This window comes from Dendropsophus ebraccatus, chromosome 6, assembly GCF_027789765.1.
Source record: "Dendropsophus ebraccatus isolate aDenEbr1 chromosome 6, aDenEbr1.pat, whole genome shotgun sequence".
Classification (NCBI taxonomy): domain Eukaryota; kingdom Metazoa; phylum Chordata; class Amphibia; order Anura; family Hylidae; genus Dendropsophus; species Dendropsophus ebraccatus.
In genome coordinates, this window is record NC_091459.1 from 126,102,073 (window position 1) to 126,356,390 (window position 254,318).

At 44.9% G+C, this 254,318-nt stretch overlaps 4 protein-coding genes across 9 annotated transcripts; all 4 read right to left on the reverse strand.

The window, feature by feature from the left end:
- Positions 1 to 1,610: 1,610 nt before the first annotated feature.
- On the reverse strand, positions 1,611 to 39,106 carry MMUT (methylmalonyl-CoA mutase). 2 transcript variants are annotated; one of them, XM_069974017.1, is made up of 13 exons: positions 39,017 to 39,106; positions 35,310 to 35,747; positions 30,937 to 31,304; positions 24,041 to 24,198; positions 23,308 to 23,479; positions 22,967 to 23,215; positions 22,746 to 22,857; positions 21,673 to 21,788; positions 17,526 to 17,641; positions 12,230 to 12,361; positions 10,764 to 10,911; positions 7,629 to 7,796; positions 1,611 to 1,947 (listed from the first exon to the last, which is right to left on the reverse strand). In XM_069974017.1, the coding sequence occupies exons 2-13, from the start codon at positions 35,710 to 35,712 to the stop codon at positions 1,819 to 1,821; spliced, it is 2,271 nt and encodes a 756-aa protein (XP_069830118.1). In that variant the 5' UTR covers positions 35,713 to 35,747; positions 39,017 to 39,106; the 3' UTR covers positions 1,611 to 1,818. The 2 variants fall into 2 exon arrangements, with proteins under 2 accessions (XP_069830118.1, XP_069830119.1); XM_069974018.1 differs by lacking the exon at positions 39,017 to 39,106 and adding an exon at positions 35,934 to 35,975.
- Positions 39,107 to 42,594: 3,488 nt separating this feature from the next.
- Positions 42,595 to 78,519, reverse strand: LOC138795281 (uncharacterized). Its single transcript, XM_069974273.1, has 20 exons — positions 78,423 to 78,519; positions 75,611 to 75,807; positions 74,253 to 74,415; positions 71,882 to 72,031; positions 70,624 to 70,784; positions 68,831 to 69,007; positions 67,606 to 67,747; positions 64,777 to 64,961; positions 64,490 to 64,631; positions 64,208 to 64,385; positions 62,090 to 62,196; positions 55,483 to 55,676; positions 55,227 to 55,389; positions 52,872 to 53,021; positions 52,558 to 52,718; positions 51,174 to 51,350; positions 50,078 to 50,219; positions 47,451 to 47,635; positions 46,024 to 46,165; positions 42,595 to 42,773 (listed from the first exon to the last, which is right to left on the reverse strand). The coding sequence occupies exons 2-20, from the start codon at positions 75,791 to 75,793 to the stop codon at positions 42,595 to 42,597; spliced, it is 3,081 nt and encodes a 1,026-aa protein (XP_069830374.1). The 5' UTR covers positions 75,794 to 75,807; positions 78,423 to 78,519.
- A 5,583-nt stretch (positions 78,520 to 84,102) lies between these two features.
- Positions 84,103 to 154,681, reverse strand: LOC138796016 (cytochrome P450 2K6-like). 2 transcript variants are annotated; one of them, XM_069975884.1, is made up of 10 exons: positions 154,465 to 154,681; positions 119,012 to 119,208; positions 118,228 to 118,390; positions 112,600 to 112,749; positions 95,222 to 95,382; positions 91,402 to 91,578; positions 88,174 to 88,315; positions 87,055 to 87,239; positions 85,131 to 85,272; positions 84,103 to 85,015 (listed from the first exon to the last, which is right to left on the reverse strand). In XM_069975884.1, exons 1-10 carry the CDS (start codon positions 154,502 to 154,504, stop codon positions 84,837 to 84,839), a joined length of 1,536 nt encoding a protein of 511 aa, XP_069831985.1. In that variant the 5' UTR covers positions 154,505 to 154,681; the 3' UTR covers positions 84,103 to 84,836. The 2 variants fall into 2 exon arrangements, with proteins under 2 accessions (XP_069831985.1, XP_069831986.1); XM_069975885.1 differs by lacking the exon at positions 154,465 to 154,681 and adding an exon at positions 122,691 to 122,775.
- A 9,549-nt stretch (positions 154,682 to 164,230) lies between these two features.
- On the reverse strand, positions 164,231 to 220,158 carry LOC138796017 (cytochrome P450 2K6-like). 4 transcript variants are annotated; one of them, XM_069975886.1, is made up of 19 exons: positions 220,094 to 220,158; positions 217,235 to 217,315; positions 215,044 to 215,185; positions 211,866 to 212,051; positions 210,264 to 210,426; positions 209,937 to 210,087; positions 205,594 to 205,770; positions 202,313 to 202,454; positions 200,572 to 200,756; positions 197,612 to 197,817; positions 186,559 to 186,755; positions 181,829 to 181,991; positions 179,459 to 179,608; positions 177,449 to 177,609; positions 174,647 to 174,823; positions 172,943 to 173,084; positions 167,690 to 167,874; positions 164,610 to 164,751; positions 164,231 to 164,494 (listed from the first exon to the last, which is right to left on the reverse strand). In XM_069975886.1, exons 10-19 carry the CDS (start codon positions 197,637 to 197,639, stop codon positions 164,316 to 164,318), a joined length of 1,524 nt encoding a protein of 507 aa, XP_069831987.1. In that variant the 5' UTR covers positions 197,640 to 197,817; positions 200,572 to 200,756; positions 202,313 to 202,454; positions 205,594 to 205,770; positions 209,937 to 210,087; positions 210,264 to 210,426; positions 211,866 to 212,051; positions 215,044 to 215,185; positions 217,235 to 217,315; positions 220,094 to 220,158; the 3' UTR covers positions 164,231 to 164,315. The 4 variants fall into 4 exon arrangements, with proteins under 4 accessions (XP_069831987.1, XP_069831989.1, XP_069831988.1 ...); XM_069975888.1 differs by lacking the exons at positions 197,612 to 197,817; positions 220,094 to 220,158 and having other exon boundaries at positions 217,235 to 217,406; XM_069975887.1 differs by lacking the exons at positions 200,572 to 200,756; positions 202,313 to 202,454; positions 205,594 to 205,770; ... (4 more) ...; positions 217,235 to 217,315; positions 220,094 to 220,158 and adding an exon at positions 197,935 to 198,076.
- Between the last annotated feature and the right edge of the window lie 34,160 nt (positions 220,159 to 254,318).

Consider the following 254,318-nt stretch of genomic DNA (forward strand, 5'->3'; position numbering starts at 1 on the left):
TTTTCCTATATTTTTTAGGGGGCGGGATTAACAAAAAAAATTTCATTTTGGGTTAGTTTTTTATTTTTATTTTTTATGGCATTAATCGGGCGGTATAATTAATGTAACGGGTTAATAGACGGGGTCGTTACGGACGCGGCGATACCAAATATGTGTACTTTATTTATAGGGGATCATTTATAAAGGTTGGATAGGGAATGTGTATATTTATTTATTTATATTTATTTAAATTTTTTATTTATTTATGTATTTGTGTGTGTGTTTTTTTTTTTTTTACTTTACAGGTATATATACAGTATAATGCATTACAGCACATGATGTGTAGTGTAATGCACTATACTGTATACTGAATGAATGAGCAGTCAGTGTTACACACTGACTGCTCATTCAAACGATCAGACCCATGCCTACCTCTACGATCTACCATAGTAACCCAGACGAACCGGGAAGCATCTGGGTTACTATGATAACCCCTCCGAAGCCGGGGGGGGGGGGAATCAAGGGGAGGATGATCGGGGGGGGGGAGCAAGGAAGGGAGAGCACTGGGGGGTGGGGGTGCGCAGATCAGGGGACGGGCGGCCACGGGGGGGGGGGAGATCTGGGGGGGCCACTCTGGGAGGGGCAACGGCCGGCGGGAACAGCAGCCTCCGACCGATCGTTGGGAGGCCACTGGGTCTCCCCATGGACGCTGCGGTCAGCATCTTTGGGGTTAAGTGCCCGGGGGGGGGGGGGGGGTGGCAGAGAGAGAAGACTGTGTGACACAGCCTCCTCCCGCTGCCCGATTGCATCTAGGGACAGAGGGGGGAGGCAGGGAAAGCATGACTGTCTGGGAACGTCATGTTGCGGCATGGGGTTAAAGGGTTCCAACGCGTTTTCCCAATCAAACACAGGTTCATCGGGGGATTATAATAAATAATCACAATAATGTTGTCACATAAACAGAGATAACCGCACAGCATGTCCAGCCACTAAATAAAGATGCATGTATATCACGTATACACAAATTCAATAAAAAAAACACAGTAAAGCAATAAAAGGTTAGAAAATATATTTAAAAAGTCTGATATGATGCTATAACTCACCACCTCTGTCGTTGTGAAAAGGCTTTAGGAATCAGCTCAGATGTTATCTGCCAACGTGCAGCAGCACATAGAGATAACACCACTGGAATTATAACTTGTGAGTTTGTATATAGAGCCGATGGGCATAGCGTGGCCACATGGTGTGAACGGAATTCTTTCAAAACCCATTCGCTCTAATGTGACAAACTCAGCATGATAGCGGCCAATAAAAAGAAAGGCTAAATTCACCAAAGCTACGTCTTTACAGTAAACTAACGCTTGACACAAGCGCATAGCGAGCCATTTCCAAAGACGTCAATGAACGCTTGACTTGTGGAAGATTAGAGAGCAAGACTGAAGACCCTGTGACATGACCCCTAATGGTTCTTAGGTCATTCTTATTACTGTCATTGAATATGTGGAGAGCATGTGGCCAAAAATAATAGCTTGGGCTCATAATGGTTCCTAACATCTGATCGTGGTCTTGCACCTTCTGTCTGTACGCTAAATAATTTTTGGATTATACCATGAAAAACTAAAGTGACAACATTTACAAAAAAAAGTGTTTTATTTTAAATTATGACTGAATATCTAATATTCTCACAAAAACAGATCAGATCACATTTGATGTCACAGGGCAAAAAAGTCTTTAGAAACAGAAGATAGTCTTTAAACTATCTTATAGAGTCCACCACCTTCTGTATCACCCTCTCATTGTCTGGCACTGCAGTAGGGTATGGCGTGGAGTCCTGCCCACTTACAATGACTGCTGACGCTTCTCCAGGCTTCTCTCTATGTCATCGATGACTTGTACTGCTGCTTTGGGGATTCGGGTTCCTGGTCCAAACACACTGGATACTCCGGCGTTGTACAAGAACTCATAATCCTGCAGAAAACACAACATGTAGGGGTAAGAAATGCATAGCCAACATGATTCATGAGAAATGGAGGTATGCTGTAACGTTTCCCATAGTGTCATGCTCAAAAACGTGCTTTACTGATTCAGTACTTTTTGGGTGCAGCGCTTATAATTTATTATCTGACTTTAAGTGTATTCCTATTATGTTTAGAGGGGTTGCCTATGCAAATTTTATCCTACTTAAAGGGAAACACAAAAAAGGTGTACTCACCTGCCTCACTCCCCACTGTGACTGTTCTGCCCCGCACCACCTGCTCCCCAAAACAACACAAGGAAGTGTTTGTTCAACCAATCACTGCCTGCAATGGGTCCAGCCTCAACCACCAATCAAAGGAAAAGCTGCAGAGCCGACTTGGGCTCTGTGGGAACAGCTGCAGTGGAGCAGGTGAGCACACCATTTTTATTTCAGCCCTACCAAGCTCATTTACACATAAACGTCAGGCACTAAAAACATATTTTAAAAGGAGAAACGTTGGCAAAAAAAAAAAATAAGGGGGGGCGGGAACATTATAAAGAATCTGTACTTAGCCGTCCCAGTGCTCCCTCAGCGCTGCATCACCACCTTGCTCTCACCCCACGGTCCCCAGTTTCTCTGATGCTTCAGGGTCGTCCCGACTTCATGGGAAGTGCCCGCTCAGCCAGTAAATGACTGCAGCAGTGTCCCACCCCAATCACTGATTATCTGAGCGGGAGGCCAACAGGGGCCAAGGAGTGGTGATGCAGCGCTATGGAGGGATGGGTAAGTATAGAGTCTTTATTATTCCCCTCCCCCACACTGGATTTTTTGTTTTTGCCAGAGTTTTTTTTTAATATTTAATCATCTTTGTATAGTTTAATACAATATATCGTCTCGTGATGCCATATAGCTTTATTTCTTCATATTTACAAATATTTCTATGTAATTATTATATTTCTATTTTCAATAGAAATTTTACTTTTTTTTTATATTAAACTTGCTTTCTTGTCCCACTTGGTAACTAGAAACTGTGATTATTTTAATGTTTGTATAACCCTTGGCAGTCTATTAGGCCAAGACCCTAACATAACTAAATTGGCAGATGTGGCAGACCTGGAAATCCATAAGCACATTGCAGGGTACTAATGGGCTAATAGAGAGAGCCTACTCCATCTTTTATACCTAGGGCCCTATTCCACCGGACGATTATCGTTCAGATTATCATTAAATCGTTCAAATCTGAACGTGGTTGAAATGCAGTTATCTATTAACAACGAAATCGTTGATGGCTTTATAAGACCTGGACCTATTTTTATTGTTGCTCGTTCGCATTGAATAAGAAGTTGTTCGGTCATTTGCAGTAGATACGAACGCAATAGCGAAGAAAAAACTATCGCAAATAAGATCATAAGTATCGATTATCGTTCCATGAAAATTAGTGAACGTTTTCAGCTCTTTTGCAATAGCCGTCGTTTGAGATTGTTAATCGTTAACGATTATGCGAACGATAATCGTCCGGTGGAATAGGGCCCTAAAATGCAGTCATCAATTTTGACTGTGACAGCTAAATAGGTCTCGGCCGACGTCACAGGTACATCTCCCATGTGCATGCTATCCATTAATTTTTTTTTTGCAGCTTAAGGGGTTAACTATGTTCCATTCGAATTGTAGGCCTGAGGCTGCACTACAGCCAGGGTCAACATGGTCCCTTGCGATTTATGCAGGTCCAAGTGTTTCCATGGAGTGATTATGCAGATCCTTTAGATGCCATTTTCAGGAAGTGCTGCAGGCATTACGTTTTTTGAAGAATTTTTTTGTTTCCATGGCAACACTGCACCCACCATAAGATGTCATCAGAATGTTGCTGGTTCTGGTACCATCTGGTACTGGTTTTGTATCAACCAAGTGCAACATCTTTGTAAGTATAAGAGTCCTGGATATGTCACCCTTCAGTCATGAACTATGGGGGAGATTTATCAAACATGGTGTAAAGTGAAACTGGCTCAGTTGCCCCTGGCAACCAATCAGATTCCACCTCTCATTCCTTACAGACTATTTGGAAAATGAAAGGTGGAATCTGATTGGTTGCTAGGGGCAACTGAGACAGTTTCACTTTAGGCCCCGTTCCCACTGAGGAAAGGTAGCGGAATTCCACAACGGAATTGTCCGCCGCGGAATGCCGTTAGCCTCCCGCTCATAATGGGAGTCTATGGGAGGCGCGCGCTCCTGCCCTGTCCGCGCTGAAGAATGAACATGTTCATTCTTCAGCGCGTACAGAGCAGGAGCGCGCGCCTCCCATAGACTCCCATTATGAGCGGGAGGCTAACGGCATTCCGCGGCGGACAATTCCGTCGCGGAATTCCGCTACCTTTCCTCAGTGGGAACGGGGCCTTACACCATGTTTGATAAATCTCCCCCTGTGTTATTATATTAAAGTTTAAACTTTAACAAACATTCCTTTAATCTGATAATTCCTCTAATCTGGCAGAAACAAGAAGATCGTCCTCTATACCAGTTTAGCAGAACTTTACCTTTATGTCCAATATGTGACTGAATGAGATCAGGAGATGTCTTGCCCCCTGCCCCATCAGATCAGTGTCATGTATCTGGTCGCTGACAGCCTCAGTGTATATGTATAGATCTATAGTGTCACTCCAGGGAAGACCTGATTTCTCGTAGCGTGAATGTCTCGGCTTTTCCTCCGCACCTCCTGAAGGGTATGACAGCGTCTCTGAGCATCGCAATAAATGTCATGGCCTCTTGCCGGGGGTTCTATTTCTCATACATAAATGCACAGTTACATCTCACATATTATAGACATAATCCCGGACATGTCACATAGTTTAGTCCAAGGTCACCTTCCCTGTCAGTGATGCCACATTAACCCTGCGTCTTGTCTGTACATGTACCAGCTATACTGGGGTCCTAACAAAGCTCAATGGTACGGCTGGATGATTGCGGCCCAAGACAACGTCACAATTAATTGAACATGTAACCTCGATTAGGATTATTGAACGATTATTATGCAGCTTACATTTATAAGCCACACCCCTTTTCACAAGCCACACCCATTATGTCTTATTTATTTATACATGTGGTTTGTGAGATCTTCTGTTTCATGTCTACAGCTCCTTCGCAGACCTGTGTGTAATGACATTGCAGCATACACTACACATCACACATATATACAATAGATCATACATCACACACACACACAATATATCACACCTCAACACACACAACATATATACAGTATCACACTGCAGCGTACACTACACATCACACATACATACAATATATATATCACACCGCAACACACTACACATCACATACATACAAAATATTACACACACATATATAAATCACACATACATACAATAGATCATACATCACACACACACACAATTTATCACACCGCAGCACACAACATATATACAATATCACACATATATATATATATATATATATATATGTGAAATTGTGTTGTGATGTTGCGGTGTGATATATTGTGTGTGATGTATGAGCTATTGTATGTATGTGTGAAGTGTAGTGTACGCTGCAGTGTGATATATATATATATATATATATATATATATCTCTATCTATCACTGCAGCATACACTACACATCACACATACATACAGTAGATCATACATCACACACACACACACACACACAATATATCACACCGCAGAACACACACTACACATCACATACATACAATATATCACACAGTACACACACACACACAGAAAAAAAAAAATTGGCAGCACCTCTATGCCTCTGTTCACACTGCAGGTTGCACATGGCTTGTGGCTTAAAGCATAACTATCTTTTTTTTTTTGCAGAAATCAGTAGTACAGGCAATTTTAAGAAACTCTATAATAGGTTTTATTAGGCAAAAAAAGCCTCTTTCTGTACTCAAAAGGCAATTTCCCAGCCTCCCCCCCTGACTTCTTATCTGTGCATTATAAGGCAAACACGTCTTCATTACAGAGAAGCCAGTAAAGACGGGTTCTGCTGTGTCCTTTATATCCTATGGAGGGGGGAGGGGCCGAGGGAGATGAGGGAGCAGGAAGAGGAGACATGAAGGTCAGCTGTTTGTAGACTGTCTGGGCACCTAAAATAGTGGTTTCAGAGGTCAGAAAGGTCAGTGCTAAAGGACCTATTCCACCAACAGGTCTGACACCAGATTATTTGCCAAAGATTTGAGGCCAAATTCAGGAACAGACTATAAACAGAGTTCAGGTCATAAAGGAGAGCCTGGATTTCTCCTCTTTTCAAATCCATTCCTGGGTTTGGCTTCAAATCTTTGGCAGATAATCGTCAGATCTGTTGGTGGAATAGGGCCTTAACTTGCTGAGAGAAGATTGCAGGGGGTTGTGCTCTGCAGGACTGCTTTGTGCTTACTCACTCCTCTCAGCCCCTCCCCTCTCCATAGAGCATAATGGACACATAAATCCTGCTTCTTCTGAAGTCAGGGGGAAGCTAGAAAAATTTCTTTTTGAGTACAGAAGGAACCTCTTTTGGTAAATAAAACCTATTACAGAGTTTCTTAAAATCATTTGTACTATAAATATTTATTTTTTTTCAGAAAAATGACAGTTACGCTTTAAGTATAGACAAAAATACAAAAAGTGCAACAGCAACCCACAGGTGCAAGATCTTACCGTATATATTCCTCCCAGTGTACACACGATAAACACCTGCTCTGTAGATATTGAAAAATTAGGATCTTATCAAACTATTTAATCAGAGTGTACCATGTCACCACGTTAAGGTGTCCTCAGAGACATGGTCCTACTCTAGCATTTTCACACTAGCAATGGCCTCTCCTGGGCTGAACAAGCCTACAACTCGGCAGAAAGGATCCAAATGATATCTTTTTATAGCACCCTTGGGACTAGGGTGTGAACAGAGGCATATAGGTGCTGCCATTTTTTTCTTTTTTTTTTCTGTTGATTGTGTGTGTGTGTGTGTGTGTGTGTGGTGGGGGTGGCTACCTCCTGTTGTCTTGCACTCCACCCATGTCCCAATGGTGCTATAAAAAGAGAGGAGAGGCCATTGCTAGTGTGAAAATGCTAGAGTAGGGACCATGTCACAGAGGACACCTTAACGTGGTGACATGTTAAAATAGTTTGCTGAGATCCTCATTTTTCAATATCTACAGAGCAGGTGTTTATCGTGTGTAAGCTAGGAGGAGTATATACGGTAAGATCTTGTACCTGTGGGTTGCTGTTGCACTTTTTGTATTTACACAGTGTACACACACACACACACTAATAAATATATATACAAGACACCAGTGGAGGGGTTACTGGCTGGGTAAGATGGCTGGAAAGGAGTTACAGGCTCCAGAGCCACAGGCTGTATCCATGTTTTCCTGGCAGCCCGCATCCAACTTCTGCAGCCATGAGAAGTTTCGGAAAGCTTTGCGAACCCAAACACTTTGACAGGTCAGCTCAACACCACCACCACCAAAAATTCAGGCGGGTCAACTATAGTGTGAAATGACCCTGTGTGTCATCAAAGGCTGCTGCCCAAACCCACCCATAAACTCATCAGGAAGCCAACTACAAGCTTCTCATCCACCATGGAGAAGATCATCATGTCACTGGTGCACAGAGACCAAGGAAAATAGGCCTCAACGAGAGGTGAATCTGCATGGTATGTAGGCCCTGCTGTATAGTTACCTGAGGTGGGATGACTCCTCCGCACATCACCAGTATATCGGGCCGTCCTAGGAGGCTCAGCTCTTTGATGAGCTCGGGGACAAGGGTTTTGTGCCCTGCGGCTAGAGTGCTGACACCAACAGAGTGAACATCCGCATCCACGGCCTGCTGCGCCACCTCGCGGGGAGTCTATGAGAAGAATGAAGAAGGTATTAGAGTTTGTAGAGGAGGAGGGGCACATGGTCCACCTTGTGCAGCAGAGAACCCATAAAAAAACTGTATAAATTATAGAAAACTGATTCATTCAGAAGTCTGGTAAACTTATGCGATGATGCCAATGGGAGCCACTGGTTACCACTAAACCTATCCTGACATAGATGTAACTAAAACAACAGGACTCCTTCAGACTGAATAAGATGTATATCCACAACCATAAAAGCTGCACATATTAAATAATAATCCCAGTAAAATCACAGGTCAGTTCCCCGGTGTCCGGCAGATTCGCCCATGTGCCGTAAACCATAAAATATTTATTATAAAACTGTGTTATTGTGGGTAAAGGTGTGAAAAATTATCGTAATTTGCACCTTCACGCATGGCTGACCCGACACTTGCAGTAATGTACAGGAGCGGATTCTGCTTATTAGGATTCTGCAATAAATAATTTATTAGATCAATTGCGCTCGGGTCTTTACTGCACCTACAGGGAGCTTGTATCTCCTACAATGATGGTATATCTGTGGAGCACAGGCATAGTGCTCTCCATGTTATTTCACATGACTTTCTGACCCTAATATCTGAGGACTGGAGGGGTGGAATAGCACAGTGTCCCTGTTCTGCTGCACAGATCTATTGACTTCAATGGGGCATCGATGCAGTTCCCCCGCATAGCAGGGGGCCAGTCCCTTTATTCTCAAAAGCAAAAAGTAATGTCAAGCAACATGGCGACCTACCACTCTGTACTTTGGAGCTTCTGGGACCTCATGGGCTACTCCAATATATGCAAGCATGCCATGATGGTAAAAAGAACCCTGTACCCTGTATACTGCCATAAGAAAACTAGAGGTCCCTCATGCCGGCCCCCCTCTCCTGCATCATCAGCTGCTCAGCCGCGATTGGCTGAGCATAACTGTGCTCAGCCAATCGCGGCCGAGCAGCTAATGACGTGGCAGAGGGGGGCCGGCATGAGGGACGGCTGGAGCCTCCCGAAGATGACGTCCTTCGACCCAAGATGGTGGCCGGGGTCGACAGTAATCTGGTGAGTATACTGCACCACACTTCCGGGGGTGGGGGACACGGGGAAGGTGCCTATTCATTTACATAACACACATTACAAAGTTGTAAAACTTTGTAATGTGTGTTATTTAGTGAATAATTTTTAAATGCCGCACTACCCCTTTAAGGCTACATTCACACGCATTGTGAACCTGCAATTACAGGCAAATTTAGGGTCCACTGATTTAAGTTTTGAACGCAAAAATGTACATGTAGAACCCTTGTGTGAAACCAGTCTAAAACCCCCCAGAATGTGGAAGCGTAGGAGATCTTCCCTTTTCTTCTTGGCGTCTCTCTCTCTACAGCTAACAGGTGGGTTACAGGACCCCATTCCTCCACCAGGTCAGACATTTATGACATGCTGAGGATATAGAAGTCTCCCCGGAACATCCCAAAGGGGTCATCACTGTTCACATACACTATGGATATCATATAGATAAGGTCTCCTGTCCATCACTTCCTCTATGAGACAAAAAGGAGCACCACTGAGTAGTTCATGTCCTTATGGACCCAGCTAATACTGCCATTATTACATTTATCTATCTATCTATCTATCTATCTGGCAGAACAAAACTTCCGGACCACCAGGTGGAGCTGAGGCAACCCCCTCTAAGAGTATGTTCACACATCATGTCAATAGGGAAGTCAAAATCTTCAATACGTGTATAAATGACAATATCTGCCCTTACCTAGACTTTCCATATAGATCTGTATTCTGCATGTACATATATACTATGAATTTTTCAGGAGCTGGGCGCCCCATGATGTCTTCACTTGTGAAAGTCATGGAAATAATAAATGAGCATTCACCGGAGACGAGACTTCTCATCCGGCCTGATAACATGGATAATCCCATGTATAATGGAGACACAGCATGTAAGCAGCATGAATATATATTATATTATAATATTCATATGATTACAGCCAGGGCATACTGAAAGTTGTAGTTTTATGCTTTTTAAAGTTAGAAGTGGCTTATCCTATAGATAAGAAGACATTTTACTTTTCCTTAGGGTGTTAGCATGACATTAGCCTTGGATCCGGTTTGCTTATAATGGCAGAAAATCAGTTTATATGGCACCAGTGCCCATGTGCCCTTTGCATAGGGACCATGTACCAGGTCAGACATGAAGGACAAATGCCTTTTCTAGGATACACTGCAAAAAAAGTAACATTAACGCATATTTTAAGGAAATACCATTTTAAGGTACTCTGGAAAAAAAAAAGTGCCAGAAAGTTATATAGATTTGTAAATTACTTTTCTTTAAAAGTCTTCCAGTACTTATCAGCTGCTGTATGTCCTGCGGGAAATGCAGGTGCTCTCTGCTGCCACCTCTGTCTAATGACAGGAACTGTACAGAACAGGAGCAACGTTGCAGAGTTCACAGCATTTATGGCCTCTATACACATTAGAGAAGAGTCGGACAAACCTAGTAAATTTGGAAGAACTGTCTGTCTAAGGTGTATGGTACCTTCTGCCTCAGAGGAGAGAAGGATCAGGATTGCTTAAAGGGGTTATCCACTGCTAGAAAAACATGGCCACTTTTGCACCACTCTTGTCCCCAGATTGGGTGGGGTTTAAAGCCCAGTTCCATTGACGTAAATAAAGCTTATTTGCAAACCCCACCTGAACTGGGGACAAGAGTGGCCATGTTTTTGTCGCACTGGATAACCCCTTTAACTTTAAATCCCTGATTCTTTGGTTGTTGGAAAGACAAGCTGCTCCTAGAGAAGTCTGGCAGTTGTCTTACTCCAATAAGGGCACATAAACGCTTGGCCAAGGTGAGTGTTCACATGTATGAGGTAAACAAGCCTGTAGAATGCAATAAGAAAAGCAGACCGAGATTGTGTAATGGTTTACAGAACTATACAAAGCATCACCTGGAAGAGAGGTCCGATATCCACATCAAAGCCAAGGTCTGCGAACCCTGTGGCGATAACCTTTGCTCCTCTATCGTGGCCGTCTTGACCCATCTTGGCGACCAGCAGACGAGGTCGCCGTCCTTCTCTCTCCATGAAGCTCTGGACTCTGCAATACATAATCTCTTACCATCCGTATAAGGGTCCCACTTTATATGTGAATAATGAAGATATGCCGTGTATTACGTCCATCAGTGATTAGGCACTTTAGTCCATTAGGCGCTGACCTGTCGCCCCCGCTGAGACCCGGTGACAGCCAACTGCTGCCAGACAACTAAATGATACAGGTTAAAGCTTTGGTCTAGATGATTCTGACACAGTAATAGGTAAAAAAAAAAAAAAAAAAAAAAAAAAAAAGGACTGTCAGCAGAAAAAGACCATCTGTCCATCTACTCTGCTTTCACATTGAGAAAAGTTCTTTTAACCCCTTCACGTCAGCCATAGGGCTATATACGTTCCTGCTGCACACACACCCTGTGAAGCAGGAACATATATAAACATTCCTGATTTTTAAGGGGTTTCAATTTATGCAGGGCCGTTTCAATGCAATCGGCCGTGCAGACATTACTGTCCCCAGACCCGGGCATAATGACAGGCAGCCATGGTCCCGCAGCTGCCTGTCATTAACCCGAGCGTTGCATAGCGAACATGGCATTTAAGGTAGTCACTGACTAAACAGGACCCCCGCAGCCATGTCGTCCCTATCACTTGTACCAACAGGCGGGGGTAAGCCACTAACCTCCTTCCTGTCTGATCTTCGATCTGTGCATAGAGTCTGCTCTCAGGCAGACTATGCACAGATTGCCGATAATTGTACCGATCGCATAATTGTCCGATTAAAATATAACATTATTGTTCCCGCACGGTGGACGGCGTAAAATGAAAAGCGGAAAAAACAAACACCAGAATTGCATATTGTTAAAAAAATATATATTAGAAATTTTTTTTTTTATAAAAAACAATCAAAAATTTTCTCTTACACTAATATGATAATAATAAAAACTATAGATCATGGTGCAATGAAAAATGACGCCCCAACCAGCACTGTAGGTGGAAGAATAAAAGCGATATGGCTTTTAGAAGGCGGGGAGGAACATTGCTTCAATTTGACCTGGACATCCGTGCATCAATGACCTTCAGTCATGAAGATGTTAATGAGAAATAATGACGTTTCATGCAGCCATGGTTCACGGGAGTCAGAGATTATTAAGGAAGCTAGATCTTTTGTAAGTAAGGGCTAATGAAACACATTGTCATGTACCTGCCCCATAGGTTATCAGTGATAGAAAATGTGATAATTACATAATAATAATAATAAATTTATTTGTATAGCGCCAACAGATTCCGCAGCGCTCTGACTACATATAAGAAAGCGTCAGAGGGCGAGAGAAGGTCCACAATACAAGTAGTGTATTATCTGTATTTACCTCTTAAGGGCAAAGGCGATCTCCTCACTCTCCCCATACTCCTGGCGGTACGCACCGCTCACCATTCTATCGCTGGCTTTGTGTTCACCAAACACCTTCTTCATTGCGTCTGTGATTTCTCCCACAGTGCATCTAAGGGGATAACAGACATAAGAAGTCATCAAAGGGAGATGGAGGAAAGCAGGAACCACAGAGTGACTGACATGTCTGATAAAAAGAGACTCTGTCCCTAATGTGCGGATCGAAAGCCTTGTTCTTTGAAAAACACATACACAAAAACTATATGGACACAAAAATATATACAATGCTATAATACTGCCCCTATGAGCTAGACTATAACTACTATAATACTGCTCCTATATACAAGAATACAACTACTATAATACTGCCTCCAATATACAAGAATATAACTACTATAATACTGCTCCTATATACAAGAATATAACTACTATAATACTGCCCCTATGAGCTAGACTATAACTACTATAATACTATATATTAATTCAGCTCGACATCACAGGGAGGGGTAGATGGATCAGGTGCGGGGGTAACTCAGGCAGACGTTGATACACAAGAACCTTTTATCGGTGAGTGCTCTGATATTTATCTCCTTTCATTCATTTGATCCTCTTCTCTACCGGAGCACCACCGGCAAGGCTATATATATGTATCCGAAGTTCCGCTATTGTTCCATGTAGCTGTGTTTAGTGGTTACTACATAGTGTCAGTTAGTGCCGGCTACTATATCTCTGTCCTTGGCATAACTACTATAATACTGCTCCTATATACAAGAATATAACTACTATAATACTGCTCCCTATGTACAAGACTATAACTACTATAATACTGCTCCTATATACAAGAATATAACTACTATAATACTGCCTCCTATATACAAGAATATAACTACTGTAATACTGCTCCCTATGTACAAGACTATAACTACTATAATACTGCTCCCTATATACAAAAATATAACTACTATAATACTGCACCCTATATACAAGAATATAACTACTATAATCCAAACGTAGAAAAGAGAGCTTGCACTCAAAAAGTAGCTGCAAATCAATCCATTTATTCAGTCTTGGCAGACGTGAGTGGGGAGGGGAAGTGAAAGCAGAGGCGTCCTACGTTTGGAATATATTTACTTTGCTATAGCTTTTTGCACCCCTATGCTGCCCTCCATCGCCTAGATTCCTCACGCACATGATCCTAGCTCATGGGTATACAGCTGACACTACACGGACTTTGGTGCTAACTCAGACCTGCTCCACAAGTTGATAACTACTATAATACTGCTCCTATATACAAGAATATAATTACTATAATACTGCTCCTATATACAGGAATATAACTACTATAATACTGATCCTATATACAAGAATATAACTACTATAATACTGCTCCTATATACAAGAATATAACTACTATAATACTGCTCCTATATACAAGAATATAACTACTATAATACTGCCCCTATATGCAGGAATATAACTACTATAATACTGCCTCCTATATACACGAATATAACTACTATAATACTGCTCCTATATACACGAATATAACTACTATAATACTGCTCCTATATACAAGAATATAATAACTATAATACTGCTCCTATATACACGAATATAACTACTATAATACTGCTCCTATATACAGGAATATAACTACTATAATACTGCTCATATATACAAGAATATAACTACTATAATACTGCCCCTATGCACAGGAGTGTAATATTACCCCTACAATATGACATCAGTACTATACGGTTGTATTGTGATTGGTGATATTGATGATGCTGTGAATTGATCGCTTCTTATCACCAGTATGGATGATCATCATAGACACAGAATGTTGGTGGTCTCTGTTATGGGATTGATGGATAATACACTATTAAATACTGACATTTCTCTGACATTTCTTATCTCGGACAGGATAGTGACAGATAAGAAATCTCCGCAGAATTCTTGGATTACCTCCGTATCGACATCTGGATTTACAATACGAATGGTTTTATTACAGATCTGAGCAGATGACATTTCAATGTGATCGCCACTGAAAATAAAGATTGGCTCATGTAATGGGAAATGGTCTCTGGAGACAGGATGCTATTTAAAGGGTTTATCCACCTGAAACCTTAATTTAAAGCCAAACAGGTTTCTTGGGGAGTAAATCCTCGTGGGAGGTCGTGCTTCTGGGACCGCCTATGCTTAGCTGTTATTTCCAGGGAAGGAGCATGTAATAGTGGCCAATGAAGTCAATGGGTATTCATGTGATACAATATTCCTCCGGAGAGAATGGCTGCTCTGGCTTTTACTGGCAGGTCTAGATTGAGGAATCTTTCCAAAAGGACTTCTAATTACTCAGAGGGTGCATCTAAAGGAGTAGTAAACCCTTTAAAGAGCATCTGCTACTATCTGGCGCTCAACCTCCCTAACTGAGTCAGTTAGGAAAGGTAGGGGAGGTCTGCCTGTGTATGGGAGACATCACAGGAGCTAGTCTCCTGCACCAGTGGGTGTGCTACAGGGGACAGGATTCCCTCCTCTATGTTTGTAGTGTATGGGAGACATCACAACAGCTAGTTTCCTGCACTACAGGGTGTGCTATAACAATACAGGGGGACAGGATCCCCCCTCTTAGGGTATGTGCACACTGAGTAAATAGGACAGAAAGTCAGTCGCGTAATCCGACGCTTGCACCCGCTCGCGGACAGCGGCGGGCGAGCGTGTCTCCATTCGTGCCATAGACTCCATTCTATGCATGGGCGGATTCCTTTCTCTGACCAAAGAATGATCAAGGGGCGGATTACGCGACGGACTTTCCGTTTAAATTACTAAGTGTGCACATACCCTAAGTGTGTAATTTATAGGAGACATAATAGCTGCTAGTCTCCTGCACCAGAGGGAGCGCTATAGGGTAAAGGATCCCCTCCTCTATGAGTGCATAGTAAGAGAGACATTGTTGTAACTAGTCTCCTGCACCAGGGATTGTGCTATAATGGGTACAGGGGGACAGCAGAATCGCTTCTTCTATGTGTGTAGTGTATGGGAGACATCATAGCAGCCAGTCTCCTGCAGTAGAGGGTGTGCTATAACAATACAGGGGGACAGGATCCCCCTCTATGCGTGCAAAGTATAAGAGACATCATAGTACTGCTGGGTTTTTTGGGGGGGGGGGCCCCTTGGGGTTTGGTCATGTGACGTTGGGGTTGCAGGGCCATTCCGTGGCCTCCCTTTCCTGCTTGCGCTCGCTTTGCGGGGTTGGTGGTCGCTGACCGACACAGTGTTGAGTTAGTGTAGGGGCTGTTGTGATCCAGGGGACCTGCACGTGGTACATGAGGCAATATGGTTTGATCAAATTATATACTAACATCCTGGCGTTGGTTTTTAAACGTAGCCGAGTGGCATTAGTGTCAGCCATAGGTGTGAGGTGCAGCAGCTCCTTTCTCTCCATGTCCGTACAGAAATAATGCTACTCCTCATGTACATAAAGCAGCTTGTTCCAAAAAAAAAAGTTACTTGAAAGTGTGGGCATAGTGTAACTACCTGGTAAAAATGTTTAAAAATCGCATTATGTCTGTATCGCGTACAAGTCACCGAGGTCACCCGGGAAATGTCATTTCATGTCAGTCAATGTTCTTCCATTTAGTCTGTGGAAATGGAAGTGTCAGGGTTCTTGTGATTAGATAAGAATGGAGCCTGCAGGCCCACGTGCTATAGCATGCAAGAAACTAATGTTTTTTTTTTAGGCACCTAGTCTGATAAAAAAAAGTTAAAGAGAATTGTGCACAATCTGACAGGTAAATAACCTTATCTGTTCGCAAGGTGCCTTCATTCCATCTATAAGGGAATGACAGGAGGACTATCAGCTGTGTGTGTATATTCCATCAAGGTCAATGGGGTCTCCTGGGAAATGTCATTACATGTCACTCACTGTCCATCCAATTACCCTGTGCAAATGTGTCAGGGGTCATAGAAACAGACAGAGTGTCAAATGAGACAGCATGGACCCTCATGTCTGCAGTGATGGGCTAGAGGGAGACGACAAAGCAGCTTCAATGTGGATGAGATTCAAAGCCGACTCCAACGTGTTAGTGCATCCAGCAGAGTCAACGTACTGTCTATGAATCTACGTGAAGCACAGTGCAAGTCTTAAGGTGAGGTCCAAATCTCAGCAAGTTCCAGAATACAAACTTAAAGGGGTTATTCCAATATTAAAGGGAATGTATCATTAGAAAATCACCTATTGTTTAAAGTGTCACTGTCATTTAATTTTTTTTTTTTGCATAAATCAATAGTAAAGGCGATTTTAAGAAACTTTGTAATTGGGTTTATTAGCCGAAAAATGCATTTTTATCATGAAAAAGCAGTTTGAAGCTCTCCCCCCTGTCTTCATGTTTTTTATGGAGAGGGGAGGGGTGGAGGGAGATGAGGCACCAAAACAAGACAACAAAGAGTTAATTTACAGCTACATCTCCTTTGACAGTCAGCACTGACCTCTCTGACCTCTAAATATTGGCTTTCACACGGCTCCCACTGTGTAATCCTTTGTTCTTTACTCTCTGCTGGTGACTAATTTCCCCCCTGTACTCTCTATAAGTTACACAGGGTGCGACTGATGTAAAAGAGTAGAGATTTCCTGATAATGAGCAGTGAATAAGAGAGAGGGGGGAGCCTGGAAAAAGTCTTTTTGAATCCAGATAATGGCATATTTGCCTAATAACCCAATTACAACGTTTCTTAAAATCGCCTGGACTATTGATTTCTGCAACAACAAAAAAAAAAAAACACTTTAAATTTAAAATGTTCTGTAAAACATATTTTTGGTGATTATTTTTTCTCCTAAAGTTCCATTTTATTATCTATAAAAATAATACTTAAATCTTGCCGCTTTTGTTATCATTGCTAGGCTTAAAATCAAGCTGACTGTGGTGATAAGGAGGAGGCAGCAGCTGTAAAGTGATAAGTGCAGCATTGCAGTGAAAGGTAACAATAGATAAAGCTCACAGCTCAGCCTCCTCCTCCTCACTGTGGAATGACCTATGTGAAGGTCACAGGGCACGCTCAGTAATAGGTCCCAATTATATCAATGGGACAGGATCTGTACAGTGTCATTTATGTCCATCAGGCTTACTGTAAAGCATAGTCCCTCAAATGTGATCTTAAGTTTACGCCTGAAGAGTGGCGCAACAGAATCGTGCCAGGCCCATAACCCAAAAGTCTATGGATTAAAACCACCCTTGTACATTAGTTTCTTTGTTACCGGGTAGAATACATAAGTGGGTCACCTTGCTCGGGCGGCTTCCACTGCAAGTCCCAGTATGTTTCCCTGACCAGTGGCAGCACATTCGGTGAGTGCAGCCAAACAGCGTTCTGCGGCAGCACTGTCTCTGCTGGCTTTGACCTAAAAGACAGACAAACCATGAGATACAATAAATATTGCATAATAGCCTTACCCTGGAAGGATAAAACAATACCCTGTAAGATTTATAGAAAGAATATCCTATCCCCACCTGTTCGAACCATCATCTTCTATGCCAGGAGGACCATGGCCACTGATTAAAATGGGAACCATGCAATACTTTATATCTCCTGCGGTGGCGCTGCAACAATAGTGAACCTTTCCCGGAAATTCTGGACAGATCACAACTGATCGCTCAGGTTTCCCAAATGCAGAGTAATCTAAGCTTAAAACTGGGGGGACTTCCTACTAAAAAGGCATGAAAGGAGACCAACCAGATAGAGATTATAAAGTACTCCTCAGACTCCCTTCACCTGTGTCTGATATGATGCAGCTTCTAGCGTGTATTTCATGCAGAAATCAGTGTAAAATCTGATCACAATCCATGATAATACTAATGATAAAAATACACAGGGTGCAGACTACACAGAGCGTGTTTGTAGTCTGTTACCAAGGAGACGAATAGATCTCCATAGGAGCTGTGTACACAAACTACAGATGATTTTTAATAAAGAACATGAACAAAGTTTGTCCAACTTTTCTTTTAGACGCGTAAACAACATAAATTGAAGACGGACATGGAGTATAATATTTTACAGCCATATACCAAAATCAAATGGAAAATCTTCATAAATGGTGATCAATAAAATGTTAAAGGGGTACTCCAGGCAAAATGTATTTTTAAATATGTGATTACATAAAGAAAGTTATACAAATCCCTAATATACACTAATTATAGATCAGGCAGGCTTACTTCCTCAAAAAAAACGTGACGTCACGTCTCAAGTTTATCCACCAGCAGGGGGCGCATGTACAAGTATAGAAAGGGAATAGACGTCTATTTATCCCTCCCTGTGCGGGTAATGTCCCCTCTCCCTGCCCGGTCCTATTACATCTGCTGCAGTGGGGTGAGTGGTCACTAGCCGCCCGTCTCCCCCCTAGCCGGTCCCGTGCAGGAGCGCTCACCCTCCGCCCAGTCCCGACGGGGTGAGTGCTCCTGCACCGCCCCTTAACTTGCCACCCATGATCTAAGCCAGCTGGCCGCCCGGTCCTGGGCACGAGCGCTCACCCGCCACCTGGTCCCGGCGGGGGGAGCACTCGTGCATATTCTCCTAAGCAGCTGCACCTTCTGCCAAGCAGCTTGCTTCATCTGAGCTAGTCTCACCCCACCGCCCGGTCCCGTGCACGATGAAGCAAGCAGCTTGGCAGTAGGTGCAGCTGCTTAGGGGACGAGGCAGCGGGTGAGCGCTCATGCCCAGGACCGGGCGGCTGGCTGGCTTAGATCATGGGCGGCAAGTTGGGGGGGGGGGGGGTGCAGAAGCACTCACCCCGCCGGGACTGGGCGGAGGGTGAGCGCTCCTGCACGGGACCGGGTAGGGGGGAGACGGGCGGCTAGTTGGGGTGAGTGTCGGATAAGGAGCGCTCACCCCACCGCAGCAGATGTAATAGGACCGGGCAGGGAGAGGGGACATTACCCACACAGGGAGGGAGAATAGACGTCTATGCCATTTCTATACTTTTCTATGCGCCCCCTGCTGGTGGATTAACTTGCGACGTGACGTCACGTTTTTTTTGAAGAGGTAAGCCTGCCTGATCTACTAAATTGAGGGAAATATCACTATATGTGCTTTTCCCATAATTAGTGTATATTAGGGATTTGTATAACTTTCTTTATGTAATAACATATTTAAAAATACATTTTCCCCGGAGTGCCCCTTTAATTGCTGCCAATGTTAACGTCTCATTAAAAAGCCTTGAGAACAGCAGCAATTACTATGATATTACTTCATGGCCTAAATGGGTGGCCACCTATGCTGAATGTATGTATCAGGTGTCTACTACTACACCTGAAGATTATCAAATATTAGAGTGCATATGTAATGAGTTCACTAATGTCCAGTGCAGGAGAGGTTTTCTATGGGGATTTGTTACTGCACTGGACAGTACCTGACATGGACAGAGGTGGCAGCAGAGAGCACTGTGTCAGACTGGAGAGAATACACCACTTCCTGCAGGACATACAGCAGAAGATAAGTATGGGAAGACTAAAGATTTTTAAATAGAAGTAATTTACAAATCTATATAACTTTCTGACACCAGTTGATTTGAAAATATTTTTTTCTTCTCCGGAGTACCCCTTTAACTGCTATAATCCTCTAATCGAAGAACCAGAGACATAACATAGATACATGCACAGTATCACAGTATACAATAACTGCCGTTAAAGGGAATATTCCAAGAATAAACGTTATTGTCTACCAAGAAGGAATGATGAGCAAATCGTGGTGGACACCCACCAAATCGGACACCCACCAATCACAAGGATGGAGGTCCTTCATCCCCCAAGTAAATGGGGAGGCAGTGCATATGTAAGACTGGTGCTTTATTCGCTCTCAATTGGCTTTCTGACAATAGCTGTATACAGCTGTATATAGCTCTACTATGTTCTGTAGCACCATTAGGAATGAACATCTCCATTAACTTATGAAGCCTCTCATGTTCTGCAACAATAAACTTACATAGTCAAGTATTGAGAAGCCTCTTATATCTGCTGAAAGGAATTATAAAGCCCTGAACTCTCTCTGTGTGTATAGTGAACCGCATTATTTTAGTGGTATGTATGATGTACTTGTCTACGACTCCATCCGCATACACAGGCATAGGCCAAACAATACACAACCACAGTGACATTGTCTACCTTGTTATCGCTAATTCATTCTATTTATTCATACTCATTTCCATACATACAATATATATTCAAATGTAACTACTATAAAATGCTCTAAAGGTCTAGAGGAAACCTGAGCCGGCACTGTTTCAGCCCGATAATGAGTGTTGTAGTTGCGTAACAAACAAGCTAAGCATTAAACAGGAGTTCAGTGAAGTGTATAGTGGTGCTCTGCCGTATCAGACCGTTCCATAGATCATTCTCAAGAGATCCAGTAGACAAAAAAAAAAAAATGCGTCCTTCACCAGTCATGCAGATCCTTTGTTGTATGCAGATACAGCACTGGGGTGGAGTAGAATATAACTACTATAATATGGCAATATAGTTTGATCAAATTATATACCAACATCCCGGCGTTGGTTTTTAAGGGTACAAACACACACGGCGTATACGCAGCAGATATGCAGCAAATACGCAGCAGATATGCAGCAGATTTGATGGTGCAGATTTGATGCTGTGTTCAGTTATTGAGATCTAATCTGCTGCATATTTGCTGCGTATCGCAGAAGTAAATACGCTGAGTATACGGTGTGTGTGTTTGTACCCTAAATGTAGCCAAGAGGCATAAGTGTCAGCCATAGGTGTGAGGTGCAGCAGCTCCTTTCTCTCCATGTCGTATTTTATTTCTCTCCCTTTTCTGAGCAGCTGGCACTCCCCTTCACAAGACCCACATGACCCAAATTAGCAGGATACACCTGTGCTCACATGTCAGTACCTTCTATCTTTCCCATTCTATCTGCAGCAGTAATGGTGAGTACAAGAGCATATTCACACTTGTGTTGTTTGGTGGCAGCTTTCTCCGCCGGTAGTGCCAACTGGGTTTGGGGGGGGCACTTTGGGTTTGGTCCTGTGACATTGGGGTTGCACAGCCATTCCATGGCCTCCCTTCCCTGTTTGTGCACGCTTTGCGGGGTTAACGGTAGCTGACCGACACGGTGGTGAGTTCGTGTAGGGACCCGTGTGAACCAAGGGACCTGCACGTGGTACATGGGGCAATATGGTTTCATCAAATTATATATTGACATCCTGGCGTTGGTTTTTAAATGTACTCGAGTGGCATTAGTGTCAGCCATAGGTGTGATGTGCAACAGCTCCTTTCTCTCCATGTCGTATAACTACTATAATACTGCTCCTCTATACAAGAATTACTGCCTATGGCTTGGGCAGTGCGACCTCTAGGACCCTTGATGTCTTACACTACAGTACTGGGGTTTGGGTCACACTTACCCCTCTCTTTTTTCCTCACCTTTTTCAGCTTCTCAATCTGCCGATTGCGGACAGCTGTATTATCTATGGCGAGAACTTCCACCGTCTCCTCTTTCTCCAGCTGGTACTTATTCACACCCACAATTACTTCAGAACCTGTAGATTAAATATCAGGACGTTATATAGACTGATCCATGTTCAGCCTGAGCTTCCTGGTTCATGAACACAATTCCATAACTGGAGTGAAGACACTAATGAATAATTCAGATTCATACCAGCCTGCTCTTTACTACTCTGTATGTGTTTGTGCCCATGTCTTACCCGGCTATACACAGACCATATGGCCCCTATACCTGCTTTCTTCTACTTTCCTACCTGCGCACGTCTACAAACCGAGGGTCACCTGACAAGTTGCTCACTGGTCATATGACTGCTATACGTATATCTGGAAGCAAAGCTATACATTTTTTAATATATATTATAGGACAGGTATGGGGAACCTTAGGCCCTCCAGATGTTGCAAAACTACAATTCCCATCATGCCTGGACAGCCTTTGGCTGTCCAGGCATGATGGGAATTGTAGTTTTGCAACGGCTGGAGGGCCAAAGGTTCCCCATCCCTGTCCTACATGTAACTTTTGCGTTCAGTTCACTTTCACTGGCCTTATGTATTCATCCAGAAAGCGCAGATGTAGCAGAGGCTAGTAGAAGGCTGCATGGATGGTAGACTTATAACACTATGCTGCCATCTCCTGGTCATCCATATTATTGCTTATAACACTGTGCTGCCATCTCCTAGTCATCCATATTCTTGCTTATAACACTATGCTGCCATCTCCTGGTCATCCATATTCTTGCTTATAACACTATGCTGCCATCTCCTGGTCATCCATATTATTGCTTATAACACTGTGCTGCCATCTCCTAGTCATCCATATTCTTGCTTATAACACTATGCTGCCATCTCCTGGTCATCCATATTATTGCTTATAACACTATGCTGCCATCTCCTGGTCATCCATATTCTTGCTTATAACACTATGCTGCCATCTCCTGGTCATCCATATTATTGCTGTACTGTATATTTTTGTACATATCGATGTGGTTCCTCACCTGAATCAATCCTGGCCTGTCGTCGGGCCGCACATTCCTCAATGCGCAGTTTTGGGATTCCCTCAGCCACGGCTCGGGCCATTCCACCCATCTCTTCTATCTCATCTATGAGCTGCTCGGAGGAGGAAGGACATACAAGGGGTTAATGTTACACTGTGTCAGGTCAGCTCTGCTACATCTGTACATCTGTACATGACACACAGACAGTTACAGATCCTCACCTTCAAGGCAGCCTGGTAGACATCCTCGGTCAGGCACTCCATCATGTAGGACCCACCCCAGGGGTCCGCCACCTTGGGAATCCCAGACTCCTCCTGAATTATGATCTGGGTGTTGCGAGCTATCCGTGCGCTCTTGACGGTGGGCAGACCTAAAGCCTCGTCAAAGGAGTTAGTGTGGAGCGACTGGGTGCCCCCGAAAACAGCGGCCATGGCCTCGATCACAGTGCGGACGACATTATTATAAGGGTCCTGCCAATGTACAAGAGGGATCATGTGACCAGGACCAACAATATAACGGAGTGTGTTATACAGGATGCCCTTCGTGACTATAGCGCCCCCACCTGCTCTGTAAGTGACCATCCAGACGTCTGACAGTGAGCGCGCAGTAACAGTGACTTCTTGTCCTTGGGCTGGAAGTTCTTCTCTATCAGATGAGCCCACAGCCTCCGACCTGCCCTCATTTTTGCTATTTCCATGTAGAAATTCATTCCAATGCCCCAGAAGAAGGACAACCTGAGCGGGGACAATGACGAGACCCAAGTGTCACTGCTTATACCTGAAAATACTGTATATTCGCTACGTCTATTATACTCCAGAGCTGCACTCACTATTCTGCTGGTGGGGTCACTGTGTACATACATTACATTACTTATCCTGTACTGATCCTGAGTTACATCCTATATTATACTCCAGAGCTGCACTCACTATTCTGCTGGTGGGGTCACTGTGTACATACATTACATTACTTATTCTGTACTGATCCTCAAATACATCCTGTATTATACTCCAGAGCTGCACTCACTATTCTGCAGGTGGGGTCACTGTGTACATACATTACATTACTGATCCTGTACTGATCCTGAGTTACATCCTGTATTATACTCCAGAGCTGCACTCACTATTCTGCTGCTGTGGTCACTGTGTACATATATTACATTACTTATCCTATACTGATCCTGAGTTATTTCCTGTATTATACTCCAGAGCTGCACTCACTATTCTGCTGGTGGGGTCTTTGTGTACATACATTACATTACTTATCCTGTACTGATCCTGAGTTAAATGAATATTAACCTGGGAGCAAATTCATCGATGGTCAGCCCAGCTTTCAGCCCTGTCCGACAATACTCCAAGCCATCAGCTACGGTATACGCCAGCTCCAGAACGGCATCGGCACCGGCCTCCTGCATGTGATACCCGCTGATTGAGATGGAGTTAAATTTTGGCATGTGCTGGAAAGAGGTAAAACAGAGGCAGTGAGTATCGAGATTACAGCAAGGAAAGAGTTAAAATAAACACTGAGCTGCTGTTGTTCACAAGCTAAAGGGAGATGGGGGGGGGAGATTACTGCAGCACTGTGGACATATAGCAGTGGATACACTGGTACTTACACAAGGGATCGCTTACCTGATGGTTATGGATAGTCAGAAATGAGAAGAAAGCTTTGATTTACCTTTAAAGAGTAGTGTGGATTATCTACATCAGACAGACTTGCCCAGACTTTCTCAGGCTCACTCCTACACAAAGCACATGGTAAGCCCCATCCCCACTTCCATTAACTTGTCCTGATCTAGCCGTTACTACAGACAAAAATCCCCTAACAACGGGCAGTGGACAGCAGATGGCAGAGAAGGGAGACACCTAGTGGCCAAGACTTTAGAGCTGCTTTTCTTAACCCCTTAAAGCGTAACTGTCATGTTTTTTTTTTATTGCAGAAATCAGTAGTCTAAGCGTTTTTAAGAAACTCTGTAATAGGTTTTATCAGCCAAAAAAGCCTCCTTCTGTACTCAAGAAGCAATCTCCCTGCCTCCCCCCCTGACTTCTTATCTGTGCATTATCAGGCAAATCCGCCTTCATTACAGAGAAGCCAGTGAAGACGGCTCTGCTCTCTCCATTGTAAGCCTATGAAGGGGGGAGGGGCCGAGGGAGATGAGGGAGCAGGAAGAGGTGACATGAAGGTCAGCTGTTTGTAGACTGTCTGGGCACCTAAAACGCTAAATTCAGGTTTCAGAAAGGTCAGTGCTTATCTATGAATTTACTGAGAGAAGATTGCAGGGTGTTGTGCTGTGCAGAAATCCTCCGTGCTCAGTCACTCCTAACAGCCCCTCCCCTCTCCATAGCCACATAATGGAGACAGAAATCCTGCTTCTTCTGATGTGAGGGGGGAGGCTGGGAGATTGCTTTTTTAGTCCAGAAGTTAACTCTTTCAGTACATAAAACCTATTACAGAGTTTCTTAAAATCGCTTGAACTGTTGATATTTAATGTTTTCAAAAAAATGACCCTGAAATGACGGTTACGCTTTAAGGACAGAGCCTGAAATGGCCTTAATGACAGAGACAAATTTTATGAATATGACCAGTGTCACTTTATTCATTAATACCTTCGGGATGCTTTTACCTATCCGGCTGATTCTGAGATTGTTTTCTCGTGACATATTGTACTTTACATTTCTGGTAAATTGGAGTCGATACTCATAACGAATCTTTATGAAAAAAACCCAAATAACGTGAAAAAATTTGAAAAAATGCATTTTTCCAACTTTGAAACTTTTTTGCGTATACAGAAAGTGGTTATACCACATAAATTATATATTAAATAGCATTAGCAACATGTCTACTTTATGTTGGCGGCATTTATTAAACTATCTTTCTTTTTTTTTAGACGATAGGAAGCTTAAAACATTAGCAGCAAATTTCCAAATTTTCAGTAAAATTTCAAAATCAGATATTTTTAGGGACCTGTTCAGGTTTAAAGTGTATTTGAGGGGCCTGTATGTTAGAAAGCCCCACAAAGCACCCCATTTCAGAAACTGCACCCCCCAAACTCTGCAAAAGCATATCCAGAAAGTGTTTTAACCCTTTAGGGGAGTCACAGAAATAAAAGCTAAGTGTGTAAGGCTCTGGGGTGCCAAAACCTGAAAAAGACCCCTAAAGGGACACCATTTAGAAAACTACACCCCTCAAGGAATGTAACAAGGGGTGCGGTGAGCATCTGGACCCCACAGGTGCTTTACAGATTTTCCGAACAATATGGCGTGAAAAAAGAAAAATTTATTTTTTACACTAAAACGTTGTTCTAGCCTTCAATTTTTCATTTTCTTAAAGGGATAAGAGGCAAAAAAAAGACACAAAATGTGTAGCGCAGTTTCTCCCGAGTACGGAAATACCCCACATGTGGCGATAAAGTGCCAAGGGGGCGCAGGACGAGCCTCCAAAGGGAAGGAGCGCCAATTGGCTTTTGGAAGCTGAATTTCACTGAAAAGGATTTCAAGGGCCATGTCGCATTTACAGAGCCCTCGTGCTGCCAAGACACTGGAAACCCCCCACAAGTGACCCCATTCTGGAAACTATACCCCTCAAGGAATCTAACAAAGGGGGCAGTGAGCATATGGACCCCACTGGTGATGGGCACAAATGTGGAACAATGTGACGTAAAAGTAAAAAATTTCATTTTTTCACTTTCATGGCACAAATGTGCCCGTCATCCAGGGGTCCATATCCTCACTGCACCCCTTGTTAGATTCCTTGAGGGGTGCAGTTTCCAGAATGGGGTCACTTGTGGGGGGTTTCCAGTGTTTTGGCAGCACGAGGGCTCTGTAAATGCGACATGGCGTTCATCATCCATTCTAGCCAAATCCAACCTCCAAAATCCAAATGGCGCTCCTTCCCTTGGGAGGCTTGCCCTGCGCCCACATGGCGCTTTATGTCCACATGTGGGGTATTTACGGACTCGGGGGAAATTGCTCTACACATTTTGTTTTTTTTTTTCCTCTTTTAACCCCTTGTGAAAAAGATAAATTCAAGGCTAAACCAACATTATAGTGTAAAAATTTAATATTTCATTTTCACGCCACATTGTTCCACATTTGTGCCCGTCACCAGTGGGGTCCATATGCTCACTACACCCCTTGTTACATTCCCTGAGGGGTGCAGTTTCCATAATGGGGTCACTTGTGGGGGGTTTCAACTGTCTTGGCAACACAGGGGCCTTTTGAATGCAACATGGCCCCTCGAAATCCATTCCATCCAAATCCAGCCTTCAAAAACCAAATGGCGCTCCTTCCCTTTGGAGGCTTACCCTGCACCCGAATGGCGCTTTATGTCCACATGTGGGGTATTTCTGTACTCAGGGGAAATTGCGCTACACATTAAATGTTTTTTTTATCTTTTAACCCCTTGTGAAAATGAAAAAATCATGACAAGATTAATGATTTAGAGTAAAAATTTTACAAAAATTACACTAAATGTTGGTCTAGCCTTGATTTTTTTCCATTTCCACAAGGGGTTAAAAAAGAAAATGAACACAAAACGTGTAGGGTAGTGTCCCCTGAGTACGAAAATACCCCACATGTGGGCATAATGTGCCATATGGGCACAGGGCAAGTCACCAAAGGGACAGAGCGCCATTTAGAGGCTGGAATGGAGGATGGAGGCCATGTCGCAATTACAAAGCTCCTGTGCTGCCAGGACAGTAGAAACCCCCCACAAGTGACCCCATTCTGGAAACTACACCCCATAAGGAATCTAACAAGGGGTGCAGTGAGGATATGGACCCCACTGGTGACGGGCACTTACGTAGAACATGTGCCGAGAAAATAAAAAATACAATTTTTTTCATTTTCACGTCCCAAATGTGTCCGTCACCAGGGGGCCATATCCCCGCTGCCCCCCTTGTTAGATTCCTTATGGGGTGTAATTTCCAGAATGGGGTCACTTGTGGGGGGTTTCTACTGTCCTGGCCGCACAGAGGCTTTGTAATTGCATCATGGCATCCTTTAATGGGAATGGCGGCCATACCTACTTAGCTGGGGAAAAGGGACAATTCTAATTTATTTGGGGGTATTAGGCCAATTATTAGTTTATAAAGTTGGAAATGACAGGTGTCCATCAAACTCAATCTGTGTTGATCCAGAGGAAGGCAAAAAAACCCTCGTGAGGCAGACGACAGTAGCCTCATCACAGGGGAAAAATTCCTTCCCGACTCCATAATGGCGATCAGAATAATCCCTGGATCAACGTGACCCCTGAAATAGGAATAAGGGACAGAATTTAGATAATGTAGAACCCCAGTGACGTGTGGTGCGCCTTGAAGCGATCCTGTATGCAGAGGCCGGGGGGATCAGGACAGGTGTCACACTGGTAAATGGCGTCCTTCCTGATCCCCCTGTTACGCCACACTCTGCACATCTTCTGGGGTCTCCCTTTCTCCAGTGTGGGGGACGTCACCTGGAAAATGTTGTCCTGGTGCGATATGGGGTCCTTCATATCCAGAAGCGCTGGGTCCGCTCCATGGCTGCTAAATATTAGGGCGCTATTACTACTTCTGATATGTTCGGATCGTGCCGCAAGCTACAGTAGCTCAGGCAGCGAGGGACCGGAAGAGGGGGTGCTGGTATAAAAGTTATCCCCGTACAGGTGGTAACCTTTATCCAGCAGTGGGAAGATCAGTTCCCGGACGATGTCCCCACTAACTCCGAGGATGGGGGGGGGGAGGGGGCATCTGGGGGCTGCATTCGGGTGTCCCTTCCTACATACACTCTAAGGGTACATGCACACTGCGGAATCGCGACAGATAACCCTTTGTGCATTCCGCAGTTGGCACCCGCCGGCGGACTGATGCAGGCACACATCTCCACACGTGTCATAGACTCCATTCTATGCATGGGCGGATTCCGCTCTCCGTCCAACGTGTTCATTCTTTGGACGGACGATGGAATCCGCCCATGCATAACATGGAGTCTATGACACGGGCGGAGATGCACGCCCGCATCAGTCCGCCGGTGGGTGCCAGCTGCGGAATGCACGAAGGGTTATCCTTCACCATTCCGCAGTGTGCACGTACCCTAAATCTGTAAGTGTACCCTGAGGTACGCTCACAGAGTTTGTAGAATTTCACTCCATACCGTCATCTCTTATTGGGACGGTACTGGCGGAAAAGACGTGTCTGGGGGGCAGCGTACGCTATGCTACCCCCAGACACGTCACTGGATGATGAGGATGATGAGGATGAATGGAGGAAAGAAGGATCCCCCCATTCATCCTCACTGGCTGTTTCGGTGTCGGAGGCAATAACGTATCCCTCTGACGCCGAAAACACCCTGGGGGCCATCTTTATATGGGGATTGGTATATGGGGTATGTAGTGGTGTAGTGTCAAACTTTATTCAATGTAGTGTGGTGTAATGTAGTGTTTTTTACGTGTTTTTTTACAGTAAGTATAAAAAAAAAAAAACTACGCCAACAAAGGAGTTGCTGATAAATGCCGCACTTATGTGCGGCACTTATCAGCAGACCGTGGCAGTAGAATATAGAAAAAAAACACCCTACGCCAAAAAGCAGGAGTTGCTGATTAGCAGTGCACTTTCGTGCGATGCTGATCAACACTCAGCGGCGATAGGGTGCGGAAAATAGAAAAAAAAAATTTGAAAAAAAAAAAAAACTTTTTCTACATTCTGAACATCCCTGTAGCTGCTGATAATTGTATTACACATATCAGCCGCTAGAGGGCAGCAGAGCGCAAAATACGGAAAAAGCCGACGCTGGAGCCAAAAATAGCCGAGAGAAGCCGAACTTGACGTCACGGAGGAAGCCGAAGACCCGAACGAACACGAGGAAGCCGCGAACCCGGAAGACGCCGATCAGGAGCCCGGGACAGGTGAGTAATGTACAAATACCTGCTCTGGACCCCTCGGCTACCTAGCTGAGGGGTCCAGGGCAGGTATTTACTATTTTGTGGGACTCTGATCGCCGTGCCACCGGCCCGATCGCCGTGAACGGGCGGCCGGTACCGGACAGCCGTTCACGGCGATCGGGCCGGTGGCACGGTGACCACCATTACTTTTTACAGTAATGGCGGTCGGTGCCGTCCTCGGACAGCACCGACCGCCATTTTTTTCCGGGTCATCGGGTCACCGATGACCCGGAAAGGTTCCGATCGCCGCTATTGGCTGATGTGAATTGATCAGCCTATAGCGGCGATCGTAAGCACGGGGGGTGTTAACCACCCCCCGTGCCGTGAAGCTAAGATGGCCTGCTATGATTTATAGCAGGCCATCTTCCCCGATCGCTGTGTGCGAACACGCAGCGATCGGGGAAACATCGGTCGTAAATTTACGCCCTGATGCGCCAAGTACCAGGGCGCGAGGGCGTAAGTTTACGCCCGATGTCGTTAAGGGGTTAAAGTGTCACTGTCGTATTTGGCGATTTCAAGAAACTTTGTAATTGGGTTTATTAGGCAAATATGCCATTATCTGCATTCAAAAAGACTTTTCCCAGCCCCCACCCCCTCTCATTCACTGCTCATTATCAGGAAATCTCCACTCTTTTACATCAATCGTGGCCTGTGTAATCTATGGAGAGGGGAGGAGGGAGAAGGGAGATTAGTCGGCAGCAGAAAAGTCAGAGAGGTCATTAGGAGGTCAGAGAGGTCATCACCGGTCATAGAGGCCAGTGATGTAGCTGTAAATTAACTCTTTGTTGTCCTGTTTTGGCGCCTCATCTCCCTCCACTCCTCCCCTCTCCATATGAGAACCATGAACACAGGGGGGAGAGCTTCAAACTGCTTTTTCATGATAAAAATGCTTTTTTCAGCTAATAAACCCAATTACAAAGTTTCTTAAAATCGCCTGGACTATTGATTTCTGTAACAGTGACACTTTTAATAAGGAGGGTTTTGGATTAATGAAGAGATTTACAGATAGGCTGGGCATCACATAGGGAAGTTGTCTGAAACTTCTGGGGCCATCTAAATATGCCCTCACCCTACTATGTTTTGAATGGATTATACAGGATTATACATGGCTTCTTCCCACAACCATGTGCGTGGGTTGTGTCTGGTATTGCAGCTCAGCTCCACTAAAGGGAATGTAGCAGAGCTGCAATAACTCGCCCAGCCTGTGGATAGGTACGGCATTGTTTTAGAACGAGAAGCCATGTTTTCCTCATCTTGGACTTCTTTAACAAGGTCTCACCTGTGACGTATACTGGAAGATATCAGCGATGATCCTCATGGACGGCTCTGGTGGAAATATATAGGTGTTCCTGACCATAAACTCTTTCAGTATATCGTTCTGTATGGTCCCAGTCAGCTTCTCCTGAGGACAACCCTGCTCCTCCCCGGTGACAATGAACATGGCCAGGATAGGGACCACCGCCCCATTCATGGTCATGGAGACTGACATCTTCTCCAAAGGAATCCCATCAAAGAGCATCTTGGTGTCTTCAACAGTGTCGATGGCCACTCCAGCCATGCCTACGTCTCCATGAACCCGAGGGTTGTCAGAGTCATATCCTCGATGGGTGGCCAGGTCAAAAGCCACGGACAATCCCTGTTGACCGGCTGCAAAAAAAATCAAAAGGTTATTGGAAATATAGGACAAAAAAGGTGTGATTGATCAGGAGCAGGGGCCCGACCAGTAACTATGGGGCCCCAGAGCACAACTTAGAATGGAACCTCATCCCCGAGGCAAAGGAACCAGTATGCTTAGATGCAAAATTGCTCAAAGTGCCCCTCTAAGGGAATGTGTCAGAAAATGACTTATTGTATAAATAATGTTTTTATGTTAAACCAATATTTAAAGAATTTTTGGTGATATTTTGTCTCATTTTCCATTTTTCTATCTAGGTTATTCTTACCACTGGGGCTAAAAACGAAGCTGAGGCTTCCTGTGGTGTCTGTGGTGATAAGAGAAGGCTGCTGTAAAATGATCTGTACAGCATTGCAGCAACATGTGACACCAGTAGATAGAGGAGACAATAGCAGCTGCCTGTGGAATGACCTTTTTTAAAGGTCACAAAGCGCGCATAATGATATTTTACATTTTACATTCATTTCAAGTGAACAGAGTCTGTCTATTGTCGTCTATGTCTATGAATATTACTGCAAAGCATTTCACTAAAAGCTGTTAAGAAAAGTCCAGGCAATATGGCAGCCCCCATAACAATGTAAAAATAGTGAAATTTAAAAAAAAAAATTAGTCAGAAAATAGAAACAGATTAGCTTAAAAGAACAAGTTAGGCTCTATGCACACTGAGCAAGTGTGGCGTAATTCTGCGTCGGAATTCTCAGCTGTGGAATGCCGCCAGCCTCCCTGTCATAATGACAGTCTGGGCTGCGCGAGCCTCCAATAGACTGTCATTATGACAGGGATGCTGTCAGCATTCCGCGGCAGAGAATTTCGACGCAGATTTCCGCCACTTTTGCTCCGTGTGCACGGAGCCTTATGGTGTCTGACTCTAATCAGTAAAAGAAAATTTTGAGGACACATTCCCTTTAAAGAGGGTGATAGGGAATGCAAAAGAAAGCAATTGTTCAAATGCCTTGCAAAGTTTGGCCCCTTTCTCTCGCTGTATTTTTGATAGCAGTTGCCTGACCCGACCACTTTCCGACCACCGCTTTTAGCGCTAAAAGCAATGGCTGGGCTGTGACACACTCAGGTGGTCAGGAGCTTATAAGCAAGTGGAAAAATTGCACTGGCAGCTAAACGGTTAATGCAATATCCAACAGTCTGGAAATTGTGCTATTCCTTACCAGAGTGTACCTTCCGCGCGGCTGTGTCAGAAAAGTCCCGCAAAACACTTCTTAGCTCTCCCAGTGTCATACTGATACATGACACCGCGAGGGCTGCAAGTCCACTGTTCTGTAACCTCCGTGGATTACAGAGCGCTCAGCCAATGAGTGAGCTGTCACGCCGCAGCCAAGTAGGCTGTCAGTGTGCCGGGACCCGGAGATTGAAGCCGGAGTGTGTCGGGGGATGGCGGGCAGGTAAGCATGGGCTGTTAACTATTTTTCAACCTCACGGCAGTTAAATAGTTAATCAAGCCCGTCACAGCAGGATGAAAATCCACTGCGAGAATGCAGGGCCATAGACTGTAATGATACAGAGTAAAGCAGCTTTAGTGGAGTACCCCTTTAATCTGTCATTTTAGTTCATCTACATTTGGTGGGTGGAGCCTAATGTCCCTTCTTCTCCCCTCTCCATAGACTTGCCTTGTTTTTTAACTTACTTCCCGAGTTGGCTATAGGACAGCATTGAGCCAATTGTTCAGAGTGGAACACAATTTAACGGGGTGAGGGATGTTTGATAAAAAGGGAAGGAAGTATTTTGTCTGATAAGATATACTACAAACTTTCTTATATCCACTTGTACTACTGATCTATGGCAAGTTTGTGGTCGTTACAGTGCCTTCTTAACTCTTTAAGGACGGGGCCACTTTTCGTTTTTGCATTTTCGTTTTTTCCTCCTTGTGTTTAAATGGTCATAGCACTTGCATTTTTCCACCTAGAAACCCACATGAGCCCTTATTTTTTGCGTCACTAATTGTACTTTGCAATGACAGGCTGAATTTTTGCATAAAGTACACTGCGAAACCAGAAAAAAATTCAAAGTGTGGTGAAATTGAAAAAAAACGCATTTCTTTCATTTGGGGGGGGGGATTGTGTTTTTACGCCATTCGCCCTGGGGTAAAACTGACTTGTTATGCATGTTCCTCAAGTCGTTACGATTAAAACGATATATAACATGTATAACTTTTCTTGTATCTGATGGCCAGTAAAAAAGTCAAACCATTGTTAACAGATATATGTTCCTTAAAACCGCTCCATTCCCAGGCTTATAGCGCTTTTATCCTTGGGTCTATGGGGCTGTGTGAGGTGTCATTTATTGCGCCATGATGTTTACTTTCTATCGGTACCTTGATTGCGCATATGCGACTTTTTGATCGCTTTTTATTAAATTTTTTTCTGGATTTGATGCGACCAAAAATGCGAAATTTTGCACTTTGGGATTTTTTGGCGCTGACGCCATTTACCGTGCGAGATCAGGAATGTGATTAATTAATAGTTCGGGCGATTACGCACGCGGCAATAGCAAACATGTTTATTTATTTATTTATTTACTTTAATTTAAAACCTGGGAAAACGGGGGTGATTCAGACTTTTATTAGGGGAGGGGGCTTTTTACTAATAACAATACTTTTTTTTATTTTTTTACACATATACTAGAAGCCCCCCTGGGGTTAGGGTTATTCCCCCCTGGGGTTAGGGTTAATCCCCCCTGGGGTTAGGGTTATTCCCCCTGGGGGACTTCTAGTATATACACTTTGATCTCTCATTGAGATCTTTGCTGTATAGTTATACAGCAAAGATCAATAAGATCGGCACTCGTTTGCTTTCGGCTGCTGCAGCCAAAAACAAACGAGTGCCGAGCCGGGGATGGCGCCATCTTGAAGCGGTCCCCGGCCGGCTTCAGTAACGGAGATTGCTCCTCCGGGATAACGTCCCGGAGGAGCGATCTTACCCACTAGACACCAGGGAAATGCTGCATCCAGTAATCGGATGCATCTGTCATGTTTGACAGCTGCATCTGATTACTGTATTAGTGGGCACGGCGATCGGACCGCTAATATCCGCGGCCCCGGGCTACAAGGGGCACCCGGAACCGCGGCCCCGCTTTGAACACCTCTTACGGGCGTATGACGTACGGGTACATCATGCGTCCTTAAGAGGTTAAAGGGGTTCTCCAGGATATGCTTTCCTAAAGGAGAAGTCCAGAGAAAATTTTTATTTAAGTATTGTATTGCCCCCCAAAAGTAATACAAATTACCATTATACCACTTATTACGGGAAATGCTTATAAAGTGCTTTTTTCCCTGCACTTACTACTGAATCAAGGCTTCACTTCCTGGATAACATGGTGGTGTCACTTCCTGGATAACATGGTGATGTCACTTCCTGGATAACATGGTGATGCTCAGTGTCCCTCCAGTGCCCTGTGTCCCCCGCCATCATCCTCTCCAGCAGCCACAGCCCACACAGCTCTGGGTGTCGGGTCGTGACATCACCATTTTATCCAGGAAGTGACATCACCATGTTATCCAGGAAGTGACATCACCATGTTATCCAGGAAGTGAAGCCTTGATACAGTAGTAAGTGCAGGAAAAAAAGCACTTTATAAGCATTTCCCGTAATAAGTGTATATTGGGGATTTGTGTAACTTTTGGGGGGGCAATACAATACTTTAATAAACATTTTTGCCAGACTCCTCCTTTAAAGAACCAGCCTCCCTCCTACGCACTGTTTTTTTTGCAGCTCAGTTCCATTGAAGTAAACGGAGCCAAAATGTAACACCTCCCAAAACCTGAGAACAGGAGTGGCGCTGTTTTTTGGAAGAAAGCAGACACTTTTTTTTTTCCAATCCTTGACAACAACTTTACTAAACATACAGAGACACACAGAAGGAGCAGCACATGTTGTCCTGTCTTGTCTTTGATAATATGATATAGCAGAATATCTAATACTCTATCAGGACTCATTAATGCGGATTACTCATTTACAGTCACTTACCTTTTATGTTGTCCCTATAGAACTTGTTGCTTTCCTCCACGGTGCTGAATCCAGCGTACTGGCGGATAGTCCAGGGTCTGTGTGTGTACATGGTGGGGTATGGGCCTCGGGTGAAGGGACTGACCCCCGGCAGCTCCTCGGGCAGCTCGGTGGTGTCCCTCTTGGTGTACAGAGGCTTGATCACTATACCCTCGGGCGTGTGCCATCTTAGACTCTCTGGATCTTTCCCTTTCAGCTGCTTCTTGGCCAGGGCTGCCCATTCTGGATGTAAGGTTTGATTGCTCCGTGTGGAGGGGAGGCAGCCGCTGCTGATCCTGAGGAGGGCTGGCAGAGCGGGGAGACCGGGGCGCTGGTTCCTGCAAATCTTCCCCAGCAGCAGATGCTGCGCTCTCACCCTCAGCATTATCCCACAATGAACAGAAGTCTGAGCAGGTGGAGCTGGAACGCAACGGAAAAGGTAATATTATACTGGGATTAACCCCATCAGTGACAAAGTGTAGTTACCGTGTACATACATACTAATGCCATATTATACACTAACAAATGAGTTATTCTTTCAGGATTTCCGGGTCACACACATTCACAATGAGACGGCCGGGGGGAGGGGGCGGCTGCACACCTCACCTGCAGCAGCAGCTGGACATGTAGAGGGTCCTGAGAGCCCGGGAGGAATCTGTTCCCTGAGACATAGAGATGCAGAGGAATTTACTATCAGATGCGTGCTGTAACTCTGGGCAGTCAGGACGCTGCAGTCACTACTACAGACAAGCACCTCCTTACAGAGTAGGTGGGGGGGGCGTGGGGGTTCTGATACCAAGACAGGAAGGGGCATTGCAAAAAAATGAGGATTAATTAGAATCCACAGCAAGTTTATTCTGATCTCCACTGACATTAAAGCCATACAGAGCAGGTTCAGGAGCCGAGCTCCATATCTACTAAGCCTCCAGGACTGATCCTGCTGCATATGTACCAAGGCTCAGGTGGTGATCCTGCTCCATATCTACCAAGGCTCTATATCGACCTGCTCCACACTGATGAGAGGCAACACCCGAAACAGCTGTATGTGGATGGATACCTGGCCTTGGTTTTTCCCTTGTCATTACATTGGCTTATGGGCCATTTACACAAAGTGATAATTCGCCCAAACGATCATTTATTGATTTTGAAGCAACAATTTGGTAACGATCTTATAACGATCAGCGTTTAGACGAATAAATAGTTAGAAAAATCGTTATTGCCATTGTTTTTAAGACCGCTTAAGCCCATCTCACACATAGGGTGAATCTTTGAAAGACTGTTTATACGAAGCGATCTGCGTATTTTTGGCGAATGACCAACGACGATTTAAGAACATGCTGAAAGATCAAAATGAACGATTTCTCGCTTGTCGCTTGATCATTTGCTGTGTTTACACGAGCCGATTATCACTCAAATGCCATCGTTACTGCAAAATTTCGAACTATAATCGTTCCATGTAAACGCACCATTATAGGGCCACTTGGTGGTTTTGGTGGTTTCCCTACAAATGTCGCCCCTTGGCTGGGTCCTTCTCGGAGGGATATTTGGTTAGCCCTGTTTTTTGAGACTCTTAAATGAGGCTCCACAGGCTCTTCTTTTGCCAGGAAGCAAGGCACCTAGGATTTCACTGCATTAAGCGCTTTAACCGGCAGCCAGCAGTGTTATCGTTCGGCTGGTCTTCCTGAGATCAGTGATCTGTTTCTCTCATATCTACCGAGGCTCAGGAGCTGATCCTGCTCCGTATCTACCTAGCTACCAAGGATTAGAAGCTGAGCCTGCTTCTTATATACCACCGGCTAAGGCTCGGGTGCTGATCTTGCTCCATTTCTACCAATAAGAGAAACAGATAACGGATCTCAGGGAGACCAGCCGAACGATAACACTGCCGGCTGCTAGAGAAGGTGCTCCATAATGAAGTGAAATCCTAGGTGCATTGCCCCCTGGGAAACATGAATATGCAAAAGAAAAGCCTGTGGAGCCTCATTAAAGAGCCTCGAAACACAGGACTAGCCAGATATCCCTCCAGAAAGGACCTAGCCAAGGGGTGGCTCCTGTAAGGATACCACCAAAACCACCATATTAAGTGGCCCTATAAGTCAATGTAATGACAAGGGAAAAACCATGGCTAGGTATCCATCCACATACATCTGTTTCGGGTGTTGCCCTTCATCAGTGTGGAGCAGGATTCTGGCTAGGGGGAGATCAGCGATCTGTTTCTCTTATGGCTCTACTAGGCATTGTTCCCACCTAGCCAGAATCCTGCTCCACACTGATGAGGAGCAACACCCCGAAACAGCTGTCTGTGGATGGAACCTGCCTTGGTTTTTGCCTTGTCATTACAATGACTTATAGGGCCACTTAATATGGTGGTTTTGGTGGTTTTCCTACAGGAGCCACCCCTTGGACTGGCCCTTCCCGGAGGGATACCTGGCTAATTCTGTGTTTTGAGACTCTTCAATGAGGCTCCACAGGCTTTTCTTTGCATATCCATTTCTACCAAGGCTCTGGTGCTAATCCTGCTCCATCTCTCCCATATGTTGGCTGCTCTCGATAGGTGACAGACATGGGTAGAGAATAGCATTACACCTAGCTCTAATACCAGAAATTAAACCACTTGCAATCTGCGGACAATGGCTACCACAGCATCCAGGTGATTAGAGGCCGGATGCCGCTCACCTCCAGCCTTTGCTTCCATTCCCTGCGATATTATCCTCTGACATCTGTCATAGCAGCCTTCACAACACCTCCATGACTGCTGGGACCCCATTCATATTACACCCTACAAGAGGCAGGTCCTCCAGAGCGGGGGTGCTCTATACTCCAGAGGTGTCGATCATATCTTTCCCGTATACTGTATTGTATTAGCTTTATAAACTTATATACAGACTCTTCACCTCTGCCACCATTTTTTTATTACCCCTGCTGTTTTATGTATACTACAACCAGGCAGATCTATGTGTCACCATGGTTACACACACGTAGTAGGACTGAAGGATATGATTACACTGAGGTTTTTATGGTCTGTAACCATGGCGCCCCTTTGAGGGTATACATGGCACTACACTGCTTCCCAGATTAGAATGGCTGATGGTTGAATGTCCGACTTAAATTGATCAGAATCCCTTTAAGGTCGTCCCTTTAAGGCAGTGGTCTCCAAGCTGCGCCTCTCCGGTTATTGGGTAACTACAGGTCCCAGCAAGCCCAGACATCCAGCGCTGGACAGAGGTTATTGTCTAGAGACTGACACACTGTAATGAAGTCTGCTGACATGCACAAAATAGTAACATAGTAAAAAAGCTTCCATTCACTGCCAGCAAGCAGAGATCTTGAAAATGATGCAAAATCAGGAGACCGTATATTGTAAGATGTTTTGTTATGCATTGATAAGGAGAGGAGAAAAGTGGACAATTCCTTTAAATGTGTGAAAAGAGCTGCGTAAAAAAACAACAGCCTGGAACACAAGAGCTTACAATCATACTAGTCACTGTGCACATATAACTTATATACTGTAAGGAATACAGCACCTGCACACAGCCCCATGTTTACCAGTACAATGCATGACTACCCTACACCCTCCGAGGTGTGGAGATGTATGTAACCCCATACAGACAGGGTACCTGTGCTCAGTCTGCCCTGTCACCCCAATAATCTCATACAGAAGACCGCCCATAACAAAGTGACATTCTCACCTTATGTCCTGCAAGCTGTACACTGTCAGGAAACGGGATAGAACTACAAATCCCGGCGTGCTCCGCGACGGCTAGGACGTCACTTCCGGTGTCCAGCCTACAGGTACCACCCCGGGAAGAGAAGCCGTGGATTGGGTTCCGTGTGACACACCCACCCTGTGACCTGTAGCCGGCTTGTGCAGCGTTATTGTAGTCACTGACAGCTGCTGAGCCATAGGTTACATGCACTGGATGTCTATAGTGTCTCCTGCTATACATACAAAGTAAATTTATGCAAATATTTAAATTAGACTTATGAAACTCAATGAGTGTAGACAGTCAATTAGAACAAGTGCAAAGTATAGGACAAAAAACTTAAGGGGCAACTCTGCAACCTCCATAAGACCCTTCAATAGTCTTAGTAACATTTATGCCAGGGATGGGGGACCTTCTGCCCTCCAGCTATTGCAAAACTACAATTCCCATCATGCCTGGACTGCTCTTGTCCAGTCCAGGCATGATGGGAATTGTAGTTTTGCAACCGCTGGGTGTCTACAGGTTCCCCATCCCGATTAACACCATAGGAGGTCTGACCGTGTCCTGCAAATATACATATGATTGCCTTCTGGTTGCTGTATAACCCTATGGCTATGTGCACATTTTATGGCGTAAATAAGGGTAAGGTTTTGGGCCTCCATCACAGATATCTATTGGTTTCCTGTTCTCGTATAATGTGGCAGAGAGAAACAGATGCCATTCATTTCAGTGCTCCAACAGAGTCACGTAGTGCAGTATACGTTGATGTATAAGGACTCTAATCCAGTCGACCGCGCCATTCAAAAAAAAAAAATATATATATATATATATAATTAAAATTAGTGTTTGCAGGTCGAACCGAGTCACTAGGGGACTTTGTTCAACCATTGAAATGAATGGCATGGACTGCTCTCTGCCACAGTGTATGTCAGCTGTTAAAGGGGTTATCCAGGCCTAGAATAACATGTCTGTTTCCTTCCAGATACAGCGCATCTTCTGTCTTCAGTTTGGATATGGATTTTGCAGCTCAGTTCCATTGAAGGGAATTGAGCTGAATTGTAATAGCACCCACAACCTGAGGACAGGGGTGGTGCTGTTTTTGCAAGAAAGTAGCTGTGCATTTTCTTACCCCCTTAAAATAACTGACGTTTGGTGCCAATCAGGCAGTATGTGAAGAGAAAGGTCAAGCCTGAGTGTTGGTGACACTGCAAGTAATGCCGCTGGGGTGTTTTATACAATCTTACATAACAGGGATGTGACTATCTAGTGTAAAACACAGAAAAAGCACAGAACACCCATTTTATCCAAAATGAAGTGTATACAGTATATGCTATATACACTGCTACAGGAGTTTATTTTCCTTATTTCTACATAATATAAAAGTCATATACATGTATGTAATGATAAAAGGTCTGTGCCAAGCGTATAAATTATGATGATCGATAGGGGACTGACTGCTGTGACCTCCACTGCTTACACAAAGGTTACACAAAGTTCCTATGTCCCTCAACTGAATAAAGCAGCAGTGCACCTACTTAGCCTCTGCTTCATGGACTTTTTATAGGACTTCTGAAGAGAAGTGAGTACAGTGCTTGGCTGTAGAGAGGTGAGCACAGTGCTTGACTGTAGAGAGGTGAGTACAGTGTTTGGCTGTAGAGAGGTGAGTACAATGCTTGGCTGTAGAGAGGTGAGTACAGTGCTTGGCTGTAGAGAGGTGAGTACAGTGCTTGGCTGTAGAGAGGTGAGTACAGTGCTTGGCTGTAAAGAGGTGAGTACAGTGCTTGGCTGTAGAGAGGTTAGTACAGTGCTTGGCTGTAGAGAGGTGAGTACAGTGCTTGGCTGTCGAGAGGTGAGTACAGTGCTTGGCTGTAGAGAGGTGAGTACAGTGCTTGGCTGTAGAGAGGTGAGTACAGTGCTTGGCTGTAGAGAGGTGACTACAGTGCCCCTTCTGTTGAGACGTGAGTACAGTGCTTGGCTGTAGAGAGGTGAGTACAGTGCTTGGCTGTAGAGAGGTGAGTACAGTGCTTGGCTGTCGAGAGGTGAGTACAGTGCTTGGCTGTAGTGAGGTGAGTACAGTGCTTGGCTATAGAGAGGTGAGTACAGTGCTTGGCTGTCGAGAGGTGAGTACAGTGCTTGGCTGTCGAGAGGTGAGTACAGTGCTTGGCTGAAGAGAGGTGAGTACAGTGCTTGGCTGTAGAGAGGTGAGTACAGTGCTTGGCTGTAGAGAGGTGAGTACAGTGCTTGGCTGTCGAGAGGTGAGTACAGTGCTTGGCTGTAGAGAGGTTAGTACAGTGCTTGGCTGTAGACACGTGAGTACAGTGCTTGGCTGTAGACACGTGAGTACAGTGCTTGGCTGTAGACACGTGAGTACAGTGCTTGGCTGTAGACACGTGAGTACAGTGCTTGGCTGTAGAGATGTGAGTACAGAGGGGATTACAGTGTTCGGCTATAGAGAAGTGGCTAACAGGTGGCTGGGTCAGAACTTTTAAAGGGGTTGTACGGGCAAGAGTATTTTTTTAATATAGTGCCCAGGAAGGGGGGGGGGACTTAACAAAAAAAACTCACACATTTATCCTCCTGCTAGTGTAGGACGCAGCTCTGGTCTCCTTTGCAGTAAGCGTCTGGGTACAGAAACTGGATGACATAGCGTTGCTCAGCCAATCCGTGGCTGAGGTGGGACACTGAATGGCCTTTGACACTGTGTCACCAAATCCAGAAGTCTGTTTATCCAAGCTGCATGAAACTGGTGTTGTGGAGGGAGCTGGGGAGGTGGTTCCCCGTGCACTATACTAAAAAATACCCTAACCCCCTTAATCTTGAGATAACTACTTTACCTAGTAAAATCCAATGGCTCTGGTTTAGGATTGGGCATGATGAAACACAATGGGCATGTTCCATGGAAAGGGCACGGATTTCGGCATTTTCTGTGGCTCTCCTGATAGGTGGGCAGGGGGGGGGGGGTTGCTCTTGCCACACTTAATTTACTATGGTTTACACCTGGCGTAAACCATGATGAAATCTGATGATGATTTCTGCAGTCAGGCATAGGTCCCACCAGCTTTACTTAAAGTTGTGCACCTGTTAGTAAATCCGTCTGGGTAGATGGGGACAGGTCTTTGTTTGGGACTGGTGTACGAGAATGCCAGTCCTAATCAATATCCCCCAATATTCCCATTACTGGGACTAGTCGAGCTTCTCTCATACACTCTATATCAGTGCTTCTTAAGTCCAGTCCACCAACAGGTCACATTTTGAGGATTTCCCATACAAAGAACACCTGTGATAATACCTGATGCACTGAGTATAATTATATCATCTGTGAAATACTAAGGAAATCCTCGAAACATGACCTGTTGTTGGGCCATGAGCACTGGTATAGATTGTCAACGTTCTTATTGATATTGAGCTGATTTACCAATAATTTCCTAATGTGTATGGGCAGCTTATATTAGCCATGTATTTTATAATGTGATTGGTGAAGGGTCCCATAACATGCTTTTAGCCCAATGGCCTCTTCCAATATTGACCTAGTTCTGGTGGTGACCGGAGACATCAATGATATTTTAGTTGCGAAGAATAGCACAAATTCTGTAATTTACAGGAGGAGTCGTCAACCCAACGGCCGGAATGAGCTGCAGATTTTCATCAGGTGGCGCCTTGAACGTGAACTTTTGTAGTAAGGTCGTGAAGAAGAGAAAAAGCTCCATTTTTGCAAGACTCTCCCCAGCACAACTTCTTTTACCTAATAAAGGAAGAGAACAATATGTAACACACAAATTTGAGCTTCCAAAGCTTCCAGGTTAAGGTATTGGGGCGGCATGGTACAAAGGAACTCTACCAAAAGGTCAAAAAGAATCTTCTCATGAAGAGGAGACCATCTTGGTGGTAGTCATTTTCTTTGCATCATTCATGGTACCCTCATGGTTAGTAGATGCTAGGCAACCTAGTGTCAGCCACAACCAGGGCATGAAACCTTGGTCAGAGACCACTGATCTGAGAAGCACCTGTATATATTTGATCAGTGGGAGTCCGACTCCTTGGAGTCCCATTGACCAACAGAATAGTCTTCATGCTGCCCATTGGTAGGAGGAGTCAGGTCAACACCAGTTAATCAATTTATGGCTCTCAGGGCTGGGCTAATTTTGGCCTTTAAAGGAGAAGTCCGGCCAAAACTATTTTTTAATATGTTATTACTAATGGAAAGTTAGACAAATTTCTAATGTACATTCATTATGGGAAATGCACATATAGGGCTATATTCCTTAATTTAGTAGATCAGGGAGACTTCAGATTCTCTAAAAAACCGTGACGTCACGAACCGGGGGTGTAATTACAATGGAGTGTCCAGCAGGGGCGCACTATATATAGAAGTCAATGAGTACCATTGACTTCTATATATAGTGCGCCCCTGCTGGACACTCCATTGAAATTACAATGTAAGTGTATGTAAGTGTAATATACAGTATGTTTTTTACAGTACATGTTTATACAGTAAAGTATTTATGGAATACTTTGGGGAGCAAGTGTCCTTGCTCCCCAAAGTAATCCATAAATGTAATCAGTCAGTACATTAGGAGGGCACCGAGCAGGGAGGGAGAGAAGTGCATCTACCTCCCTCCATATTATGAGCAGATAATGGGGGAGTAGTTCCTGTGCTATCACAATAACGAACGCCGCCGCCGCACCGCTGCTTGTCACAAGGGCTTCAGGATGCCCCCTCCGCCGCTCTTCCTCCTCCTCCCAGCTACCAAATTCTAGCTATCCTGCTGCATACCGGCGCTTACCGTCGCTGCTCTCTGCGCCCAGACACCGCTTCCCGGTCCGCACTGCATGCCGGCCGGGAACAGGAAGCACCCGCACCCCGCAGGAAGCACGGCGCTCCCGGTGCTTCCTGTTCCCGGCCGGCATGCAGTGCGGACCGGGAAGTTGTGTCTGGGCGCAGAGAGCAGCGGCGGTAAGCGGCGGAGAGAGGCTGTAAGCGGTTGTATGCGGTGGCGATGAGCGGCGGGATAGCTAGAACTTGTTAGCTGGGAGGAGGAGGAGGAGGAAGAGCGGCGGAGGGGGCATCCTGAAGCCCTTGTGACAAGCAGCGGTGCGGCGGCGGCAGCGTTCGTTATTGTCATAGCACAGGAACTACTCCCCCATTATCTGCTCATAATATGGAGGGAGGTAGATGCACTTTTCTCCCTCCCTGCTCGGTGCCCTCCTAATGTACTGACTGATTACATTTATGGATTACTTTGGGGAGCAAGGACACTTGCTCCCCAAAGTATTCCATAAATACTTTACTGTATAAACATGTACTGTAAAAACATACTGTATATTACACTTACATACACTTCCATTGTAATTTCAATGGAGTGTCCAGCAGGGGCGCACTATATATAGAAGTCAATGGTACTCATTGACTTCTATATATAGTGCGCCCCTGCTGGACACTCCATTGTAATTACACCCCCTGTTCGTGACGTCACGGTTTTTTAGAGAATCTGAAGTCTCCCTGATCTACTAAATTAAGGAATATAGCCCTATATGTGCATTTCCCATAATTAATGTACATTAGAAATTTGTCTAACTTTTCATTAGTAATAACATATTAAAAAATAGTTTTGGCCGGAGTTGTCCTTTAAAGAACCAGGATCTATTTTTTAACAGATTTTTTTTTTTTCATATTGTACTGTACTTTAGGATAGTGGTAAATTTTGGCCAATATCTGTACAATGTTCTTTCTTTTTTTCTCCTATTACAGTGGTACCTCGGTTCTCGAACTTAATTGGTTCCGGAAGGCAGTTTGAAAACCGAGCAGTGTCTTCCCATAGGAAATAATGTACAGTAAATGTAAATAATTGGGTCCAGCAGCCACCAATAATTACCTACAATACTCATTTATTACACTGATAAGTGCTCAGTATAATCACTACAGTACAGTACGGAACAGCACTATACTGTACAGGACATTACAGAACAGCACTATACTGTACAGGACATTAAACATAAGAAATGTTCATCAGAACCAGCAATTATAGTACAGTAGTCACCAACTCCTTACCCATCCTTTACTGTATAGCGTCCCCCCATCCAAGTACTGTAATGTATGGGAGATGGTGTTGGACTGCCTGTACTACTACTGCACTGTATATGCACTCCAGCAGTCTTATACAGCACTGTACTGTATGTGAAGCCTCACCACTGCTTAACTCGCCAGGTACAACCCACCATCCACGCTCGCAAAAATGTTCGAAAAACGTTCGAAAACCGAGCAAAGTTCGAATTCCAAACACTACTTCTGGGTAAATTTTCGTTCAAATACCAAGCAGTTCAGGTTCCAAAGCGTTCGAAAAACCGAGGTATTACTGTATTTGCATTGTGGGTATATGGGGGTTATGTTTGTATTTCACTTTATTCATTTATATTTATTTTAGTGTTATTTTCCATTTTTGTTTTTACTTTTTTTTTTACCATGGGGACTATCTGACTGCCTGATGACATTGCCTGATCGCACTTACAGCAGCCTCTATAGCAGACGTGTCAAACTCAGGCCCTCCAGCTGTTACAAAACTACAATTCCCATCATGCCTGGACAGCCAAAGCTTCCCAATTCCCATCATGCCTGGACAGCCAAAGCTTCCCAATTCCCATCATGCCTAGACAGCCAAAGCTTCCCAATTCCCATCATGCCTGAAACAGCTGGAGTGCCTGAGTTTGACACCCCTGCTCTATAGGTTTAACTGCCAGGATCGAAGCGCCGCTAGGATTCACTTCGGATCCACTGTGGATGGCACAGGTGCAGCTCCTGCGACTGTTTAATCCCAGGACATAGCTGTACATCCATAAGCGGGAACCCCCCAAAAATGTACAGTCCTGTCCCCAGTCTTGAAGGGGTTAATATCCCAGCAACACTGTTATACAATAGCCTGCACCCAGGGAATTCCATGGAGGAATCAGAAGACGGAGTTCCCTTTCTTCTCCGTGGATAGATAAGATTTGCTTACCTAGCGAGAATGGTATGGACGCCTCATTCTTTACAAAATTTCCTTTGGAGTCCAAAAAATGTTGGGGGTAAAATTCTTCTGGTCTCTCAAAGTAATTTTTGTCTCTTAGGACTGAAGTAAGTAGTGGAATAATATGTGTTCCCTAAAAAAACAAAGATCATCAAAAAATAAAACAAAAGTGGTCTCTGCTGACCACCATAAAACTCTGCTCGGTAGATGAGGCATGTGTACTGAATGGGAGATTGGAGTAAGCTGATGCCAGATACCTCTGGTGGTGACTTATTTCCCCAGAAGTGAATTTGTCAGCTGCAATTCAGGTTTCAAACTGACACTGTTAGATAGCTGGTAGGTTAGAAGTAGGGACGGTCCGAACCTGCCGATGATTCCCGCTGTCTGCCCACTCCGTGGAGAGGGTGGATACAGCGGGAGGACCGCCTGGAAAACTGGGATACAGCCATAGCCATAGGCTGTATCCCAGTTTTCCATGCGGTCCTCCCGCTGCACGGAGCGGCCAGACAGCGGGAATCTGATGCCGAGCATTCGGATTCATACGAACCCGAACCTCGGAAGGTTCGGACTATCCTTAGTCAGAAGACACGTAACCTTTCATATATCTGTCTGTGCTTCCAGACCAAAGAAAATGCTTTTGTCAGTAGCTGTCACACCAGGCTCCCAGCATTGCTGGAGCATGGGGCTGGCCCCCTGACAACCTTGGTGGCATCCCTGGTAACCGGCCTGGCCGAGTGGCAAAGATGCCAAACATTATAAATAACTTGCCTGGAGGCTCAGTCCCAATCACGTCTGGGGCTAGGACCTCAGGCTCCATGAGTATCCACTCCTGTTGTTGTACCCTGCCAGTGATAGAGCTTCAGTTCCTGAGTGTCATCTCGACTTAGCGTTATATTTTGTTTTGTATTCCTGGTTTTTCTGACATTTGACTTTGACTTTAGACTATTCTCTGGACTTGGACTACGATTTTGTACTTACCGACCGTGTGTTGCCGACCTTGCTATTCTGACTACGAGTTTGTGTTTGTCTGTCTTGTCCTCGTTCTGTGTCACTTCTGATCAAGTAAGGGACCATCGACCAGTTATCCGCTGCCAGTTAGGGCAGTCGAGGTAATTGGGCAGGGGCAGCTAGTCCCCTGTCCTGACAGCTTTTATTTCCTGGTTCAAAGTGTCAAAGAGGTGTTCCCAAGCTTCTGAAGTGCTGAGGCCTGTATGTCTACTTACTAATCTGACAGATTAGTAATCAATAAATTCCCTTAAAGTGGCAAGAGCACCAGCTCCAAGAGGAACCAGCACCTAGGGGAACCCCATTCAAATTTTTTCCACGGGGCCTATTGCCTCAATGTATACCCCCGGCCAAACCTTAAGCCCCCAATGACATTTTTAGAACACAGAAAATGTCAGTAAAGTATGACTTACTTTTGGAAGAAAGTAGCCTCTAAAGACGACATCTTGAGTGGTAGCGCGTGGGATGTTACTAGGGAGAATATTTGCAAACCTCTGGATCTCATGGATGACGGCATCGGTATAGGGCATTTCCTTGCGATGTTTGATCAGAGGAACAGCCGACCCGATAATTTTTTCTATTTCATTTTGAACATTTTCTGCCATGAAAGAAATGGTGGATACACAGTTATAATATTGGGATTTTTGCCAAAAGGGCACCTGTCCTTAAAGGGGTTATCCGATTAGGTAAAATACATTCTGAATCATTCCCCTTCTTGGAGACTAACCATTTGTTCCATACATGTCATTACTTTTCTCTGTTCCTTCTCCCAGGTCTGAGCTGAAGACACAGATAACTGTGTGTGAGCTTTTCTCTCTGCTTTTCTCCCGTGAGGCCAGGAGGCCCTCCCGACCTCACAGAGAGCAAAAACCTCTGACCATAGACATGAACCGTCTCAGAAGGGAGGAGGGGGGAGTGGGCGATGGAGTTTGGGTGGGGTTTTGAATCTCAGTTCCATTGAAGTAAATGGAGCTTAATTGCAAACCGCACCTGAACTGGAGACAAGAGTAGGGGGAAAAGTGGCCATGTTTTTGTAGCGCTGGATAACCCTTAAAGGAGGGGGAACATTGTGTCGCCCCCTGCAGGACTACAGAATCTGCTGCCTGAGGTTAAATGCTCATTCCGCCTCATGGCAGAAGCGGCCCTGGGTGGGATGAGTCTGTATGTATTTTACCTAACCGGATAATACCTTTCCAAAAAATTGAAAGATTCTATATATATATACACCATTCACATTTACCACTAAACAGTCACTATAGTCTCATTGTTGTGACTGGCAATGGAAAGGTAAACCTGTGCAGTGATGCAGAGATGTGCTTTCAATCACCTAAAGTACAAGGCTCACACTGGTTGGCTCCCAGTGGATGTGTTAGATATGTGGTCCTGGCCGGGAGCCCGTGTAGGTACACTACCAGGAAAGTTACAAAGTCCTGACTGGCTAAGGCTGGGTTCACACACAGTATATTTCAGTCAGTATTTTGCAACCTAAACCAGGAGTGGATTGAAAACACAGAAAGGCTCTGTTCACACAATGGTGAAATTGAGTGGATGGATGTCATTTAATGGTAAATAACTGCCATTATTTCAATACAACAGCCGTTGTCTTAAAATAACAGGAAATCCATGAATCCACTTAATTTTAACATTATGTGAACAGAGCCTTTCTGTGTTTTCAATCCACTCCTGGTTTTGGCTGCAATATGAGGACCACAATACTGACTAAAGTATACCGTGTTTGAGCTCAGCCTAAGGGCCCTATTACATGGGACGGTTATTGTGCAAAAATCGTTATATCGTTTGAATTTAAACGATAATCGTTCTGTGTAATTGCAGGCAACGATCAAAAAATCTTTCGCATGCCGTTGATCGTTGATTTATGGTCCTTTTACACGGAACGATTGATCGTTTGAATTTGCACGATAACGGTCAAATTCGAACGATAATCGTACGTGTAAACACATCGAACGATCAAACGACGAGCAAAAAATCGTTCATTTCGATCTTTCAACATGCTCTCAAATCATCGTTGATCGTTCGCAAAAAATTCGCAGATCGTTCAGTGTAAAGAGTCTTTCAACGATTTCCCCTATGTGTGAGATAGGCTAAGCGTTCGCAAAACGATCGCAATACGAATATTCCGTACGATGTATCGTTCCGTCTAAACGCCGATCGTTCAAAAAAAAAAAAAAAGTTCATTCAAAATCGGTTAATCGCGCGATCGGGCGAATTATCGCTCCGTGTAAAAGTACCATTAGATCTGAACCTAAAATTATTGTTAATTGTTCTCTAATTGTTCGCTAATCGTTCGCTGTGATTCCACATTCGTTCGCTCAAGTTCCACATTTTTTTCACTAATCGTTCAGTGTAATAACACATAGTTCATTGTTTTGTTGCGATCAGAAGGAATAATGATCATAGTAACAATCGCAATAATGATCATAGTAACGATCTTATCTAATGACCATCGTTCTGTGTAATATGGTGAACGATTTCAGGTTAACGATAAACTATCTCGTTTGTGATCGTTTATCGTTAGTCGTTAATCGTTAAAAATCACTCAGTGTAATAGGACCCCAAGACTGTGGCAGATCCTTTGTCTTGAAGTCCACAAAAATTGAAGAAGAAATGTTAGAGTTACAGTCACAATACAGGTAGTCTGTATTGTGTTGATGACATTAAACACTATGAATTTTTAGCAGCCTAACGCGTCTATGGATAAATTGCATCTACATATGAAGCATTGCTATGTATACAATATGTTTGTATATAAGCAAAGTGATGATGGTCGGGTTAATGAGGGCTATTCATCTCGGATCTGCCCCTCTATTAACTAAAGCCAAGTGCCATTAGATGCAATGATTCAACAGATTTCCTGCTTATCTTATTCTTTCTTTCAGATTGGGTGGGGTTTGAAACTCAGTTCCATTGAAGTAAATGGAGCTAAATTGCAAATCACACCTGAACTGGAGACAAGAGTGGAACAGAAGTGGCCATGTTTTTGTAGCTCTGGATAACCCCTTTAATGATCCATAAAACTTACTTTGGATCTCAAGGTATTTCATCATTAGCAGGAGGCCCCATCTGAGAGTAGTAGTGGTGGTCTCCATCCCAGCGCCAAATAAGTCTGTTACTAGTAGCGTCAGGTTCTCATTGTGGAAGAACATTTCAGGGCTGGGCTTCTCCTGCAAGATACAGAGATCAAGTCTAGGTAGTTAAGCTAATACTAATACTAACGCAATGCCATTTCATCTTTGTGTTGTGACCCACCATCACACCAGCAAACTTCAAGAGGAAGACATTGAGAAGATTAAATAATAGTGACCCATGATATGGTTGTAATCACATATGGTTACTGGTAGTTAAAGGGGTTATCAAGCACTTCAAAAACATGGCCGCTTTTGCCCCAAAGTGGCCATGTTTTTGTAGCTCTAGATGACACATTTAAGCTGGCATATACAGGTCTTCCATGAAAGTCCCATGTTTTTGCCTGTCAATAACTTACAGTATTGGATAAAAAATTGGGTGCCAAGCCATTGGCTGCATAACAATAGAATTTAAGGGGAACCGGTTACCTCCCTGGTGGAGTGTAAGCTGGCCCCAGTATCTAACGCTGTGCCCAATAGTCTCCAGTGTGGTGGCAATTTAAAAAAAACATACTCTTGTCACTCCTAGCACCCCAAACTAGGCATTGGGAAGTTGTATGTAGTCACACTGCCTCCGGCCTTATCCTGCTGACTGGCTGAGTGGGGCTGACACGTCATGACCCGGGTCCCGGCTATTGCCACTGACTGATTGAGCGGGGTTGACATGTCATGGCCCAGGTCCCCGCTCAGACCAGGAAGTGCCCGGGGAACCAGAAGGACAAACAGCGGACCCTTACTGGAGCTAGGAAGGTAGGTGTATGTAGGTATGTTCAGCCACCTCCTCCCCGGCTCTTTTGCAAAAGAAATGTTGGGCTTTGGACTTCTCCTTTAATTTATTAATTTATTTAATTCATCATTACAAAAAAAGATACTGGACCTGGTGTTAAAAAGGTTTATTCACCAACATGACTCTAGAACCTCCCTCTAGACCCCTGATCTAGCTTGTGTCTATCACACATACAGTAGGCACCAAGAAGGAAGGTTCTTCATTACCTCTTGTTGTTTCACCAGGAAGGCCTCGATGAAATTCCTCTGATCGTTGACATCCAGACTTTTCTTGTAGTTTGTGAAGGTCTCCGTGACAAACCTGTTGAGCTCATCTGCATTCTTATTAATGCTGTTGTGACTTCCAGGAAGCCATCGTACCAAGGATGGGAAAGCATTGTAGAGCTATTAAAAATAAGACTGTGTTAATGTGACCTAGTAATCTAATGGTCGGTAATAGGGACTTCCCGACTCTTTGTTATAGGAATTGTTCATTGTGAGCTATCCCCTTTTGGTATAATGACCCCCCCCCCTCTCCCCCCCCCCCCCCCAATTGTTTAAATCCTGCCCATGAGACCCATGTTACCAAATGCATTATTACTTTTCCTTTTATTTCGAGAGTTAATATGTAATGTTTAGTCTTGTGTCAATGTTTATAACTCAAATTTTCACTCCATCTGGATGGTACTAGTTTTTGCATATCCGCCTGTGATATATTGTCCAAGGAATGGATATGCATCAATGAGCCTTGGGTGCCCCTGACCCTGTTGCTGGTTCACCAGTTATTCTTCCATTTAATCAGTACTAACCCCTGCACTCCAGGCCACCCCACAAGATTGGCCATTGTGGAGATGCTGTGACCCTACACGTCACACATTACTGCCGACATCAACTTCACTTGTTTCCTAGTACGTTCCACTCCTTGACATGCACTACTGACACCGTGATTCACTTTACCTGCCATGTACAGCTATTGCAAGAATTAAAGGGATTTTAGCATTTATATAGCTTGTACTAACCTTTTTGTATGGCTAGGTTGAGGGTGATGCTGAGCTCATTGATGTTCTCGGTGTCGCCGTTTCAAAGATATGGGGCAAAATACTTTTTCTGCAAATTAGCTTGCTTGGTGCACTGGTGGCCATCCCAGCATGCCCAGTACACCGCTTTCCCCATCCACCAATGACACCACTTCATCAATATTCATGATAATTCAGACTGGGAGCAACATCACATGAATATTCATAAAAAAAGCATCATTGGTACCTGGGGAAAGTGGGGGCGCTTGGGTGGCCTCCAGTGCACAAAGCAAGCTAATTTGCATATAAGAACATTGTTGAGCTCAAAGAAGTTAGTATGGGCTATGCTAATGCTAGTTTTCCAAGTACTCTAAAGACATGGCTTCTTTCTTCCGAAAATAGAACTGCACCCGTCTACAGGTTGTGTGTAGTATTGTAGATTTCTTCCAATTGTTTAATTGGAATGGAGCTCCAAAACCTGACCCAACCATAGACAAGTGTAGTACTATTTCTGGAAAAAGTCCACCATGTTGGTTGGCCTAAAAACTTTAATCCTAACTTCATCCATAAATTAGCTATGACAATTACAAACTTACTAAGACCATAGGGCTGCCGGCAACTTTGAAATTTTCATCCGTTAACTGAAGAAGCCTGACAAGTAGTGGATCCTTATAATCAAACCGATGGCCGAGAATAATGGAGACAATAATATTGGCTACAGCTGCATTCATTATCTTGTCATCCTGGAAGGCTTCTCCTGGAATTTGGAGAAAATATATTAGGTTAATAAAAAATATATATTTTTTCTCCCATGATCATTATCGAGTCAACAAACCATGGACATTTGCCCAAAGTTAAGATTTTTTGGAGTGATCTTGTGCCACCGGGATGACCCTGGTGTCATAGTTACCTTGGTGGGAGCAGATATTTTTTACCAAGTAAACACATTCTTCATTAATCTTATCCTCTATTGTCTTCTTCCCCATCCCGAAATCTCGCAGTGTTGACATGGTGAACCGCCTCATCAGTTTCCAATTTTCGCCATTAGCGAGTATAAGACCTGCGACATTGTGAATGGCATTATATTAGCCTGATTTCAGATTTAGTAGGATCTGTCCACCTTTGGTCAATAAGAATGATGGATTGATCTGGATTTGATTGGTTCTCATCCATGAATTCTCCTCCCATCAGCATGGCAGACATGACAGACTTTCTGCTCAAAATGGCAGAAAATTGGTTGTCATGTCATGCCAATAAAAATGTTAGAGGTTGAAAAAGACAATATGACCATTAACACTTTTCATTATAAGATAAACTTAACATAAAATTTAACTTTAATTACACAATACATTTCTTTTTTAGGTAGAGCGAACAGTATGGATGTAATGTGGTCCCTATGGAACACCAATGTACTGCACTCAGTAATAAGGGTACCGCGGCAGTGCGCACGCTCGCTGACCACTCTACCCTTGTTGCCATAGCGGCCAACAAACCGGGGTAGGGCGTCTGCATGATGGGCGGTCACATGATTGATTTGTTCAGTCGTGATTGACGTCTTGGCGTCACTTCTGGGTGGCCACGCGGCAGGATGTGTGTGGAGGAGGAACAGCTAAACATGCGGCGATATACCACAAGAGATTAATTAAAGAATGGAAAGTGATTGGTGGCTTCAGGTATTTAACCCCAGATCCTGAGGGACGTCATTACCCCCGGACGAGGGTTACGAAACACGCTTCGGGGTGGTGGCGTCCTGGAGGAGCGTGTTCTATAGCAACTTCTAGGTGACTTATCTTTTCTGTCCCAAACCTATGTGGGGTATGATATAGAGTTAGGGCTAATGTGGTCCAGTTGAGCCACTGGGATATAGCGTAAACTATGTAGTTGCCAGGGGTGTAACTACCACTGTTACACCCATAACGGCTGCTATGCGGCCCACCGCATTAGAGGGCCCATCCCTGCAATACACTCAGCCTCCCGAGCAGTTATTATTTTAAGATTTTGTGATTATAGAGTGTACATTGACAAATTGGGTATCTAACAAAATGGCAGAAAATTGGCTGTCATGTCATGCCCATAAAAATTTAAGAGGTTGAAAAAGACAATGGGGGAGATTTATCAAACATGTAGTAAAGTGAAACTGGCTCAGTTGCCCCTAGCAACCAATCAGATTCCACCTTTCATTCCTCACAGACTCTTTGGAAAGTGAAAGCTGGAATCTGATTGGTTGCTAGGGGCAACTGAGCCAGTTTCACTTTGCACCATGTTTGATCAATCTCCCCCAATACGACCAAATCTAACTTGTTTGTAGTCTTTGGGTTGTTCGCCATGCAAAATTTTTGGGTGGGGCTGATTTTTGGCTGTTTTTGGTCAGGTTCTAAACTACTGACACTGTTAGATAGCTGCTAGGTCAAGGAGACACATGGTACCTTTCATATATCTGTCGGTGCAAAGTGTCAAAAATGCATTCCCTGAAGTTCTGAGGGCTGGAACGCTGGAGCTGATTGACAATCAAGCAAAAAAAGGGATGGGAGGGGGAGGGAGGAGGTGTAACAGCTAGTCGCAGTTCAGGTACTTGGGAACACCTTTTTACCAGTTTGCACAAGAGAAGAAAAGTATTTTTCTACATTATAAAAGAACAGATATATATCCCTATGTGAGGTACCATGTGTCTCCTTTTGAAGTTTTGTAGTTTCAGCGTCAACCTTAAAGGGGTTATCCAGGCTTAGAAAAACATGGCTGCTTTCTTCCAGAAACAGCACCACTCCTGTGCTCGGTTTAGTTTTGCAGCTCAGTTCCACTGAAGTGAATGGAGCTGAATTGTAATACCGCACACAACCTGAGGACAGAGGGGGCGTTGTTATTCCAAGAAAGTAGCTGTACATTTTCTAATCCTTGATACCCCCTTTTAAGAGGTATTTCCATCTTGTAAAGATTATTTCCTGGCCTTTTCTGACCTATTTTCCATGGCCAGAAGTGTCTAGAAAGCTGAAAACAGCCAAAGCGCTGAAGTTATGCAATTTGGGTAACACTCATTGACTTTAATAGAAGTGGCGCAAATGACGCAGCCATGGGAGCTACACGTGAGAGCTTTTTTAACTGTCAAAGCTGCAGTAAACAATGTAGGTTGTGAGACTACTGTATCTTGTTTGTACAACTCCCATTAAAGTCAATGGAAGTTATGCAAATTGCGTCCGGAGAGGGGTCGGGAAGCCATCTTTACTTGACAAGACTATGACTGATGTTATCATTGTCTATCATGGGTTACCATGTCCTTTTCTTATTTCTTCGTAAACAGGCCAAAAGGGTCTCCCAGCAAACTCTTCGGCGTGGTTGATTAGCGCATCTTTAACCGTGTCGTATCCACTCAGGACGACCATCTCCTCCATCCCTATCTGTATTGTAAACACTGAGCCGTATTTCTCAGCAAACTGCAAGAGATGATGTCCGCAATGTCTTTACCCTTCAAGCAAAAATATTATAAAAATTGACAGGATTTTTTAAAGATTTTTTTTTGTGATTACCTTTTGAAAAGATTTATACGGTCTCTTCATGTCTATACTGAATATGTTTCCAACCAAAGGCAGTGGCCACGGGCCTGGAGGGAATTTGCGGCTGGTGCGCTTTATCTTTTGATAGAAAGAATTTACTAACAAAAGGAGAACGATGGACAGAACAATAGTCGCTGGATCCAGGGAAGCCATGTCTATAGAAAGTTCTGTAAAAGAGATTAAGTAGCATTGTAATCTCTAGCTCAGGTAAAACTTTATGTAACCATAGTAAAATTTTTATAGATCATATAACCAACAAAACACCAATGCGTTTCGAACCGAGACAACTCTTAATCATGGCACAAAAAATACTTTTCTATTAGACACATTAGAAATAGTGTTAGGCTATGTTTACACTACAAATGAGACCGGCCGTTCCGTGACCCGGCCGGTCTCTGCCCGGATCATCCCGGCCGGCACTTAAGTACCAGCCAGATGATCTTTCCGGCCGCAGGGTTCTGATGCCGGCGCATCAGCGTGCGCCCGCATTAGAACCTCCCACAACACACAATGAAGCAAGCGTCCGGAGCCGCTCGCTTCATTGTGTGAACTGACAGGGTTTCCTACAGCAGCAAATCATTGAATTGCGGCCGCAGAAAACTGACATGTCAGTTATTTGCGGGTCCGTACGGGATCCCGGCCGGAGCTAATACAATGTGTGTACGCTCCGGCTGGGATCCCATAGAAATGTAGGCAATGTTCCACACTGCATAAAGTACGACCATTGTTGCCAATTGCAACAACGGTCGTACTTTTACGTAGTGTGAACATAGCCTAAGGCTTCGTTCCCACTGAGGAGAACTAGCGCCGCGCGCTCCTGCTCTGTCTGCGCTGAAGAATGAACCTGTAAACAGTAAGGCTGATTGGAGGACCAGCATTAAGGATAATACACTATACCTATAAACAGTAAGGCTAATTGGAGGACCACTACTAAGGATAGTATACTGTACTTGTAAGACGGATTGGAGGACCACCACTAGGGAAAGTACAGAAGTATTTAACTGTACCTGGTAAACAATAAAGCTAACTGGAGGACCACCACTAAGGATCGTACCAAAGTATAGAGCTGTACCTGAAAACAGTTAAGCCAATGGGAAGACCACCACTAACCAAAGTACTGAAGTATTGAGCTGTATCTGTAAACACTGAAGCCAACTGGAGGACCACCACTACGGAGAGACCATTCATTTTGTAGTCTCAGATACCCCATTAATACTGGTGGCCATTGCAGATCTCCCCTTGCAGGCCAGCTATAACAGAGGTATGCTATTGCACAGGTGACACTCTGCTAACACCAGACCTGTACATGATACAATACATGATATTAAACACCTCCTCTTTGGATTTCCATTAAAGACGTCTGGAGAATTATTTTTATTTTAAATCAGGTCGGGGGGAAAAAAAGTACTCACCTGCTGCCATTTTTTTTTAGCCCACCCTGATCACGGTTAAAAATAAAAATAATTCTACCCCCTCCTCTGTTTATATCAATGAACAATGATCAAGTGTGACTAAGGACTCTCCATTAATACTTACAGGTTAAGCAGTTCCTGCAGTTCTTCACATCAGATGTGATGTTTACAGAAACTTTAATACACAGCGGTAAGAGGACCCACCTTCTGGACCCTGTTGGTTATATGTTGTGTAATGGCCTGTACTCCGATCATAAAACAGTAGTCTAAGTAGGATCTTGGTTAATCATTACACCATCAGTCTATGTAGTACATTCTGTGCTACCAAATCACAGTGATAATCGGATAAGGCTCCCTGTAAAGGGCTTATACAGTATATATATATATATATATATATATATATATATATATATATATATTATATATACACGCAACCACACACACACACACACACATATATATATATATATATATATATATATATATATATATATATATGGGCAAAGTTTAGTGCTGTAACTATATATATATATATATGAGGATATACATGAGCTGTGTGCTATAGAATATGATCATAGAAGTTGCAGATAATGGGGTATTTCCTTTAATGGATAGGTAATAAATGTTAGATTTATGTGGATTTAACTTCTGAGGCTTCCACCTATTCCCCATCAGATGGACTATGGTAAGGGTACAAACCCACTTGACGTATTTGCTGCGTGAATCAGTCTTAAAAATAAGCAGGCAAAACGCAGGTTGGCTTTATACAATTGTTCTGCGTTAAAATACGCAATCGCGTATTTTTGAAGCGTGAAGCTACATGCGTTTTTCGCACAGGTTGTTAACAACTGATGCTTTGCTAACAACAAGCTTCATGCTTCAAAAATACGCAATTGCGTATTTTAACGCAGAACAATCGTATAAAGCCAACCTGTGTTTTGCCTGCTTATTTTTAAGACTGATTCACGCAGCAAATACGTCAAGTGGGTTTGTACCCTAAAAAGGAGAATGTATGGAACAGCAGACGAGTACGTGCACTACCATGTTTCTCCAACAATAAGACAGGGTCTTATAATTTTTTTTCTCTCAGAAAAAGTGGTGATTTTTTGGAGGGGTAGGACTTAAGGGGGTAGTCCACCAAAAAAATGTTTTTCTTTCAAATCAACTGGTGCCATAAAGTGCCAGAGATTTGTAATTCACTTCAATTAAAAAATCTTAAGTCTTCCAGTACTTATCAGCTGCTGTGTGTCCAGCAGGAAGTGGTGTTTTCTTTCCAGTCTGACACAGTGCTCTCTGCTGCCACCTCTGTCCATGTCAGGAACTGTCCAGAGCAGGAGCAAATCCCCAGAGAAAACCTCTCCTGCTCTCTAGACTGGAAATAATACAACTTCCTGTTGGGCATACAGCAGCTGATAAGTACTGGAAGGCTTGAGATTTTTTAATAGAATTAAATTACAAATCTCTGGCACTTCATGGCAGCAGTTGATTTGAAAGAAAATGTTTTTTTTTTTGGGACTACCCCTTTAAGGAGCGACAGACACGCGGCAGCACGATCTTTACATCGTCCGGGGAGTGCATGTCGGCTGATCATTGCCTTCTATTACGCAAAGCGATTATCGACAGTAATGGCTTTGTGTAATAGGGCCTTTATTTTCAGTCCACCAAAAAAATAAAATCCGGACACTCAAAGTTATCAGCCTGCCCGAGCCTAGACACAGGAGGAGGCTTCACAGAAGAAGGCTTTAGGTGTCTGCCCCCTCCCCCTCACTCCTTAACTCCTTCATTCAGAGAGTGCACAGCGCTGCTCCACATCCATCCCGTGAAGCTGGGTCCATGCCATTTGGGTATCTGCACACTACAGAATTTTGGCGGATTACCCGCCGCGGATTCCGCAGGTTGCCCCCGCTCGAGGACGCTGGTGGCCACGCGCATCTCTGCTGGTCCCATAGGCTTCATTCATAAGTCGATTTGTTTTCAAATCGACTGTAAATTAGGCTGCGTTCACACTGCGTTTTTGACATGCGTTTAACGTATCCGTTTTTAAATGGTTACATTTAATGTACATAAAAACGTGGTCTCAAAAGGATCTGTTTTAATCCTTCCCCCCCTCCCATAATGGAAATCAAAGGAAAAATGGATCCAATCGGATTTGTTAATATAAAATGCTCCATAATGTAATAAAAATAATAAAAAAGGCTTGAAAATGTAAGAGGCACGTTTTGTCTCATGATGTACCATGTGAATATAGCCTAATGCATCATTTTAAAAAGTTGTTTATCCATTCTATACCTACATGATTTCTGGATGTTTGCTGTTCTGTATCTTAGTTTTTTTTTTTGTATATTTTTGCTTATGGTTCTTTGATCACTGTTGGATAACATGTATGAGAGATATGAGAGATATTTATGCCTGTCTTTCAGTTATAAGTTCAAGGACCTATATAATAAGGGGAAATGATCACATGGACTCTGACTGTAGAGACAATAGCTTTTATGAGACAGGTCGGAGTTCAGTGACCTCTGTGACAACAGCCGCTCTTAAAGTGATCTCTCCAGTGCTGTTTTAGTAAATACTAGATGGTAGTTTGTGTTAGGGCCCGTTCCCACTACGGAATCCTGCCTGCTATCTGTTTGAATAGGAGGGCTCGCGCGCCTCCGCTCTCCATGCCTATCCGCTCCAAGAATTGACATGTCAGGTTCCGCAGGGGAATTCGGCATGGAATAGTGTGAACGGGCCCTTACCATAGTAATATAGGAGTGAATTTAATTCCAATAAATGAAAAGATCTCTGTTTTGTGCCATTCCTCTGTTAGGGTATATGCACACTACAGAAATCCCACGGATAACTTGCCGCGTATTTCAACACCTCACACTTGAATTTTCACTGGTCCCATAGACTCCATTCTATGGTCGGACGGATTCCACAGTCTGCCAAAACAATGGACATTGTCTTAGCATAAATGGGAAGTATCAGTACAATGTTGGTCTTCCATTATTTACAGTGTCCATTAATTAACCCCTTCACGTCAGCAATACATAGATATACGTTCCTGCTGCACATACCCTGTGCAGTCAGAATGTACATATATGTTCTTGACACTAAAGGGGTTTGATGTGTGCGGGACCGTTGCAGTAAGAGCGGCCCTGCACACATCAGTGTCCAGGGAGCTAAGGGTAATGAGAGGCAGCTGTGATCCCGCAGCTGCGTCTCATTAACCCCTAAATGCCGCGATCCATAGCGATTGTGGCCTTTAAGGTACTCAGTGACAGAACAAGAATCTGTCACTGAGTGATCGGGACTCCCGCAGCCATGCATGTACCAACGGACGGGGGTAAGCCTCTTACCTCCGTCCTGTCGGTTTGGCGTTCTATGCATAGAGTCTGCTCTCAGGCAAGCTCTATGCATAGATCGCCGATAAAACTGATCTATGCTATGCTTTGGCATAGCATAGATCAGTACATGCAATCTAATGATTGCATGTTTTACTGTAAAAAAAAAGTGTAGTAAAAAAAAGTTTTTGAAAGTATTAAAAAAACCCTTATAACCCCCTCCCAATAAAAATTTAATATGCCCCCTTGCCCATTATATATAAAAAAAAAAATTACATATTATATATCGTAGTGTATGGAATTGTCTGATCTATTAAGAAATTACATTATTGTTGCCGCATGGTGAACGGCGTAAACAAAAGAAAACAAAAAACACACCAGGATTGCAGTTTTTTAAAAAATTATATCAGACAAAAATTTATAAAAAGCGATCAAAACTTTTCTGTTACACCAATATGATATTAATAAAAACTAGAGATCATGGCGCAAAAAATGACACCTCAACCGGCCCTGTAGGTGGAAAAATAAAAGTGCTATGGCTCTTAGAAGGCAGACTTTTGTACATCAAAGGGCTCTGTCTTGAAAGGGTTAAAGATGAAGCTCCACCTTTTGATCCCAGATACTTGACTATACTCCCTGACATTGAAGTTTCGACACCAAGAAGGAAAAGTCACAGATTTATGGAAATCATGGGATTGAGAGACATGGTAATAATATGGAAGTGCTGAAAATGAACACAAAATATTCCAAACAATTTATTCAGTATTAAGTATGAACACTATGCAGTGAAATACAGGCCTTGTTACGATGTCAGTGAGGTTATCAATCATTGTTCTGCCATGCTAAATGCACTTGAGCACACAAATCATGAAGAATCGCTGCTGGCAGTTCCCTTGCCAATTGCCGACCAATAAAGTTGCCGATGTGCTCAATGGTGGTGATGTCTTGGGGATGCTGCAGGCTATGGTAGAAAGATTAGTCCATTCAGGCTGCTCATAGCAGCATGAGGAATATGTGGCTTGTTGATGTTGTGTTGGATGAATTAAAAAAATGGTTGTGCTATTGGTTCCATAACCAAATCAATGCAATTAAAGGGGTTATCCAGCGCTACAAAAACATGGCCACTTTCCCCCTACTGTTGTCTCCAGTTTGGGCGGGGTTTTGAAACTCAGTTCCATTAAGGTAAATGGAGCTTAATTGCAAACCGCACCTGGAAAAGTGGCCATGTTTTTGTAGCACTGGATAACCCCTTTAAGGTATCTGGCCCGGTTAAATTTCCTCGGAATTCAGAAGAGGAAGGGGAAAAAAATTTGGGGATATTTTATGTGCAGCCCCACCTACGGTGTATGCATCAAGAGACTGGAACCAACCCATGTATGCTGATCTAGAGTAATGTGAATCTAGCTAAAATCTCTTTCTATGAGTTTTGCCTTCATGTATTCCCATTTCCCATTGGTGCTTTCTCTAATCTAGGCTGAATCAATCTACTTTCCCCTTTATACGTACCTTTCCATACTCCTGGGTGCGTATTTATGAAGACCAGCGTACAAGCATTCACTAAGAGGCCATGCCCGGCGTACTAAATCAACACCTGCTTCCAGCAGGTGCAGATTTGCGTCATGATTTGCGCCTGTGAGCAGGCGTAAATCATGATAAATGAGGCACGGGAGGAGGCCATGCCTCCTCCCTGCTTTATCACGCCCCCCCCAAGCTCCCCCAGCATGTCCATCAGGTGAGCTGGGCGTACGGGAGGCGTATGCTAGGGAGAATCTGCATCTTCTCCCTGGTGTACGCCTCAGACGTATCTTTCATAAATGTCCCCCCTGGTGTTCTCTTTACTTCTGCCTGATCCCCACAGCGGCAGGTGGAACTTCAGAGCCAGTCTATGAAGGGACAAGCTGCTCAGCCAATATCTGGTCGAGGTGGGACTGCCACGGCTGAACGGGCTGAAGCAAGAACATCGGGGATCATGGAGAGGTATTTATAAACTTTATTATTTTACAGTTTTAGGACAAGAGCTGCATGACCATCTAGCCTTGTAATAGGCTCAGTCAACGAGCGCTGATCTAGGAGATCGGCACTCGCTTACATTAGTTATTGGGCCGCCTAATACAGCCCTTACTGCCCATGCGTCCATGCAGAAGGAGCTTCTCAGCTAAACTGCCATATACTGCAGAGGCTCCGCTCCTTCCCTGACAAGCCAGCAGAAATCTACTACTATTTGCTTCTTTGCAGTGGACAGAGGATCACTATGTAAGGACCTTGCTAAAGGCAGAGTAACTGAGCATGTGTGTCCTCTAGCAATCACCTTAGTAGGTGGTCATGCACATTGTTATATACTCCGACCACCTGGTGTCACTAAATTATTGGTTATTATTAGTTATTTAGTTTAAAAATAAAAGACGTGTTAGGGGCGACCTGATCACAATGTACAACTATATGAATGGACAGTACAAAAGATCTTTCTAGTGATCTTTTTACTCTTTTTACTCTTTTTACTCTTTTTAGGTCTTTAACCATGACAAAGGAGGCATCCTCCACATCTAGAGGTAAGAAGGTTTCACCATCAGCACCCCACAGCACATGGATTCTTTACTGTAAGAGCAGTGAGGCTATGGAACTCTCTATATTCTTTATTGTAAGAGCAGTGAGACTTTGGAACTCTCTATATTCTTTATTGTAAGAGCAGTAAGACCTCGGAACTCTCTATATTCTTTACTGCAAAAGAAGTGAGACTTTGGAACTTTCTATATTCTTTACTGTAAGAGCAGTAAGGCTATGGAACTCTCTGCCACATGATGTTGTCATGGCTGATTCACTACATAAGTTCAAGGGAGGCCTGGATGCTTTTCTCAATAAATATAATATTACAAGTTATGGGCACTAGATTACATGTGATAGGACGCTGATCCAGGGATTATTCAGATTGCCATATTGGATGCCTGTGATGGGGCAATTGGCATCTGACTCATAAGGGTTTTTGCCTTCCTCTGGATCAACACAGTAGGGTTATAGGTGATGCAATTATCTTTGCAGGTATTAGACGGATCTTGCATGCCCAGAGCATAGGCGTATTATACGCCATGGAGAGGCCATAGTGTACATACAGTGTAGGGTCTGCCTCGATATGAGTCCATCTTATCGTGGTGAGGCAGTTTACGCTGTTTGCAAATAGTAACCAAGAAACTCATTATATTTGTGGGAATTTTTTGGGCAGTTGGGGGGCTGCTTTTAATTATTTTCATGTCTATGGTGGGTCTGTATCTTGCTGTTGCGGTGAGCTGTTGCATTTTTCTGTGTTTTTGTGTGTTTGCAATTTCAGCCATGGCAACGTGCTCCTGCCTAGTGTGAACAGTGTTCTAGGAGAGCTGACCAATTGTTTCCTTTTTCCTTTTTTTTCCTTTTTTTACAGTAGGGTTATAGGTTGAACTTGATGGACTCTTGTCTTTTTTCAACCTTATTAAGGCTGGGTTCACACTACGTATATTTCAGTCAGTATTGTGGTCCTCATATTCCAACCAAAACCAGGAGTGGATTAAAAACACAGAAAGGATCTGTTCACACAATGTAGAAATTGAGTGGCCGCCATTTAATGGCAAATATTTGCTGTTATTTTAGAACGGCGGCTGTTATATTGAAATAATGGCAGTTATCTACTGTTATATGGCGGCCATCCACTCAGTTTCACCATGGTGTGAACAGATCCTTTCTGTGTTTTTAATCCACTCCTGGTTTTGGTTGCAATATGAGGACCACAATACTGACTGAAATATACGTAGTGTGAACATAGCCTACCTATGTAAGTAAATGTTGTAACTCTTCTGAATTATGTTTAGCAGCATATAAATGGCAAATGTTATTAGTTTTTATGATCTGTACAATCAATATGATATTAATGGTGGGGCGAGTCCTATAAAGAGATATGTACATGGGGCAACCACAGGGAAAACTGTCCATTAATTACGAAGAATTGCACAGATCTGATGCCTCTGTGGAGTTGAGGTGAAGCCAACGGCAGCGGTGAGATCCAGCTTTGCCCCAGGAGGAGCCTTGAATGTGAAGTTCTGCAGCAGCTTGGTAAAGAAGAGGAAAAGCTCTGACTTAGCCAAGTTCTCTCCAGCACAAATTCTCTTCCCTACGGAAAGGGGAACAGAGAAAACACATCAGTATTAGTCCATCATGGAGTCTGGTTGCTGAAAGTCCCTGCAAGTGGTTGCAGCATCCAATATCTTTACTCACCAGCAGAAAATGGTATAAAGGCCTCATTTCTGACAAAATGTCCATCGGAATCCAGAAAATGTTGGGGGTAAAACTCATCAGGTTTCTTGAAATATTTGGTGTCTCGTAGGACCGATGTCAGGGATGGAATGATGTGAGTCCCCTGAAAAGATCAGATGGAGGCCTGAATAAGTGACCACCTCTATTATTTCTAAATCCCTCCTTGGGTTATATGGACCTCTAAAGACCCTGACCTTCTTTGAATCAAGAAAAAAAAACCATATCAACATATATTTTGCATTGCTTACTTTTGGTATGAAGAAGCCATTCATGGTGACATCTTGAGTAGTCATATGTGGCACGTTGGTTGGCACAAGATTGGCAAATCTTTGAATCTCATGGATAACAGCGTCGGTGTATGGCATTTCTTGGCGGTGCACCAACTGGGGCTCAGCTGAACCAATGACTTCTTCAATTTCTTTTTGAACATGTTCTGGTGTTAAAGTATAAATTGGGCTTAGTATCTTCAAGTCTTAGCATGAATACATTTTTTCCAGATTTTAAATACAGATAACTCAGATTATCTACTAGGAAGTTAGGACTTCTTTTCAACCCCCTCCAATGGGGAAATTCAGGGATGAAATATGAAGCTCCTGGCACCAGTTTGAAGGAGAAGTCCAATGGAAGGACAAAAACTGCAGGCAGGCTGATGGGGGCCGGATAACAATAAAGATTTGAACTCACCTGTCCTTGTGCCTCTGATGCATTGGTCCCGGGTGCCGTTCACATCAGCCAGTGACTGGCAGCTCTGCTAGGGGGCTGAGTGACCGCCCACCCAGCCGATCAGAGACTGGGGAGGGACCAGCCTGCCCCCACCAGACTGCCTGCAGTTTTGTCCTCTTTGGGACTTTTCCTTTACTTTACTAAGGGCCCCCTGCCTATATTGTGTCATTTATAATATTGGTGACTTCTTGTGTGACAGTGAGGCCTCTTCAAGAGGCTGGACCCTGCGGATTCTACAACTCACAAGTGGGGTGCAGAGTGCCCGGCCCATGGAGTGTAAGGAGTTAAGAGGTAAGGCATAGCGCCACTGGTTATTGTACAAGAGCCTGGACTCCCCTTTGAATGACAGGAGACCATGCTCTAAACAGGGTCTCCTGCTCAAGAGCAGAAGGCTCCTGCTCCTAAACTATTCTGGTTCTATACAGCTGTGAACCAAGCTTGGGCTGTTATAGACTGTATGCCTCCTGCCTAGTCAGTCAGGAACAATTAAAGGATTTTTCCAATCTAAAGTAGTTATGTCTTACGTACAATATCCATAAGATAAGGCATAACAGAAACCCCCAAAATCCCAGCTGAATGAAGGTGCAATTACATTCATTCTCCGCAGAGCAGCCGAAGAGAATACAGAATATATAGAGCCACAGTGTGCAAGCGTGGCCCCTAGCTCCATTCAGTGGGGATTTCAGAGTCCCTATTCTCGAGATCTTAGGGGGGCTCCTGTAGTCGGACACTCTGTGATCTCTTAGGCAAGTCCTTTTCTTTGGACAGGGCATAACTACTCCAGATGGGAATATTTCTTTAAGTGGTGATGCTTTTGGGGGCAAACACTAAGCATTGATCAGAATGATGGGTGTTCTGGTCCTCTGGGGGACAATTACACTGTACTGCAGTACAGGAGAGGTCAGGACACAACCAGGACCGCTGAGGTCTGAATGTTAAAGCTACTCTGTACCCACAATCTGACCCCCCCCCCCCCAAACTGCTTGTACCTTTGGATAGCTGCTTTTAATCCAAGATCTGTCCTGGGGTCCGTTCGGCAGGTGATGCAGTTATTGTCCTAAAAAACAACTCCCGTTGGGCACGGAGCTGCAAGTTTAAAAGTTGTTTTTTAGGACAAAAACTGCATCACCTGCCGAACGGACCCCAGGACAGATCTTGGATTAAAAGCAGCTATCCGAAGGTACAAGTGGTTTGGGGGGGTCAGATTGTGTGTACAGAGTTGCTTTAAAGCTTGCATAACTTTCTTCCCAGCTGCGCTAGTGGCCACAACCTCTGCACATGGTTATAAACTGCAGGAGTAACTTGGACTTGCTGCAGCCACTAGTACAGCAGGAAAGAACGCCCTTCATTTACTAACACATTTTTCTTTATTTCCTTTATTTAGATTTTTCATATTCTGTAATGCAGGGGACTATGTTGGACTGGGTAGTCCATGTCGATGACTGACAGATTTATTTATTTATTTTTAAAAAATAAAATGGTCTACAAAGTGTGTTGGGGTGTTTTATTTCAAGAAAAAAAAAAATCACAGTTGTCTGACTGACTAAGCTATTTTATGTGTTAACCCCAGCATTATTACCCCAGTACCCCCTGACACAGGGGTTCTATGAAAAGCAGAGTACCAGCCCTGAAGCGGTAGTAGGATAGTATTATTAGTACATAAATGGCGCTCTTGTCTGCTGCACTAGCGGCCATGGATAGCGCATGTCGTTGTGCCCTGCAGGTTCTGCACTTGCAAGCCCAGTTTTTTTCTGCATTTTGTAACAATGTATGCTAGCTAAAGCCATTCCGGGGAGGGGAGGGGGGAGGCCCCAAAAACATCTGGTACGCTGTGTTCCCACATTGCTTATTTAACATGTGTTTTGTAAAATCACATGTTAAAAAAAAAAAAAAAAGCAGTGGAACCACAACCTTAACACTTCCCACAACCTCCCCACTTCTGGCTGTGTCCTGGCCTCCTGCAGCCTCTATTGATCTTACGGAACACAGTCAGGAGCAGGAGGGAGGAGTTTTAAGCTCTCACAGAGGAACAGAACACTTATCAATCTGACAGGTGTCTTGCTCCTCCTCTACAGTAAGCAGTGGTCTGTATAGAGCGCTGTTTACTGTCTAACCCAAGATGTTAAAAGGAAACTAAAAGCAGGATAAAAGAACACATCCGTACTAGAGGAGATCGCTACCATACATTGCAATCAGGGGTTATCTTCCCAAAGAAGTTTCACTAGAACAAGACCTTAAGGCTATGTTCACACATGAGGGGGGTTTATGAAGACGGCGTACTCATACTCTGGTCTTAACTTAGGCCCACCCCCTTTTCCTCAGCCAAATTAACTAAGAGGCACATATCTCCTTACTTTGAATGTCAGGATACTTCATCATTATTAGAAGGCCCCATCTCAGGGTGGTAGAAGTCGTCTCCATTCCAGCAGCGAACAAGTCGGCTACAAGCGATGTGAGGTTTTCATCATGAAAATATAATTCTGGGTTTGGTTTTTCCTACAATGTGCAAAATAGAGAATATATCTATGAGGAAACACTACAGACACATATTTATATGAGGGCAACTATGTTAGAGACTATTAGGTTCAAAATTCAGCTGCTTTTTTGTTACTGTCGTATTTTGCTGTTATTTTACTGTGTGAACATAGCCTAAGCATAAGCCCTAGTTTTTCCTACCAAGTTATCTTTTAGGGTTAATATTCTTTCCTGTGGTCGGAAATTTTAATTTGCTAATGCAGAGTGTTCAATCACCTACAAGGACACAGATCTAAAAGGCAACAGAATGCAGCAAGCTCCTTAGCCCCCCCCCCCCTCCCATGGTATTCAAGGGAGGGCATTCCCTTTTTAAGGGTGTGTTCAGGCGGAATCTGCTCAACCATAGAATGGAGTCTATGGCACGAGTGGAGATGCCTGAGGCAATGAGCCGTGGCGAGCGCCGGAATCCACTGAGACTTCTCCGCACGGATTCCTCAGTCTGAACATACCCTATGGGTGCAAAATCTTGTTTGGTCTAAGGGCCACTTTATCAGATTATGCTACTTTAAGAAAAAAAAATAATGTTAAGAAAAAAAGTTTAAAATTGGATGCATAATATATTTACAACTTTTCTCCCTTCTTGTCACTTTTTAAGTGCTGACCACTGCTGTTAGAGTATTCTAAATAACAAGATGGCAACATTGAGATAGAAAGCAGCAAATCAGGAGAAGGAGTTAAGTTTGCTAAATGAATCTATTTCCAAAAATATTTAACATGATAAACCCTACAATTAGTTGAGATTCAATACCACTCCAGTCATTTATAGTTTTTTCCTGTATTTTTTTCATATATTGCTGCTTTTACTGAATGCTCCAGCTGTCCCTTCTGGGACAGACTCAGCAGTGACAGCCCGCGCAGCCAATCACTGACTGAAGCAGGATAGTGCAATGGCCAGTGATTGGCTGAGCGGGCTGTCAACGCCAAGGCAAGTCCATCTTGGAAGTAGCAGGGGGAGTGTTCAGCATGGGATGCCAGAGAGTAAAGTGCTAACAGTCTTCCACTTTTCTTCTATCATCACACATCTATCCTATTTTATCACGTTACCTCTTTCTGTTTGACCAGAAAACAATCTATAAGATTCCTTTGGTCATTGACATCCAGTTGATCCCTTTGTTTTGTGAAGATCTCTCTAATATATGAATGCAATTCATCTGCGGCCGGTCGGATGGTTTTGTGACTTCCTGGAATCCAGCGCATCAAGGATGGAAACGCGTTGTACAACTGAGGAGAACAATTAAAGAGTAGTCATTACATATACTGTATGTAAGTGTGCCATGGAAAACAGATCAGTATTACAGATCTCTGCTTACAAGGTCAGACTGTAGGGAAACACTGAGAGCTAGAGCATAGTGAGACAAGTGAATAGGACGATCCAGTGTGACCACAAAACAGTAAGTAGAAGTATAAGATTATGTGTGATGCCCGATGAGGCGCGGGGCAATTGGTGGTTTTCCCTGCTGGGTCAGCTGGTACGGTGGTGTGGTAGCTGAGTGGGTCTAGAGTCACTTGGGCACTTGTCACAGTAGCCTGGAGTGGTGTTGAACCCACCTTGGACAATTGGCGCCTCACCAGCACACAAAAGAGATTAACCCAAGTGTACAGGTGTGTGTAGGTGCAGGTGCGCAAAGAGGAAGCCTGAGTCTAGTGCGTTGTCAAAAATAAAGTACTTTTACTTTGGATCAAAGTAGTGCAAACCAAGAACAGTACATGTAGTAACAGTGCAGTACAGTACAGTAACGTATAATGGTTACAATATTTCAGAATACTTAGATGCTGGAAGTTGAGGAAGAATACCAGTGCTTATAGTGCAGTAGAGAGAGGAGAGGAGTTGCCAGAGGGCCCCTGCCCAAGGTAGTTATGTGCTCTGCCGTAACAGTAGTGACTTAAGAGAATATAAAGACGGACTCAGAGAATAAGGGCCTTGTGTAAGCTCCTTCAGCTGGAGATTTTGGGGCGGGATTCCACGGCAGAACTCTCCCCCGCGGAATCCCGCCTGCTTCAGTGTCAGACAGCATCTCTATGGGTAGGCTTGCGTGCCTCTGCTCTCCGCTCAAAGAATTGACATGTCAATTCTTTGAGTGGAGGCGCACAAGCCCTCCCATAGAGATGCCGTCTGACTCTGAAGCAGGTGGGACTCTCTGCTGTGGAATTCCGTCCCATTTGCTCTGTGTGAACATACCTCCTGCTTCGTGCAGTGTTTGAAGAGAAAAGACTAGTCCCTCAGCAAAGACCCTGGTGTCCCTGGCGTGGACAAGGTAATCCCTGTGTGGCTGCTCTCCCCTTTGTAGAGTGCAGGATCATTGTCTGTGTCGTATCCCGTTCCTCCCCTGACCGTTCCTCCTCAGACTGTTACTGCTGTTAAAAATGCCTGTTACCATGGAAGTGAACCTAATCTGTTCCAAATTGCTGACACTGTTAGACGTTAGGTTCAGTAGACACATGGTATCTTTCATATATCCAGCTGTGCTTCCAGAATATAGAAACAAGCTTGTATTCTCTAGTACAGAGTGTCAAAGAGTCTTTCCCAAGCCCCTGAACCCCCCCCCCCCATCCCTATCCCTGCTTGATTAACAGTTAGTTGAAAACTGAGTTGTGCTTCCAAATCTTGTACACAATTTGTATGTACAGAGGTTGTCCAGGCAGAATTAACTTGTCCCCTGTCCCCTATCCAATTGGTGCTCAGAACATGTAGAGGGGGAATGTGACTTCTACATGAGCCAACAGGAACATGGACAATGCATTGCAATCATGAGAATGGGAGATGTGTGACAGTGTCAGGCAGCTCCTGAAAGCAGCCTAATATATGCCATTGCTGTGGTGCCAATATCTAAACTCACCAAGGCCATGGGGGTACCAATAATCCTGGCAGTATTCATTATTATCACCAAAAGCCTTTGAAGTTTTGGATCATCGTAGTCAAAGCGATGGCCAAGTATTATAGACACAATGATATTAGCGACGGCCGCATTCATTATCATGTTGTTATCAAAGGGTTCACCTAAAGTAAGAGCAAACATTAACTGTTATTGTGTCCATCCCATAGTTATAATCCCTATTCCTGCCCCTCATAAGGTAGTAATGACCCTCTCTGCCCCCTACAAGTTAATAGTGCTGCCCACAAGGTAATATTGCCAAGCCAGTAATGCCTCTTCTGTAATCCCACAAGGTAATAATGCCCCCACAAGGTTACAGTGCCCGTAATGTTCCCCTCCTACAAGGTTATGGTGCCCCCACAGGGAAATTGGGCCCATTTTTTTTACCCGCTGCATTTATTGATACTGTTATTTTACATCTTCAGTGTTCTCCTGTATACACTGTGACACTGCATTATGCTTGGCAGTGTGGGTGTCCTTCTTCCTCCATCTTTACTGCCCCTTGTGCCCCCTACAGGGTTGTGGATTTACATTGCCCCACCACATAGTTATTGTGCCCCCACTGTATCCCTTAACTGGCCAGAGGAAGCGGGACATTTTACTCGCAAAACAGCTGTAGCCATTGTGCCCAGTGTCTAACTGAACCTACTCTTCCTGCCCCAAGGTTTTCACTGTATGAATTGAATATGGATTGTAGACAATGAACAGCAACAATTCTGAATGGTGAGTGCCGCCTACAGTATTTACTAGTTTATCGACTGGTTCTTATTTATGAAAAATACTACTTCTTATCAGAGGCTGTGCACCACTGGAAATACATGCTGCTAAACCAGATGGTACTTTTCATGGGCTGCACAAAATTTTACAGGTGATGAGCAAACATTTCCATTAGGTGCACGTGCCTTGCTCAATTTTTGCCTTGGTAAAAAACAAAAACAATTCTTGCTTATTTTTTTTTAAAAAAAGTAAAAAACAAACAAAACAAAGCTATGCTAGAGTAGCAGTGAAGTACTGCTGCACAATTTTTTTTAAAGATAAATCAACTGAAAAAGGTAACTAATCTGAAACCACGCCCCTTCTGGCACAAAACCTGAGAAAGCAAGCTAATTTGCCTTGATAAATGTTGCGCAAAAAAAAAGACTGTGTGCAAAACCTCAGTATTAGCCAAAAAATTGCTACATTTGCTCTATAAACTTCAGTATAATAAGAATAGTTGTTTTACCTTTGTAGGATTTGAACGTCTCCACCAAACTATTTGCTTCCTCATTGATCTTGTCTTCTATGGTTCTCTTCCCCATACCAAAATCTCGTAATGTAGAAAGAGTGAACCGTCTCATGGCTTTCCAGCTATGTCCATTGGAAAAGACAAGACCTAAAGAACAGACATGAATAATAGGAATGAACTCTTTGCTTATAGAATTAGATCATTTTTTTTTCTTCCCACTCCTTGGAAGTTCCATGTTTTTTACATTGACGTGTTCATATAATTTTTGAGCATATTAGAAGACAACTTGTAGTTTTTTGCATGTTTCATTTATATTGATTTTAACAAAATACAGGTATTGTTCACACACTTGTGGTGGTGCGAGGTCACAGTTCATTCTGAAATGAGAGTGCGCTGAAGTACCAACAAGCAAGTCACTATGCCTGTGCAAAGGGGTCCTTATCACCAGTGGTGGCAAGAGGGAACCCCCACCAACCAAAGTGATGCCCTATATTTAAGATAAGCTATCCATGTTATATATTATATTATCACGAATGTCGTCCCTCGCAATCTCCATATCAGCACCCCCCCCTCCCCGGCTCCTTTGTTTTTAATAGTCGAATTGAGCCCCAGGTACAAGACGAGAACTGTGGCTCTAATCATTCTCTATAAAGCTGTTGGAAAGAGCTGAGTGCTGTACCTGGCTCTCTCTGGTGGCTCCATTCATTCTCTATGGAACCGCCAGAGAGAGACGAGTACAGCACTTGGCTTTTTTCAGTGGCTCCACAGAGAATGAATAGAGCTGCGGGTCACGTATAGAGATGACGGAACTGGTTCGGCTGGTATGGGATCCGGGTCGAATTTTCCCAAAAGTCCGAGTCCAAGTCCGCAGCCACCATTTTAGAAAGCAGGAAGTGTTCCGGGCTGGAAAAGCGCTTTCCCATGATGCCCGGAAAACTTCCAATCAGCAGGGATGTTGCACTAGCCCACCCCCTGTGTCACGTCGGTATAGCTATAAGAGGAGCGGCCTCCATGTTGACTACTGCTGCTCCTGTACTGGCCTCAAATGACTATTGCTGGACCTCCACTGGCCTCCAATGACTACTGCTGCTCCTTCACTGCATTTGTGACCCTTTTCCTGCATAGACCCTGTAATGGTGAATTTCCTGCATAGACCCTGTAATGGTGAGTTTCCTGCATAGACCCTGTAATGGTGAGTTTCCTGCATAGACCCTGTAATGGTGAATTTCCTGCATAGACCCTGTAATGGTGAATTTCCTGCATAGACCCTGTAATGGTGAATTTCCTGCATAGACCCTGTAATGGTGAATTTCCTGCATAGACCCTGTAATGGTGAATTTCCTGCATAGACCCTGTAATGGTGAATTTCCTGCATAGACCCTGTAATGGTGAGTTTCCTGCATAGACCCTATAATGGTGAATTTCCTGCATAGACCCTGTAATGGTGAATTTCCTGCATAGACCCTGTAATGGTGAATTTCCTGCATAGACCCTGTAATGGTGAATTTCCTGCATAGACCCTGTAATGGTGAATATTGAAGTCTAAAAAAAAATTGACTTTGAGATATTGAAAAGATAATGATGTTACTGACATGTAGAGCCCTAAATTCAACCAAATACACTACCCCCGTATCATATAGATGCTTTAAACTATGAAATCCGAAGAAATACGAAATCCGGTCGGACCGAACTTTTTAAAAAAATTCGGAAGTCCGGTCGGAACAAACTTTTGATAAGTTTGCTCATCTCTAGTCACGTACCATACCTGTGGCTTTATTCAAAACAAAGCAGCCAGGGGCGATATCAAAATCGCTGCTGAGTATGGAGGTTGGACCCCAAGCAGTCTCCTATCCTGTGGATACTGTATGTTCAATTCAGGAGTGACTGTTCCTAGGAAGTCTCAATTGCCCAACAATCAGCCCTTTGTAATAGGGCAGATACTAAAAGTTGTTCTTTTACTGTAATCTGTTTCTATTTTATTACAAAAAATTTTGTTATTTTACTTTTTGTACATTGTTATGGGGGCTGCCATCTTGCCCAAGCTGTTTTTAACAGCATTTAGTGACATGCTTTACAGCAAGACTCATAGACATAGACGACAATAGAGTCTGGCCCCTAGAGATGAATGTAAAACATCATTGAGCGCGCTCAGCATTGTATTGATGCTGTCTATTTACTGGTGTCACATGTCGCTGCAATGCTGTAAACTGGAAGACTGCAAAATTTAAAAAATTAGAAAAAAACCCATCAAAAATACAATAAAAACTTTATTTTAACAGTAGGTAATTTGCTGCTAACACATTTCCTTTAATATAATATCTATTTTTCTCTTTTTTAAACCCAAAGGGCTTGTCACTACTTATATTACCATGTCCTCTTGTGACTTCCACAAAAACCGGCACAGTTGGTCTATCAGCAAACTCGTCTGCATGGTTGACAAGAGCTTCCCTCACAATGTCATATCCGCACAGCACAACCATCTTCTGGACCCCGATCTTTATACTGTACACTGGGCCGTACTTCTTAGCAAGCTGCAAGATACAGGTCATAATAAGGGTTTATACTATATAAGTACTGGAAAACTGGAGATTTTTTAAATATTTATAAATCTATATAACTTTCTGACAGCAGTTGGTTTAAAAACATTTCTTTTTTTTGGAGTAAGCCTTTAAAACAAATGTGCCACCTTAAGGTCAAAAATAAGATTTACATACCACCCAATCGGCATCGCTTCGATAAATCAGCTGGTGTGGATCTTTTTGATTCGATCAATTAAAAAAAATTACCGATAAAAATTACCAATAGGATAAGTTGAATGTGCAGTAATTAATTAGTCCTGTAATATTGACTGCAGCCAGCAGATGTCAGTGTGGTACCTGCAGTCTACCTAATAAATGCTTGCTGCATGAACTTTAAATATTTATGTTCAATTTCTTCTCAAAAACAGGGGGCACCATCCTTGTGTTGCCTCCATGGGGTTCACAATAACATGTAGTTGATGGCACAAAAAGATACAAACTATGTAAACAGTAGTCTGATGTGTGGACAAGACAAAAATGTATATGTCTGTGCCTGGGGCACATGCCCTGGAACTCCAGGTTAGAACAACTATTTTCATTTAGTTAATATTGGGTGAGATTTATTAAACATGGTGTAAAGTGAAACTGTCTCAGTTGCCCCTAGCAACCAATCAGATTCCACCTTTCATTTTCCAAAGAGTCTGTGAGGAATGAAAAGTGGAATCTGATTGGTTGCTAGGGGCAACTGAGCCAGTTTCACTTTACACCATGTTTGATAAATCTCCCCCATTGTGTCTATTTTCATTGTGTAATGCCTACAGGTGATCTGTACAGCTGAGGGAGCCTAACTACAATGTGGGCCAAAAAGGGGGATTTAACTACAGTGTGGAGGCACAAAGGTGCTAAATATAATATGGGGGCACATGGGGGTCTAAGTACATTGTGGAGGGCACAAGAGGGAGGAACTAAAATTTGGGGGCAAAAAGGGGGACCTAGCTAAAAAGTGGGGACAAGAATTGTGGCTAACTACAATGTGGGGGCAAAAGGGGTTCTAACTAAACTATGGTGGTAATATGTGTTCATGATGTGTGACCCTTATTCAATATCAGTATTGTGGTGTTGATTTAGTGACCAGCAACATAGTTAAGAGCCGGTCACTTTACCTCTGTGTGCTCCTCTTGTTGTACTCTACATGTATGGCTCTTACCTCTTGAAATGATAAATAAGGCTTATTAACATCTAGGTCGAGAATATTTCCGATTATCGGCAACGGTTTTGGCCCGGGAGGATAATTCTGAGTAACATCTTCCTTCTCATTGTATAAGACAGTCACCAAGAAAATACATACTATGATGGATAAGAGAACCGAGATCGGATCAAGGGGCAACATATCCTCAGAGGAACCTGTGGGGAATGAAGAGAGTCTTGGATTATTAAAACAAAAATTTTAATAGCTAATGATCACATATTATGTAGGTGGGATTTCCAATTCCGGTATCCTTTTGCTTGACGTAGACTTTGTGAATACATCGGAGCGGAGCAACAAACCATTAAAAAAGTAGTTTCAATGCTTACCAATTGTTTTGGAAAGTTTTTACTATAACCATTGTCTGTACTTTGTCACTTGTGATAATACCTAGCCTATGGATGGCAATGATGTATATCCATCTCCATTCTTAACCTCTGGGACCATGCTCTTTTTCACATACAATCAAACATCACAGTCAGCAAAGCCCTAGCTTCGTTCCGACCGGACTTCCGGATTTTTTAAAAAAGTTTGGTTTGACCGAATTTCGGATTTCTTCGAATTTCATAGTTTAAAGCATCTATATGATACGGGGGTAGTGTATTTAATTGAATTTAGGGCTCTACATGTCAGTAACATCAATATCTTTTCGATATCTCAAAGTCATTTTTTTTTTTTTTAGGACTTCAATATTCACCTTTACAGGGTCTATGCAGGAAACTCACCATTACAGGGTCTATGCAGGAAGATAGATAGAACACTCGATATGCAGATGTGAGTTCTTATAAGGAAGGGATGGGGAACCTACATTGTGCATGTTCGAAATTGTAGGTTTTTTTTAACAGCTAGAGGGCCACCGATTGCCTATCCCTGTTAGAAGGGATTCCTTTTAGAGACGTGAATAATTCTGAGGCTGCGGTAGTCTTTAATCCCTTCATGACCAAGGTCATATTAATGCAATGTTCCTCCCCGCCTTGTAAGAGCCATAGCTTTTTTATTCTGCCACCTACAGGGCTGGCTGGGGTGTCATTTTTTTGCGCCATGATATCAAGTTTATTAGTATCATATTGGTGTAAAAGAATTTTTTTTAAAAAATCAGCAATTCTGGTGGTTTTTTTTGTTTTTTTGTTCACCGCGTGGGAACAATAATGTTATATTTTAATAGTTTGAACAATTCCGCACGCTACAATATGTAATATGTTTATTTACTTTGCTACATATTTTTATTTTTAAAATGGGCAAGGGGGTATTTTAAACCTTTATTGGGGGGGTGGGGGTGTAATAAGGGGTTTTTAAATACTTATTACATTTTTTTACACTTTTATTTCAATGTAAAACATGCAATCATTAGATTGCATATACTGGTCTATGCTATGCATGTACTATCGGTGATCTGTACATAACGCTGATCCGACAGGATAGAAGTAAGTGGCTTACCCCCGCCTGTCGGTACAAGTGGGCATGGCTGCGGGGGTCCTGATTAGTCAGTGACAGGTGATTAACCTGTCACTGACTTCCATAAACGCTGCAATCGCTATAGATCGCGTTTAAGGCGTTTAAGGATTGCAGTTGCATGTTATTATTCTCGGGTCCGGACACACTGATGTGCGCAGAGCTGTTCACACTGCATACAAATTTACCAATTGTGGACGTGATAGGGTTAAAGTAGAAGTCCAGCCAGACCCATTTTTTTTAGCAACTTTTTGTTAAAAAAAAAAAAAGGTCTGGTTGGACTTCTACTTTAACCCTATCACGTCCACAATTCGTATATTTGTATGCAGTGTGAGCAGTTCTGCGCACGTCAGTGTGTCTGGAGCCGAGGATAATGACATGCAGCTGCAATCCCACAGCTGCCTGTCATTAATCCCTTAAATGCCGTGATCTATAGCGATTACAGCATTTAAGGAAGTCAGTGACAGATTAATCACCTGTCACTGATGGATCGGGACCAGGATGGATCAGGATCTTCCAGGGAAGAATTCCCTGGAAGATCCCGGCCGCAGATTCCCGGGAGCGCAACTATGCACCCGGGATCGCAGGCATCGCACTGGAGTGAGCGGCTTTCGGACCGAAAGTTCTGTCATCTCTAATCGGGACCCCCGCAGCCATGGTAGCCGGACTTCTACTTTAGAGGGGATCTGACATCCTTATATCATGGCCAAATCTACAGACATGGGCAGATAGTTGTTGTGAATGCAGAGAATGGGGGTCATCTTATTCCCATTTTTCCAAGCAAAGTGACCAGCATTCCCATAGAGTTACTGTACACATGAACAGACACCTAATCATTTAGTTATTCCTTCTTCTCCCTATAGATAGGTGTCCTGGATAGAGATGTGTCCTGGATAGAGAGTCCATCCGAACCCGATTGTTCGGTAATTGATTAGCGGTGGCTGCTGAACTTGGATAAAGCTCTAAGGTTGTCTGGAAAACATGGATACAGCCAATGACTATATCCATGGTTTCCACATAGCCTTAGGGCTTTATCCAACTTCAGCAGCCACCGCTAATCAGATGCCGAAAGTTCAGGTTCGGATAGACTCTAACATGCTGGAGGTTCGCTCATCTCTAGTCCTGGATGTGGGTCATCCACCCATAAGACATTTATAGATTAATGTCCAAGATGCATGAATAATAGCGTTCTACATATACTATATAAAAATTTTAAGTTATTATAACGCATGAACAATTAATGCAGACTGCAAATGTCCTAGTTATATTGTAAGTCCACATTACAGTATAATACAGTAAAAAGGATAAGGTGATGTCTTACTTGTTGTCCTGCAGTGTGGACTGTCCCGGGGACACAACACTGATTCCTCTTCTCTCTTCTTTCTCCGCGTGACTTATATACCTGGGTAGTTTTGTTTAGCTCCAGTAGCTCCACCCTATTTTTAACTCCTGTGAAGCTATCGGTAACAGTGTCAGCAGCTCTCAGTTATATATTCATGTGTCATACACAATTTAGTATCCTGCATGATAAAATCATAGGAAAATATATTATATCTATGTAAGAAACAGGGAGGTGTATAGGGAGGTGTTATAGTAACATCATTCTCCAAACCATTGCAGATGTCATATGTCTCACATGATGGCTGGTATTATTATCTCGAGACTGATTTTTTACTTGATAGAAGGTGATGGGATGTTCTGTCTTTAATTAACCTATCTAAGCCCCATTTTAAAGATTTAAAGTGAATCAGTGCACCCCTGCAACCCCCTCAAACCACAAGTACTTTTTATTAGCTCTCATGAAGTCATCTCCTGATGCGGGGTTCAAATCACTCCTCGAATGTCCTTGCCCAAGGCAGGTCTCCCTGCCCACCCTTCTTATGTTTAGAGAGGCCCCTGGTCAGGATTCTCCTCTTCTTCACCAACCTATAGTCGGACCATCTCAGTTGCCTGTGCCATTCCAACTTGCAACAGTACATGTGATAAATTCGGTCGGAGCAGGTTGATATTCACGGCTGCTTTTCAAACCTTTGTAGACTCATATCTCCGTTAATACAGTCTGCCAACAAACCTTATATACTCCGGTCCTGTAGTCATAGGCTTTTCCATCATCCTTTATTTCTTTCCTACCTACCAAGTGTACATTTAAGACGGATGGACAAAACCAACGACTGGAGGGTCAGACTACACGGGTTTGTTTGTATTTGTTTGTAGTCTGTCACTATGAAGAGTCTCCTAGTAACAGACTACAAACAAACCCTGTGTAGTCTGATTGGAGAGATTGTATACAAAGCAGTTGTAAACACAAATGGTAGAAGATTGGAGATTTTTAGTCTGCACTATACCCAGAGATATCCAAAGAAAGAACTCAACAAGGAAAACCTATAATATCACATTTATTTTTGAACATGAAGGTATAGGTACAACTGGGACAGCTCTGGTGGCTGAGGGGTGCTCTGGCTTATAGGAAGGTTCCAGTGAATTGGGGTCCAATTCAGTATCCAACTTGTACTCAATTTTGCTGAGGCTATCTCCTAAACCGAGGAAATAGACAGGAAGAAAAGTTCCTGTTCTTCTCCTGACTAATGATCAGTAAGTGTCGTAGCACACAGACAATGCCTGATCAAAATGTCTTCATGACAGTTCGGCTGCAGTGTCCACTAGGGGAAGGTGAGCTGGATTGTTTTTTCTATTTATCAGGATTTCTAGAACTTTGCTCCTTTGGACCTAGTGGTCAAGTTTGCAATATTGACCCCACTAAAATTGGGAGACCCTGGACTAGACAAAACACAGTCAGTTCTCTCCGTTTTGTCCCCTTAAAAGTAAATTTAGCCACCAATCTAATATAGTACAAGTAATAATACTAATCTTGTGTCTCGAGTCCAGACTCAGCTCACTTTTCTCTTTGTATTCTGCCTTTTTTCTACGTTCAGTGTGGGGCTGCCAGGTTTCTTCCTGTAGTGGCTTCATGAAGTCGCTCAACGTAGTTTGGAGGCTGAAACGACTACCATGGCTACTGCTGGCTCTCACACTTGTGCTACTAAATGATGTTGTAGACTGAACAAGGTCCTCCTGACTTGTTGGGCAAACAGGATGGTGTTGTTCCTGATAGTGCTCAACCAAACGACTTGTACCATTTGTTTTTTATGACCCAGTCCAACGGTGCAAAGAAATTTGGCATTTTCTGCTGGAAACAAGGGTCAACCAGGGTGGCCAGCAAGAACTCGTCCCACCTACACATGTCCTTTACACGTGTGTCAGAGTGCAAGCTTTCCAAGGAGCACATGGCCATATAAACAAGCTTGAACAACTGCTGTTCCTCACCCGTGTCCTAGGTGTAATGCCAGGGTGCACTATGGTCGTCCTGTTCCCAAACTGATTCCTCCATCTCCTCTGGTGTTTCCAGGCCAGAGATGGTAACTGGTGGTGTTTGGAACACCTGGCCGTATGCCTTCTCCTCCTCCAGCACCAATTGGTCTCCGGGCTCAGATGGACATCATAGGCATTTGCAGTGCCCCGAGTCCTCTCTGCGACAATGTTATTTAGTGCGGCCTCCATGATGAGAAGCAGGGGGATAATGTCATTCACACCATACTTGTTGCGGCTGAACAACAGAGTGGCTTCCTCGAATGGTACCAGCAATTGGCAGACATCACGCATCATCTGCCAATTGGTGACCTGGTTGGTTGAGACCAGTGTTGGTGAGCCACCTGGACTTGGTGTGCAGTGATAATCCCTTTCTCCCATATAATAACCAAATAACTTTATTATGGACGGCTCCTATCACAGCCACCAGTTTATGAGTGGATATTGTGTCAGTCTAATAGAGGTGAGCTGAGTTTTCTTTGTAAGAGGTGAAACCAGTTTACATGATATAAGAGGGTGAGCCGAGTTTTTTCCAGAGGTGAGCCGAGTTAATCATCAACTTATTGAGAAGGTATATGCCAGTGGATATGTCCTGATGATATACATGTATATTCCAAATTGAAAACACTGAAACTGTCAGTCCACTCTTGAGTCCATATATCCCACATAGACAGGCGAATATTTTTAGATGCAACTTTTTTTTTTAATCTGCTTGTTTTGTGTAGTCACCCAAAAGTTTGTATAATCAGGGATTAGCGCCCAATTTATCATTAGCGACTTTTTAAAAGCAGGTTTATTTCTTGTTAGTACCAGGAGAATATGCTTGCCCAATTTTTGCATTTTTGCGACTTTTTGTGCAACTTTTTACTTATATACATTTACTATGGCAGTGCTACAGGTAAATAAATCAGTCACAATATATTGGAACAAAATACACACCAATCCTCATTAGAATAGTTGCACACATTAGACTCCTTCCTTAGTAAATGTCCCTCTCAGTGTATAACTATACAATGGAAAGGAGCCTCTAGGACCCTGTTACCACTACCAGGGACCTATGATGTTAAGATAGTAAACTGGAACAATAAAGAGACATGTTGACCGGGTGGTGTGATATTATCCATATGGTTATGGTCTTGTCCAATTCTATTGAATTCATTCTAATGAAAATTTGCAATAACCATAAAAAAGGAAAATAAGCAGCAAGAGGTGACCTGAGTTTTTGGATTGAGGTTGATATTGTGTAATCTTGATAGGGAAAGGTGAGACGAGTTTTATTTGTAAGAGAAGAAACCAGTTACACTGATATGAGAGGGTGAGTCGAGTTCTTTCACTGTTAGTGAGTTAATAAATAAACTTATCGACCAACTGTCATATGTAATGGCTCCCCAAATCATCACACCAGCAGGGGGCAGTGTGTCCTCCCCATATCTTCACACCAGCAGGGGGCAGTGTGTCCTCCCCACATCATCATACCAGCAGGGGGCAATGCGTCCTCCCCACATCATCACACCAACAGGACACCAGCAGAGGCAGTGTGTCCTCCCCACATCATCACACCAGCAGGAGGCAGTGTGTCCTCCCCACATCATCACACCAGCAGGGGGCATTGTTTCCTCCCCACATCATCACACCAGCAGGGGGCAGTGTTGAGAGGTTGAGGTGCTGAGAGTCCAGGGGAGTGCTAGGCCCGTCAGCAGCTCTCTAGCCGGCAGGCCTGGCAAGTCGTCTTGTGTGTGGCACCCGACAGGGCATGGGGCAGATGATACATCTTAGCCTTGTCAGGGAATGGTTGTGGCGCTCCTTCGGGACGACTCTTCTGTTGACTGCTGTCTCCGGGTTTAGATACTGCCTGACGTGAAGCTGGAACGTTGCGGTAGCCAGTCCACGATCCCAGGTTGGCTAGAGTTAATAAATAAACTTATTGACCAACTGTCATATGTAATGGCTGCCAACATCTTCACACCAGCAGGGGGCAGGGCGTCCTCCCCACATCATCACACCAGCAGGGGGAAGTGTGTCCTCCCCACATCATCACACCAGCAGGGGGCAGTGTGTCCTCTCTACATGACACCAGCAGGGGGCAGTGTGTCCTCTCTACATCATCACACCAGCAGGGGGCAGTGTGTCCTCTCTACATCATCACACCAGCAGGGGGCACTGTGCTCTACTGCAGGTTCAGTCTTGAAGCATCTGTCCCTTTCTCTAAGGTAGTCAACTTTTCTGTGCTGTAAAGTAAATCCTCGATGTTGACAAGGGGTGAGACTCCCTTGTGGTTGGGTAGCTAGCTTGTATACACAGGTCTGCTCTCCTCTTTGTCTGGAACTAGACCAGGGGTGGGGAACCTTTTCCATGTTGAGGGCCAGTCAGGCATTAAAAAAATAATTTGAGGGCCGCATACCGTGTGCGGCAGTTAGTAGTTGCAGCACCTGGGGCAAGGCAAAGTATTGTTTCCCTAGTGCCCCTGCTATTGTAGTTAACCCCCAGTGATGCCCCTGGTAGCCTAGTTAACCCCCCAGTCATGTCCCTGGTAGCCTAGGTAACCCCCCCCAGTCATGTCCCTGGTAGCCAAATTAATCCCCCCAGTCATGTCCCTGGTAGCCTAGTTAACCCCCCCCCCCCCCCCCAGTCATGTCCCTGGTAGCCTAGATAACCTCCAGTGCCTGTCCCAAAGAAAAAAAGAAAAAAAACCCCTTCCCACTCACCTTTCCTCTGCTCCCACGCTGCCCAGGTCCTCTTCTCTCTCCTCTAGCCTGTGCCTGTCTTCTCCTGCAGACGGCGCAAGATGAAATGACGTCATCGCGCACGGCCCCCAGAAGATGGAAGATGTGCACCACTCTGGTGGGGAAGGAGCCGGCACAGACAGCATCCTCCTGTGTCTGGCAGCCGTCACAGACACAGGAAGATGCTGTGTATGCCGGCTCCTGCCCCACCAGAGTGGTGCACATCACAGGGGAGCCTTGGGCCGCATCAGGAGGTCTCAGGGGCCGGATGCAGCCCGCGGGCCGGAAGTTTCCCACCGCTTAACTAGACTGAATACCTCAAGTAAGTGCAGACTAAAGTCAGCAGGGAGTGTATGTAGCTAGACCTAGTGTTAGCTGCAGCTGTGCTGTGTGACATGTAGTGGTTGGAGTAAGGAACAGCGGCCACCTACCCTAACCTGTAACACTAGAGTGAGACACTTTTACCAGGGTGTAAGGAGAAAAAGACGTAGTGGGACACTACACCACGGTCAGTCCATATTATTTCACAGAAAAGGTCTTCTACATTTCCGCTGTATAGTCTAAAATTTCATCATGTCCTTCACACCTAAAGAAGGCTAGGAAAATTTGAGGACAAAGGGGGAGATTTATCGTTCGTTCAATTCCAGGCCTCACCAACAGGTCATGTTTTGAGGATTTCCTTAGTATTTCACAGGTGATATCATTATACTCAGTGCACCAGGTATTAGCAGAGGTGTCCTTTGTATGGGATATCATCAAAACACGACCTGTTGGCGAGGCCTGAAGACTGGAATTGAGAAGCACTGCTATATAGTATACTTATTGGGGCTTTTCTGCTGGGCACCACCTGTTCTTGATGGCTCTCTGAGAAGCCGTAAAAAGGTAAAAGTAAAAACTTAACAGTAGTGCTGGTCGTCTTTCTATTTGTACTCAATAATTTATTTTTTTATTTTTATGCATAAACTAATAAAGTAATTCCCCCAATACAAACCATGGACCATAACAAAAACATACATATACTGTACATATATGGCGTTATTCCAATCAGTGTGCTCGTACCCTCTGGCCTATAGGGGCATTTCTACTAAAGAATATGAAGCATATGAACAAGGTAACCTAGGGGCAGGAAGCAGTTGTTCATTGTGTAGTGGTGATGACCAGTGTCTGTGCCGCTGAGCTGCAGTAACCGGGTCTGACCACTATACAGTGAATGGAGACAAACTGCTTTTAGCAGGGCGGTGTGGGTACTCAACAGCTGATCTGCTGGGTGCGTCTGGTGTCGGCACCACACCAATCAGCTAGCTTTTGACCTCTGGACTTTCTGGGGTTCTCTAAAATGGCTGAATCAGCCTACTTCCTCCTCTGGCAGCTGACAATATAGTTTTTACTTTCCATAAAGAAGGAGTCTTCTCAGCTATAATGCCAAGTGCTGCAGGGGCTCTGCACCTCCCCTGACAAGGAGAAAGCTCTTGGTTTGGAGGTACTGTAACTGAACATATGTGTCCTCTAGCACTGACATCAGTAGATGGACATGCACATTGTTATATACTCTGACCACCAGGTGTCATTAAACTGATCATTTTTAGCAGTAAGACAAGCCCTGTAAAGAGATTTATACATCAGGCAACCACAAGGAGAGCTGTCCATTAACTGTGAGGGATTGCACAGATCTGATGCCTCTGTGGGGTTAAGGTGAAGCCGACGGCAGCGGTGAGATCCAGCTTTGCCCCAGGAGGAGCCTTGAATGTGAAGTTCTGCAGCAGCTTTGTAAAGAAGAGGAAAAGCTCCATCTTAGCCAAGTTCTCTCCAGCACAACTTCTCTTACCTACAGAAAGGAGAATGGAGAGAACATATCAGCATGGGTCCATCATGGAGTCTGGTGGCAGGTAGCCCTTTTGTGTGGTTGCATCATCCAATCTCTTTACTTTGATGATACTCACCAACAGAAAATGGTATAAAGGCCTCATTTTTAACAAACTTTCCATCAGAATCCAGAAAATGTTCAGGGTAAAACTCATCAGGTTTCTTGAAGTATTTGGTGTCTCGTAGGACAGAGGTCAGGGATGGAATTATCTGAGTCCCCTAAAAAGATATATGGATTCATAAATTACTCTGTAGGCTTAAATCTAGCAAAAAGTAGAGTATTTAGGGCAAGGCTGTCATCAGTATTATGTATGAACCACTTGTTTTGTTCATCAACCTCCATTTTGTACCCTGTTGCATACATTTGGTGGTGTGGTATCCCACCATGGGTGTTACTTGTCTTTACACCCCTCATAAAAGCCTGTACTTCAAAGTAGATAAAGTAGTAAGTTTTGCCACTAGATGTCGCTAGTATGTATATGGTATGCTTAAGTATTGCACAGCTGTAGGTAACTAAAGGGTTATTGTTTTTGTGATTTGTGCACCAATGAGAGCTCTTTTTCTTATTTACCTATCTCTATCCTTCTCTTGCACTCTCTTCTCACCCTCTCACAGCACATATTACATATGCTGTAGGAGGTTGTCCCATGGGGAGAGTAAGTGTAGCCACACACCTTTACTGAGTCTTACTCTGGTTTCTGTAGAGGAAGAACGCAAGCCAGAATGGTCCCTACAGCAGTCAAGTTGGGCCCTGGCTTATGCTCTTTTAGAGGACAAGTGGTGTCTTAGTCTAGACGTTGAGCAGAGCAAACATTTATGGTAACGGCCACTCTTTTCTTGAAAGCAGCACTTCCATGCACTGTGCAGTGCTAAGTACTCTCAGAGGGGACAAGTCAAGGATCATCCCAGCCCATGCCATAAACAAGTCTAAAGGACAGTATCCTGAAGAAAGACGAACTGATCCGCATAGAGAAAAGTTGCTAGAAGCCTACGTATTCCATCTCGCAGCGCAGGTGTAACCAGAAAATTCTGACCACTTTGCTCAATCCAGGTAACAAGGTCTGGGGCTGGTTTCACCCTCTTGGATGGGTCGCCCGACACTACACCACCTATTGCCCCTCAAAGACCCAAGAGTCAAAACATGGGCACAAGTATTCTATCTACTCTCAAGTATTCTACTTATTCTACTGTTCAAGTTCTGGAAAAGCACAGTACTACATTGGGTTGGAACTCTTTCGACATCTTCCTCTCTACTTCTCTGAACCTCTTCTACCTCTCAGCACTCAACTCAGCCAGCACAGCTGCACTATCCTGTCACTAAAGCCTAAAGTGTATTGTCAAGACAGATGTCTGCTGTATATCACTGTATCAAGTATTTCTAAAAAAAAAAAGAAGAAAAAGTTATTTAACTGGACACAGTGGTTATTCTCTAAGCACCTACACAGCCATGGCATCTTCCTTGGGTCATCTCCCCTTTCTGTGGGTGGCAGTACTGATAGTCCGGGTGGGTCACAACTCCACACCGGACCCCTGTGATAAGCGCCCAAGGGACCCCTAAACAACCAGTCAGGTTACTGACCACAGGGGAAAGGGTATAGCTCGCCTCACTAAAATAAAAGCAGGTGTGCTATCATACCTGTGTGCCCAACCTAACACCTGGTTGAGCTATTCCCTGACCAACCATTACTGTAGTGGAGTTACACTTCACCATCTGGCAAGTGACCGGTCGTCCACCACACCAGTGGAGCACCTCAGTGGCCCCTGGTAAAGGGTGTTGTAGCTCTTCTCAAGTATCTACTCATTTTCAAATGAAAGAGAATGATATGATATATACGTAGCCTCTCAGGCCCATACTATATACATACTAAATGAAAGTAAAGGCACCATGTTGGGAACCAGGTTTGGCCATTGTTACCTGCTATTACCCTTACTATGCCCTTTGTTATATGGACCTCTGAAGTCAAGACAAAACCAGGCAATACATTTTTTTTTACTACTTACCTTTGGTATGAAATAGCCATTCAGGGTAACATCTTGAGTTGACATACGTGGCAAATTGGTTGGTACAAGATTGGTGAATCTCTGAATCTCATGGATAACCGCATTGGTGTATGGCATTTGTTGGTGGTGGACCAGCTGGGGGTCTGCTAAACCAATGACTTCTACAATTTCTTTTTGAACTTTTTCTGTGATTAATGTAAGAATTAAAGTTAATGATGGCTATACGTCTTAGCATGATTTTTTCCCCACATTCCTATACAGTTAAATCCTACTAGTAATCCAATATTAGAGATGGGGTTCATTGTCTACTAGGAAATTAGGACCAGTTTCCAACCCCAACCACATGTTACTCATCCAGAGATAAGTACCCATTAGGTTTTCACTCTTTATAACACTTATGAATGTAGGAGCTGAACTTAGCTGCTAGAGGGTGATGAAGGACACATGTGAGTTATGAAGTTATGTGAGTCTGAGAGTAAGCTGGGCAGGCACTTTTGCTGCCTGCCCACAACCTATGCTTCAACCCGGACTTTACTTTGTGTCCCAGTGGATCAGAAGACAATAGCGCCAGGCTGTCACTGCCTACCCATAACCTGCACTTTGACCCTGATTTGCTTTGGGGTCTCATATTGGTTTCTTTTTTAGAAAGCAGCTAACCCAGTGGACCAGAAGACAGTAGTACAAGGCTGTCCCTGCCTACCCATGACCTACACTTGGACCCTGAATTCCTTTAAGTTTACCCTTTGGTGCCTCCATACTGGTGTCTTTTTGGGAAACCACTGGCTCCGTACAAGTCTCTAGTGTTGCACTGTAATTTATTACTTACAATTATTATCATTATTAGTCAGCACATTGTTAACACTGATTACCAATATGTTTCTAATGTGTATATATATATTGTTGGTAGGTCACTTGTATACCATTCGAAAAATGGTCCCAGTGATGGAGGATTAAGTTCTGCTATATGTGTGATGTAGTTGTACTAACTTTTCATGCTGAAGTTTGTTTAGTGTATTTTGATCTTATTTGAATAGACAAATAGATGTGACATGATAGATAGATAGATAGATAGATATGACATGATAGATAGATCGATCACAAGTAGTAATATCTTCTTACTTTGAACCTCAGGATACTTCATCATTAATAGAAGGCTCCATCTCAGTGTGGTAGAAGTCGTCTCCATTCCAGCAGCGAACAAGTCGGTCACAAGAGATAATAGGTTTTCATCATGAAAATATGATTCAGGATTTAGTTTCTCCTAAAATTAGCAAAATATATAGTACAGTCATGGCCAAAAGTTTTGAGAATGATACAAATATTAATTTTTACAAAGTCTACTGCTTCAGTTTTTAAAATGACAATTTGCATATACTCCAGAATGTTACAAAGAGTGATCAGCTTAACAGCAATTACTTGCAAAGTCAATATTTGCCTAGAAATTTAATTTTATCCCCCAAAACACATTTCAGCATCATTGCAGCCCTGCATTAAAAGGACCAGCTAACATTGCTTCACTGATTGCTCCATTAACACAGGTGTGGGTGTTGATGAGGACAGGGCTGGAGATCAATCTGTCATGATTAAGTAAGAATGACAACACTGGACTCTTTAAAAGGAGGCTGGTGCTTGGCATCATTGTTTCTCCTCTGTTAACCATGGTTATCTCTAAAGAAACACGTGCAGTCATCATTGCACTGCACAAAAATGGCCTAACAGGGAAGAGTATTGCAGCTAGAAAGATTGCACCTCAGTTAATCTATCGCATCATCAAGAACTTCAAGAAGAAAGGTTCCATTGTTGCCAAAAAGGCTCCAGGCACCCAAGAAAGACCAGCAAGCGCCAGGACCGTCTCAAAAGTGTTTCAGCTGTGGGATCGGGCTACCAGCAGTGCAGAGCTTGCTCAGGAATGGCAGCAGGCAGGTGTGAGTGCAACTGCACACACTGTGAGACGGAGACTCTTGGAGCAAGGCCTGGTCTCAAGGAGGGCAGCAAAGAAGCCACTTCTCTACAGAAAAAAACATCAGGGACAGACTGATATTCTGCAAAAGGTACAGGAAGTGGACTGCTGAGGACGGGGGTAAAGTCATTTTCTCTGATGAATCCCCTTTCCGATTGTTTGGGACATCTGGAAAACAGCTTATTCAGAGAAGACGAGGTGAGCGCTACCACCAGTCTTGTCTCATGCCAACTGTAAAGCATCCTAAAAACCATTCATGTGTGGGGTTGCTTCTCAGCCAAGGGAATCGGCTCTCTCACAGTCTTGCCTAAAAACACAGCCATGAATAAAGAATGGTACCAGAATGTCCTCCAAGAGCAACTTCTCCCAACCGTCCAAGAGCAGTTTGGCGATCAACAATGCCTTTTCCAGCACGATGGAGCACCTTGCCATAAAGCAAAGGTGATAACTAAATGGCTCAGGGAACAAAACAAAGAGATTTTGGGTCCATGGCCTGGAAACTCCCCAGATCTTAATCCCATTGAGAACTTGTGGTCAATCATCAAGAGACGGGTGGACAAACAAAACCAACAAATTCTGACAATATGCAAGTATTGTGTGCAAGAATGGACTGCTATCAGACAGGATTTGGTCCAGAAGTTGATTGAGAGCATGCCAGGGAGAATTACAGAGGTCCTGAAGAAGAAGGGTTAACACTGAAAATATTGACTTGCTGCAATAACTCATTCTATCTGTCAGTATAAGCTTTTGTTACTCATAATAGGATTGCAATTATATTTCTGTATGTGATAAAAACATCTGACAAACACACATAAAATCTAGGGGGCAGCAGATCATGAAAATATAATATTTGTGTCATTTTCAAACGTTTTGGCCATGACTGTATATCTATAAAGGAACATTATAGCCACACAAGTGCATAGAGAAAAGCTGTTTTCCTGAAACAAAGCTCCAGATCTCCTGGATATGTAGTGTGCAACCCAGTGCGATGTTTGACACTTGTAGTACTCATTGTATCTTTTCTGCAATGCCCAGTCTGCAGGTGTTTCAGTTGTAGCTTTCTTAGCTATGGGATGACTAGGCCCGGCCTGAAGACTAATAGGTCCTAGCAGGCAATGGGACTTTTGCTGAGCTTATGCCCAGTAGCTAGTAGACTCACTCTCCTTTTTTTCTTCCTTATGTTAGTATCCATTAGTGGGATCAGTGCTGCAGTGGGAAAAGGTGCTGACTGAAGAGGTCAGGGGGTCAGGTGAAGGGGGTCGGTGCTGCAGGGTGAAAACTGCCAGTGTTCGTTTGTTGTTGCTGATGAAGTAGAACATATTACTGCACTGTACTGTTAGTTTACCACAGGTGGAGAAGTATTTATCGCTGCACTGTACTGTTAGCTTACTACAGCTGGAGAAGTATTTATTGCTGCACTGTACTGTTAGCTTACTACAGCTGGAGAAGTATTTATCGCTGCACTGTACTGTTAGCTTACTACAGCTGGAGAAGTATTTATCGCTGCACTGTACTGTTAGCTTACTACAGCTGGAGAAGTATTTATCGCTGCACTGTACTGTTGGCTTACTACAGCTGGAGAAGTATTTATCGCTGCACTGTACTGTTGGCTTACTACAGCTGGTGAAGTATTTATTACTGTATTGTTCTGTTGGATTACTACAGCTGGAGAAATAGTTACTACTGCATTGTGGGTTTTTTTTTTTTTACTAAAAGAGAAGTACAGTGGTGCCTTGGATTACGAGCATAATTAGTTCTGGGGCCGTGCTTATAAATGTATAGTAAGTGCATTAACCTGAGAAACCAGTTTGTAGACACAGGATGAAACTGCAGATCCCCATAATGCGGTAGCGTAGTACAACAGGCTAGAATAGAGAAGCAGGGCCGCTGTCAGAGGTCTGTGTCATCACATGACAGCAATGGGGAGGGGGTTCAGCATGGACCATTCAGGACTGACAGACTGCAGGGAGTATGAAGAAATGAGCAGGGCAGATGTGGGCACATACATGCAGCACTCTCTGTCCGGGGAGAAAGGGGTTACAGCTATGGAGAGATTACCTCCACAGTCCTGTCTCCTGATGCAAGCCCCAGCCTGAAGTGGATCTGCTATGATTTGGAAGGTGAGGAAGACTTCCTGGGTCAGAATACAGTGCTGTAGACCCCGCTATGCAGACGGTGCCCCTCCCCCACTCCCGCTCCCACCCAGTACAGGGAGCTCTTAAACCAAAGCAATGCTCTTAAACCAAGGTACCACTGCTCTTGTGTCTGGACTGTGGTGTTTGCTTGTTTTAGAACTAGTCCGCTCTTACACATTGGCCAGAAAAAACAAACCCTCTCCATCCCTCCCAGACGACCACTATTGTGAAATGTCCGTCTTATTACGTTACCTCTTTCTGTTTGACCAAAAAACAATCTATAAGATTCCTCTGGTCATTGACGTCCAGTTGATCCCTTTGTTTAGTGAAGACCTCTCTAATAAACACATGTATTTCATCAACGGACGATCGAACAGTTTTGTGACTTCCTGGAATCCAGCGCATCAGGTATGGAAAGGTGTTGTACAGCTGTAGATGGAAAAGTAAAAGTAGGATTATGCTTAGATTGTGTCCATAATATTTATTCATATAAGCATGAACAGCGCTCCATAGTGTAGAAATCAGGCAGAAGGGCATCAGGAAAAAGAACACTCGACCAAGCAACGCGAAACGCGTGTAGGGTGAGTAGGTGAGAGGAACTTCTAATACATGCATCCACCTATGTAGTTTCTTCTGTTATATATTCTGTTGTTTATTTACACTTTCATTTTCTCCGGGGCATCTATTGCGTATGTTATTTGAACCTGTGGTCACTATATATTATTTATCTGTTTGCCACTCTATATACGCTTCAATACATTTTTTTTCATTGACTGTTATAGTTTTGGTGCCATCTAGTGGTGGCTGCATGTATTGTTACACACATTTATTGTTGAGCATGTGCAATAAATAATTACAGTGGTACCTTGGTTTAAGAGTAACTTGGTTCAAGAGCGTTTTGGTTTAAGAGCTCACAGTTTTTCAAAATTGTGATTTGGTTTAAGAGCATTGCTTTGGTGTAAGAGCTCCCTGTACTGGGTGGGAGCTGGAGTGGGGGAGGTGCATGGTCTGCATAGCGGGGTCTACAGCACTGTACTCTGACCCAGGAAGTCTCCCTCACCTTCCAAATCATAGCAGATCCACTTCAGGCTGGGGCTTACATCAGGGGACAGGACTGTGGGGGTAATCTCTCCATAGCTGTAACCCCTCTCTCCCTGGGCAGAGAGCTGCATGTATGTGCCCCCATCTGTCCTGCTCATTCCTTCATGCTCCCTGCAGTCACTGTCCGCCCTTGTGTTTCCCATTCTCTCCATTACTGTACAGTAACTTATAATATCACAGATTCTGCTGTTTCTGAATCTTTGTTTCATCTGTTTTACATGTTATTCAGAATAATAAATTATTTTGGGGATGTGAAACCAATTGTCTGCATATCAGTGATTTCTTATGGGAAAATTTGCTTTGGTTTAAGAGTGGATTTGGATTACAAACACGGTGCCGGAACAAATTATGCTCGTAATCCAAGCCACCACTGTATATGAATTCTATATGTATGTACCCTCACTGCATTTTTTTTTTGTACTTCTTTTTTTTTTGGTCTATGGTACGGCTTTTTTTTTTGGTCTATGGTACGGCTTCTATGTCTCCTTTAATGGTTTTTAAATTTTGCTTATGAATAGAATAAATAAAATACATTATATATTTTGGATTGCCCTGCATTTTTTATGATCCCTTGGTGGACGTATTTTTTGTTGATTTGTACCTTTGGTGCGTAGGGATGTGTTATTTTGGGCATTTTTTGTTTTGTAGTTGATGATATTTATTCGACTGTGACCAACAAGGAGACCCAGTATGACCATAACATAGCTGACATGAAACCTTCTATATAATATAGGCTTTCATGCCATATAATTCCTCTTTTATACATGTGCAGATTGTATTTCATTTATTTTAGATGCAGTAAAACAATGAAAATGTGTTTTATGATTAAGAGAAGTCCGGCCAAAATTAATTTTTGATATGTTGTTACTTATGAAAAGTTATACAATTTTCTAATGTACATTAATTATGGGAAATGCACATATACTGCTATTTCCCTTAATTTAGTAGATCAGGAAGTGTTAGAATTCTCTCTGAAGAAGTGACGTCACGACCCAGGGTGTAATTCCTATGGAGTGTCCAGCAGGGGGCGCTCTCTATATAGAAGTCTATGGGACTTTATTGTTTCTATGGGTTTCTATCTAATGTAATGCAATGTTATGTACAGTGTGCTTTATTGAATGAATACATCTATGGAATACTTTGGGGAGCAAGTGTCCCTGCTCCCCAAAATATTGCATAAATGTATTAATTCAATACATTCGGATATCACAGTAAGCCCGCCGATCCGCCGCATTTCCGCCTCATTTCCGCCGCACGCCGATCCGCTGCATTCCCGCCGATCCGGCCCATATACATTGAACTACAGCTCCCATCATCTGCTTCTAGTATGAACAGGTGATGGGAGCTGTAGTTGGGTAAGGGATATCACATGCCGCCGGGCGCAGGGGGGAGCCGCTCAGTACACAGGAGCGCTCCCCCCTCCTCCTTCCGGGATAACTTCCGCCTATACCAATGCTGAGTCCCTGCCTGGCCGCCGCTCTCCCCCCCATACATACCGGCTTCCGATGCATCCTGGTGTCCGCGCTGATGCCGGGAGCCGGTATATGTGAGCGGAGAGCGGCGGCCAGGCAGGGAGTCAGCAGTGCTATAGGCGGAAGTTATCACGGAAGGAGGAGGAGGAGGGGGGAGCGCTCCTGTGTACTGAGCGGCTCCCCCTGTGCCCGGCGGCATGTGATATCCCTTACCCAGCTACAGCTCCCATCACCTGTTCATACTAGAAGCAGATGATGGGAGCTGTAGTTCAATGTATATGGGCCGGATCGGCGGGAATGCAGCGGATCGGCGTGCGGCGGAAATGAGGCGGAAATGCGGCGGATCGGCGGGCTTACTGTGATATCCGAATGTATTGAATTAATACATTTATGCAATACTTTGGGGAGCAAGGACACTTGCTCCCCAAAGTATTCCATAGATGTATTCATTCAATAAAGCACACTGTACATAACATTACATTACATTACATAGAAACCCATAGAAACAATAAAGTCCCATAGACTTCTATATAGAGAGCGCCCCCTGCTGGACACTCCATAGGAATTACACCCTGGGTCGTGACGTCACTTCTTCAGAGAGAATTCTAACACTTCCTGATCTACTAAATTAAGGGAAATAGCAGTATATGTGCATTTCCCATAATTAATGTACATTAGAAATTTGTATAACTTTTCATAAGTAACAACATATCAAAAATTAATTTTGGCCGGACTTCTCCTTTAACATAATAAACCTAGCAAAAACAACAACAACAACAAAAACAAACAACATTTATTTTAAATTAACTGGTACCAGAAAGTGCCAGAGATTTGTAAATGAAATATCTCAAGTCTTCCAGTACTTATCAGCTGATATACAGTATGTCCCACAGGAAGTGGTGTATTGTTTCTAGTCTAGCCAGCAGGAGAGGTTTTCTATGGGGATTTGCTGATGCTCCGGACAGTTCCTGACATGGACAGAGGTGGCAGCAGAGAGCACTGTGTCAGACTGGAAACAGAACACCACTTCCTGCAGGACATACAGCAGCTGATAAATCCTGTAATAGTTAAGATTTTTGAATAGAAGTAAATTACAAATCTCTGGCACTAGTTGATTCCTTTAAAACCTGAAGAGAACCTATCATGTAATGTTAAGTGTCCCTATCATAAAAGTTGACGTGTCTCTTAGATTATTTATTAAAGTATACTTTACCTAATCCTCTGTTCCGATGCTGTATTGTCAGGTGACACCATTTTGCTGACGTTACTGGGTTCCAGCGCTGGTAAGCAGTGACGTCAACAAGAAGGCGCTGCCAAACGTTACAGCACCAGTAGAGAGGTAAAGTTTTAGATATAGACTGACAAGGCAGCCTGTATCTCTACAAATATCTATCTAATACTATTGGAACACATACATTTCTACAATAGTAGTGGTTAGTAGGTTACACGCCTCTGAGCCTTGGATTACGATGAAAATATTGTGAGAGCAATAAACTTACCAAGGCCATGGGGCTACCAATAACCCTGGCATTATTCATTGCTAAGACCAGAAGCCTCTGAAGTTTGGGATCATCGTAGTCAAATCGATGGCCGAGTAATATAGATACAATGATGTTAGCGACAGCTGCGTTCATTATCATCAGGTTATCAAAGGGCTCACCTAAAAAACATCAATAGAAATTATAGATGTTATATTCTTGTATATAGGGAGCATTATTATAGTAGTTATATTCTTGTATATAGGAGCAGTATTATAGTAGTTATATTCTTGTATATAGGAGCAGTAATATAGTAGTTATATTCTTGTATATAGGAGCAGTATTATAGTTGTTATATTCCTGTATATAGGAGGCAGTATTATAGTAGTTATATTCCTGTATATAGGACTAGTATTATAGTAGTTATATTCTTGTATATAGGGAGCAGTATTATAGTAGTTATATTCTTGTATATAGGAGCAGTATTATAGTAGTTATATTCTTGTATATAGGGAGCATTATTATAGTAGTTATAGTCTTGTATATAGGAGCAGTATTATAGTAGTTATATTCTTGTATATAGGGAGCAGTATTATAGTAGTTATATTCTTGTATACCGGAGCAGTATAATAGTAGTTATATTCTTGTATATAGGAGCAGTATTATAGTAGTTATATTCTTGTATATAGGAGCAGTATTATAGTAGTTATATTCTTGTATATAGGAGCAGTATTATAGTAGTTATATTCCTGTATATAGGAGCAGTATTATAGTAGTTATATTCCTGTATATAGGAGCAGTAATATAGTGGTTATATTCTTGTATATAGGGAGCATTATTATAGTAGTTATATTCTTGTATATAGGAGCAGTATTACAGTAGTTATATTCTTGTATATAGGGTGCAGTATTATAGTAGTTATATTCTTGTACATAGGAGCAGTATTATAGTAGTTATGGCATATGCAGGAGAGACAAAATCCAATGCACTCACCGATCTGTGGAAATCTTCAGTAGTTTATTAACATCAGATCATACCGGAGAGGGGGAAGGGTGGAAAAGGTGCGGGAACGTCTCTGCAATCACAACAGTTTCACACCGCAGTTCTGAACTTGACAAAGCGCTGCGGCGTGGAACTGTTGTGAGTGCAGAGACGTTCCCGCCCCTATTCCACCCTTCCCCCTCTCCGGTATGATCTGATGTTAATAAACTACTGAAGATTTCCACAGATCGGTGAGTGCATTGGATTTTGTCTCTCCTGCATATGCCATTATTGTCCTCCTCTCCTCCGTTGCACCCCGAACATTGTCTCAGTAGGCTCATTCATGTTATTACATTGCCTCATTATCTGCATATGAGCCAAGATCACCATTAGTGCGGGCGCTGCCTTCTACTGACTGTTTATTATAGTGCTTGAAAATCCCTATATTGTAATCCGTATTCTTCTTCTTCTTCTTCCGTTTCTTCTTCCAGCCATTTTTCTGCGCGTAATACAGCCCGAACCGCTTTGTGCACACACTCCGTTCAAACTGCGTTTCGAAGCCCTCGGCGGTGTGTGGTGTGCTATCTATTTTTCGTTTCGATCGGATTTGTCGTTTTTAAGAAATTTCCGTTAAACGACTCCAAATTTCCCATAGAAAATAATGGCCCATTGCAAATAATGGCCACACTCTAACCGCTGACAGCCAATCACAGCACATATGCAAATAGCTGAAATATAGCAGCCAATAGGAACTCTAAGGTCTCGTCATGCAATGTATCACACCATCCACAGTCACATGTCCACTATTGGCCAATAGAAGATGTAATATATGGAAGGTCCTTAACGATTTTGTCTCCCCGACATGAGTAAGATTGTCATGGTAACCGAGCAATGGTCTTTACCATTATAAGTACTCAGATCGCTCTTAAAGGGACCCAGGTCACCCTTAAAGGAACGCAAGTCGCTCTTAAAGGGACCCAAGTCTCTCTTAAAGGGATGGGAGCCATGTCGCTCTTAAAGGGACCCAAGTTGCTCTTAAAGGGACGGGAGCCATGTCGCTCTTAAAGGGACCCAAGTCGTTCTTAAAGGTACCCAAGTCGCTCTTAAAGTGGCGGGACCCAAGTCGCTCTTAAAGGGACGGGACCCAAGTCGCTCTTAAAGGGTCCCATGTAGCTCTTAAAGGGATCCAAGTTGCTCTTAAAGGGACGGGACCCAAGTTGCTCTTAAACGGACGGGACACTCCAAAAGGTATGGGACCCATGTCGCTCTTAAAGAGACCCATGTCCCTAGAGCGACCTGGGTCCCTTTAAGAGCGGCCCGGGTCCCTTTTAAGAGCGACCTGGGTCCTTTTAAGAGCGAAATATGTCCCTTCAAGAGCGACCAAGGTCCCTTTAAGAGCGGCCCGGGTCCCTTTTAAGAGCGACCTGGGTCCTTTTAAGAGCGAAATATGTCCCTTCAAGAGCGACCAAGGTCCCTTTAAGAGCGAAATTGGTCCCTTTAAGAGCAACCTGGGTCCCTTCTAGAGCAAAATATGTCCCTTTAAGAGCGACATGGGTCCCTTTAAGAGCGAAATATGTCGCTTTAAGAGCAAAATGGGTCCTTTTAAGAGCAAAATGGGTCCCTTTAAGAGCGAAATGGGTCCCTTTAAGAACGAAATGGGTCCCTTCAAGAGCGACCTGGGTCCCTTTAAGAGCAAAATATGTCCCTTTAAGAGCGAAATATGTCCCTTTAAGAGCAAAATATGTCCCTTTAAGAGCAAAAATGGGTCCCTTTAAGAGCGACCTGGGTCCCTTTAAGAGCGAAATTGGTCCCTTTAAGCGTGAAAATGGTCCCTTTAAGAGTGAAATTGGTCACTTTAAGAGCGACCTGGGTCCCTTTAAGAGCGAAATTGGTCCCTTTAAGAGCAAAATATGTCCCTTTAAGAGCGAAATATGTCCCTTTAAGAGCAAAATATGTCCCTTTAAGAGCAAAATGGGTCCCTTTAAGAGCGACCTGGGTCCCTTTAAGAGCGAAATTGGTCCTTTTAAGCGTGAAATTGGTCCCTTTAAGAGTGAAATTGGTCCCTTTAAGAGCGACCTGGGTCCCTTTAAGAGCAAAATGGGTCCCTTTAAGAGTGACCTGGGTCCCTTTAAAAGCGACCTGGGTCCCTTTAAGAGCAATCTGGGTCCCTTTAAGAGCAAAATGGGTCCCTTTAACCCCTAGATGACCCTGGACGTAGGGTTACGTCATGGAAGTCTGTCCCCAGACGACCCATGACGTAACCTTACGTCCTGGGTGTTTCTCCCGCTATGAAGCGTGCTCCGGAGCGGAGTGTGCTTCATAGCAGGTGGGGGCCGGCTGCAAACAGCAGCCGGGACCTCACCGGTAATGACACGCTGCAGCGATCGCGCTGCCGCGTGTCATTAACCCCTTAAACGCTGCGGCGTTTAAGTGTAAGTGACAGGGGGAGTCCCCTGTCACTTACCGATCGGGACCCCCGCAGTGTGACTGCGGGGGTCCTGATCGTTGAAACGGACTGCAGGAGGTCTCTTACCTGCCTCCGTGCGGTCCGATCGGCGATCTGCTACACTGAGTCTGCACAGGCAGGCTCAATGAGCAGATCGCCGATAACACTAATCAATGCTATGCCTATGGCATAGCATTCATCAGTGTATAAATCAAACTCATGTATGTACAAGTCCCCCAAAGGGACTTCAAATGTGTAAAAAAAAAAAAGTTCAAAACACTATTACACTACCCCAAAACCCCTCCCCCAATAAAAGTCTAAATCACCCCCCTTTCCCATTATATAAATAAAACATATAAAAATAAATAAATAGATAAACATATAATATACCGTAGCGTGCGTAATTGTCCGATCTATTAATATATAGCAAGCGTCATTGTGATCGGTAAACGGCGTACACGAAAAGAGGGGAAAAAGTGCGCAGTTTACCGATTTTATGTTACATTATATATTAAAAAAAATCAATAAAAAGTGATCAAAACGTCCGATCTTCACAAATATGGTATTAATAAAAACTAGAGATCATGGCGGAAAAAATGACACCCCATACTGCCCCATAGGTGAAAAAATAAAACCGTTATAAGCGTCAAAATAGGCCCATTTTATTAATATTTAATTGCCAAAAAAAAGGATTTCATAAAAAAATATATATATAACATTAGAGAATCTGTGTAACCTGCATATGGTTGTGTTCAGACTGACCTATAGAATAATAGTATCATGTCGCTGTTACCATATAGTGCATTACGTAGACACAGGAACCCCCCAAACGTTACCATATTGCATTCTTTTTTACGATTTCACCTGTTTATATCTTCATAAATAATATATTTGGGATTCCGTCATACATGTTATGGTAAAATGAATGACGCCATTACACAGTACAACTATTCCTGTAACAAATAAGCCCTTACATGGCCTGTAGATAAAAAACTGAAAGTGCTAGAGCTCTTAGAAGGGGAGGAGGGAAAAACGGAAACACTAAGATCAAAATTTGCGCGGTCCACTGGGTCATTTTGACTTCATTTCACTTTAAGAGCAAAATATGTCCCTTTAAGAGCGAAATATGTCCCTTTAACAGCAAAATGGGTCCTTTTAAGAGCAACCTGGGTCCCTTTAAGAGCGAAATTGGTCCCTTTAAGCGTGAAATTGGTCCCTTTAAGAGCAACCTGGGTCCCTTTAAGAGCAAAATGGGTCCTTTTAAGAGCGACCTGGGTCCCTTTAAGAGTGAAATGGGTCCCTTTAAGCGCGAAATGGGTCCCTTTAAGAGCGAAATGGGTCCCTTTAAGAGCAACCTGGGTCCCTTTAAGAGCAAAATATGTCCCTTTAAGAGCGAAATATGTCCCTTTAAGAGCAAAATATGTCCCTTTAAGAGCAAAATGGGTCCCTTTAAAAGCGACCTGGGTGCCTATAAGAGCAAAATGGGTCCCTTTAAGAGCGACCTGGGTCCCTTTAAGAGCAAAATGGGTCCCTTTAAGAGCAAAATGGGTCCCTTTAAGAGCAAAATGGGTCCCTTTAAGAGCGACCTGGGTCCCTTTAAGAGCAAAATATGTCCCTTTAAGAGCGAAATATGTCCCTTTAAGAGCAAAATATGTCCCTTTAAGAGCAAAATGGGTCCCTTTAAGAGCGACCTGGGTCCCTTTAAGAGTGAAATTGGTCCCTTTAAGAGTGAAATTGGTCACTTTAAGAGCGACCTGGGTCCCTTTAAGAGCAAAATGGGTCCCTTTAAGAGCGACCTGGGTCCCTTTAAGAGCAATCTGGGTCCCTTTAAGAGCAATCTGGGTCCCTTTAAGAGCGAAATGGGTCCCTTTAAGAGCGAAATGGGTCCCTTTAAGAGCAAAATATGTCCCTTTAAGAGCGAAATATGTCCCTCTAAGAGCAAAATGGGTCCCTTTAAGAGCGACCTGGGTCCCTTTAAGAGCGAAATTGGTCCCTTTAAGAGGGAAATTGGTCCCTTTAAAAGCGACCTGGGTCCCTTTAAGAGCGAAATACAGTAAAACCTTGGTTTCCGAACACCTCGGAGTTCTAACAATTCGGTTTTCGAACTAAATTTCCCCCTAAAGTTTTGCTCGGTATCCGAACAAAACCAGGGGGATAACTGTGAGCTGAACTGATGTTCAGCTGACAGTTAGAGGTGTTCGGAACACTGAGAGGCAGGAGCGGGCGGCTATTTAAACTTGCCGCCGTGCTCCTGCTCCAATCAGCTGCGGGGGACACCCTGTAAAGAAGTGGGGAATCCCATCATAATGATGGGATTCCCCACTTCTTTACAGGGTGTCCCCGGCAGCTGAGAGGAGCAGGAGCACGGTGGCAAGTTTAAATAGCCGCCCGCTCCTGCCTCTCACTGCGGGGACAGGCTGTAAAGAAGCCGGCTCCCAGCGCTGTCCTCCTGTCTCTCCCCACCAGCCCCTCTGCCCCCCCGGAGCGCTGTACACCCCTATAGACTGCGGCGCGCCCGCAGCCCCGCTCACCAGCTTCTTGCTCCCGCTGCTCCCCGCCGCCTCTGCAGACTCTCTCTTACCCTGCAGAGGCGGCGGGGAGCAGCGAAGCAAGAAGCTGGTGAGCGGGGCTGCGGGCGCGCCGCAGTCTATAGGGGTGTACAGGCTGGGTAAGTTTATCGGAAGCGCCCCGGGACGGCGGGGGCTGGTGGGGAGAGACAGGAGGACAGCGCTGGGAGCCGGCTTCTTTACAGCCTGTCCCCGCAGTGAGAGGCAGGAGCGGGCGGCTATTTAAACTTGCCTCCGTGCTCCTGCTCCTCTCAGCTGCCGGGGACACCGTGTAAAGAAGTGGGGAATCCCATCATTATGATGGGATTCCCCACTTCTTTACAGGGTGTCCCCCGCAGCTGATTGGAGCATGAGCACGGCGGCAAGTTTAAATAGCCGCCCGCTCCTGCCTCTCACTGTTGCGGGGGATGTGGAGTGTTTTTGCACTCTGTGGGCCGGGTGCTCTGCACCTGACCCAGGGAGTGTAAAAACCAATTAATCACATTTACATTGTTCCCTATGGGAACTTACAGCTCGGTTTTCGAACTGCTCGGTTATGGAACAGCCTTCCAGAACCAATTATGTTCGAAAACCGAGGTACCACTGTATGTCCCTTTAAGAGCAAAATATGTCCCTTTAAGAGCAACCTGGGTCCCTTTAAGAGCGAAAAATGTCGCTTTAAGAGCAAAATGGGTCCTTTTAAGAGCGACCTGGGTCTCTTTAAGAGCGACCTGGGTCCCTTTAAGAGCGATCTGGGTCCCTTTAAGAGCGAAATATGTCCCTTTAAGAGCAAAATGGGTCCTTTTAAGAGCGACCTGGGTCCCTTTAAGAGCAAAATTGGTCCCTTTAAGAGCGAAATTGGTCCCTTTAAGAGTGAAATTGGTCCATTTATGAGCGACCTGGGTCCCTTTAAGAGCGAAATATGTCCCTTCAAGAGCGAAATATGTCCCTTTAAGAGCGACCTGGGTTCCTTTAAGAGCCACCTGGGTCCCTTTAAGAGCGAAATATGTCCCTTTTAGAGCGAAATATGTCCCTTTAAGAGCAAAATGGGTCCTTTTAAGAGCGAACTGGGTCCCTTTAAGAGTGAAATGGGTCCCTTTAAGCGTGAAATTGGTCCCTTTAAGAGCGATCTGGGTCCCTTTAAGAGCGAAATGGGTCCCTTTAAGAGCGAAATGGGTCCCTTTAAGAGCGACCTGGGTCCCTTTAAAAGCCATTTGGGTCCCTTTAAGTGCAACGGGGGCCCTTTAAGAGCGACCTGGGGCCCTTTTAGAGTGAAATTGGTCCCTTTAAGAGTGATCTGGGTCCCTTTAAGAGCTAAATGGGTTCCATTAAGAGAGACCTGGGACCCTTTAAGAGTGACCTAGGTACCTTTAAGAGCGACCTGGGTCCCTTTAAGAGCGACCTGGGTTCCGTTAAGAGTGACCTGGGTCCCTTCAAGAGCGAAGGGACCCATGTCGCTCTTAAAGGGACGGGAGCCAAGTTGCTCTTAAAGGGATGGGACCCAAGTCGCTCTTAAAGGGACGGCACCCAGGATTAAAGTTAAATGGAAGTCACTGGTAAAGGGGTGCTCTTTTCAAGCACTATGTATTTCCCTGGAAATGCAAATCTAGTTATAGTAGTTATATTCTTGTATATACGAGGCAGTATTATAGTAGTTATATTCTTGTATATAGGGACAGTATTATAGTAGTTATATTCTTGTATATAGGAGCAGTATTATAGTAGTTATGGCATATGCAGGAGAGACAAAATCCAATGCACTCACCGATCTGTGGAAAATCTTCAGTAGTTTATTAACATCAGATCATACCGGAGAGGGGGAAGGGTGGAAAAGGTGCGGGAACGTCTCTGCAATCACAACAGTTTCACACTGCAGTTCTGAACTTGACAAAGCGCTGCGGCGTGGAACTGGTGTGAGTGCAGAGACGTACTGGACGAACTGGAGAGAATGGAACGGCTGCACATCCCATCTATGGCTGATACTAATGCCGCTAGGCCTATATTAAAAATCAACACCAGAGTGTCTGTATATGAATTGATCAAGCCATATTGCCCCGTGTACCACCGCGCAGGTCCTCTGGTCCACACGGGTCCCTACGCTAACTCCACACCGTGTCGGTCAGCGACCGCCAACCCCGCAAAGCGTGCACATGCAGGGAAGGGAGGCCATGGAACGGCCCTGCAACCCCAATGTCACAGGACCAGACCCAAAAAGCCCCACCAAAACCCGGCCAGCACCACCGGCGGGGAAGGCTGCCCCCAAACGACACAAGTATGGATAATGGATATGGTATTACACTTACCATTGCTGCTCTCACAGAATGGGGAAGACATAGGGTCCAGACATGTGAGCACAGGCATATCCCGCTAATTTTGGTCATGTGGGTCTTATAAAGGAGTGCTAGCTGTTCAGAGAGGGAGATCAGCCATAGGTGTGAGGTGCAGCACTCTGTTTCTTCCCTGAACCGCATTTTGTTTCTCTCTTTTCTCCGTGTTTTGCACTCCTCCTGGTGAGACCCACATGACCGCAATTAGCAGGAGACACCTGAGTGCACATGGTTTTAATCCCTCCTGTTTTTTCCCATTCTGTTTGCTGCAGCTATGGTGAGTGTAATACCTTATCCAGACTTGTGCTGCTTGGGGGCGACCTTCTCCGCCGGCGGTGCTGGCCGGGTTCTGGTGTGGTGTTTTTGGGTCTGGTCCTGTGGCATGGGGGTCGCAGGGCCGTCCCATGGCCCCCGTTCCCTGGCTGTGCACGCCTGCGGGGTTGGTGGCCACTGACTGGCACGGTGTGGACTTAGTGTAGGGACCCATGTGTATCAGATACCGGCACGAGGTACATGGGGCAGTATGGCTTGATCAATTCATACACTAAATTCTGATGTGTTTTTTATTTAGCCTAGCGGCACTAGTATCAGCCATAGGTGTGAGGTGCAGCGCTCTGTTTCTTCCCTGAACCGCATTTTGTTCTCTCTTTTCTCCGTCTTTTGCACTCCTCCTGGTGAGACCCACATGACCGCAATTAGCAGGAGACACCTGAGTGCACATGGTTTTAATCCCTCCTGTTTTTTCCCATTCTGTTTGCTGCAGCTATGGTGAGTGTAATTCCTTATCCAGACTTGTGCTGCTTGGGGGCGACCTTCTCCGCCGGCGGTGCTGGCCGGGTTCTGGTGTGGTGTTTTTGGGTCTGGTCCTGTGGCATGGGGGTCGCAGGGCCGTCCCATGGCCCCCGTTCCCTGGCTGTGCACGCCTGCGGGGTTGGTGGCCACTGACTAGCAAGGTGTGGACTTAGTGTAGGGACCCATGTGTATCAGATACCGGCACGAGGTACATGGGGCAGTATGGCTTGATCAATTCATACACTAAATTCTGATGTGTTTTTTATTTAGCCTAGGGGCACTAGTATCAGCCATAGGTGTGAGGTGCAGCACTCTGTTTCTTCCCTGAACCGCATTTTAGTAGTTATATTCCTGTATATAGGAGGCAGTATTATAGTAGTTATATTCTTGTATATAGGAGCAGTATTATAGTAGTTATATTCCTGTATATAGGAGCAGTATTATAGTAGTTATAGTCTTGTATATAGGAGCAGTATTATAGTAGTTATATACTTGTATATAGGAGCAGTATTATAGTGGTTATATTCTTGTTTATAGGAGCAGTATTATAGTAGCTATATTCTTGTATATAGGAGCAGTATTATAGTAGTTATATTCTTGTGTATAGGAAGCAGTATTATAGTAGTTATATTCTTGTATATAGGAGCAGTATTATAGTAGTTATATTCTTGTATATAGGAGCAGATTTATAGTAGTTATAGCCACAAAGAGAAAAACAGGTAACCAGCACCAGGGTATATAATATGCCTTGTCTATTGCCGTGTATAGGGCTATATTGTATAAAGATGCCACAATTCCGGGGTGCTTGAAGCAGAGGTCAGCAAACAGTCAATGGTAGAATATGAGAAATAAAGTTCCGCACTCACCGGATCCGATGCAAGCAGGCAGATCTTTATTACGTGAGTATTCACATAGCGGGGAGGGGATGGGACAGGGTGCTCAACATGCCTCAGGCTGGTATAGCCTGAAACGGCCGTCGCCGCCAATCTTCTGACCTAAGAGTACGCCCCTTGCAGGCGGAAGGGGTGTGAAATAAGGACGGGATGTGTGCACGTGACATCATTAGCATAAAAACAATTACAATATTATGTAATACAGAAAATATTCTTACAAATAGACGCTTAGGTCATTTGTTTCGTTTAAACCTAGGGCTCCAGTCACCTCAAGACCGGTTATCCAGAGAGATTCTTTTCTCAATAGTAATTGGTGTCGGTCCGCCCCTCCTTTTTGTGGGTTAACCCTTTTGAGGCCTAGGAACTTGACACCTCTAGTATCGCCCCCATGTTGTTCTCTAATATGCTCAATTAGGCGGGGCACCCCTTTCCCCATTCTGACAGAGTACATGTGTATCTCTGCCAGAGGGGGCGCTTGGTTTCGCCTATATAGAATCGCATGCACGGGCAGACTATCGCATATACTACATATGCGGTTTTGCAGGTAATGAAATCGGCAATGAAACATTCTTTGCCCCCTAATCGTATGTATGTTGTATTAATGAAAAATTGGCAATAGTTGCATTGGCCGCACTTATTACCTTGTGGCAGTGAAGATGATAGCCAATTTGCATTATGTTTGTTGTCATTACTAATATTCAGCATATCTCCGTTAGTTTTATTACGTCTATGTGTGATACATGGCTCACGAGACGCTATTTCTCTAAGATCAGGATCATTTTCTAGAATAAACCAGTGGCGATTAATATATCATTTTGAGGTGAATTATGAAAAACAAACGTAAACCTTCTATTTGTGTCCTGTTTCTTGTTCTTATTGGTGAGTAGGAATGCTCTATCCAGATTTTCTGCACGGGTATAAGCGTCACTGATCATGTCCTGGGGATACCCCCTGCGTGCAAGTTTTCTCCCCAACTCGCCAGCCTGTACCCTGAACTGTTCAAGATTGCTATTCACCCTACGCAGACGCAACATCTGTCCATGGGGGATAGCTCTCTTGACAACCGGGGGATGAGAGCTGGCGTAGTGGAGGAGAGAATTACACGCAGTGGGCTTGCGAAACACAGAGGTCTGAATACGTTCCTCTGTGACTTGTAACTGAACATCTAAAAAAATCTAAGGAACAACCTCCAAACTTATATGTAAAAAACATATTCACGCCATTCTGGTTGTTATTTTAATAACCAGAATGGCGTGAATTTGTTTTTACCGGCTAAAACCGCATATGTAGTATGTTCAATAGTCTGCCCGTGCATGCGATTCTATATAGGCAAAACCAAGCTCCCCCTCTGGCAGAGATACAAAGAACACATGTACTCTGTCAGAATGGGGAAAGGGGTGCCCCGCCTAATTGAGCATATTAGAAAACAACACGGGGGAGATACTAGAGGTGTCAAGTTCCTAGGCCTCAAAAGGGTTAACCCACAAAAAGGAGAGGCGGACCGACACCAATTACTATTGAGAAAAGAATTTCTCTGGATAACCGGTCTTGAGGTGACTGGAGCCCTGGGTTTAAACGAAAGAAATGACCTAAGCGTCTATTTGTAAGAATATTTTATGTATTACATAATATTGCAATTGTTTTTATGCTAATGATGTCACATGCACACATCCCGTCCTTACTTCACACCCTTTCCGCCTGCAGGGGGCGTACTCTTAGGCCAGAAGATAGGTTGGTATAGCCTGAAACGGCAATCGCCGCCAGAGCCACGTTGAGCACCCTGTCCCATCCCCTCCCCGCTATGTGAATACTCACGTAATAGGGATCTGCCTGCTTGCATCGGATCCGGCGAGTGCGGAACTTCATTTCTCATATTGTACCATTATAGTAGTTATATTCTTGTATATAGGAGGCAGTATTATAGTAGTTATATTCTTGTATATAGAAGCAGTATTATAGTAGTTATATTCTTGTATATAGAGAGCAGTATTATAGTAGTTATATTCTTGTATATAGAAGCAGTATTATAGTAGTTATAATGCGGGTGAGAGGAGTTCAGCCGGCACCAGCTGATGGCAACACTTGCGTGGGACCGAGGGCTGGGATATATACAGCAAAGCTCAGTGCAGGTAAACCTCGTATGGTCGGGGTGCAGGAGACAGCCGAGACAATTCAAAATGTGCAATGGAGAGAAAGGAATCCGCACTCACCGGTCAGCAGAAAGAAAGGTTTATTGATCCATACACCAGAGGCTAGAGCTGGGAGAGGGAATGTGTTACACAGGTGTGCTCCTTACAGCTACAATTGTTTCTCGCCTACTCGGCGCTTCGTCTGGCTGTGAGCAACGTCAGAGGAAGGGGGAGGTGCATTATATACAAAGACAGGTGAGCAATAAAGACAAAATAAATACAACGTATATGTGAATAAACACAAAATATAAATTACAATAGCGTATTCATGTCATTTCGCTCGTTCAGGCCACATGGGCCTGTGGCATCTAATTTCAAGATCCACTGGGTATCGCGCTTCAAGAGGAGTTTAAGCCTGTCAGAACTGTCTGTGGTAGGGTTAACCCTTTCCAATCCAAAAAATTGTAAGATCTTGGTGTTAGACTGGTATACAGTCCTAACATGCTCGATTAGTCGTGGTACACCTTTGCCCGTGCGCACCGAATAAAGATGTTCTTTAAACCGCGTCCATAAAGGGCGCTTGGTTTTACCAATGTAGAATCTGTGGCACGGGCAGAGGATGGCATATATAACATGGGTTGTGCGGCATGTGATTAAATCACGTACTTAACAGTCTTCACCTCCTAAATTTAGAAAGGACGTATTATATAATGGAGTAGAGCATTGGCCGCTGTATGCTTGCGAAAAACTGTGGTGTGTAGCTGAGTAGATGTAGCAGTAACTAAGACATCAAGGAACTCTAAACTATTTCCACCAAAGCAAGAAGTAAAAAACATAACATGTTACAGGTGTTAGGTTTAATTTATTTATTTCATATCTCAATGACACTAACACCTGTAACATGTTATGTTTTTTACTTCTTGCTTTGGTGGAAATAGTTTAGAGTTCCTTGATGTCTTAGTTACTGCTACATCTACTCAGCTACACACCACAGTTTTTCGCAAGCATACAGCGGCCAATGCTCTACTCCATTACCAGAGTTCCCATCCCCCCCAAGTGCGCGACTCCATCCCCTATGGACAGATGTTGCGCATCAAACGCATTAATGACACCGAGACTGGTTTCCAGCGACAGGCTAATGAATTAAAGCTTCGCCTTCTCAGTAGGGGTTATCCCCAGTCTGTCATAGACAGCGCTTATACCAGAGCCGTAGCGATAGACAAATCCACATTACATCGTCCTAGGTATAAGTCCCACACTAATTCCCCCACTGCTTCTGACCACAAAAGATTTTCTTTCGTTCTGCAAAATACTCAGATGAACAACACCCTCTGCAACATCATTAAAAAACATTGGTTCCTGTTACAGCAGGACCCCGATCTTGCCGTGGTGGCCAATAGAAAACCCCTCATCACTTTTAGAAAAAACACTACCATAGGCGATTCACTAGACAGAGGTACACCCAAACATAATCTGAACTTGCTCCAACAGGGTAGACCGGAAGGTAACAAACGTTGTGGGTCTTGCGCGTATTGTTCACAAATGTATAATACGTCCTTTCTAAATTTGGCAGGTCAAGACTGTTTAGTACGTGATTTAATCACATGCCGCACAACCCATGTTATATATGCCATCCTCTGCCCGTGCCACAGATTCTACATTGGTAAAACCAAGCGCCCTTTATGGACGCGGTTTAAAGAACACCTTTATTCGGTGCGCACGGGCAAAGGTGTACCACGACTGATCGAGCATGTTAGGACTGTACACCAGTCTAACACCAAGCTCTTACAATTTTTTGGTTTGGAAAGGGTTAACCCTACCACAGACGGTTCTGACAGGCATAAACTCCTCTTGAAGCGCGAAACCCAGTGGATCTTGAAATTAGATGCCACAGGCCCATGTGGCTTGAACGAGCGAAATGACACGAATACGCTATTGTAATTTATATTTTGTGTTTATTCACATATACGTTGTATTTATTTTGTCTTTATTTCTCACCTGTCTTTGTATATAATGCACCTCCCCCTTCCTCTGACGTTGCTCACAGCCAGACGAAGCGCCGAGTAGGCGAGAAATAATTGTAGCTGTAAGGAGCACACCTGTGTAACACATTCCCTCTCCCAGCTCTAGCCTCTGGTGTATGGATCAATAAACCTTCCTTTCTGCTGACCGGTGAGTGCGGATTCCTTTCTCTCCATTGCACATTATAGTAGTTATATTCTTGTATGTAGGAGGCGGTATTATAGTACTTAATATAGTATGTTATTTACGCTTCTTTTCAACATAGCATAGATTTGAACAATAAGTTATCTCAGAACCACACAGAAGGGCAGGATTATTAGAGGCGTGCACCTCTTAATAAATCTAGCAAAGCACAAGTGGATGGAATTAAACCCCTTAAGGTCAAAGCCAATTTTCGTTTTTGCGCTTTTGCTTATTCCATTTTAAGTTTAAAAGTCAACAGCGCTTGCATTTTTTCACCTAGAGACGTATATGAGCGCTTATTTTTTGCGAAACCAATTGTACTTTGCAATGACAGGCATTATTTTTCCATAACATATGCTGCGAAACCGGAAAAAAATCATTTGCGCTGTCAAATTGAAAAAAAAAAACAAATTTGTTTTGATTTCGGGGAGTTTTGCATTTACGCCGTTCGTCCTATGGTAAAACTGACTTGTTATGCATGTTCCTCAAGTCGTTATGATTACTATGATATATAACATGTATAACTTATATTGTATCTGATGGCCTGTAAAAAATTCAAACCGTTGTTAACAAATATACGTTCCTTAAAATCGCTCCATTCCCAGGCTTATAGCGCTTTTATCCTTTGGTCTATGGGGCTGTGTGAGGTGTCATTTTTTGCGCCATGATGAGTTCTTTCTATCGGTACCTTGATTGCGCATATACGACTTTTTGATAGTTTTTTATTACATTTTTTCTGGATTTGATGCGACCAAAAATGCACAATTTTGCACTTTGGAATTTTTTTGCGCTGACGCCGTTTACCGTGCGAGATCAGGAATGTGATTAATAGTTCGGGCGATTACGCGCGCGGCGATACTAAATATGTTTATTTATTTATTAATTTATATTTATAAAATGGGAAAAGGTGGGTGATTTGGACTTTTATTAGGGGAGGGGATTTTTTATTAATAAAAACACTTTTTTACTTTTTTTTTTACTTTAACTAGAAGCCCCCCTGGGGGACTTGTATATAGACAGCAATGATCTCTCATAGAGATCAATGCTGTGTATATACACAGCAAAGATCCATGAGATCGGTCATAGATTGCTATGGCCTGCTGCAGGCCATAGCAATCTATTTCCGAGCCGGGATCAGCGTCATTCCGACGCTGAGGCCCGGCACGGGCAGAAGAACGGATCTCCCCCCCGCGATCGCATCGCGGGGGGGGAGATCCGTCCCACTAGACACCAGGGACACGGAGAGCACAGCATCTAAGTGCAGCTGTCAGGTTTGACAGCTGCACTTAGAGGCTTAATTAGCCGGCGCGGCAACGGGACCCGCGCCGGCTAATAGAGGCACTGCCCGGCTGCACGTGTCAGCCGGAATCAGCGCCGTTCATAGCGGGGTCCCGGCGGGACCCCTCTCTGAACACCCCGAGCGGCACCATGCTGTATCAGATACGTCATGGGTCGCTAAGGGGTTAAAGGGGTATTCCCCCCAAGAGTGAAAAAAATGTAATACTCCCAAACATAGCGGGTCTTACTCACCAAGTCCCCCTGAGTATTTCGAGCCGTCTCCCATCTTTCTAGCTGCTGCCGATCCTGAGTTACAAGTTTTCTAAAAGATGGTCTATTATCAAGATAGGAAACTACATTTCCCATCATGCAATGCTTAAGCCTGATAATGGTGAAGTAGCAGAGCAGAGTTGATGATGGCGATGATGATGGTGTAGCAGAGCTGAGATGGTGACGGGAATATAACAGAGCAGAGATGGTGTTGAGGATGTAGCATAGCTGAGATGGTGACTGGGATATAGCAGAGCAGAGATGGTATTGAGGATGTAGCAGAGCTGAGATGGTCAGGGTAGGTGCAGGGGGGGGGATGGATGTTGGTGTTGCGGTGCCGTGGGTGAGCGGTGCTTTTGAGCTGAGGGAGTGGGGGAGGTCTCGCGGATATGCCCAGGGAGGGGGGTAGTTTTATAGGTCCCATGCATGTGCCTGGGAGGGGGGGTTGATGGTGTCTCCTGCCTCGGAAGATCAGCACTAGTGAGGTGATACGGGGGGGGGCTTGGGGTAATGGTGCTGCCGCGGGTGAGACTGGAGGGGGGGGTGAGGTGCTGCTGGGGGGGGGGGTCAGATGAGTGCCGCAGGTGATAACAGGAGCTATGGGTGATGCGGGGGGGAAATGGTGCTGCCGTGGATGAGACCGAAGGGGGAGGGGTGTCAGGTGCTGCCGCTGGTGGTAGCGGATGGGGGTGTCGGTCAAGTGCCGGGTGATAACGGGTGAGACTGGAGGGGGGGGGGGTCAGATGAGTGCCGCAGGTGATAACAGGAGCTGTGGGTGATGCGGGGGGGGGGGGGGGGAATGGTGCTGCTGCTGGTTACACCTAAGGGGGGTCAGGTGCTGCCGCTGGTGGTGGCGGGCGGAGGTGTCGGACGAGTGGCGGGTGATAATGGGTGAGACCCGGAGCAGGGGGTGCGCAGGTGAGCGGTGCGGGTTGGGGGGGGGGGTGCCGCGAGGATCATACACATCAAGGCAGCTGGGAGACTGAATAGAGTGTACACGGGTGATAGCAGGGGTGGCATGGTTGAGAGCAGGGGCAGGGTGTTGCCACGGGTGAGCCGGGGGTGGGGTGGGGGCGGTGCCACAGGTTAACGGTGCGGGTGATGTGGGTGGCTGCTGTTAGAGACAGCTGCACTGGTCACTCTCTCCCTCTCAAACAGCAGTCACCCCCGTCACTGTCCTCCCTCACTTCAGTTTGGCTGAGTTAGAAGAGCTAATCCAGCCCATTGAATAGCGGGAGGACACGTGATGCCGTCTCAGAGGGTGCGGGCCAGGAGCAGGGAGCGGTGTCGGGTTGGACTGAGAGCTGATGATTCTATCTGTTTGGTGCTGGTGAATGCTCCTAGATAACAGCAAAACTGCAGAATGCTTAATAAATTGATATTGGAAAGATGGAAAGCTACGGGTGGGCAACATATTAATGCAAAAATAATTTTTTTGGGGGGGAATACCCCTTTAAAATTAGAGCGGCATAAAAAAATGTGGTGCTTGATACATTACTTCTATAAGTTGCAGTATAATAAGATTGTTTTACCTTTGAAGGATTTGAATGTCTCCACTAATCTACTAGATTCCTCATTAATCTGGTCTTCTATGGTTTTTTTCCCCATACCAAAAGCTCGTAGTGTAGAAAGAGTGAACCGTCTCATGGTTCTCCAGTTATCTCCACTAGAGAAGATAAGACCTGAAGAATAGACATATAAAATATAAATAAACTCTTTGCTGTAGTTTGAGATGTTTTTCTCCTTACAACATTCCAGCATTACAAAAACATAAAAAACTAAAACAAATACGTGTGCAGCTACATGTGACCTCCTTGACCCAGATGGATTTTACCTGTACCTATATAGACTATGGTGACTGAGTGTTTTTAGTGAAGCGCAAAGATTTTTTTATTAATAAGTCAAGTGTGTTTTGGGCTTATGGCCCTTATTAATTTTGTTGAGTGGTTGCATCCATCTAGAGCTGCTCTATATATTTGGCACATCTTTGAGTGTTCTTTCCAGTCTGACACAGTGCTCTCTGCTGCCACCTCTGTCCATGTCAGGAACTGTCCAGAGCAGAAGAGGTTTTCTATGGGCATATGTTACTGCTTTGTCTCTGACATGGACAAAGGTGGCAGCAGAGAGACTGGAAAGCAAACACCACTTCCTCAGGGACACACCGTACAGCAGCTGATTTATTTTAACAGAAGTAATTTTTAGTGATTTATCATTTTTTCCATTTTATTATCTACTTCATAATATAATGCTGAAATCTTGCACTTTTCAAGTTAAAAACTAAGCGAACACTTTCTGCTCTGTCTGTGATGATAGGGAGGAGGCTGCTGGAAAGTGACCTGTACTTTGCAGTCGACAGCAGTAGATAGAGAATACATAAAAGAAGCTCACAACTCTTGCCTTCACTTTGAAAGTACCTTAAAGGGGTTAAGCACATTATAGTAAAATTATCCAGTGTACAGTAGTAAGTGTACTCACAGCAGTTACTGACAGTATCCCCTTGAGTACCTCATAGAGCTAAAATCAGATGCCCCTCCTTCAGGCTGTGCTGTCCTGCTCTGTGGTGATTCTGTCAATATGACCACTGACATGGAGGAGCATGTGACCATGCCCTGCCCCCAGTGGCCCCCATAGGCATATACAGGTTTATTGGTGGACACTGGGCGGCGGAGCATGGTCACATGCTCCTCTATGATGGCCATCTAACGGACAGAATCACCCCAGAGCAAGACAGCGCAGCCTGGAGGAGAAGTGTCTGATTTAACTTCCCTTTTCTGTCAATGGGGCAGCTCCTATTGTTGACTTTGTTCATGGGACTTGCTGTAAAGCCTGTCTCAAAATATAACTTAGGTAACATGGATGCCCCCATAACAATGAGAAAATACAAAACTTAAAATTAGAAAATAGTTTAAATAGAAACTAAAACTTACAGATCTTTTGTTATAGTAAAATAAAATCCAAAATCTAGAGGATGGAAAAGAGGTACTACAATAACCAGCAATTCTGGCCTGGAGTAAACCAGTATCAAAGACAAATGTCCAAACTCCACCTTTATGTAGACAGACCTGTTATACACGAGTATGCAAAAGAGGAGTCCGTTGAGCCTCATTGAAGAGTCTCAAAACACAGGACTAGCCAGATATCCTTCCGGGAAGGACCCAGCCAAGTGGCAGCTCCTGTTAGGAAACCACCAAATCCACCATATTAAGTGGCCCTATAAGTCAGTGTAATGACAAGGGACAAACCAAGGCTAGGTAACCATCCACATACAGCTGTTTCGGGGTGTTGCCCCTCATCAGTGTGGAGCAGGATTCTGGCTAGGTGGGAGCAATGCCTAGTAGAGCCATAAGAGAAACAGATTGCTGAACTCAGGGAGAACAGCCAAACAACAACACTGCCGGCTGCTAGTGAAAGTGCTCAATGCAGTGAAGTCCTAGGTGCATTGCCCCCTGGGAAACATGAGTATGCAAAAGAGGAGTCCGTTGAGCCTCATTGAAGAGTCTCAAAATACAGGACTAGCCAGATATCCTTCCGGGAAGGACCCAGCCAAGTGGCAGCTCCTGTTAGGAAACCACCAAATCCACCATATTAAGTGGCCCTATAAGTCAGTGTAAAGACAAGGGACAAACCAAGGCTAGGTAACCATCCACATACAGCTGTTTCGGGGTGTTGCCCCTCATCAGTGTGGAGCAAGATTCTGGCTAGGTGGGAGCAATGCCTAGTAGAGCCATAAGAGAAACAGATTGCTGAACTCAGGGAGAACAGCCAAACAACAACACTGCCGGCTGCTAGTGAAAGCGCTCAATGCAGTGAAGTCCTAGGTGCATTGCCCCGCTGGGAAACATGAGTATGCAAAAGAGGAGTCCGTTGAGCCTCATTGAAGAGTCTCAAAACACAGGACTAGCCAGATATCCTTCCGGGAAGGACCCAGCCAAGTGGCAGCTCCTGTTAGGAAACCACCAAATCCACCATATTAAGTGGCCCTATAAGTCAGTGTAATGACAAGGGACAAACCAAGGCTAGGTAACCATCCACATACAGCTGTTTCGGGGTGTTGCCCCTCATCAGTGTGGAGCAGGATTCTGGCTAGGTGGGAGCAATGCCTAGTAGAGCCATAAGAGAAACAGATTGCTGAACTCAGGGAGAACAGCCAAACAACAACACTGCCGGCTGCTAGTGAAAGTGCTCAATGCAGTGAAGTCCTAGGTGCATTGCCCCGCTGGGAAACATGAGTATGCAAAAGAGGAGTCCGTTGAGCCTCATTGAAGAGTCTCAAAACACAGGACTAGCCAGATATTCCTTCGGGAAGGACCCAGCCAAGTGGCAGCTCCTGTTAGGAAACCACCAAATCCACCATATTAAGTGGCCCTATAAGTCAGTGTAATGACAAGGGACAAACCAAGGCTAGGTAACCATCCACATACAGCTGTTATACACACACATACAAGGTAAGCTATTGAGAAAGTACAAGTAATGAGGTCACTGTGACCCACATGCTAACAAAGTGATTGACTAGGTACATAGAAGTCACATGAGCCTCGTGTATTGACTGATGTTCAACGCACCACCAAGAAGCGAAGTCTAAGTGCCCACTGGGTCTTCACCCTTTATCCCACTCCAGGATGTGGAAGCTAAACTTATAGAAGTCACTAGGCCGCTAAAAGACACCAGGGCGCTCCACAAGTGTGGTTCCGCAGTGAGCAACAACTGGTTCCCAAAGACCAGATGGAGTTGGTGCAAGGTACTGGGGAACAGGCCGAGTATTCACAATCCGCAACCCAAGCAAAAATCGGACATGTCCTAGTACGGACCATAATTGCAGAACTAATTAGTCAATAGAAGTCTACAGGTTTTGCAATTTCTTGCGGACATTACATATGGGATATGCAAAAGAACACTGCAGAGACACCATCACATGTCTCGACGTCAGTAAACTAGCCAGACCTTCCCTCTAGGAAGGAACAACCAAGCCAAAGGCGTTCTCCAGTCAAGGAAACCACCTCAGCAAGGTATCCATCCACAGACAGCTGTTTCAGGGTTTTTGCCCCTCATCAGTGTGGAGTAGGTTTCTGGCTAGTGGGAGCAATGACTAGTAAGTGCATGCAAAAGGACAAAAGGGGCAATGTTCTAGAATACACTGACGTTGAGACACATGATGGTGTCTCTGCGGTGTTTTGGTTGATCTCCCTAAGGTCAACCAGCATCCTTTTGCATGCACTTACTAGTCATTGCTCCCACTAGCCAGAAACCTACTCCAAACTGATGAGGGGCAAAACCCCCAAAACAGCTGTCTGTGGATAGATACCTTGCTGAGGTGGTTTCCTTGACTGGAGAACGCCTTTGGCTTGGTTGTTCCTTCCCAGAGGGAAGGTCTGGCTAGTTCACTGACGTCGAGACATGTGATGGTGTCTCTGCAGTGTTCTTTCGCATATTTGATTTCCCAGGGGGCAATGTTCTAGAATACACTGCAGAGACACCATCACACGTCTCAACGTCAGTGTATTTTAGAACATTGCCCCCTGGGAAATCAAATATGCAAAAGAACACTGCAGAGACACCATCACATGTCTCAAGGTCAGTGTTCTTTTGCATATTTGATTTCCCAGGGGGCAATGTTCTAGAATACACCGACGTTGAGACATGTGATTGTGTCTCTACGGTGTTTTGGTTGATCTCCCTGAGTTCAACCAGCGTCCTTTTGCATTACATATGGGATATCCTTACCATCTGCAAAAAAAATTATGCTTCTGCAGAAAAATACAGATTCACCATTTCTCTGAAAAAACGGCTAGTGTTGATTTTCAGGGTATGCCCCTACACTGTAGCCCCACTCTATAAGGCAGTTAGCCACCATGCTGTTCCATGTTCCATTGTTAATATACAAAAAAAGGTTGGTAACCGCACTAAACAAAGGGGGCACAATAAAACGCTGCCCCACTAGGTGTCACTCTACCAAAGGACAAGAACAACCCTTCAATTAGATAGATTAAAAACTATGGGCATGGTTCAAATAATCAAAATGTCTTTAGTTATCATGATTATCTACAATTTAAAAACAACCACAGGTAAATAAAATTACATGAATATAAAGGACCAAGCAATAAAGTGATGTAAAAAAAAAAAAAAAAGATGTCTAATAAAGTGCTTTATCTATATGTAAATATAGCTTTAGTCTTGTTAGCAGTACCTAAACAATAGCTCATATAGACAAATCCTTAGTAACATTAGCACTCACCCATCTCACTGTGATGGTCAAAGCTGTCCCTACGCATGTTTCGCCAGTAAAAGCTTCTTCAGGGAATTGCCCTCCTTCACCCCCACTGTTCCACTGTTATTGGGCTCCTAAACTTCCCCCTTCTCCCTCTGCAGTAAGTCCCCCCATACTGTATACTTCCCTCCCCATGTGTAGTTATTCCCCCACACTGTATACCTCCCTCTATAGTTGGCTTCCCCTGCAGTTTGTTGAGCAGGTGGGGGTGGAGCATAACAAGTCTGGCACTGATTGGCTGATGCTCAGCCACCCAGTGTCCGGGATCTGGTCAGCTGACTGTATCTAGGGCTTATATTTGGAGTTGGGCTTATTTTCAGATAAATGCAGTAGTATTAAAATTAATCTTTTTTTTTTTTTTATTACGGGTTATCACCTTTTTTTTTAATGTAAATGTAGTCACTGGGGGAGATTTATCAAACATGGTGTATAGTGAAACTGGCTCAGTTGCCCCTAGCAACCAATCAGATTCCACCATTCATTTTCCAAAGAGTCTGTGAGAAATCAAAGGTGGAATCTGATTGGTTGCTAGGGGCAACTGAGCCAGTTTCACTTTACACCATGTTTGATAAATCTCCCCCACTGTGTCTATTTTTTACACAATTCACAGGCATGGTAAATGGATATAACTCTTCCCTTTGTCTCTGGTTAAAACTTCTCTTTATTCATTATATTCTAAAAACGCCATAGTAGGACAAGCAGGGGAGCAGACGCCAGATCCTCCTAATCAGCGTGGCAGCGTGACAACTGTTTCGCGTAACGTAGATACGCTTCTACTGACGTAGTTTGCTGGAGTTGTACTTTCAGTAAGCAGAAAGACAACATTTCCTAAAAGCTAAGCAGCTTATTTTGTAACTAGAAACATCAAATTTTACAACATATTACATAGAAATACCGTAATTTCTTGAAAAATCCACAAAAACCGGCACAGTCGGTCTAACAGCAAACTCGTCTGCGTGGTTGACAAGAGCTTCCTTCACAATGTCATATCCGCACAGCACAACTACTTTCTGGACCCCGACCTTTAAACTGTACACCGGGCCGTACTTCTTAGCAAGCTGCAAAATACAGGTCATGATATGAATATAAAGTTTCTTATTACATATGTCCTCCGCCCCCACGCCACCCCACAAAACGAGAATGTATCTTTCTAATATGCAGGGACAGGCAACGATCAGTCGACATGCGCAGTATTGGCTGATCCTTGTCTTTCAACATGTTAAAAAAAAAAACTGCTGGCTGTTGCTCCACGTAATAAGAGCAGTCACAGAAGACTGGCGCTGCCTCCTATGGGCACCCCCCCTCTGACTTGCTCGCTGTCAGCGCATGTAATAGGGCAAGCGAGCACTGAACTGACAGGTCGGTGCTTGCTTGCTCCTCCAGATCGGCCTGTGTAATAGGGCCTTAAAGGGGTTATCCAGCGCTACAAATACATGGCCACTACTCTTGTCTCCAGTTCAGGTGTGGTTTGCAATTAAACTCCATTTACTTTAATGGAACTAAGTTTCAAACCCCTACCTAATTCCTTTAAGCCATCTGCCAGTATGTCAAGCAAATTACTTAACCAAATGCTGAATAATTGCTGAATAATATGAAGTAGAAACATCTCTTCATAGATTGGCATTGTGCTATATTTATAGATGAAAAAGCTGTAAATGTCATCACTCTTTGGATCTTACCTCTTGGAATGATAAGTAAGGCCTCCTAATATCTAAATTGAGAATATTCCCGATTATCGGCAACGGCTTTGGCCCAGGAGGATAATTGTGAGGAACATCTTCCTTCTCTTTGCATAGAACAGTTACCAAGAATATACATACTATGATGGATAATAGAACCGAGACCGGATCAAAAGGTAACATCTCTGCAAAGGAACCTGTGGGGGAGAAAACAGAGTCTAAGGGTGTGTTCACACATTTGCAGTTTTGTTGTAAATCTTTGCTTACATAATTAGAGCGTTATTGATCATGTCATCTAACCTGCTGCTATGTCCCTATAGAGCATGGTGCGCTGTAGATAAAGCTAACTTTCTGTGATATTACCAGTTTATCTTCTATGCCAATCGGGTGTTTTGGTGAACTGGGGGATGAAGATAAAGATACTTCTAATCTGCTGATAGTTTCTCTTTAACTCTTTGGAAATCTATCCATATTTATACAGTTATTATAAAGGGACACTTTAAGACTACACCTAATCTGCTCCTATAGGGAATTTTATTTAGGGGGTGAATATCGCTAAGTTGCAGTAGTTATTAAAGCGGTAGTTCAGCAAAAAAAAATAAAATAAATTATATATATATATATCTTTTAGATTAACTGGTGCCAGAGATTTGTAATTTACATCTGTTAAAAAATCTTCTAGTACTTAACAGCTGCTGTATGTCCTGCAGGAAGTGATATGCTCTCCACTCTGGAGAGCAGCAGAAGTTTTCTATAGGAAAGAATACATCACAAATCACAAATAATACCTGTCTCTTAGCTGATGGCTGTTTGTGAAGTTATATGATACATAGGAGGTGGGTTATTAAATCTTTTGTGTTCTGTCTGTGCTATGTGTGCTTGCTGGGATTTGTAGTGCCTTCAGAGGGGAAGGAGACACCGTAACATCTTTATGGTGATAACACCCATAGAGATAAATGCTTCTTCCCATGACATCACCCCTGCACTCTTAGGCTACGTTCACACGTCCATAGTGCTGTCAGCAATGTACAGACCTATTAACCTCTTAAGGACAGAGACAATTTTCGTTTTTGCGTTTTAGTTTTTTCCTCCTTGTGTTTAAAAGGCCATAGCACTTGCATTTTTCCACCTAGAAACCCACATGAGCCCTTATTTTTTGCGTCACTAATTGTACTTTGCAATGACAGGCTGAATTTTTGCACAAAGTACACTGCGAAACCAGCAAAAAATTTAATGTGTGGTGAAATTGAACAAAAAACAAAACAAAAACATTTTATTTTATTTAGGGGGCTTTCGTTTTTACACAGTTCGCCCTGGGGTAAAACTGACTGGTTATGCATGTTCCACAAGTCGTTACAATTACAACGATATATAACATGTATAACTTATATTGTATCTGATGGCCTGTAAAAAATTCAAACCATTGTTAACAAATATACGTTCCTTAAAATCGCTCCATTCCCAGGCTTATAGCGCTTTTATTCTTTGGTCTATGGGGCTTTGTCAGGTGTCATTTTTTGCGCCATGATGTTTACTTTCTATCGATACCTTGATTGCGCATATATGACTTTTTGATCGCTTTTTATTAAATTTTTTCTGGATTTCCTGCGACCAAAAATGCGCAATTTTGCACTTTGGGATTTTTTTGCGCTGACGCCGTTTACCGTGCGAGATCAGGAATGTGATTAATAGTTCGGGCGATTACGCACGCGGCGATAGCAAACATGTTTGTTTATTTATTTATTTACTTTTATTAAAAACATGGGAAAAGGGGGGTGATTCTGACTTATTAGGGGGCGGGGGCTTTTTACTAATAACACTTTTTTTTTAATACTCCTACTAGAAGCCCCCCTAGGGTTAGGGTTGTTCCCCCCTGGGGTTAGAGTTGTTCCCCCCCTGGGGTTAGAGTTGTTCCCCCCCTGGGGTTAGAGTTGTTCCCCCCCTGGGGTTAGAGTTGTTTCCCGCCTGGGCTCTGCTACTGTGACGTCACCCGGCACACGTCCATTGGATGTGGGCACCATGGCCGGCTTTGGCTACGCCATGCTCCAGACCCAGCTTGATCTTGCCTCGGGACAAGTGCCCCAGTGTCGTCGCCCAGCGCCACATCCCACAGAGCCACCTCACAAAGGCATCCTGATGACCTGGATAGCTGTATGAGTAGCTGTATGAGTATTGTAACCCACAGTGTGTGTGTGTGTGTGTGTGTGTGTGTGTGTATGGGGGTCAGGTGAGGTAGTTTATAGGGATGAGGGTAAGGTTGAGTAGTGTTTGTGGGGGAGGGATGGGGCTCAGATAGGGTAGTGAGTGTTGGGATAGGGGTCAGGTGTGGTAGTGTGTCTGGGAATGGTGGTCAGGTAGGGTAGTGTGTGTGAGGATGGGGGGTAAGGTAGGGTAGTGTGTGTGGGGATCGGGGTCAAGTGGGGTAGTGTGTGTGTGTGTGTGTGTGTGTGTGTGTAGGATAAGGATCAGGTGTGGTAGTGTGTGGGATGGGGGTCAGGTGTGGTAGTGTGTCTGGGAATGGTGGTCAGGTGGGGTAGAGTGTGTGAGGATGGGGATGGGGGATAGGTGTGGTAGTGTGTGTGGGGATAGGTGATAGGTGTGGTAGTGTGTGTGGGGATGGGGGATAGGTGTGGTAGTGTGTGTGGGGATGGGATGGGTAGTGTGCGTGGGCTTGAAGTGTACAAAATACCAACCTTCAATTGAAGATTCAGGCTGTGTTAACACTACATATATTTCAGTTAGTATTGTGGTCCTCATATTGAAACCAAAACCAGGAGTGGATTAAAAACACAGAAAGGCTCTGTTCACACAATGTTGAAATTGAGTGGATGGCCGCCATATAATGGCAAATATTTGCTGTTATTTTAAAACAACGGCTGTTGTATTGAAATAATGGCCGTTATTTACTGTTATATGGCGGCCATCCACTCAATTTCAACATTGTGTGAACAGAGCCTTTCTGTGTTTTTAATCCACTCCTGGTTTGGTTGCAATATGAGGACCACAATACTAACTGAAATATATGTAGTGTGAACCCAGCCTAATGGTGCGTTTACACAGATTTATCTGACAGATTCTTGAAGCCAAAACCAGTCTTTCCTATGACATGTTCTCTGTATATACTCTGTTCCTGGCTTTGGCTTAAGAAATCTGTAAAATAAATCTGTCTGTGTAAACGCACCATTAGCCATTGAAATAAAGCAACAAAAAAATCACTAATAGGCAGGTTAGTTAAACAATTCCTACTCCCCCCTGACTTATCTCAATCTCTTATCTCCCACATAATAAGACGACCAACAAAAGAAACTGACTAACACAGGAACATACAAGTCACTAGGCAGGTAAGTTAAATAATTATTTTTTGGTTTATTAAATACAGTTATATATTACAATTATATATTTTTGTTATTCAAACTAAAAAAAAAAAAAAAAAAAAAGTTTTTTTTTTCTCGTGACATACCACCCAAATTATGCTAGTTTTTTTGCTAAATGTTAACACACCAAGCTCAAAAGGTTGCCCATCACTGCTATAAATAATGCTATACAATGCCCTTTACAAGTTAACTAGTTGCATGAACACATGAGAATGACTACAGACTGTGCATGTATATAGTCTTAGTAACATTGTAAGTCTACAGTACAGTAGATTAAAGCAAAGAATATGAAGATGCTATCTTACTTGTAGTCCTGCAGTGTGGACTGTACCAGGGACACAACACTGATCCGTCTGCTCTCTTCTGTCTATCTCTGCACTGTGTTGACTTTTATACATCACCAGTAGCTCTGCCTCCTTTTTAACCCTTAGGAAACTAAACTAAAAGTAAAATTAATGTGTTGAACACAGTCTAGTACAGTAATGAATTATAATAGGTCTGTTTCGGGCGGTAGCCGGGGGCCCTGAGCTCTTGGGGGGCCCAGGACCACCCAAACACATTGTACTTTCAGTGGTGTATACAGTTCTGCCATGATTTGCTGCTTTTTTTTTTTTAGACAATGTATGACACTGTTCCTGCCGGATTATCTTTACCGCCGCGGAATTCTGATGCGGGCGCATCCGTGCGTGCCCACATCAGAAGTATGGCCAGGATTTCATAGAGGGCAGAACAATGTAAGGTTCCTACAAATCGTTGTTTCAAATTGGCCGTTGTTTCAAATTGGCAACAATGGCCGTGATTTATATCAACCTTACGTTGTGTAAGCATAGCTTTACTATGATTATGCACAAATTAGGGCATCATATTATCTATCCTGTATACTGATGAGTGAATAGTGAAATATTCGAACATTCGATATTCGTACGAATATCCCGCAAATATTCGATCCCATTAAAGTCTATGGGAACAAGTATTCGATTAGTGAAAAGCACGATTACTAACCGGTAATCTTGTTTTCATTAGCCCATGACAGCACCCCTGGAGAGGATCTCCCACCGCAGGACAGGAAACCTGTGAAGATAAAATCTTGACACACCTCAGTTCTAGGCAAGTATTCCAGCGGTAGTGGAAGTTAAACAAAAGAACTAATATATAAGCAATATTCGGTAAACAATAGTAAATAGGGTCGGGTTTTAGATGAGGGGTGCTGTCATGGGCTAATGAAAACAAGATTACCGGTTAGTAATTGTGCTTTTACCCTGACGCCCCCTGACAGCACCCCTGGAGGACTACAATAGTAATCCCCCCTAGGGAGGGACCACGGCCGAAAGAACTTTTCGGCCGAAAGACAAATCTGATATGGGATTTAACTGCAACCTATAGTGTCTTAAGAATGTATGGACCGAAGACCATGTGGCTGCTCTGCATATTTGGTCTAAGGAAGCATCAGCCCTTTCTGCCCAGGACGTTGCTACCGCCCTAGTGGAATGGGCTGTGAAATAAGCAGGAGGGGTCTTATCTTGGGCTGTATATGCCATGGTAATGGCCTGTCCGATCCATCTACTAATGGTAGGTTTAGAGGCAGCTTTCCCTTTATTAGGGCCCCAAAATTGGAGTAATAAGTTTTCGCAGGAGCCAAAACTTTGGTTAGCCTCCAGGTACTTAAGGAGGCTTCTTCTTACACCAAGTGAATGGTAAGTTTGCTCCCCACTGTTTGATGCATTGTCACAGAATGCGGGCAACACAATTTGCTGATTTTTATGGAATTCGGTAACCACTTTGGGCAGAAATGAAGGTAGGGTTTTCATGATGACTCTATCATCTAGTATCTGAGTGTAGGGTGGATATGCTGAGAGGGACTGCAGTTCTCCCACTCTACGGGCGGTAGTGATGGCTAATAAGAAGGCCAGCTTAATAGATAATATCTTTAGGGAGAGATTGTCTAGTGGTTCAAATGGTGGGCCTGTTAGAGAGTCTAGCACTAGATTTAGATCCCACGGGGGCACTGTCACTCTTTTGGGAGGATTTAATCTGACTGCCGCTGTAATAAACCTTTTAATCAGCAAGTTTTCTGCCAACTTATAGTCCAGGAAGGAGCTAAGTGCTGAGACCTGGACTTTAAGCGTGCTGGGCCTTAGGTTCTTGTCCAGCCCCGCTTGGAGAAACCTTAAGATAAGGGGTATGTTGGGTTTTCCTAGGTGATCCTGTCTACCCTCCGCAAATCTCAGGAAGGCCTTCCAGACTCTTAAATAGATGGAAGAGGTTACATCTTTTCTACTAGCCAGCAGAGTATTAATCACTTCGTCTGACAGGCCCCTACCTCTTAGAATTACCCTTTCAGCGTCCAGGCTCTCAAGTGCAAGTGGGGTGCCCCTGGATGGTTGACTGGACCCTGGAAGAGGAGATCCTCTCTGTCTGGTAGCACCCACGGTGTAGTTTGGGAGAGCTGTCTGAGGACCGTGAACCATGGCCTCCTTGGCCAGAATGGGGCGATAAGAATTATTGTCGCTTTGTCCCTCATCACCTTCTTTATCACTCTGGGGATTAGTCTGAGTGGCGGAAACGCTTAGCCTTTTTCCATTCCCCAGTGTAGAGAAAAAGCATCGACTGCTGTCGGATGGTCTCGGGGGTTGATCGAACAGAATCTGGGTAGCTTCCTGTTGGATTTGGTTGCAAACAGATCTATTGTCGGCAAATCAAACCTTTTTACGACTAGGCCATAGACTTCGCTGTTTAGAGACCACTCTGACTGTAGGAGATGAGTCTGGCTGAGATAATCCGCTGTCTGATTTAGGGAGCCTTTGAGGTGGACCGCCACTAGAGATGAGAGAGTCTGTTCTGCTAGAGAAAAAAATCTGTGAAGAAAGGTTTAACAGGGTTTCTGATCTGGTTCCCCCTTGTTTGTTGAGGTACGCCACTGTGGTAGTATTGTCCGAGTAAATTAATACATCCCTTGATAATATCTGAGGGGACAGCTCTTTTATGGCTAGGAGGACTGCATATAATTCTTTGAAATTGGAGGACTGGTGAGCGACATGAGGAGGCCAAGGGCCTTGAAGAAGGTGATGTTGGTTTGAGTGTGCTCCCCATCCCCAAGGGCTGGCGTCCGTGGTAATTCTGATCTGATGATCTGGAGACCACCTGACCCCCCTGGAGATATTTGTCGGCTCTAGCCACCAAAGGAGACTTAGTCTCGCTTCTGCAGACAGTCTGAATGTATGGTTCAGGGAACTCTGATTTCCATCCCAACTCCGCAGTATGTTGTTTTGTGGCGTCCTTGTATGAAACTGAGCTCACAGGACCGCAGGGATGCAAGATGTTAGGAGGCCTAGTATCGACATTGCTTCCCTGAAAGTGGGGTAGGAGTTTAGAAATAAGTCCTGAGTACGGCATCTGAGAACGTCTTGTTTTGCTGACGGGAGAAGGGATATCTGTTGATGTGAGTCTAGGAGGACTCCCAAAAAAATGCACTGCTGGGATGGGATGAAGTTGGACTTTTTGATGTTTATTTTTCCACCCCAGAGAATTGATCACTGAAGACACTTCTGAAAGCTGTTGAAGGAGAAGAGAGGCTGAATTTGCTACTATCAAGAAATCGTCCAAGTATGGAATCAAAAGTATGTTTTCCCTTCTGATATGGGCTGTCATTTCTGCCACGATTTTGGTAAAAGCCCTTGGGGCTTGGGAGATGCCGAACGTCAGGGCCTTGTATTGAAGATGTTCCCACTTACTGTTCAGACATATTGCGACTCTTAGGAATTTTTGATGAGACGGGTGTATGGGCACATGGTAATATGCATCTGCCAGTCCTGGCAGAGTAGGTTTATCGCTGACTTTAGCGTTTCCATCCGGAACTTTTTGTACATTAGATGTTTGTTTAAATCCCTCAAGTTTATTATGGTCCTGTAGGTCCCATTTGGCTTCTTCACCAGAAATAGAGGGGAATAAAATCCCTGGCCTATCTCTGCTGGAGGAACCGGTACTAGGACGTTTTTGGCTATGAGGGAGCGGACTTCTGATTCTATGGCTTGCTGCTTTATTTGATCTGACAAGGTCCGGGTGGGAAGGTATCTGACTCCCGGGGTACTCTTGAACTCCAAGAGTAACCCCCAAGATATTGTGCTTAGTACCCAAGGGCTGGAGGAAATGTTCCTCCAAGCCTTGGCAAAGAGAGTCAGACGGCCTCCCACCGGGACCCCGTCATTGCTGGGAGGGATGGGGTTTGTCATCTTTGGATTTGTTAAATAGGAATCCTTTCCCTTTCCCTGAAACTTTAAATTTCCTGTTATCCTGTCGGGGACGAAAGGATTTTTTAAATTGCTTCTTTCCCCCTGATGAGTCCTGAGATCTCTGATAGGGGAAGCCTTTTTTCCGATCGGATGCCTTTTCAAGTAAGGAGTCCAATACTGGCCCAAACAGAAATTCTCTGTTACAAGGAATGGAACATAATTTCCCTTTTCAAGCTATGTCTCCCTTCCAGGACTTAATCCACAGGGCACGCCTAGCGGAATTTGATAGTGATGCTGCTCTAGCGGACATCTTAATGGCGTCCACAGAGGCGTCCGCCAGAAAGTCTACTGCCTTAGAAAGGATTGGGAAATCCTCTATGATCTTATCACAAAATGGATCATTGGAAAGGGTGGATCTTAGGTCATTTAACCATACTCTGAGAGACCTTGCGACACATGTACTTGCCACGCTGGTTCTTAAGGCCCCTGTAGCTGCCTCCCAGGTTTTTTTGTTATAGAAATCTGCCTTTCTATCCATAGGGTCAGGTAGAGACCCCAAGTCTTCAAAGGGAAGACTGTTGCTTTTTGCAACTTTAGCCACAGAAGCATCTACTGCCGGTGGTTTGTCCCAGGTGCTACATTCGCCCTCCTCAAAGGGGTATTTGCGCTTGAAGTACTTAGGGACAAAATATTTTCGGTCAGGATTTTGCCACTCCTTTTTAATAATTGATTCAATGCTTTCATGTAAGGAAAAGGTGCGAGATTTTTTAGGCGCTAACCCTTCATAAAGGGCGTCTTCTGCTGTTTGGGCTTGTTTCGTTTCTTCCAAATTTATGGATACTCTTATGGCCTTAATTAATTGGTCTGTATCCTCTATTGGGAATAGGGATTTACTTTTAGGGCCACCGTCTGAATCCTCGTCCGGAGAGGATACTAATTGTATTTCACCTTCCTCCGTATTATGTTCTTTAAAGGAAGACAGGTTGCAAATTGTGTCCTCCTTTAAGGCCGCTGAAGTAGAGGCTGAGGATGTAGGGGTTGGCTGAGAAAGACCCTTAAAAGAAAGCTGCACTTCATCTCTTACTAATTTCTTAATGCTCTCCGCCAAGGCAGAAGATTCTTGCGCTACCAGATTATTTACACAGGATGGGCATATAGATCTGGCGTAGTCATCTCTTAGGGGAATTTTGCACTCAGCGCATTCTTTATGGTGTTTCTTAGACTCTACTTTCCCCCCGGATCTAGAGCTTGTACGGGAGCCCTACAAAGCAAATATACATTCCCATTAATAAAGGGAAGAAAAAAGGGTTTGTCTCACCAATCTGCAGACCCCTGTCCCCCAGGTACCGGGCTAGATGATCTGGAGGACTTGTGTTCATGGCGTCCTTTGTCTCCTCTCTCCGAATGTTCCGACATGGTGGAGGAAGAGGAGTGTTAGCTTGCAGGCTCAGCTAACAGGCTGGCTGGTGGGAAGCCCATTCACCTCGGACGCTGGAGGTATGTGGGACGCCGCTGCCTCTTCGCCCCGGCCTTTTGAATCTGCCGGGCGAAAAACGCGGAAGTGACGTTACGCCGCGAGAGCGTACGCATGCGCAGAAGGATGCTGGAGAGACAAGGTCGTGGCCCCTCTAGCTTCACCACGCCCACCGATGCCTCCCCCAGCACGAGCCCTCCGACAAGCCGGGGGCGGCGGTGAGCGCAGCGGGGAGAAGTAGCAGCAGCTCCTGACCCCTACCAGACTTTAGGATGCTGTCCGGAGACAGGCTTATTCCACCAGGGAGCCCCACAAGGCAACAGCCGCCGGGGGACCTGCAGCCGGCGTGGAGGAGGTATAAGATCTTCATCCCGGAATGGGACTTGCAACACAGGCTTCCCATCTGCAGGACAGGAAACCTGAACTGGGGTGTGGAGAGGTGTGTCAAGATTTTATTTTCACAGGTTTCCTGTCCTGCGGTGGGAGGTCCTCTCCAGGGGTGCTGTCATTGGGCGTCAGGGTAAAAACATCTATTTGACCATTTGGAGGGTGAAACCGGAAGCTGGGGGATTTGAACGCTTATGGAATATTCGTACGAATATCGAATATTCGAATATCTCACTATTCGATCGAATATCTATTCGATCGAACAGTATTCGCTCATCAATAATCCTGTACTATGAAAACCATACTAGTGCTTCCACAGTGGGGTGGGGGGGCCCAGGCTTGGTGAAAAGCCCAGGGCCTATGGTAAAGTGAATCCGCCCCTGGTGTAGTATCATGATACAGTTAGACTACTGTGTTTCTCCAAAAATAAGACAGGGTCTAATTCCCGCCCTGAAAAAAAGGGCTGGGGCTTATTTTCAGGGTAGGTCTTATTTTTGGATAAACACGGTAAGTCCCTACACTGTGGACCCACTCTATACAGTGGATAGCCACCAAACTGTATGTCCTACTGTTGTAAAGCTCCTATATATAAGTTCCTCTGTAGTTAGGGCTCTATACTGTATACCTCTCTCCCCCTCTGCAGTTCTCCCCCCATACTGTATACTACCCCCTCAGCAGTAAGGCCTCCCACACTGTATCATACCTCCCAACCGTCCCGGATCTGGAGAGACAGTCCCGATTTCGGGGTCATGTCCTGCCGTCCCGATTTCGGTTCCCATGTGTCCCGATTCCCCAAATATGCCTGGCCCCTTTAACTGCGAGTGCTCCTGATGAGCACTCGCAGATGCGGGGCTGTGCACAACTCGCTCTTGTGGCCGGAAGCTGCATTCTGCCTCCGGTCACAAGAGGCCTCTCTCCCTTACTCTGCGTTCCGGCGCAGCATTCTGACATCACTGGGGGAGGGGCCTCATCACTCTGCTGTCTGACTGCTATGCTTTCCGGCTGGGGTCGGAGGGGGGAGCAGGTGCAGTCACGCAGCAGAGTCATCAGCAGGGCCGTATTTCCCCCTAGGCACCGGAGCGCGGGGGGGGGGGGGGGGGGAACGGTTTATTTATTTTTTCACCCCTCCACCTCCCTCTAAGACATGTCGGACATTCTGACACCTTTTCTGAGGAGGGGGGGAGGGGTGGTCACAGACACTGGGGAAGAGTATGAGAGAGAGAGAGAGCCGGGAGATAAGGCCCCTGCGCTCCCCCTCCCTCTCTCCTCAGCTGTGATTGGACAGGAGACTCTCTGCTTCTGCAGCTAGAGGCCGCTCTGCCTGCACGCTGTGGATGATCTGTGTGACCCCTTAACCCTCTCCTGCCTGGACCTCAGTGACAGCTCCTTATGTAAGTATATACACAACACTGTCACTGATAATGAGTGTGTGTGTAGGGATGGTCCGAACTCGCCGAGGTTCGGGTTCGGCTGAACCCAAATGCTCGGGAACGGATTCCCGCTGTCTGCCCGCTCCGTGCAGCGGGCGGATACAGCGGGAGGACCGCCTGGAAAACTGGGATACAGCCTATGGCATTGGCTGTATCCCAGTTTTCCAGGCGTTCCTCCCGCTGGATCCGCCCGCTGCACGGAGCGAGCAGACAGCGGTAATCATTGAGGAGGGTTCGGGTTCGTACAAACCCTGTCCGAACCAGGTTCGGACCATCCCTACTCAGAGGGAATAGAGATAAGGAAAAGTGCCATACTTACCATCCTGGTCAATCCATTTTCTTCTGCAAGAAAACCAGTGTGGCACTACCCTATGATTGTGTGAAAAACAGGGGAAGACATGTCCCTCTTTCCTCTCAGCCAAACTTGGGAGGTATGCTGTATACATCTCTCTCCCCTCTGTAGTTGTTCTCCCCATTCTGTATACCTTCCTCCCCGCTCTGTAGTTCTTTCCCCATACTGTATATATCCCCCCCTCTACAGGTAGTCCCCATACTGTATTCCTCCCTCCCCCCTCTGTAGTTAGGCCTCAATACTGTATACATCTGCCTTATGCAGATAGTCAACATACAGTATACCTCCCTCCCCCCTCTATACTGTATACCATACCTCCCAACCGACCCAGATCCAGCGGGACAGTCCCGATTTCGGGGTCATGTCCCGCTGTCCCGGGACGGGCCCCAAGTGTCCCGCTTCCCAAAACATAGCTGGCCCTTTAACTGCGAGTGCTCCTGGTGAGGGGCTGTGATTAGCTGGCTCCTGTGGCTGGAAGCTGCATTCTGCCTCCGGTCACATAAGTGCAGGAGTTACAAACTGTACACTTCTCTCTGATCAGTCTGTTCCCTGCCTCATGATGTGTACTTCTCCCTGCTCCCACCCACTATAAGACAGTGAAGGAGGGAGAAGAGGACCAGCTGCTGGGAGAGGAGCACTGCTGCTGCATGGCCCGGTATCAGGGGATTGGGGGGGGGGGGGTTAATGAGGCTGAGCAGGAGGCAGTTTACAAGGAAGGGGTTAAGTTACCCCTTTGGAGTCAGCACGTCCCCCACCTTCTGTGCTGAGAATACAGGGCACTGTACCAGACTCAGCAAAGAGGTTAGCTGTCTGCTATCTTGTCTGTCAGCAAGCTGCTGACGCAGACCAGGCACTACCAGGAGGGAAGTAGTTAAAGGGGTAGTGCGGCGCTAAAAAATTATTCACAGAATAACACACATTACAAAGTTATACAACTTTGTAATGTATGTTATGTCTGTGAATCGCCCCGTTCCCGTGTCCCACCACCCCCGCACGTGTACCCGGAAGTGTGTGGTGCATTAAACATTACCTGATCCGTGTCGAGGCCGTCCGCCATTTTGTGCCAAACGCCATCTTCGGCCGGCCGGCCGAATCCTTGCCGCTGTCCCTCCTCCGCCGCGTCATCAGCCGCGATTGGCTGAGCATAACTGTGCTCAGCCAATCGCGGCTGAGCACAGTTGTGACGCGGCGCAGGGGGGACGGCGCCAAGGATTCGGCACAAAATGGCGGACGGCCTCAACACGGATCAGGTAATGTTTAATGCACCACACACTTACGGGTACACGTGCGGGGGTGGTGGGACACGGGAAGGGGGCCATTCCCGTGTCCCGGGGCCCACTCAGACTCACTCGCCCCCCCTAGGCTGAACCCCTAGCTACGCCCCTGGTCAGAAGTAATAAACATTTTCAATAACTCCAGCAGTAGGTTGTGTTAAGCAACAGCCGTTCAAGCTGAACAGTCGTTGTCTGTACAGCATATGAACATAGCCTGCTGGTGGCAGGATACGCTGTCAAAATGCTGCCACCATGCTACAGTACCTGTGAAGCTGCAAGCCAGAATTCTTCCAACAATAGCATCAATTGCACTGTATGCAACGGCGCTTCCGGAAGTATTCCATCTCCGCTGCGCTCATGTAAAGGATATCCTGCCACCAGAGAAAGACGATCAGTACACTTTAAGTTTCACAAAGATTTGAAAAATAGGCCTTGGTACTCATTGCCAAAAGTGGGGAGTAAGGCTGGGTTCACACTGCATTTTTGTAATCCGTTTTTTTCTATCCGTTTTTTGCAAAAAACGGATGAAAAATGGATAAATAAACCGGATGCATTTGTGTGCATTGACTTCCATTGTAAAAAAAAACGGATCAAAACGGATCAGTTTTTTTTAACGGACACAAAAGTAGTGTCAGCTTTTGTGTCCGTCAATAAAACTGGATCCGTTTTGATCCGGGTTTTTTTTCACAATCGAAAAACGGATCAAAACGGATGCACACAAATGCATCCGTTTTTTGTTTTTTTTTTAAAACGGATTGCAAAAACGCAGTGTGAACCCAGCCTTAACGGTTAAAGAAGCACTACAGGAATTCTTTTTTTCTTGCTTATATAATGCAACATAGGCAATTACTAGAGGTACTTTAGTTATCGTGCAATGCAGTTAGTCTACAGTAGTGGCATTAAAGCGTAACTGTCATTTCAGGGTAATTTTTCTGAAAACATTAAATATCAACAGTACAAGCGATTTTAAGAAACTCTGTAATAGGTTTTTTGTACTAAAAGAGTTTCCTTCTGTAGTGAAAAAGCAATCTCCCAGCCTCCCCCCTCACATCAAATGAAGCAGGATTTCTGTCTCCATTATGTGGCTATGGAGAGGGGAGGGGCTGTTAGGAGTGACTGAGCACGGAGGATTTCTGCAAAGCACAACACCCTGCAATCTTCTCTCAGTAAGTTCATAGATAAGCACTGACCTTTCTGACCCCTGAATTTAGCGTTTTAGGTGCCCAGAGAGTCTACAAACAGCTGACCTTCATGTCACCTCTTCCTGCTCCCTCATCTCCCTCAGCCCCTCCCCCCTTCATAGGCTTACAATGGAGAGAGCAGAGCCCGTCTTCACTGGCTTCTCTGTAATGAAGACGTGTTTGCCTGATAATGCACAGATAAGAAGTCAGGGGGGGAGGCTGGGAGATTGCTTCTTGAGTACAGAAGGAGGCTTTTTTAGCTGATGAAACCTATTACAGAGTTTCTTAAAATCGCTTATACTACTGATTTCTGCAATAAAAAAAAAACATGACAGTTACGCTTTAAGTTATTGTATGGTGGCATTATTTAGTCATATATGTTGGTGATATTTAGATCTTTTGCTAATAGCGATAATTGCTGTGTTCAAATGGGCCTTCACAACAGGCGTATTGAGACTCAGTGCCTAGGGCAGCCCAAGCTGTAAATACAGCCCTGGTGATCAGCAGTGTATTATATACTTATTCTCCTCCTGTATGAGTGTGTATAGATCTCTCCATTCAGTGTAGGCAGCAGTGTATTATATACTTATCTTCCTCCTCTGAGTGTGTATATATCTCTCCATTCAGTGTAGGCAGCAGTGTATTATATACTTATCTTCCTCCTGAGTGTGTATATATCTCCCCATTCAGTGTAGGGATGTAATCCATAATATGTTATATTCTATAAGTTTTGTCACTTATTGCCAGCTAAAGTCTTCAGAAATTAAAAAGATTTTTTTGCAGGGGAAATGAGCCAAAGCCAAGAGTTAGCTCAGAAGGAATAGAAATATAAGGAAAAGTGCCATCCTGGTCAATCCATTTCCTTCTGCAAGAAAACCAGTGTGGAAAAACAGTGGAAAACATGATATGGGGGTTTAGGGGTGTGTCTTGGTTTAGGGGCGTGTCTTTGGGTTTAGGGGCGTGTCTTTGGGTGGGGTTAGGGTGTGTCCATGTCCCTCTTTCCTCTCAGCCAAAGTTGGGAGGTATGCGTATATGCGCTGGGGCCTCCCGCTGAGGGTAGTAGGTGGTAGTACTAGGTAGGACCCGGGTAGCCAGTTGCCAGATGTTAGGTCACGGTACTGGCACGAGGGGAGCTGACTAACCCACGGGAACCTGACCATGCGGGGCCCCAACAATTCCTCGTTGTCCCTAGTCAAGGCGCCAATAACTAGACCAATGCCAGGGTTCAGAAACAACGGTAGTTGTGCGTTTATTGTAATGGTGGTAACCAATAGCAACAGTCTCTCTGGATGCAACCAGGATTAAGGCAGACTTGAATATAACTGTGAAATGGGTGATGCTGCAATAGGCTGTGATGGTAGCGTTACTTTGAGCAAGGAGAACTGAATGATGGGAGTAGTAGTGCCGGAGATATGATACTGGACGAAATAAGCTGACTGAAATACTTGCTGTTGATGAGAATAGGTGATGAGAGGAATAGTGACTGAAGAACAACACCCAGATCTTGCTGAATATGAGGATCTTGAGAATCTTGAGAATGAGGACACCAGGTCCCGACTGGACCGGAACACTTCTGGACAGCACTGGGACTGATATCGCGGAGTTGCGGCCTTGTAGCACAGAAGCAGCAGAGCACACACCCTCCCCTCTTGAAGGTAGAGGGAAGAACTACACAACCTCCTCCCTTGAGGGTACATAAAATCTACAAAAACTAATTTTGTCCATAGCAAACAATCACAGCTCAGCTTTCATTTCATAACCAGCACTGGTAACATGCATCCTGAGCTCGGATTGGTTGTTTTAGACAAAGCCATACTGCTTTGGTTTTTATCTTTTTTTTTAATTATTATTATAATTATAATTATTATTTTATTTTTTATTCCCTCCATTGTGTGTATTTGAATAATATAAATAAAAATAAATACTTTATCTATGGCAAGTGGTCACAAAACGTATTTTTGTTATGAGATTGATGCCAGTGATAACGCCCCCTGCTGTTCTTTGTGTATTATTATAATTTCTTTTTTCTTTTTATGGACCAATTCCATTACTTTGCCAGAATGTGAATATTAAAGCCTCTTCTTTGGTATCATGCAGGAACGGATGTTAAACCCCATAGCACCTACATTTGGGAGGGGTTTATATAAACTCTGACCTTTTTGCAGTCCAATTTGCATGATTGCCTGGCCATAATAAGGAAAGTTATCAAGGAAAACATGCACCCAAAGGCATGAAACGTGCTGGCTTACTTTTTTCTCATCTTTGTTACGCACAGCTTTGCTATTCACTAAAGATGGACTATTTTATTGGCATCTTCATCAACGTCTCCTGCTGAAGCAATCATCTTTCTTGTCCCCAGCCTTACCAACAAAACACAACAATCACTGAGCTCGGGGAGATCAAGGAAAAAAATCCAATGGAGTACTCATTTAAGAGTCTCCAGTGATTGACCCCTACAAAATTTGAATATGCAAAGAAGAAGCTCCGTGAAACCTCAGTTGCGAGTCTCAAAACATGGGAATAGCCAGATAACCCTCTCTCCAGAGAAGGAAGCCTATTGCCAAGGGGTGCCTCCTAGTGGGCAGAGCACCAAACCACCCTGATACGGAGCCCCTCAGGTCCTCAGTACATTCGCTTCTATACTAGCACATGGATAGAACGGCACCAGCACGGGGAAACCATGCCACTGTCCTTCTTTTGAACTGTGGCCTGGTTCCCGCGTATGGTGGCATTCTATTCCTGGGCACCGGTTGGGGGTGAAGCACTGGAGGTAAGCCGTCCCGCCGCGAGTGAGAGGATACCCTGCCCCTCTATGATGCGGCTCCATTGATTCTAATAGAGCCACGTCAAAGAGAGGCGGGGTTTTCTCCAATTAGGGGCGGGCTGGCCCGCCACCAGTGCCTCACCTAGAAATAGACCGGCGCCATACGGGGGAACCGGGCAGTGGTTGTACGGAGCATCTTTCCAACAAAACCTGTAGGGGCCAAAAAAAAAAGCTGTTTAGGATGACTGGCTCCAGCACACTGTGGTGACAGTATTGGGCTGGGCTGTTCACTAAACCTGAACTTATCTTTCCAAATTCCTATATAAAGTCATTGTCATTTGCTGGACGTAGCACAGTTGGCCAGGTGGTGCAATGGTATCATCTCTGTAGGCATGCAACGTTCTTTGCTTCTTGTAGGCCACAGACCTAAAGTAACCTGTGTCTTTCTGCTCCTTTGTAGGAAAGCAACACTCTTCCGGGAATCTAGGCATGTGACCTAGATTTCTGGCCTAGAAATTCTGCTGGTGGCTCTCGACCTTGGAGGTGGAGGCCATAATAAGAAATGTGCGGTTTTGGTGGCTGTCTCCAGGAGCAAAAGGCCAGGGCAGCTGCCCAAACTGCTTCTATTATTATCTGCCACAGAGGATAAGGGATGTCTATGAAGTGGTTACTTGTCCTGCAAGATACAAACCATCACGAGGCTACTTGATGGAAAAAAAATTAAAATGTTCAATTTTTTTTTATCACTTATGTGATAAACGAAATATTATTAACGAACTATTATGACACGTACGGAATATCAAAACAATTGTTAACCCTTCACAACTAAATGGGAAATGTGATGGTATCCCGCAGACTGAAGACAATTTCACAGCAATGGTTTTCAACTTTTACGATTGGTTTTAAAATATGGCCTTAGTTTTTATTTATTGTTCAGTTTGTCGTTTTCGTAGCATTTTACAGAAGCGAAAATAAAGCCATGTGTGAATAGGCGACAAAGCTGGTCATAAATAATAAACATGTTTCTTGTTTTTATGCCCATACAGCTGTATTTTTTACCCAAAATTATGGTTTTATTTTGGTATTAGTAAAGGAAACCAGGAGAGGGGGGCGGAACGCACCCTAACTACTCATAGAGCCCCCGATACTGCTGGTCCCACTCCAGTCGCTGAAGAAACAATGCGGCACCTCTTCATGCTCATTATGCAAATGAGCAGAGATGAGTCCGATGTCCACAGGAAATCACTGCTCCAGTGATTTCCTATGGACATCGGACTCATTTTTGCTAATTTGCATAATGAGCACAAAGAGGTGCTGCGTTGTTTCCTTGGTGACGGGACTGGCAGGAGGGGTAAGTATCGGGGAGTGGGGTGGGTTCAGCGTCGCTCTCCTGGGTGACAGGTTCCCTTTAAACTTTGTGTGAACATTGGCTAAAAGGCTACTGGAAATGTTTGTGCCTTCTGGAAGTTTTTTTTTTGAGAATTCCTACAGTATCTAATTAAGCATTGTGGCATTTTCCATTGAATGTTGTAGGAAGCATGGGAAGGAATATGGCGTCTGACAGACCATTTGCAGTGTTGATGCTCCTTATTCTATTAAAGGGGTACTCCAGGGGAAACAATTCTTTCAAATCAACTGGTGCCAGAAAGTGCTACTGTATGTCGTGCAGGAAGGGGAGTATTCTTTCCAGTCTGGAGAGTAGGAGAGGTTTTCTATGGGGATTTTCTACTGCTCTGGACAGTTCCTGACATGGACAGAGGTGGCAGCAGAGAGAACGGTGTCAGACCACTTCCTGCAGGACGTACAGCTGCTGATAAATATTGGAAGACTGGAGATTTCCAAACAGAAGTAGATTACACATCTCTAGCACTTTCCAACACCAGTTGATTTGAAAGCATTTTTTTGCTGTAGTACCCCTTTATTATAAAAAGGACATATATAAAAAAAAGCAGCAAAAGGTGACTCCAGTTCTACTGTCAGTCTGATAGAGAAAGGTGAGCCGAGTTCCCTGTGTAAGGGTATGTCCACACTATGGAATCCCGCCAGATCACCCGTCGTGGATTCTGCATCTCCTCTGGTCCCATAAGCTTCATTCTATGGTTTGACAGATTTCGCCGTCCACCCAAAAAACGAGTGGGTTAATTCTTTGGGCGGAAGGCGGAATCTGCCAAACCATAGAATGAAGCCTATGGGACCAGCGGAGATGCATGCGGCCATGAGCGGGGACAAGCTGCGGAATTCTAAGGGTATATGCACAGTACGGAAATCATGCAAATAACTTGCGGTGGATTAATTGGGAGCGCAGACAGAATCCACTGCAAGTTATCTGTCTGTGCATATACCCTAAGAATGTGAAAAAGTTACACTGATACTAGAGGATCAACACAGTTCTTTGAGTTCTAAAACTCCACTTTGATCATTCAGAATAAGAATAAATCTCAGAAAAAATAGCAGTCGTGTACAACAATTTTTTTTTTTTTTAAAGATTTTATTTATACTTTTGCATAGAGAAAATACACAGAAACAAGAAACATAAACGGGCACAGTCCACCCTTTATATACTTTGAGGCTATGTTCACACTACGTATATTTCAGGCAGTATTTGGTCCTCAAGTCAGGTCCTCATAGCAACCAAAACCAGGAGTCGATTGAAAACACAGAAAGGCTCTGTTCACACACTGTTAAAATTGAGTGGATGACCGTCATAAAACGGTAAATAACTGCCATTATTTCAATATAACAGCCGTTGTTTTAAAATAACAGCAAATATTTGCCATTAAATGACGGCCATCCACTCAATTACAACATTATGTGAGCATAGCCTTTCTGTGTTTTCAATTCACTCCTTGTTTTGGTTGCTATACAGCCTCAAATACACAGCTTCAAATATACGTAGTGTAAATCCAGCCTGAGGGTGTATACCTTCAGGGAACAACAAAGAACAAGTATGGTCATAATACTGGATAACCCAACCAAGAGGGCAACATCAGGGATGTATCACCCAAGAACTACAAGCCGCGTTAACACGCGACCGTATGGCTAGAGCCGGACAGAACATGTAGACCTCACATACACTCATTCACACACACAGAAACACAGCGGCACCCCCCCTTCCTTATGGACCACAAAGAAGCTCAATCATCCACCGTCACATCGAGCATGAGCCAGTGAATCTAGATTTTCTTGAACTTCCTGGCGCATTTACGGTGCTCATAGAGGGCCTCATATAGTGGGACATACTTGTTAACCAGCTGTTTCCAGCGGGTCAAGGAAGGAACATCAGTGCATTTCCACTCCATCGCTATAATTTTCTTAGGGCAAAATAGAAGAAAACGTATGAACACCCTGTAATATTTGTTTTGCGTAATCTCGTTAATAATACTTAGTAAACAGACCTTGGGAGTGCAAACAAACGGAAAATCAAAGTGGTCGGACAGGAATTGCAGAACCGAGCGCCAAAAGGCCTGTAGCTTAGGGCATGACCATACTTCATATATAAAGGTACCAACATCAGCCTGACATTTAAAACAGGTATCTGAGGCCGATACCCCCATCTTCCTGAGCCTCTCCGGGGTATAGTATGTTCTCATTAGGAAGCGAAACTGAATCAATCGGTCCCTAGCACTGACTACTGTAGGATAATAGGTATTCACCACCTCTTTCCACTGCTGATCACTCAGGAAAGGGATATCTACCGCCCATCTCACATAGGCCTTCTGGAATGAGGAAGTATCTTCCCGACACAACAGTAAATAGCTATGCGTCAGAATTTTGTCAAGATCTGGTGAGCCCAGCAGCTTCTCGGCCGGTGTGAACTCCAGGGGGACCGTGAGGCTACCAAACTGGGTCTGGACTGCGTGCCGTAGTTGGAGGTAGTGAAAAAAAGCTGTACGAGGTACCCCATATAGCTCACACACGGCAGAGAAGGAGCGGAATACATTGTCCGAGGAAAAAAGATGGGACAGGTAGCGGACCCCATGTTTACCCCAAAGGGAAGCACTCGGGAGGCCGATGAGTTCCGGCAGATGAGGATTTAGCCACAAAGGTGTGCGGGGGGAAAAAGCAGTGGAGGACCCCTGTTTTTGCACCGTCGACCACACCCTCTGTACCGTGGCCAGAGGAGGAGGCCAGGGCACAGAGGGGTTATACCTATACAGAGTATTGGTTAAGCCTTCATAGGATCCCACCAATGCCCCAGCTAGTGCCACCGCCGCGTTGCTGAGATCCAGATCCAACCACCAGTTTGCATAGACCAGCTGGGAGGCCAAAAAGTATTGATGCATGTTAGGAGCTGCCAGGCCCCCCTGATGTTTGGGCGCTAGGAGGTGTGCATACCAATTCTAGGTGACCTGCCCTGCCAGTAAAAGAATCTCAGAATCCTGTCCAGATCTGCAAAGAACTTTTTAGGGGGGAAAACAGGGGAGGCATGAAACAGGTAGAGGAACTTAGATAAGAAGATCATTTTGAAGATGTTGATTCTACCCAATAATGACAATAGAAGTGAGCCCCATTTCTGTAGGCGGAGGTCGGTTGTTGTCAGGAGAGGTGTTAAGTTTAGGGGCATATAACTATCTATCGAGGCTGTAACCTCCACACCCAGGTAACGGAACTGGCGGGCCACCAACAGTCTATCCGGGAGGCTAGCGGGCAGGGGGAGGGAGAGCGCCAGGGGCATCAACACTGATTTGGACCAGTTCACAACTAGACCAGATATACGACCAAAGTCTTGTATGCAGGACATTAGGGCTAGGAGGGAGGGGCCCACATCCGCCAGGTACACTAGGGTGTCATCCGCATAAAGCGACACCTTTTCAACGATTGATCCCCTCTGGAGGCCACGGACGGAGGATGAGGCACGGACTGCCGCCGCCAACGGCTCAATGGCAATGGCAAAAAACAGGGGCGATAGCGGGCATCCCTGCCGAGTCCCCCGCCCCAGGGAGAAAGAGGTGGAGATATCCATATTGGTGCGTATCCTAGCCGTGGGCTCAGTATACAGCAAGCGAACCCATGCCCGGAACCGCGGGCCAAACTGCATTCTGCCAAGAAGAGACCACAGATACGGGCACTCGACAGAGCCGAATGCCTTATGTATGTCTAGGCTAAGGACATACCCTGGAGTTACATCTGATGCACTGGCAGCAATATTCATAAATAAACGGGAGATGTTAACATCAGTGGCTCTTCCTGGCATGAATCCGGTCTGGTCAGAATGGATCACTGAATGAGCAACTGCATTCAGCCGCACCGCTAGCACCTTAGCCAGGATTTTGACATCTATTGTAAGAAGCGAAATAGGCCTGTATGAGGATGGGGATAGCGGGTCTTTATCAGGTTTTAAAAGCAAAACTATCAGGGCCTCCCGAAGGGAGCTCGGAAGACGGCCCACCTCCAAAGAGTCATTATACATATTAAGGAGATGTGAGCCCATAGTCCCAGCGTTATTTTTGTACCAATCTGTGACTATACCGTCCGTACCTGGAGGTCAGGCACACTAAGGGGACCTGATCTAAGAAGGCCGCCCTGGCTGAGGGGTAGTCTGGACAATGGGAAGAGTATAGATCACAATAAAAGGCCCAAAAAAACGAGTTAATCAGAGCGGGGTCTGCCACCATGTCCCCGCGATCATTAAGAACACTGGGAATGGAAGCCGTTGGGCGCTCCGCTCTCACCAGGTATGCCAACAGCCTACCATTTTTGTCACCAAACTCGAATATAGCCGCCTACGTAGCAAAGAGTTTTTTCCTGGTGCTTTCTTTTTGCAGGATCAAAAGATCCCTTTGGGCCCTAGCCCACTCCCTCCTTTTATCCTCTGCCCCAGTGCTAGCCACCACCGGTTCTAGGGATTCTATGAGGGAGGCCAGAGAAGCTTCCCTTGCTCGGTATATAGATTTTTGGGTGGTAACCCCAGTAATGTATGCCCCTCTGATGGTTGCCTTATAGGCGTCCCATTTAAGCAACGGGTCCTGGAAGTCGGCATTATGCTCCCAATAAGTGGAGTGGGCAGCCGACATAGCCTCCTGAACCACCTGTGAAGTCAACCATCCGGGTTGCATACGCCATAGTCTGAAAGAGGAAGGGGCAGAAACTTTAAGGGAGACTAACAAGGCTGAGTGATCTGAGATTCCCCTACTGGTATAGGTCACCTCCCCTATGCGGGGCAGTAAATCGGGTGAGGCAAAGGCCAGGTCAATCCTAGAAAAGGTGCCATGTACTTGCGAGAAGTACGAGTATTTTACCATCTGAGGGAACCTCCAATGCCAAACATCTGTTAAATGGAGGGCAGCACTCCAGGCATTGAGATGGGAAGAAGCCGGATGTACACCACTCGTCCGGTCCACACGGGGGTCCGGGACTGCATTGAAGTCTCCAACAACCCTGACAGGATCTGCAGGGTAAGAGGACAGGTGAGCAGAGATACCATCTAGGAGTGACTCAGAGAAGGGCGGAGGTACATATAGCGCAACCAGAGTAAATGATAGAGACGCACATGTACAATGGAGAATCACAAACCGACCAAACTGATCGCAAACCACCTGGGAAACAGACAGGGGCAGGGCCTTAGAAACTAGTACCGAGACACCCCTAGAGGATGTAGAGTATGTGGCATGGAACCCTTTGGTGTAACATACCAGTCAGGTATATGCTGTCTGTCTGTTCCTCGGTCCCATGCTCCCTTTAGTGTATTGTAGTGGTAATGTAAAAGTGGTAATTTGGTGTATACCACCTTAAGCTGGTCCCCCAGCATTCCTTGTGAGGTAAGGAGCACTAGCAAGCTAGCTCGATTGGTGCATGTGATGAGGCATGTCATCAATGGGTGGAGCTAATTCTCCTGTACAGGGAATCTTCCAGATCCCTGGTCAGTGGAAGCCTGGCATTACCCAGGGCAGCATCTAAGTGTCTGCACACACACTATGTGAGAAGCTGACTAGACCTAAGTCCAAACCTCTGCACGCTGTGGACCTCTCTTCAGTATCCTGTGTCCGGAACCCAGTTGTATTACAGAAGACGTCCGTGCTTCCTGTCACAGGGTCCTCCGGTCCAGTTCCAGGACCTCGCAATTATACTACAGAAACCAGGTCTGTCTCCTCTTCCTCACACACCTGCACAGCCGGCATACATGCAGCACAACACACTAAAGACTCTAAAGATGCATTATTGCCCTGGAGCTCCAGAAGCTTGCTAGTCCACTGACTCCCCAAAAGTCTGCCTGTTACTGAACTGTATCCTGTCACTTACAAGTTCCTGCTAGTAAAAAGCACTGTTCATTGAAAAGCCTGTGTCTATGGATTACTTATTACCCGGCAACCAGGTTAAGGAACTAGGAACATCATCTACATGATAGTCTGCTTCAGGGGCCAAGGCCTTAACACCCCTTACACTGCTCGGAGTACCACCGTCACCCGCGGCAACCGCAGTAAGGTCACCCCTGGCCACTACATGAGATTTGGCGTCACGAACAGGATATCTTTGTGTCTTATCACTACTGCTCTCAACATTGTGTGTGTTAAAACAGACTTTATCCACCTGGAATTGTGCATCACGGGCTTGCAAAAGGTTAAACCGACTTTCCCGCGCGGCAAGACTCAAGCTCCGCCCACTGGCTCCGGATTGCTGCATGTATGCCGCCATCTTGGAAAGGTTACAAACAAGCTGCTGCACTGTTACAGAGCACCAGAACCGCCCCCGTTTACCAACCAGATAAATGAACTACCTTTGATTGTATTTCTCAACGGGCTTTGCTCAAGAGGGGAAGCGGGAGGACAGAGACTGAGTTATTACGACGCGCTCTTAAAGTGCCAAAGACTGCCAGCCAGCTAAAAGGGGAACCATGTCTGACCCAAGTGCCGGAGGTCAGGCAGCTGCTGCCAATCTGCCAGACCATGGGAATGTGCAGAACCCCGCCGGCCCCCTAGGGAATGTCGGCCCTATCATCCAACCACTTGACGCTGCTGCTGCGGCTCCAGCCCCCCCTGCGGCCCCAACTGGAATGCCGTTCTTTCTGGGCACCCCCAGTTTGCTCAAGTACAAGGGGGACCCCCACTCTTTTTCTGAATTTAAAGAGAACATTACTAGGATTCTTGAACTTGTAACTCTCTCACCTCATCAGCAGGTACAACTGTTGCTTGGACAGCTAGAGGGCCCAGCAGCCGAAGAGGTCCGTTCCTGGCCCCTCACTGAAAAGACCAGCGTGAGACAAATCTTGACCCGGCTACGCAAGGAGTTTGAACATCAATCCCCAACAGAGGTGCGTTTGAACTTCTACGACCGGCGTCAGAGGTCAGGTGAGACCCTCCGAGAATATGCTTTAGCACTCCAGTCTGCTTATAGGGCCTTACAACGTATTGATCGGCTGGACCCCACAGTAGCGGAAGGCATCATTACAGACCGGTTCATAGAAGGAGTGGACTCCCGATTAGTACAGGGCCAGCTTCGCATGCTGGCGGCCCAGAATCCTCACATGACCTTTCCGGAATTCAAAACACTGGCTCTGAAAGTCGTGGGTACTGACACTTCCGGCACCGGTCATGCTCCTTCTTACACAACTGACTCAGTCACTCTGTTCTCTACCTCTGCTGCGATCCCTCAGGGTTCCCCCAGGCAGGCGGCTCCACCTGCTCAGGCATCTGACCCCAATACCCTGGATGTGTTGGCACAGGTAGTGGACTCCCTGTGTCAGGCTCTCAGAGAATTTAAGACTCAACGCCCGGTTGCCTGTGAGCCCCCCTGTACTCAGACAAGTTACTCAGGGCCCTGTTCCAGCCGCTCTAATGTTGAACAGCCCCCACCTGAGGACCCCCCAGCCGAGGATTGTGTCTATTGTACCCACTGTAGACGGAGAGGACATTTCAGATACCAATGCTATCAGTTAAACGGGCAACCCCCGAGGCAAAGAGCCGCCCCTCGGGAGGTCCCTCCAAAGGCTCGCAGGAGCAGTGGGTCGATCGATTCTTGTCCCAATGTCCCTACATCACGCTGAAAATAAATGGTGTCCCACTTGAAGCTCTCATAGACACTGGCTCCCAAGTCACTACTATCGATAGAAGAGCTTTTAAACAGCATTGGGACCACAGTCTCATCAACCCTGTTGGTAAAACCAATTTACGCCTTATAGCTGGCAATGGACAGTCCATTACCCAGGTGGGCTACTGGGAACCCACCATCCAGATTGGGGACCGACAATTGCCCTCTCAAGGTGTGATAGTTACGGAGGCTCAGGGAGATACCACAGCGGTAGTGTTAGGCATGAATGTCATACGTCATGTATTTTCTGAATTACTTGCTGCATTGCATGCCTCTCTCCCCTCTGCTTCCCTCCCCTACAGGCAGGCGGTGCGGAAGACTATCAAAGTGCTCTCCGCTCAGCAGAAGTTTGCCAATCAGAATGGGGAGATCTGTCGGGTAAGAGTCACAGATTCAAGACCCATCACCCTGGCTGCCAACAGTGAGACCACTCTCTGGTGTCGGGCTCGACCCGGTGTAAACAATGAAGACTACACTGCTCTACTGGACTCATACCAGCTGGAAGGATTACCCCTAGTTAAAGCTGCCAGAAGCTTAGTCAATGTTTCGAACGGGCGAGTTCCAGTACGGCTTGTTAATTTGGGGGACACACCAGCGAAGTTACGTAAATTTAACACTGTGGCCAAATTATTCTGCATTGACCCTGAGGATGTGTTGGATGAAGAGATGATTGCCCAGCAAAAATCCATCAAGTCGGTCTCAAAGGGCTCTTACACCCCAACTGTTCATTGGTGGGAAGAGCTGAACATCGGTGATGCCAATACTCCCTCAAGGCACACAGAGGGCGTGAGAAAGTTGGCTAAGAGGTATCACGAGGCCTTTAGTAAACACCCTCTCGACTTTGGGAAGACTAATCTAATTGAGCACAGGATCCATACAGGTGACCATGCACCCATTAAAGAAAGGCACCGACCAGTCCCTCCGGCTAACTACCAACAAGTCAAGAAACTGCTGAAAGAAATGAGGGAGTCATCCGTTATTCAGGAGAGCCAGAGCCCATGGGCTGCCCCCATAGTGCTGGTGAAGAAGAAGGATGGGAACATACGTTTCTGCGTAGACTACAGAAAATTGAATAATGTAACCCACAAAGATGCATATCCTCTTCCACGGATCGAAGAATCCCTCACAGCACTGGGCTCAGCCCGCTACTTCTCCACTCTCGACCTCACCAGTGGCTACTGGCAGGTCCCGGTGGCCCCTGGGGATAGGGAGAAGACGGCCTTTACCACTCCGATGGGGCTCTATGAGTTTACAAGCATGCCATTCGGTCTCTGCAATGCCCCTGCCACTTTCCAGAGGCTTATGGAGAGATGTCTTGGTCACTTGAACTTCCAGAGCGTTCTTCTCTATTTGGATGATGTGGTCGTGTACTCTAGCTCGTACGAGGAGCACCTCCACCATCTAGCCGAAGTATTCCAGGTGCTCACACAACATGGCCTGAAGATCAAGCCCACCAAATGCCACCTGCTAAAGCCAAAGGTGAAATACCTGGGCCATCTGGTGAGTGCTGAGGGTATTCAGCCAGATCCGGAGAAGATCTCCGTTGTCCACGAATGGGACACCCCCAAGACAGTGAAGGAGGTCAGAAGTTTTCTGGGCTTCGCGGGCTATTACCGCCGCTTCATTCCTCATTTTGCACAAGTGGCAGAACCACTGACAGAGCTACTTCGAGGATGCCCGAAAGAGAATTATAACAGACGCCTTCCGGTCCTGTGGGAAGAAAGACAGGCCACTGCCTTCCATACATTGAAGGGCCTGTTGACTTCTCCCCCCATCCTGGCTTATCCGGACTACAGTCGACCCTTCCGCTTATACACAGATGCCAGCTTTGACGGTCTGGGAGCTGTGTTGTCCCAAGTCCAAGACAACCAGGAACGTGTCGTGGCCTATGCCAGCCGGAGCTTGAGGGGTGCAGAGAAAAACGATAAGAATTACAGCTCGTTCAAATTAGAACTACTGGCTCTTGTCTGGGCGGTGACTGAGAAGTTCAGGGACTACCTTACAGCCACCCCCTTCACCGTGTTCACGGATAATAATCCTCTGGCTCACCTGAATACTGCCCGACTGGGGGCTATTGAACAAAGATGGGCATCCAGACTTGCCAATTTCTGCTTCGACATCAAATATCGGAGTGGCAAGACGAACACTAACGCTGACGTCTTGTCTCGGTTGGCAAAAGGAGAGGAACCCCCTGAGGATGATGTTTGGGAGGATGTAGAGATGCCACCCTTCTACCAGAGGTTTGCTAACCAGAGCTCAGTGGTCGCCACACCGACTGAGGAAGGTTCCCCCTCAGAGTCTGACCCCTCGCTGGACGTATCCAGGTGGTTGCTGCTGCAGAAGGAGTCTAGAACTCTGGGAGAGCTGTATGAGGCTCTATGTGCTGGAAAAAGGTCTCGCAGAAAGCGTCCCCGCCCTGACCAGGAACTCGATCGGCTCTGGCGGCATCGGAAGAAACTCTTTATTCAAAGAGGGCTCATTCTCCGAAATTCCCTTGATCCCGTATCTGGGAGGCGGATCCACCAGATCCTGATACCCCGAAGAGACGCTCGCGTAATATTGGACCTCTATCATGACCAATCCGGGCACTTTGGGGTGCAAAAGACTGAGGCCACTATCCGGCAGAGATTCTACTGGATCGGGATGCGCCTAGACATCGAGAACTGGGTGGCAGAGTGTCCAGCCTGCAACCTCAGCAAAGCTGGGAGAAGTGAAAGAGCTCCTTTACATTCCATTACCTCACAGAGGCCTAATGAGCTGGTGGCTCTGGACCACGTGAAGTTGGCTCCAACTCGCTCAGGTTATACCTACGCGCTGACCATGGTCGACCATTTCACCAAGTGGGTTGTAGTCGCCCCTGTGAAGGACCTCACGGCGAGAACCACAGCTGCAGTCTTCTACCGGGAGTATGTAAGGCATTATGGCTCTCCCAAAGCCGTGCTGACTGACAGGGGACCTGCATTTGAGTCCCAGCTGTTCCAGGAACTTTGTCGTTTCCACCAGTGCAAGAAGCTCAGAACCACAGCTTATCATCCTCAAGGGAATGGACTCTGTGAAAGGGTCAACCAGATCTTTATAAACCTGCTCAGAACAGCATCAGTCTCCAAGCAGGCAGAGTGGCCCCAGCTCCTGGACGAACTCGCGGAGATCTATAATAACACCATCCACTGCTCTACGGGGTACACACCCTACTACTTGATGTTTGGGCGGCAGGGTCAGCTCCCACAAGATCGGGCTCTGGGGATCCAAGTCCCAGATGAAATGAATCCTCTGCCAAACACTGACTGGGTTTCTGAACATCAGCACAGAATGAAAGAAGCCCAACAGATTGTGAACCATCGTATGGGCGAAGCTCAGCACAGACAAGGAGAGGCCTATAATCGGATGGCCAACGCCCCTCCACTTCAAGTGGGTGATAGAGTGTGGCTTCGCAAGTATCACCGTGCTGGAAAGCTGGACTCCTTGTGGGAAACAGAGCCATACCTAGTGATGGGTATTCCCTTTCCAGAGTCGGATGTGTATGAGGTTCAGAAGCCAGGGATGGCTCCTCAAACGGTGCATAGAAACCGGGTGAAGCTTTGTACCAAGGAAGATTTGGCAATGAGGTCTTCTCCTTCACCACCAGTGCATGCAGTTGAAGTATCAAGACCACCTGTTGCAGAAGGGCCCGCCAGCACCTTCCAGTATCTAATCCCGCTCTACCCACAGGGTCCGATGCCGGTTCCTGTTCCAGTTGCTCCCCCTGTGGCTGCTCCTTTACCGGTACCACCTCCTCAAGCCGCTTATCTCATGCCTGGCCCAGTGCCTTACAACCTCCCTGTTCCAGCAGAAGAGTTTCAGATTCCTGCTCCAGAGGAAGTGTTCCAGGTTCCTGCACCAGAAGAAGTTCAAGAGCTGAGGCGGTCAGAGCGAAGCACCCGGGGGACACCGCCTGCCCGCTACAGAGATTAATAAAATTTTCTCTTCTTTTGTACACATGTATACTGACAAAAGTTAGCTCAGGCTAGTTAGTTAGCAACTGTATTCAAGTCTCACACCTGGGTCTTCCCAAGATTCCTCCAAAAATGGACTATTTCTTCAGAGTGCTTCACCAGAGCCTTTTGAATATGGACGATGTTTGTTATTGCCTCAAAAGAAAGACTCTCCCGAAAGAACACTCCCCTTGTTCCTGTAGCTCACCAGAGACTGAGTCCAAACGTTTATTTACATTCCACAAGTATTGTGTTGCTTTGCTACTGAAAGTGTTGCACAGAGCGCCGAGGACGGCTTATTTCAAGAGGGGGAGTATGTAACATACCAGTCAGGTATATGCTGTCTGTCTGTTCCTCGGTCCCATGCTCCCTTTAGTGTATTGTAGTGGTAATGTAAAAGTGGTAATTTGGTGTATACCACCTTAAGCTGGTCCCCCAGCATTCCTTGTGAGGTAAGGAGCACTAGCAAGCTAGCTCGATTGGTGCATGTGATGAGGCATGTCATCAATGGGTGGAGCTAATTCTCCTGTACAGGGAATCTTCCAGATCCCTGGTCAGTGGAAGCCTGGCATTACCCAGGGCAGCATCTAAGTGTCTGCACACACACTATGTGAGAAGCTGACTAGACCTAAGTCCAAACCTCTGCACGCTGTGGACCTCTCTTCAGTATCCTGTGTCCGGAACCCAGTTGTATTACAGAAGACGTCCGTGCTTCCTGTCACAGGGTCCTCCGGTCCAGTTCCAGGACCTCGCAATTATACTACAGAAACCAGGTCTGTCTCCTCTTCCTCACACACCTGCACAGCCGGCATACATGCAGCACAACACACTAAAGACTCTAAAGATGCATTATTGCCCTGGAGCTCCAGAAGCTTGCTAGTCCACTGACTCCCCAAAAGTCTGCCTGTTACTGAACTGTATCCTGTCACTTACAAGTTCCTGCTAGTAAAAAGCACTGTTCATTGAAAAGCCTGTGTCTATGGATTACTTATTACCCGGCAACCAGGTTAAGGAACTAGGAACATCATCTACATGATAGTCTGCTTCAGGGGCCAAGGCCTTAACACCCCTTACACTGCTCGGAGTACCACCGTCACCCGCGGCAACCGCAGTAAGGTCACCCCTGGCCACTACATTGGCAATCCAGGCTCTTCTCAAGGCTAACGTTTTCTGTCCGACCACATGAGTCTCCTGTAAGCAAATAATATGGGGAGAGTGCTGCTTCACAAAGTTTAGTACAAGGGCTCTTTTAAACTTAGAATTGAGGCCCCGGACGTTCCAACTAAGAATTTTAAGGGATGCCATCATACAGGCCAAGAGAGGTGAGTGCCAACCAAGGGGGGAGGCCGTACCGCCATTCACACCACCAGACATGCCACACACCCAACCGGACAAACAAAGGACAAACACAAAACGAGAAACAGGCAAAGAGCAAAAAGAACATCCTAGTCAACCTGACTGGGTACCCGACTCCCTGTCTAACACTATAAAACTAGCAGTGCAGACCTTAGACCCTAACAAACTACTCGCAGAACTGGCTACCGCCTAAGCCGAACTGTCTTGCTAACTCTCACAATGGATCCTCCTCCCCCCACCCCCCCTGACCAAACAAGTATACACTCCCCCCCAACCCCCCCCCCCCCCCCCCCAAAAAAAAAAAAAAAGAAAAACAGTTGACTCAGTAACCACTAACTAGAGACCCAGCATTTATGCAGTTCGTAAGGACAGTCCCAGATGAACAGGATACGGGACCGACAGGAATAAACCGGGCCGGGGCCCTCAGTCCGGAGGATGAACATGCGGAGCAGCCTCCACCCACTCCAGAGCCGCGGACGGGGATGTGAAGAACTTTGTGGTATTGCCGTCCACCACTCTAAGGCGAGCAGGATACATCATGGCATACTTGTAACCTTTAGCTCGAAGTTTGGTGCGGACTTGTGTGCATTATTTCCGTATTTCAACGGAGAAATCCGGATAGAAGGATACTCTATTGTTATCCACTAGCACTTCACCCTTGATCTGGACTGCTCGCAGGATTGCATCCCGATCTCGAAAATGCAGCAGTTTAATCAGGAAGGGCCTCGGAGGGGCTCCCGGTTGCGGGGGCCTGGCAGGGACACGGTGGGCACGTTCAGTTGTGAAAAATTCAGAGAAAGTCTCGGCAGGTAGAGTCTCTCGCAGCCACTGTTCAGTGAACGCCACAGGATCCACGCCCTCCGTTTTTTCAGGAAGCCCCACAATGCGCACATTATTCCTACGCAGCCTGTTCTCAAAGTAATCAGCGCGGGCCATGACAATCTTCACCTGCTTTTGTAGATCCACAATTTGTGCCGGAATGGGGCGGATAGTATCTTCCGCCTCCGAGACCCTCCTCTCCACTTCGGAGGTTCTCTCTCTAATCTTTTGGGTTTCATGTCTGAGGATAACGAAATCTTGGCGAAGCTCATCCACCTTGGAGACCAACATTGATTGGCAAGTGTTAATCGCAGCCAGGATTTCCGAGAATTTCCCATCAATCGCACCATACAGTTCAGCAGCTAAGGGCTCTCCTCTGTAGATGTTTAAAGGAGCACAGTCACCTAAGGAGAGGCAAGCAGGGATGTACAGTTCAGGCCCCAGTATACACACCCTACAGCACCACAGCTGGAAGCTCTCCTCTGATGGAGAGGGCAGGCACAGTCTGTGCTAACAAGTGCAGGCAGGCAGGGGATCAGGACACACCGGAGGAGACAAGTGGAGGGCCTCAGCTACTATCAGTCCAGCAGCTGCAGTGTGATTGGAGGGAGGCTGCCTCGTGTCCAAGATGGCGCCCACGGCGGACAGAAGATGGCGGGAAGGGGAGGAGCCGGCCCTGCCGCGCCGTTCGCGGCGCCCCCATCTCGCGATCCGGTCCCGGAATCAAAGAAGAGGGCCTGTGGGAGACTGCCGCCAGAAGCCTCCTGACTCCACCAGGGTAAGAGGGGGCCGCCTGTTCCGGACAGCGAGGCCGGGCGGGAAGCCGCACGGCGTGCAGGAGGGAAGGGGAGCAGAGTCACTCTCACCCGCACCGCCGCCGCTGCCGTCCGACGGGTCCACCGGAGACCGCATCGCACCAGGGGAGGCCTGGAGGATGATCAGCCGCAGCCATGGCCGCCAGCCAGGGCCGGTTTTAGACTAAATGTGGCCCTGGGCAAAGTGGGGCCCGAAATGCTGAAATATTGTAGCAGCAATTTAAGGTTCCCATACACTTGTTGGTGGTACCGGCTGCTCGTGGTGGGTTCGGCCATCAGTGTAAGGTGAATGGGGCACTTTGTACAGTCCTCTGACATGATATCAGTGGACATATGGGGTTGGGCTTCATGGAAAATCAACATCCAACCTCTTTGTTCTCAGAGAGACAAGCCGTCATCAGATCTGTCTGGCTATGGCTTACCCCTCCTATAGAGAACACAGAAACGCTCAGCTGTGCCGAACATTCCTGTGTATGGGGAGGATGGGGCCAGATAAGATTTTATATATATATCATTAGTGATGTGTGTGCAGCCCTTGCTGTATATAGTGAACAATGAAGATATATACTAGCTGATCACGTTCCCCGGTGTCCTCAGGCCTTGTCTGTCCGATCCCCCAGTCCCAGCTCTCACTTCTGGTCCTCTCTCTGAAGTGATCGGCCGTTCAGCCAATCACTGGCCGTAACAAACAGACAAGGCCTGAGGACACCGGGGAACGTGATCAGGTAAGTAACAGCTTTATTATGTTATACGCACAATCAGCAGACAATGATTTTTACACTTGCCAAAAGACAATGATCAGCTGATTACTGTTGTCTCTATATACACAGAGCGATATCGGCCAGGTTAGGACAATTTTTGCTCTGTATATTAGGGCCCTTAGTCACATTGAGTTAATTCAGAAGGTTACATGCCGGGACTGCCGCCACATGCGGGGACTGCTGCTACATGCCGGGACTGCCGCCAAATGCCGGGACTGCCGCCACATGCCGGGACTGCCGCCACATGCGGGGACTGCAGCTACATGTCAGGACTGCCGCTACATGTCAGGACTGCCGCTACATGCCAGGACCGCCGCTAGTGGTGTAAACACAAAAACTATTTATATGCATTGTTTTAAAAAATAAAATAAAAAATCACTCTATCAGGACCAAATATTACCTCCATACCGTTATTGAAGAAAACTTTTCTTATATATAGGCCAATATTACCACCATAAAGTGACTGCCCCATAATGACACTATATACACACCAATATTAGCACCACACCATGACCGCCACATGATTCTATATACACTATATACAGACCAATATTACTACTATAGACTGACCACCGCATAATGACTCTGTATACACTATATACAGACCAATATTACTGCCATAGAGTGACCACCACATAATAACTCTATATACACTATATACAGACCAATATTACCGCCATAGAGTGACCATCACATAATGACCCTATATACACTATATACAGACCAATATTACTGCCATAGAGTGACCACCACATAATAACTCTATATACACTATATACAGACCAATATTACCGCCATAGAGTGACCATCACATAATGACTCTATATACAGACCAATATTACTGCCATAGAGTGACCACCACATAATAACTCTATATACACTATATACAAATCAATATTACTGCCATAGAGTGACCACTGCATAATGACTCTGTATACACTATATACAGAGCAATATTACTGCTATAGACTGACCGCCACATAATGACACTATATACAGACCAGCACACACCATGACCACCACATAATGACTCCATATATACACCATATACAGACCAATATTACCACCATAGTGTGATCACCACATAATGACTCTATACACACTATATACAGACCAATATTACTGCCATAGACTGACCACCGCATAATAACTCTATATACAGACCAATATTACCGCCATAGACTGACCACCGCATAATAACTCTATATACAGACCAATATTACCGCCATAGACTGACCACCGCATAATGACTCTATATACAGACCAATATTACCGCCATAGTGTGATCACCACATAATGACTCTATATACACACTATATACAGACCAATATCATGTGGCGGTCACTGTATGGCAGTAATATTGGTCTGTATATAGTGTATATAGAGTCGTTATGCAGTGGTCAGTCTATGGCGGTAATACTGGTCTGTATATAGTGTATATAGAGTCATTATGTGGCGGTCACTCTATGGCGGTAATTACTCTCTATACACACTATATACAGACCAATATTACCACCATAGACTGACCACTGCATAATGACTCTATATACACTATATACAGACCAATATTACTGCCATAGAGTGATCACCACATAATGACTATATATACACTATATACAGACCAATATCATGTGGCGGTCACTCTATGGTGGTAATAATGGTTTGTATATAGTGTGTATATAGAGTCATTATGCATTATGTGGAGGTCAGTCTATGGCAGTAATATTGGTCTGTATATAGTGTATATAGAGTCATTATGTGGCGGTCCCTCTATGGCGGTAATAACTCTCTATACACACTATATACAGACCAATATTACCACCATAGACTGACCACTGCATAATGACACTATATACGGACCAATATTACCACCATACAGTGAACGCCACCTTGTTTTTTTCTCAATAAAATACACTGTGTTGCCTTAGTGACATCATCATACACTATACATAGGAGCTGCAGCCAATCACCGGCCTCAGTGGTTACCAGAGAATGGCTGCAGCTCCTATATACAGTCTATTCACCTCAACACTTGGAGTCAGCAGTGCTAATACACACACACACTAATATATATATATATATATATATATATATATATATACACACTAACACATCCATGAAAACACATTATACAGATCCAAACCATAGAGTCCACACACTATACACAGGACATGTAACAGACACTACAGTCATCCATTATACACCTACATTCATACACACACTACATGGACAGTATACTTACCCCCTCTAACAGCATGCTGGGTGTAGTTGTCCTTGTCCATGGCAGCAGCAGCAGGAGGTTCTGCTCCTCACCCTGCAGCCCTCTCCTTCATCGTCCCGACAGCTCCACACCAGGAAGAGAGAGGAAATCACATGGTACAGAAGGGAGGGGGAGGGGGAAGCTACACACTCCGGAGCAGAGCGTCCTGTAGCCTCTATGTGACCCCTGATAGCAGCCATAAGCTGCAGCCAGGGATCACTGACAGAGGCTGCAGGACGCTGTCTGTGCGGTCCTGCACCTAACACTCACTGTAACTGGGGCAGGGGGCCCCTGTTGGATGGGGGCCCTGGGCAACTGCCCTCTTTGCCCCCCCTAACGCCGGCCCTGCCGCCAGCAATGGTGAGTCGGAACGGCCTGTGCACGCCGGCCACTCCGAGGCTCCGGGATCCGACTTAGGCCTCAGGCACTGGGGGGTCCTGAACCGAACAGGGTACAATCACGGTGCGAGACCTCCAAAAGGATCTCCGGGGTCTCCTGGCTCCTTGGGGGTCCGACGGGGTCGGGAGGGAAGCTGTTACAGGATGGATGAACAGGGTAAAAAGCCAAGGGGTGCAGGAGCTCCTGTGAGGCACGTCTACCTCAGCCGGCCATTAAACCACGCCCCCTGGTGACTTCTGTTTAAATCAATTGTCACCTACAAAAAGTAATAACAAAAGGGGGGGGGGGGCAAATCTAGTTAAATAAGTAGTATGTATAATGTCCTGATAATATCAGCCAAAACCTTGACATGCTGTGATTCCAGGTACCTCAGATTTGGGAGGTTGTGTTCAGTAGGTTTTGTACTTTCGTCTGATAACGGTGGCCCCGGTCAATATAAGAGATCTAATAATAGAGTTGAAATTACCTTAAAAGAGTCACAGTAAGCAAATTTGAGACTAATATAACTAAAGTCTTAGCTAATGTGAATATATAAAGCCTCTTCTCTGGTAGCATGCAGGAACGGATGTTAAACCCCATAGCACCTACATTTGGGAGGGGTTTACATAAACTCTGACCTTTTTGCAGTCCAATTTGCATGTTTGCCTGGCCATAATAAGGAAAGTTACCAAGGAAAACATGCACCCAGGGTATGAAACGTGATGGACGAAAGATGGACTATTTTATTGGCATCTTCGTCAACGTCTCCTGCTGAAGCAATCATCTTTCTTGTCCCCAGCCTTACCAACAAAACACAACAATCACTGAGCTCGGGGAGATCAAGGAAAAAATCTCCACTGATTGCCCCCTACAAAATTTGAATATGCAAATAAGAAGCTCCGTGAAGCCTCAGTTGCGAGTCTCAAAACATGGGAATAGCCAGATATCCCTCTCTCCAGAGAAGGAAGCCTATTGCCAAGGGGTGCCTCCTAGTGGGCAGAGCACCAAACCACCCTGATACGGAGCCCCTCAGGTCCTCAGTACATTCGCTTCTATACTAGCACATGGATAGAATGGCGCCAGGACGGGGAAGCCATGCCTCTGTCCTTCTTTTGAACTGTGGCCTGGTTCCCGCGTATGGTGGCATTTTATTCCTGGGCACCGGTTGGGGGTGAAGCACTGGAGGCAAGCCAGCCCGCCGCGAGTGAGAGGATACCCTGCCCCTCTATGATGCGGCTCCATTGATTCTAATAGAGCCACGTCAAAGAGAGGCGGGGTTTTCTCCAATTAGGGGCGGGCTGGCCCGCCACCAGTGCCTCACCTAGAAATAAGACCGGCGCCATATGCAGGAACCGGGCAGTGGTTGTATGGAGCATCTTTCCAACAAAACCTGTAGGGGCCAAAAAAAAAAGCTGTTTAGGATGACTGGCTCCAGCACACTGTGGTGACAGTATTGGGCTGGGCTGTTCACTAAACCTGAACTTATCTTTCCAAATTCCTATATAAAGTCATTGTCATTTGCTGGACGTAGCACAGTTGGCCAGGTGGTGCAATGGTATAATATATAGGTAGGTGGATATAATAGTCAGCCCACCATAGTATACCCGGATTATACACTTATGCCATATATACTATCAATGCCACAAACCACCACTGAGGTCCTACCCCCCGTCCAGCACAGCAGCCCGACGTACGTTTCGCTCACTTCATCAGGAGCTATGTGATAAACGAAATATTATTAACGAAATATTATGAGACACGTACGGAATATCAAAACAATTGTTAACCCTTCACAACTAAATGGGAAATGTGATGGCATCCCGCAGACTGAAGACAATTTCACAGCAATGGTTTTCAACTTTTACGATTGGTTTTAAAATATGGCCTTAGTTTTTACTTATTGTTCAGTTTGTCGCTTTCTTAGCATTTTACAGAAGTGAAAATAAAGCCATGTGTGAATAGGCGACAAAGCTGGTCATAAATAATAAACATATTTCTTGTTTTTATGCCCATACAGCTGTATTTTTTACCCAAAATTATGGTTTTATTTTGGTATTAGTAAAGGAAACCAGGAGAGGGGGGCCGAACGCACCCTAACTACTCATAGAGCCCCCGATACTGCTGGTCCCACTCCCGTCACTGAACATACAACGCGGCACCTCTTCATGCTCATTATGCAAATGAGCAGAGATGAGTATGATGTCACTGCTCCAGTGATTTCTTAGGGACATTGGACTCATTTTTGGTCATTTGCATAATGAGCACAAAGAGGTGCTGCGTTGTTTCCTTGGTGACGGGACCGGCAGGAGGGGTAAGTATCGGGGAGTGGGGTGGGTTGAGCGTCGCTCTCCTGGGTGACAGGTTCCCTTTAAACTTTGTGTGAACATTGGCTAAAAGGCTACTGGAAATGTTTGTGCCTTCTGGAAGTTTTTTTTTTTTTTTTGAGAATTCATACAGTATCCATTTAAGCATTGTGGCATTTTCCATTGAATGTTTTAGGAAGCATGGGAAGGAATATGGCGTCTGACAGACCATTTGCAGTGTTGATGCTCCTTATTCTGTTAAAGGGGTACTCCAGGGGAAACAATTCTTTCAAATCAACCTGTGCCAGAAAGTGCTACTGTTTGTCGTGCAGGAAGGGCTGTATTCTTTCCAGTCTGGAGAGTAGGAAAGGTTTTCTATGGGGATTTTCTACTGCTCTGTCACGGCCGCAGCGGTGTCCCGTGCTCCGGGCTGCGCGTCCCCGTCTCCTAGGGCGCGCGTGCGCCGGCTGTCTCAGATTTAAAAGGCCAGTCCGCCCCTAATTGGAGGTTTGCACCAATCACTCCCTATAAATCCCAGCATGCCCTGTCCCTCTTTTTGGAGCCTCTACATGCTTCCCATAGCGTTTGTCCCAGCTCCCTGTTGTTCCTGACCTCAGTCTTTGTTCCTTGTTCCTGTCCGCTGACCCGGTCCCTAGTCCCTGTCCGCTGCCTTCCTATTGTTCCTGAATACTGTGTACCACCTGCGATTACGCCTACAGACCTCTGCCTGCACAATTTCCTGCCTACTGCTCCTGCCACGCCTCGCCTGCCGTCACTAGCAACCAAGCCAGGGGTAGCGACCTGGGGGTCGCCTGCCGCAGCAAGCCCATCCAGCGGCCCCTTAGACTCCGCTCCCTGGTGAGGTTAGTGCCATCGCTAGTGACGGTTCAGTGGATCCACGACTCCAGGCCTTACAGTAGGCTCCAACCATGGATCCTGGCAAGGGGCCTGATATCCGTGACGTAGCCAGAGTGGTCGCCCAACAGGCTCAACAAATCCAGCAACAGTCGCAGCAGATCCAGTAACTGACGGCCGCTTTACAGCAGCATACTACAGCCCAGCGCTCATCACCTCCTGCAGCCTCTTCGAGACTTCGACTGGCTCTCCCGAGTAAATACGGAGGCGATCCCAAGTTGTGCAGAGGATTCCTGACTCAATGCACCATGCATATTGAACTCTTTAAGTAGTCAGTTTCCCACCGAGCGCTCTAAAGTGGCTTTCATCATCAGCCTATTGCAGGGTAGAGCTCTGGCTTGGGCCACGCCGCTGTGGGACCGAGATGACCCTGTTGCTGACAGTCTCCGAACCTTCCTGGCCGAGTTTCACTCCGTCTTTGAGGAACCTGCCCGTGCATCTTCGGCTGAGACTGCTCTCCTCAATCTCTCTCAAGGGAGTTCCTCTGTTGGCGACTACGCCCTCCAGTTCCTCACCCTGGCAGCAGAATTAGACTGGAATGAGGCCGCTCTAATAGCCACCTTCAAGAAGGGCCTGTCCAGTCGGGTGAAAGACATTCTCTCCGCCCAAGACCTTCCTACCTCCTTGAACGATCTCATTCTACTGGCTACCAGAGACGACAACCGGTTTTCCGAGAGAGAGGAGGAGGTCCGGCAAGAACGACGACTAAGTTTGCCCCGTCGCCATAACCGGCTGGCACCGGTTTTCCAGAATCCAGTCACGCCAGTACCCCAGTCAACTCCTGAAGTTCCCATGCAGGTAGAACAAGCTCGCCTGACCTCAGATGAGAGAGCTCGCCGACTGGAGCTGAATCTCTGCCTCTATTGCGGTGGCTCTGATCACTTCCGGCAGAGTTGTCTCCAACGTCCTCAGCGTCCGGGAAACGCTTGCACCTAGGTCCAGAAGGAGAGGCCTCCCTAGGTGTGAATGCCACCTCTCCAAGGTTGTCTATGCCAGTCTCCATCCAGACACCCTCAGGACACACTCACCAAACTACTGCCTTCATCGACTCTGGGTCTGCAGGCAGTTTCATTGCAGCTACGTTGGTCCAAAAATGGCGGCTTCCTCGGTCACGGGCGAGACTCTTACCGAAGCTGTGCACTACCAGACTGCACTCCTTGTCCTCCAGGTGGGTGCTTTACATCAGGAGAAGATCTCCTTCTACGTCTTGCGCCATTCCTCTTCCGACATCCTGCTGGGTCTCCCCTGGCTGCAATTACATACCCCTAAGCTAGACTGGAGAACCGGGGAGATTCTCAGTTGGGGTCTGGACTGTCCAAACCGGTGTCTGAAGTCTCCTCAGCCCAAGTGCTCTATGACGTCACCTGACTCTGTCAAGCCTCTACCCGCCCTACCGGCAGAATACCAAGACTTGGCTGACGTCTTTTCTGCCAAAGAGGCGGACTCTCTACCCCTCACCGGACGTACGATTGTCCCATAGACCTCCTTCCTGGAACTTCTCCTCCACGAGGTCGGGTGTACCCTCTTTTCGTACCAGAGACTGAGGCCATGTCCTCTTACATCCGGGAGAACTTACAGAAGGGTTTCATCCGCAAATTCACGTCCCCTGCTGGCGCAGGATTCTTCTTTGTGCAGAATAAGAACTGTTCTCTCCACCCATGCATAGACTACCGGGGCCTAAATAAGGTGACTGTCAAGAACCGATATCCTCTTCCGCTTATCCCTGAAGAATTCGACCGTCTCCGTGGAGCCAGGATCTTCTCCAAGCTGGATCTCAGGGGAGCGTACAATTTAATCCGTATTCATGAAGGAGACGAATGGAAGACCGCTTTTAACACCAGAGATGGGCACTATGAATACCTGGTCATGCCATTCGGCCTATGCAATGCCCCAGTGGTCTTCCAGGAATTCATCAACGACATATTCCGTGACTTCCTCTATGTCTGCATCATCGTCTATCTTGACGACATTCTGATCTTCTCCCCTGACCAGCAGACTCACGTGACACAAGTACGTCAGGTTCTACGAAGACTACGGGCCAATCATTTGTACGCCAAGCTGGAGAAGTGCGTTTTCCATCAGCGCAGCCTTCCGTTTCTAGGATATATTGTCTCCAATCGAGGTCTACAGATGGATCCAGCCAAACTCTCAGCTGTTCTCCAGTGGCCACGTCCTGTGGGACTCAGAGCTATCCAACGCCTCCTAGGATTTGCCAACTACTATCGGCAGTTCATCCCACATTTCTCTACCCTGGTCGCACCCATCGTGGCTCTCACTAAGAAGAAGGCGGATCCCAGGCATTGGCCACCTGAGGCCGAGCAAGCCTTCACTAGCCTAAAGTCAGCCTTTACCTCTGCTCCTGCTCTAGTCCGCCCGGATGCCACCAAGCCGTTTTCACTTGAGGTCGACGCATCTTCAGTGGGTGCTGGAGCCGTCTGCTCGCAAAAGGACGCATCAGGCAAGACCAGAACCTGTGGGTTCTTCTCAAAGACTTTCTCCCCTGCCGAGAGGAACTATACTATTGGCGACCGTGAACTCTTGGCGATTAAGTTGGCACTGGAGGAGTGGAGTCATCTCCTAAACGGGGCTAGGCATCTGGTCAACATCTACATGGACCACAAAAACCTTCTCTACCTCCAATCGGCCCAACGCCTCAATCCCCGGTAGGCCAGGTGGTCGCTTTTCTTTTCACGTTTCAACTTCGCTATCCATTTTCGTCCGGCTGAGAAGAAAGTGAAAGCCGATGCTCTCTCCCGAGCATCTGATGTCATGGGACAAGAGGACTCTCCTCGCCACATCATACCTCCCGATCGTCTGATGCCAGTCGCCACTTCGACTCTTCAGGGAGTACCCCCCGGAAAGACTTATGTTTGCCCTGCGCTTCGAAGAAGGATTCTGAAGTGGGGACATTCCTGATTGGTGGCCGGGCACCCTGGAGTCCAAAAGACCGGGCAGCTGATCTCCCGCCACTACTGGTGGCCCCGCCTTTTCCAAGATGTCAAGGACTTTGTGACTTCCTGTACCATCTGTGCCAAAAAAAAGTCCTCTCGACTAAGGCCTGCCGGCCTATTACAGCCCTTACCAGTTCCAAGCCGTCCCTGGTGCCACATAGGCATAGACTTTGTCACAGATTTGCTTCCATCTGCGGGAAACACAGTCATTTGGGTGGTCACTGACCGCTTCTCCAAGATGTCTCATTTTGTGGCTCTTCCGGGATTACCATCCTCTCCTCGTCTGGCCCAGCTGTTCTTCCAGCATATCTTCCGCTTACACGGCCTTCCCCTTCACATCGTGTCGGACAGAGGCTCTCAATTCATCTCCAAATTCTGGCGTGCTCTCTGTTCACTACTCCAAGTGAAACTGGACTTCTCTTCTGCCTATCACCCCCAGACCAACGGGCAAGTGGAGAGGGTCAATCAGATTCTAGGTAACTATTTGCGACACTTCGTTTCTGCACGCCAGGACAACTGGTCCAGTCTGCTTCCGTGGGCAGTTTTCTTACAATCATCTGGACCCTACTTCCTCAGGCAAATCTCCTTTCTATGTTGTCTATGGTCGTCAACCTCGTCCTCCTCTGCCTCTCGCTTCATCCTCCGAGGTTCCTGCCGTCGAAGAACTGTTGACAGATCTTCAATCTATCTGGAGTCAGACAAGACAGTCTTTACTCAAGGCATCCGACCGCATGAAGGTCCAGGCGGACAAGAGAAGAAGACCTGCTCCTAACTTCTCTCTTGGCGGCAAGGTTTGGCTTTCGGCCAAATACATCCAATTCAAGATTCCCAGCTACAAGTTGGGGCCCCAATTCCTTGAACCTTTTGCGGTGCAGGAACGTATCAACCCAGTTACCTACAAACTTCGCCTGCCCCCTACCATGCGGATCCTGAACTCTTTTCACGTATCCCTCTTAAAACCAGTGGTCTTCAACCGTTTCTCAAGTAAGTCTGCCATCTCTCCTCCACAAGCCATCTCAGACGATGTCAATGTTGTGAAGGATCTCCTGGCTATGAAGACTGTCAGAGGAAGACGTTTCTTTCTGGTAGACTGGAGAGGATTTGGTCCTGAGGAGAGGTCCTGGGAACCCGAGACTTACATCCTGGACCAAGATCTCATCAAGAGGTTCCTGCAGGCAAGAAAGAGGGGGAGGCTAAAGGGGGGGGTACTGTCAGGGCCGCGGCGGCGTTCCGTGCTCCGGGCAACCTCTCCCCGCCCCATGCAGCCGCCGGGGGCCATGTGCAGGGACCTGGCGCTGCTACCAAGTCGGCCCGGGTGGGGGGGGGGGGGAACGCCTTACCTCGCCCCGCTCCTGTCTTTGTCTGTACCAGCCGGCGTGCGCGTCCCTGCCTCCTAGAGCGCACGCGCCGGCTGTCTCAGATTTAAAGGGTCAGTCCGCCCCTAATTGGAGGTTTGCACCAATCACTCCCTATAAATCCCAGCATGCCCTGTCCCTCGTGTTGGAGCCTCTACATGCTTCCCATAGTGTTAGACCCAGCTCCCTGTTGTTCCTGACCTCAGTCCTTGTTCCTGTCCGCTGACCCGGTCCCTAGTCCCTGTCCGCTGCCTTCCTATTGTTCCTGAGTACTGTCTGCCACCTGAGATTACGCCTACAGACCCTCTGCCTGCACTACTCCTGCCTACTGCTCCTGCCACGCCTCGCCTGTCGTCACTAGCAACCAAGCCAGGGGTAGCGACCTGGGGGTCGCCTGCCGCAGCAAGCCCATCCCGCCGGGATGTGGCGGGCTCTGGAGGAAACTAGCGGCCCCTTAGACTCTGCTCCCTGGTGAGGTTAGTGCCATCGCTAGTGACGGTTCAGTGGATCCACGACTCCAGGCGTTACATGCTCTGGACAGTTCCTGACATGGACAGAGGTGGCAGCAGAGAGAACAGTGTCAGACCACTTCCTGCAGGACGTACAGCTGCTGATAAATATTGGAAGACTGGAGATTTCTAAACAGAAGTAGATTACACATCTCTAGCACTTTCCGACACCAGTTGATTTGAAAGCATTTTTTTGCTGTAGTACCCCTTTAATTATAAAAAGGACATATATAAAAAAAAGCAGCAAAAGGTGACTCCAGTTCTAATGTCAGTCTAATAGAGAAAGGTGAGCCGAGTTCCCTTTGTAAGGGTATGTCCACACTATGGAATCCCGGCAGATCACCCGCCGTGGATTCCGCAACTTGCCCCCGCGCATCTCCTCTGGTCCCATAAGCTTCATTCTATGGTTTGGCAGATTTTGGCGTCCACCTGAAGAACGAGTGGGTTAATTCTTTGGGCGGAAGGCGGAATCTGCCAAACCATAGAATGAAGCCTATGGGACCAGCGGAGATGCGTGCGGCCATGAGCGGGGGCGAGCTGCGGAATTTTAAGGGTATATGCACAGTACAGAAATCACGCAGATAACTTGCGGAGGATTATTGGGAGCGCACACAGAATCCACTGCAAGTTATCTGTCTGTGCATATACCCTAAGAACGTAAAAAAGTTACACGGATACTAGAGGATGAACACAGTTCTTTGAGTTCTAAAACTTCACTTTGATCATTCAGAATAAGAATAAATCTCAGAAAAAATAGCAGTCGTGTACAACAATTTGGTGACTTCTGTTTAAATCAATTGTCACCTACAAAAAGTAATAACAAAAAGGAGGGGACAAATCTAGTTAAATAAGTAGTATGTATAATGTCCTGATAATATCAGCCAAAACCTTGACATGCTGTGATTCCAGGTACCTCAGATTTGGGAGGTTGTGTTCAGTAGGTTTTGTACTTTCGTCTGATAACGGTGGCCCGGGTCAATATAAGAGATCTAATAATAGAGTTGAAATTACCTTAAAAGAGTCACAGTAAGCAAATTTTAGACTAATATAACTAATCTTCTCTAAAGTATAAAAATTTCCTCCTGATCCCAAGAGAGATGATAAGATGGATATATATTCATCAAGGAGGACAGAGCTACCAGGTATAATTGAGTTTGTCTGCTGTGAGACTGAAAAGATGGTAGCCTATGATGAAACCACTACCCAAATGCAAGTTAGAAAAACTCAAGCCTGCCATGGGACTAACAGAATAAGCATTATGAAAACAGTGTGTGGACATGAAACTGTGTGAACATAGCCTAAGAAACAATGTGCCTGATTGCCCACACAATTTGGTCTAGTTTTTTTTATTTATTTACTGATGTTACAGACAAAGCCATAAAGGAAATGTATACATTGGGGAAGCACTGGGAAAACTGTCCATTATTTGCGAGGAATTGCACAGATCTGATGCTTCTGTGGGGTTGAGGTGAAGCCAACGTCAGCGGTGAGATCCAGCTTTGCCCCAGGAGGAGCCTTGAATGTAAAGTTCTGTAGCAGCTTTGTAAAGAAGAGGAAAAGCTCCATCTTAGCCAAGTTCTCTCCAGCACAACTTCTCTTCCCTACAGAAAGGAGAACGGAGAAAATCTCAGTATTGGTCCATTATGGCATCTGGTGGCAGGTTGCCCCTTTTAAGTGCTTCATGTGTCCAATTAACTTTTCTTTGATGTTACTCACCAGCAGAAAATGGTATAAAGGCCTCATTTTTGACAAAATGTCCATCAGAGTCCAGAAAATGTTGAGGGTAAAACTCATCTGGCTTCTTGAAGTATTTGGTGTCTCGTAGGACAGAGGTCAGGGATGGAATTATCGGAGTCCCCTGCAAAGATTTGGAAATTCATTAATTATTTCTATTAAAACTGACAAGATTGGAAGTCAATAGGGAAAGACCACCATCAATTATATCTAGGCATCATACGCACAAATGGTCGGGGCCCTTGAAATCTGTTATATTTGTCTCATACCCAGTTGTATATGTTTGGTGGGGACCTGAGAAGTTCTACATCTTCTCAAACATTCACTCATTTTGAGATGAAAGGGAATATATAATTTAACTGTACCATTCAGGAGCAGAAAAGTGATTTGGGCCTGTGCTGGAAACCAAGTTATCTATGAAATGGTCCCCTACAACTGGTTGGTAATCAGTGAGTTGAGTCTTTGACAGTAATACCATCTATCCTGCCCCGATGGCAGCTCTGGTTATAGTACTGTACAAAATATGCAAAACTATAGAGATGAGCAAGTAGTGAAATATTTGCTAACGCTTTACGTCAATGTTCACACATTTCATTCGTATTTTTTGCGCAGCGTTACACACATGATTCCAATGTGCGTTTGTAGAGCGTCATGTTTTTTGCGCGTATCATGCATCATGCTGTACGAACATTACTGTATGTATGACGTGCCTTTTTGTGGGCTACTGGAACAATATGTATCACGTGCCTTTTACTGGGCTACTGATAAAGTATATATCAGGTGGGCTACTGGAACAGTATGTATAACGTTAACGTGCTCTTAGTGGGCTAAACCAGGGACACTATAAGTCACTTGTACACACAGGGTACTGGAATGAATACACCTGCTGCTGATGCTGATGTTATATCATCTATTTCTTAGCACTGAGAAGGGCTTTAAATGCAGAGATGACTTTTTCGCTGGATATTAGCCCTGAAAAGGACTTTTGGGTTCTGTAGTAATCCTGCCTAACCCAAACGCAAATAAAACCTCTCTCTCCCTGCTTGAAGATCTCTCCCTGACTAGGTTGAAAGCGCATCTGCTGTCAAGAGGCGGAAGTCTTAAATATTCGAGGTCATGTGATTCAGCTATCCAATGAGGGTAGACGCCGTTTTCGCGCTGCGTGCGTACTCCTAGGGTGCCTCACGGCCTCCCTGCATGGTTCGCTTATCTCTACAAAACTATTCTCTTTGGTAATCAAAGAAACCACCCTGTGAAAAACCGGAGGCCTAGTTAGTCACAGCAACAACTGCTAAAAGCAAGAAACCAAAGTTGTGTATGTTACAAAAGCACCAAAATCCTGTTTCAGTTGCTATATACTGTACACCTAAGACAGATTTGGGATGACAATGCGGTGATCATGGCATTGTGCGGAGTAGGAAATTGGCAAGATAGAAGAGGAAATACAACTGGGCAAGGACTCTTCTACAAGACATAACTGTTTGTGGTTTTCTAGCCAGACTTCGTGTCTGTGGCTTCCATGTCAACATTAGAGAAGAGGGCTACACCTAACTGTGAGTAAAGTCTACACTGCAGTTAGTTAAAGGGGTATTCCCCCCAAAATTATTTTTGCATTAATACATTGCCCACCCGTAGCTTTCCATCTTTTCAATATAAAGTTATTAAGGATTCTGCACAGTTTTGCTGTTATCTAGGTGCCCCCACCCCCACGGATTGCATAGAATCATCAGCTCTCAGTCCACTCCGACACGCTCCCTGCTCCTGGCCCGCACCCTCCGAGATGGCATCACGTGTCCTCCTTCTCTTCAATGGGCCGGGTTAGCGCTTCTATCCCAGCCAAACCGAAGTGAAGGAGGACGGTGGCTGCTGCTAGAGAGGGAGACAGTGATCAATCAGTGCAGCTGTCACTGTCTCCTTCTCTAACAGCAGTCACCGGTACAGTGTGCCTCCCCCCAGCCCCAGAGCTCACCCTCTGACTGTGACCCGTCACCCCTCCCTCTCCCCCTCCGTCAATTGCTCCGAGCTGCTCGCCCGCGGCGCTTACCGGCGGCACCCCCATCCCCCCCCCGGCCATCAATTGTTCAGAGCCGCACGCCCGCGGCGCTTCCCGGCAGCTCCCCCAACACCCCCCCCCCCCGCCGGTAAGCGCCCCCAGTCCATCAATTGCTCGCGGTGCTTACCAGCGGCGCTTACCGGCGGTTCCGCGGCTCACTGTCCCCCGTCACCTGCTGCTGCTGGGCGCTTGCCCGCAAACCCCCCCCCCCCGTCCGTCCGTCAATTGCTGAGAGCTAATCCCCCCCCCCTCCGGTCCATCAATTGTTTCCCCCCCCCCCCCGGTCGCCCGCGCCTCACTGACCCCCGTCACATGCAGCTGCTGGGCGCTCGCCTGCAGCTAATCCCCCCCCCCCTCCGGTCCATCAATTTTTCCCGTCCCGGTCGCCCGCGCCTCACTGACCCTCGTCGCATGCGGTCACTGCGGCTGCACCGTCCCACCATCTCAGCTCTGCTATGCCATCACCATCTCAGCTCTGCTATGCCATCACCATCTCAGCTCTGCTACACCGTCTCACCATCTCAGCTCTGCTATGCCATCACCATCTCAGCTCTGCTACGCCGCCATAATCATCTCAGTTCTGCTACGCCATCACCATCTCAGCTCTGCTACTTCATCATCAGACATAAGCATTGCGGCTCAAAATACTCGGGGGGACTTGGTGAGTAAGAATAACTAGGTTTGGGGGCATTACATTTTTTTTGCTTTTGGGGGGAATACCCCTTTAAGTCTTTGGGCATCCTCTACAGCAGAGTTTAACCTATCTGGATTGCATATATCTTTACTAGTAACAATAAAAGATGGTGAAACATGGAACGCGTGACTGCAGCATTAAAGTACTCAAAAGCTTATTCAGGGACTTTTATTCAGTATTATTGCTTAAAATCCAACTCTCAAGGGAACTGTGACTGGGGTCAGTCATCTTAAGGGCCTCTTATTTCTAAAGACCACCATAGGTTATATGTCACCAAATCAAGACATACCAGGCATCACAAATTTTACTACTTACCTTAGGTATGAAGAAGCCCTTCAGGGTGACATCTTGAGCTGTCTGATGTGGCAAGTTAGATGGCAGGATATTTGCGAATCTCTGAATCTCATGGATAACAGCGTCGGTGTATGGCATGTGTTGGCGGTGCACCACCTGAGGCTCAGCTGAACCAATGACTTTTTCAATTTCTTTTTGAACATTTTCTGTTATTAAAGTAAAAATTACCGTTAAAGCAGCAGTCTGTTTTTTAATTCTTCCCCGGCTGCAGGCTGGCACAAATACCAATAATGACCACCAGCAGTGGCGTAGCTACCGCGGTCGCGGCGGTCGCCGCTGCGACCGGGCCCACCACGAAGGGGGGCCCGCGGGGCCCCCCCGATCAATCACTCTTCTGACCGCAAGCATTGTTTTGCTTGCGGTCACAAGAGTCCGGCTCTGTCTTCCCCCGGCTGCTGCGCGGCTGCCGGGGGTGTCACATCTTATCCCCGACAGCGCGCGCATCCCAGAGCTCCCTGCGCGCCTTGGGCCCGGACTTCCGGTTCCGGTGCGCAGGGAGCTCTGGGATGCGCGCGCTGCCGGGGATAAGACGCGCAGCAGCCGGGGACAGACCGAAGGAGTGAGGATCAACGTGGGAGCGCGTTGTCAGGTGAGTTAAGTTTTGTTTTTTTATCAGCCTGCAGGGTGGGGGGAAAGAGGGGGCATCTATGAGGGTGGGGGGAAGGAGGGCGGCATCTATGAGGGTGGGGGGAAAGAGGGGACCATCTATGAGGGTGGGGGGAAGAAGGGGCCATCTATGAGGGTGGGGGGAAAGAGGGGGCCATCTATGAGGGTGGGGGGAAAGAGGGGGCCATCTATGAGGGGGGGCATCTATGAGGGGGGGGAGAGGGACCATCTATGAGGGGCGGGGGGAAAGGGGGGACATCTATTAGGGGGGGCATCTATGAGGGGGGGAAGAGGGACCATCTATGAGGGTGGGGGGAAAGAGGGGCCATCTATGAGGGGGGGCATCTATAAGGGGGGGGGAAGAGGGACCGTCTATAAGGGAGGGGGAAAGGGGACCATCTATAAGGGAGGGGGGGAAAGAGGGGACCATCCATAAGGGAGGGTGAGGAGAGAGGGGGCCATCTATAAGGGAGGGGGTAGAGGAGGCCATCTATAAGGAGGGGGAGAGGAGGCCATCTATAAGGGAGGGGGTAGAGGAGGCCATCTATAAGGAGGGGGAGAGGAGGCCATCTATAAGGGAGGGGGAGAGGAGGCCATCTATAAGGGAGGGGGAGAGGAGGCCATCTATAAGGGAGTGGGAGAGGAGACCATCTATAAGGGAGGGGGTAGAGGGGGCCATCTATATGGAGGGGGGAGAGGAGGCCATCTATAAGGGAGGGCAACATGGGGGGAGAGGGGGCAATCTATAAAGGGAGGGTGGGGGGAGAGGGGGCCATCTATAAGGAGGGCAACATGGGGGGAGAGGGGCCATCTATTTAGGGGGGCAACATAGGGGGAGTGAGAATACACAGAGGGGGGCATATATTATTAGGGGGTCACATAGAGTCAGGTCTACCCACTAAATGAGGGTGTAAAGAGGCCAATAAAGAAGTGCAGTTTGTAGAGAGATGAGGATGTGCCAGTGTGAAGAGACTAATATGTCTGTCTGGCAGATTCTGTGGATTCGTGGCTCGGAGAAGTTCTCATAATGGCCCAGGACGGATGGAGAAGATGAAAAGGAAAGAACTCCGATCAGAGAAGACGTCTCCTGTGAGTCACCTGATATAACTGCACTGTAATGTATATGGTGTATAGAGCCTGTGTAGAGCTGGGGCCACCTCTATATGACTGGATGAGGTGATTTAGTATACTGGATTTGGGCAGTAACAATATGGTGGTGATGGTAGTGGTTGTTGTGTGGCAGCAAGGTTTCCTTCCTATATACTGGTAATATTGGTCTCAGTATACAGGATTTGGTCGGTAACATTATGGCGTTAATATGTACGGTGATAATACTTTCTCTTCCAATATGCTGGTGTTATTGGTAATATCTGTCTTGGTGTGTATATATATATATATATATATATATATATATATATATACACACACACACACACATACACCAATAGCATCACTTGGTCGTGAAAGGAGGGGGGGGGGGCAAGTTGGCCTCTCGCACCAGGGCCCAGGAGACATTAGCTACGCCCCTGACCACCAGAATCCCACTGGTGGTGATGTCACTGCTATTCTGACCACCAGGATCCCGCTGGCGGTGATGTCACTGCTATTCTGACCACCAGGATCCCGCTGGCGGTGATGTCACTGCTATTCTGACCACCAGGATCCCGCTGGCGGTGATGTCACTGCTATTCTGACCACCGGGATCCCGCTGGCGGTGATGTCACTGCTATTCTGACCACCGGGATCCCGCTGGCGGTGATGTCACTGCTATTCTGACCACCGGGATCCCGCTGGCGGTGATATCACTGCTATTCTGATCACCGGGATCCCGCTGGCGGTGATGTCACTGCTATTCTGACCACCAGGATCCCGCTGGCGGTGATGTCACTGCTATTCTGACCACCAGGATCCCACTGGTGGTGATGTCACTGCTATTCTGACCACCAGGATCCCGCTGGCGGTGATGTCACTGCTATTCTGACCACCAGGATCCCGCTGGCGGTGATGTCACTGCTATTCTGACCACCAGGATCCCGCTGGCGGTGATGTCACTGCTATTCTGACCACCGGGATCCCGCTGGCGGTGATGTCACTGCTATTCTGACCACCGGGATCCCGCTGGCGGTGATATCACTGCTATTCTGATCACCGGGATCCCGCTGGCGGTGATGTCACTGCTATTCTGACCACCGGGATCCCGCTGGCGGTGACATCACAGCTATTCTGACCACCGGGATCCCGCTGGCGGTGATGTCACTGCTATTCTGACCCCTCTTCTTTCAACAAGTCTATTGAAGGCCAGAAGTCAGGGTCTCCAATGAATCACCATGAGGGTGCTCTCTTAAGGCCCTATTCCACGGAACGAATATCGTCCGTATTCGGCCGATATCGGCCGCTACGGACGATAATCGTCCCATGGAATAGAGTGCAACAATCAGCCGACATCGTTCATGTCGGCTGATCGCTGCAGTCGCTTGTTTTTCAACATGTTGAAAAACAAGCGATTGATACAGCAACGATTTGCTGCAGTCGCTCCGTTGAATAGGAACATCGGCTGCAGACGCTGCTATATCCTATGGGCTGCCCGGACCATCAGCGATCACCCGGGCAGCCCCCCCACAGCTCCCCGTCTCCCCTCCCGCACTTACCCGCTCGCTGCAGCCGCATTGAATAGCGGCGGCAGCGAGCGGGGAACAAGGAGCAAGCGAGCGCTGAGAGCGCTCGTTTGCTCCTCTAGACGGCCCGTGGAATAGGGCCATTAGAGATGCATTGGAGATAATGACTTCCGGCCTCCTGAGCTGCGGAGCTGGAGCTGAAGAGGTCACGTGGGTACCAGCATGATCTAAGCGGCGATCAAGGACTGGAATGAAGCCTCACTGCGGGACACCAATCATCGATGGTAAAAACAACAACGGAGTGCTTCTTTAATGTCTTCAATACTTACTGCATCTGTGAACACAGCCTAATGCAATGTAAATGCATCATTCGTTGCAGTAATTGATAATTTCATTAAAGTGCTGCATCGTTTCATTGTAGTAGTTAATTATTGAACTGCCCTCCAGCCGTCCCTCATTGTGTTAACACAATGAAACACCAATGTATGTGAACATATCCTCAGCTAAAATCACACCTTAGCATAATATTTCAAAACTTTTAATGCTGATTAATCAGATGAGTATTCCCTCTAGACACCCCACCACCACTGACCACATGATTAATACTACAGGTGTATTTTTATTCCTTGAGTCACTTTAAACCTATTTAAAACTAATATATAAATATAAAGGCAAATTATAGTTTTAGACTTTTAAGCTCTTGCAAGAAGGACCCTCAGGCCACTTTTTGGGTAATTTTTTATTGTCCAATTCTTGTATATGTATATGTACCCTTAGAATTGTAAAGTACTACGGAAAATGCTGCTATATAAATAGAAATTTTTTTTACTACCTTTTATTTCCGTGGACTTTGATTTCATTCTTATTTTTAAGCAAACTTTCTGCTGTCTTTAGCCCAACGTCCTGTCTGGTGTGCATCCTTTAACAGTCTTCCTGTTCATGTGTACAGGACACTCTAGCTGGGAATTCAGCCAAATCTATCTCCCTCCCATTGTAGGAGGGGTAATAATCAAGAAGTGCAGTGGGAGGGAAATAAATTTGGCTTAAAGATGTATGCTGGCATCAGAAAATTGTATTTAAATAAAACCCTCTCCCCCAAAATATATAACTTAATAATATAATGTTATCACTAATAGTGTGTATTCAAATGAGATGAAAAGAAATGCCACAGCGCTCATCCAAAATTGCATAAATCTTTTTTATTTGCTTTCATGCTCGTGAGTGCACACAAAGACAACAGGCTATCTGGCGCTATCACTAATAACCCTGGCTTCTGCAGCTTTTCGCATGATTCATCCCTGACAGGAAATAGAAAATAGAAGTACACAATGTGTATTGTCTTCAGCTCCCCGACTCCTCCCTCTCTCTGTAAACACCACATCATCCTCTGATGTCACCCGAGGATTGGCTGGATTTGTCTCTAAGCTCTTACCCAACCCCCTGAGTGACCATCTCTGTCCAGCTCCTCCAACCTACATCACCATCTCCCTGTTATATACATTATATATTTATTTTGTTACAGCATTTAGGGAGGGTGAGGTGTGATTAGAACATGCTGCCTTGTGATGAATATGCAGCAGGTGCTGAAACTTTACTGTATTACAGTCTGCAGTGAAATGAAACATTCATCTCTTGGGAGGAGGGGTGTTGGCAGCAGTGCTGTGGGAGGGAAGCAGTCAGGGTGGGAGGGCTATAATGAAGAGCTAAAAGAAAGCTATGTTTTCTGGGAAAACCATACCCCCAAAACAAATGGATTTTGATTATTTCAGAACTGGGGTAGACAGGTAAGCAATGCTATATGCTTCTGCAGAATGTTTGTTTTTGTACCTAAATGTTGGTGTACCCCTTTTATTCATGACTAGAGTGTCCTGTACACTGGAAGAGCAAGTCTTTTGCAGGATGTACACGTTTTTTTGTTTTTTTTTTAACTTTTGTCAATGTTCCAGGGCCTGTTCCATCTTACTGACAACAAACCATAGTAATATCTCCTTACTTTGAACGTCAGGATACTTCATCATAATAAGAAGGCCCCATCTCAGTGTTGTAGCGGTCGTATCCATTCCAGCAGTGAACAAGTCCAACACAAGAGATGTGAGGTTTTCATTATGAAAATATAACTCAGGATTTGGTTTCTCCTGAAATGTGCCAAATATAGAATACAGTATTAGGAAAACCTATGGACACATATGCAAAAAAAACAAACATTTCATCTTTAGATTCAAAACTCCTTGCTAGTAAATTTCTCAATATATTGTAACTCTGTAGTGGTCGAAGCAACTAGTCTGTAGCAACCCTGATGAAACGTGTGCTAGACAGAGAAGTGGGATTTGTTTCCTCTTCTTCAGGGTCCAGTAGGGGCGGCTTTAGGATTATGATTTTTGTATAATTAATTAGCATTTTATTGCAAGTATTTGATACAGTAGAGAAACAGCAGTTAATATTTGGTCCAGAAACCTTTGTTTGCAGTTACAGAGATCAGACATTTCCTGTACATCTTGACAAAGTTTGCAGGCACTGCAGCAGGGATTGTGTCCCACTCTTCCATAGACATCTTCTACAGATCAGTTACATGTAGAATATAAGAACATGGCACTCACCACTTGAAGTCTTCTCAGTTTCATTATTTTAATTCATACAAATAAAGTACAGACACAGGTATACGAGAGGACGCCTTAGCGTTCAGAGCGACAGCTGTTCCATGCCTATCCGGTACTTCGTCACGACGGCTTACGCAGTGACATAAAAATTACTGATTGGGCATCTGTAGTGCATTCATATTTCCGTAAATCCGCTTTTTTTTTTTTTTTTTTTTTTTCAACGACTTATGACATCCTTATTTTTTGTGGAAATACGGATACCAAAAGGTTACAATCTGTAGAAAATAGCTGATCCCATTGATTTCTATGGGAAAATATGCAAAACAAATCCGGGTCTGCACCAGGATTGGTTTGCGTCCTTGTAACCTACAGTACTGATCAGGACATGGAGAGAAAGGAACGGCTGCACGTCCCATCTATGGCTGATACTAATACCGCTAGGCATATTTTAAAATTCAACACCAGGGTGTCTGTATATAATTTGATCAAACCATAATAGCCCCTTTGTATCACGTGCAGGTCCCCTGGTTCACACGGGTCCCTACGCTAACTCCACACCGTGTCGGTCAGTGACCGCCAACCCCGCAAAGCATGCACATGCAGGGAAGGGAGGCCATGGAACGGCCCTGCAACCCCAATGTCACAGGACGAAACCCAAAATGCCCCACCAGAACCCGGCCAGCACCACCGGTGGGGAAGGCTGCCCCCAAACACCACAAGTATGAATATGGTATTACACTCACCACTGCTGCTCACACAGAATGAGGAAGACATAAGGTACTGACATGTGAGCACAGGCATATCCTGCTAATTTTGGTCATGTGGGTCTTATAAAGGAGTGCGAGCTGTTTAGAAAAGGGAGAACTGTAAAACACGACATGGAGAGAAAGGAATGGCTGCACATCCCATCTATGGCTGATACTAATGCCGCTAGGCCTATTTTGGGATGTGCAGCCGATCCTTTCTCTCCATGTCGTGTTCTACAGTACTGACCATGTAAATAGTCCAAGAGACATCAATGTGCAGTAACTCGAGTATGGAAATACAGATCCGTAAATTATGGGACATGTGAATAAGAACTTATTGTCTCATTACTTTACCTCTTTCTGTTTGACCAGAAAAGAATCTATAAAATTCCTCTGGTTATGGACGTCCAGTTGATCCCTTTGTTTTGTGAAGACCTCTCTAACAAACAAATGAAATTCATGCCGGTTTTGTTTAACATTTTTGTGACTTCCTGGAATCCAGCGCATCAAGGACGGAAGTGCGTTGTACAACTGTGGAGAGGAATATAAATCATGTCATTATATATACAGTTTGGGCACAACTTTTTTTTTTTTGCTTTGATGGCAGCTTTGCACATTTCTGACATTCTCTTAATCAGCTTTATGAGGTGGTCACCTTTTTTTTGCTGTAATGCCAATCGTGCCCTGTCCATAGCTATGATTCGTAAAATCTATATAGGAGCTAAAAAAAATCTGAACTCTATCCGGTGAGATAGCTTTCGCAGAAATCAACAGTACAGGCAATTTTAAGAAACTTTGTAATTAGGTTTATTAGCCGAAAAATGCATTTTAATCATGAAAAAGCTGTTTGAAGCTCTTCCCTCTGTCTTCATGGTTTTCTATGGAGAGGGGAGGGGTGGAGGGAGGTAAGGCACCAAAACAGGACAACAAAGAGTTAACTTACAGCTACGGGCTATCTCCTCTGAAGTCAGCACTGACATCTCTGACCTCTGAATACCAGCTCCCACTGTACAATCATTTGTTCTCTGCTCTCTGCTGGGGACTAATCCCCCCCTCCCCCCCCCTCTCCATAAATTAGACAGGGCACTTCTGATGTAAACTCGTTGAGATTTTCTGATAATGAGCAGTGAATAAGAGAGAGGAGGGAGGGGGGGACCTGGGGAAAGTCTTTTTGACTAAATTGTATATTTGCCTAATAAACCTAATTACAAAGTTTCTTAAAATCGCCTGTAGTATTGATTTCTGCAAAAAATAAAACAAACAAACAAACAAAAAAACTGTGACACTTTTAAGGAAAAATAAATATAATAAAATAATAAAAAAGGCAGGGGGTACAAGAACATAATAAACAATGTATACTTACCTACCCTCGTGCCCCGTAGTGCAGCTCCTAGGACCAGCTGACAGCTGTGGGCATCCTGAAGCTCTACCAGCTGCAACATCACATACCCGGCTGAGCGATTGGCCGCTTAGCCAATTTGTGAATGGAAAGGGACACCAGCCAAAAATGAAAGCCAGGGCCATCAGCGGGATCGGCACAACGGAGGCATAAGGAGTGGTAAGTATACATTGCTTATCAATTTCCCACACCCACACCCAGATCTTTTTAGAACTACTATGCCTTTGTGAAACACATGATGGATGCCTTTACATGTGTAGTTCATTGCCGGCGATGACATTGAAATTTCTAGGCACACATGCCATCTTATCTGGTTTGCCTTTCAATTACCCGAAACACACCTCCAGATAATATAAGGGCTATTTAAGCAAGAAGTATAGAGTGCTGTGTCAGATCACATGGTCCCCATAATCATCCAACCTAAACCCGAAATGACATTGTTGATGCATATGGCATGAAGGCCAAAATACTGCAACCAGAGGTTACCAGAATTCACATTATTTTATGTGGATTAGAGATGAGTAAACCTGTTGAAAGATCGAGACTGCACAAACCCAAATAATCAGTATTTGAATCCCAGTGACTGGAGAAAGCGGATACAGCCCAAAGATTACCTGGAAAACATGGATACAGCCTATGTCTATGTTCACACACAGTATTTTTGCTCAGTATTTTTCAATAGAGATGAGCAAACATGCTCGTCCGAGCTTGGTACTTGTTCAGACATTAGGGTACTTGAAGATGCTCGTTACTCGGACAAGCATCTTACGATACTCGAGGAAATGGCATCTTCCTCTTCCTGCATGTTTGGCGGCTCTTTCTCAGCCAATCAACATGCAGGAGAGGCTTTGGGACCTCCTAGCATCACGTGGGAACCCCTGCATGTCAATAGCAGTGTTTGGTTGGCCAGATCAGATGACCTGGGCATATAAGAATCAGGTCCCATGATGCTCGCTTCAGACGCAGGCTGGAAAAGATTAGGGAGAGAGCTGCTGTCTGTCAGGGAGAGTGTTAGGGTGGGGAAAATAGTGTCTTTAAGCAGGAATCATCCACAAAGAACCCAAAAGTCCTGCTAAGGGCTACCACAATTTTTTTTTTTTTTTTGCTACTCTTGGCTGCTGGCTGGGACTTGTAGTGGAGCTATCGCCACCTTTGCTGCACAATGTGCAGAGCGACTAATGCCAGAAAGGGGACAGCACGTGGTCCACATAGACACCAAAGAAATTGCCCAAAGTCCTCAGTATTTATTTTTGCTGCTGCTGTACCTTGGCTTGCTGGGAACTGTAGTGCAGCTACACTTATCCTGGCTGTGCAGTGTCCATTTAAACAGGTGCCTAAAACATTTTTAATGGCCTCTAAAAAACAACATGGCCCCCCACAACATGGATAACCTCTGTGCCCCCCACAACATAGCTATCAGCATGTGGTCTCCATGTCATGCTGCCCTTACTGCTGCCGTTTCTACTGAACTTAGACGTTCGCTTATCCTACAGGGATGTGGCTAAAGAAATCTGGAATACATAACCCCACCCACCTGATGGCCCACTTTTTCCTCACTGGCAGGAACAGGAAACAGAAAGGGAACGTGACATCACAGGAAGTAAAGAAAACAGAGTGGTCATGTGATTGAGAACACAATAAGCACTCCAAATAAAAAACAGAAGTGTATGTTGAATACACAGCACCCACAGAAGTCAGTGCAATGCTAGTTTATTGAAAAATCCCGGACAACCCCTTTAATAAAAAGATTAACTTACCAAGCCCATGGGGCTACCAGCAATCCTGACATTATCCATTGCCATCATCAAAAGTCTGTGAAGCTGTGGATTATTATAGTCAAAGCGATGGCCGAGTAATATAGATACAATGATGTTAGCAGCCGCAGCGTTCATTATCACAGTGTTATCAAAGGGTTCACCTAAAGTAAGAGCAATAGGTGAAGTAAACCAGTGTTTAGAAGGCTAAAGCTCTACTGTTCTTTTTGTATTGTACATTCGGAGCGGAGGTGGGGGCCGGCTGTAGTTAGCCTATAGACATATAGAATAATAGTATCATGTCACCTTTAGCGTATAGTGCTTTACGTAGACACAGGAACCCCCCAAACGTTACCATATTGCATTCTTTTTTACGATTTCAGCCTTTTATATTTTCATAATTAATATTTTTGGGGTTCCATCATACATGTTATGGTAGAATGAAAGACGCCATTAGAAAGTACACCTATTCCTGAAAAAAAATAACCCCTTACATGCGTGGTTCACTAGGTAATTTTGGGCTTGGTCCTCAAAAGGTTAACCCTTAGAGGACCGGGCCAATTAAAATTTTTGCATTTTCGTTTTTTTCTCCATGTGCTTAAAAGGCCATAGCAGTTGCATTTTTTCACCTAGAAACCCACATGAACCCTTATTTTTTGCCCCACTAATTGTACTTTGCAATGACAGGCTGAATTTGTTCATAAAATACACTGCAAAAGCAGGAAAAAATTAAATGTGTGGTGAAATTGAAATTTATTTTATTTGGAGGGTTTTTGTTTTTACGCTGCTCTCCCTGGGGTAAAACTGACATGTTATATATGTTCCTTAAGTTGTTACGATTACAACGATATGTAACATGTATAACTTTTTTATTTGATGGCTTGTAAAAAATTCAAACCATTGTTAACAAATATATGTCGCTCTATTCCTATGCTTATAGCGCTTTTATCCTTAGGTCTATGGGGCTCAGGTGTCAGGTGTCATTTTATGCTCCATGATATGTTCTTTCTATCGGTACCTTGATTGCGCATATAGGACTTTTTGATCGCTTTTTATTACAATTTTTCTGGATTTGATGCCACCAAAAATGCACAATTTTGCACTTTGGTATTTTTTGCGCTTACGCCGTTTACCGTGCGAGATCAGGAATGTGATTAATTAATAGTTTGGGCGATTACACACGCGGCAATAACAAACATATTTATTTATTTTTATTTATAACATGGGAAAAGGGGGGTGATTCAAAATTTTATTAGGGGAGGGGGCCTTTTATATAATAATAACACTTTTTTTTTTTTACACTTATACTAGAAGCCCCCCTGGGTTTAGGGTTGTTCCCCCTGGGGTGAGGGTTGTTCCCCCTGGGGTAAGGGTTAATCCCCCTGGGGTAAGGGTTAATCCCCCTGGGGTAAGGGTTAATCCCCCTGGGGTAAGGGTTCTAGTATAAGTACACTGATCTCGCATTGAGATCTATGCAGTATAGTTATACTGCATAGATCGATGAGATAGGCACTGGATTGCTTTTCCGGCTGCTGCGGCGCAGACCCCAGCCGGAGGGGGGGGGGGATGATCTTCAGTATAATAATACTAGTCGAAGAAAAGATTCAAGAGGACACTCACCATTCTATATCTTTATTCTGATGATCATGCTGGCATCAACGCTGTGTAGCTGGCGGGGGCGCCAAGTGCAGGATGAAGTGATGAGTTACAGCTGTTTCCCACAACTAGTGTTCTTCTACTGACACACTAGTTGTGCAAAACAGCTGTAACTCATCACTTCATCTCGCACTTGACGCCCCCGACAGCTACACGGTTTTGATGCCAGCATGATCATCAGAATAAAGATATAAAACGGTGAGTGCCCTCTTGAATTTTTTCTTCAGCTTTTGGATTGTTACTATTTTTTACATTATTTAGAGTGAGCACCCCATTGACCAACTTGGCCCCCATAGGTCCATGAGTTAGTAGTGCCGGTCTCTATTTCTTTACCTACACATAATACTAGTGTTTTACCTTTGTAGGATTTGAATGTCTCAACTAAACTATTTGCTTCCTCATTGATCTTGTCTTCCATGGTTCTCTTCCCCATTCCGAAATCCCGTAATGTGGAAAGAGTAAACCGCTTCATGGCCTTCCAGTTGTGCCCATTAGAGAAGATAACACCTGAAGAACAGACATAATACCAAGATTTATCAATCTGTCCAAGACAAAAGCGTGTGTGGTTTTTGTCTTCAATAGCAATCAATCACAGCTATTGAAGACAGATTTGGTTTATAAAAATTGTAAATGTGATTGGTTACTATTAGTGATGGGCGGATCCATGGCTAATCGGGTTCAATTGGTTCATTCAAACTAAAAAAGAAAAAAAAAGTTTGTCGACAACCTGGACTTTTACACAGACCTGAACCCCATTGAAGTAATTGGGGACCCGAACTTTGGGCCCCAAAAATGGGTGTAGAAAGGGATAGGGAGCTGGAAATGCAACCAAAATGGGGTTAAGAACAAAGCCCTTACCTTACCAATAATGGAGTAGGGGATTATTTAAAATAAAATAAATCTAAAAGAAATAAATGAAAAAATTTAATTAAAATTGAATTAAAGGAATAAATAATAATAAAAGAGGATGAGGACGTCCAGGCAGTGAAGAGGGAGGAGTAGGTAGGTGGACGGTAGAGGCCGAGGAGGAGGCCACAATAGCCAACACTACATTGCACATAGGCTCCTTGATCAGGCATCAGGGCCAACAAGTTGTTTGGGATCTGCACGTTGTTTATTTTTAGGAATGTCAGTTTGTACACGTTAGCTGTAGTTAGGCGGACCTGCTTGTCAGTGATGACACCCCCTGTGGTGCTGAATACTAGAGATGAGCTAGTGGTAAAATATTCGAATTTTCGAATATTGAGTCCAGTAGACCCCGATACTCGACTATTCGATCGAATATTAATTCCCATTAAAATCTATGGGAGAAAAGCTCGACACTTGGAAATCAAAATTCGACCACTTAAAGGTCACCACATGATGAGAGGGCCTCCTCTATGTCTAGAGGAAAGAAAGTTTCACCATCAGCATTGACGCGGGTTCTTTACTGTACGAGCGGTAAGACTGTGGAACTCTCTGCCACATTATATTGTCATGGATGCTTTTTTTGAAAAATATAATATTATAAGTTATGGGCATTAGATTTCTGGTGATACGTTGATCCAGGGATTATTCTGATTGCCATTGGAGCCAGAAAGGATTTTTCTCCCGGTGATGGGGCAATTGTCATTTGCCTCATAGGGGTTTTTGCCTTCCTCTGGATCAACATAGTAGGGTTTCCCTAGGTTGAACCTGATGGACTCTTGTCTTCTTTCAAACTTATTTACTAAGTTACTAAGTCCATAATGACACCTCAGGAAATGATGCCAACACCTCTGGAATGCAACTGGGACAGCAGGGGGAAGCATGCCTGGTTGCATCTTATATACCCAAGTCGCATCATTATGCCACTATCACAGCCTATCAACTATACACTCCAAAAAATATATAAACTCTATGTAAAGTGTAAAAAAAATACATGGAAACCTTCTTTCCTTTACAGTAATTTCGACAGAAAGCCACATTTTAAGTCAAAGAAACATTTTCATGCACCCCTTTAAATTATGTTGCCTATGGCAACTACAGATGGCATAGGCAAGGGGGATTTCAAACAACACCTGTAGTAGTGTGTGTGTGTGTGTGTGTGTGTGTGTGTGTGTGTGTGTGTGTGTGTGTGTGTGTGTGTGTGTGATGTGGTCAGACATGTCCTCTTTACATTTCAAAGTCATCTGCCACTTCCATATGCCCTTATTACACATAAGGGAGAGTAAGTCTCATGGCACACAAGGAGTATGCAGCTGTATACCCTCTCTATACCATAGTTGAATGCCTTACAGCAGGCAACAGCCATTCAGCTTTTTTATGTTGCACACAGCACGCAAAAGAGTAGTACCAAGCTTTTGTTTTGGGCCTTGGCACTTAGGGAGTATACAGCTGTATACCCTATATAGATAGATACACTGCAGCCTATTCCTCACAGTGAATACACTCCAGTTGCCTGTCTTAACACACCTATGTGCTGCTAGCCAGTTTATTATCAGTATACCATTAAATAAATGTGTTCTTTCTATAGCTTTAGCCCTAAAAATGGCTTTTGTGGGTCTCTCCTGCCTAAAATCACCTAATCACCCAATCACCCGACTGTCCCTGCTACACAATGTCTCCCTGTCTAGCTCCAAGTAGCATCTGAAAATGAATCTCAAATCCACTATTCTATTACTGTAAAGGTCACATGGTCACATGGTATTATTTATGTGTGTTAACCAGGGACATAAAATCTTCCATCATATCTCTTAGAAATATTACCGTATCCTCTTGAAAAATCCACAAAAACAGGCACGTCTTGTCTGTTGGCAAACTTGTCTGCGTGGTTGACTAGAGCTTCCTTCACGGTGTCATATCCACACAGCACAACCATCTTCTGTACCCCGATCTTTATACTGAACACTGGGCCGTACGTCTTAGCCAGCTGTAAAATACAATAATATGAGTATAAAGTCATAATAAGTAAGAGTATTAAGTTCAGGGATAGATTAGCAATGTATTTGATAGAAACAAGTCATCCAGTCACTGGATAATCTGAGATAGGAATATGGTACTCGGCCAGTAGTTGAGATAGCCAGTGACGCCAATTCTGTGGTGTATGGCTAGTGATCATGGTTGTCGCTGTAAAATGGAGTAGTAAGCTGGTGGAGCCGGAACTTCTGGTTTGGTCCTGGTGTCTCTCTCTTCTTGCTGGAAACACTGGAGCGCATATTTGGTTCCTCCTGGGGACAGTGCTGTAACTTTGGTGGGAACTTGCCGATTTTCCTGTGCTATTGTGGGCGGCTTGTTAACTCCTTCATGGACGGTACTCAGCTGATGGCGCAGTGGGAAAATGGCTGACTGCGCGGGCACACATAAACACAACTCCGGCGGGGCGGAAAGAACACTGGTCACAATCTCGTCCACAACAAAGGGGTGGTGCCCCACTTTTTAGATCCCTTGGTAGGGCGATTATCTTCAAGGCACATCTTCAGGATAAGACTGCTTTGGGTGGTCAGACAGTTGTATCTCCGCTTAGGTGGGCTTGGTAAAGTTCCAATACTTTTGGCGGGAGAAATGTACGGTTTGTGAAAAACGCACCAGAAAAATAAATAAAGAAGACACAAAATGCACCACACACAATTTTTTCCATTCAAAAATAGGCAGCAGCGAGGTTGGAATTTTGTTCATGATGCCAGTGCTAGTTCAGCACACAGGTGTGATGTTGATAACTCTTGTCATAGCAGTCCTGAGTGGCAACTGACCCATCTGGACTGCCGATACCGCCACCCACAAAAAGGGGAAAAATAACCCAATGTGTGCGGTGATGTGTGTATAAGTGCCGGTGCGGATAGAAGATGACAGAGTCCCAGTAGTGTAAAAATAGAACAGCTTTACTGGCAGGCTTTTCAATACAACAGTACTAGAGATGAGCGAACCTCGAGCATGCTCGAGTCCATCCGAACCCAATCGTTTGGCATTTGATTAGCAGTGGCTGCTTAAGTTGGAGAAAGCCCTAAGGCTATGTGGAAAACAAGGATATAGTCATTGGCTGTATCCAAGTTTTCCAGACAACCTTGGAGCTTTATCCAACTTTAGCAGCCCCTGCTAATCAAATCCCAAACGATCGGGTTCGGATGGACTCGAGCATGCTCCAGGTTCGTTCATCTCTAAACAGTACACATTTCACAGAATAGATAAATCTTGGTACACTAGAGTGCTTGACCTTTTGGGCTTAAGGAGGTGCTTGAGAGTAGTGATGATCAAACAGTAAAATGTTCGGGTTCGAGTCAAACCTCGAACAGTAGTGGTGTTGGGTTCGAGGTTCGACTCGAACTCGGACCCCATTAAAGTCAATGGGAGATGTTTGGGTTATTTTTTATATCTATACAGGTGATAAAAAGCTGGAATTACAATCCAGAAGAGTAAACTGGATACATAGACAAACTTCGTGAAGAAAATTTGGCTCTAAGAATGACAGAAAAAAAAAAGAGGGTAAAATACTTCATTGCTTTTAAAGGATAACTGAGGTAGTAGAGTTGAGATAGTGACATAGAGTTGAGGTAGTAAGGTATTGAGATAGCAGAGTTGACATAGTAAGGTATTGAGGTAGCAGAGTTGAGGTGGCAGTGATGTAGCAGAGTTGAGGTAGAAAGTTAGTGATGTAGCAGAGTTGAGACGGCAGTGACATAGCAGAGTCAAGGCAGCAGTGACGTAGCAGAGTTGAGGCGGCAGTGACGTAGCAGAGTTGAGGCAGTAGTGACGTGGCAGAGTTAAGGCGGCAGTGACGCCAGTTGTAGGTCACTCAGCTTTCCTAGCATGTTGTATAGTAGTCAGTATAATGGAGGTCTCTCAGCTTTCCTAGCATCTTGCATAGTAGTCAGTATAATGGAGGTCACCCAGCTTTCCTAAAATATTGTATAGTAGGCAGTATAAAGGTGGTCATGCAGCTTTCTCAGCATCTTGTATAGTAGGCAGTACAATGGCGGTCACCCAGCTTTCCTAGCATCTTGTATAGTAGTCAGAATAATGGCAGTCACCAATTTTTCCTAGCATCTTGTATAGTAGCCAGTATAACTGAGGTCACCCAGCTTTGATATTGGAAAGATGGAAAGCTATGGGTGGGCTATTTATTAATGCAAAAAAATGTTTTTTTGGGGGGATACCCCTATGAAAATTACACTTTTTGCCATTAAGAAAGATTTAGCAAGAGAGAGAACTCTATTTCCTGGATATATATCTGTATGACAATAATACACAGTATATCTGTATGACAATACCAAACAGTGTATTTGAACGGTATTTTACCCCCAAAACTGACAAAGATTAACTTTTACAACTCATGATAACTGTAACTAAGCAACTCCTATGTATGATTGATTTAATGCGTATGACAGATGGGAAGACTGTTTTTATACTATTACTAGAAAATGTACCCAGCGCTGCCCCGGGTATAAAGTGTCAGTGTGTTAATTAGATTTGTTCTAAGGTGCCCAGGAGGCCAATCTAAAGGTATTGTTTCATCTGAGTTAAAGGGGTAGGGGGAGGTCTTGTATACCTGTAGTATATAGTTCGGGGGTCCTGTATACCTGTAGTATATAGTTGGTGGAGGTCCCGTGCACCTGTAGTGTATAGTTTTGGGGTCCTGTATACCTGTAGTGTCCTGTATACCTGCAGGGTCGTATTAACCATTAGGCACCCATGGTCTTGTGACTAGGGTAGCACCTTGCAGAGGGGCAGTACCCTCCCATTCAGACTTGCCAGAAAATCTGGTGTCTTTTTGAGGGGGGGTATGGCGGTATTGGTCAGGTTTGGTATGGCAGTGTTATCCAGTCACAGTATGGCGGTATTGGTAAGGTCTGGTATGGCAGTGTTATCCAGTCACAGTATGGCGGTATTGGTCAGGTCTGGTATGGCGGTGTTATCCAGTCACAGTATGGCGGTATTGGTCAGGTCTGGTATGGCGTATTGGTCAGGTCTGGTATGGCGGTGTTATCCAGTCACAGCATGGCAGTATTAGTCAGGTCTGGTGTGGCGGTGTTAAATGTGACCTCTGGAGCTATTATCTACCAATCTACCAATCCTGATGCTAATTGGTGAGTGAGGATGGGGCGTCCTCAGGTTTAGTGCTTAGGGCAGCAGCATCTGGTAATACGGCCCTGTATACCTCTACTGTATAGATGGAGTAGGGGGTCTACCAGTTATTTCTGTGGATCTGTTGTGAGGCAGCTGCCCTAGCAACCAGATTCCAGCTCCCTATGAAAATTAAAGTAGTAATCCTATTGGTTGCTAAGACTCCCAACTGCCGTTTCTCCTGGGCAGCTGCAGCTAATTATATCACCTGTGTGTGCAGTGTAAAGATTTTCCCAATCATTTCTAAGGGGCGCCACTCTTCCCAATCCCCCTCCCCTCCTGTGCAACTGGGGGGGACGGGACCTTTGCTGTAACCTTCCCGGGCACCCAATGTATCAGTGCGCCAAATTTGGGGTCAAACGGTTCAGGCGTTTGTAAGTCTATATGGGACAGACAGACAGACTTTCATTTTTATGATATAAGATTCAGCAATAAAAACTGACAAAAATGTACTTTTGGGCACTGAGTGTGAATAAGAAAATAATGGAGGTCACCCAGCTTTACCAAACCTAAGTATTGCTGTCTATGGAGAGGGAAATGCTATCTAACTAAGACTATACTTCTCCCTAAGTCCCTACGCTTGCTGAACACCCAACTAACTAAGCTAAATAGCAGCATGCAAGCAGATAGACAGACAGAGAGCAGTCTGTACAGCACAGTGAGTGAGCAGAAAATGGCATCCAGAATGCAGCCCAGTGATTATATATATATATATATATATATATATATATATATATATATATATATATATATATATGAGATGGTCATGTGATTTTAGCAGCCAATTAGACCCCTACACCTCAGCAATGACGTTTCTGACACTTCTATGTGCTCTGCACTGATTGGCTGGCAAAAATGCACTCAAACACTAACAAACAGAAAAAAGTTTGGTTTGAGTTTGAGAAAATCAAGATGTTTGAGTCGAACTTAACTTTTCTCAAACAGGTCGATCAACACTACGAGAGAGAGATGTCGTGGTGTTTGAAGAGTAGAACTAGACTAGACTGCAGTGACTCACTTCCTCCCACAAAGAGCTAACTTACTCCTACAGGGAGTGAGGAGAGAGGGTGTGGAGAGGAGGGGAGAGGGAGAGAGAGAGCTTCCTATTGGTCAGCTTAAAACACACGGTACAACAACAACAACATTAACCCATTACTTCCTGCAGCTGTGCATATAAAAACATAGAGATATAAGAAACACTGACACCTAGTGGCAAAACATTAGAATACCTCATGACCACTTATCCTTAAGTAAGAACTTTTGTGACAGGTGCATAGGACACTAACAGTGGGGACAGTGGGAAGTCTTGTTTATAGACTTCAGTCAAGGAATATCAGTAGACCATGAAAAGTTATAAATGTCATATCTTTGGATCTTACCTCTTGAAATGATAAGCAAGGATTTTGGACATTCAAATTGAGAATATTCCCGATTATCGGCAACGGCTTTGGCCCAGGAGGATAATTGTGAGGAACATCTTCCTTCTCTTTGTATAGAACAGTTACCAAGAAAATACATACTATGATGGATAAGAGAACTGTGACCGGATCAAGGGGCAACATATCCTCAGAGGAACCTGTGAAAGTAAAAGTCTTAGGTTATAGTAAAATGTTGAAGGGCATGTATCCTTCTAAAAAGGTTGTCCAAGAAGAAGAAACCTTCTGCTCCCTGGTGCTCACTTCCTTCAATTCCGTGTCTTGGGGATGGGTGTACTATATATCCTGATGTCCAATAGCTGCACAATGTCACCAATGTTGCTAATAGATAGTGATGAGCGAATAGTGAGATATTCGAATATCCGATATCCGTACGGATATCCCGCGAATATTCGAATATTCGATCGAATATTCGATCCCATTAAAGTCTATGGGAACAAGTATTCGATTAGTGAAAAACATCTATTTGACCATTTGGAGGGTGAAACCGGAAGCTGGGGGATTTGAACGCTTATCGAATATTCGCAGGATATTAGTACGAATATCGAATATTCTAATATCTCACTATTCGGTCGAATATCTATTCGATCGAACAGTATTCGCTCATCACTACTAATAGACATTGCATCAGGGCATAACCCCATGTCAACCAGTCCGTTGAATAAACCTCATGGGAATAATCTGTCCTTAAACTTCTGCTGTGTCTCTCCAATGTACAAAAGTCCGCAAGGACACTCAATGGCATAAATCACGTTAATGAATCAAAGTAAAATGTCCTTAAAAAAAAAAAAGATATTAAAAGACATTAATAATGTAATAATAAAGCTCTAAGGTTGTCTGGAAAACATGGATGCAGCCAATGACTATATCTATGATTTCCACATAGCCTTAGGGCTTTATCCAACTTCAGCAGCCATCACTAATCAAATGCCGAAAGTTCAGGTTCGGATCGACTCCAGCATGCTCCAGGTTCGCTCATCTCTAGTTGTGAGGCTTTTTGGATCCACACATTACATACATTAACCCCTACAGGTGTGAACCGTGAATACGAAATTATGCAGTTAGCCAATTGATTATACATAGTTTTTTTTCTCTCTTTCTCCTTTCCTTTCACAGACCCAACAACAATGATTCATACAGAAGTAAGTCTTCATCTGAATTCATATGCTTGCGTTTTTTCTTTTTCTGATTTATTCTGATTTTTCTTTTTCTTTTTTTTGTTACTTATGTTATGTGACTCATGTTTGTTCCACACAGCTACTCATATGTTAGTTACTATTAAAAGAAGACAAGAGTCCTTCAGGTTCAACCTAGGTCATGATCACTTGATATAGATACACCCAGGGGCGTAGCTAGGATTCATGGGGCCCCATAGGAAAAAACTATTCGGGCCCTCCCTCCCCTACGCACAACACAAAGTACTGCATATATATATATAGGCTCAGTGATGTGGCCGAAAAATAAAATCTCTTGTGGCCTGCAGCTACAAAAGTTACTGGCAGAGCAGAGAGCCAATGGCTGCTTGTTCTTTCAGTCCACTGTATTTAACCATAAGGGTCTATTAGGAGCCTATATGGTTAAATACATAGGTGCAGGAGCACACTACCTTCTGCTTAACCTTTTATGTACTGACTGTAGTGTGTAAGTGTTTGTGTTGCAGCATGTAAGTGAACTTTGGGTCATTTACACACTGCAGTAGAAAAAGGGCTCTTATCATTCCTGTACCTCCCCGGGCCCTCCTCATGCATGGGCCCCATAGCAGCTGCCTACCCTGCCTCTATGGTAGCTACGCCACTGGATACACCTTTGATACTATTCCCATGTATTCTACCTATACAGCATTTTGCAATTAGTGATTGATTTAACAAGTCATTATTGTCTACACCAGTGCCTTCTACCCTTTTCCACCTCAGGGCACCCCTTAGAAAATTTTTTTTAGCTCGGGGCACCTATATTAAATAATGTTCTACAAAAAACACCATTTAGGGACTCACAGGTGATTTCTTCCAGCTACAATTCATCTCTTCAGAACCTGCCAGACAGACATCTTAGGCTCCACACATTTCTAGTAACTTGCTTCCCTTTCCCCCTCCTATAGTCTCCCAAAATGCTGTGTACCCCCACAGAATAATAATGCCCCCTGATGTGCCCCTTATACTAATGCCCCATGCTGTGCCCCTTATACTAATAATGCCCCATGCTGTGCCCCCACATAGTGCTAGTAATGTCCCCCATGCTGTGCCCTACAAAAAAAAAACTGTGTGGCTGCAGGAAGCAGCTCTCCTACTCTTCCGGCTCCATCTTGCGAGCCGCAGGGACGGAACCTCCGGCAGGCGTGATGACGTCACATCATCACGCCTGCCGGAGAGCTCACGTCCCGGAGTCCCATAGGCCGCAGGTATGAAGTGCCGGCGGCCTATGGGATTGAAAGTAGGAGCAGGACGCTGACAGGTCCTCTGACGAGTCCAAGCTAGGGGGGCAGTCATGAACAACTACAGTAGGGGCTGGCTTCTATTTTAAAAAACTTTTCTTGAGAAGGCTGTGGTTTAACCCTTTGAGGACCAGGCCAAAATGACCCAGTGAACCACGCAAATTTTCAGGAATAGGTGTGCTATGTAATGGCGTCTTTCATTCTACCAAAACATGTATGATGGAATCCCAAATATATTATTTATGAAAATATAAATTGGTGAAATCGTATAAAAGAATGCAATATGGTAACTTTTGGGGGTTTCCATTATTTACGTAATGTACTATACGGTATAAGTGACATGATACCTTTATTCTATAGCAGTCATGTCAAACTCTGGTCCGTGGTGCCATTATTTTTGGCTCGCTATGCTTTTCCATTGCTGTGTTAAATTTGGCCCACCTGACGTTGCAGCAGATTATAATATGGGTGATCCGTAGAGCTGCTTGGACCACCCATATTATAATTTCGTAGGCCGCAGGCAGTTTTTAGCCCCTAGCCTAGAAGTATCTCAGTAGTGCCCAAACGCTGGCAATGTGGTGAAGTCATCGCGCGCATCCTCCGACGAAGCCACAGGAAGGGCGAGTCCAAGCTAAGGAGGCAGTCATGAACAACCACAGTAGGGGCTGGCTTCTATTTTAGAAACTTTTCTTGAGAACTGGGTTTTACAAGAGACTGTTGGGGAGGGCTGGCTACTATATAAGACTACTGGAGAGGGCTTACTACTATAAAAAAAAACAAAAAAAAACTATTGGGGTGGGCTGGCTACTATTATAAGAGACAATTTTAGGGACTGGCTTCTATTTAAGACAATTGGGGAGGACTGGCTTCTACTTAAGAGACTATGGGGAGGGCTGGCTTCTATATGAGACAATGGGGTGGAGCTGGCTTCTATATAAGACACTATTTGGGAGGGCTGGGTCATTCATAAAAGACTATTGAAGAGGACTGGCTACTATAAAACTATTGAAGAGGGCTGACTACTATATAGGAGACTATTTTAGGGACTGGCTTTTATATAAGAGACTATTATGGAAGGATATAAGACACTATTGGGAGGGCTGGCTACTATATAAGACACTATTGGGGACTGGGTAATATATGGGACACTATCGGGAGGGCTGGCTACTATGTAGGTCTCTAACAGTAGGCCTGACTAGTATGTGGGGCACTATCGGAGGGGGGCTACTACATGGGGCACAATTATGGGATTACCTACTGCTTGAGGGATATAATGGGTAACGTTCATGTCGGGAAATTTACTTTAGGATAGGCAGTGCCAGGAACGCTGCATGCAATCTTCATTAAATATCATGGTTGGCCTGCGACTTTGCCCAATTTTTAAATTTTGGCCCACTGTGTATTTGAATTTGACACCCCTGTTCTATAGGTCAGCCCGAACACAACCACATGCAGGTTTACACAGATTCTCTAATGTTATTTTTTTTAATGAAATCCTTTTTTTTTTTTTGCTAATAATTATTAATAAAATGGGCCTATTGTGACACTTACAACTGTTTTAGTTTTTTACCTACGGGGCTGTATGGGGTGTAATTTTTTCCGTCATGATCTCTAGTTTTTATTTATATATTTATATTTGTGAAGATCAGACATTTTGATCACTTTTATTATTTTTTTTTTATATATAATGTAACAAATATTTTGATAGATCGGACAATTACGCACGCTATGGTTTATTATATGTTTATTTATTTTTTATATGTTTTATTTATATAATGGGAAAGGGGGGGTAATTTAAACGTATTAGGGGAAGGGGCTTTGGGGTATTTATACAAAATGTTTACTTTTTTTTTTTTTTTTTACACACATTTTAAAGTGACTTTACCACCAGGCCCAGGCTGTTGCACTGGAGGCGGGCCGGGCCAACCCCCCCCCCCCTTAGTGGGAAGAAACCCCAGCCCTTCATGACGTGACTCCATTAGAAACAATGGAACCCTATCATAGAGGGGCTAGGGTTTCCTCCCACTAAGGGTGAGTCGGCCCGCCTCCAGTGCTTCAGCCTGGGCCTGGTGGTACAGTCACTCTAACTGTCATACAATTATTAGATTATACACACTGATCATTGCTATGCCATGGCATAGCATTGATCAGTGTGATAGGTGTTCTGCTCATTGAGCCTGCCTGTGGCAGACTTAATCATCAGAGCACCAATCGGACTGCACAGAGGAAGGTGAGAGACCGCCGTTAAAACGTTCGGGACCCCCGGGGGTCTCGATCATTAAGAGACAGGGGAATGCCTCTGTCACTTACATTTAAACGCCGCAATCGCTGAATTTATGCCTGTCATTATGCCAGAATTTATGCCAGCCCCCACCTCCTATCAAGCGCCCTCCACTCCGCTTCACTTCTAAATAGTTACTTATAACGGTCTCTAAAAAACGTGGTCAACCACATTTTTATCTATGCTTAAAAAAAAAAAAAAGAAAAACCCACATCCGTTTTGATCTTTTTTTAATCTGTTTTTATTTTTAGCTAATGTTAGTTAATGGAAAAAGGGATCTCAACAGAACCCAGTGTGAACCCAGCCTTATCTAGGATTTCAAAAACATGGCTACTTCTTAAAAAAAAAAAAACATGTCCTTGGGTTGTTTGTACTATTGCAGCTCAGTTCTATTGAAGTGATTGGCTCTGGGTTGCAATACCACACCCAATCTGAGGACCTGGGTGAAGCAGTTTCTGGAAGAAAGCAACTATGTTTTTCTAATCCTGGATAATCCCTTTAAAAAAAAGTAACAACATACATAGCAGTAACTGAGATGCACTTTCAGGATTTACAGTGTAATAAACTGAATATATCCCATAGAACAGAAACCATGAAAGAATAAGAAGGTGATGTCTTACTTGTAACCCTGCAGTATGGACTATACCGGGGGGCACAACACTGATCCCTCTTTTATGGTCTGTCCTCTGCACACTAGCGTACAAATCTATAACATCAGTAGCTCTGCCTCATTTTTAACCCTTAGGAAGCTGTCACTAAAAGTGTCAATCACAATGGAGCATGCTATAAAAAAATAGAAAATAATATACATAATAATAAATACTTACTTGCAAGAGTAGTGTTCTAACACAAAACCAGTGTATATGGGCTGCAATCAATTGGAAATTAGATTTCCAGGAGGAAAGTCGGATGGGGCTCAAGCCGCAAGCATGCAAGTCAATCACATAGCAGGTAGTGATGAGTGAACTGACCAAACCCGAGTGCTGTGCATGTGATTACTGGTGGCTGGAGACGTTGGATGAAACCCTAGGGAGTTCTGGAAAACATGGATAAAGCCTATGGCGGCTGTTTTGCTTTCATATTGCGCTTCTGCTTAACACATCCCTCTCATGCGTCAATGGTCCGAATATAACAATGGTGCAAACAAACCAACACATTACACAATACAAATATTGGTTGAAAACAATAGCACATGATTAGTAAGGATTTGTTATGTAAAGGAAGCTTGCTCCACCTTATCTCCAGGACTTTGAGCCTCTCTTCGAATTGTCTACCTTCTTTCAGTCTATAAGGGTTTAAACACACCCTAAGGGCCCGGTCACACTACAGAATCTGCCTGGATAACCTCCGGCGGATTCCTTGCTCTCCGCTGCCCTGTGTGCTTTCCACAAACAGGTAGAGCAACGCCCGTTTCCCGGTTACTAGCGCTTCATTAGCCTCAACTCTATGTCATATGACTAATGTTATCTGTATCGTGAACCTGAAATAAAGCACCTGTACTTGACCCGGTGAGTGCCGTGACTATACCCTACAGTCTGAAGATTTGATTGCCTGTGTGTGATAGTGCACCTCTGGTATGAGCGGTGGCTACGAAGGTCTCCCAGCAGCGCGTGTCCAGTCAGAGGGCAGGGGAGCTGTGAGTGCCCACTCTAACATTGTTTTGTATATAGATAATTGCAATGTGTTTTCCTTCCATGTTGTGTAAATCTGGAGGCTCCTATACCTGTTATTGAATAAAAATGCTCCCTAAGGGTACGTTCACACGTACTGGATCTGCAGTGGATTTCTCCCTGCGAATTCGCAGCAAGACCCGATGCGAATCCCTGCTCAGTAAACTCTATGGGCAGACAAACACAGATGCACATCCCGCTGGGTGTATGCACTGTTAACCCCCCGGCTGCCGAAGCGTATACTTCCCCTGGTCCCCGCTCCAGCTTGCTTCGGGGGTTCTCGGCAAGTCCCGCTTGGCCAATCAGTGCGCTGTCCAGGCATGGTTCCTGACATGGACAGAGGTGGCAGCAGAGAGCACTGTGTTAGACTGGAAAGAGTACACCACTTCCTGCAGTACATACAGCAGCTGATAAGTACTGGAAGACTGGGGATTTTTAAATAGAAGTAAATTACAAATCTCTGGCACTTTCTGGCCCCAGTTGATTTGAGAGATTTTTTTTTTTTGGTGAACAACCCCTTTAATGAAGCTATATTACAAAGTAATATAAATTTAGTAAAGCAATGTTTATTAAAAAAAAAACAAAAAAAAACCTTTTGAGTGCCCCTTAAAAACACTAAAGGTGATAATACAGATTACAATAGGCTGGGTTCACACTACGTATATTTCAGTCAGCATTGTGGTCCTCATATTGCAACCAAAACCAGGAGTGAATTAAAAACACAGAAAGGATCTGTTCACACAATGTTGAAATTGAGTGGATGGCCGTCATATAACAGTAAATAACGGCCATTATTTCAATATAACAGCAAATATTTGCCATTAAATGGCGGCCATCCACTCAATTTCAACATTGTGTGATCAGATCCTTTCTGTGTCTTTAATCCACTCCTGGTTTTGGTTGCAATATGAGGACCACAATACTGACTGAAATATACGTAGTGTGAACCCAGCCTAAAGCTGCTGATGACTGGTGAAACTCAGTAATAAACTATAGATTTTGTTGACAAATGACAATGATTGACCGGATAGAAGACGCACTGTATGTGATTGAAATTGACCTCCAATAGTCAGATAAAAGATGTTACACTCGTGGGAAAGAACATTTAAACTTTATGGATCTAACTTTTCTTTAAAGGGGTACTCCGGCGGGGTGGCTTTTTTCCTACCTAGCTGGGGAGGAGGTGGCTGAGGGCAACGACGTCCACTTATCTCCCCGGTTCCAGCGGTTCCGGGGAGGTGAGTGGACGTTGTTGCCCTCAGCCACCTCCTGCCCGGCCAGATCGGAAAAAAGCCTCCCGCCGGAGTACCCCTTTAATATTCCAGTATACTTTTTTGCGTTATGCCGCTACGTAGAAAAGTGTTTTCTATACAGTTGATTAAAGGAGAAGTATAGTGAAAATTGTTATTAAAGTATTATATTGTCCCTCAAAAGTTATACAAATCACCAATATACACTTATTTTGGGAAATTCTTATAAAGTGCTTTTTTCCCTGCACTTACTACTGCATCAAGGCTTCACTTCCTGGATAACATGGTGATGTCACTTCCTGGATAAAATGGTGATGTCACTTCCTGGATAACATGGCGATGTCACGACCCGACTCCCAGAGCTGTGTGGGCTGTGGCTGCTGGAGAGGATGATGGCAGAGGGATGCTCAGTATCCCTCCAGTGCCCTTTGTCTCTCAGTGTCCCTCTGCCATCATTCTCTCCAGCAGCCACAGCCCGCACAGGGAGTCGGGTCGTGACATCACCATGTTATCCAGGAAGTGACATCACCATCTTATCCAGGAAGTGACATCACCATGTTATCCAGGAAATGACATCACCATGTTATCCAGGAAGTGATATCACCATGTTACCCAGGAAGTGACATCACCATGTTATCCAGGAAGTGAAGCCTTGATGCAGTAGTAAGTGCAGGGGAAAAACACTTTATAAGCATTTCCCATAATAAGTGTATATTGGGGATTTGTATAACTTTTAGGGGGGCAATACATTACTTTAATAAAAAAATTTCACCAGACTTCTCTTTTAAAGAAATAAAAAAACGAAACGGTAACAAAAGACCTTAAGGTGAGCAAAGAAAACAAAAAGGTCTGGGAGCTCAAAATTACAGTTTACTATGGGATGTAACCCTGTGCCCTTAGGAGGCAAACAACAAAACCAAAAGAGCAGAAAGGACACACAAAATGGGGCACCCCAGCCTGAAGGGTTTCATCAGCTCAGGAACATCTGTTCAATATATATCAAAATAATGGCACATCTACATGTAATATCGTAGCCTCAATTTGTACACCAATAATGTTGTACAGCAAAAGTACACAAAAAAAATTAATCCAACTGCAATGGACCCCAGAAACTCTTCCAATCTCATTTTAAAAAGCTTGAGTAGTCCAATAAACTTATTGATCTTCCTTTCACCTACAAGACATGCTATGCCTCCTCCCCACCTTGCCGCGCCCACCCAAGCCCCTTCTGCCCACCCATTGGAGGAGCAGGGGTTACGGCACGCGTACGCCAGGGAGAAGGGCCAATTCTGTGCCTTCTTCTTGGCATACGCCTCGAGCGGACCTTTCATAAATGCCCCCCTTAATGTTGATCCCCATACCATGGGATATCTTATTCTCAAGACTTAGATCCAGAAATATTAAAGTGTGTTAAATAGAAACTGGATTAAACCGGCCACAATAACTAATCATTACTCACCATTCAGCTCAGGCTGAGCAGTGATAGGCTGCTATGGGCAATTTTTATTAAACTTTTTACTGGCTTCTTTTTTTACCAGCATGTAAATTGCAAACATTGTTCTTTTTTGTTTGTTCAATTCCTGCTATGTTTTGTCTATTCCCCCCCCCCCCCCAATGTGGAGTAAGTTATTATGCATCAGTTGCCCTCTCTCTTAGGCTGTTTAACCCTTTGAGGACCAGGCCCCAAATGACCCAGTGGACCGCGCAAATTTTGATCTTTGCGCTTTCGTTTTTCCCTCCTCCCCTTCTAAGAGCTCTAGCAGTTTCCGCTTTCTATCTAAAAGGCCATGTAATGTTTGTTACAGGAATAGTTGTACTTTGTAATGGCTTCTTTCATTTTACCATAACATGTATGACGAAATCCCAAATATATTATTTATGAAGATATAAATAGGTGAAATCGTAAAAAAGAATGCAATATGGTAACGTTTGGGGGGGTTCCTGTGTCTACGTAATGCACTATATGGTAACAGCGACATGACACTATTATTCTATAGGTCAGTCCGAACACAACCATAGGCAGGTTACACAGATTCTCTAATGTTATATATGTATTTTTTTATTAAATCCTTTTTTTGGCAATTAATTATTAATAAAATGGGCCTATTGTGACACTTATAACGTTTTAGTTTTTCACCTATGGGGCTGTATGGGGCGTCATTTTTTCCGCCATGATCTCTAGTTTTTATTAATACCATATTTGTGAAGATCGGACGTTTTGATCACTTTTTATTAATTTTTTAAATATATAATGTAACATAAAATCAGTAATCCGCGCACTTTTTTTCCCCTCTTTTCGTGTTCGCCGCTTGCAATGACGCTTGTTATATTTTAATAGATTGGACAATTACGCACGCTACGGTATATTATATGTTTATTTATTTATTTTTATATGTTTTATTTATATAATGGGAAATGGGGGTGATTTAAACTTTTAATGGGGGAGGGGTTTTTGGGTAGTGTGTTCGTGATTTTAACTTTTTTTTAAACACTTTAAGTCCCTTTGGGGGACTTGTACATACATGACTTTCATTTTCTACACTGATCATTGCAATGCCATAGGCATAGCATTGATCAGTGTTATCGGCGCTCTGCTCATTGAGCCTTCCTGTGCAGGCTCAGTGAACAGATCGCGACTGCGCGGAGGCAGGTAAGAGACCTCCGGCGGTCCGTTTTAACTATCAGGACCCCTGCAGTCACACTGCGGGGGTCCCAATCAGTAAGTGACAGGGGACTCCCCCTGTCACTTACACTTAAACGCTGCAGCGTTTAAGGAGTTGATGTCATGCGGCAGCGCGATCGTTTCAGCATGTCACTAACGGTGAAGTGCCAGCTCCTGGTTGCAGCCGGCCCCCACCTGCTATGAAGTGCGCTCCGCTCCGGAGCGTGCTTCATAGCTCAGGACGTACCGGTACATCCAGGGTCGTCTAGGGGTTAAAGAGGCCATCCAGTATTAGGGCCAGTTTACACTGAGCTGTCTATGGGAGGGCCACAGAGAGCGGAGGCGCTGAATTCCACCTAGTTTGAATGAACAGGCCCTAAGAGAAAAACTGCTATTTTCTTACATAAACAGTGCCACCCCTGTCATCAGGTTGTGTTTGTGGTATTACAATTCACCTACATTTACAACTATTGAACTAAGCTGCAAACCACACCTTAACTAAATACAAGAGTGGTGCTATTTCTGGAAGAGAGTAGTCATGTTTTTCTAAGCCTGGATAAGACTACCATAAGTCTTGGCGGTATCTGAGTACTGAAAGCCATTGTTAGGACCCAGGAAAGGCAACTGATAAAGGTGAATTCTGATTCTGTAGTCTAATGACCCATCACTGCTGTTACAGACAATGATAAAAGAAATATATACATTGGCCAAACAATAGAAATCTGTCCATTAGTTGCGAGGAATAGCACAGATCTGATGCTTCTGTGGGGTTGAGGTGAAGCCAACGGCAGAGGTGAGATCCAACTTTGCACCAGGAGGAGCTGTAAATGTGAAGTTCTGCAGAAGCTTTGTAAAGAAGAGAAAGAGCTATACTTTAGCCAAGTTCTCTCCGGCACAACTTCTCCTCCCTACAGAAAGGAAAACAGAGAGAACATATGAGTATTCGTCCATCATGGCGTCTGGTGGCATGTAGCCCCTTTGAAGTTCTTGTGGTGTCCACTTATCCATCCTTTGATGTTACTCACCAGCAGAAAATGGTATGAAGGCCTCATTTTTGAAAAAATTTCCATCAGAGTCCAGAAAATGTTGGGAATTCATGAATTAGGAAGTCAGTAGGGAAAGACCACCATCAATTCTATCTGGGCATCATATGGCCCTTGAAGTCTTTATTATGTTCATCCTATTCCCAGTTGTATACATTTGATAGGGTACTGAGAAGGACTGTTCTACATTTTCTCAAACATCCACTCAGATGTTTGGGATGAAAGGGAAAGGGGAGCAAGAATATTAATTTGGGCCTGTGCATTAGGCCGGTCCCCTCAGAAACAATGTAGCCTTTAATCCTTGACTGGTGGGTAGCAGCCCACAACCAACTACTACCTACTACCATCTATCTCATAGCCCAATTGAGGGCTGCTGCTTAGGGCAGCAGGTGAAGTAGACATGGACAGTGGGCTCACTGAACCCCACTCTTGGCATGACAAGAGTGAAAATAACTATGAAAAAAATTCTCTATTCTTATAAATATGGCAAAGTCTTGACATTTAACATGTGGGATAAATAACAAATCTTAATAGTGCGTACATTTTTGGATGTGGAAATTAATAAAACATTTTTTTCTGTGATATGTGGGAACAGGAAGTATATTAAATTTGTTTTTATGAATTTATACATTTGGTTTTTCAAAGCAAATTTGAATATACAAGCATAACATGAGTGCCATTATAGAGGCTTTCAGTTGCGCTCTGGGATCTGGTGACAGGGAATCCCACTCATCTAACTGTCTAGCTTCTGCAGTTCTTATTGACCATGGTAACTATGTGGTAAACATCTGGGATCAAAGTTATGTCTAATCCCTACTGCTATTGGTAGATATAAGCTGTAATCCACACGTGGCACCCAGTACATATAAACAAACTCTGGGCCTGAGCTTGCTTAGTATTTCTCCTCAGTGCTCCAAAGCGATTAATGTGCAATGTCCTGGTACCAATTTCCCAGCTTCTATCTGTATAAAGTTGTTGTGTGGCTTTGAAATCTGTTTCAGGCTATGTTCACACTGCGTATGAGTCCGGCCGTACTTCGTACGCTTTTCGTACATGTGCGGCTGAAACTACGGGCGTGGGAATAAGCGACATGCGGCTGGATGCGTACGAACCGCGAACATACGCCCGTAGTACAGTTATGCTTCCCTAGCTTTTTTCGAAGTGATCTGAAACATGTAATTTACTTGGAAATATTCGCCCAGCCCAATAAAACTCACAGAACCTTTTTGATCGAAAAATCAAGTTCAATTTGGCTGAAATAAGTACTCCGTACGGGACCGCATGGAAATCCACGGCCGTGAGTTTCAACATTTCCGTCCTCAAACAATGGTCTTGTTCATTTTTCACAGCGCCGTATACGATCCGGCCGTAAGCTTATACGTAGTGTGCACTGTGGGGGCGTATATCGTATACTTCCCAGCGAACGCATCAACCTCAAAACTACGTGCGTATATATGCGCGGTTCGCACTACGGACGGAAACATACTCAGTGTGAACGTAGCCTCAAAGTGTAAACATCTGTATGTGACTCGTGAATTAACTCGCATACACTGTTATTTTGCTTGTCACACTACTAAGCACGTCTAGTATTGCATGTAAGAATAATATAAAGGTGAACAATGCTCTCTATTGCCATTATCAGGGGTCACATGTCAAGGACGTAAGAAATTTGGTCACATGACCTTCTGTTGGTTAACTTCTAACAGAAGTGTGGTCTCAGGGAGGTGTCCACAAGGTTTAATCCTTTTCAGGGTTATAAACAATTACTGCAAATCTCTCTCTCCAAAGGACTGGAAATCTCTAGTGAGTCAGTCTGGCCTTGGCCAAGTGTGCTTACCTAAACTAGTCCTGGATAGACCGGGAGAGAGGAAACATTTTAATCTACACTTGTCAGCTAGGCCCTGTGAAAAGCCTCAGACATAGTTATATGCCAACTCCCAATAACATCTGCTAGAAGCAAAAAACAAACAAACAGAGCTGTATATTTTAAAAACACCAAAATCCTCTTCCAGTTGCCACATAAACCTAAAAGAGATCTGGGCTAAGAACGCATTGATCATGGCATTGTGTGGAGTCTAGGAGGTTTTACCTCATATTGTCTAAACTCCTCATTCTTGATCTGCCAGGAACAATTGGCAAGACAGAAGAAGAACTATAGCTGTGTAAGGACTCTTCTAGTTAGAGTTCAGTGGCTACCATGTCCGCCAATCGTTAGTGAATGCCCAGTGTGCCACACCCAACGCTGAGTAGAGTAGTGACCATAGCCTAAACTATAACTATGAGTCAGTCATCCTGAAAGCTACATGTGACATCCTAATAGACTTTGCCCAAGAGACTGTTACGCCCAGCTGTCCTGAGGACCCAACCTCTCATCTCCCTGGTTTAACCTATCATCCATGGTGGCTACCTATAAGTGTCACTAAAGAGTAATGATGCTTTCCACCACACCCACTGACATTAGTGGACATCCAATGATTTCAGTAGATGACTGCAATGCTTTATAACAGAGTAGCCACTCAAAGGGAGGCCTCTTCTATTATTTCTAAAGACTTTCAACGGTTTTATAGACCTCATGTCCCCTAAATTAGGACATACATTAAATGTTTTTTTATTACTTACCTTCGGAATGAAAAATCCTTTTAGGGTGACATCTTGAGCTGTCTGACGTGGCAAACTGGATGGCAGGATATTGGCGAATCTCTGAATCTCATGGATAACAGCGTCAGTGTATGGCATGTGTTGGCGGTGCACCAGCTGGGGCTCGGCTGAACCGATGACTTTTTCAATTTCTTTTTGAACATTTTCTGTTATGAAAGTAAAAAAATACTCTTAATGTTGTCAAGACTTTATCAGACATGACTTAAATATTTCTAAATTTCTAAAACTAGTAAATTAAATTAGTAATCACCCTACCCCTGACTGTGCATCATTTATAGGTGTTTCAGGGAAGAGAAAAAGAGCGCTGCACCTCACACCTATGGCTGATACTAGTGCCCCTAGGCTAAATAAAAAACACATCAGAATTTTGTGTATGAATTGATCAAGCCATACTGCCCCATGTACCATCGTGCAGGTATCTGATACACATGGGTCCCTACACTAAGTCCACACCGTGCCAGTCAGTGGCCACCAACCCCGCAGGCGTGCACAGTCAGGGAACGGGGGCCATGGGACGGCCCTACGACCCCCATGCCACAGGACCAGACCCAAAAACACCACACCAGAACCCGGCCAGCACCGCCGGCGGAGAAGGTTGCCCCCAAACAGCACAAGTCTGGATGAGGTATTGCGCTCACCATAGCTGCTGCAAACAGAATGGGAAAAGACAGGAGGGATTAAAACCATGTGCACTCAGGTGTCTCCTGCTAATTGCGGTCATGTGGGTCTCACCAGGAGGAGTGCAAAACACGGAGAAAAGAGAGAAACAAAATGCGGTTCAGGGAAGAAAAAAAGAGCGCTGCACCTCACACCTATGGCTGATACTAGTGCCCCTAGGCTGTAGGGACCCATGTGTATCAGATACCTGCACGATGGTACATGGGGCAGTATGGCTTGATCAATTCATACACAAAATTCTGATGTGTTTTTCATTTAGCCTAGGGGCACTAGTATCAGCCATAGGTGTGAGGTGCAGCACTCTTTTTCTTCCCTGAACCGCATTTTGTTTCTCTCTTTTCTCTGTGTATTGCACTCCTCCTGGTGAGACCCACATGACCGCAATTAGCAGGAGACACCTGAGTGCACATGGTTTTAATTCCTCCTGTTTTTCCCATTCTGTTTGCTGCAGCTATGGTGAGTGCAACACCTCATCCAGACTTGTGCTGTTTGGGGGCGACCTTCTCCGCCGGCGGTGCTGGCCGGGTTCTGGTGTGGTTTTTTGGGTCTGGTCCTGTGACATGGGGGTCGCAGGGCCGTCCCATGGCCCCCGTTCCCTGACTGTGCACGCCTGCGGGGTTGGTGGCCACTGACTGGCACGGTGTGGACTTAGTGTAGGGACCCATGTGTATCAGATACCTGCACGATGGTACATGGGGCAGTATGGCTTGATCAATTCATACACAAAATTCTGATGTGTTTTTCATTTAGCCTAGGGGCACTAGTATCAGCCATAGGTGTGAGGTGCAGCACTCTGTTTCTTCCCTGAACCGCATTTATAGGTGTTTATTTCCTATGCTAATGAGGCATTTTAGTGCATTGGGGGCGGAACTAATGTTACGTAAAAAAATATATGTTCTTTAATTAGACAGCCCTTTATTCATGATGTGTGGCATGATCCTGGACCCTTTTTTTTCACTTTCTTTTTTAACAATTGTTCCAGGACCCATCTTATTAACAACAGACCATAGTGATATCTCCTTACTCTGAGCCTCAGGATACTTTATCATTAATAGAAGGCCCCATCTCAGGGTGGTAGAGGTCGTCTCCATTCCAGCAGTGAACAAGTCCAACACAAGAGATGTGAGGTTTTCATCATGAAAATACAATTCTGGATTTGGTTTCTCCTAAAAATGTGCAAAATATAGAATATACAATATTAGGAAAACCTATGGACACATATGCAAAAAAGAACAGGTATATGGGAACACGTTATCATCATGTCATTTTTAGATTCAAAATTCCTTGCTATGGATATAACTTTATAGAGGTTACAGCTGGTTTTGCTTACGGATAGATTTAAAAGACAACTAGTGATGAGTGAATGTGCTCGTCCGAGCTTGGTACTCGATTGAGTATTAGGGTACTCGATGGTATTCGTTACTCGGACGAGCATCTCCCGATACTCGAGAAAATCTCATCATCCGTTTTCTGTAAGTTTGGGCGCTATTTCTCAGCCAATAAACATGCAGGAGACTCTTTGGTACATCCTGCGATCACATGGGACCCATACATGTCGATAACACCGATTGGTTGGCCAGATCAGATCACCCTGCCATATAAAACTCGGCGCCGGCAGTGCTCGCTTCAGACGCATGCTGTGAGAGATCAGGGACAGAGCTGCTGCTGGTCAGGGAGAGTGTCAGTGTAGGATTTAGCATTTCAGTAGGCAGGGAATACTAGCAATACAAACAAACAGCCCTTTTCAGGGCTTAAAAGCTTTTTTTAATAGTATTACTACAGACTTCTGGCTGGGACTTGCAGTGCTGCTACCACGATTTCAGCAGCACACTGTGTTGATTGGCTGCTGGCAGGAAGGGGACATTAGGTGTTGCATACAGACCCCTAAGAAGTGCTCAGTACTCTTTTATGATTTTGTGGCTGGTGGTCCTGCTGTACTACATTGGATTGCTGGGATTTGTAGTACATCCTGCATACAACTTCACTGCTCATTGTAAGGGGGTTTCACAGAGTGTATTGGTGCAGCCACCACCAGATTGTATACCACAGCCCCCCAAAACTAGTGGGACCACAAGTATATTTCCAGATTTCTGTCTTTCTTACTCAAGCCATATTTAAGTTCACTACTGCTTGCACAGTGTAAAAGGGGTGTCACTGAATGCAAACACACAGTAACCTTGCTTGCTATTACTGAATGAAAACACCCAGTAACCTTGTTTGCTGTCAATGAATGGAAACACCCAGTAGCCTTGTTTGCTGTCACTGAATGCAAACACCCAGTAGCCTTGTTTGCTGTCACTGAATGCAAACACCCAGTAACCTAGTTTGCTGTCACGGAATGCAAACATCCAGTAACCTAGTTTGCTGTCACTGAATGCAAACTACCAGTAACCTTGTTTGCTGTCACTGAATGGAAACACACAGTAACCTTGCTGTCACCAATTTTTGGCTGGTTTATATGCTACCGGTGTTTAAATGGTTCCCTGTGTTCTCACCGCCATGCTGTGTCAGGCTAAATTTTGGGGTGGTTCATATGCTACCTCTGTTTTAATGGTTCCCTGTGTTCTCCCCCCCCATGTTGTGTCAGGCAAAGTTTTTGGGTGGTTCATCATATGCTACCTCTGTTTTAATGGTTCTCTGTGTTCTCACTGCCATGCTGTGTCATGCTGAGTTTTGGGTGGTTCATATGCCTACCTCTGTTTTAACCAGGCTGTTGCCCAGAATTTGGCATAATGGTGCCATTAGGCAGCCTCAGAGACATGCATACATGCTGCTCCTGCTGTTTCCTGTCCATTTCCTTTGTTTCCATAATTTTCTGGGGTTGATAGGTTTTCACACGAACTTCCCTCTACCGAACTTGGGTCCCCTGCAAAAATGCTAGAGTCTCCCATTGACTTCAATGGGGTTCGTTACTCGAAACGAGCACCCGAGCATTTTAGTACTCGCTCATCACTAAAGACAACATATTGGCTGACGTGTTGGATGGGGTTGAGGTAAGGGCTCCATGTGGCCAGTCAAGCTTATCCATACCAGACTCCCCCTCCATATATTTATAGACATTGCTTTTTACACGGGGCACCTTCATGCTTGAACTGAATTAGGCTTTCCTCATACTGTTGAAAGGGACAGATTCCAGAGGAAGTGTTTGCCAGATAGAGGAGTGTCATAGTAGGGGACAACTTTACACTACTCCATCTGACACTTGGCATTATGCCTAGTAATTTATAGTGACTCTTTACCCACAGTCTGTCCCCCCCAAACCGCTTGTACCTTCCCATAGTGGCTTTTAATCCGTGATCTGTCCTGGGGTCCATACGGCAGGTGATGTAGTTATTGTCCTGAAAAACAACTTTTAAACTTGCAGCCCTGTGTCAAACTGGTGTGGTCTAGAGTGTCTGTGCATTAGGCTGGCACACCCTCTCTGTCCCTCCTCCTCCCCACCCTTTTCATTATTAGGAAAGCTCCAGCCAGGTATTCTCCTATTCCTCACCTGTCTGAACGCTGCACAGGTGCCTTAACGATCCAGCCCATGTGCCGTGCTGACACAGGTGATGAATAGTAGAAAATCTGCCTGGAGCATTCCTAATGATGAGGAGGGCGGGGAGGAGGGACAGAGAGGTTGTGCCAGCCTAATGCATAAACAATCTAGGCCATGGCAGTTTGATACAGGGCTGCAAGTTTAAAAGTTGTTTTTAGGACAATAACTGCATCACCTGCCGAACGAACCCCAGGACCGATTTGAAATAATAGCAGCTATGCGAAAGTACAAGCAGTTTGGGGGGTGGGGAGTGGGCAGATTGTGGGTACAGAGTCACTTTAAAGCTTACACACAGGCGCTTGGCCATTTAAACCATGCCATGAATCTCTTGGTAGGAACAGTTTTTTTGTGCTGATTTTAATGCCAGATGATGACTTTTATGTAGTTTTATATGTGCCTAGGCACTCTGTACCCCACTTTTTATAACTTGGGACTTGGGTCTTGGGACTGCACTGTAACTTTACATGGTCTCTGGGATGCATTGGTAGGGTCTGGATTTTATACACCTGTGTCAATGGGATTGAATAAAACACCTAAAAAGCATTCAAGGTAGCATTCACACTGTTGTTTGAAAAGCAAAAGCAAAATATATATATGAAAAAAAAAAGTTTCCTTAAGACTTTATAATGGCTCCCAATATGAAAAGAGTAATGTTGCTTTAAGGCATTGTCCTAAACCAGCTCATGTACGTAAACATAACGTTTAGTTGTGCAGGAGTTTAGAGCTCTCTTACTTGCTCTATGCCTAGGAAATTATTTTTACGTTACCTCTTTCTGTTTGACCAGAAAACAATCTATAAGATTCCTCTGGTCATTGACGTCCAGTTGATCCCTTTGTTTTGTGAAGACCTCTCTAATATACAAATGAAATTCATCCCGGTTTTGTTTAACAGTTTTGTGACTTCCTGGAATCCAGCGCATCAGAGATGGAAACGCATTGTACAACTGTGGAGAAGAATATAAATGATGTCATTGTATATACAGCTGGAGCACACCTTTTCAATTCCATTGTTTTTCTATTTTTTTACTTTTTTTTTTTTTTGCTTTGATGGCAGCTTTTCACACTCTTGGCATTCTCTTGGTTTGAATAGTTCTCGGTTAACAGATGGTTAAGAGTTAATTTGTGGAATTTCTTGCCGGAATCAGAAAGTTATACAGATTTGTAAATTACTATGAAAAAAAATCATTCCTTCCAGTACTTATCAGCTGTTGTAAGTCCTGCAGAAAGTGGTGTATTCTTTCCAGTCTGACACAGTGCTCTCCTCTGCCCATGTCAGGAACTGTCCAGAGCAGGAGAGGTTTTTTTCCATGAATTTCTACTGCTCTGGACAAGGACAGAGGTGGCAGCAGAGAGCACTGTGTCAAACTGGAAAGAATACACCACTTCCTGCAGGACATACAGCAGATGATAAATACTGGAAGACTGAAGATTTTTACTGAAGTTATTTACAAATCTGCATAACTTTTTGATATCAGTTGATTAAAAAAAAATATTTTTTTTTCTCTGGCATATCCCATTAAATTTGGCGAAGGGAGTCTGATTCATGGACATGATCAGAGCTGCACCCCGCAGCAACCCCTATAGCGATGCCACTTGGTACAGGTTATTATCATTATTTATTTTTAAATCACCCTTGATTTCAGAGTGCTATACAAGTGATAGGGGATGACAAAAAGAAACATGACAAAAGCGAAACATGTCACATGAATAAGGTAAATGGCAGACTGGTACATAAGGATGCAGAATCCTGCCCGCAAGGGGATGGAGACAGAAGGTAAAGGGCGGCTAGTCAGAGTGTGATGCAAAATTAAAGGTGTACTCCAGCGGGGGGGGGCACTTTTTTGCTGGGACCGGGGAGGAGGTGGCCGAGGGAAAAGAAGTCCACTCACTTCCCCGGTCCTTCCCGGCAGGAAGAAGCGCAGAGTGGGCGTGAAACGTCGTTCCGGGGTATAGGCGCCCGCCATTCCATCTGTCCTCCCTCCACCATGGACTTTAGTCTATCGGAATAAAGACTTTTGCTTGGAACATCGGTGAGTGCCCCAGTCTCTCTCTTCTCTCGTTGTTGCATTGCTCACTCTTACCTTTTAGTCTGGGAGCACCACAAGTACAAGCACATCAGGTTGGTTCCTTCATCATATGTCCTTTATTGCTAGCATTGCTGACAGTGCCGACTGCACTCTACCGCTATATTATAGTAGTTATATTCTTGTATATAGGAGCAGTATTATAGTAGTTATGCGGTTCAGGGAAGAAAAAGAGCGCTGCACCTCACACCTATGGCTGATACTAGTGCCGCTTGGCTAAATAAAAAACACATCAGAATTTTGTGTATGAATTGATCAAGCCATACTGCCCCATGTACCTCGTGCCGGTATCTGATACACATGGGTCCCTACACTAAGTCCACACCGTGCCAGTCAGTGGCCACCAACCCCGCAGGCGTGCACAGCCAGGGAACGGGGGCCATGGGACGGCCCTGCGACCCCCATGCCACAGGACCAGACCCAAAAACACCACACCAGAACCCGGCCAGCACCGCCGGCGGAGAAGGTCGCCCCCAAGCAGCACAAGTCTGGATAAGGTATTGCGCTCACCATAGCTGCAGCAAACAGAATGGGAAAAAACAGGAGGGATTAAAACCATGTGCACTCAGGTGTCTCCTGCTAATTGCGGTCATGTGGGTCTCACCAGGAGGAGTGCAATACACGGAGAAAAGAGAGAAACACCTCACACCTATGGCTGATACTAGTGCCGCTTGGCTAAATAAAAAACACATCAGAATTTTGTGTATGAATTGATCAAGCCGTACTGCCCCATGTACCTCGTGCCGGTATCTGATACACATGGGTCCCTACATGGGCCGGGTTCTGGTGTGGTGTTTTTGGGTCTGGTCCTGTGGCATGGGGGTCGCAGGGCCGTCCCATGGCCCCCGTTCCCTGGCTGTGCACGCCTGTGGGGTTGGTGGCCACTGACTGGCACGGTGTGGACTTAGTGTAGGGACCCATGTGTATCAGATACCGGCACGAGGTACATGGGGCAGTATGGCTTGATCAATTCATACACAAAATTCTGATGTGTTTTTTATTTAGCCAAGCGGCACTAGTATCAGCCATAGGTGTGAGGTGCAGCACTCTGTTTCTTCCCTGAACCGCATTATAGTAGTTATATTCCTGTATATAGGTGCAGTATTATAGTAGTTATATTCTTGTATATAGGGAGCAGTATTATAGTAGTTATATTCTTGTATATAGGGAGCAGTATTATAGTAGTTATATTCCTGTATATAGGAGCAGTATTATAGTAGTTATATTCTTGTATATAGGTGCAGTATTATAGTAGTTATATTCTTGTATATAGGAGCAGTATTATAGTAGTTATATTCTTGTATATAGGAGCAGTATTTTAGTAGTTATATTCTTGTATATAGGAGCAGTGTTATAGTAGTTATATTCTTGTATATAGGTGCAGTATTATAGTAGTTATATTCTTGTATATAGGGAGCAGTATTATAGTAGTTATATTCTTGTATATAGGGAGCAGTATTATAGTAGTTATATTCCTGTATATAGGAGCAGTATTATAGTAGTTATATTCTTGTATATAGGGGCAGTATTATAGTAGTTATTAGTGATGAGCGAACATGCTCGTCCGAGCTTGGTACTTGTTCGAGTATCAGGGTACTCGATGGTACTCGTTACTCGGACGAGCATCTCACAATACTCAAGGAAATATCATCATCCCTTTCCTGTAAGTTTGGGCGCTATTTCTCAGCCAATAAACATGCAGGAGACTCTTTGGTACATCCTGCGATCACGTGGGACCCATACATGTCAATAGCAGCAATTGGTTGGCCAGATCAGATGACCCTGCCGTATAAAAAGCGCCGTCGGTAGTGCTCCCTTCAGACGTATGCTGGAAGAGATTAGGGACAGAGCTGCTGCTGGCCAAGGAGAGCGTTAGGGAGGGAATTAGCGTTCCAGTAGGCAGGGAATACTAGCAAAACATCCAAACAGCCCTTGTAAGGGCTTTAAATTGTTTTTTAATTGTATAACTACAGACTGCTGGCTGGGACTTGCAGTGCAGCTACAACGATTTCAGCAGCACACTGTGGTGATCAGCTGCTGGCAGAAAGGGGACATTAGGTGTTGCACACAGACCCCTAAGAAGTGCTCAGTACTCTTTTATTGGGCCCTTTACTATATTTTGGGATTTCTGTATTTCTTACACAAGGCATATCTAAGTTCACTACTGCTTCCAAAGTGTAATGGAGGTGTCGCAGAGTGTAAATAGGTGCAGCCACCACCTGATTGTATCTCAAAGCCCCCTAAAAACTAATGGGCCCTCTACTTTATTTTGTGATTTCTGTATTTCTTACACAAGCCATATTTAAAGGACAACTCCGGCGGGACCCCCCCCCCCCCCAAAAAAAAAAAAAACACAGACACACACAGACACCATACTCACCATCCCTCCGGTGACGATCGCCACTCCATTCGCCCATAGTAGTTATAGACAGAAAGAGTGCAGTCGGCACTGCCGGCAACGCTAACAATAGAGGATGTGTAGTTGACCCGACTTGTATGTGCTTGTACTTGGGGTGTTCCCAGAAATGAAAAGGCAGGATATGCAATATAGCAGAGTAGAAAAGAGAAACTGTAAGCGCCCGCCAGTCCATCTGTCGTCCCTCACCCATGGATTGTAGTCTGACAGAATAAAGGTATTACAACTTGAAAGTATCGGTGAGTGCCCCAGTTTCTGTTTTCTACTCTGCTACATTATAGTAGTTATATTCTTGTACATAGGAGCAGTATTACAGTAGTTATATCCTTGTATATAGGAGCAGTATTACAGTAGTTATATTCTTGTATATAGGGGGCAGTATTATAGTAGTTATATTCTTGTATAGTGGAGCAGTATTATACCAGTTATATACTTGTATATAGGAGCAGTATTATAGTAGTTATATTCCTCTATATAGGAGATAGTATTATAGTAGTTATAGTCTTGTACATAGGAGGCAGTATAATAGTAGTTATTTTTGTATTCTGTATCTACACCTTTTTATTAGCTCTTACACATAATCTTCAGTATGATAAAATTAGTTTATTACCTTTTGTAGGATTTTAATGTTTGCACTAAATAACTGGATTCCTCATTGATCTTTTCTTCTAAGGTTCTGTTTCCCATGCGGAAATCACGTAATGTAGAAAGAGTAAACAGTCTCATAGTCTTCCAGTTATTTCCATTAGAGAAGCCCATACCTGAGGAGTAGACATAGTAGCAGATTTATCAATGAGAGCCCCTGGTGTATGCCACAGAAAAGGAGCAGATTTTTTTTTTCTCTCAGGGGCGTATGCTAGGTGTAAGCCCACTCAAATCGGGGAGGAGGTGTGGCCTTCTCCTGCACCTAATTTATCATGGTTTAATAAAATGTTACCGTATCCTCTTGAAAAATCCACAAAAACTGGCATGGGCGGTCTGTCAGAGAACACTTCTGCATGGTTGATAAGAGCTTCCTTCACAGTGTCATATCCACACAGCACAACCATCTTCTGGACTCCCATCTTTATACTGTACACTGAGCCGTGCTTCTTAGCAAGCTGCAAAATACAAGTTATTAGTGTTGTCAACTTACCCAACTGTTTGGGTTTATCAATGCTCTTTGAACCTGAATGAAAAAGCTGAATGCCCCTAGAGACTCCTCGAAAACATGGATACAGCTTTAGGCTATGTTCACACTACGTAAATGTCCGGCCGGGATTTACGCAAGTTGCGGCCGGCTACGTACGATCCCCGAACTTACGCCCGTAATGTACGTACGCTTCCCGAGCGGCGTACGTAGCGATCTGACAGCGGTATTTTACTAGGATATCTTCGGCTAGCCCCGGACACACCCCACAGAACCTTTTGGATCGGGAAATCAAAGTGCAAAAAAGAAAAAAATCACCACTCCGTACGGGACCGCATGTTACGCTACGGGCGTAAGTTACAGCATTTCCGTCCCGAAACAATGGTCTGGTTCATTTTTTACGGCGCTGCATACGATCCGGGCGTAAGTTCTTACGTAGTGTGAACTGTGCAGCCGTAGATCCTATACTTTCCATTGTACGCAAACTACGTAAATCTCCGGCCGCTTATTCACGGAGCGCGCTACGGCCAGAAACTTACGTAGTGTGAACATAGCCTTAGGCTGTATCCATGTATGTCTGATTGCAGATCAGTCCTCTGTAGGCAGGTTATGTCTTATTATGATATAATAATAATGATACAATGAAAAAAAAAAAAAAAAGACCTATTTTAATTTCCATCAGGAGATTTGAACCAAAGGATGAACTGCTGGCAGGTCTATAGACAGGTGAGTTACCCCTAGAGTTAACCATATGGAGTTCAGAGATTTAACTATATGTGAGTGTTTCTTTCAGACATAAACAGCATACAGAGGACTGATCTGTAATCAGAGACACTGGCTGACAGTCCTCTTTGACACTTAACTACAGTAGGATTGTGCATAATTCCCTGCACATACAAATTACTAAAAGGTACCATCCTCACTAGGGGATAACCAGCTACAGCACACTCTCAGCACCTTAGGTAGGGCCCGGGAGCTGACAGATTCCCTTTAAAGTTCCTTATAGAACCAGAGAACCTACTGGGGTGAGCGAGGCACCAATAGTGAAACTAAAGACTCTGGAAAAGGTCCTATGAATATTTTGTGCAGCTTGGCTCATGCAAACATCTCTGAGTATTACAGAAACAGACTTTGTATAACTGGAAGGAATAGACAGACCTACAGGTCCACCTCTTGGGGCCACCAAAAACATTAAAATGTCTTTAGAAGAAGCTTTGGAGATATTTATAACACAACCAGTGCACATCAAGAATGATACATAGGTAGATGGACAAGGAATGTATTTGATTGAGACAAGTCATCCAATCACTAAATTACCTCTACGAAGATCTCCTTGTAGATGTTTTCAGCCATAGAATGTTTCAGTAGATGACGAAAAATCTAGTAATGTCATATATCTTTAGATCTTACCTCTTGGAATGATAAGTGAGGCTTTTCTACATCCAAGTCGAAAATATTCCCGATTAACGGCAATGGCTTTGGCCCAGGAGGATAATTCTGAGAAACATAATTCTTCTCTTTGTATAAAACAGTTACCAAGAAAATACATACTATGATGGATAAGAGAACTGTAACCGGATCAAGGGGCAACATATCCTGTGAAGATGAGAGTCTGGTTAAACCACCACGAATCCAAAACAGTACAAAAAGTAATCATCAGGTATGATCAACAAATAACCCAAAATAATCAGCAAGTGTCAAAAACTATTGCAATGAACCATATACAGTACCATAACAGAAATACAATACTATAGGAATGAACAGCTAATAATATAGCTACCAAGTCTGAACTCCGTTCTTTCAGGCCTGAATCTTTCCTTTCAATGATTTGGCAGAGGTCTCCCTGCTCCAGGAATCCTTCCCAGAGATATCAGCACCCTCAGTGCCTCCAGCCGCTTACCTCAGAGTCTTTCCCAACCTTAAGCCTCTAATGCGGTGACTAGAGGAGCAAACAAGCGCTGTCAGCACTCGTTTGCTTCTTGTTCTCCGCTCGCTGCTGCCGCTATCACACGCGACGGCAGCTAGCGGTTGAATAAAGGGAGAGCCACGGGGGCTGTCCGGGTGATCGATGGATCGTCCGGGCAGCCCATAGGGGATAGCGGCGGTCTGCTGCCGCCGCTCCTATTCGGTGGGGCAATGGCAGCAGATCGTTGCTGTATGAGTCGTTTGTCTTTCAACATGTTAAAAGACAAACAACTGCAACAATCAGCCGACTATGCTCATGTCGGCTGATCGTTGCCTTCTGTTACACAGAAGGATTATTGGCCGTAATGACCAATATTGTCCAAATACGGACAATACTCGTTCCATGTAATAGGGCCTTTATAGACTTCCAACCTAAGAGTGCCCCTCCTAATCAAAATCCTGCTTGTTTTATAGTTATATTTGGGTCAAAGGGGATATTCTGAATCACACTTGTCAGCTTTCTCATGAATACCAGAGACGCTGAGTCTTTGTTCTTAGTCACAGCAACTTCTCTGATCTCTTTGTGCTTTCTCTCCCAGTCCAGTGTGCAAGGCAAACAAGATGTTCTCTCTTCCCGTAGTTAACAAAATGACCTAACAATCACATTATGAGAGATAAGAACACTAGACATATCGACTCCCTCTGGCACCGGAATGGGGAAAGATCCCTCTGTCTTCTGGAGTCTTTGAAATCTAACTAACCTGATTAGTAATGCAGCATTAACAATTAACCCTGGTTAAACTGGTTATATAAAACATGGGGGAGATTTATCAAACATGGTGTAAAGTGAAACTGGCGCGGTTGCCCCTAGCAACCAATCAGATTCCACCTTTCATTTTCCAAAGAGTCTGTGAGGAATGAAAGGTGGAATCTGATTGGTTGCTAGGGGCAACTGAGCCAGTTTCACTTTACACCATGTTTGACAAATCTCACCCTATATTCAAACCTTTGTGGTATATTGCTGACTGTTCTTACAAATTTTTAATGTTTATTCAAACAAGAAATAAACAATATTTTATCAAATTCATGTATTTTTTGCCCAGTGCATGTTGCCCAGTTTACAGACTTTGAAAGAAGAGCCTCATAAGACGGAGAAAAGCAGAATGGTCATTGTGAAGAATTGCCGCCATTTAGGTCGTTCCAACACAGCTGTTAGGCGGTATTGGGAAGACTGGTTACATGAGGGAACGTGGTATCATGAATTATAAACCTGCACTGCTACTAACTGGAACTGTCCAGGTTCTGTTTGACATCTAAGGACAGTCATGTTGGAGTATTGAACCTTGTGTGAGCATTTCATTCCTGACTTTTCAGCTCCACACTGCCCCTTCCTGGTGTTATGATGTAGGGAGAAGACACTGCCCCCTGCTGGTGTGATGATGTGGGGAGGACATACTGCCCCCTGCTGGTGTAATGATGTGGGGAGGACATACTGCCCCCTGCTGGTGTGATGATGTGGGGAGGACATACTGCCTCCTGCTGGTCTGGTGTTGTGGGGAGGACACACTTTCTCCTGCTGGTGTGATGATGTGGGGAGAACATACTGCCCCTTCCTGGTGTGATGATGTGGGGAGGACACACTGCCTCCTGCTGGTGTGATGATGTGGGGAGGACACAGTGCCCCCCCCTGCTGGTGTGATGATAAAGGGAGGACAGGCTGCCCCCTACTGGTGTGATGAACTGGAGTGACACACTTCACCTTGCTGGTTTGATCATGTGAATAACACACTCCCCTGTACTGGTGTGATGATGTGAGAGGATACACAGCCCCCTGATGTGACGATGTAGGAGTTTGCAGGCATTTGCAGGATCTACTGTACTTGCCCATCTGTAAAATCTCATTGCATCAATTATTTTTTTTTTTTTTTTACTTTGTTTGGCAATACAGAATATGAAAAAATAAAGGCTGCTATCAAACAGTGCAACTTGTCCTGAACTGAATGCATCTACATCTATTCCTATGTATTGTACAAAACAAGTAGAAAAAAAGATGGCTCTTAGAATGCAAAAACGAGAAAACAACTGTTGGGTTCTTCGTGTTGGATTCCTGCCTAACCGCACACTAATTCCCTGCCTAAGGGGCCTATTCCACGGGAGCGATAATTGGCCGAATTGGCCCCATTTCGAAATCGGCCGATTTTCGCTCCGTGGAATAGAGAGAACGATCAGCCGATGATTATGTCATTGGCTGATCGTTCATTTAGGTTGAGACCTAAAATCGCCGTTCGCCACCAGCGCATCGCTACGGTTGAATAGCGGTGCGCGGCGGCAACCGGCGATTTCAGCAGAACCATACATTACCTGTCCAGGCCGCAGGTCTTCTTCTCCCGGTCCCGCACGGCAGCATCGGGATCGGGAGAAGAAGACCTGCGCCTGGACAGGTAATGTATGAAGCAAGGGCTGCAAGGTCATCGGTGACCTTCGGGACCTGATTCTTATATGCCCAGGTCATCTAATCTGGACAGCCAATCGCTGCTATCGACATGTAGGGTTCCGACGTGATGCTACGAACTCCTAAAAACTCTCCTGCATGATGATGCATGGCTGAAAAAAAAAGCCGCCAAACATACAGGAAGAGGAAGATGCCATTGTCTCTAGTATCACCATAGAAATATCTTCTTACCTTGAATGTCAGGATACTTCATCATTAATAGAAGGCCCCATCTCAGTGTGACAGAAGTCGTCTCCATTCCAGCAGTGAACAAGTCCAACACAAGAGATAATAGGTTTTCATCATGAAAATATAAATCTGGGTTTGGTTTCTCCTGAAATTAGCAAAATATAAAATATACAGTATTAGGAAAACTTATGGACACATATGTAAAAAAAGAGCAAGTATATTGGAGCACTTTTTATCATCATGTCATCATTAGATAAAAAAATTGTTGCTTGTAAATGTCTGACTATAAGTTATAGAGGTTTAGAGGTTATAGTTTGTTTTGCTTATACATAGATATAAAAGACAACATCTTGACTGCCTGCGGCCACCACTAGGGGGACTTGAGGAGTTTACTGCAGACTGTGTTGGATGGGGTTGAGGTTTGTGCTCCGTGTGGCCAGTCAAGCTTTCCCATAGCAGACTGCCCCTCTATTTCTTTATTGATCTATTGACCTTGCTTTGTACACTGTGTGTTGACCCAGGATTGCTAGATGTTATTAGGAAGGTAGAAGCCCTCCCTAAGTCCCAGCACACGCCTGTTAATAGGTTGTCTCTGGTGTTCCCTGTAGTGTAAGCATGCAGGACTGTAAGGCACAAAGTCCAAGATATACTTAAACAAAATAAAACTTTTGCAGTACAGTAAACACACAGTGCCTTGTATGCAAAGTTCAGTATAGTAGCTTGAGGAGTTGGCTTGGCAGGTTCCCCATTAATACATGGAATACTTGAGAATATTGCTTTAGAAGGAATATTATAGAAACGCTGGATAACACTTCAAACACTGTGACAGTTCTGGCCGGGAGAAGGGGATTAACCATAACCCCTAGGGCCCAGCCAATCAGCTGCAGGCCCCTCTGTGATGTCAGCACCTCCCCCTCTATATAAGGGGGTTCAGTAATGGAGGCGGACAGTCGGCTGTGTGTGGAGGAGAGAGCAGGATGGCAGCAGGCAGTTACAGCAGAGCAGGGAGAGACTAACAGAGCGATATAGAGACAGAGAGGAGAGTATAGGAGGGCTGATTGTGGGGGATTGCTTGTTGTAGCTGTCAACCAAGGGTCCAGTTTACCAAGTAACTGGTTGCCTATAGGAATTAAATCAATGAAGACACAGTCCATATTATTCACTCACAGGGCACTATACACTCCCATAAACTCCTATTGAGTTATACCAAGTTACTGGAATCTGTGGACTGAGCATGCCCCTTACATAATCAGTGGTCGCACTCCACTCTTACTGTATTATACAAGTTTATACAAGAGGGTCAGGGTTCTTCCAATCTGTCCGATGGTGGCACTCCATATGTTGCCGCATGAAAGTGGTGCTGGGGTTTTCCACCGACACCCCAGCCCACTTTCTGATGGCAGATGTTGCAGGTGATGGAGCACTTGGTCCATTCCACCTGTACTTATAGGCTTTAGGCAAGTTTCCAATTGGTGGAGAGGAATCTGGGGAGACAGGAGAGTATCTTTTTTGGACGACCTTTGCAGAGATTGGCTAACAAACCAACTCTTAGCTGGCCTCCTTGCCTGTCAATAACCCTGCAGAACGCTTACAGGACAGAGAGCCGTGTCTAGTCACAGCCCAGATGACTAGTTTACGGCTCTCCAAGGATTAAAATGCATATTACCAGAGATGAAGACCATGGAACCCCCAACACCACAGGAGAGACAGCTGCGAGGTGTGTGCTACCGTTTTTAAAGCTTAATCAGCACAAATGTACTCATTTGTTCCCTTTAAGGCATTCACATTGCCCAGTTTGTCAAATATAAGATAAAGTTTGGTTGTCCAGGAGTCTAGGGCACTCTCAACCCATCTCCACTCATGGATAGGAAATTAATAGCGATGAGCGAACCTTGAGCATGCTCGAGTCCATCCGAACCTGATCGTTCGGCATTTGATTAGCGGAGACTGCTGAAGTTAGATGAAGCCCTAAGGCTATGTGGAAAACATGGATATAGTCATTGGCTGTATCCATGTTTTTCAGACAACCTTAGAGCTTTATCTGACTTCAGTAGCCACCGCTAATCAAATACCGAACGATCGGGTTCGGATGGACTCATGCATGCTCGAGGTTCGCTCATCTCTAAAAATTAACACTCTCTATCCCTCCCAGACGACCACTATTGTCTAATGTCTTATTTGCTTGTTACTTTACCTCTTTTTGTTTGACCAGAAAAGAATCTATAAAATTCCTCTGGTCATTGATGTCCAGTTGATCCCTTTGTTTTGTGAAGACCTATTTAATAAATAAATAAAATTCAGCCCGATTTTGTTTAACAGATCTGTGACTTCCTGGAATCCAGCACATCAGGGATGGAAACGCTTTGTACAACTGTAGAGAAGAATATATAACATGTCACTACATATACAGTTTGGGCAGATCTTTTCATTCCATAGTTTCTTTTTTTTTTTTTTGCTTTTTTGCTTTGATGGCAGCTTTGTACACTCTTGGCATTCTCTTTATCATCTTTATGAGGTGGTCACCTGGAATGGTTCTTGGTTAATAGAAAGACCTGGTAAAGAGTTAATTCATGGAATTTCTAGCTATAATGATAACCTTGCCCTGGCCATAGCTAGGTTATGTTCCCACTGAGGAATAGGCGAGGAATTTCAAAGGGAATCCACAGCAAAATGCACACGGATTCCACTTCAAATTCTGCCTGTAAAATATGAACCGAGCAATTTCTTAATGTGATTTCCGCTGTGTTATTCACACACGTAATATTCCGCTTTGGGCGGATTCCGCTAGAGAAATCCATAGAAGTCATTTGGGCTTTGAACTTCCGCTTGAATTCTGCTCAAATTCTGCCTTAATTTCTCTCAAATTCTGTTTGAATTCCCCTCAAATTCCACCAGAACTGAAGAAGCAGAATTTCAAGCAGTAAACTTTGCTCTTCAATTCTTCGCCTATTCCTCTGTGTGAACATACCTTTATAATTAGTAATACCATTCTATATAATAAAAAGCTAAAAATATTTATTTATTTATTTTTATTTATTTTAAAAAGCTTATTTATCGTCCCAGCTCGCGGCGGCACACTCCATTGTATGGACGAGCAAATTCCGCCATCCACCGAAAGAATTGACCATAGGCAGATACCAAATTGAGATAAATGGGTTACACATTTCTTGTCTCCTCTGCTCCCATCGTGCGAAAAATTTACCTTTTTGACGACATCCTTCATTATATTATAAAACATACTACAGAAAGAGGAAAAAAATATATTTCTGGGCCGAAATTATTGAAACCCCCCCCCCTTCCTGCAGTTTACATTGTTCACTTTGCAATAAAACTATTCAATTACAGCGTTAGACTATGTTTACACAGTGTCAAAAAATAGGTAAAAGGCGGCCGCTTTTTCAATTTAAAATAACGTCCATTGTCCATGCATTGCAGTCAATGAAAAGATGGACGTCCAATGCACACAATGTATTGAATAATGAACATTATCACTGCAGACGTCAAAATAATGATCATGACAATTATCTTCGGACGTCTGTTGCAAACAGCTGACTTTTTTTATTAGTTGTTCACACGTAGTTTTTCTTTTGTCACTGTTCTTTCTCCGTTTTTATTATCAAATTCAATGGACGTTTCAATTAAAGACACACTCAGAGGTCAATTAGTAACCCCAAACTAGAATAATGTGCCATGAGGGGAGGGGGAGGCCAGACTGCTAAATGACGTCTGTTATTTTAGACAAAAAAAAAAAAAAAAAAGTTGTGTGATCATAGTCATATGCAGTTTATATACTATTTGCCTTTTATTTTACTAACTTTAAAAAATGTAAAGTTTTTATTAAAAAACAAACAAACAAACAAACAATGTTTAGAATCGCAATATTCTGACTTCTATAACCTAATCACATTTTTGGCTATGGATATATATGAGCTTATTTTTTATGCTATGATCTGTAGTTTTTATTGGTACCAGACTTGGGTGGATGAGACATTTTATTAGCTTTTATTCCCTATTTTATCACCAAAAATCAGTTTGGTGTTATTTTTTGTTTACGCCGATGACCGTGTAGGATCAATAGTGGTTTATTTTAAAAATTTGGCACCTGGCGTTATTAAGCATGTTTTTATTGTTTATGTTTTTTAATTAAAAAATTGGGAAAAGGGGGGTGATTTAAACCTTTAATAGGGAAATAGTTATTTTGTACTTAAAATAATTTTTTTTCATGCTTTTTAGGTCCCCCTAGGGAACTATAATAAGCAATCATCTCATTGCATATGCTGATCAATGCTATGCTTCTGTATAGCATTGATCAATCAGATCATAGCTCTGCTGATTAAGTCTGAATCAGCAGAGAGACTGAGGCGGCAATGGAAGGTAAGTATGATCCCCTGGCAGCACTAGCAACCTATCGACACCTGCGTTCTTTGCTGCGGTGTTGCCGATAGGAGCCCTGAGAGGTCTGGTACCTCTCAGGGCTCTCTGTACATGCTGCAATCAATACTGATTGCTGCATGCACACAGTTAAATGCCCAAGCTTGGACTGAAGTTCGCTCATGGTAATCGCAGACAGGTATCAGCTGATGGTACATTTGTCTTCGGTCCCAGATCTTTTTAGAACCACCGCGTCTTTGTGAAAGACATGGTGGATGCTTTTTACATGTGGGCTTCATTACTGTAGGGGATTTATTCAAAATTCAATCCCATCTGGTCTGCTATTCCATGACCCCTAACTCACCTCCGGACCATGTAAAGGCTGTTTAAACTAGAAGGAGAATGATAGAGTGCTGTGTCAGATGACATGGTCTCCACAATCATCCGACTTAAACCCCAATGGTTGATGCACATGGTATTTTTGGAGGTCAAAATGCTGCAGCCAGATAGCACCAGAATTCACACTATTTAGTGTGAATTTGTCTTGTGGATTTCTCAGCAGATTATGTTCCGATTTGGTGCACAATTTTTGTTTTCACCTTTACCTTATTTATGGCATGTGAACTTAATATTGTTAGTTTTTGTATTCTATGTTTAGTAATTAATAAAACAATGAACTTACCAAGCCCACCGGGCTACCAGGAATCCTGACATTATCCATTGCCATAATCAAAAGCCTGTGAAGTTTTTAATCATTGTAATCAAAGCGATGGCCGAGTAACATAGATACAATGATATTAGCAGCCGCAGCGTTCGGTATCATAGTGTCATCAAAGGGTTCACCTAAAGTAAAATGTGAAAGAAAGGAGATGGGTTTTCAGTGTTACATTCTTGTTCATAGGGGCAATATTATAGTAGTTATGCGTTACAGTAGATACAGATGCCGGCACTGTCTGAACACCAACCAAACTTGCGGCGCCCATGGGTGCTATATACTAGACTTCTTAACCACACTGATCAATAGTAGCGGTGCTCGGGCGGAGGTAAGGAGAATACAATGTGGTGGATAGAGAAATAAGTCCAAGCACTCACCAGTGGATGATCTTCGGTGGAGGGAGCAGTGGTATAGGGTGCGGGAGCGTGTAGCAGACAACTGTTTCATGCCTCGGCGCTTTGTCAAGTCTTAAGGTCCATTTACACAGAAAGATTATCTGACAGATTATCTGCCAAAGATTTGAAGCCAAAGCCAGGAATGGATTTGAAAAGAGGAAAAATCTCAGGCTTTTCTTTATAACCTGATCTCTGTTTAGAGTCTGTTTCTGGCTTTGGCTTCAAATCTTTGGCAGATAATCTTTCAGATAATCTTTCTGTGTAAATGGACCATTAGACTAAGAGTGGACAAAGCGCCGAGGTGCGAAACAGTTGTCTGCTACACGGTCCCGCACCCTATACCACCGCTCTCTACCTGTAATGTCTGCATAAAATCTACCGAAGATCATCCACTGGTGCTTGGACTTATTTCTCTATACACCACATTATAGTAGTTATATTCTTGTACATAGGAGGTAGTATTATAGTAGTTATATACAATGAAGAAAGAGATCCGGGCACTCACCGATCTTCTGGAATGTTTATTCAGGCACAGTAAACAGCGGGGAAGGGAGGACAGGTGGAGGTGCAGGCGTACGCTACCCCAGGATAGCTGTTTCACAGCTGATTGCCGCTTCCTCAAGCTAGGGTATCACATGACTGCAGGGGAGAGGGTGCTTAAAGGGGTACTCTGGGCAAATTACATAATCTAACACTGCACTTACAAAGGAAAGTTATATAACATTGCCATTTACACTCATTAGGACAGCTGTAATGTTACCCGTTTTTCAAAGAATCAAAGTCCCACAGGAAGTTCTGTAGTTCAGGAAGAAGGAAACACACCACGTCTCAATGTTGTTTCACAGGTGCCATATTGAGACGTGATGTATCTCCTCTCTGTCACAGGGAAACCCGCCCCTCAGCACATCCTCTGACCACCCCAGTACTCCTCTGCCCGCCCCCCACTTCTCCTCTGCCCGCCCCACTTCTCCTCTGCCTTCCCCACTTCTCCTCTGCCCGCCCCACTTCTCCTCTGCCTGCCCCACTCCTCCTCTGCCCGCCCCACTCCTCCTCTGCCCACCCCACTCCTCCTCTGCCCGCCCTACTCCTCCTCTGCCCACCCCACTCCTCCTCTGCCTGCCCCACTCCTCCTCTGCCCGCCCAGTTTTACAATACATACTATATTATCTGTCGGGCTCCCTCCTCTGCACGATCTCAGTCTCCTCTGCTTCTCAGTCATCCTGGAGATCTGCAGCTGCCTGCAGCATCAGATGTCACAGATCTAATAGGAGGCAATTGGCACCCTTTCAATGCCAGATGCCTGCTAGGAGATCACTGGTGTCTGATGCTACAGGATTCTCCTCCAGAATGACTGAGAAGTAGAGGAGACCTCGGACACCAGATTCAGCTCTAACTCATAGTCCAGCAGCTGACAGCAGGCAGCAACATCTTCCTGGAGCTGAAAGGGTTTGTTTCAATGCTCCCTGGAAGATCCTGGCCGAGTTCAAGCTCCTGAAAGATGTTGCTGCTTGCTGTCAGCTGCTGGACTATGTGTTATAGCTGAATCTGGTGTCTGAGGTCTCCTCTGCTTCATAAGCACAATAACCATCATCAAGTATCAGCATGGCATGATGGTGGGGGTTGTATGTGTGTAAGCTGGAGTTGCAGAGCCTTCCGAACTACTACCACCATCATTGTCTCTTGGACAAGATGCTGGTAGTAATTTTTCAAGCTGTGCAACTCCAGGTTGCACAACCACAACCCTCAGCATCATGCCATATTAAAAGTAGACAATGGTGGCTGCAGTTTTTATTCACTGGACACCCAAATAAGGGGGCTGGGTTGTCAGTATTTACCATTACTGCTTGTGTAGGGGACTAAGCTGTGCAGTGGGAGGGGAATAGAGGAGCTAGGGATGGGGGGAGGGGTTGTGGGCATGTTTGTGGGTGGGAGGTTTACAGAGGCAGGCCAGGGGAACAAGGCATTATGAGGACTGTAGGAATATGCAGCACACAGACCCTGGTCCAAACAGGAAGCTGGAGATGTAATCAGCAGCAATAGAGAGCAGTGCAGGGGGCAGCCAGAGCAGCCAGAGGGGGAAGAAATATGACAGAGAGGAAGCCAGTAACCATCCCCCAGTGTGTGAGTAGTTTAGATTTTACAGGGGTGCCTGGAGTACTCCTTTAAATAATGACACTAAACAAAACAAGTGATAAAGTGACACAATGTTAAAAACAACACTACGGGCAGGCATTGAAGTCGTTGCGCTCATTAAGCCCTAATGGGCCCATGGCATTGAGTTTAGAGATCCAAAATTTCTCTCTGGCACGCAGTAACCTAAGTCTGTCTCCTCCCTCTGGGGGGGGGGGGGATGGGGGGTATCAAGCCTTTGCAGACCAAAATATTTCATGCAGCTTGTATCTCCGCCATGTACCTGACGCATATGCTCCATGAGTCGGGGAGCACCTTTCCCCGATCTCACCGAGTACATGTGTTCCTTGAACCGGACCCACATGCACCGCTTCGTTTTCCCCACATAATATCTGGCGCAAGGACACGTCACAACATAGATGACAAAGCTTGTGATAAAGTGGGAGACTCTATTTTGCCATTGAGGGAAAAATAAGCTCTGAGTGCTGAGTTTCCCACTTTATCACAAGCTTTCTCAACTACGTTGTGATGTGTCCTTGCACCAGATATTATGTGGGGAAAACGAAGCGGTGCATGTGGGTCCGGTTCAAGGAACACATGTACTTGGTGAAATCGTGGAAAGGTGTTCCCTGACTCATCGAGCATATGCGTCAGGTACATGGCGGAGATACAAGTTGCATGAAATTTTTTGGTCTGCAAAGGGTTGATACCCCCCCCCCCCCCCAGAGGGAGGAGACAGACATACTGTAGGTTACTGCTTGCCAGAGAGGTATTTTGGATCTCTAAACACAATGGGCCCATTAGGGCTTAATGAGCACAACGACTTCAATGCCTGCCCGTAGTGTTGTTTTTAACATTGTGTCACTTTATCACTTGTTGTGTTTAGTGTCACACTCTGTTATTTAAGCACCCTCCCCCCTGCAGTCACGTGATGCCCTAGCTTAAGGAAGCGGCAAACAACCATGAAACAGCTGTCCTGGGGTAGCGGACGCCCGCACTTCTACCTGTCCTCCCTTCCCCGCTGTTTACTGTGCCTGAATAAACATTCCAGAAGATCGGTGAGTGCCCGGATCTCTTTCTTCATTGTATATATCATACATTCTCCTGTTTTACAGAGAACCCAGTGGGAATCATTGTGTCAATGCATACTCTCCTGCTATCACAGCGTTAGTGATGCCGACTGCATCCTGCTTTTGAGATTATAGTAGTTATATTCTTGTATATAGAAGCAGTATTGTAGTAGTTATATTCTTGTACATAGGGTCAGTATTATAGTAGTTATATTCTTGTATATAGGAGCAGTATTATAGTAGTTATATTCTTGTATATAGGAGCAGTATTATAGTAGTTATATTCTTGTTTATAGGAGCAGTATTATAGTAGTTATGCGGTTCAGGGAAGAAACAGAGTGCTGCACCTCACACCTATGGCTGATACTAGTGCCGCTAGGCTAAATAAAAAACACATCAGAATTTAGTGTATGAATTGATCAAGCCATACTGCCCCATGTACCTCGTGCCGGTATCTGATACACATGGGTCCCTACACTAAAGCCACACCGTGCCAGTCAGTGGCCACCAACCCCGCAGGCGTGCACAGTCAGGGAACGGGGGCCATGGGACGGCCCTGCGACCCCCATGCCACAGGACCAGACCCAAAAACACCACACCAGAACCCGGCCAGCACCGCCGGCGGAGAAGGTCGCCCCCAAGCAGCACAAGTCTGGATAAGGAATACAGACACTCTGGTGTTGATTTTTAATATAGGCCTAGCGGCATTAGTATCAGCCATAGATGGGATGTGCAGCCGTTCCACTCTCTCCAGTTCGTGTTTTACAGTTCTCCCTCTCTGAACAGCTAGCACTCCTTTATAAGACCCACATGACCAAAATTAGCAGGATATGTCTGTGCTCACATGTCTGGACCCTATGTCTTCCCCATTCTGTGAGAGCAGCAATGGTAAGTGTAATACCATATCCATACTTGTGTCGTTTGGGGGCAGCCTTCCCCGCCGGTGGTGCTGGCTGGGTTTTGGTGGGGCTTTTTGGGTCTGGTCCTGTGACATTGGGGTTGCAGGGCCGTTCCATGGCTTCCCTTCCCTGTACGTGCACGCTTTGCGGGGTTGGCGGTCGCTGACCGACACGGTGTGGAGATAGCGTAGGGACCCGTGTGGACCAGAGGACCTGCGCGGTGGTACACGGGGCAATATGGCTTGATCAATTCATATACAGACACTCTGGTGTTGATTTTTAATATAGGCCTAGCGGCATTAGTATCAGCCATAGATGGGATGTGCAGCCGTTCCACTCTCTCCAGTTCATATTATAGTAGTTATATTCTTGTATATAGGAGCAGTATTATAGTAGTTATATTCTTGTATATAGGGGGCGGTATTATAGTAGTTATATTCTTGTATATAGGAACAGTATTATAGTAGTTGTATTCCTGTACATCAGAGGCAGTATTATAGTAGTAATATTCTTGTATATAAGGGCAGTATTATAGTAGTTATGTTCTTGTATATAGGAGGCAGTATTATAGTAGTAATATTCTTGTATATAGGGGCAGTATTATAGTAGTTATATTCTTTTATATAGGAGCAGTATTATAGTAATTATATTCTTGTACATAGGAGCAGTATTATAGTGGTTATATTCTTATATATAGGAGCAGTATTATAGTAGTTATATTCCTGTATATAGGAGCAGTATTATAGTAATTATATTCTTGTACATAGGAGCAGTATTATAGTGGTTATATTCTTTTATATAGGAGCAGTATTATAGTAGTTATCACACGAACTGGAGAGAGTGGAACGGCTGCACATCCCGTCTATGGCTGATACTAATGCCGCTAGGCCTATATTAAAAATCAACACCAGAGTGTCTGTATATGAATTGATCAAGCCATATTGCCCCGTGTACCACCGCGCAGGTCCTCTGGTCCACACGGGTCCCTACGCTAACTCCACACCGTGTCGGTCAGCGACCGCCAACCCCGCAAAGCGTGCACGTGCAGGGAAGGGAGGCCATGGAACGGCCCTGCAACCCCAATGTCACAGGACCAGACCCAAAAAGCCCCACCAAAACCCAGCCAGCACCACCGGCGGGGAAGGCTGCCCCCAAACGACACAAGTATGGATATGGTACTACACTTACCATTGCTGCTCTCACAGAATGGGGAAGACATAGGGTCCAGACATGTGAGCACAGACATATCCTGCTAATTTTGGTCATGTGGGTCTTATAAAAGAGTGCGAGCTGTTCAGAGAGGGAGAACTGTAAAACACGAACTGGAGAGAGTGGAACGGCTGCACATCCCATCTATGGCTGATACTAATGCCGCTAGGCCTATATTAAAAATCAACACCAGAGTGTCTGTATATGAATTGATCAAGCCATATTGCCCCGTGTACCACCGCGCAGGTCCTCTGGTCCACACGGGTCCCTACGCTAACTCCACACCGTGTCGGTCAGCGACCGCCAACCCCGCAAAGCGTGCACGTGCAGGGAAGGGAGGCCATGGAACGGCCCTGCAACCCCAATGTCACAGGACCAGACCCAAAAAGCCCCACCAAAACCCAGCCAGCACCACCGGCGGGGAAGGCTGCCCCCAAACGACACAAGTATGGATATGGTACTACACTTACCATTGCTGCTCTCACAGAATGGGGAAGACATAGGGTCCAGACATGTGAGCACAGACATATCCTGCTAATTTTGGTCATGTGGGTCTTATAAAAGAGTGCGAGCTGTTCAGAGAGGGAGAACTGTAAAACACGAACTGGAGAGAGTGGAACGGCTGCACATCCCATCTATGCGGCACTAGTATCAGCCATAGGTGTGAGGTGCAGCACTCTGTTTCTTCCCTGAACCGCATTTTGTTTCTCTCTATTCTCCGTGTATTGCACTCCTCCTGGTGAGACCCACATGACCGCAATTAGCAGGAGACACCTGAGTGCACATGGTTTTAATCCCTCCTGTTTTTTCCCATTCTGTTTGCTGCAGCTATGGTGAGCGCAATACCTTATCCAGACTTGTGCTGCTTGGGGGCGACCTTCTCCGCCGGCGGTGCTGGCCGGGTTCTGGTGTGGTGTTTTTGGGTCTGGTCCTGTGGCATGGGGGTCGCAGGGCCGTCCCATGGCCCCCGTTCCCTGACTGTGCACGCCTGCGGGGTTGGTGGCCACTGACTGGCACGGTGTGGACTTAGTGTAGGGACCCATGTGTATCAGATACCGGCACGAGGTACATGGGGCAGTATGGCTTGATCAATTCATACACAAAATTCTGATGTGTTTTTTATTTAGCCAAGCGGCACTAGTATCAGCCATAGGTGTGAGGTGCAGCACTCTGTTTCTTCCCTGAACCGCATTATAGTAGTTATGTTCTTGTACATAGGAGGCAGTATTATAGTAGTTATATTCTTGTGTATAGGGGGCAGTATTATAGTAGTTATATTCTTGTACATAGGAGCAGAATTATAGTAGTTATATTCTTGTATATAGGAGCAGTATTATAGTAGTTATATTCTTGTATATAGGAGCAGTATTATAGCAGTTATATTCTTGTATATAGGAGGCAGTATTATAGTAGTTATATTCTTGTACATAGGAGCAGTATTATAGTAGTTATATTCTTGTATATAGGGGGCAGTATTGTAGTGGATATTTTTGTATACTGTATCTATTCCTTCTGGTAGCTAATACAATTACCTTACCCAACAGATAAATTAGCTGTATCGTAATCTGGTTATATATATCTTACTCTATACACATCTAAATTTTAGTAAAATAAGATTAGTGTTTTACCTTTGTAGGATTTGAATGCCTCCACTAAACTATATGATTCCTCATTGATCCTTTCTTCTATGGTTCTCTTCCCCATACCGAAATCCCGTAATGTAGAAATAGAGAACCGTCTCATGGTCTTCCAGTTATCTCCACTAGAGAAGACCACACCTGAATAGACATAATGCCCAGATTTACTAATCTGTCCAGGACAAAACCGCACACGAATTTATTCTTTAATAACAACCAATCACAGCTGAGCTTTGGTTTCTAAAAATTAGCTGTGCTACATGTCTGTAGCAAGACATTTCTGTTTCCAACTGATTTAAAAACAAATAAACTCTGTGCTTTTCCGAACCAATACATTTTGTGGTAAAATGATGGGTGACTTTAAAGAGGATGTACCTGATGGTACATCCTCTTTATTCTGACCCAGGGATAGAACGGTGCCTTCACGGGGAAGCCAGTGCCGTGGTCTGTTTTTTGAACCGGGGCCTGGTTCCCATGTACGGCGCCGTTCTATCCACGGGTCCCGAGCCGGAGCTGAAGCATAGGAGGTGGGCCGGCCCACCCCCGGTGGGCGGAATCCCCCGCCCCTATATGACGCGGCTCCATTGATTCCAATGAAGCCGCGTCGTAGAGGGGAGGGAATTCCCTCCCACTGGGGGTGGGCCAGCCCACCTCCTGTACTTCAGCTCCGGCCCGGGACCCGTGGATAGGACGGCACCATACACGGGAACTTGGTCGCGGTTCAAATAACGAACCGTGGTACCGTCTTCCCCGTGACGGCGACGATCTATCCCTGGGTCAGATTAAATAGGATGTACCTGATGGTACATCTTCTTTAAATTTACTATTAGTCCTGCAAAAAACGAACCTCATATGACTCAGTATATGGAAAAATAGGATTTAGGCTATGTTCACACAATGTAAAACAACGGCCGTAGTCCTTGCCGCAAAACTACGGCCGTTGTTTTGAGGTTTATAAAACTTGACTGCAATATATACGAACTAAGGTCGTACAATGCACACTACGTATTAGGCAACGGCCGTTGTTTATACGGCCCTGTGAAAAATGAACATCAATTATTTCCGGCCGGTAATGCTCCAACAACGGCCGTAGATTTCAATGCGGCCGCGAACATAAAACTTATATCTGCCGAATTAAACTTGATTTTAATGTAAAAAATGTTCTAAGTGGTTCCTCGGGCTGGGCGCAGTATTTAAAGTAAATGACCCGTGTCAGCCCGCTTAGAAACATGCTAGGAATCAAATTTAAACAACGGCTGTAGTTTCACGACTAGCCCCTATGCTCGTATTTCTAAGACCGTAGTTACAGGCTCACATGTCCGGCCGGGTGAAAACAACGGCCGTTAATTTACGCTGTGTGAACATAGGATTAGAATGTGAGGAAAATAAACTAAATTTGTAACTACATCCAGTTTGTATATGATTTATATGTGTGAACAGACAAAGAAGATCTTCCATCACAGAAATATTACCGTATCCTTTTGAAAAATCCATAAAACCCGGCAGATTTGCTCTGTTAGAGAACTGATCTGCGTGGTTGACTAGAGCTTCCCTCACGGTGTCATATCCGCACAGCACAACCATCTTCTGGACTCCCATCTTTATACTGTACACTGGGCCGTACTTCTTAGCAAGCTGCAAAATACACGTCGTAATATCTGTTAAAATATTGGTGCATCTGTACTAATGTGCTGTGTCAGAACAATAGCGCAAATATTTAAACTGTTTCAGAGCTCCCAGCATCAGTGAATGCCTGATGGGAAGGGGGCGTTGCGCCAAGAAAAGTGGTAGGTGTGCCTGACTTACCATGAATTATGTCCTACAAATCTGCAAAAATCATGGCAAAAATCTACACCTGCTCCATAGCAGGTCCTCCAGACTTGCTAAGACACACTTCTTGGTAAACCCAACAAGGTGCATAGGGGCGGGGCTTTATTTAAGGCCGCTCTTGATAAATTCCCCCTTTAGCCCTTAAGAGATTTGGTTCCAAAGCCATAATTACAGCCTGGGGGTGTATTTGGTATAGTATTTGGGAAGATTCATGGGAGTATTTGGGAGTTCCATAAGTCTTCCATTGCTATTAGTATCCTTGCTATTAAGGTTAGCACCTCAAGTCAGGCGGCAGATTCTCGGACCCCCAAGGGGGCAACAACTGGGCCCTGTAATTTTAGTGTAGTCAGTCTTCACTAAAATGATAGCGATAACCAACTCACTAAATGTTTCTTTACATGCCCTTGGTGTGTGCAGAGGGGCGGCTGCCACTTTTTATGTGCCCTCCTTTGAGGGAGAAAATTGTGTGTTACACTGTGTTAATTAGAGGGAACATTATGTGGCAGCATTATATTCAGGGAGACATAGCATGTGACACTATTATATTCAGGGGACACAGCATATGACACTATTATATTCAGGGGGACATAGCATGTGACACTATTATATTTAGGGGACGTGGTGTTGGGCACTATTCAGGGGACACAGCATGTGACACTATTATATTCAGGGGACACAGCATATGACACTATTATATTCAGGGGACACAGCATGTGACACTATTATATTCAGGGGACACAGCATGTGACACTATTATATTCAGGGGACACAGCATATGACACTATAATATTCAGGGGGACATAGCATGTGACACTATTATATTTAGGGGACGTGGTGTGTGGCACTATTCAGGTGACACAGCATGTGACACTATTATATTCAGGGGACACAGCATGTGACACTATTATATTCAGGGGACACAGCATGTGACACTATTATATTCAGGGAGACATAGCATGTGACACTATTATATTCAGGGAGACATAGCATGTGACACTATTTTATTTAGCGGACATGGTGTTGGGCACTATTCAGGGACACAGCATGTGACACTATTATATTCAGGGGCACAGCATGTGACACTTATATTCAGGGGACACAGCATGTGACACTATTATATTCAGGGGACACAGCATGTGACACTATTATATTCAGGGGACACAGCATGTGACACTATTATATTTAGGGCATGTGGTGTGTGGCACTACTCAGGGGACACAGCATGTGACACTATTATATTCAGGGGACACAGCATGTGACACTATTATATTCAGGGGACACAGCATGTGACACTATTATATTCAGGGGACACAGCGTATGACACTATTATATTCAGGGGGCACAGCGTGTGACACTATTATATTCAGGGAGACATAGCATGTGACACTATTTTATTTAGGGGACGTGGTGTTGGGCACTATTCAGGGACACAGCATGTGACACTATTATATTCAGGGGCACAGCATGTGACACTTATATTCAGGGGACACAGCATGTGACACTATTATATTTAGGGCATGTGGTGTGTGGCACTACTCAGGGGACATAGCATGTGACACTATTTTATTCAGGGGACATAGCATGTGACACTATTATATTCAGGGGACACAGCATGTGACACTATTATATTCAGGGGACACAGCATGTGACACTATTATATTCAGGGGGCACAGCATGTGACACTATTATATTCAGGGGCACAGCATGTGACACTTATATTCAGGGGACACAGCATGTGACACTATTATATTTAGGGCATGTGGTGTGTGGCACTACTCAGGGGACATAGGATGTGACACTATTTTATTCAGGGGACATAGCATGAGACACTATTATATTCAGGGGACACAGCATGTGACACTATTATATTCAGGGGGCACAGCATGTGACACTATTATATTCAGGGGACATAGCATGTGACACTATTTTATTTAGGGGACGTGGTGTTGGGCACTATTCAGGGGCACAGCATGTGACACTATTATATTCAGGGGACACAGCATGTGACACTATTATATTCAGGGGACACAGCATGTGACACTATTATATTCAGGGGACACAGCATGTGACACTATTATATTCAGGGGACACAGCATGTGACACTATTATATTCAGGGAGGCATAGCATGTGACACTATTTTATTTAGGGGACGTGGTGTTGGGCACTATTCAGGGGCACAGCATGTGACACTATTATATTCAGGGGGCATAGCATTTGGCACTATTATATTCAGGGGACACAACATGTGACACTATTATATACAGGGGGCACAGCATGTGACACTATTATATTCAGGGGGCATAGCATGTGGCACTATTATATTCAGGGGCACAGCATGTGACACTATTATATACAGGGGACGTGGTGTGTGGCACTATTCAAGGTGAGCAGGACAGCTGAGCGGCTGCAGGGCAGTGGCTGCTGTAATTTTTGTTAAGTGAAACATAACTAAAATGACAGCAGGGTGAACATTATGCTGCCCCCTGCAGGACCGCAGAATCTGCCGCCTGAGGCAGGGGTGGTGCTGTTTTTGCAAAAAAGTAGCAGTGCTTTTCTAATTCTGGAAAGCCCCCTTACCGTCATAATAATTGCCCAAACATTCCTATTTACGTAGGAAAATGTACAAGCACTCTGACCAGCTGTCAGCTGATGAACAAAAGGGGGAGGAGGTCGCCATTTTAAATTTTCATATTTAATAGAATATATCAGTAGACTAGTAACAAGCCACAATTGTCATTAATCTTTGGATCTTACCTCTTGGAATGATAAGTACGGCTTCTTAATATTCAAGTCGAGAATATTCCCGATTATCGGCAATGGCTTTGGCCCGGGAGGATAATTGTGAGGAACATCTTCCTTCTCTTTGTATAGAACAGTTACTAAGAAAATACATACTATGATGGATAAGAGAACTGTGACCGGATCAAGGGGCAACATATCCTCAGAGGAACCTGTGAAGGTGAGAAGTCTGGTTATAGAAAAAGGTTTATAGGTGAAGGTCATGTAGGGGTTGTCTGGGTAGCAGAAGGCTTTAGTCACACACTTCCTACGATTCCACATCTCAGAAGTAAACTTTCCAAGACATGAAGGGGGCAAAGAAAAATGATAAAAAGCTTGTCACGAATCATATGTACAGTGGTACCTCTGTTCTCAAACTTAATCTGTTCTGCAAGGCAGAACCGAGAACCGAGAATTTCGAGAACAGAGCTCTACGTTAGATAGGGAACAATGTAAATCTCATTTATTGGTTTTTACATTGCATGGGTAAGGTGCAGAACACCTGGCTGACAGAGCATAAAAACTAGCAGTAAGTAGCCGTGCACCTTGTACCACTACTGTAAAGATAGGAAATTCCCATCATAAAGACGTGTACCCCAGAGAGAGAGGCAACAGCGGGTGGCAGTTTAAACTTGCTCCTGGTTCTCTCAGCTGCAGGGGACACCCTGTAAAGAAGGGGGGATTCCCCTTATTATGATGGGAATCCTTAGTTCGTCCTACACTGATTACTGTAAAGAGCGGGGATTCCCATCATAAAGACATGAATCCCCGCTCTTTGTTCCTCACAGAGAGACCCAGCAGTGGGCGGCTGTTTAAACTTGCCATGCTCCAGTTTCTCTCACTTTTGGGGAAACACCGTGTAACACCGTGCAGCTGAGAGAAGCAAAAGCATGGCGGTAAGTTAAAACAGCCACCCGCTTCTGCCTCTCTCTCTGTTGCCGGAAATTATGGCAATTCCTGCTCCTGTTCCCAAACCTCAATAACTGTCAGCTGAATAATAATTTAGCTGACAGTTATCTCCCCTGATTTTGTTCGGGTACTGATGACACATGCACCCTGTTGGTGTGATGATGTGGGGAGGACACACTGCCCTCTGATGGTGTGATGATGTGGGGAGGAAAAACTACCCCCTACTGGTGTGATGATGTGGGGAGGATACACTGCTCCCTGCCGGTGTGATGATGTGGGCAGGACACACTGCTCCCTGCCGGTGTGATGATGTGGGGAGGGCACCTGCCCCCTGCTGGTGTGATGATGTGGGGAGGACACACTGCCCCCTGCTAGTGTAATGATGTGGCGAGGACACACTGCCCCCTGCTGGTGTGATAATGTGGGGAGGACACACTGCCCCCTGCTGGTGTGATGATGTGGAGGACACACTGCCCCCTGCTAGTGTCATGAAGTAGAGGACACACTGCTCCCTGCTGGTGTGATGTAGAGGACATACTGCCTCCTGCTGGTGTGATGATGTGGGGAGGACACACTACCCCCTGCTGGTGTGATGATGTGGAGGACACACTGTCCCCTGCTAGTGTCATAAAGTAGAGGACACGGGGGGGCGTGGCGAACTGCCGATGAGAGCGGCAGCATAAACCAGGAGCTCCTGACCACGCAGCTCCATCAGCCGGCCTAACACTTGCTACACCCCGCAAAACTCCCCTCAGCTTATGGGGGGGAGATCCAGGAGGACCCCCAGAACCTCCGTTCCCGGCGGCAGATCGGGCCAGCGTGTGGGCTCTCTTACCCCATACCTCACAAGGCGGACGTCTGCGGCGAGAGGGCTGCGGCCTGCGTCCCCGGTCCGTGTGCGGAGGTCTCCCGGTGTGGACCCCCGGGTTCCGATCCGTCCCCGGAGTCTGCCGCCGGTCGGCCCACTGCCTTCCCTTGGTGCCGAGGGGTGTGAGATCCAGCAGAGAACGGGTCAGAAGCAGAGGCCTTCCTCACCACGTGGTGCGACGCCATCTTGCCCGCCGGACTGCAACGACAGAGGAGGTGGTGAATCAGCTTCTGAGCTGCTGAGTGCTCCCTCTCCTGCCCGGGGACTTGTTATTCAGGGCCTGACTGCAGAGCCCTGTGCATCGGCCACATCTATACACCGGGGGGACCTTTACTTACCGGACTCCGGAGCCTTAAAGGGCCAGCAGTCTATTTTGCCGTACATGATGGCGGCGGCGCCTAAGCCCCCACGTGGGGATAAACATAAGCCTGATGGTCCCCAGTCCTCCCCCAAAGCCCAAAAAGCTCTCCCAGACCCCGCATTTACGGATCAGTCACAAGACTCTTCTTGGCTTCATGCGGATTATGATTCAAATACTTCTGGCAGGGGTCCCTCTTCCCAGCAGGATGTCCATGATTTAATATCACAGCTACCCACTAAAAGGGACTTCCAGTCACTACTTTCTGAGGTTAAGGAGGCCCTCAGGGTGGAACTCACAGCGGTTAGAAAGGATATCCGCCATATCAATTCCAGAGTAGAGGCACTTGAGGAAGAGCATGATTCCACGCGGGTCTACATTGGTCATTTGCAATCCACTGTTGGCACGCAGGCGGCCGCTTTAGAGGATATGCAGCGTCATCTTGAAGATTTAGACAACAGGGGGCGCCGCAACAATATTAGAATAAGGGGGCTCCCTGAGGCAACACAGGACAGAGACTTGGCGGACACGCTGGAGGGTCTCTTCAACACCATCTTAGGAGAACCCTCCACTAATAAGATCAAATTTGATAGGGCACATAGAGCTCTCAAGCCCAAGCCCTCCAAAGGAACCCCAAGAGATGTTATTTGCTGCCTGCATGATTACACGGTCAAAGAGGCAATTATGGCAAAAGCACGCTCCCTAAGGGACTTGGATTTTGATGGCGCAGCTCTCCAAATATTCCCTGACCTGTCATGGATAACCCTACAAAAGCGCCGCCTGTTACGCCCTCTCCTGACGACCTTGAGGGATTGTGATGCCACCTACAGATGGAACTTTCCTTTTGCCTTATCGGCCAGACGGGATGGTCGTGCTGCAGTACTTCGTAATCTCGCTGACCTCCCCAAGTTTTGTGACACCCTGGATATTCCTATGCCAAAGATCTCCGACTGGACTACTGCCCCCCCTCCGCCACCTCCGCCACCTGTGTGGCAGTCTGCTAACCGGAAGAGGAGTCGCCAGAAGTCCGCCGGCTCGGGCTCCCCCTCTACTCGAGCCTCTGATCTCCCGCCTTGATTATTAGTGGACTGGGGGATTCACCTCCTGCCCCTCATTACTTAGTTATTTTATGCTACTTCTGAATGTTATTTCACTGAGTTAGGCCTATATATGTTTTGTTCTTATGCTTAGTTAGCTGCGTGGTTGGGTTCTGTGTACGCATCTGTTTATGTGTATTTTTCAGCTCTGTTGGTGCTTCCTATGTACCCCCTGGGGCTTCGGTTCTTTACATATGGGGTGGCTAGATTTTGAGAGTATTTTTTGTTTGCTCTTGCTGGCTACCTCTTGCCCCTATCCTGGCTTCTTAGGCCAGAAGGTCGAGTCGTGTCCAATGCCGATTCAAGTCTATTGTATGTGTAGTATTTTTGTCTATTTTGTGTTTATGTTTCCCTCCCCTTCTTTTCCTGTTTTTGTTCTCCCTAGGTTTATTAATCGCACACTACTCTGGGTACCTGTGGGCCAAGCGGTAAGGACTCACCTACGAGTTCTCTTGGTGGGGGTAAGATGCTACATTGGTATTGATTCCTTGATTAGATATCCCAATGGTTAGATGTGTTACTCTGAATGTCAAGGGGCTTAACTCCAATGTAAAACGCAAACTTGTTCTGAGGGAACTCCGCACCTTAAAAACAGATGTGGCCTTCCTTCAGGAAACACATTTTGACCATGACGCCACCTTTGCCTTTGCTCGCCATTCTTTCCCTACTGTGATCTCTGCCTCCAGTGGGACCAAAACTGCTGGGGTAGCTATCCTCTTCTCTCGCTCCTGTCCTTTTCAGCTTTCTTCCTCTTTCTCAGACCCAGGGGGTAGGTTTGTGATAGTAGAGGGATCCATGGAGGGTAGACAAATTGTACTTTGCAATATCTATGCTCCCAATAGACGACAGATACCCTTCCTCTGCAGGGTGTTGATCAAATTGTCCGCTTATCCACACCTACCTAAGCTCCTGGGGGGAGATTTTAACCTCTCCTTCTCGGATGTCTTGGATAGACACTCGGTGTCGAATCACCCTATCCCTGTGGAACAATTTAGGCTTTCCACGGAGTTTCGCAAACTAATTCGTAGACATAATCTATACGATTTGTGGCGAATTGATCACCCTGCGGAGAGGGAATACACTTTTTATTCTCATCCCCACAAGCTTCATTCCAGGATCGATTACTTTTTTGGAAATGTCCCTATGGTGCGCCTTTTACATAGCTCATCTATTTACCCCATTTCGTGGTCCGACCATGGTCCTGTGGGAGTTTGTCTTAAAAGTCTACAGACGCCAACCCGCCACTGTCATTGGCGCTTGAATGAAAATTTACTAAAGTATCAGATTACTAGGGATTCTATCAAAACATGTATAGTAAATTACTTTCAGGAGAATGAGAACTCTGTACAGTCGGAGTCCCTCTTGTGGGAGGCGCATAAAGCCGTTATCAGGGGCCATTGCATCGCGCTAAGTTCACGCCAAAAGAAAGACTCACAGGCGCAGATCGCTGCCGCCACCCAAGAGGTCCTCACTCTGGAACGTTCCTTGGCTCATTGCTCTTCCCTGCGTACCCTGAGGAGACTGGTGGCAGCCAGAGCGCGTCTTAAGGACCTATCTCTATTGAAGGTAGAGAAGCTTCTTCTCTTTTCTAAACAGAGATTCTATGAACATGGCAACAAAGCACATACGTTGCTGGCCAACATGCTTAATAACCGTTCCGCTGCCCAGTCCCCGCAGGCACTCAAAGATACCGATGGGACGTTGAGATTTCATCCCACTGATATTTCTTCTATCTTTCTCCGCTACTACAAAAAACTGTACTCTTTGCCCTCTACTCTGCCGTCTGATCCTGAGGCCTGTACTAAACGTATTACAGATTTTCTCAAAGATTGCAATTTACCATCCCTGTCTTCTGAGGCAGTGGAAGCGCTGAACTCGCCCATTACGGACGAAGAGCTCGCCGAAGTGCTTAAGCTCCTCCCTACAGGTAGGGCCCCGGGGCCAGATGGCTTTACCTACTTGTATTACAAGACCTTCTCTTCTGAACTGTCTCCTAAACTGATCTCTATGTTCAACTCTTTTCTCCAAGGGGAGCCCCTCCTGTCCTCTCTATCCCATTCGTATGTCACTCTTATTCCTAAGCCGGGTAAGGACCCAGTGGACTGTGCGAACTATCGACCCATTTCCCTACTGAACTCCGATTTCAAATTATTTACAAAAATCTTGGCTACTAGACTGGGATATTGGTTACCATCTGTAATTAATGCTGACCAAGTGGGATTTGTTCTGGGCCGACAGGGTGGGGACAACACCAGGAGAGCAGTTGATTTGATTGATGCCGTGAACCAGCAGAAAGAGAGTGCCCTGTTGCTTAGTCTAGACGCCGAAAAGGCATTTGATCGCCTGGGATGGCCATTTATGTTTGAGACACTGAAATGTTTTGGCATCGGGGGGCCCTTTCTGGCTGCTGTTCAGGCACTGTATTCCCGACCCACAGGAGCGATTAAACTTCCACATATGATTTCTGCCACTTTCCCGATAATGAATGGCACCCGCCAGGGCTGCCCCCTATCCCCTTTATTATTTGTCATGTGTATTGAACCCCTGGCGGCTGCCATTCGGAATGCCCCAGACATTAGGGGGGTATCGGTCAGGGGAAAAGAATTTAAAGTTATGTTATTTGCAGATGATATTCTCCTCACCCTGTCGAACCCCATAACTACCCTTCCTAATTTACATAGTCTTCTCAACACCTTTGGAGTGCTGTCGGGATATAAAATTAACACCTCAAAATCGGAAGCTATGCCACTAAACCTCCCTCCCCCCCTGGTCATGCAGCTTCAGTCTCTTTATAAATTTAAGTGGAACATGAAAGCTATTAAATATTTAGGAATCCGCCTTACGTCCACTTACCGAGACTTGTATTCGGCGAACTTCCCCACCCTCTTCCAGGAACTACGGAGTCTTCTCTCTAAATGGGCGTCCCACTTTATTTCCCTATTGGGGCGAATAGCCGCGGTGAAAATGTCTCTACTGCCTAAATTACTGTACTTTTTTGAGACTCTCCCGGTACGTGTGCCTCTTAAGGAGCTCAAATCCCTTCAGAAGCTTATCTTCCGTTTTATATGGGCTGCCAAGAGACACCGCATCCCTAAATCAGTGATGTTAAGCAGTAAATCTCTGGGGGGATTGGCAGTTCCAAATTTGCTTTATTATTACTGGGCGGCCCATTTGAGACAGATTCCGGCGTGGTCCCGATATCTTGCATACAAAAAATGGACGGAAATCGAAAAAATTTGGTTAGCACCTTTCCACCCGAACTCCTTTCTCTGGCATGCTTCTCCTCCTTCCTCCTCTCACATGAACCTGCTAGGCCCTATTCGTTTCACACTACATATATGGTCTTCCTGTGCTAGTAAATTTGGGCTGTCCTCTAAAGCCTCTCCCCTACATTCCTTTCTACTCTTTCCTGACTTCCCTCCTGGCCTGCAATCGCAGATAGTGCGTACATGGGGCTCTAAGACATTATTTCAGTTTGCGGACATTGTAGACCCCATATCACGAACTCTTCTCCCATGGGACCGACTCATGGACCGTTCGGAACTCCCCCGATCGGAATACTTCACTTATGTCCGGCTGAGACATTTTATGATCTCACGTCTGGGCACTGACACAGTCTCTAAGCCTTCGGCCTTTGAACAACTAGCTAGAAGGGGTACCTCCACGGCGGGACTTATCTCTGATATATATCGTATTCTCGTGAGTCCCGTAGACGGCTCTCTAGTCAAACATACATACATGGCTAAGTGGGAGGCTTACATAGGTAGGGAACTACCGCCTGAGTGTTGGGGTGTCATCTGGGAAAGAGCAGCTAAATCCTCTATCTGTGCAACGTATAGGGAGGCGCACTACAAGGTGTTGATGTTGTGGTACCACACCCCGGAATTGTTACATAAGCTTAACAACTCTATCTCTGCGATGTGCTGGAGGTGTATGGTGACTGTGGGATCATTGTATCACATCTTCTGGGAGTGCTCTCTCATCCGTCAGTTTTGGGTAGACGTATGTGGTTTGGCATCAGCTGTCTTACAGGTAACTATCCCCAGAGACCCGGCGGTATGCCTCCTTAACCTATTTCCCAAAACTCTTAGAAAAAAACAAGCTAAATTCCTACTGGTGGTGTTTACAGCGGCCAAATCCCTGATTGCCAGAGCGTGGAAGAAAACCTCTCCCCCGACTCTTAGCTGTCTCAGGCTGAAGATAAAAGAATTACGTGGGCTAGAAAAAATGACCGCGTCTCTTAATAATACTATGGAGATATTTGAATCCACCTGGGCCTCATGGGACTCATATGACACCCATGCCGTATCTATGCGTACCTAAACCTAGGATCACCCTTCCCTCCCTGTCTTTCCCTATTGGGTCTATTGTCTATGTCATGTTGTGTTCTGTGTGTCTTCCCTTGTTTTGTTTTGTTTGGGTGGTTTATGTGAAAATATACCATTCTGACTTCTCTTGTTGATACTGTCTATATGCCACTGATACAATTGATGTTCTCTGTCTGTCCGTTTACGGATAAGGCCTTGGACTTTAAAGGACTTTAGATAATGTGACTTCTTCTTAAAGTGGCTTGGTACATGTGGTGGATTTTCACTCTATGTATGCTATATATGCAACTGTACACTGTCTGTCTTTTGTCGTGGAAAAAACAAATATATTGGAAAAATCAATAAAAATTACAATTTAAAAAAAAAAAAAAAGTAGAGGACACACTACTCCCTGCTGTTGTGATGTAGAGGACACACTGCCTCCTGCTGGTGTGATGATGTGGGGAGGGTAAATATCCCCCTGAATGCCATGCAGAAACTGTATCCCCCATGTCCAACTATATTCGATCCTGTATCCAGGCTAGAGGTGCCCAACCGTATATCATCTTGTATCCAGGCAAGAGGAGCCCAACTGTGTTATATCTTGTATCAAGGCTAGATGTGCACATTATCACTAGAGATGAGCAAACTGCTCAGACTTTTGGTCCGACGCCATCGGCGCTCTCTCATCATGCCTTTGATCCCGGCCGCACACGTGCGCTCACGGGAAAATGCTGCCAGGATATTCCAGGGAATCCCTGTTGAATTCCTTGCAATATCCTGGCCGCACATTCGCGGGAGCGCAGGTATGCAGCCGGGATCAAAGTCATAATGAGAGAGCGCCGATGGCGTCGGACCGAAGGTCTGACGGTCCGCTCATCTCTAATTATCACATCACACATTTTTTACTCATTTCCCCCATTAATTAATTTTTTGTTGCCTTTGCAATATAATATATGGTAAAAGAAAGGCTGCTTCCAAAAAGTGCAACTTGTCCTGAACTGAATGTATCTACCTCTCATCCTATACAATGTAAAAGCTCTCGTACGACAAACAATTAAAACACAACGAATCTTAGATTGCAAGGACAAGAAAACCAAAATGATACAAAAATCACTGTGGGAGGGAAGGGGTTAAGAAAAGCAACAATAAAGATGGCGGCTACTGTAATGCACATGTCAGGATTTACAATGTAAAAAGCTGAACATATCCCAGAGAACAGAAATCATGAAAGAATAAGGTGATGTCTTACCTGTAGTCCTGCAGTGTGGACTGTATAGGGGAAACAATACTCTGTCTTCTCTCTTCCACTCTTGTTTGGCTTTTATACCAGTGTAGAATTCTATTACATCAGTAGCTCCGCCCCATTTTAACTCCTGGGAAACTGTCAGTAAAAGTGTCAGTAGTTTTCAGTAAAATATATGAGGGTGTCTACCACAGTGGAGCATGCTTCATGAACAAGAGATAAGAACGTAATATACATATGATTAGAGATGAATAAATCACTCGGAAATTCCTTTAGCGAAGTTCATAAATTCGTGAATATTTGCAAACCGCATGCAAGCAATTTTTTTTATTAAAACAGGCAAACTATAGTAGCTACAATAGAGGGACTATTACAGAGTAGTGATTTTTTTTTCAACAGCTCTTGCTGTGACAGTGTCAACATTGAAATTGTAAAAAAAACAAACAAACAAAAAAAACAGCCAATCATTCAATTTCCGCCATGGACAGCAGTGGACGCTGCTGGATCAGCGGCATAATATCAATTTTCTCCCAGGACAACAGTGGACATTGGTAAATGAGCACCCAGCGAGGTAATAAGATGGACACTGTTAGGGAGATTTATCAAAGATGGTGTAAAGTGAAACTGGCTCAGTTCCCCCTAGCAACCAATCAGATTCCATCTTTCATTCCTCACAGACTCTTTGGAAACTGAAAGGTGGAATCTGATTGGTTGCTAGGGGCAACTGAGCCAGTTTCACTTTACACCATGTTTGATAAATCTCCCTATGAGTTCACTATGACTTCCTATAATGTACACCCAGCGACTTCCTATAATGTACACCCAGCACCCAGTGACTACCTATATTGCACAAACGTCACACAGTTACTTCGTATACAGGACAATTGCTTCACAGCTCCAACAGAAAAGCACCCACAATCCCCCCTCCTCTCCTGTCTGTCTCTATCTCTCTGTATTCCTTTCCCTGCTGCAACCTACTCTCCACTATACACAGCTGACTGGCCGCCTCCAGGAAGCTAATCACCTTATATAGAGGGTGAGGGAGGGGGGTGGTGCTTACATCACAGTGGGGTTTGCTGCTGATTGGACGGGCGCTAGGGGTTATGGATAATCTCCTGCTTCCACCAGAAGACAGTTCTGTAAGCTAACGGCCACCATGTTTAGTGAATTTTCGAAGCTAAACTGGCAAATTCGCGAATTTCTACGGAGCAAATTTAATGCCTGATTCGCTGTGAATGAAATGAAGTGTGAGTAAGGGGGAGTTATCACTTTAGGCATCCCTAGAAGCTGTGGCCGCTCAGCTTAGGGCATTATTATTATATGGGGCGCAGCAGGGGGTGTTATTACTATATGGGGGCACATTAGGGGACATTCTTACTATATGGAAACACAGCAAGGGACATTATTACTATATGGGACACAGAAGGAGGCAATATTACTATATAGGGGCACAGCAGGGGACATTATCACTGTATGGGGACACAGCAGGGGAGATAATTACTATATGGAGAGCACAGTAGGGGGCATTATCACTATATGTAGGCACAGCAGGGTGCATTATTACTTTATGGAGGGCACAGTAGAAGGCACTATTACTTTATGGAAGGCGCAGCAGCAGGCATTATTACTATATAGGGCACAGCAGAGGGCATTATTATTATATGGGGGCGCAGCAGGGGGGCGTTATTACAATATGGGGCACAGCAGGGGGCATTATTACTATAATGGGATACATCAGGGGGCATTATTTCTATATGAAGGTACAGCAGGGTGCATTATTTCTATATGGGGCACAGCTGAGGGCCATATTACTATTTGAAGACACAGCAGGAGACAATATTACTATATGGAGGCACAGCAGGAGAATATTATTACTATATGTGGGCACAGCAGAGGGCATTTTTACTTTATGGAGGCACAGCAGGGGTTATTATTACTATATGGGGACATACCAGGGGACATTATTACTATATGGGAGAAAAAGCAGGGAGCATTATTACTATATGGGCCACAGCAGGAGCGCTATTACTATATCAAACTGGTATTGACATGGGCTGCCTCTATGTAACATGGGTATGTGACCCACCTTATATTTTGTTTGTTTTTGTTTCGAAATGATTGCACCATTGGAAATGGTTACCCATAGAATGAGTGCAGTATATTGTTTGTAGAAGTTGTACCTTGGAGGGAACAATTGAGGCCATGAGCTTCAAGGACACTACTGATGTGGCGTCTTAGAGACTGAACAACAAGTTGCTAGTTTAATTATTAAGGACATTATGTGGTTATAGCTCCATGATGTTTTAACCCTCAGAAGACCGGGCCAATTATCATTTTTGCGCTTTCCTTTTTTCCTCCTGGTGTATATAAGGCCATAACGCGTGTATTTTTCCACCTAAAGACCCAGATGAGCCCTTATTTTTTGCGCCACTTATTGTACTTTGCAATGGCAGATGTAATTTTGGCCAAAAATATGCTGTGAAACCAGAAAAAAAATTATATGTGTGGTGAAATTGAAAAAAAAACACACACCATTTTTTCTATTTGGGGAATTTTGTTGTAATGTTGTTCGCCCTAGGTTAAAACTGACATGTTATATATGTTCCTCAGGTCAGTATGATTACAACGATATGTAACTTCCATAACTCTTATTTTACTTGATGGCTTTTAAAAAATTAAAACCTTTAAAATAAAAATGTATGTTCCTTAAAATCGCTCAATTCCCTGGCTTATAGCGCTTTTATCCTTTGGTCTATGGGGCTGTGTGAGGTGTCATTTTTTTGCGCCATGATGTGTTCTTTCTATTGGTACCTTGATTGCTCATATGCGACTTTTTGATCGCTTTTTATCACAGTTTTTCTGGATTTGATGCAACCAAAATGCGTAATTTCGCACTTTGAAATTTTAATGCACTTACACTGTTTACCGTACGAGATCAGGAATGTGATCATTTAATACTTCAGGTGAATATGCATGCGGCGATACCAAACATGTTTATTTTTAATTTTTGTATTCATTTTTATTTATAAAATGGGAAAAGGGGGACTTTTTTTAGGGTAGGGGATTTGGGTGTATAAGACAACCCCTGACTTTTAAGAAGATTGTCAGGGGTTCGCTTCATATGGAGGAAAATGTTAACCCCTGCCTGACGGCAGCTAAATGAGAAAAAAAACAAAAAAACATTTAACTCACATGGGGCCCGTTCCCGGCATCGGCACGCCTTCACGTACACTGCCTGTGCCAGAGACGAACCTCTCCCGGGCAGCCACACATCTCATCGGAGTGGCTCGGAGACGCTTGGCCGCCCGGTATGGGAGGCGCACGGAGGCTGGGAACAGGCCCCAGGTAAGTTAACTGTTGTTTTTTTTATAGTGGTCACCCCATACGGTGGGGATGCGGCCATTTTTGAGCCCCCCATATGGGGAGAACATACCATACCATACATGTAGTTAAACATAATTTCTCTTTCTTTGTCCAGCAGCTAAAGGGTGCCTAATGGTCTTATCCTAAATGGGGGGTTGCATACCTTTGCACAAAAACCCATCTGTGTTTTTCCTTGTATTTAAAGCTTCTTAGTTTCCATTTTACTTTACTTTATTTGAGTCCTCATATTACTTCTTTTAGAGGAGAGGAAATAAAGAAAGAGAGCGGGGGCGCCTCCTGGTGCAATAAGTGACAGCAAGGGTGTCTGACACAAAGGGAAATGAGTAGCACTCACCTAGTCGAGTTGTGCTAAGCTATAGGTACAACTCTATGTAGAGCATGATTAAAGAAACACTGCAGCTCCTGCCGGGGTACGTAAAAAAAGTCGTACGAGAAGCAATGTAGTGTGCCGGCCGCAGCAGGCTACAGGACCATGGGGATCCCGGCTTGTATAGGGCGCTGGTGTTCAGTGAACCACAAAATAGAGTGGTTATTCCATAAAAGGTTTTTTTTTTTTTTTTTTTCAAAAAAACTTTTTTTATTGTCACATCCATAAATACAAAAAGGTTTTACACACAAACAAGTTATCCAGTTTTCCCCTTTTTCCAATACCCCCCTCCTCCCTTATCCCTTCCCCTCCCCCCCCCCTTCCCCAGGTGGACCTCCAATACTCAAACCCGACCAGACCAGTGTTTCTATTTTCACTCCTACTTTCTTCTTCACTACTCTCTTCCTCTTTCCCATACCTTTTCATACTTAACATACTGTTTTACCAAATTATTCCAAGTCTCTACTCGTAATATTTCATTTGTATTCCAACTCCGTACAATCATAAGTCTTGCCACAAACAATCTCCTACCCAACACTTCCTTTTTTTTCCTATCCATTCCCGCCATTTGTGAATCATCTCCCAATATTATCAATGCTGGATACGGTACTATTCTATATTCCAATTCTTCTTCTACTGCCTTTATTATTTCCCGCCAGAATTTTCCCAGGGCCGTACATGTCCAAAAGATGTGCAGCCAATCTTCTACCTCTTCCCCACATCTTGCACAGTCGGCCGTGGATCTTTTGCCTATTTTTACCAGAAAAGAGGGAGTGTAGTACAAACGGTGCAGAACATGAAGCTGCACCATCTGGTGATTTTGGTTTACCGACACTTTCTTAACATTTTTTAATATACTCTCCCATTGCCCCTCCGACATTTTACCTAATTCCTTCTCCCATTTCCCCCTACATCCCATTTCCATCTTCCCCTGATTTTCATCCATTAATTTCCCATATATTCGTGATACTCCCTTTTTAATACCCATACCTCTACTCAAGAGTGATATTATTTCCGGGGTAGTTCCCACTATAAGCAACTCTCATTCTCAGTATCCCCAACGGCATGCTTCAGCTGTTCGTATTCGTACCATTCTTTCCCCTCCAGACCAAACTCATCCCTCAAATGCTGCCAAGTTTTCAATTTCCCATCTCGGAAAGCGTCTTTTACTTTACTAATCCCTGCTCTTTTAAGATTTTTAAGTATTCCTAATTTACATATTTCCCTCAATCTGTTGTTATTCCATAAGGGTGTAATATCTATCGCATTTTTGACCCCCAATAGCTTTTTAAGATTCCTCCATACCTTAACTAGCATAGATACCGCGGGATACTTACTCCATTCTAACTCTTCTAAAACTCCCACTTCTAACATCCCCATCATACCGTCGTGAACCCTACCTAACCTTCCCTCTAAATATTTATACAATTCCACTCCCCTCCTATTCCCTAAATAATTTAATTGCGCAGCTAGGAAGTACAGCCTCATGTCCGGCAACCCTACTCCCCCCTCTCCTTTCGGCAGGCAAAGAAATTTTTGTCGCAATCTTACTCTCTTCCTCCCCCAAATAAGTTTATTTAACATTGCTTCTATTTTTTTAAAGATATTCTCCTCTATCCATACTGGAGTAGCACAGAATATATACAGTAGCTTGGGCAGGATTATTGTTTGGGCAAGCATGACTCTATCCGCTTTGGAGTGTATAAGGTTTATCCATATATCTACTTTATCATTTATAGTTCTTAATACCTTATATGTGTTGTTTCCATGAAATTCGCTGATCTTTCCTGACATCTCTATTCCCAAATACCTAAAACTTTCTCCCTGTTTCAACACTTTCATCTTCCCATATCTCTCTCCCCCCTCCCCTCCCTGGTCCTCTAATATAGGCAAAAGAATAGATTTATCCCAATTTATTTTTAACCCTGAAAAATTCCCATATCCCTCAATCACACTCACTACATACTCAACAGTCGTCTCTGGTCTACTAAGGAAAAGCAAAGTGTCATCCGCAAACAGGCTGATTTTGTCATTCGCTCCTTTAACCCCAAACCCCTGGATCTTCTCATCCCTTCTGATCATTATTGCTAGCGGCTCAAGTGCCAAAATGAACAACATTGGAGAGAGAGGACACCCCTGTCTCGTGCCTCTTCCTAACTCAAAGTACCCTGATTGGACCCCATTTACCATTACACATGATTTTACATCTCTATATAGGAGTTTTACCTTCCCTATAAAGTTGTCCCCCAACCCAAACCGCTCCATGACCTTCCATAAAAACTCCCACTCCACTCTGTCAAAGGCTTTCTCCGCATCCAATGACAGAATGGAGTGGGGAATTCCCTCATCAGCCATCTGCATATTATGAAACACCCGTCCAATATTACTCATAATCGTTCTCCCTGGCACAAAGCCTGCCTGGTCTTCATGCACCAAATCAGATATTACTTTTTTTAAACGGTTTGCCAATACTCTAGCATATAACTTAACATCAACATTTAACAGTGATATCGGCCTATATGCTCCTGCCTGCTGTAGATCCTTACCTTCTTTGGGTATAAGTGTTATACTTGCCTCTCTCATAGATTCAGGTAATTTACCCTTTTCCACCGCCCCTCTCATTACTCTACATAGTGCCGGTATCGTTACCTCTCCGTACCTCCTATACACCTCGAAAGGTAACCCATCTCCACCTGGAGAGGTATTCCCTTTCACTTCCTTCAGGGCATTCTCAAATTCCCAAATCTGCAATGGGGCCCCCAACTCTTCTTTTTGCACCTCAGAAATAACTGGCATTTCCACCCCCTTCAGGTACTTCTCAATCTCCTCTGATGTTTTCTTGTTCTCTGACCTATACAACCCCTCGTAGTATCTTACAAATTCCTCCCTGATCTCACTCTGCACACTAGTTAACCTCCCACTCCCATCTTTTATTACTGATATTCCCTTCCTGGGCTCTTGACTCTCTATTATCGCCATTGTTCTTTTACTAGGCTTCCCTCCACTTAAATATCTCTCTTTTCCCATAAAAAAGATTTTATTCTTCGCTTTTTCTTCCAACATTTCATTGTATTCTTCCTGCGCCTGTAACCACTCCCTCTCCTTTTCCTCACATGGGTCCTCATGATATTTTTCCTCCATTCTTGCTACCCTTTTCTCTAACTCTATTCCTTCCCTTCTGAACTCCTTCTTTTTACTTTCTATACTTTTTTTGAGTATGCCCCGAAGGAAGGCCTTCATGGCTTCCCATACCATCTCATCCGGCGCTGTCCCCCAGTTCTTACTTAACATCTCCTCTAATTCACTCTTTATCTGATTATCCTTATTCATAAGCTTAAACCAGTGTGCATTTATTCTCCATCTAATCAATCTCTGTTTTTCCCCTGACACTATATCTACACATAAGGGGGCATGGTCTGACACTGCGCGTGTTTTATACTTTATTTCTTTTATATAACGTACAAATAGGTCATTTACTAAGGCTAGGTCAATTCGTGAACTTGTCTGGCAGGTCTTATTAAAACAGGAATAAACCGATGCCTCAGGGTTCCTCTCTCTCCATATGTCCCTCAGACCCATTTCCACGCTCGCTTTACTTAATGGGGTTACTTTAGCCATATTTTTCACCTTTTTTCTTCTCAATCTATCTTTCTCCTCATTCATCACACAATTCATATCCCCCAAAATCATAACTGGTAACTCCTCCCACCCACTAATTATTTCATACACCTTATTCAAAGTGACGGATGAGTACGGTGGTGGTATATATACAAAAACCAAAATACACCTCAAAAATCCTATTCTACATTTCAATATTATATATTTACCCTCTTTATCTAAAACTTTTCCCTCTAATTCCCAAACAATTGATCTGTGCACTAAAACTGATAACCCTCTAGAATATTCAGAAAATGTTGCGTGGTATTGAGAAGACCACCAGGGCCTATTTAACAAAGTAGTCGTGGACTTCGTGAAGTGCGTTTCTATCAAACATATAATCCCCGGCAAATAATTTTTAATCACCCCAAATACTGCGTGTCTTTTTAACCGATCTTTTAAACCCCTTACATTCCAAACCACTATTTTCGTACTCATCCCTCACTTATCAGGCGTCTTTCCCTCCCCTTTGGCCTAGGACCCATATAGAGGAAAGAGTAAAGTAATAAAAACTCCTAAAAAATTTGAAACACTTCTGCTTGTTACACCTTATTCCACCCGGGAACCCCCCCCCCCTCTCCTCCCCCCCTCCCCCTTCCCCCCCTCCCCCCCCACTCCCCCCCCCCCATCCCCCCCTCCTCCCCCCTCACCACCCTCCACCCCCCTCCCCCTCCCAACCACCCTCCACCCCCCTCCCCCCCCCCCACAACCCGTCCCCCTGTCTTTACAGGAAGGCAGATTCCTACTCGTGAGTTTTCCCCACCTAGCACGCTCCTCATTTCATTTTCACTTATCATTTACCGGCCTTGGCTATCCAACCACTTCCCCGTTTCCTCTGGTGTACCAAAAAACCACACTTTCCCATTAGCCACCACACGTAATTTTGCTGGAAACAGTAACGAGTACTTTAGATCGGCCGCTCTCAAACGTTTTTTCACATTATTATAGCTCATTCTGTCCCGCCCTGTTTGGGCTGCAAAATCTGGATAGATAGAGATCCTCTTTCCATTATACATCAACTCCCCTACCTTCCGTGCCCTTTGCATAATGGTGTCTCTATCTCTAGCGGACATAATCTTCGCTATTATAGGCCTAGGATAGTCGCCTGCTGTTATCCTCTTCCCTGGTATTCTATGTGCCCTCTCTACTTCAAACCCTGGGGAGAGATATTCCCCAAACCTTTCCTTTAGCCATTCATATATAAATGTGGTTGGGTTTTCCTTCTCTTCCTTTTCTGGTATACCAATTATTTTCACATTGTTCCTGCGCGACCTATTTTCTAAATCTGTGGTTTTTTCCTTCATCTCTCTGCTACTGTTCTCCAGATACTCAATTGTTTTTTTCATTTTCTGCACCTCATCCTCCACTGTACTGATTCTGTTTTCTGCCTCATCACATCTTTCTTTTATTTTCCCCATATCTCCTCTAATCAGGGAAATTTCTGACTGAATGGTCCCGATCTGTCCTGTTAACACTTCTAATGACACATTACATTTGTTCACAGCTTCCAATATCTTTTCCAGGGTTTCACTGCCTTCAGCCTTTTCCAATTTACTCTGTGCTCCATCTGCTGTTTCCTCCAGTAAGGATTCCCCCAGCCCTCTGTTAACTAATTTAGCTTTATTTGCTGCCTGTGACGGGGATAAATATTTTTCCATCTTTCCTCCCTGCTTCGTCTCCCTTCCTTCTTTAGTGGGACTCTGCTGATTTTTTTTTGTTCTCATCATTGTACTTTTTAACACACAGATTTTTCACCCCTCCTCCAACAGTTCTCCACAGGTTATTCCCCTCACTCCCAACAAAGGTGTAACCAAGCTCACATACAAGGTGGGAAGATTACAACGTACATATGATTACATGACCTTGCACCTCCTAACCCCAAAATAAATTACAAGCTTAAGGACACACAAATGGGGTTTTTCCAACTCCTACTTAAACAGCTAACCCCCTTTTTTTTTTTTTTTTTAGTTATTTAACTTCTATTTTGTTAATTCGGCAGTCCTCTCCGTTGTTTCCACTCAGTAAAGCCTGGCCCAGTTCATATGTGCCCAAACTCTATGCGTCAATAGAATGTCTCTTTAATAATGTTCAATGTTGCAGTGTCTCTCTGCACCTTGCACAAGCTATTCCAGTACACCATATACTTTTACTCAGTAATTATCTTTGTGCAGTTACTTCATACACCCCTCTGTTAGCAGTTCCACAATGGTTTAAAGAAGTCAATTCTGCTCCACTGGTTATACCAAGTGAGACCCTTCTACTAGACCCCCACTGCCTTACACACAGTATAGGTCAAAGAAAACAAAAAGGGCTGATCTCACCATCTGCTGTCTTCTGTGGCCACAAATTCACACCACTCTGGTCTCTTATGGCTAGGCGAACCCCTTTTCCTCTGACCAGCAATCCAGCTGTAGGGGATAGCCCCTTTAATCGGACCAGTGTGGCTATGGCAGGCCCGCACAGGCTCCCGTAGCCTTGTATTTCCTTGCACGGGGTCTGCCTCTCACCCAGACTCCCGTGCCTCCTGCAACTCGGCTTCCGCTTCTGCCCGGCCGGCTCGGCTCTCACCCGAGCGGCTGCTCCGGCTCTCAGCGTTCAGCTCCACTCGGCTCTGACGTCACCAGCGGGGTACTGCTTCCGGATCAGCTCCCGGCTTGCAGTAAGGGCTCCCGTCTCTCACTCGAGCTTCCCTCCTGCATCCGTCCAAGCAACTTGGCCTCTCCACAGCACCTCCCGGACTGAATCCATATACAGCAGGGCAGACTAGCAACCAAAGGGGACCCAGCGGACAGCCTCAGCATACATTACTCCCGCGTGCTAGGTAGGCAGGAGAGCTTCACCTCAGCTCCTCCTCTTCCTCATCCTCCTCATTCCATAAAAGGTTTTATTAAAAAACAACAACGCGTTTCGGCCGCCGGATAAAAGGGGGCCTTTCTCAAGTTAACAAACATGGTCAGAAGCAGTGATTTAAGTAATGCCTAACATGACGTCATAATCCGTGACTTCCGGATCGGAGAAATCAAGAGCACCTTAGATGGTAATACATATAAATAAGAATAGATGTTAAATTACATATATCAAATACAGATCATAATGCATAACTTACAGTTCCGGGGTCTGCGTCTGGGTCCGGCAAAGTCACGTGAGCGGACGGGCGTGTTTGCGTCATTGCGGTCATACGCACCGGCATCATGTGGTTCCGGAGTTCCGGAGACGTCACCTACGTAAACTGGGTAGAGTAAGTAAAGAATAGCAAAACACGTGAGTAGTGTAAATACCAGAGTATAGCCGAACGTTTTCTCTCCACTAGCGTAACATTATCGCACCTAGTAGAATACGTTCTGTTCTACCTATAGAAAGTAATAAAAATAAAAATAAAAACGAAAAAGGCATTTATAAATGTGGGAAACCCTTGTGCCTGTGCTGTCAGAACATAGCTAGTGGAGAGAAAACGTTCAGTTCAAACGTTACAGGGGTCTCATACCCCATCAAACAGAGACTTGACTGCTCTAGTACTTTTGTTATTTATTTACTTATCTGTGAGTGTGGCCTGCAGTATATTGGACGTACAAAACAGCCACTACATAAAAGGATTAATGGTCACCGTTATACTGCTAAAGGCTTTTTGAAACAGAGTGTGTCAAGACACCTCACCGGAAACCATAATAGTAATATTTCCAACATAAAAATATTCCCCATTGAACAAATTTCTGTAAATAGCACCATTCGTTGGCCATCATTATGCAAACGTGAGTCGTTCTGGATCTATCAGATTCAATCTTTGACACCAGACGGCCTCAATGAATGCATTGAATTGGCTGATTAATTATACTTTTTAATAAAAATTTCTTCTCTCATTTAAGATTAATATATAATTTTTTCATTCTAAAACATTTCATCTTTATACATAATTTTTCATTTCCCCATTTCCTTCGGCTATAAGCACTACCCCATATAAATCCATTTCTTGCTTCCTCTGTTATTGTTCACTTTTCATTAACATGTCATAATGGGGACTGTCTTTTTATCCTTTGTCCACTAGATGGCGATAGGATCATATATATTTTTTATGTTTATAGTTTTTTATTTTCTATATTATACTGGTCTCTATTAATATATATACAGGTTTATTTCATTGCATAGTATTTATCTTTGCATTAGCTCGCTTATTTCACTGTTTTGTTTTTTGATCTTCTATGCTATACTCTGGTATTTACACTACTCACGTGTTTTGCTATTCTTTACTTACTCTACGCAGTTTACGTAGGTGACGTCTCCGGAACTCCGGAACCACATGATGCCGGTGCGTATGACCACAATGACGCAAACACGCCCGGCCGCTCACGTGACTTTGCCGGACCCAGACGCCGACCCCGGAACTGTAAATTATGCATTATGATCTGTATTTGATATATGTATTTTAACATCTATTGTTATTTATATGTATTACCATCTAAGGTGCTCTAGATTTCGCCGATCCGGAAGTCACGGATTATGACGTCATATTAGACATTACTTAAATCACTGCTTCTGACCATGTTTGTTATCTTGAGAAAGGCCCCCTTTTATCCGGCGGCCGAAACGCGTTGTTGTTTTTTAATAAAACCTTTTATGGAATAACCACTCTATTTTGTGGTTCACTGAACACCAGCGCCCTATACAAGCCGGGATCCCCATGGTCCTGTAGCCTGCTGCGGCCGGCACACTACATTTCTTTTAATGTATGGATATGCCATTTATCATCGAAAGTTCTGATTAAAGCAATATCCTAAAGGCCGAACCCAATTGGATGATTTGTAGCTTTAAATGTAAAGACACGTTCCAGAGCTCCGGCCAATAAATAAAGCTTATTTGGGAGGTCACAGGGGGAAAGGACCCTCACATGCTGAAGGAGCCATGTGTCTGTCTTTCTGGCCAGATTAACCCTTACCCTCAAGAAGGTTATTCAAGAAAGGGAAAGCACACAGACAATATGGGATCATTAAAAATATTACCACAACACCTTGCTTCATAGAATCTTGAGTCTTGTGTCTCCAGCTTGATAAATATTCCGCTGGTAATTTTGAAATCCTCCTTAGACTGGCAATGGGAATTTCCCGTACACCTGGAGGCATCTGAGTATGGGGAGTATGGTTGTGCAGCCCACTAACCTTATAGTGTCTTTCCACTGGGTCCTCTCTCCTGTAGATAGTAAGCTCTTATGGGCAGGGTCCCCTCTCTCCTGTAGAGTGTAAGCTCTTATAGGCAGGGTCCTCTCTCTCCTGTAGAGTGTAAGCTCTTATGGGCAGGGTCCTCTCTCCTGTAGAGTGTAAGCTCTTATGGGCAGGGTCCTCTCTCCTGTAGAGTGTAAGCTCTTATAGGCAGGGTCCTCTCTCCTGTAGAGTGTAAGCTCTTATGGGCAGGGTCCTCTCTCCTGTAGAGTGTAAGCTCTTATGGGCAGGGTTCTCTCTCCTGTAGGGTGTAAGCTCTTATGGGCAGGGTTCTCTCTCCTGTAGGGTGTAAGCTCTTATAGGCAGGTTCATCTTTCCTGTACGGTATAAGCTCTTATGGGCAGGGTCCCCTCTTTCCTGTAGAGTTTAAGCTCTTATGGGCAGGGTCCTCTCTCCTGTACAGTGTAAGCTCTTATGGGCAGGGAAATATTTCCTGTAGAGTGTAAGCTCTTATGGGCAGGGACATCTCTCCTGTAGAGTATAAGCTCTTATGGGCAGGGTCCCCTCTCTCCTGTAGAGTGTAAGCTCTTATGATCAGGGACATCTCTCCTGTAGAATGTAAGCTCTTATGAGCAGCGACATCTCTCCTGTAGAGTGTAAGCTCTTATGAGCAGGGACCCCTCTCTCCTGTAGAGTGTAAGCTCTTATGGGCAGGGTCCCCTCTTTCCTGTAGAGTGTAAGCTCTTATGGGCAGGGACCTCTCTCCTGTAGAGTGTAAGCTCTTATGGGAAGGGTCCTCTCTCCTGTAGAGTGTAAACTCTTATGGGCAGGGACCTCTCCCCTGTAGAGTATAAGCTCTTATGGGCAGGGTCCTCTCTCCTGTTGAGTATAAGCTCTTAT

Coding starts and splice junctions, on each gene's coding strand:
- LOC138796017 (XM_069975886.1), bottom strand. CDS start 197,639: ATGGACAGATTTCTATTGTTTGGCCAAT. Junction 181,992..186,558: donor CTTGCTTATCATTTCAAGAG/GTAAGATCCAAA, acceptor TGTATTTTACAG/CTGGCTAAGACGTACGGCCC. Junction 164,495..164,609: donor CTTTATACCATTTTCTGCTG/GTGAGTAACATC, acceptor TCCTTTCTGTAG/GGAAGAGAAGTTGTGCTGGA.
- MMUT (XM_069974017.1), bottom strand. CDS start 35,712: ATGCTGAGGGTGAGAGCGCAGCATCTGCTGCTGGGGAAGATTTGCAGG. Junction 24,199..30,936: donor TCTTCCAGTATACGTCACAG/GTGAGACCTTGT, acceptor ACCTCTTTCCAG/CACATGCCAAAATTTAACTC. Junction 1,948..7,628: donor GAGGAGTCATCCCACCTCAG/GTAACTATACAG, acceptor TGTTTTCTGCAG/GATTATGAGTTCTTGTACAA.
- LOC138796016 (XM_069975884.1), bottom strand. CDS start 154,504: ATGGACAAGGACAACTACACCCAGCATGCTGTTAGAGGGG. Junction 112,750..118,227: donor GGATTTTTCAAGAAATTACG/GTATTTCTATGT, acceptor TCTATTCTTCAG/GTCTTATCTTCTCTAGTGGA. Junction 85,016..85,130: donor CTTTATACCATTTTCTGTTG/GTGAGTATCATC, acceptor TCCTTTCTGTAG/GTAAGAGAAGTTGTGCTGGA.
- LOC138795281 (XM_069974273.1), bottom strand. CDS start 75,793: ATGTTGCCCCTTGATCCGATCTCGGTTCTCTTATCCATCATAGTATGT. Junction 55,677..62,089: donor GCTGTGGGGATCAGGCAGAA/GTAAAGAGAACA, acceptor TCTCTTTTACAG/AACTTTCTATAGACATGGCT. Junction 55,390..55,482: donor CGTATAAATCTTTTCAAAAG/GTAATCACAAAA, acceptor CATCTCTTGCAG/TTTGCTGAGAAATACGGCTC.